The 285,720-nt window shown below is 47.3% G+C and overlaps 8 protein-coding genes and 1 long non-coding RNA gene across 26 annotated transcripts in view; 3 read left to right on the top strand and 6 right to left on the bottom strand.

Moving 5' to 3' along the window:
* Positions 1 to 1,247, bottom strand: part of NMUR2 (neuromedin U receptor 2) — an 8,421-nt gene extending 7,174 nt beyond the window's left edge. Inside the window, exon 1 of the mRNA XM_010196075.2 lies at positions 528 to 1,247. Within this exon, the coding sequence (XP_010194377.1) occupies positions 528 to 1,247 (720 nt within the window). The remainder of the gene's footprint in view (positions 1 to 527) is intronic.
* Positions 1,248 to 61,978: 60,731 nt separating this feature from the next.
* On the top strand, positions 61,979 to 66,553 carry APBB3 (amyloid beta precursor protein binding family B member 3). The gene is given in 13 exon segments (XM_062002584.1): positions 61,979 to 62,027; positions 63,076 to 63,266; positions 63,576 to 63,652; positions 63,908 to 63,965; positions 64,150 to 64,290; positions 64,669 to 64,796; positions 64,914 to 64,919; positions 65,000 to 65,114; positions 65,202 to 65,289; positions 65,400 to 65,483; positions 65,667 to 65,869; positions 65,872 to 66,114; positions 66,320 to 66,553. Coding segments are annotated over 13 exon segments (1,617 nt in total).
* Positions 66,554 to 66,671: 118 nt separating this feature from the next.
* SRA1 (steroid receptor RNA activator 1) lies at positions 66,672 to 68,412 on the top strand. The gene is made up of 5 exons (XM_062003042.1): positions 66,672 to 66,745; positions 66,889 to 67,011; positions 67,404 to 67,615; positions 67,809 to 67,917; positions 68,024 to 68,412. Exons 1-5 carry the CDS (start codon positions 66,721 to 66,723, stop codon positions 68,206 to 68,208), a joined length of 654 nt encoding a protein of 217 aa, XP_061859026.1. The 5' UTR covers positions 66,672 to 66,720; the 3' UTR covers positions 68,209 to 68,412.
* Positions 68,413 to 69,059: 647 nt separating this feature from the next.
* Positions 69,060 to 179,425, bottom strand: ANKHD1 (ankyrin repeat and KH domain containing 1). 11 transcript variants are annotated; one of them, XM_062003035.1, is made up of 38 exons: positions 179,048 to 179,425; positions 164,661 to 164,814; positions 138,709 to 138,865; positions 136,806 to 136,953; positions 135,885 to 136,032; positions 134,250 to 134,483; positions 132,638 to 132,732; positions 129,142 to 129,379; positions 128,726 to 128,917; positions 127,199 to 127,308; positions 117,491 to 117,578; positions 116,827 to 116,954; positions 116,515 to 116,658; positions 115,758 to 115,860; positions 105,843 to 106,586; positions 98,341 to 98,486; positions 98,107 to 98,218; positions 97,162 to 97,307; positions 95,595 to 95,737; positions 94,658 to 94,871; positions 93,274 to 93,449; positions 92,436 to 92,598; positions 91,238 to 91,333; positions 90,846 to 90,962; positions 90,160 to 90,334; positions 89,358 to 89,811; positions 88,846 to 88,923; positions 86,867 to 87,013; positions 85,336 to 85,446; positions 83,682 to 83,831; positions 81,778 to 83,393; positions 76,705 to 76,899; positions 75,377 to 75,631; positions 73,922 to 74,097; positions 72,721 to 72,885; positions 72,210 to 72,256; positions 69,436 to 69,609; positions 69,193 to 69,280 (listed from the first exon to the last, which is right to left on the bottom strand). In XM_062003035.1, exons 1-37 carry the CDS (start codon positions 179,321 to 179,323, stop codon positions 69,456 to 69,458), a joined length of 7,995 nt encoding a protein of 2,664 aa, XP_061859019.1. In that variant the 5' UTR covers positions 179,324 to 179,425; the 3' UTR covers positions 69,193 to 69,280; positions 69,436 to 69,455. The 11 variants fall into 11 exon arrangements, 10 of the variants coding, with proteins under 10 accessions (XP_061859015.1, XP_061859016.1, XP_061859017.1 ...); XM_062003031.1 differs by lacking the exon at positions 72,210 to 72,256 and having other exon boundaries at positions 69,060 to 69,280; XM_062003032.1 differs by lacking the exon at positions 72,210 to 72,256 and having other exon boundaries at positions 69,060 to 69,280; positions 76,720 to 76,899.
* Positions 179,426 to 180,148: 723 nt separating this feature from the next.
* SLC4A9 (solute carrier family 4 member 9) lies at positions 180,149 to 195,246 on the bottom strand. Its single transcript, XM_062002789.1, has 22 exons — positions 195,225 to 195,246; positions 193,950 to 194,765; positions 190,714 to 190,948; positions 189,178 to 189,338; positions 188,838 to 189,003; positions 188,672 to 188,717; positions 188,438 to 188,595; positions 186,384 to 186,471; positions 185,937 to 186,091; positions 185,642 to 185,830; positions 185,254 to 185,428; positions 184,872 to 185,005; positions 184,486 to 184,757; positions 184,336 to 184,391; positions 184,058 to 184,240; positions 183,799 to 183,912; positions 183,035 to 183,196; positions 182,663 to 182,841; positions 182,355 to 182,427; positions 181,215 to 181,283; positions 180,839 to 181,012; positions 180,149 to 180,490 (listed from the first exon to the last, which is right to left on the bottom strand). The coding sequence occupies exons 1-22, from the start codon at positions 195,244 to 195,246 to the stop codon at positions 180,149 to 180,151; spliced, it is 3,969 nt and encodes a 1,322-aa protein (XP_061858773.1).
* Positions 195,247 to 203,302: 8,056 nt separating this feature from the next.
* PFDN1 (prefoldin subunit 1) lies at positions 203,303 to 231,769 on the top strand. The gene is made up of 4 exons (XM_062002520.1): positions 203,303 to 203,371; positions 203,587 to 203,753; positions 218,068 to 218,152; positions 231,588 to 231,769. Exons 1-4 carry the CDS (start codon positions 203,339 to 203,341, stop codon positions 231,669 to 231,671), a joined length of 369 nt encoding a protein of 122 aa, XP_061858504.1. The 5' UTR covers positions 203,303 to 203,338; the 3' UTR covers positions 231,672 to 231,769.
* Positions 231,770 to 232,780: 1,011 nt separating this feature from the next.
* On the bottom strand, positions 232,781 to 254,891 carry CYSTM1 (cysteine rich transmembrane module containing 1). Of its 6 annotated transcripts, none has more exons than XM_062002904.1 (3): positions 254,788 to 254,891; positions 239,788 to 240,032; positions 232,781 to 233,187 (listed from the first exon to the last, which is right to left on the bottom strand). In XM_062002904.1, exons 2-3 carry the CDS (start codon positions 240,011 to 240,013, stop codon positions 233,081 to 233,083), a joined length of 333 nt encoding a protein of 110 aa, XP_061858888.1. In that variant the 5' UTR covers positions 240,014 to 240,032; positions 254,788 to 254,891; the 3' UTR covers positions 232,781 to 233,080. The 6 variants fall into 6 exon arrangements, with proteins under 6 accessions (XP_061858888.1, XP_061858889.1, XP_061858890.1 ...); XM_062002905.1 differs by lacking the exon at positions 254,788 to 254,891 and adding an exon at positions 251,269 to 251,355; XM_062002906.1 differs by lacking the exon at positions 254,788 to 254,891 and adding an exon at positions 251,236 to 251,336.
* A 9,279-nt stretch (positions 254,892 to 264,170) lies between these two features.
* On the bottom strand, positions 264,171 to 283,460 carry LOC133626055 (uncharacterized). 3 transcript variants are annotated; one of them, XR_009819253.1, is made up of 5 exons: positions 283,349 to 283,460; positions 267,396 to 267,461; positions 267,252 to 267,308; positions 265,923 to 266,223; positions 264,171 to 265,123 (listed from the first exon to the last, which is right to left on the bottom strand). It is a non-coding gene; the product is annotated as an uncharacterized LOC133626055 (long non-coding RNA). The 3 variants fall into 3 exon arrangements; XR_009819254.1 differs by having other exon boundaries at positions 264,171 to 264,736; XR_009819252.1 differs by having other exon boundaries at positions 264,171 to 266,223.
* Positions 283,461 to 283,546: 86 nt separating this feature from the next.
* Positions 283,547 to 284,524, bottom strand: PURA (purine rich element binding protein A). Its single transcript, XM_062002618.1, has one exon. The coding sequence runs from the start codon at positions 284,522 to 284,524 to the stop codon at positions 283,568 to 283,570; it is 957 nt and encodes a 318-aa protein (XP_061858602.1). The 3' UTR covers positions 283,547 to 283,567.
* Between the last annotated feature and the right edge of the window lie 1,196 nt (positions 284,525 to 285,720).

Below are 285,720 nucleotides of genomic sequence, written 5' to 3'. Positions count from 1 at the left end.
TAGCATTTCACATTGTGACAGCTTTGTGAGTTTTAACAACAGAATATTATCACCATCTCCAGGGAAGGAGAAAAATAAAGTAATGCAATGGAAATTCCACAGTGACAAGAAGAGAGAAAACAAATAGTACATGAGATTCAATCACTAGCCTGTTCCTTTTTATTCTTTGCACATTTCCCTTTTGATCTATTTCCTTCTAGTCCCTACTGCACAGGTGCAAATCTCTGAGAGGCTGGAATTGATCTAGAGACATGAATATTTAAAAAACATTCAAATGTGAGCAGCAGTGATAGTAAGTTTTAAAAAAAGATTGGGATAAGTGCTTTTCCAACACAGCTATAACCAATTGAGATTGGGATTACACCAAAGGAGTTAGATCTGCTGCTATCAGAGGTTTGACATACTTTTTACTTCTGGGGAGGAAAATATGGGCAGGAAAAGGGTGAAATCACTTAAAAGACACATACAGACACAAACACACAAGGATGAGCTAAGGAAACACTGAGCAAAGTTGGAGTAGGACTTACTCTTAGCCCCATCAGATAGTACAGCACACTTATTACCCCCATAGGCAGCACATAGAAGAGAAAAGAAGTAATCTGGACAATACAGTTGTAGATCCACATGGGCTTGACTACAGTGCAGGTAGCAGAGCCAGGGACCAGGGTGCCATTGGGGAAATACTGCAGCATGATGCCATGGGTGCCTGTGTTGGGGAGGGCAAAGAGGACAGAGAGGACCCAGAGCACTATGATGGTCCTCAGGGCACGCTTGCGAGTGCTCTCCAGCTTGGCACGGAAAGGATGGAGGATGGCAATGTATCTCTCCACGCTGACTGTGGTCACGCTGAGGATAGAGGCAAAACACACTGTCTCAAAGAGTGCTGTCTTGAAATAGCAGCCAATGGGCCCAAACAAGAAGGGGTAGTTGCTCCACATCTCATAGACTTCCAGTGGCATCCCAAAAAGCAGCACAAGTAGGTCCGAGATGGCGAGGCTGAAGAGGTAATAATTGGTTGGGGTCTTCATGTTCCGGTGCTTGAGTATTACCAGGCAAACTAAGAAGTTACCTACCACCCCAACAACAAAGATCAGGCTGTACACTAAAGCCATGGGCAAGAACAGATGGCTCCGTCTGGGCCCACACAGGAAGGTTAAATAATCCTCGGTGCTGTTTAAGTACCTCCTGAAACGTTCTTCATGTAAAGCAAAGTGATTAAACCAGGAGATATTGCTGATCCAGGCCATTACTGGATCTTCTGAAACGTTTCACATCCGAGATCCAGTCTTCTTCAAGTTTCTCTGTGCTTGTTTACTTACTTTTTTGCAGAGAGGGGAAGAGAGGAGGGGGAGCTGTCTTTCCAGACCTAGATGCAGAAAGCCACGGAGAGATGTGAGTGAGTGTGTTTGCCTGGCTTTGGTTAAGGTTTTGCCTTTGTAACAGCTGTTCCCCTGCAAGGAGTCCCCTAGCCCAAAAGCCCCTCCTTCCACACATATTCATTGGCTCACTAAGTGCATTAGATTATAGAGTAAGAGAGAGTAAAGAGGTTCCAGCTACATCAGCTCCCTTAGCAGATGCATGTACAGAAGCAGAAATGTGGGGTTTAGAGATTTGTGAATCTGAAATACAGAATGTGACACAAGCTGCAAGATGTTTGTATTTGTCAGAGAGTGGGAAACCAGATGAAAAAAAGCACCCCAATCTCAGTCCAAAAAGCTTTTACAAAATTATATTGATGCTACATCTAGTCATGAGCCACAAGCCAAAACAAAACAAAACAAAACTGTCATGGTTTTGTTTTTCACATCTCCACTGATTTTTGTTTTCTGTTGTCTAAACAGCAAGCACTTGGAAATGGAGTTTGATCAGTGGAAAGCTGACCTGTTTTTGTAGTCATTCATTTGGAATTAGGCTACTATAACATTTCAGCCCTTTCTTCAAACACTATTTTTTTTTCCTCCTGAAATCCAGTATAGAATTTTAATTACTCTTCTTATTGATATAAAAATATTTTCCCACTTTTCTGGTATGCTGGACTATTCTTAGATAGATTTGTTTTGGGAATCTCTCTGATGACTGTATTATTTCAAAGATATATTTATTGCCTCCGTGACTAAATTTACATCAATTGTTACAAACAGCTATTTTTTCCTGAATGCCATCCATTCTGCAAAACACTATCTGATCCAAAAAAAGTTTAGCTTGCAAGGACTCTGACTGTTTCAAATCAGACCATTTAGCTCTTTATGAATGCTTGATCCTGTACTGAACCTCTCTAAAACAAGCAAAAAAACCTTTAAAGTGTATAAATGTCATCTCTGAGATACAGAAATGTTTAGCTGTTTGATATTGAAGAGGTGTAAAACTGAAGTCTAGTTAAGGGGATTTTATCAGCTTGATGTGCAATTTGTCTGCCCAGTACCTTGCACTAGCTCTCACTTTGAAGTCCCCCTCCTTGAAGCCAAGGGACTTTCTATATCCCTAACTCGAGCTGAGTCTCCCTGGCTACTAACCTAAGACTGCATATTTTAACCATCCAAAAGCAAAAAAAAAGAATGCTTTAGGTTGTCATGTCCCTCAAAATCCCAACAAAAGGAGGTTTTCCAAAGAAGATGTAAACTACTCCACCGTGTCTAAATAGTAAATTGATCTCACACAAAACCTGTTTTCTGACTCTTAAGACTTGAGGCTTAGGTACAGTCTTCTTAACTCCCTCTTTAAATTCTTCAGGTTTAGTAGTGGTCCAGAAAACTTGCAAGAAAACATACAAGCACAGATTGCCTCAAAAAATAACAGCAGAAGGTAAAGAACTGAGGTTTGGTCCCACAGAGGCATATTCAACGTGTGGAGCCTGAGGATTGCTGTGCATCCATTTAAAACATTAGGGGCATGGAAGGTACCACAGCAAATACATGGAAAGACAGAAGCTATAAATGTGCCCTTTTGACCTATTTTGCCCTTCATTAAGGATTTGTCTTAAAGAGAACCCTTGCATTTTAACAATATTGAAAGAATGTGAATTTGATTTTGACCTGCTTTTGATGTAAAAGCTAGGAAGAGAGGTGTCATTGGTAGGGTGCCTGATTGAGACCAGAACTGACTGTTTCAGAGAACAATGGGAGACAAGTATTTAATTTGTGCAGGACTAAATACATGCTGTACCTCTGCTTAACTTTCAGGGTTTCTTTTCTGCATAATCTCTCCAAAATGTTTATTTTTTTTCCAGTTGTTCTTCCCTCCCCAGTAAGTTATATCACTTATACATAAGTGATATATACATCACAACCATATACATCACAATCTCTGTGAGAGGAAAGCAATGGGCTGTAGAAACACATCAAGTCACTTGAAAATGTGGATGTGTTGGACTCACCTGTGTCTACTTTTACTTGCTCTCCCTCCTCCATCCTTTCTGATCCTTCTAGGACTGGGTGCTGACAAGCTGTAAGGATAGAAACACAGAAGAAAAACTTTAATGGAATGTACACCATATAATGCATATCAATGTAGTGTAATATTTGGCAATGTTAATCCAGACGAGGGTTTTTAGCATGGTGAGTGTCACTACTAGTCAGAGCATGGCACAATCTCCTCAGGCACTGACTATGCCCTCATGCTGGTGGTGTCTCCTGTGCCATGTTTACCTTGTGGAAACTTTCCCTTAGCTGATGTAATGTGCCTCAGCACTTTCCATGTTCCAGTCAGAGCAGCAAAGTGCACATTCAAGAAGAGGTACGTTTAACTGTCTTCGTTTCCCATGGGCCCCGTTAGCAACTATGCATTAGATCAGTAAATGATGAATAATTTTATATTTTAGGGAAAATTTGACACATTCTTCAAAAGAGATAGAAAATGTTGGAGGTAACTCAGACTATAGCAAAAGTATAAATCCTTCACTGGTCATTCCTAAAGAGAGATGTACTTTGAATAACTATGAGCCATTATGGTGGTCTGCTCTGACTACTTGCACATCTCAGAATGCAGAATTTTATTCATGCAAACCAAGCTTTTGTGGATGTTTATACCTATGCATTAAGATAAGATGGTTTCTCATCCAGTTTCATATGCTGTGGTTGTGGAGCTGGAAGTAATATAGCTGTGCTAATATAATGGTGTACCATGCTAATTAATTCTGCTGATTAACTGAGAAACAATCCTGCCCAGACATGTCTGCTTGGCATCTAGGACTTAAGGTGACATCCCTGAGCAATCCTGCACAGGGTGTTGCTCAGAGTTTACAAGAAAGGTCTGTAAGGCTTATTGTACATACAACTTTAGAAAGATATCCTACTTCATTGGAAGGGCTGGTAGAGGGACCAGATTTGCCATAATTCTTGGCAAACAGGCGCACTAGTTATTATCTTCAACAATTAAAACCTGGCCTTTCGTTTTTAAATCTGATTTTCTATTTGCAACCATCAAATTCTCTTGTTTGAGTGGGTTCACCCTTTCTCCAATTTGTAGATGCTGAAGGTAGGTGCATAATCCTTTAGAAATTCCGTGTGTATGGACTGCTCTCCTGATCATCTGGACTTGCTTTCCTTGCTCCTTTCACAGAGCCTTTCGTAGCTGCCTATGGAGCCACATTGCTTTCAGAACTGCAGTTTCAAACTCATTGTTTTAATCCTTTGAGAACTTGTCGATACCAATTATCTCTGTCCTACAGGGATGCAAAGAAGAGGATGCAAATCAGAAGGCACAGAATTGGTAAGCAGAAATGTTAAGCTATACTACACTGAATATGTTTACAAAATTGCTAGGAAAACATAGCCCCACTCTCCTTATAAATAACAGCTATAATTATAGGTCATGGATTTGACTTTTATTTTGTCCTGTAAAACGCTTGTTTGGTTCACTGCAGTAGCTGTAGTGTGAGTCCTTGTTTTTCTAAATGGATTCAGTATAACATTCAACATGCCAATAAATACATGGATACATTTTGTATATTTTCTATCCCTCCAGCCAGTCTGAAGGAGTGAGATGAACTATGATAATAGCAGGAACCACAGTAGACATCCTGTGCCTTATTCTAGGCAATTTTGCAATTATCTAGGCTTTTCACAGACAGCTTATCCATGACTGTGCATGATATCTGAAGTCTCCATGATACCAATCAACACACATAAGAAGTGAATTTCAGGACTACAGTGCCTTTCTGCCTGGAGCAGCTGTCAACCTACATGGACTGTGTAGACACAGACCACCACAAGAGTGGATCCCTTTTGGCCTAACTTTAGTCAATAAAACCAGCAAAGGAGTCTACAAAGATTTTTCAGGCCCCTACTATAGTCGGTAATGGAAAGAGGAACCTCCAGAAAGGGAAATGTCCTAAAGCACAGCACAAGGTAAGAGAAATGAAATGGAGGAACTTATTTTTTTCCTGTTGTCTGCAGAAGGAAAGTGCCTAATGAGGTTTAACAGCAAGTTTGTTAAGCAACTGAGATGAATTTAGACTTCAATTTTATGCAGTCTTATCCATCCTCTTGCCATAAGGACCTGTCTTTAGAGTAAGCCCTCTACAGGCTTTGCTGAGACAGTTGAAAACAGGGACAGAGAGCCATCCAGCAGGTGAAGAGGACAGTCCAGTGCTAAAAATCAGTCGCTAGTCCTCTCTCTTATCTAGCAGAGTGGATGTACCTATTGATATGGCTTTCAGTAATGGATTCTTTTGTTAGTGTTGATTCCTGAAATTGGTGGGAATGATGTCCTTTTTTAGTAGGCATTTTGTGTCTTGTTTGTATGTGTGCTCATGCTTTGAAGAGGCAGAGAAGAGGTAGGGATGTGGCTCAGACTTGACATATAAGGGGGAGGCAAAAAGAGCTTAAAAAGAACTCTGATACAGAAAATGTTGTCATACTGAATGTGTCCCTCATGACAAAGTGACTTCGGTTTACATGGCGAAAGATGAAAAGATTGTCATGGCAGAAAATGTATTGAAGTCACAAGGACAATAGAGAATGAGTCAGGTTGTCTGAGTCAGAAGAGATCTGGTACAACAGGACTCAGATTTATGCAGGAAGAATCAGATTATTCAGCATCTCTCTGTGGGTTCCTGCATCTTATTACAGCACTTTTACTCCACTGCAGTTTCTTCCTCTCCTTGCAGTGTGTATGTTTCTCTGGAGAGCTTGACTCATTTATCTGACACAAAAGAAACTTAACTACTTTCTCTGACATGACTTACCAGTATTAATTTTCAATTCACATCTATTTGTCTTATTTAGCACCTTGGTATTTAGGTAAGGATTTTTCTCCACTGGGAGAAACCCATCCCAGTATCATTGAGTCTGCACAATGCCAGGATATAGATTAAACACATGCACTGACAAGACAGAAAGAGTCGCAGTGACAAGTCTGTTATCCAAAGAAAGGCAGTGATGCATTGTATTGTTGGAACTGGTGGAAAGTTAGCAATTTGTAATAGGAGAACTGAATCAGTCAGTGAAAATCGTTAATGGGACACATGGAATTTACATACCATATATCATACCTAAAGCTAACAGTAAAAGAAATGTTCAGAGATACATTTTTCTAAACATTTCTCTCTTTAGAGTTGGTGTGGAGGTAACCTTGCTGTAAGAATAACGAAGCTTGTTTGAAAAATTTTGCTCTTATTAGAAAGCTTTATATACTATTTCACCTAGAAATGCAGTGATGTGTTAGTTTGTATTCTACAAAACAGTTTATTCAGAGCTTCTTACATACCATTACTATTAACACTAATAATAGCAACAACAAAACTTAAGAAACTGGAAATTAGCACTTTTCTCTCTTCTAATTTCAGTAAAGGCTTGATTAAATTATCTATGCATGTTTAATTTTCCTTGGCTTTAATAAAAGTATTATCCTAATGCTCATAAGGGTTACTCTGTGGCAAAAGCATATATCAAGAGTCCCTAGTCCCTCCCGCCTCAGCTGCTGTTCATATTGCTCTGTAAATTGGACTCCAGTGATCACCTGTTTTTATATCACATTGAGAATCAATATTATTTGACTTTGGAATTAATGAAACCATCTTTACGAAGAAAGATATGGATAACTTGGAACGTTAATATGCTGGCAGGTTATGTTCTCTTTGTGGTCTTTTACCCATTAGACTGTGCCCAGGTGTCGTATCTTGGTTTAATTAAAGGCATTGAGGGATGATACTGTTCTTTTGAATGTCTCCTGTTACAACACTGGACAGAGAAAGCAAACTCTAAACACAACAGTGATGAAAAAGATACATTCCAGAGGGATGATCTATCATAGTTCTCAAATAGTGTGATAGACATGCAAAGCAAGATGGATAAACTTATTAAGAATTTTGTTTTGAATTGTAACCCACTCAGTAGTGAGATGACCCCAGGAAGAACTGCAATGTCAGGGAAAATAACCCATCCTTGGTCTCTAGAGTTCAGGAGGGGGACAAGGAAGAGCCTCCATGCAATGAGGATGTCGCTCCTATTGAGGGTGGGGGTGTGGTGTTAGATGGCCTGAACATCCCTGTGACCTACTAATTCTGGATTCAGTAGCTTTACTAGGCCAACTTTTCACCATAATTTAGATCAGTGTGATGGTTCCAGGGCCTTGTTCCCCTTGTTGAAGCTGAAGGTGTGAGGCTCATGAGCTTCCCACACAGTTCCCTGCAAACAGACGAGTGAATGAAACCTGTGCCCTCTTCCCTTCAGATGGAAAAAAAAAAGCAGTATTTGGACATTTCCTTATACCATGGCCCACTGAGGCCACAGCTGCTGCAATGCATCTCTCTCTCTTCTCAACACTAATTGTGCAGTGACTGTATAAATTTTGTTTAGTCCATCCATCTCTACTGGGAGTCCAATTTTGCATGTGAACTGGTAGGTATTTTGTCTAGCCAAGACACCCTCATTACCTTGTCATTTGGAAACTCTGATCCACAATTAGATCAGAGCTGACGAACATCTGAACATATTCCACAATACCTTTAATAAAATAAATTTCTGCATCAGAGAGAAGTGACTGAAATTTGAGTCAAGTCATTATTCTCTTAATACAGCAGGCTGTATTTAATATAGCTAGAAATATTAGCTCTGAAATGGCATCAGAAATAGTTTAGGTAAAGAAAATATTAGTGGTAAGCTTGGTGTTTTACTTTTCAATTCTATTTAAAGATCGATGGCTAAAGATTAATGTCTATTTGAAACAGGAAAATCTCAAGGATGACTGGCAGGAAAAAGGACAGAAATAAAAGAGAGAAGGAGGAGCTAATAACCTTCAAACAATAACCTGTTAGGAAGATAAACAAAGAAACACTGGGGATTGGAAGTGAAAAAGGACAAATGGAACTTTAGTCAGGGAAATGAGCAGAATATACCAAATGAAAAATACACATGAAGATAAAGACAGAGATGAGGATGAAGGAAGACAGAAGGAAAGGAGCAGTCTGGAAGCGACTTCTTGAAGTCTTTAGTCCAACCTCCTGCTTAGAGAAAGGTCTGCTGTAGAGTCAGGCCACAGGGTGGGCCATGGTGTGACTCCCTCCTATTTGCTGTGGAGGCTGCTATGAGGTCCCCTGAAACATTCTTTTTCCCTGGTAAAACTAGACCATTTCTATCAGCATCTCATCATAGAGCAAGTGCTCCAGCTCCAGACATCCTGCTGACCTCTACTAAACTTGCTCCAGTCTATCAATGCCATCCTCTCATTGGAGTAACCCGAACTGTATGCAGTATTCTACATATGGGTTAATGAGTGCTGGTGTGCAGGGACATAAACATCTCTCAATCTCCTGATTATGCTCTTTTAGTACAGTCTGGGATGATGCTGCTGCCAGGCACATGTCTGGCTCTTGTTCAAGTTGCTATTTACCATCACCCATAGGTCCTTTTCAACAGAGCTGCTCTCTACCCACCTTCACTTTCGTATGCACCTGCCTGCCTTTCCAGCACTCCTCTGCATGGAAGCTGTTACCACCAAAATTTGAGGAATGGATCCTTAGCATTGCTATTTCCAAGATAATACTGTGTATAAACCTGATTAGTCCTACATTGTTATTAGTTATTCTCTCTTCTGCTCTTTGAAATGATTCAGTCATCCCAGAAAAGAAAGGAAACAGTATCCACAGCCCAGATTTATGAGGTGTCTGGGAGCCTAAGTCTCCCTGGTAGTCATGAGACTTCAGTTCTTAAAGGCTGTTCAGAGCCTTAGTTCCTAGCCTTATAACAAAAGACTAGAACATAATTTTCCCCAGCACTGAGAATGTTCTACTTAAATATCTACCTTGGCATTTCCCTGGAAGACATAATGCATGATGAGTTGGTACTAGATAGTCTGATAGCACTGATAAATGGCCTATAGAAAACACTCAGGACTTTTTCTCTAGGCACGGAAGAGTTCTAGGGTCAGAATTGAAGGTTTCCTTGATGATAGCACTTTAATTGCCACAGTGTTGTTCAGTAAATTTCATGGTGTTTTGCAGCTGCTGGACCCTGCAGCATCACTGTTGTGGCCCTGCAGTTCATAAGAAGATGCTATATTTGCTTTCTTTTGGTTGTCATTCACCACCTTTTGCATTGATATCTCAGAGCTGACATGCAAGTGGTTTAACACAGAACCACTGTACGGGAAAGATATGTAGGTAGTACTTTGCACATCTCTCAAACAATGTTAATAGTTGTATTGGGTCCCTAGAACAGCCAAGATTAATGATCAGGCTGAGATCACTGTGTATGCCTCCAAGCTAATGGGAAAAATAGATAATTGCTCATATTTATAAAGGTGCAAGGTTTAAATGATACATAACAGAGAGAAAGAAGAAGAAAATCCACTCTTACTGGCTAGGTGGAAAAAGGTTTAAACCAGAAGACAGGGCAGTAATCTGTACACCTCAGGTGCCTTTTGAGAAACATTTATTCACAGACCTAAATGACACTTCCCATGGCAAGTGATCACACTCTGGCTGAAGAGGTACTTTTCTCTTGACACATACAGGCCATGATTTTGTCTTCAAGATGTGAGAATCAAGGTCTATGCATTTTGCTAGTGATTCTTTCAAAAGTATCCTACAATGCAATGCAGATGGTACTTCCCTGGTGTTAAAAAGGCTGCTCAGTGGAGAAAAAAGCTCATCTTGCTGAGCACATCTAGCCTTGTTTTGTTGTAAAATTTCCCATGAGATTTTTCAAGTGCTTTATAGGTATGAATAGCTCAGCCCTTCAAAGCAAGATTGTCCCTTTCTCCCAGAGAAATACAGAGGAAGTCTAAAGTTCTACAAAAATTGTAGTGATTTAAACTTTTTGGCATTTAGCCCTGTGCTTCACCAGCAACCTGTTGGAGGAAAATCGTGAGACATTTTTGTCTCTTTGCAAAAGAAATGTTAACTTTCCTTCCACCCTTTTGGGAACATTATGTAGATTCTGTTTGAGAGACATCATGTCTTTCTCTGACAACAATTGCAATAATGTCAAGAGCCTTGAAGTACTTTAAAACCTATATGTGTCTCTGCAGGATATTTTGATAATCTTGAGATTGCTACCAGATTTTGTACACATTAACTTGAACGCTTTTTCTTCAGACCTTGTTTATATATTTATAGTGAAGTGGGTATTTTTTCTGACTGCTCTTGGGATTTTAAAAATATAGGCCATAGAAGAGGAACTTTTACCATTTTCACATCAAAGGGTGAAAGTAAGAAAATATGTAGTTACCATGCAATAGCCATGCTGTTGTAGAAAACAAGCTGATATACTGCTCTGTTGCAGCTAAACCTCTGAGGTCTGAAGTCAACTCTAAGACAAAAAGCGGGCATAAAAGACCAAGCTTAAAATTAAATATTTCTTTAATTAAAACAAAATCTAATTTGAATAGTGATGGTTTTCACTGCAAAGAGGTTTACCTTAAGCATGTTAAAGCACGTGCACCACATTATTCAAATATAAAGTGCCTAAATTTGAAGGAGAAAAACTGAAGTATCATGGGAGCACTTAAAAATACCTCTTGAAGAGCAGAATGAAAAAAAACCCACACCCAAAACAGAAGAAATGAAAAACTGAATGCATTTATGAAACCACATTATTTTCTGACAGTGCATGCATGGATTCTGGTGAACAGCTGATTCCCAACGTAGTTGGGAAAAAATACTGTTTCTACTTTTCCACTTTCTAATTTCAAAGATTTACTAATGGGTTCAGATGTGCTTTAATCCATACTGGAGCACTCAAGAAAAGCAAGCAACAAACCATGCAGCTCAGCCAAATGAACCTGTAATGTCACAAAAGAGTAGTAAAGACCCATTTCACTTTCCTACTGTGATGGAGAGGAGTTCCCGCGAATGGACCGTATGCTGCAGCCCATTAGAGCTGTTTCCATCTCTAGCTTCAGTGTGACTAGTGAGTTGACTGGTCAGTGCTCCTTTTTGGTGGATAGCATCAACCTCACACTTCAGTGAACGCAAGTCCAAATGGATGGTGAACGTGATGCTATGGGTTGATGCACAACTGTGTGAATCTTGAGCTGCATGAGGTCAAACACTGGTGATATTTCATCCATTTTCAATGCAATGAAGATGTTTGCTTTTTCTTCCTCTGCTATTCTCTTGCCAAACTGCAAGAAATTATCTCTGGGCAATTCATGGTTGGTCTCAACACTTATGCCATCATCTTAAGCTCACAAATGTATATATAGAAGTTAAAATAATTAAGTTTGTGGAAAGAATCAACTCTAGTTATAAGCTTTAGGTTAAAACAGCTTTCTTTTGGGAAATAATGTTTTGATGAAAACTGTAGAGTTTTGTCCCTCGTGAGATGCTGTTGTACTTGATGAAATTACTCCCTTTCAGAAAACTTATTAAAATAGAATGTGATCTGCTTTGGAAATGTCAAAATAAAGGTTTTAATATAAAAACATTGTTATGCCTTTTCATTTCTATTAATGTGAATATCTATATGTTATTTTCATATCGGTATAAATATTAAGAATGTGTCAAGTTACAGTGTGAAATACAGCTAGATGTAACGTGACATTTACATATTTTTCTAACTTTTTAAAATAAGTTTTAAGTACAGTTACTACTGAGCAGTTGAACCAGAAAAGTAACACTAAGTCTTTCAGAGTGTTTCAAATTTAATTGAAAAGAGCAGCACTGAAAAATGTTACCCAGGGAATGTTTCCAATAGCCCAGTGTTGATGTGGGATAGTGTTAAAAATATCTGTAAAATTATATTATTTAGTAAAACCTATTGGAATTTTAGATATTTTTCACTCAGCAAAAGATTTCAGGACTTGAGCTGTTCCTCTAATTCAGAAAGAAAACAAGTCTTAAAGCATTAGTGTTTACAATGAACCTGAAACACTTACAAACTGTAATAACCATCATTTTCTGTTTCTCAGATTGATTATGTGCATATTTGACATCCAAAAAGTTCCAGTCACCACAGAAAATAGGATCTGGAGGCTTTGGGTAGGCAAGATTGCATTCACATACAGAGCAGACAAGCTTTTAAGGGGCGCATCATCAGACACTTCATTTTCATGCAAAATAGACAAGCTGTAAGGCAAGACCTCAATTACATATGGATAGAGGGCAGGAAAGGCAGAACTCCATTCAGTGATAACCTGTCAAGTACATTTTGGACTTCTGTATGTATGCTCTTATATGTAGAGCCTCTGCATAAAAGGTAGCTCTGAAACAACAGGCAGTGTTTTCTCTCTCATACTTCTGACACTTGTTTTTAAAGTTTTTGTATTATTCTAAAAAGATCAAACCATTGATGGTGTTCAGAATGAATCCCTGTCTCTTATTCGCTGTCTGTGTTTTCACTGGATTTTTAAGTGTGTGAGAACATGTGAAGATTTCTGGGAGTTTATCTGCCCAGCTTTCATTGAATACAACTCTGTTGTTTTTAGCTGGGATAGAGTTAATTTTCTTCCTAGTAGCTGTTACAGTGCTGTGGTTTGGACTTAGTGTGAGGATAATGTTGATAACACACTGATGTTTTAGTCGTTGCTAAGTGGTGTTTATCCTAAGTCAAGGACTTTTCAGTTTCTCATGTTCTGCCAGTGAGGAGGTGCACACGAGGCTGTGAGGGAGCATGGCCAGGACAGCTGATCTGAACTAGCCAGAGGACTATTCCATACCATACAGTGTCATGCCTTGTATGTAAACTGAGAGGATTTGGCTGGGAGAGGTGGATGCTGCTTGGACATTGGTCAGCAGGTGGGGAACAACTGCATTGTGCATCACTTGTCTTTCTTGGGGTTTATTTACCTCTTTGTTTTTTTGTTATCTTTCTTTTAATTACTACTACTTTTATTAATAATATTTAATTCTTCTTATTAATAATAATATTTCTGTGTCAATTACTAAGCTTTCTTCTTCCAACCATCAAGTCTTCCATCCCACCAGGGCTGGGAGGAGTGAGTGAGTGGCTGCATGGTGCATAGTTGCTCCCTGGGGTTAAACCACAACAACGAATCAATTCTTAGGATTTTGGAAAAAGTATTTTAAGCACAGTTTTTATGGAGCTTGAAGTACTTATTAAGATTACAGTCTTTAACCTGTTCAGTACAGGAAGGAAAAAAAAATGCTGCTTGAAGGCAGGTAAATAGAAGTACTTTCCTCTGTAATGGAATTTTCCAGCTCAGTGGGATCCTGGCTGAAGATTCTGGCATAATTTTGTAGCTTTGTATAGGTAATAACTGGGGATAGCATATCATAACATCCCAAAGTAGTGAAGGCAAGGGATACAGAACGTGTTAGATGTAATTACATAATTTATTCAACTGGCTTTCTTTTTTCAGTAGAAAGAGAACTATTATCAGAAAATGTCAAGTTGTTGAACTCAAACCCTTTCATGTGGATGCACTCATTTTAAACTTCTATTAGGCACAGATTTCTCTGTTTCAGAGTGGAAAGGACTTTCCTCCTTTCCATGAAAAGTCAATAGCACAGTACTTGGGGCATTAGCCCACCATATGTGACATCAGGTTCAACTCTCCATTCCTAAACATTTGTTAAATGAATTCCAGTGCAGTGAAAAGTCTGGCACTTAAACTTTTCCCGTTCTGAAATTTCAGACTTCTGACCTGGAGCTGTCAGAGCAGAGGTTTGAGCCTGATCTGGATTCATCATCATACCAAGTGAACCCCTACAGTAAGCTAGCACTCACACATGCTCTGGCTTTTCCCAGGGTAACACTGGTGTTAACTAAAAACTGACCCTGATGTATTAAGGTGGGAGATGAGGCATTTCTTCTGATGAACTGAAATTCAGCTAAGGTTTAGACAAATTATGGTAAGGATACATACCTACCAAGTGTGAATAAATACAGAAAATGAAGACAGCTTTGAATTTTTTCCAAAGAACAAGTACATTTTTTCCCCTACTTTGTTCTGCCTTATATGATAACAAAAGTCATTAATAATGTCAAACAAAATGTAAAAACCTCTGTGGCTTGCCTGAGGCTGGAAGATGGGTCAGTATTTCAGCTTCTATAAGAATGCAATGTCTATGGTTCCAGCTGCCTCTTTGCCTCCCTATTTTGTGTTGTTTCCCTTCTATGCTGAAATGCTGTAAACTTTTAAGAACCCCATGAGACTACATAATGATAAAAATTGGATTGTTTGAAATAATTTATAAATTACTAACTGAGCTACAGATAAAAATTATCTCCTAATTTTGCTGATAGAATGTGGTAGCTCAGAAATATACCTTCAGCAATGAAACTGGTGCAACTTGAAAAGCAAAAATGTAAACATTTTTGACAGGCCAAAGTTAGGCAGTTTAAAGCAAAGAAAAAGCAGTAGCATCTAATTTACATCCAGTTTGCACAAACCCCAAAATGTTACATGCATCTTTTTTATTTTTGCATTGTTAGAAGTACATTCTAGTGGTATTACTTGGAAATTTAGTTCAAGCAATGAAATATTGTACTAATACCTGGGATTTATACACTTTTCAGCACAGCTGCTCCCATTTTTAATATTTTTAATAACAGTCATTATACTTTAAGTGAAACAATAAAAGCCAAATTCATGAAAATTTACTTGCACGTTTTCAAGATAATTACATCAAAGCCAAGCTCATATTTAAGATTCTCTGTGGACAAAATATTTTGTATGTATATTTCAGGATGCAGATTTCTAGAAGGAGAAAGAGAAGTACAGCAAAATGAAAGTGATAAATAAGCAAACTTCTGCAGACATGACTCTGACCTGCTTCTGCCTCCAACTGTATGCAGAAGCTGATTAGTCCTGGTTTTCTTCTGAACTCAGTGACAATTACCTTGCTTTAATGAATCAATTTACCTACTTATAACAAAAATTATAAAAAAACCCCAAACTCAGACTCAAATAGGCTTATGAAAAATCACAAATTACTTCAACTATGTTCTTAAAATGTAAGCCACAGGACTGCACATACAAAAGAGAGAGGAAGACTCACCAGAATGAAGAGTATTGCACAGAATATTAACAACTGCCCTGTTACAGAGGTGCACTTAGGAACAATAAACATGTAAGGATGAGAGATTGAATGGTGGAAGATGATATAAATAGTAACTTGAAAAAGAGTCCTGGCTATGCTACTTAAACTAGAGCATCATAAGTCAGAAGATTCTCATAGAAGACAAGAATGAGTCAATCAATTAGGAGCAAAGGTTACAATCTGAGCTTTACAGTATTTGAAGCTAGGAATATTAATCTGCTATGAAAACAAACTGTGACACAGAGGTTAAGGCAAAAGGCTTGTGTGTGTGTGTGTGTGTGTGCGCGTGCATGTGTGTATGTGTGTGTTGAAGAGGATGGTAATTGACTTTTTCACTAGCTACAGATAACCAGAAATATTACTGTCCTAATGGAGTAATAGATCTGCAAAAAGAATGTCATTACTTCTTCCTTCCACTCTTCTGTCCATCTTCTATGTACCTCTGGAAGCACGTGGCTCCCTAAGTGAACCTACTTTTTCCCTTGTTCGTATCTTGATTTCCCTTTGCTTCTATGCTTTTATGCTATAGAATGAAATAGAAATCTTAGATTTGACCAACACAACTTGCATCCATACTTCCATATCTCAGTACAGGATATCTAATATCACAGCAGGATAGGGAAGAAATGTAGAGAAAGTTCTTCCTGCACTGCAGGAAGGGAGACAAGGATGACTGGGAGTTGTTTGTACTGCTGTAACCTGCAGCCCTCTGCCAGCATTAAAGTTGCTGATGTCTGCAACAGTCAAGTGTCTCACCCCTCTGAAATTATCCATTTCTGTGTAACTTTTTCCTGGATGTATGCTTGACATTTGCACAACCTCTCTGTCTCAGGTGTTGCCAGGAATCTAATAAAGCCTGCCATACAAAGTGTATTAACTCCATTTGCTATACCAACGTTGACATCTATCTCCCATTAGCTTTGCCCAACATATATGTTTCTGTGTGTTTATATATGTATGTGCCAACATACTATAAATGCAAGAGGATTAGAACTAACAGTTTCTGTATTATGATATATTATGACACCAAGAAAGTGGAGCTTAAGGACTATATCCAAATAATACTGATCCATCATTGCCAAAAAATAATATTCCACCCCTCCTTCACTGAGAATGGACCTTCTCCTCACCATCTCTCACTTGCTTATTTGTGTGCAGATGTGTTCCACAATTTAATATCTTTGACAGAAGAGTACATGTACTATTTATTATTGATGTTTTTTGGAAATGCAGATCAGCATGCTCAGAGCAGGAGTAGTTTGTTTACTGCTTAATGGCAAAGTGGTTGAATTCTAAAAAGGGCACTGATGTTATTATTTAAAGACAAGCAGAAAGCAGGCAGTGAAGAAAAACAACCTATTTGAAATCCCACATTGTCTACAAGATAGAAATAACCTTCTGCCATAGCAGAGAAATAGAGGTAATTAATACCTTTAAGCTCCAGTTAGAAACAACATCCATTTATTCCCTTCTTGCCACTAATACCACAAGGCAATAATCAAGCAGGGAAAGTGGCAAGTCCTGGGACAATTTCCCAGGAAAAGTGGTGAAATTGCTATGATGTTCTGAAGAAGCAAACCAAATGTCTGTGACGGCAAAATGGCAGCTCATCCTGAGTCCACATTGACTAATTTAGTGTTTCCTCCGCTTTGCAAAAAGAAAGGATCTGACTTTTCTAGGGGAAAAAAGAAGTTAATCCTGAAGCACACGTAAAGATTAGGAAATGTGAGAGCTTTTTGGAAACGAAACCTTAACACTTTACTTGCAAAATCTGTTAGTTTCTTATTGCAGAAAATACTCTGAGGAACAGTGCCTCAATTTCATATAATCCTATAAATAAGGACCATTACTGCACTGTGAATTTCTCCCTCTGGTGGACACAATGTGATAAACAAAAGATAATATTTCTATCAGAAGATAATCTTTCTATAGCCATAAACTAAGGTCTGGAAAATCCCATTGCTCAGACATGAGTGTCTCTAAATGAGCTACCCAGCGTGAGGCTGTACACTTTGTAACTCGGGGGCAGAGAGGCTCTGTGCAAGCAAACATTGCAAATATTTGCTTTTCTAATGATCTCCAAGAATGTAGGTCTTACTTTCCCATTTTAATTGGTGCTAAAAATGAGAATGTCTTTGGCCTTCAAAAAACAATGCCACAGTTTGTCAAATTTTCCTTAATTTTGTCTGAGCAGAGTGATATTTTACTTCGGTTTTGGGGCACAACGTCAATTCTACCACTTTGTGACCATTTAAACTGCAAGAAGCAGCAATGCATGGACTGATGATAACCTGAAGAGGGTAACACAAACACAGCCATGCCTAGGATTCGAGGTAGCACTAGGAACCACCTGCTTCTTCAGGATTGTATCATTTTATGTAGAGCAAGAGTGTCTGCTCCTGTGCCCTTCATGGGATGTGTTTCAAAGTTGTCAGTTGCTCGACAGGATACATTTGGGCTGTCTGGCAGACAGATTATCTTCCAGTATTTCAAAATAGGGCCATTTTGCAGGAAGCATTTGTGAAATAGCACATTTGTGCAATCAGAAGGAAATGGGGTTCACTTCAAACATCCCCACGATTCTCAGTACAGCACTCATCAGCATAGTATCACAGCAACTTGCAGTCTCTGAGGGCACTAGGCATATAGATTTTCATGGTGTGGTATGTCAGAGGACTTACTACTGCATCTCTGATGCCTTTGGCTGTCTTTATCTGCACGTGCCCACAGGCAGATGTTTCACAGGAGTGAAGTTTTTGCTGCCCGTGCACTGATTGAGCAACCTCACAGCAAATGCTGCTGGCAGGGAATTTGCCTTGGTGGTGATAACTATCTCCAAGCAAGCAAGACGACTGACATTGTGGATATTGGTGCATTTTTTTTCAATATAGCCCTAAGTGACATGTCCAGTGCAAATTGTTATAAATAACAAGACTTTGGAAGTAATTTCTCATCTGATTTAAAATGACCTTTCATATAAAACAGGAAAAAAAAAAATGGCTACAAATTCTCATTACAAATGTTATTTAACTCCTACCCCTAAAATTGCTCCTAATTATAGAGACAAATAGAAGGGAAAGAAGGAAAAATGAAGACTATAATCTGGTAAGAAAGAGATTCCAGTAATTTTTAGAAGTTGCATCAGAAAACACAAGTAATAAGGATGTCAGTTACAAATTTTGTCCCCCTTTGAATTTTTCTGTCTAGGTGAATCTCAGTAATCAACTCTCACAGCATTCATTAAATCTCTGGAAATGAAATGTGGCCTTGTGAATTCATAAACAAGCTCCCAGAATAATGATTTGTTTCCACAGAGGGCCAGACCACGGGCAAATGTCATAAAATGATATGAAGACAGGGCCCAAACTCTAATAGGCAGATAATTCTCTCAAATTGTCTCTCCATGCCATCAAAAAATAACTTCAGATGCTGTTTAAATATGACAGTATTGATCTGGCCAGTGCTAATCCCTGAAATCCCTTCTTCAATTGCATATTGCTTGACAGTTTACTGTCTCCAGCTCATTTCTCATCAAGAGAGGCTCGGCAAACGACTGTCTCACTGCAGCTAGGTAAAAGATATTGAATTATTCATGGATTAGTTTATCTGAAGCCAGCACAGCTGTGACAGTCACAGGGTGCTTGTGAGGCTGTTCAATCACCCATGTCTTCCCTTTCACCCTTGTGCCTCTTCTCCAACGCCCAGTTTGCTGTGGCAAATTTGGGGGATGTTTTCGTATTTCACCAGTAAACCTTGTGTGTGCAGTGATACCTTAATGTGTAAAGGAAGGTAAAGAAAGTCAACTCTGAGGTTCACCTACTTCTCACCTGCTGGGCAGGCACAGGGGAGTCTCCCTGTAAAAATCACTGAGGGTTTTTGCAGGCTGCTGAATGCAGAGCAAAGAGAACATTGGGAATAGAGGGTGTGTCAAGAAGCCCAGACGAATATAAGCTTTCACATGCAGCAAAAGAAGCAGTGCAGACTTGAAGTGAGACAGATCCCTGTTCTCCTTCCATAACTGACTGGCTTCGATACACAGATTTTCCCCTTATTTACTCCTGAAGGCTGGTACTTTCTTTGCTTGGAAAGCTTTCCATTGCCTGATCAATAAATGTATACAAAACCTTGTTGCATTTGTGGGAAGAGCTGAGTCTACCATCACATGGGCGGGAAACTGAGGGGGAAAGGACACAGACCTATTGGCATGCAACTTTCACTAGGTATGCTTTTCTGGGAGCTACCCTTTTTGAATGGAATACCACTGCGTTTTGGGCTTATTCATTATTGTTTTGATGAGGAGAAATAATTTTTTGCATGCTTCTAAAAAGCTGTTAATGAGATGTTCAAACTACATTAAACAAATGTATAGAGTTGCAATTCTGTGGTTGAAGATGAATCATCTCAGTTCATCACCCAGGTAGCTGTAAGCAATAAAAAACGCATTTTAGTGACTTTAAGATGGGTAACTTGCACATCTGCTGTATTCCATAAGGACTTCTCATAAAGGATCCTGTTTGCCTGCATGACAAATTGGAATGATCTGCAGATTTTCACCTTCATGTGGCACCCAATAAGTACTAGAAATAGAAGAGGTTTTAAAACAGGTAAGTAAAAGTTCTTACCTTTCTGATTCAACAGATACACGATTGCCTATTCACTTCGTGGGATAGCTGTAGATTTATTTATTAAGACTGGCTACTATGAAGTGTTTACACAATCAGATCATCTTCACATGAGAGTCAGGGTCTTCTCCAATGAATCTGTATCTCATACACCTCAGAAAATTAAGGCTTTCCTACGAATATTTACTCCATTTTATTTGAACTACTCAAGTGCATTTCTATGGCCTTTCACTGCACTTGGCCTCACTCTGTCAACAGTTTGTTAAGCTCTCTTCAAATACTGCACTTGACCTCTTTGAGGTAGATTTTAATTGATGCATTTCAAGAAAATGAACATTGACTTTCTCCTTCTGTAGTGATCACTGTGGTGTGAGTTCATTGTTTCTATTGTAAAAGGTAGATTGGTTAAGTCAGAGTTAGGTTACACAATCCAAGCATAGAAAGGCGCTTAGTATGCTGTGTAAAATGCCAGTTAGTTCTGATGCTTTTATTCTGTAGATAAACTTAGAATATTTAATTATAACATAGCAAGATAGAAAATAAATATTTAAATATAAATATTCAAATATAGCAAGACCTAACTGTAATCTCTGAGCCAGAGGTGGGTGGGAAAGAAGTAGTGCATTGTACAAATAAGCAACATTTGCCTAATATTTTCTCTCCCAAATATTTCTCATCTCTCAGACCTGTTCCTATTGTACAGGGAGAGAAATACAAAGTCTCAACAAGAAAGTAAAGGTGAATTCTAGAGCAAAAGTGTGTACCTTGTTTTAGGGAAATGTTGGCTTGTTTCCTTTGTTATTTCCCCAAGTGCCACAAAGGTGACACACACACCATCTTCTGATGTGAGATGTGACAGAGCTGACAAATGTCAAGATCTAGGCATTCTGAGAGGACTAGAGAGCAAAAATCTTCACAAGTTTTTGGTTGTGATCACGGTCAGATAACAGGCCATATGAATTGGAAGGGTCTATTGCCAAGCATTGGTTATCTGATAAGGAAAAAGTAGAAGACAGGCAATAATTTCAGCTGACAGTATAGTTCACTTGTTCCTGCAGGGTATGTCCTCTATGGTTGTTCATTCTGATAGCAGAGAAAAACGCCTAAATGAAAAAAAAGAATGCCAGTGTTAAGGAAGTTGTGTCAGTATCTCCAGAAGGCTGTGCTGCCATTCAGTGGGATCTCGACCGGCTTGAGAGTTGGGCAGAGAGGAACCTCATGAGGTTCAACAAGGACAAGGGCAGAGCCCTGCAGGAAGGAACAACCCCATGCACCAGTACAGGCTGGGGATTGACCTGCTGGAAAGCAGCTCTGCAGAGAGAGACCTGGGAGTCCTGGTTCATAATAAACTAAATATGAGCCAGCAATGTGCCCTCGTGGCCAAGAAGGCCAATGGCATCATCCTGGGATGCATCAAGAAGAGTGTGGCCAGCAGGTCAAGGGAGGTTCTTCTCCCCCTCTACTCTGCCTTGGTGAGGCCTCATCTGGGGTCCTGTGTCCAGTTCTGGGCTCCCCAGCTCAAGGGGAATAGAGAACTTCTGGAGAGAGTCCAGTGCAGGGTGACCAAGATGATCAGGGGAATGGAGCATCTTTCATACGAGGAAAGGCTGCGGGAACTGGGGCTGTTTAGTCTAGAAAAGAGGAGACTGGGGGGAGATCATATTAACATTTACAAATATCTAAATGGTGTCAGGAGGTTGGGATATCCGTTTTTTCTATAGTAGCTAGCAGCAGGACAAGGGGTAATGGGATGAAGCTGGAACACAAAAAGTTCCACTTAAACATAAGTAAAAACTATTTCACTCTTCAGGTGAAGGAGCAGTTCTTGTGGTGCAGAGAGGAACATGGCTGTAACAGGTTTTAAGGTACCTTTTCCATTCCAGAAGACATCATGTCATTTAAAAATATATTGTGCCAAATACAAGCAAGGAAAATTTATTTAAAAACAAGCCCTTGAAATATTCCAGACAGAGAGTTATTTGGAATTGTATCTGTTAATTGTGTAACTTCTGTGAAATGGATGTTTCCAGATGAGACAGTGCCCTACAGCCAGCACAATGACTCTGTTTACAGTGCAATAGCATTTTCGGGAAATATTAGCTGGGCTGCTGCTGTGGAGTTCAGACTTTTTTATCTGCAAATCACTTTCTCCCAGTAGTTTGCTTTTGTGCCAAATGGCGGTACTGAATCCAAAGAAAATTATCCCAGCACTACATATATGAATTGGAAATTCAAGGCTTCCAGTCTCAGTAATTTCTTGATCAGTCAGTGGTATTTCTGGCAGAACAAAACCAGGATATCATGAAACTGTGATTCAAGTGGGTACAAAGTGAGCATAATTTCTCTTTCAAGTACAATACCTTGAGACTCACCCATGCAACACAGGGCAGGTATTGCCAAGGCCTGTATTGCTAATAACTGTTGCCATATCACACAGATGAATATTTGCCATTAGAGCTATAAAACTATATCATATAGTGTGTCTCACTGCAGGTTTAATTTCATTAATCCGGCTACTCCTCACACTGTTACTGCACATGCAACAGACAAGTTAACAATTATCCAGGGATCATTACTTCAAAAGTTGGTACAAGTATGATTTTGTGTAATTTAAACTGAAATATGTATTTCTCAGTAGAAACAACAAAAGATTTTTGTTCAAATTTCCTTGTTTTAGACACTTAGAAAACAAACAGTGGGAACTGAAGGCTATATATCAGCTCCATTTAAAATCCAGTGGGAGCAGCTCTTCTTCAAGTCAATAGCTCAAGACAGAGGATGTTTTCTTAGTTCAAGCCCCATATCTTCCTGAGACAATGCCTCCTGCCTCCACAGCCTGTGAAATACTCTATAAAGAGCCTTCCTAGTGTGTTATTTGTGTTTTCTGGTTGTTTCTCACCATTCCTACTAAAACCTTTGCATCCTACTCATGAGTGCCAGAGGTTCTGATTTAGGACGGGTGTTGAAGTCACATTTGCAGTAACACACTGTCAGAAACTGCTGCCCTGGTACAAGGTGCTGCAGAAGTGAACATGTGCTAATCTTTCAGATGCCACAAACACTCTCCAGAGGGACGTTGGAGTTGTACTGCGGTCTGCTGAGCTGGACATACAGAGGTGACACATATTTGGCTCTGCCACCTCTTCTAGACACAAGTAACCTCTGCCAGAGCGAGAGCTGGACTGTCAGAGGTGGGAAAGCTGCTCTAAGGAGACAGGGCTCAGCTGCCATAGCCCTAATCCTGCTCTTGGTCTCTTTGCACCTCAGGAATTGAAATGCCACACAGGAGAAACAATCTGTGAGACAAGTTGAGCTGGAGGAACACCACACTTCCAAATCAATTTGGTTTCAAGTCATATGTTTTCTTCAAGGGGAGAGGAGGACAGGCAAGTTCAGTAAATTCAACTGCTTGTCAAGAAAAATGAAAACACACTCTAATCATATTTTAGATCAATGAAAAGTTTTCACTGGACGGGAGAGGAAATATTTCACTTTTCTTAACCTTCTAAATAGGTCAAATTTAAAATTAAAATGCAGGACGTGATTTTGGAACCTTTTTTTTTTAAAGCACAAGAATACAAAAATCACAGCTTTGATGTTGAAGCAAAATATCATGGCATTTTCCAGTGAAACATCCTAGTGCTCCACACTCTGACCAGCCAACAGCCAAGAGACTGGGATTATGGCATCTGATTTGTGCAAGATGTTCACACATTTAGGATGTTAAATCATGAAAAAAAAAATAGTTCAGATCCTGATACATCAGTTGCAAGAAATATCTGCAAATACCTGAAAATAAACAAGATCAAACATTAAAGTTAATTATATAAAGATTATAAAGATCTTGTGACCCTAAGCAGTGAACCCAGAATAGCCAAGATTCCCAGCACTTTCAGTGCCAGTAATAAGAAGAAACAGCAGATTAAGGAATACAAAGATATTAAGAAATAATTTTTGATGTGCGAGTCAACAAAGCATAACGTATTAACCACGTTTGATTTCCATGGGCTGACTGCAGGCTTTGTCTCTGGAGGGAAAAATAAGCAAGCACATAATTGCTGGTCCTGGCAGGGAAGCAAAGGAAAAAGAGCTGTAACAGCAGCAGAGCTATAGGGGTCCCAAATATATGAGCTGCTGTGTATACACCTTCTCTGGGGGAAGCCTGCATGATTCTAGAGCATAAATAGCAAAAGCTGTTTGTACCCTCATCCTGCTCGGAGTGAGGGAGAGGTCTTCTTTGTTCCCAGGAGAAATATTGTAAAGAGGATATATCCCATTTTTTTTCCAGAAGTTTCCAAAATGTTAATAGGCCACAGTGAAAAAAACCCACAAACAAACCAACCCCTCAGCACAATAATACAACACAGTTCTGTTTAGTTTTTTATAAAAACACTATTTTACAAGACCCTCCAGGACTTGTAATTTTCTAGAAAAATCTGTAGAAAACAAAAGCCAGTACTAATAATCATCAGTACTTCCCAGCATTAACCAGTGAAGTTCCAAACAGAAACCTGTGAATATATAGTGAGAAGATACCACAGTAATTTACTCTGAATTCAAATTAAAGCAATTGCCCACATTAATATGAACCAAGGTCTGTGAAATTCATTTGTGTTACTCTGTCCACACACTGCAGCTGTGTGCTCGCAATTTCCCTTTCTAATGTCAGTTTTGAGAAATCAGTTTTAAAACTCTATGTCTTGCTGCTGTCTGCAAATGATTTCCCTTGGGCCATTCCCCCTTGTGCTGTGGATCCAGCATGTCACCAAACAGGACAGTGGACTGTGCAGCCTGTCCACTACAAACAACCCCAAAAGGGTAAAGCCTACAGAGAGTGCTGAGTTTCCAAGTTTTTGAGAGGGGCTGCTGGCGGTGAGGTGCTGAGAGGTCAGTCATGGCTTGGATTCCACCTGGCGGCCAGATCACCTGTGATAGTCACAGGCTCCAAAGCATCCACCCCCATGGCCAGAAGGACTTGCAGAAACACTCACGGACCACACAGGTCATGCTCTGGCCATGAAGATCTGAGCAGCACTGAGGAGGTGAGAGGAAACACTCAGGTCTGCTCTGCGGACTGCCTTGGATCAGCTCAGCACTGGGCACTGCCAATGCCTGAGCAGGCACCTTGCTGCAGGTGTGAGCAGGGACACAGCTTTCTCCAGCCAGTGCATGGTGTCCAACTCCGGGAAACAGACAACTCGGGGCCATTTATAGCACCTCTTTCTTTTAGAGCTTTGTCATAGGCTGTCTAGGGGAAGAGTATCAGCCTTTGGAGGCTCTTCCCATCACTTTTATGGCTCACAAGCCCTGGTATCACTCTGCAGAACACTCTATCCCAACACAGTAATGCTCAGTGGCTGCAGCAGAGTCACATGTCAACTCCTAAGCATGCTTATAACTTCTGCTGACAAAATGGATATATAGATGCTCTGATCTCTGACAAATCACAGTATATTCTTGGGCTGAACAGTGGATGGTCTCAGAATGAACCAGTACAAGTTCCAGATGCAGCAGTGGTTTCTCTGCTGGATATTCGACCATCAAATTGTTCCCAACAAGATAATTAGTCACAGTGGCTGGCCCCAAGGAGGTACTGTGTGGTGTTTATTAACTGAAAAAGTGTTCAATCTTGTTAATAAATTTGGACTTCCACTCCAAAAGTAAAATCCCAGGAAATTGTTGTGATGGGAAGATTCACCCTTGGGCGACTCTTAGCAGGATACTTCTGCAAGAACCTCCTGTTAAACAACCACCAGATGTCATTGTAGGATAAATTGTTTTCAAAAATGCTGTTTAAAGAGCAGAAAGCAAACTCAGATTATTTCACTTGTTTTCCAGCAACACTATGCAGGGCATACTTTGGGGCATATGTCCTGTTTCGCTTCACTCAGAATGAGAGAAACTGAGGAACTTGAGTCAAAGTCATAAGGCTGATTATTCACAGTAAGTTAAACTCAGCTCAACCAGCCACACACTTCATTTGAACTGTACTGCTTCTTTGTCAGCATAATTTTTCAAAAAATGGACATTTCCCCCACTTTTATCAGTTGTTCTATTAAACATTACTCCTATGTAGACCCATTTTGATTCACATCTGCCATGTTTTCAGCACTACTGTGACTCTCAGAAGAATATTTTTTGGTGACAATCAACGAAAGACATGTAACATCAGTCACTTATTCAATAACAAAATCTTGACCAAAATCTCATTTCTACAAGAGAATGCTAATTTTCATCTCCCCAGATGTTTCAAAATATGAATAATACAATCCTTTTGCCACTGTCAGAGTCATTGCTCTGTGCTGAAAATACCTTAAAAGTTTATCTACTGTCAATCGTAGTTACAAAGTCATCTAAACAGGCATACAAAAGAGAGTCATTGCATAGAGTTTCCTAAGTATAGAAGAATCTTTATTCATTAGGTCTGTATTTCATAGCAAAGTCTTTTCTACAATGGGACACCGCGCTAAAACCTGAAACAAGTTGCTGAAGTGACTGAAGTTGTTCCTTTCTCTACATCACATGCTAGTCACATGGCAATGAACTCTCCTTATCCATAAAACATCCAGTTCTTCGTCTCTCATCCTTCCCTCTATGTGGGAAAGATGAAATGCCTCTCTGTGAGCACCATTGATCTTGAAGAAAGGAATACAGCTTTCACCCATCTTCAGGGCTGCTCCTGTAGCAATATGAGAATAAAGTCCAGTGGTCATCGAAACCTGGGCATCCCTTGGAAACCTGTATGAGTCATAGTAGCCTTCAGGGCTATCTTGCAAAGGTCAACTGTGTCAGTGTCTCCACAGTGCCACTTGCAAAACTTCCTTCCTTCCTCTGGCCTGGGATTTGGGAGAGGAACCCCAAAAGGAGACCTCATGTTCACCCTATACAGTGCCCACTTCAAGGAAATTCCTTATTCATCCCAGCAGAGCTTCCACGGACTCTGTGGGTCTATTCGGTTGGCATAACATAACTGGAGCACACAAAAGGAGTCAGTTACAACTCCTGTTACATCTCCGATAAGATGTCCTTCCCAAACATCTCATGATCCTTCCCTTGTAGCTCCAGTTGTGTATTGCTACACCCCCAATCACATGCCACAGAATCAGAGGAGGGATACATACAGGATCTCCATCCCTCATGTCCATGTTGTGCTACAAAAATATAAAGCAGCTTCAAATAGCTGACAGACTCCAGTTATTGGCCTTCAACCTTATGCTCCCTTCTGCTGACTCCAACCAGATAGACAGTTGGGCTGAGACAAAACCCAGATTTCTGCACATCTTGGAGCTCCTCTGCCAAGACCTGTCTTGCTGCATACTGCTTCTAGGCTATGGTTTCCCCAGGAATGTGGAGGAATGGTTAAGGGAGAGTGGACATGGATCCCAGGGTATAATGTTAGGCCTGATGGGTCAAGGCAGTCTGAGTTCTAGTTATATGAATTTAATGCACAATCAAGACCAGAGTCAGAGCCATGGTTTAAGCAGTTGCTGTCACGTAGTCAACATAGACAGCAGGCCGCTTTCTGCTCCTTCAAGGTCGGGGTGTTTTCAGCTAACGAGCTAACAGCTCAAGGTGGAAAACAACTTCGGAGAAAAACAAGATGGGAAAATGTGAGGGAGCTTGCTTATCGCAGAAACCGCAAGTAGGATGAACATAAGAATGTGATCTATTAGCTGCTGTTGCTGAGCTAGCTTTGAAGCTACTGTGTATATAAGTTAGAGCCTGCTCTCAATAAAGAGGAAGACTTCTGCTATCACTCACATTGAGTAGGACTGATTTCTTCCCACCCAGCTGAGAATCGGACCCTGGGTTGATCGCCACATGAAGTAGGCTTGGAGCTGGTTTTTCAGGCTTCGAGCCTGGGTTTTTCAGGCTTCGAGCCTGGTTTCAGGCTTCGAGCCTGGTTCATTTTTCAGGCTTCGAGCCTGGTTTCAGGCTTCGAGCCTGGTTTTCAGGCTTCGAGCCTGGTTCATTTTTCAGGCTTTGAGCCTGGTTTCAGGCTTCGAGCCTGGTTTTCAGACTTCGAGTCTGGGTTTTTAAGGCCAAGAGCCAAAAACTTTGCGGCACAGGAACACAGAAACTTGTAGGATTGCGTGAAGTGAATGAGCATGCACAGTTATAAAATACAAGTGGGGAGCATTTCTGCTTTCTAAGAGCTTTATTGGCTTTGCAGGCAAAACTCCTGCTCCAAATGGGAGTTTGAATTACTGACCAGTAGAGGTCCTTTCCAGTCAAAATTTCTCTGTTTCTACTCATTTCTCTCTTTCTTCAAGGGAAGCTGAAAATAGTTCTTTGAGCAGACAATGACAATTTAATTATTTAGGGTTTTATGCACAGTATTTTATATTATTTTGTAGGTTGAAACCTGTTAACAAGCAGAGTGTCAGAGATAGCAATTATCAATGTTCATACTGAAGACATGTCTGGCTATCATGCAAAATAATCTTCTTCCTGTGTACTGAATGCCTTCTTTGCTTCAGTCTTTACGGCCAAGGCCAAGGCTCGGGAAGCCCAGTCCGGCAAGGATAACAGGATGGCCGGGACAGCAGAGGAGTTGCCCTTGGTGGATGAGGAAGAGGTTAAAGACTTGTTGGCCAAGCTTAAGGCTCATAAGCCAATGGGTCCTGATGGAATGCATCCAGAGTGCTGAGAGAGTTGGCTGATGTGATTGCTAAGCCTCTCTCTATCATTTTTGAACAATCATGGAGGACAGGTGAGGTGCCTGAGGACTGGAGAAAGGCCAATGTCACTCCAGTCTTCAAAAAGGGCAAGAAGAATGACCCAGGAAACTACAGGCCAGTCAGCTTGTTACAATATAGGAGTCATGCTGTGAATGATCAGGCTCTTGGAGTGGTCTGTAATGGCAACTATATGCTGAATTTAGAACAGGCAAAAAAATCTGGAACTCTCCAGACTTCTCTCTGTAGGACATCAAAGCAACATTTAGGAAAGGTATTATCTGGCTTTTTCCAGAAGAGCCACATTTCTCTGCTCCAGCTCCCACCAACCGTGTTGGCCACTAGAGGACACGCCAGACCTCTCAAAATGCTGGGCCCATTCACAAACTGAGCTGACACCCACATCTCCCTCACTCCTCTGTTAGAGTTGAAAGGTTTTCAGATCAGTCAAGTTTTCAGATGTCAGGTTTTCTTTTTTTTTCTGCCTGACAGAATGAATAGAGGAATACAGGAGGAAAAGCAATCTTTTTCCTACACTTTACCTGTCTTATTTGCTTAAACTAAAAACTCATTAGGGAAAGGATGAGCCTGAGGTAAGGTTTGATTGCAGGCCTAGGTATTATCTGTGTACCTGAGATTTTCTTAGTCAAAACATTGAGAAGATACTGTAGTTAGTGTATGTAATGTACTGTACTAACCAGAGCAAAGAGTCTGTAAGAGAGGAGAACTCTTATGTCAGTATCTGAGATGTTTTCCTGCAGTTCAGCAAGATGCCAGGTCATGCTCCTGAGCTGAACAAGAATAGTCCTCGTGCTGATACAGGTATGCTTATAGGAGCCCTGCAGGGAAATCTGCATCTTCCACATGTGTTCATGAAAGCTGTAATTCCAAGATGAGAGGCAAAGGGAATGAGCCCATCAGAAAACCCCGAAACTTTAAAATTTTCCTTTTATGCAAGTTAGAGTACAGACAAGAACAAGCTGACCACTGCCTTCTCACAGTCATCTCAAGAGGGGGACAACCTATAAGAATATGAGATTACTTTGGGAGATGCACGTAAAACTTCACTTTAGCCAGTGCAAAGACACTCAACAGAGGCTCTAAGGAGCTCTTAGAACTTCTTCTATTGACTGCAGTGAGACACTCGTCTTCCTAAACTAAAGCTGAGTATGTTACTCTACTCTCAGCCTAGGACAGTATTTAATTAATCTTTTTGTGTCCACAAGGAACTGCCAGGATCTAAAATTTCCTTTGTGATAGGCATCTATAAATCCTACATCCCTTTCTGCTCACCAGCCTTTGCAGATTCTCCATCGGGGTATAATGGCTTGGAGTGGGTCCATTTTGTTGCCAACTCTTTTGTTTACCACTCAGAAAAGCTTACTCAGCATTATATTGTGATATAAGTTCCATGCAATAGAATTCATTTCTCTTTATGAATACTTTTATACTATTAACCTCTTTAAGAACGTCTACCCTTTAGCAGCTTAAAATCTTCTTGGTTTTGAAGGTTATGATTTTGATTAGTCTCCAGGCTAACACTGTCTTAAGACTGGTAAGACTCTATCTGGTAAGACTCTCTATCCACCTTTGGCACTGTCATTTCCTTGAATTGCCAAATTCTTCTCTCTCCCATGTTCTTACAGGCACTGCAAGATGTTTCTGAAGCAATTTAAAGAATATTTCTGCTGAAGCTGAATATCCTCACAGAGGAATGGAAAAGTCAGCAAGGAAATGGAGAGCATGAAGCTGTACCCTGCTGTCGCGAGGTAGTCTGGTTTAATTTTCATTCAGTTGCTCCTAGCTGGCCACTTCCACATCTAGCTTCAAACTGCTAATCCAGAGCTTCTCATTAATTAATGAGCTTTGCCCGGTGGGAATTGCTTACTGAAAGATTTCTGTGCCTGAAATGAGCAACTTCTCTAGAAGTCTAATATCCTCAGCAGAAGATGCTCAGTAAACTCAAATGTGTGCATATGCACTAATTAATATGTAATAAATATAACTAGTAATGCCAGTGTTTAAAGATTGGCTCATAAATACTGACTAGACTCAAGGAGCTGTAACAATTCATAATGAGCAATTATAAGCAATGACTTTATTCTTCTTTAATGTCTTGGAAAATGTCTATCTAGTAACAACTGGAAATAAAGATTTGCAAAACCAAATGGCGCAGCTCAAACTATGGCTCCTCTCCACCAGCCACCTTATAAATGGAATTATTTCTGTTGTAGCCAATTTCACTAATGTGTTTTGTAACTTGCCCTTGCCCTGGTCCCACTGACACTAACGACAAGATATTTCATAGGTCAGTTGGTCACCACATGGTAGGTAGGTACGCCCTTCCTTCTTTTGCAGTATTAGAGGAGTTCGGCCACAGTATATTTTGATTCAGAACATATTCTCACTGCCCTAAGAAGTAACCCAAGCTCTTTCACTCTATTGCTGTAGAAATGACCATTGTGATCTCTCTGACCTTTATAAGGGTAAGAGGTTACTGATAATACTCTTCATTTCAGAAGAACCAAAACAACTTAGACTAAAATAACCTAGAAAACACTTGTTACCCTTTATTCTTAGAACAGAGCCGGTGAGGTGTTCAGTAACCAAACTGTTGAGCTTTGCAATGTCTCCTCAGAAGAGGGAATGCAGTCTATGTCTCAGGGCGGGCAAACGGATTAAAGAGTATCTTGAGACCCTTTCAAGTATGAATCTATGGAGCCACGACCAGAGCAGATGTGAGTACTCAGAAGGTGTGAATTTAGAAGGTGTTTGAGGTCAGGAATGCAGATTGCTTATATTTCTAACATGCTACTTCGGAGATTATCTGTAAGGATTAAATCTGGGACATTCCGATTTCAAAGCACATCTCTTGTTGTAGAAAACCAGACACTTGTAATTTCTGTTCCTGTTTGAAGGCAGAACATAACCAGCCTCATTTTACTAACACAGTTGTATAGTGGACTGGAGACAGCTCAAATCTGAATTCAGAACTACCCTTATGTTTTAGACTAAGTTCATTTTATATTAAGTTATCTGAAAAGCCATTACAGTTTTCTGATTATTGGTTGCTGTGGTTAAAATATAGAACAGATGTTCAGTGCTGAGGCTTGTCCCTACTAATGAGATGGAATGAAAAAAATATTTGGATGTTAGAAGGAAAAATTCAGCAACATAGAATCATAGCATGGTAGGGGTTGGAAGGGACCATTAGAGATCATCTGGTCCAATCCCGCTGCAGAAGCAGGTCCACCTAGATCAGGTCACATAGGAATGTGTTCACATGGGTCTTGGAGACCACTAACATGAGCCTGTCCGATCAGCCTCCCATCAGATCTCAAATCTCAGACAGCAACCTCCCATCACTTTGCAACACTTTGATCCAAAGCATCTTTGATAATAACTTAAAACACTGGCTTATGGTCATGATCACTGCCAATAAATACCTTCCCTGTGACCTCTGGAGAGTTTAATCTCCATTGTTCTCTCTCAAACTACGTAGACTTCTCATCATTGCAGAAAAAGAGAGAATGCATGACGTGTGTTTGTGGATTACCTTTGAATTCAGACTGAATTGCAGTCTGGTCACATTTCTGAAAGACTAGCACACAACAGTACTTTTTGCTAGTGTTATTGCAGACTGTAACAATTTTCTGAAAAGATAATTTAACAGCACAGGACTCTTTCTTAGACTTTAGAATAGATTTGGTCATGGATTTACATTTACTAATGAAAATGTTTGAATGATTATATCACATCATATTATAACATAAATCACATAATATGCTTGGGCATTCTTTTAAAATGTGTTTTCCCATTCTTCTGGTAGGAGCATGATCAAATGATAGTAAATAATATACCCTCAACAGTTTGGTTCTGGTGTTCTTTCTAACAAGGAATAGTTATTCACTGACTTACCCTAGAAGCCAGACTATCCAAGGGTTGGTTGTTCTTGTTAGAATCATAGAATCATTTTAGCTGGAAAAGACCTTTAAGATCATCAAGTGCAGTCTTTGTTCCAGCCCTGTCAACCACTAGGCCATTTCCCTAAGTGTAACATCCAATCGTCTCTTAAACCCCTCCAGGGACGGTGACTCCAGCACCTCCCTGGGCAGCCTGTTTCAATGCCTGACATCCCTTTCAGTAAAGAAATTCCTCCTCATATCCAGGCTGAACCTCTCTTGGAGCAACATGAGGCCATTTCTATTCTATTCTATTTCTTGTTTTATTGCATGTTACTAGGGAGAACAGACTGACCCTCGTTTCGCTACAGCTTCCTTTCAGGTAGTTGTAAAGAGCAATAAAGTCTCCCCTGAGCCTTCTTTTCTCCAGGCTAAACAGCCCCAGATCCCTCAGCCGTTCCTCATATGAGACATGCTCCAAATCCTTTCCTAGCTTGGTAACCCACCTCTGTATCCTCTCCAGCACCTTAATGTCCTTCTTGTAGAGAGAGGCCCAAAACTGGACACAGTATTCAAAACGTGGCCTCACCAAAGCTGAGTAGATGGGATTGATCACCTCCCTACTCCTGCTGACAACCCTATTCCTGATACAGGCCAGGATGCCATTGTCTTTCTTGGCCACCTGGGCACACTGCTGGCTCATGTTCAGCCACTGTCAGTCAACACTCCCAGGTCCTTCTTTGCCTGGCAGTTCTGCACTACAAACCAGACTGACGCACCACTGAGATCTTTCTGGGAACAGTGGAGGACTCAGATATGCCTAGGAGAAAGGTCTCCAAAAAGCTTTAATTTTGGATTCTACTCCAATTGCAATAGAATCAAGGGTCAAAACCCCACTTCAGGAGGGATTTTGATATGCCTTGGCTTTCTGACAAGAGAACTGCTTCATTCTGTTGCTAGCCAGGGGCTATGATGTAGACGAGAAGTGACTAAGATGACAGCTACCTGGATGAATGTGTTCTTCCCTCATACTGTGAGTATCAGCTGACCAGGAAAGATTTTCTGTTAGAGGAAGAGCAGCTGTAGGCATTATGCCTAGCAGAATCCAGAAAGTAGAACTACCTCTCATGATCTCTTGTGTTTTCATTACAATAAAACTCTTCTGACTCTTTTTGTAGAAATCATGGCCAAGTAACCCGAGCTCTCTGACAGGCCCAGCAATCAATCCAGCCACAGGGATGTTTAGACATCAGGTAGTGGTGCAAAGAGACTTTTGCCTTCCAGGAAGATGTTTTCCCAGCTGTTGATACCAGTCAGGAGTCATTGACTAGGTCAACTACTTGCAGTCTGACAGTAAATCCTTATAGACTGATACTTTCATAAGGTTTCATCTCAGAAGCATTACATAGGCTTATTTCCAGTAAGAGAGGTTCAGGTATGTAATAGTGAGGTGACACTGGTCAGTTCCTAACTAACATTTAAAGGAGAAAGAACAAATGAGCAGCTTGGAAGGCATTCATCTCCAAACAACTGAAACTCCAATAATGGCAGCTAGGCTCGGACTACAAATCAGTTCCTTGATTATGCCATCCAGTGAGAGCATTACTATTCAGGATACTGATTGAGATAAAGTGGGTTGTTAACAATGAGCCAGGACAAACTAAGTGATTTTAATAGTTGAAATGTTATCGTCTCTGAAGAAGTCATAATAAAAATGCAATATTATTGAGTTTTCTAGTCTGAGGGCATCAGTCATCTGTCTGCCTAAAACTGACAGGGTAGAGTGCACTTGAATTTCTTCTGCAGGAAAAAAAAATGATAAAGCTTTATCACTGCTCTCATTTTTCCCCTTCTTTGCTGCCTGAACATGCCAACAACTGCATTTTGACCCTTCTTTTCTTGCTTGTTTTTTTGATCTTTCTACACATGGAAACTCATTACAATACAGGACAACACTGTTACTGTGGATTTACTGGCTAAGGTGACATGAATGGGGGGTGACCATGATTACACACAGATATTCTCATATCAGAAGTGGGAGAAGTAATCTTAGGAAAGACAAATATTTTTGTTCCTGCTTTGGCTTCTTTTTCATTTGCCTGTGAGAAATCCACAGCAGAAATATTATTTATTATTTCTGATGTGCATGAAGGTGTTAAGAGTTCCTACTGACAACCACTCATGTACAAGTGGTCCATGATGCATCTACTTTCCTTTTTAAGGGTGCAAAAGACATTCAGCTTCCATAGATTTCAGCAGGATCCCTGAATGTTCAGCAGAAACAGTACAGAAAGCACTGATAAATAGTACTTATACATATGGGTTACCTAATAGAACCTGAGCTAGCTCAACAGATTTTCATAATACTGGGACCTGAAAAGACACTGCAAGATCTGATAATTTGTGCTTTGAAGCACAGCAGCACTGATGTTAATACATTTCTCAAATACACGCAGGATTTGGATGACTCAGGACACTGAACACATCTAATCTCTAGGTCATCTGATGTTGATCTCAATGACTTCTGCATCTGCTAGTGACACAAATGTGGTTCTAACTGTCCTGTGCCTGTTGATTTAGAAGTGACAATCTGCCTGTCAAACTTTATGCCTGCCTAGAGTATATTTATTTACAATTTTTTTAATGTGGTATCATCTCTTACTTTGTAGCCACAGGCCTTCAGTATTAGAAACATAAGTGAACTATTAATTTGAGAACATGATTAAATCGCTGTTTGGGATGCACCCAGAAAGATGTTGCCTGTATCTTCACAAAAGAAAGGGCTAGTTAATGTTTACATATGCAAATACTTATTAGCCATATAATTTAATCTGTTTTGGAGCTTAACACAACCTCCATCATCATACTGAATGGCTTTTGTTTAATCAACTCTGACTGCTTAACGAGTGAGATGATTAACATACAGGCAGAGGATTTGAGGTGTAGTGTGTCCGTTGTTAGTAGAGGACATGATCTAATAGAATTTCTTCTCTCTGCCTTTTTTCCTTTCCCAAAATGTTAGGTTTCTCATATGTTAAACATAAACCCCAAATGTCATTATGGGATTGCTGTATCTATTATCAGACAAGATCCTAGAATATGATCACACAGGATTATAAAATATATGTATATTCCCCCCTCCACAAAAACAACTGAAGCACCCTCAGGAGCTCTTGTTATTAACGTGCTCACATCTGCCCCAGTCAGAAGTCGCAGAGTATCAGGATCTGAACCCATTCACCTATCTCTTCTGCAGGTATCCAGTTTTCTCTGAGCAACTATGGCATAGGAAAATGTTGGTTAGTAAAACATCAGCATGCTTGCAGGAGCTACTGCATGTAGTTCACTGAAGACAATTGGTCAGTAATCTTCTGTATGACTATGACTATGTGCAGCAGGGAAGACAGAGTAACTCTTCCAAGCCATCAATGTGAAGTCAGGATAGAGATAGCTGCATGAGTAGGTGATACTGGTGAAAAAATGAACTGATGTACAAGATGTAGAAGACTGTAACTGTAGTCTGCTATTCTAGTAGAGTCTAAGTGTTCTGGGTAGATGATGAATCCTACTAAGCACAGAATGAGAGCACTCGTGGTGTTTGGGCACACAAGCTCTCACCTTAGGAACCAATAATCAAATTGTGTTCTTTAAAGATAATATATTTAATACAACCTTATAAATCAGTCATTTTGCAATTGCATTGTGAATCACTTGGCTTTCTTGACTTTTATTTCTCCCATTTTTATTATCATCCTTTTAATTACCAATATTTTTCTCCCTTCCCCTTTCTCTTTGTTTTATTTTGCTATATTTTAGTTATTGAACTGTTCTTATGTCAATCCCACAGGTTTGGATTTTTTTTTCCTGATTCTCCTCCCCATCCCACCGGGCAAGTGTCTTGTCTGCATGGTGCATAGCTGCTGGCTGGGATTAAACCATGAGAATAACACACTGTTTCCAAAGCCTGGAGGCAGCTGTTTGCATCTGAAATTAGTTTGACAGCTGCACTTCTTGTGGAAGAAATCACCCATGCAAAGTTATTCTTGCTCATAGATTCTTCTCTGCCAAGACCTGGGCAGAATCGACTTTGGACTGAGTTCACCTTTCCTGCCAGATTTGTGTCAATGCCTCACCCACATGACAGCCTTTTTGGAACTGCTCTTAGAGTCGGTTAACTTAAGAGCACATTTTAAAGCTGTGTTATTGTGACTCCTCATTTCCCCCTTCTACACAGCATGAAATCCTAACATGCAATCAAGCAGCTAACCCCAGGACCACTAAGCTTAATGTTCTCCTAATGCCTGTCATTAGGAAGTATAAATGCCAGAGCATTGTCTGGCTGTTGTATAAAATAAATATATCCATCTTAGGGGACAGATTATACCAGCTTTCCAAAAGTAGAAGAGACTGAGCAGCGGGGACATGCAAAGTGAAACTTTGGCCAAAATCAGCAGGATGGTGGTGCTACCTGAAATACCCATGCAGGACAGAGCTTTTATTCTGCAACAGTATGGAAAAACCTCCCATGCAGTGAACTGCTCAATATCTCATTCATCTGTTGCTTCTTGCAAGGGTATAGGGCTGATTTAACTGCCAAGATTTTCAATACAGGAGGTTAATATAAACCGACACATTTTTTCCAAGCCCTATTGTACTCAACAACTAGAAATAACAGCTTGTCTGCTTCCTGTACAGTAGAAGCAAAGAAATAGTAGGGCCTTTAGAAGGAGAACCTGAATGCAAGTCAATCATCTTCCTTCTGGCTCCTGCTGGCTCTCGTCTCCAGTTACAAAGGAATAATTCACTATCGAGGCTATTTCTACAGCATTTCTAACTGGGCGCTGAAGTATCAAAAGTTATTGTTAGCCTGCCACGCTCCTGAGAAGGGAAATAAGGAAGAGATAATAGAAAGACAGAAATGATCCAGATCAGTGAGATATGCTTCATGATTTATCACAAGGGAGTTTCCCAAGAGACCTTGATGTCATGCCCCGTGCACACATGCACACACACATCCCAGAGAGATAATGAGGGAAAGCAAGCTGCAGTTTGTATCAGTATGGACACTGGCTTCATTCAGAACATTTATCCCCACCAAAATATATTCCCTTTGCATCTAAATGTGCATGGCCATACTTTCTCATCTTTTCTAGATGACACTGTGTCTGCTTGGAATCCAGGGCTGGAATACCAGGAGCCCTTCAGCACTGGCAAAGTCACGTGGAAGAAAATTGCACCAGCACCTGCACACGTTATTCTCGTCTCCAGTGATTTCTATACAATTTAGAGTTGCTTGCTTAAACACCCAAAGCCACTGAATCTCAATATCTCAGCAGCAGCTAATATTATATATGTGCAATTCAATGTGAGAGCGGAGTTGCAGAAATTGTCTGTGTATATATACGTCTATACATATACAGTCACCTTTTGCTTTGTCCGTCTATGTTTACAAATATCATGTGGCCAAAGTCTGCAAAACAACCTGCCAGTCCCAGACAAGTCTATTTACTACTGGGTAAAATTCCATGCAGGAGTGGACTGGTAGTACTGACAAGCTAGAAGAGTAAAACAGACTGAATCTAGACAATGTAAAGAGTCTGGTACCTAGAATTCAAGTTAACTGCATGCATTCTATATCCCTCTGGGGAGAAAAGTTCTGGAATCTAGATTTGCATTTCAGCTTCCCTGGAACACCTTTGATTTCCCCATCGTTTCCCCAGTGTATTGGGAAGTAGTTGTGATCAGATTCAGACTCGTGGCAGTTCAAATGTATAAATAGTACAAAGATTAATTAGCAAAAAACCAGGAAATAAATGCAGATGGCTCTAAGGAAATGAACAGAAATATAATTTCTTTTAGTTTGTGCCTCAAAAGTTGACAGCAGGACTCAGAAGTTCATAAATCTTTCCTGACAAAACAAAGAGTATTTTTTTTTCCTGTTTCACCAGTTAAAGGATAATTTTAGACACTCTTCATGTAAGACAGATCCAGAGGATCGGGTCAAAATTTGAACAACAGGCACCTAATATAGTGACAGCAACGTGTGGGGATACTTTCCTGTTGGCATCAGTGTGCCATTAGTCATCTCCTGATTAGGAATATCTTGTGGACAAGACAGACCAGTGGGCTAGCACAGATGGGAGGAGGGGATTTACACACAAGTCTGAGCTTCAAGTGTGGGAAGAGTTACCTGTCTTCAGAAATCTGGGCAGAAGCTCCACCAGAAGAGGGAAGGAGAAGGTGAACTATGAAGAAGGTTCTTTCATGACTCATCATCCACCCAAAAAAAAGAGAGAAAGAGACACCTTAAAATTGATTCCTTCCTTCTTCTTTGTTTGTCTGGAAGATGGAAGAGAGAGATTTCTTAGCTCTCTCTTAACATGGCCTGCTAGCTTCACACTGCAGTGTCAGAAACCTGATACTAGTGCAGGTGTCTACAAATTGACTCACAATTTTACTCTGTGTAATGAATAAACAAACCCTCCTCTCTAAGATTGAATTAATTTGGATTTATTTGCCTAGGTATAGACATTGCAGATGTTTTAATTTACACAGTTTGCACTGTCAGGCTGGCATAGCCTTCAAATTCTGTCCGTGCAGGCAGAATTCAGAGTGGCTGTTGCAGGCTTTTTGACCATGGGAAGGACAAATCCAGCTGAATATCATCAGAGGAAAGTAATAAGGTGTTTTTCAAGTACATCAGCAGCAGAAGGATGATGAGGGGTTATGTGGGCCTGCTGCTAAACGCTGAGGGTGCTCTGGTGTCAGAGGATGCAGAGAAGGCTGAAGTACTGAATGCCTTCTTTGCTTCAGTCTTTACGTCCAAGGCCTAAGCTCGGGAAGCCCAGTCTGGCAAGGATAACAGGATGGCCAGGACAGCAGAGGAGTTGCCCTGGGTGGATGAGGAAGAGGTTAAAGACTTGTTGGCCAAGCTTAAGGCTCATAAGCCAATGGGTCCTGATGGGATGCATCCTAGAGTGCTGAGAGAGCTGGCTGATGTGATTGCTAAGCCTCTCTCTATCATTTTTGAACAATCATGGAGGACAAGTGAAGTGCCTGAGAACTGGAGAAAGGCCAATGTGATGCCAGCCTTCTCAAATGGCAAGAAGAATGACCCAGGAAACTACAGGCCGGTCAGTCTCACATTCATCCCTGGAAAAGTGATGGAACAACTCATCCCGAATGTTATCACTGAAAATATGAAGGATAAGATGGTTATCGGGGGAGTCAACATGGCTTCACCAAGGGGAAACCCTGTTTGACCAACCTGATATCCTTCTATGAGTGCATAACCGGCTGGCTAGATGAGGAGAGAGCAGTGGATTTCATCTACCTTGACTTCAGCAAGGCTTTTGACACTGTCTCCCATAACATCCTCATCAGAAACCTCAGGCAGTGTGGCTTGGATGAGTGGACAGTGAGGTGGATCAAGAGCTGGCTGAATGACAGAGCCCAGAGGGTGGTGATCAATGGCACAGAATTGAGTGGGAGGCCTCTGCCCAGTGGAGTTCCACAGGAATGGAATCTGGGGCCAGTCTTATTCAACATCTTCATCAACAACCTGGATGAGGGGACAGAGTGTATCCTCAGCAAGTTTGCTGATGACACCACACTGGGAGGACTGGCTGATTCCCCAGAGGCTGTGCTGCCATTCAGTGGGATCTCAACCGGCTTGAGAGTTGGGCAGAGAGGAACCTCATGACGTTCAACAAGGACAAGTGCAGAGTCCTGCAGCTGGGAAGGAACAACCCCATGCACCAGTACAGGCTGGGGATTGACCTGCTGAAGAGCAGCTCTGCAGAGAGACACCTGGGAGTCCTGATTGATAATAAACTGACCATGAGCAAGCAATGTGCCCTCGTGGCCAAGAAGGCCAATGGCATCCTGGGATGCATCAAGAAGAGTGTGGCCAGCAGGTCAAGGGAGGTTCTTCTCCCCCTCTACTCTGCCCTGGTGAGGCCTCATCTGGAGTCCTGTGTCCAGTTCTGGGCTCCCCAGCTCACTGCGGACAGGGAAGTGGTGGAGAGAGTCCAGTGCAGGGTGACCAAGATGCTCAGGGGAATGGAACGTCTTTCATACGAGGAAAGGCTGCGGGAGCTGGGGCTGTTTAGTCTAGAGAAGAGGAGATTGAGGGGAGATCTTATTAACATTTATAAATATCTAAAGGGTGGGTGTCAGGAGGTTGGGACATCCCTTTTTTCTACAGTAGACAGTAACAGGACAAGGGGTAATGGGATGAAACTGGAACACAAAAAGTTCCACTTAAACATAAGAAAAGCCTATTTCACTGTGAGGGGCAGGGAGCCCTGGCACAGGCTGCCCAGAGGGGCTGTGGAGTCTCCTTCTTTGGAGGTCTTCAAGACCCTCCTGGACATGTTTCTATGTGACCTGATCTAGGTGACCCTGCTTCTGCAGGGGGGTTGGACTAGATGATCTCTAAAAGTCCCTTCCAACCCCTACCATTCTATGATCTATTTATGAGTCAGAAAATCTCTAAAATTTAGATGTGTGCTAACAATGATTTGAACAGATTCCTGTAATTATCAGACAATTCTTTTCCATTTCAGATATCTACTTGCAATAAATTCAGAAGAGTAGCCGACTTCTCAGACATAAATTCTGTATGTTTATTTGTGTGCACACAATAAATTCAACAGTTCTTCAATTATGAGGCAGAAAATCACTAAGTTTAAATTGTGTGCTCACAAGTAATTCAACATCATGTTTGAAATACCAAAGGGGAAATTTTAACGTTTCAGATATGTGCATAAAATATATTCAGCAGACTACTTAAATTCCCAGACAATATTTCTGTATATTTAACTATGTGCACACTATAAATTTAGCAGGGTTGTCCAATTATGAGACAGAAAACTTCTAACTTTAACATGTGTGCTCACAAGTAATTCAACAGCATGCTCCAAATACCAAAGAGGAAACCTTGAAATCTCAGATATGTGCACAAAATATGTTCAGCAGATTATCTTAATTCTCAGACATAAATACTCTATGATTAATTAAATGCAAACAATACATTCCACAGAGTCCTCTGATTACAGGTCAAATCCTTTCAGTTTCAGATATCTACCTGCAATAAATTCAGAAGAATACTCCAATACTCAGACAAAAATTCAGTATGTTTAGCTGTGTGCACACAATAAATTCAGCTGAGTCATCTATTTATGAGACAGAAAATCTCTAAAATTAAGATGTGCGCTCACAATAAATTCAACAGATTTCTCCAATTATCACACAAGTCTTTTCAGTTTCAGATATCTACTTGCAAGAAACTCAGAAGAGCAGTCAAATTTTCAGACAAAAAATCTGTATATTTAACTGTGTGCACACTATAAATTCGGAAGAGTTCTCCAATTATGTGAAAGAAAACTTCTAAGTTTAAGATCTGTGCTTATAAGTAATTCAACAGAATGTCAATAAAACCAAAGAGATAACCTTAAACTCTCACAAATATGCAAAAAATATATTCAGCAGATTATCTTAATTCTCAGACACAAATACTCTATGATTAATTGTATGCACACAATGCATTCCTCAGAGTCCTCCGATTATCAGTCAAATCCTTTCAGTTTCAGATATATACCTGCAATAAATTCAGAAGAGTACTCCAATACTTCAACGAAAGTTCTGTATGTTTAACTGTGTGCACACAGTAAATTCAACCGAGTCCTCCAATTACCCATCAAATTCTTTCAGTTTAAAATAGCTAACTGCCAAAAATTCAGAAGAGTATTCCAGCTCTCAGGCAAAAATTCAGTATGTTTAACCGTGTGTACACAGTAAATTCAACCAAGTCATCAAATTATCAATCAAAACCTTAGAGTTTCAGATATCTACCTTCAATAAATTCAGAAGAGTACTCCAATTCTCAGAAAAAAATTCTGTATGTTTAGCTATGTGCACAACATAAATTCAATTGAGTCCTCATATTATCAGTCAAATTCTTTACCTTGCATATATATACCAGCATTAAATCCAGAAGAGTAATCCAATTATCAGACAAAAATTCTGTTTAACTGTGTGAACACAGTAAATTCAACTGAGTCCTCCAATTATCAGTCAAATACTTTCAGTTTCATATATCTATCAGCAATAAATTCAGTAAAGTACACAGGCAAAATTTCTGTATGTTTAACAGTGTGTACAAAATTAATGAAATCTCTAATAATCATTCAAATAATTTCAATTTCAAATATCTACCAACATTAACTTCAGAAGATTTCTCCACTTCTCAGGCAAAAATTCAGTATGTTTAACTATGTGCGCACAGTAAATTCAACCGAGTCCTTCAATTATCTTTCAAATCCTTTCCATTTCAGATAGCTACCTGCAGTAAATTCAGCAGAGTACTCCAATGCTCTAAATAAAATATTATATGTTTAACTTTGTGCTAACAATAAACTCAATACAGTCCTACAATTATCAGTCAAATTCTTTCAGTTTCAGCGAGCTACCAGTATTAAATTCAGAAGAGCAGTCCAGTTATCAGGCAAAAATTCAGTATGTTTAGCTATGTTCAGAAAGTAAATTCAACTGAGTTCTCCAAATATAAGTCAAAACATTTCAGTTTTAGATATCTAGCAGCAATAAATTCATAAGAGTACTGCAATTCTCAGGAAAAAATTCTGTATGTTTAACTGTGTGCACACAGTAAATTCAACCAAGTCCTCCAATAATCAGTCAAATCCTTTCAGTTTGTATTAGCCACCAGCATTAACTTCAGAAGAGTAGTCCAATTATCAGGGAAAAATTCTGTATGTTTAACTGTGTGCACACAATAAATTCAACCGTGTCCTCCAATTATCAGTCAAATCCTTTCAGTTTCAGATATTTACCTTCAATAAATTCAGAGCAGCCAATCAGAGACGGCAGCGCCTCAGGACGGGCTGGGGCCACTCCTGCCCTGTGCTGCAAAGCCACAGCCAGAGGCAGAGTCAGGGTGGGAGGGACGGAGTTGCTGGAGAGAGGCCCCGAGGGTGCTGGGATGCTGAGGGGATGGCACATGGCTGTGGGGAGCAAAGGCTGCAGAGGAGGAGGCGGAGCTCAGGGGGCCCTTCTCAATGCTGATGGATGCCTGAAGGGCAGGTGGCGAGAGGATGGGGCCAGTGTGTGTTCTGCGCTGGGCAGGGTCAGAACAAGGGCTGACGGGCACACCCTGCAACTGGGGAAGTGCCTCTGGAACACGAGGAGAAGCTTTGTTACCGTGATACAATGCCCTGAGCTATAGATGGACAAATGGAATTCAGGGCTGTGCCTCACAGAGCTCCAGAGACCCTTCCTCAAGCAGTTTTGATTCCCAGACCTAGGTGGGCACTGCTCTGGACAGCCATTGTCTGGAACGTAGCTAACGTGGATGCCCTGCTGCCCCCCGGAATGGCTTCCAGATCTACAGCCTACCCTCTTGTGCCCCCCAAATAGACACCTGCCCCCCAAAATGCCTTCCTGATCCTTCACCTACCCTCCTGCCGCCCAGTATCACCACCTGCCCCCCCCAAAAAGACAACATGCCCACCAAAATGGCTTCCTGCCCTCCTCCCTGCCCTTAGGAAAGTCTTCATTGCTGTCTGCCAGGAATGACAGACTGAAAGAGGAGCAAGAACTCTCTCCTCCACTCTGACATCTTGTGCTACTACTTTAAACATGAGAGGCCAGAAATGGGGAGCACTGAGTAATTTTTGACGATGGAGCTTTATTGTTTCTAGCAAAGCAGCTCAGAGGCCAGGAGCCACCAGGCCTTCCCCACCGGCTCCAGTGGCCCCAGCACAAGGAGCTCCCAGGGTCTGCTCTGCGTAGAGCTCCATCTGCCCAGTCAGCCACGGGCCCAGAGAGAAGCGCATCTCCTCCAGGCCCTGCGGAGCCGGTCTTGCAGGCTGTGTCTGGAGGAAGCTGTTTCCTCTACACCTCTTTGGAAGTTTTTGCCCGGAAAGCTGATGTTCTCTGGGATGCTTTCAAAGGCTGCAACAGAGAGGAACAGAGCTGAGAGCCTGGCTTCACCCCACAAACCTCTTCTGCCAGGGCCACCCCTCCAGCTCTTCCCATGGCCCAGAGGGAGTAGAGGCCAACAGGATCAGCTGGAAGGTGCAGCCCACAAACACCCCACATGCCACTGACATCTCTCTACTCTGCCCACACTGTGCCTTGTCCACACAAGAGCAGAGCTCTCTCTGGCCAGGGCAGGAGTTGCAGCTCCCTGCCCAGGGCCTTTCTTCCTTCCTGCCTGTCCCCATTGACACCCTGATGTGCTCACTCACCATCATAGATGTACTGGAATTCTTCCTCCCGATTCCTCAGGTACTGCCTGGCGAGCCCTGGGAAAAGATATTTGGTCACAACAGCCCCTCCAGCCCAGCTTCCCACCCTCTCCCCTTGCCAGGGCTGAGCCCCGGGTGTTCCCCAGGCACTGGGCACTCGCAGCTCCGCAGCCATGGGGCCACTCCTGAGGCCATGGCACAGCCAGCGCTGGGGCCGAGCTGCAATGGGGCAGGGAGGGACAAGGGGCCGTGTCTCACCGATGAACATGACAGCTGCGTCACGCACGGGCTCCTGTTGGCTCCAGAGGCAGCACACGGCCTCCTGCACATACTGCCCGGCTCTGCTGCTGCTGCACCCCGAGAGCTGGAGAGAGCAGAATATAGAAAGTTGGTGCTGATTCTCCCCCTGGCCGGGTGGTCACTGTGCCCAGGATGGGCTGCAGCAGCGGGCAGGGGCACAGCTTGCCCAGGCTGGGGCTGGGGCTCGGGGCCCATCCTTACCAGGCACTCGCCCAGCGCCTCAGTCTGCCTCCTCTCCAGCAGCCGGACAAGCCTCCTCTTCTTGAGGAAGATGGCAGCTCGCAGCAGGGTTACCCGAGAGTCCTGCAGGGACACAGAGAAGGAAGATGGTACCACGGACCATGGGACAGAGGGGCTCCCCGGCTGCTGCCTGTAGCCAAGGCCAGGAGGAGGCAGGAGGCGGCCAGGCCACCTCCTGCAAGGACACAGACAGCTCAGAGATCCTCACCTCTGCCACCTCCTGGCTCTCATCATGCAGGTGGCAGAGCAGTCGGACCAGGCTCCGGTGCACAGGGCTCTTCAGCAGCTTTCTCGCGTCTTTCTTGACCAACTCCATCATGTGCTGGAAGAGCTGAAGGGACAGCAGCTGCACGTGGCTGTTTTCCTGGTGGGAAGGAAGAGGGCAAGACCTCAGCACTGGCTGCTGCAGGCCCACCTGGGCACGGGTCTGAAAATGCACAGAGCACAAAGTTTCCTGGCAGCAGCCGGTGCCTGTGGTGCAAGGCATAAAGCCTTACGTGGTCAAAGAGTGGTCGGAGCCTCTCAGCAAGCTCCAGAGCCATGACACTGACAACTGGGCTGTCGGCAGCCTGGAGCATCTTTCTTAGCAAGAAGAGGGTCATCTTGACCACCTCCACATCTTCATCCTCCAGTAGCTCCATGAGCTTTCTCTGCAGCTTCCACATTCTCCCGGCCTGTGTGGAACACGATGCTTGTGGTGAAGCCATGAAAAGCTGCACTGCCAAATCCATTCCAGTGGTTCAACCCCACGCTGCTGCCTCGGGACCCAGAAGCCAAAGACCTGCCCCAGAGGACTTGAGGAGGGCAGTGGGGAGGCAGGAGGGCTGGCAGCAGCTGCCAGAGCTGCCGAAGCCCAGCCAAGTCCCAGCTGTGTCCCCCAGCACCCTTCAGCCAGCCCCACACCCCCAGCACGGCTCCGGCCGGCTGCCCCCTGCTCACCATGGTGGGCCCATTGCAGAGGGTGATGAGGGCTCTGAGCACCAGGCACCGCATCACGCTGCTCTCGCTCAGCAGGTACCTCGGCAGCAGCTGCAGGACACGTTCATCGCAGCTCCTCATGTCAGGAGAAGCCAGGAGCTGAAACACAGCGAGCAGTGATCCTCTGCCCCAGCCCACCAACAGGGCTACCCCCGCAGCTCAGCTCATCCCTCGGGCTCACCTCAATCAGGAACGCCATGGCAGGGACCTCCCAGCACGGCTTCTTCCTGAACATCTCCACCAGGGAGTGAATGAAGTGCCAGCGTGAGCTCTTGCAGACACCATGCATCTCTCTGGCAGGAGGGAAAGAAGACACTGTTGACCCCAAGTAGGGTGGGCAAAGCTCTCCCAGGACTGACTTGCAGACGGCTGCTCTTTCCCCACCAGCCCTCTCCAGGAGGAAGGCAGTGCCCCATGGAAGAGGATGCTGGTGCTTTGGGGGGTGTCTGCTCCTGTGCACTCACCGCTCTCAGACCTCTCCAATCTGGGGAGCCAGCTGTCAGTGACAAGCCCCTGTCACCCACCAGCAAGGGGATTGTGGGGGGTGCCCTGTTTGCAAGGTGAGAAAGAGTGAGGGGAGCAGGGAGGAGGGAGCTCTCACCTGGCCAGCAGCCCCATCGCATGGTGCCGGGTCTCAGCGCTGAGCAGCTCTTCCCAGCCATCCTGATGCTCAACTTTCAGCACCATGCGTTTATAGCCCAAGCTGCAGAGCAGCTCTTTCACGACATGCAGCACAAACCTGTGTGCAGAGCAAAGCCCAGGTCATACTGGGAGCCCCGGCCCCAGCTCCAGGCTGTGGCAGGGATGGCAGGACTGGCATGGGGCACCTGCTGGGGGTGGTGTCAAGGTGGTCTTCCTGCTGGCATTCCTGCCAGAACGCATTGACCTCCTCGGGCAGCTCCTCCGTGATGAAGAAAATTTGGAAGAGCAGAGCCAGGAAGAGTTGTGGGAAAAACATGCTCAGGCTGTCCTGGCACCTGGGCCTCTGGATGATATCCAGCAGTGCCCTGGTTGCCTGCAGAGAAAAAAACACCCTGAGACCGTGCTCAGTGCCGAGACGTCCCCATGGCAGAGCCCGAGCCCGGGGGTGAGCAGAGGCACGGGACAGAAACTCACAGCCAGGGGACAGATGTTGATGCTCCTGCTGTCGGAGGTGGACGTGCGGTGCAGGGGCCAGTCCTTCAGCACACAGAGGAGTTCCTCCAGCACATGTTCTACCATCTTAGTCATGGAGAGAGTCTGCCTCCAGAGGGTTACAGCATCTCTGCAAGGCCAGAGATCAGTGTCAGAAGGGGCTTGGCCACAGCCCCACGGGCTGGGCAACCGTGGGTGCTGGAGCTGGCTGCCAACTCTGCCTCTGCTCACTGCCCTGAGCGATGGAGCCTCGAGGGGCAGGGAGGGAGCAGGGCAGTGGGCTCTGGGGCTGATAGGCCAGCGCTGGCAAACGGAGGGACCAGAGGGTCCTGAAACCCTCCATGGGACGGGCTCTACAGCCGCTGAGCCTGGGGCTCTCAGGGCAGGCGGCCACGTTACCTGCTGCACGACGGCAAATAGTACAGGAGGGCCACCACCAGGTCATGTGGGTCCCAAAACCTGTCATCAGTAGACTCATCACTGAACTGATCCTCTTCTGGCATGTCCCAGTCTGGATGGAACAAAGAGCGAGCTCAGGCAGAGCTGAGGGGAACACAACCGAGCCCTGCGCTCCCCAGGCAGGGCCAGCTCTGGGACAGGGGCTGCTGGGGATACTTACCCACGATTCTCTGTCTGTATTCTGGGTCTGGGCCGTGGGCGCAGGTTAGCAGGAACGAGGTGTCTGCACAGGGGCTTCTGGCAGCCATACTCTGTCCCATCCTGTCCCGGCGCCTCCTCCGGGCGCTATGGGGAGGCCACGGCAGCGCCAGCACTAGACCATGTCAGTGATGCAAGGGCTCTGTGACACGCTGCCACGTTCCGTGGGGCCCCGTTTCCCCCTCACCCCGGCCCCAGCCCCGCCCAGCCCCGAAGGAGCTCCCTGGGCCAGCACCTCGGAGCCCTCCACAGCCCAGAAACCACTCCCGGGCAGCAGAGGAACATCGGCCCATGGTTGGGGGAGGGTTGGGGGAGTGTTTGTGGGCATCTGCAGGGACAGGTTTTTCAGGGCTGCAGTGGTTTAAGCCCAGCCAGGCACAAAGACCACTGAAGTGATACAGGGGTTTGAGTTCCAACACCTTGTCATTGCGTGTGAAGACTTTGCTATTACGGGTTTGTGTTGCTATTGTGTTATTTTATAATGGTCGTAACCCCTCGGTGGAAGGTGGATCCTGAAAAACGTCCTCTCTGGGATGTCAACTGAAACATGGGAGGAAGGTGGGGGGAAGATGTTGCAGGATTAAGACATCAGGGATCCCGGCAGAAGTGCAAAAGGCAGTGACTCTCTTGTCTGGGCTGTGGGAACTCCTGGGTGACCATGACCAGCACAGCCAGTAACAAACCAGCTGAAACCCAGCACCAGAGCAGGGAGATGAAAGTAACACTCAGTGAAGTCAGAGGCCAAGGAAGGGTTGGAAATGATTGATTTTGAGATCGATCTAGAGCATCCCCCTTCAAATCAATAGCCAGGAGCTGTTTGCCTTTGAGTGGAAGAGTTGTCCCGGGGGAATCAAAACCAGCCCCATTAATGTTGGGAATCAGCCAGGCAAAGAATAAGAGGGATGGTAAAGGAATGATGGAAAGATCCACTGTTGCAAGATGGGGATGACACCTGAGTAGCTGCCAATGCCAAGGAAGCTGCTCCGGATGCGGCTGTCTGTGGATGATGGATTTTGAACTGGCAGACAAACTGCTGTGTGAAGTGGTGCAGGGAGAAAGAGATCTCGGACTGTGGATGCAGGAATGGACAGATGCTTCCACCAAATGGAAACAGGCTTCAGTGAGAGCGCCGGCTTTAGGGCTCCCCGGTTTGGAGAGACCATTTGAACTGTTAGGACATGAGAAATGACAGATTGCCCTGGGAGTGCTCCCTCAGAAGCTGGGGTCCCCGAAAAGACCAATGGGATACTTTTTCAAACTGAGACAGTGTGGGCTGGATGATCAGGTAGTGAGGTGGATTATCAACTGGTTGAAGGGAAGAAGGCAGAGAGTGGTGATCAGTGGGGTAGGATCTAGTTGGAGGCCTGTATCTAGTGGAGTCTCTCAGGGGTCAGTGCTGGGACCAGTACTGTTCCATCTATCCATTAATGATTTTTGTGAGGGAACAGAGGGCACTGTCAGCAAGTTTGTTGAGGATACTAAACTAGGGAGAGTGGCTGACACATCAGAAGGCTGTCCTGCCAATTCAACAAGACCTGGACAGGCTGGAGCCCTGGGCTCTGGTGCCATCTCCAGCCTCTGCTTTTCTGCAGGCCTCCAGGGTCACGCTCCTGTCCTGCTCAAGCACCCTGGGGTGGAGGAAGCTCAGCTACCTGGCTGCAACAAGTCAGACACACAAGATTGCTTGGTGAGGACACACAAGAGTGCTTGGTGAGGACAACCCCCATGGCCCCAGGGGGCTGGGGAAGGGCTGCCTCACAAGCCCACAGCTGCATCCTCCTTCCAGCACGGACCTGCCCAGGGCTCTGCTCTTCTCTCGTCCCCAGCCCAGGGTGCTGAAGGAGACCCAGATGGGCCCTGGCAGTGGGACAGAGGGGCCTCAGCACCCTCAGGCCCCCTCTGCACGCATCTCTCATCTCAGTCCCACAGGGCTTCTAGCTGAGAGATGGGAATAGCTGGGAGGCAGGGGAGTGCTGGTAGGATGGATTGGTGTGGATGGCTGGGGAGGGTCTATAGCAGCCCCTGTCTTTGTGCTCTCTCCAGCTGCAGCAGGACAGCACCAGGGCAGAGAAGTACCTGCTCCAGAGCCTGCCATACCTGCAGGACACTCAACCTCCCATGCGAGCGGCGGCCATCAGGTTCCTGGGTGAGCCACAGCCCCTGGGGCCCCTCTCCTGGCAGCCTGGCCCTGTGCCTTCCTGCCTTCCCCCTGCCCACATGCCTGGCTTGTAGGCAGCCTGTCAGTCCCACAGCCCCAGCTACTCCCCTTCTTCCCTGGGGCCCTCTGTGCTGAGGGGGAGGAGGGTGCAGGGCTTGTGGCAGCTCTGACAGCTGCTCTGTCCCCAGGTCTTGCCACGCAGCACCCAAAGCCCCTGAGACGCCAGAAGCTGCAGGACATTTGCAATGGTGAGTAGGGCCAGAGCTGTGCTGGCTGGGGCTGCTCCAGGAAAACACTTGAGGGGCAGAGGGTTGCCAGGGGCATGGGGCATTGCTGGGCAGCAGCTTCCAGAGGATCTCCTCCTGCCCAGGGAAAGAGGCAGCTGGGTAGGCATGGCCTGGAGGGCACTGCTGGGGGTCTCTGCAGGCAGGGAGGTTCATAGCTGCTCTGCTTCCTTCTCTTACAGCCCTCCAGCACCTGACAAGAGATTATCAACTCTCAGTGGCTCTCCTGGCAACTCAGACAATCTGCATGCTGACATCTCTCCAGGAGAAGTCACCCTCAGGACAGAAACGGTGGTGACGGTGCATCTGGCCCGTCTGAGCCTTGCAGAAGGAAAATTCTCTTCTGAAACGTGGCCACCTGAGTCACTGTTGATTGACATTAAGCCTGGAACAACCAGCCCAGTTACAAGGTATCCTTCCCATGGCCCCTGAGTGTGCTGAGCTGAGCTATTCCTGGCCTCTGCTGTTGCCTGCAGGATGACCCAGCCGCACCCAGGGTGTCCTCACCACAGAGCCTCAACTCCCCTGCTAGAGCACACAAGCTGAATGAAGGGGAGCAGGAGAGAAGCACCATTTGTGCCAGCATCCAAATCCTCAAAGCCAGAAGAGCTGCCCCAAGCTACCCCCAGCAGGATTACATGCCCTGTGGTGTCCTGCTCAGCAACACAAGCCAAGAGGTATGAGAAGTCAGTATTGAGACACTTGTCTTCCAAAGCACCTGCGGGGTGCCAATTCTCAGACAAAAATTCTGTATGTTTAACTATGTGCACAACAAACTCAATCGAGTCCTCCAATTATCATTAAATTGTCTCATTTTCAGATAGCTACCTGCAACAAATTCAGAAGAGTACTCCAATTCTCAGGCAAAAATTCAGTATGTTTAACTCTATGCACAAAATATAGTCAAAGGAATACTCTATCTGGCAGAGATTTCTTAATATTTAGATATCTGCACACAATAAATTCACCAAAATACTCCAATTAGCAGACAAATTTGCTGTATATTTAAATCTTTGCACACAGTATACTAAAATGAGTACTCCATCAGACAGACGTTCTATAAGTTTCAAATGTGTGGTCAAAATAAATTCTACAGAGCGCTTCAATTTTCAGACAGAAAATCTCGACATTTTAGATGCCTGCACTCCATAAATTCAGCAGACAAATTCTCAGACTGATATTCTGTATCTTTAACTGTGTGCACACAATATATTAAAGGGAGTAACCTATCAGATAGAAGTTCTATAAGTTTCAGGTGGGCTCAAAATATATTCACTGCAGTGATTCAAATTTTCAGAGAGAATACCTTTAAGTTTGAGATACCTGAACACAATGAATACAAAAGATTACCCTAATTATCTGACAGAAAGGTTGTATATTTAACTGTAAGCACACAAAAAATTCAAAACAGTACTCCGTTTATCAGATGAATCCTTTAAGATTCAGATCTACCTGCAGTTAATTCAGAAAAGCACTCCAATTCTCAGGAAAGAATTCTGTATGTTTGTCTCCATGCACACAATAAATTCAACCGAGTCCTCAAATTATCTGTCGAATCCTTTCAGTTTCATATATCTACCAGCAATAAATTCAGAAGAGTAGTCCAATTATCAGGCAAAAATCTGAATTATTATCTTCGTGCACACAATAAATTCAAGAGTCCTCCAATTATCAGCCAAACCTTTCCAGTTTTAGATATCTACCTGTAATATATTCAGAAGAGTACTCCAATTATCGGGAAAAATTCTGTAGGATTAATTATGTGCTTACAGTAAATTCTGTTCTCCAATTATGAGATGGAAATTCTTCAAAGTTTAAGATGTGGGCTCACAATAAATGCAACAGAATACTTCAAATATCAAAAAGAAAAAAACTCTCAGATATGTGGAACAATCATTTCAGCAGATTGCTCCAATCCTCAGACAAAAATTCTGTATGTTTAACTGTGTGCACGCAAAATCCAACAGTCCTCCAATTATCAGACAAATCCTTTAGGTTCCAGATGTACGTAGACAAGAAATTTAGCAGACTGCTCCAATTTTCAGACACAAATGCTTCATGTTTACCTCTGTGCACACAATATATCAAAGGAGTACTGTATCAGGCACAAGTTTTAAGAGTCTCAGGTGTGCTCAAAATATATTCAACAGAGTGCTCCTATTTTCAGACAGAACATCTTTTAAGTTCCAGGTATGTGCACACAACAAATTCAGCAGACTACTCCAATTACCCCACAGAAATGCTGTATGCCTTGCAATGGTGCAAGCAATATTCATTCAAAGATGTGGAGAAGCTAGGTAATGCACGTACAGAGATGTACGCAGGCAACATAGTGCAACCAACAGAGCTGTCTCAAAGCTTCCCTTCCTTTGCTAGCTACTTACTTATATGCTGCTTCCACCTATGCCATCACCCAGGACCAAACTGAATAACTTGCAGCACCTGCTTCTGATAATTGGAAGTAGCTTGCCAGCTTCATTAACTTGTCCCTACCATGTTGATTCAAGCTGGCTGGTCCAAGTCATATTTGTACCTACAGTTCCCTCCTTTTCCTTTTTGGACCAGCCAGCCTTCAGCAACACATTTCAAAATTAAAGGTACTTGAAGAAAATATAAATAATTTTACCCATGGCCATGACTTTACAACCAAAGGTCAATAACAGCTACATCACTGAACAATATAACACAAAAATCCTTAAATTCAAAATAAACATAATCTACGTTGCTAGGAGGGATGCACACTGGCAAGAAGGGATGAGTTCTCTGTACTTCAACTGATGTTTCTGTTTGCTGAATGTAGTTTCAGACTTTTCTTCAGCTTCTTTAGCATGCTGATCTATGAGCATTATCTGTGAGTTGGAAATATCTCTTCATCTGTAAAAACACACCATTTTTGCTTTCAAGTTCCCATTGGCCGTCTTGTTAAGTTCTTAAATTCTTTTAATCAGACACAGATTCCTGGAGGAATTTACAGCAACATACATGGCACCACCATTGACAGGCTTTTCGTTTGGGGGATTGTTTTTTCCATTGGTCTTACAGTCATTAAGTCCTTTTGGTTGATATGGCTTGATCCACTTTGCCAGAATCCACCAGGGACCTTGATCTGTAACAACACAAGCATAGCCTCTTGCCCACGTTAACAGATCTGCATGTCCTTGCCGCTCTCCAGTAGTGGGATTCTTATACCAAACTTCAGGTTTATTAGTAAAATCCATTAATCCTGACTCATTTGGGCAAAATGTGTTAATGCTGGTGGTTCATTCCAGTTTGCCACAATTCTTAGATGATTCATTGTATTCTGAACTCTCACTCTCCCCAAAGCCCAACTTCAACAGTCTCACATGTGAGAATCTCCCAGAAGGAAAGAAACATCTGGCTTGAGTCTTCTCTATCAGGAACATCAGAATCTCACCGCATTGCTCGGTACCCACACTCTTACCTCAGCCTTCACTGGAGCTCGGAATATTCTGCACTTGCAACTCAGAAGCCTCCAAACCCACCATCAGAGCACACATCCAGAAGAGTCCCAGGAGCAGAATGAAGTCCCAGTGGAGCAGCTGTGGCTCATATACCCCTGGTCACACCTGGCATTTACCACCCACACTTGAGCTGGGGAGGAGTGAGCTCTGAACTCTGAACCTGGCTATCCCTCTTCTTGATTTGTTTGGGGTTTTTTATCCATTTCCTCACCCACCTCGCTTTTAAAATCTCCTTTTTAGATTTACTTTCTTCCCTTTGATGCCTTTCAATTATTCCTTCTCTCAGTGTACTCACTGCTTTGACTTTATCTGCAAATGTTTTACTCTGTCATCACCTTCTTTCATTGTTTCTATTTATTTCAGGCATTAAATAATTCTGTAAAACATCAGATAGAGTTGTGCAAAATCAGGACTAATTCAGATTGGCTACAAACCATATTATGGCACACAAACACTGCCATATTTTATGGGGGCAAAAAGCTCCTTTTAAGGCAAACAATTTCATCTTATGGATTAGGATTTGCCTGATTATTGGGACTTGGTTGAATTTACTGTGTGCTGAGAGTTATACATTCAGAATTTTTGCATGATAATTGGAAAACTCTTCTGAAGTTAATGCTGGTAAATATCTGAAACTGACAGGATTTGACTGATAATTGGAGGACTCGGTAGAATTTCTTGTGTACACAGAGTTAAACATTCAGATTTTTTTTTGAGAATTGGACAAGCCTTTTGAAGTTAATGCTGGTAGGTATCTGAAACTGAAAGGATTTGAAAGATAATTGAAGGACTCTGTTGAATTTACTGTGTGCACATAGTTAAACATACTGAATTTTTGTCTATTAAGTAGACTACTCTTATGAATTTAATACTGGTATATATTTGGATGTTAAAGAATTTGACTGATAATTGGAGGACTTGGTTGAATATATGTTGTGCACATACTCAAACATACGGAATTCTCGTCTGAGAGTACTCTTCATAGAATCACAGAATGGTAGGGGTTGAAGGGACCTTTAGAGATCATCTAGTCCAACCCCCCTGCAGAAGCAGGGTCACCTAGATCAGGTCACATAGGAACATGTCCAGGCGGGTCTTGAAGACCTCCAAGGAAGGAGACTCCACAACCCCTCTGGGCAGCCTGTGCCAGGGCTCCCTCACCTGAACAGTGAAATAGTTTTTTCTTATGTTTAAGCGGAACTTTTTGTGTCCCAGCTTCATCCCATTACCCCTTGTCCTGTTACTATCTACTATAGAAAAAAGGGATGTCTCAACCTCCTGACACCCACCCTTTAGATAGCTACCAGTATTAAAATCAGAACAGTAATCTAGTTATCAGACAAAATTCAGTATGTTTCACTGTGTGCACACTGTAAATTCAACCAAGTCCTCCAATTATCAATCAAATTCTTTCAGTTTCAGATAGCTCCCAGCAATAAATTCAGAAGAGATGTCTAATTATCCGGCAAAAATTCTGTATGTTTTACTGTTTGCACACTGTAAATTCAACCAAGTCCTCCACTTATCAGTCAAATCCTGTCAGATTCAGTTAGCTACCAGCGTTAAATCCAGAAATGTTGTCCAATTGTCAGGAAAAAAATCCATATATTTCACTGTGTGTACACAATAAATTCAATTGAGTCCTCCAATTATCAGTCAAATCCTTTCAGATATCTACCAGCATTAACTTCAGGAGAGCTGTCCAATAATCAGCCAAAAATTCTGCTTGTTTAACTCTCAATATGCAGTAAATTCAATCAAGTCCTCCCATTATCAATCAAATTCTTTCAGTTTCAGATAGCTAACTGCAATAAATTCAGAAGAGTACTCCAAATCTCAGGCAAAAATTCAATGTTTCACTGTGTGCACACAGTAAATTCAACCGAATCCTGACAATATCACTCAAATCCTTCAAGTTTCATATATCTACCTGTAATAAATTCAGAACATTACTCCAATTCTCAGACAAAAACTCCATATGTTTTAACTATGTGTACAACATAAATTAAACCAAGTAGCAGTAAACCAGCAAAAGAGAACACCTGCAGGAAAGCAGCAGAAAAGGACCAAAGCAAGCAGAACGGCAGCAGAAAAAGAGGAGTAAGACATCAAAAAAGGAGAAGAGGAAAAAGGCATCAGAAAAGGAGAAAGGCAGAAAAGCAGCAAAAAGGAGCAAGGCAGAAAGGCAGCAGAAAAGGGGAAAGGCAGAACGGCAGTAGAAAAGGAGCAACCGGTTGCACACTGCTGCTCCTGAAACGTCTCCCTTGGACCTTGCCCCTGGCTTCACTGAAGGTGATCCCGCGCGTTGCTGCGGCGCCCGCCAGAAGCGCGGCTCGGTGCTGCCGCCTGGCGGACACAGGCGGTATTGCAGCCGGGGAGCCGCACCTGTGCAGACGCGCTCGTTTGTGTGTCACCTCCACCGCGAGCAAAGGAGAGAACCAGAAGAAAAGGAGACAGTCAGAAAAGCAGCAGAAGAGCAGTGAAGGAGAAAATCAGCGGACAATGAGCCAAGCCAGAAAGGCAGCAGAAACATAGCACAGGAGAAAAGCAGAAGAAAAGGAGCAAGGCAGAAAGGCAGCAGAAAAAGAACAAGGCGGAAAAGCAGAAAAATGCATCCAAAAAGGAGAAAGGTAAGAAGAAATGCCTCAGAAAAGGAGCAAGGCAGAAAAGCAGCAGAAATGGAGCAAGGAAGAAAAGCAGCAGAAAAGGAGCAGGGCAGAAAAGCAGCAAAAAAGGAGCAGGGCAGAAAAGCAGCAGAAAAAGAGAAAGGAGAGAAGCAGCAGCAAAGCAGCATGTCAGAAAGGCAGCAGAAAAGAAGCAAGGCAGAAAGGCAGCGAGGAAAGTAAGTGTGGTGAGGGAAAGAAGGCAAACCATTACAATGCAGAGGCAGCAAACTCCAACGGACACAAGAGTGAAAAAATAATACTGTTGGGAAGACCAGAGGTGTTCAAAAAAAAAAAGAGGTATGGATAAAAGCAGACAGGTTGTTACTAGTGGGTGGATCCACGACTGCTGCTGCCCACACAAAAGGGGTGTGACCACGTGCGACAAGGGGCTGAACCACTTTTACCGGGGAGTGGAGGCACAGAGTGTGATGCTCTCTTCACTTCTAAGGGTTTCTTAGGGCTTTTCCCCAAGATAATAACTTCAGTTGACTTCTCCTTTGGCACGCGAGAACGGGAGCTGGTCTGCTGGATGGCTACCCCCAGCCAGGGGCATCCGACTTCCCTGGAGCCCCACAGCAACAAGGCAGAGTCAGCGTGAATCCAGTGGCGGGCATTACACTTTTTCCCGGTTCGTGTTCACTCTTGGGGCAGCAGCAGCTCCGTGACCCTCTACTCTGGGCTCGCCCCAGTTCTTCGCTCACCTTCTCCCGCGGAGCAGAAGCCCGACTCTCCACGGCATTCCCATGGTCCCCAAGGGCAGCGGCCTTTAAGAGAGGTCAGCTGCCATCATTACACGGGACTCTGCGCCTTTCGACCACGTGGTGGCAGCATCGAGCATCCGAAGGTGCAGTGCTCGGTTTGACCACGGGGTGGCAGCAACGTGATTAAACCAGCGCTGCAGTGCCGACTTATCACCACCTGATGGCACAATGGAGCCACCGAACTGCTGTACCCGAGTGTGGCCACGGGGCGGCAGCACCGAGCCGCGTCCTGCGGGCGGGGGCAGAGGCAACAGCGCCAACTAAAGGGGAACAAACGAAATCAATCACTGAATTAATTAATTAATATGTTCCAATTTGCACTGGGAGGCTGAAGGATGTGAAGGGCAAAAAATTAAAAACAGGGACATCAAAAACTACAACTGAGATGAAAGAACATATAAAAAACGACTGTCCTCATTAAATGTGACAAATAAGATAAACACAGGGACTTAAAAAGCAACAGTGATGAATGAAATAAAAAGTAGAGGCATCAAACTGAAATGGACAGAATAACGGACATGTCAAATTGAGGAGGTATGTAAAGGCCAGACACACTCAAAAAATAAAGGAGACTGCAGAAAAGCCATGTGGAATAAGGAAATAATTTCTTAACACTGGCAACTCCCTACAAATGAGATCTAGGAAAACATGGAAGCACTACGGAATAAGAAATCAATACCAATAAAGCCACAGAAGGGGAGGGGGAAAGAGGCACTAAAAGAACATTTCAAAAGCAAGAGGCTTTTAGGGAAATGAAAGGGCAAGATTCTGAAAACAGAAAGCAGAGTAAAAAACAGAGGCAAACATTTAAAGAGTGGCACAAACGAAAGTAAAAAGTTTCTTTTTAACAAAACAGAGAATACAATTAGGCATAGAAAGAACACTTACACCCTGATGAACTGATTAAGGAAAAGAGAAGAAAAAACAGGAAATAATGCCAGCAAAGTAAAAGGCGTAGAAAAGGAATTTTCCAAGAGGTAGTACTAAGAGAAGCAAGAACTAATTAAGACAGTGAACTAAAAGGAGGCAGCAATGCAGAGCCACAGACAAAAAATTCCAGAGCTCTATTTCCCATTTAGGAATGTGATTTAGAGCCCAACTCTCACCTGCCATTAAAGAAAAACTCCTAATAACAGGTCTTACACTGAAGTCCTCAGACCTTTGATGTTCCATCTGCTTCGCTGGTGAACAGCCCCACCTCAAAGGGTTCTAATCAATGGTTCTCCATGGACAGCTACTGAAAAGGCTGTCCACACTGGGTGCTTCCAGCTACTTGATCTGACAGGACTCTAGAACTGCTACACAGACACTCCAGGCACAGCAAAAGATACTCAGTACCAATCCACCTGCCCCTGACTCCACAGCCCCGGGCAGAGCAGCTCCCAGTCAAATGCACACACAGAGACTGCCAGGCTCTGACAGACAGTGCAGTCAGGAACTCCAGGAAAATGCAATGCATCTGGAACAAAAGAGAAAGATTTACCATTAAACTCTCGTGTCACACAAAATAGCTGAACTTAAAAGTATATGCATTCAAGTCTGCTTCCTACTAGATACTGTGCTTAACCTTGAGCAGTCCTGAAGCTCTGACCTCGGAGAGCCACCCCTGCTTTGTTTGCTAAACATCAAAATGCACCTGCCCAAACTGCTTAACCTCACCTCACTGCTTAACCGCAGGTTTGTGGTGGAGCGATCCCCCCTGCGCCCGACGCCGAATAAACATACCTTCTTTATAACTCTTTGAGTTATAGAGTCTGTTTCCGCAAGTCACCATCCCGGCGAGGCTGGGGCTGCTGGGCCACGCAGGACATGCTAGAGGGCATGGGGAGGGCTGCCTGCCCCGGGGAGGAAACAGGGCAGCCCTTCAGGCAAATGGCAAGGACAGAGCAGGGCAAGCACTCTGAGGGTTTGTCTCCGATGGGTTCCCAGCCTTTGATCGAGCTGCCAGCTGGCCCTGGCACGGAATAAGGAGGCACGGCAGCCCTCCAGCCCCCTCGTTCAACATAGAATGCTTAGGGAATGGGAGGATCCCTGTTAACACAGACCCGAACGAAAACAAGAGGCCAAGGGTGCCATCCCATAGCTGTGAGGCATTCTGTGGGCTGGACAAGGACAGCTTCAAAGAACAACATGGGGAGGGGGGGAGAACAAACAGGCACATGCAGGCACAGGATTGAACGGGCTTTGAAAGAGATTTCCATATAGTCCTCTGCTTGCTGTGAAAGGGAGGAGACGGGCTCCTCTGTTGGGGTTTTTTTGGGTGTGGGGCTTTCTGAGGGAAGTGTTATCCCTTAAGTCAGTACAGGCAGGGAAATAACCTGCTGTTATTCAGCCCTAGTTTTCCTCTCCGGGCTGCTCAGGGTGGTCTGCAGGTAACAGTTTTGGAACTTGTGAGGAACAGGAGGACAAACTGGCCTCTGATTTGATATCACGTGGCTGCAGCTTGCTGGGTGATTTCGGTGCTTAGACTGGCTTTTTGAGTGAGCTGTGGTATGCCTCCTGGGCACCACGATACAGGGGATGTTTCTGTGCAGCATATTCAGATTTTGGAGGTGGCTCCAGAGGGCATGTGAAAAAAAAACGCTTCTTTGCAGTAGCATTGCAGAGTATTTTCCTTGGTCTGTTTTGAGGTGTGAAGCTGGAAAAATAACAGTGTAACAGACCTTTCACGCTGTGTGGAAAAACACCACCCTACAATTATTGCCTGCTGTGGTGGGCTGACCCTGGCCAGGTGCCCACTAAAGGCACTCTGTCACTCACCCTCCTAAGCTGCACAGGGGAGAGAAAATATAATGAAAGGCTCACGGGCTGAGATAAGAATAGGGAGATCACTCTGCAATTACCATCACAGGCCAAACAGACTTGATTTGGTGAAATGTGGCACAGCTATGATCCTCCACACGAGCAGCAACAGTGTGATCACTGGGCTGCTTTTGATCCCAAGTGCAGTTTAGAGGAACAGAAACTTCAGGTAGAAATTTGGGAAAGGAGAAAGTATGTACCAGAACTAAAGAGCAATAAAGAGTCTGGTGGTAATACAACCCCCTTAAACAAAAACTGAAACAAAAGTGAAGGACAAAGCGTCCCTAGGGCCAGGCAACTGTTGGTCCTATCTCCGCTAGCCCCACGACCGTGGGGCCACCACAGCACTGGAACGGGCTTTCCCATGGAGGTGGTGGGGTATATAATAGAGATATTGAAAGCACATAGATGAGATACAGAGGGATATGTTTTAACTTATTGTTGCACTTGGCAGCATGAGGTGAGTGGCTAGACTCAGTGTTCTTAAAGGTCTTTTCCAATCAAATAATCCAAATAATGATTCTATGATTTAGGGAAAAACCTTTTCCTGATGTCCAGCCTGCACTTCCTCCAATGGCAGCTTCGTTCCATTTCCCTGTGTTCTGTTGCTAGTCACAGAGACATGAGATCAGCACCTGCCCCTCCGTGGCAAGAAGCCATCTGTGAGGCAGATGCCGGGGTGCACGTGCAACACGGGCACAGAACCATGGGGACACTCTTCCGTATGTGTGGATCTTCCTGCAGCTGGAAACGGCTCCTAAGCAAATCTCAGCCTTGTGATTGAACATACAAAGAGGCATCCAAGGACCTGGGAAAAAAAAACATCAGCAAGACATTAAAGCCATTAGTGTTGGAGGATATGGCTTCTTAGGGAATTATTTACGTCCAAGCTGATGGAAAGGCTGTCCTGCTCATGTGGTCTCGTTTGTAATATTGCTAAGGAAGTAGGCAAGCTGCACACGCCCCACTTCACAGACTCACTGGGATTCCTCAGGGACTGCAGCCCTCTTTTTCCACTACACTGACATCCAAAAATATACTTTTCCAGTGATAAGGACTTGACTCTTCTTTGTTTAGGAACAGGAATTGGTTTCATATTAGATAGAGGATCACATCCTTGCCTAAATATTCTCCATCCCACCCCACACCCAGACCTCCGCAAAGGCCGCTGAAGTAACATGCCACAGACCTCAAGAACTGATACACCAATTGTAGGCTTATCCGCAGGCATTAAAGAGCAGTCGGGACACATCACACGGCAAACGGCTAAGACAGCAGACCACCAAATTAAAGCCACAGTTGAAGAGGTTTTACCTTAGGGGGAGCTGAATCTAATGAACTGTAGGAACCAGGGCATGGCCCATCGCTGGTTCTGCAGGCAGACACCGGGGGAAATCTGCCTCCGCTGTGACACCGGGGAGCGGAGCCGGGCACCTGCTCCCCACGCTGCCGGCACAGCCGCTCCCGCGCTCCCGCCCGCGGCTCCCGCCCGTCCCCGCCTCCGTCCGGCGGCCCCGCCCCGCCCCTCCCGCCGCAGCCGCTGCTGGGTCCGGGCCTGGGCAGGCGGGGGGGCCGCGCCAGGGCCGGGGGCCGCGCCGGGGCCATGCTGGGCAAAGACTACATGCTGGCCATCGTCCTCGTCAACTGTGACGGTCAGCCGCGCCGGCGGGGCGGGTCTGGGGCCCGGTGGGGCCCACGGGGCGCGTCGGGGGCTGCGGGGCCGGGGCCGGGTCGGGGCTGCGGGGCCGGGTCGGGGCTGCGGGGCCGGGGCCGGGTCGGGGCTGCGGGGCCGGGTCGGGGCTGCGGGGCCGGGTCGGGGCTGCGGGGCCGGGTCGGGGCTGCGGGGCCCGCAGGCCAGGTCGGGGCCAGCCCCAGCGACTGCAGCGGCGCCGCGCCCGGCGCTGTCCGCGGTGCTGAGCGTGCTGGCGGCGGCCCGCGCTGCGGGAGCCCGGCCCGGCCGCGCCGCCTCCGGCCCTCCCAAGGTCGCGGGGAGCAGCCTCCGGCCCAGCCCGGACCCCCACGCGGGTCCCGGGTCCCGCGGGGCGGAGCGAGGCGCAGCGGAGGACCGCGGCCTCGGGGCGGGCAGCTCGCGGGGGCGCGCACAACCGTGCGGAGCCGCGCCGCGCCACGGGCTCGTACCTAGGCGTTCTCCAGCGCTCGGGGTTCAGGGAGGTGGGGATTAGTCAGCCCTTCCTAACTGCAGCCCTCCATGGGTGCCTTCTTCCTCACAGCCCCCACGGTCTGCCCCCAACCCCGTTCCCCGGCCAAGCTGCGCAGAAGCCGGTCTTGGTCATCCCGGGGCCGTTGACAGAGTGCTGGAGACTGCATGCTGGCAGCAGGAGCTCTGAGCTGGCAGCCCCGGGCCCTGCCTTCCTTTCCCCAGGGTTCCTACCCCCAGGGTGCCTTCCCGGGCAGCCTCAGGCAGCCCATACTCCCTGTGCCCCTGCCAGGGTCACACCATCCCTCCGGGTGCTGACCATGCAGCAGCCTGCACTGACAGCTTGCCTGGGGTCCACCACTACTGCAGCCTCTCTGGCATTGCACCAGGCCTTCCATCACTGTGCTTCTCTCCTGGGCCATGTGTCCAGCCATGCACCCAGGACCCTTTCGCTGCTGGATGAAGATGCTTACTTCCCAGGGCACCCTGTAGCTGGGGAACTTCCTCCCTGCCACCTTACCTCACACTCTCCTTCTGCACAGACAACCTCTGGAGTGACCAGAGCTTGGAGACAGACCCCGACCTCCCCCCAGGCTGGAGAAAGATCCGTGACTCTCTGGGTACCTACTACTGGCATGTACCGACCGGAACGACGCAGTGGCAGCACCCTGCACACACCACGGGCCCAGAAAGGGGCCCAGAGGCTGATGGAGAGGAAATGCTCCAGGGAACGGTAGGGCATGTGGGCAGGGGGGTGAGGGCTGCTCGTGTTGGATACCATCCGGTGGCATAAGCCTGCTGAAGGGCTCTCTGGGCACTTGCTGGTCCAGCATCTCCTTGGAGCAGGCCTGTTTCTGTCACCCCAAAGTCCTGCTCAGACTACTCCCAGCCAGGGTTAAGCCGCTTGATAGGCTCCAGCAGGCCCCATGTTGGCCTCATCCTGGCTACAACAGATGCCAACAAGCTGAGGTCCTGCAGTCCTGGAAGGGAGGGCTCCTACCTGGTGCCCCTTGATAGCCTCCTTTTTCCTCTTCTCCGCCAGGACTGCAAGGGCCCTGGGGTGAAGCACTCAGCAAAGGACAGGCCCATTGCCAGCCCCATGGCTTCACTCTCACGGAGGTAGGGCTGCCCACGTGCTCTGCTGGCCTGTGGGGCATCACTGACCAGCAGGGGGTCTCAGGCCTCCTCCCCCCCCACCCCTAGCAGCCTCATGTGCTGAAGCCAGCAGGACCACCCTGGTCACCTCCATGGGATGCTGCCCAGCTGGTGGCGTGGGGCTCTGCCACTGCCAGGGCATCCTGGCATTTCCCTGGGTGCCCTGGCTCCACGCTGCCGAGTGGGAGCTGCCTTCCCCACCACCCCATCCCTCTGCAGGACCTCGCTGACCTGGCACAGAGACGATTCCCAGCCCAGCGCAGAACTCGGCTCCAAGGTACCACACTGGGGGCTTCGCTGCGGCACCATGATCTGGGTCTGGCAGAGGAGGGGGCAGGAGGCAGCTGGCAGGGGCAGGGATGGGAGCGATAGCAGGGGCAAGCGTGCTGGCACTGTGAGGGGCATGGGACAGGGCGGCGCTGTGCTGGCTGCGCACCCAAGCCACCCGTGTCTCTGCTCAGTGCTTCGCTGTGCGCTCGCTCGGCTGGGTGGAGATCCCCGAGGAGGACCTGGCACCTGGCAAGAGCAGCATCGCTGTCAACAACTGCATCCAGCAGCTCTCCAATGGCAAGGGCCAGGGCTCTGCAGAGAACAGGGGTGAGGTGAGAACTGGAGACGATGCTGTCAGGCAGGGTCCCCGGGACCACTGCTGCTGAGGCTGCCTGTTCCCACCAGCAAGGATCATGCCGGGGGGTTGGGAAGGACAGGGACCAGTGGCAGAGCCATCTCTCCACATAGGGCATCCATGGGGTGTTCCCAAGTGTGGGGCAGGTGGCTCTGACAGGGCTGTCCTTTGGGGACAATGACAGGGGTGCTGGGCTGGGGGCTGTCACCACACATGGTAGCTGGAGAGGGCTGGCAGGGGAGTGCTCCCATGCTTGTGGCTGAGTCGGCATGGGGGTGTTGGGGGTGTTCTTACACATGGGCTGGGTGCTGGGGGTGCCCAGGCTCTCTGTCAGGGAGTCGCTGACCCTCTGCAGGGCCAGGACCTGGTGATGATCCTGAAGAAGGACACCATGAGCCTGGTGGACCCTCTCGACCACAGCCTCGTCCACCGCCAGCCCATCCTCAACATCCGTGTCTGGGGCGTTGGCTGCAACAACGGCAGGTGCTGGGAGCCGGGACAGGGCTGGGACTGGGGGCACCTCTGCCTGCTGAGGGCAGGAGGCAACCCAGCAGTAACCTGTCCGTTCCTCTCCCTTCCCGACTGCTGCGGTGGCTGCAGGGACAGGTAAGGGGCTGTGGGACTGGGGGGCAGTGCTGGGCTGGGGGGGTAGCCAGGGTCTCACTGGCTCACTCATGGCCTTGCAGAGACTTCGCCTTCGTGGCTAGTGACAAGGACACCTGCGTCCTCAAGTGTCACGTCTTCCACTGCAATGTGCCTGCCAAGGGCATTGCCAAGGCCCTGCATGAGATGTGCTCCAAGGTGGGGTGCGAGGGCTCCAGCGGGTGTGGGCACAGCCCCGGGGCCTCGGGGGAAGAGGGGAGGCACCGGGACCCCTGTCTCTTGCAGATTGTTGCCGAGCAAGCCGTAGCCAGCAACAGGCTGCCACGCGCCGACACGCTGGGGCCTGTCTCCACCGAGGACCTGCCACTGCAAGGTACAGCCCTCATGGCACTGGCCCTTGGCCTGCCCAGCTCTGTCCCCTGGGCTCCTCGGGAAGAGGGGGAGCATATGGGGGGGTCCCTTCCACCTCTCATCTCCTGGCAGTGGATATCCTGGAAGCGGTGAGGCAGTCGATGCAGACCTACGAGGCGCTGTACATTGGCAGCCTGCCCGTGCCCAGAGCCATGGGTAAGCACCACCGTCCCTGCCACTGCCGGGATGGGCCCAAGAACCCCTCACCATGGGGCAGCTGAGCGGCTACGCCCCCTGGCTGGGCAGGCCCTGCCCCTGGGGCCGGCTGGCGGCACCCTGTCTGCGCCATGCCTGCAGCTGGGGTGGTGGCCGAAGGGATCAGGGTCTCCCACTCTTCAGGGATGGACGTGCTGAACGAGGCCATCGAGAAGCTGACGAGGGGCCCCGGGAGGGAATGCTGGACGCCCTCCCTCATCCGTGTGTCCGACACGGCCATGAGGGTGCACCCCGCGCAGGTGGGCAGGAGGACAGCACGGGGGGCTCCGGCAGAGACTAGCAGTCGGCTGCCGCCGCGGTGGGATGGGCAGCCCCTGCGGGACTGGAAGGAGTGGCAGGGCTGCCCGGGGCCTGGCCAGGGGCAGATGGGCCCACGGGGTCCCCGCCGCAGGAGGAGGAAGCAGCACACATCTGGGAGTGCCAGGTGCGGTACGTGACCTTCCTGGGAGTGGGCCGCGACGCTCACACCTTCGCGCTCATCGTGGACACGGGGCGACGCTTCCAGTGCGCGGCCTTCTGGTGCGAGCCCGACGCCGGCACCATCTCGGAGGCGGTGCAGGCAGCCTGCATGGTGAGTGCGGCCGCGGCCCCGGCACGCCCGGCGGGGGCAGGCCCGGGCCGGGCGCGGGCAGAGCTGGGGGCCCGGCTGGGATGCCCCGTCCTGGGGAGGGCAGCAGGCGCAGGGACGCGTCGGTGCCGGGGCCGGGCCGCGTCCCGCCCCACGCCGCGCTGCTCCCTCGCCCCGCGCACACGCTCTGCTCCTCGTGTCCCCGCAGGTGCAGTACCAGAAGTGTCTGGTGGCCGCTGCGCCGGGCGCTAAGGCGAAGGGTGCGAAGGGTACGACAGGCCGGGACCGGCCCGGGCCGGCGGCCTCGGGGGACGCCGCCGGAGGGGCGGACAAGGCGGGCGGGGGCAGGGGCGGGGCGGCGGCGGCCACCGCCCGCAAGCGGGGCCTCTTCTCCTTCCTGGAGGCGTTCCGCCTCCGGCGAGCCCTCCTGCACAGCCCATAGCGGGCCGGGGCGGGGGCCGGGGCCGGCGCCGGGGAGGCCGAGGCCCCGCTCCCGCCCCGGAGCCCGCCCCCGCGCCCGCCCCTCGCCCCCGGCGGGCGGGAACCGCGGCGGCGCCGCCCCCCCCCGCCCCCCCCCCCGCCGGGCGGTGCCGCGCGTGACGTGGCGGGATGGCGGAGCTCTACGTGAAGCCGGGTGAGGGGGCGCGCGCCGGGGGGGGATGGAAGGGGGGCACAGGGTGGCACCGCGGGGCCGGGGAGGGTGGCCCGGGATCCCGCGTGCGGGGCGGGGGGCTCTGAGTTCCCCTCAGGGTCTCACCGGGCCCTTCGCTGTCGCAGGGAACCAGGAGTGCGGCTGGAACGACCCCCCTCAGTTCTCCTACGGGCTGCAGGCGCAGGCCGGGGGGCCCAGGCGGACCCCCCTCACCCGACGGGCCCCCCCTCCGCCCGCGAGGCCCCCAGGTCAGCGCCCGCCGGGTCCCCTGCCCTACCCTACCCTGCCCGGCCGGGCCCCGGGCCGGGGGTGTCGGAGGGGGCCTCTCCGCCCCGCTGTAGGTCTGGGTCACGCCCGCCGCCGGGGCGCTGGGCCTGGCCCCCGGGCTCCATCGCGGTGTCCGGAGGGGAGCGGAGCCGGTGTCACCGGCCATCGCTGGCGGCCCCGGGCGTGCTGAGGCCAGGCCGTGCCGGCACAGCTGCGCCAGCCCTGCGCGGCGCAGCGGGCTCCGGTCCTCTCTCCCTTCCTGCTCGTCCCGCTCGGGAGGCTGGCAGCCTGCCGTTCCGATGCCCCGCTGGCATCCCCCGCGAGTGCGGCTGGGCACTCGGGGGGGCCCCACGCCGCTACCTCGTCCCTGCAGGTGCCGCCCCGGACGCGGACCCGGCGCCGGACCCCGCCGCGCCCCCGCCCCGAGCGCTGGGGCCGCCCCCGGTCGGCCCTGCCAGACCCGGCCCGCGGGTGGAGGGCGGGCGGGCGCAGGCTGCAGCGAGTCCGGAGGCGTGCGAGCTGCCCGCCGACGCCGTCCTGGCACCGCTGAGGGAGGCCCTCGCCGCCTGCCGCCCCACGGTGCAGGTGAGGCCGCGGCCCCTTCCATCCCCTGCAGCCCCCGGCCCTGCCCGGGCACAGGACAGGCAGCAGCCATGTGACCGGGCGCGGGCTGCCCCTTCCCACCATGGTGGGAGTGAGGAAAGCCCTGCCTGCCCCTGCAGCTTCCCAGAGCAGGTGGGGGGCAGGACCCCCGGCTCCAGTTTGTCTCTTCTGGCAGAAACAAGTGTGCGACGACATTGGTCGGCGGCTGACAGTGCTGGGGGATGCGTGGGCGCAGGGGAAGCTGTCGGACCCAGTGAGGAAGAGGATGAGCTGCCTTGTGCAAGGTAAGAGGCACGGTGGGGGCTGCACCCGGGCCCATGCCAGGCCCCGGAGCAGGAGCACCTGCAGGAGGGTTGGCCCCACACAACTGAGAGGGTTCTCTCCCGGCAGAGCTCCAGCAGAAGCACTGGGATGCAGCTGACGAGATCCACCGCTCGCTCATGGTGGATCACGTGAATGAGGTGAGCCAGTGGCTGGTGGGGGTCAAGCGCCTGATCGCCGAGACGAGGAGCCTGCCTGCTGCTGGGACTGATGGCCACGCTGCCGAGGCTGAACCCAGCCACGAGGAGCCCTGATGCCGCGGATGGGGGCACAGACTGCGAGCAGGGTAGCCAGGGCCCAGGGTCCCCCCTGGGAGAAGGGATGCTGCTGCCCCGAGGGGTCTGGGCACCTCCTCTGCCTCCTCGTCCTCACCCAGGAAAAGGAGATTTTAATCATTGCAACAGTCAAGTGGTGATTCACTAGATGATGTTTAATAAACAGCACTGACCTGCTCCTGACCAGAGCCTGCTCTGGGATTCTGGCACCCACTAGATCCTGGTTCTTTCCCAGGAGCAGCTGTCTGAGGCCAGGGCAGGTTCAGCCCCCCAGACAGGAATAGATGCCCCTGGCAGTAGCCCCGGCCTCACTCAGGTCCTGCAGGCAGCGATGCATTTCCCTGGGCTGGCACAGCCTGGCCCTCTCAGACCCGCAGCAGCAGGCCCCTGGCACAGCTCTTCTGCAGGAGGTGGCGGCTCCCGCAGAACATGTGGCTGAGGAAGGGCTGGGACAGCCGCCCCGAGCAGCCTGGCAAGGCCAGGGCTCAGGCTGCAGCTACAGCCCTCCCTCTGGGCTCCCGCACATCCCGGCACTGCCGAGAGCCAAGTTTGGGACCTGACAGAGCTGGGTGGTGTTGGAGGCAGGGAGGGCACAGGCCAGGGCTGCTCCCTGCAGCGCTTGCGGGATGGCCACACTGGCTGCCACTGCCTGGGAGCAGACCCCGAGGCTCTGCCCTCACCATCCCCAGACTGGGGTAGCTTGCTCCAGGACGGGGAGATCTTTTGCACCCTCCAGGGCTTCCTGGTGCTGCTCTGCTCCTCTTGACTCCCCTCCCTGGGCCTCTGAACACTCACTGGGCCCCAACACAGAGATGCACCAGGCCAGCACAGGGGTTTCATGGTGTTTATTGATCAAGCATGAGCTCCTAGGCAATTGCACCAGCCAGTTGTGCTAGAGCCTGAGGTGTCACACGTCCATCCCCAGCATCAGAGAGGGCTGCAGATAGCTGGTCACAGTACCAGCACCTCCACAAGGCCCAGGAACAGGCCCAGCCATGGCCTGGAGACGGGGAGCTGGAAACTCAGATGTCCATCTCAAACTGGTCTTGATCTGCAAGGGTATGGAGTGATACAGAGCCAGGGTTAGGATGGGGCTGTCCTGGGAGGACATGGGCTAGATATGGGGCCGAGCTGGGATCTCCCCTTGTGCCTGTGGCCCCACAGAAGCCTGGCGTCCCAGGCAGCGCGGAGGCTGGGGCTGCTCACCTGGCATGGCTTCTTCGCTCTCATTCCGCTCCTTGAGCTCCTCCGGCTTGACGAGGCTGAACTGGGCCAGGGATGTGACACCGGGGATCTGGGGCAGGCAGCAGGGAAGGGTCCTGGCCACGGGTGAATTCTTGCACTCCAGCAGGAACTTGCGGTCGTAGATGATGCGGGTACCTGCCAAAAGCAGGGGGCTGTCAGGCATCGCTGGCCCTGGCCCGCCCCCCCTAGCTTCAAGCACCACAGCCTCAGGGATGTGGCTGGCTCTGGAGCCACTGTGGGGTTTCCCAGATGGCAGACTGACACTCATTCTTGTCCATCAGCTCTTCCCCACATTGTTACTCCCCTTGAGGCTCCTGGAGCTCTGCCAGAGCACAGCAAAGGGGCTTCAGCCTCAAGGCAAGTGCCCGTGGCAGCTGACACTGCAGCCCCCCCAGTGCTGCCTGTGAGGCAGTGGCCAGCTCTAAGACACATGGTACGAGCCCGAGGGCCGGGCTGCAGGCGCGTCCCCAGCGCTCCCTGAAGCTACAGGATGGCCGAGGCCAGGTGCCCGGGGCTCAGCCCGGCCCTGCTGCTCAGGGAGCACATGGTGGGTTTGACAAGTCACCTCCTTCTGCTGCCAGCCCGCTGCCCCGGGCGGTGTCCAGCGGGGCAGGCGCTGCCTCAGCCAGTGCACGCGGGGCCACGGCCGCTGCCCAGCGCTAGGCCCAGGCTGCCTTCCCGTGCCTGGCTGACAGCACCGAGCTCCTGCGTGGGCTGGGCCGAGCCCTTCCCAGCACTGCAGATGTGACACAACTAGATGGGCTTGTCGCAGGCCTGTGCCCACACGGGCTGTGCCCACGGCTCTACCCGAGCAGCCCAGCCCTGGGCTCTGGGCACGAACAGCAACGAGAAGGGGCTGTGGCAGGAGCTGGAAGGGGGCGAAGGCAGGCCCAGGGTACCCTGGGGGAGGTCGTGCTGACCCGTGCTGCTGCACTGGGGGAACCGACTCCTGGCACCACCCCTGCACTGGGCATGACCTGCCCTGCAACCGCTGCCTCCGCCTGCTCCCCTAGTACCGCGAGGCTGCGACAGCCCTCGCTGCCAGCAGCATCTTCCTACAAAGCTCTGGGGCTCCATTTTCCACTCCAGCTCCAGGCTGCAAGGGAAGCCAGCACCCCGTGAGCTGCAAGGTGGAGCGCTCAGGAGGAGCCCTGCTGAGGCAGGAGCTGCCACGAGCAGGCAAGGATGGGGTGGCTCAGGCCTCTGTCCCATCCCTGCGCTGGCTCTTGCCCTCTGGCATGGAGCTGCAGCCTGGGCAAGGCAGGGTTCAGCGGCCCCGGGAATGGGGCAGGAGTTGGTGGCCAAGGAGCTCTCAAGGAGGGACTGGGGAGGGGCTTAAGAACCCTCTCCCAGCACCTCACCCCCAGCCCTACAACAGCATTTGCTTTCAACAGTTACTGCTAACACAAATGTTTCTCCTCTAGCCCTTGTGCAGCTCAGGGAGGACAGCAGCAGTTCAATGTTTTTTGCATTTGTTCCTCAAATACTAGGAAAAGTATCTGACTACCAGCATTTCTGAGGTTTATCTGCCTGCAGCAGAAGAAATACTGCTTGTGCACTCTGGGTTTTCAGACTCCTTCCTCATGCTCTTCCTGGTGCAACTGCTGCTGCAGGAAAGGGTTTGTGTGGAGCAGGTGGGGAGAAAGGTCCATGTGGACGGGGGCGGTCAGAGCAGACACCGCTGACCGCAGCACGGCCTCTGCATCGGCACGGAGCAGACACAGAGGAAAGCGCAGCCCGAGTGCAGAGGGGAAAACAAATCCTCATCTTGAGCGGCATGCAGAAATCCCCTTCTTCCTCACAGAAAGGACTTGAGGAGCTCTTTCAAGAAGCTCAGAATTGGACACAACACACTTTTGTTCTGTGGGAAGTGGTTTCTGCTTTCCTAAGATCTGCTTCTAGGCAGCTGGTCACAGTGAGCCAAGTGAAGCACCATGGCATTTACCTGCAAGCTGCCCATTTACTTTCTGCAAGTCAAGATGCCATCAGCTGCCACCTTGTCAAGTTGGCCCTTATTTCCAGCCCTTGAACAAAACTGACCTCTCAGGCCACCCACCTGGACAAAGAGCACCAGAAGCAGCAGAACTAATGCAGAAAGGAAAAGAAACCCCAACACACAACCATGTTCACAGGGGGAAGGACTCTGCAGACCCAAGCCCTGACTGCATCCACGTGCTAATTACATGACCCTGGAAAGATGCACCAGCAGGCACAGCAGCAGCTACCGCTGACAACAACATACAGCCTCTGCCAAAATTCTCACACACAACCTATAAATACTGTTCACCTTTTATTGAATGTTCAGGGAAATATTTCACATCAATACAGGCTACATAAAGTAGAGCCACTATAAGACAGGAAATTTACTCAGCTTTTCCTTTTAAGTCCGTAAACAGTTGTACAAGTATTTACCACCCCGGAAGGCTGAAATCACGGCATCGGCTAGGTCTCTGCTGCACATGAGCAGCACTCAGCAGTGTTTAGCCACAATCTCTAGTTTCGTCTGATCTTTAAGTTCAGAATGGCTAAACTAACTGGAGAACAGAATCAGTTTGTATAGGTAAATTGATTTGTTCTTTCACCACGGGCAATCAATTTTCCACCGTTACGGCCCACAGAAAATTGCTTGGATAGGCACATTAAAAGAATCCCCGGGGTTCTTCAAGATCAGAAAGTTTCCCATACAAGACTAAAAAAGGACAGACCCCCCCCCCCCTTTAAATCAGTTGACGTACTTGAGATGCATGTTTCCAATGTGAGGTGCCCAGGTGCCAGGCCAAATCTACAGCAAGAAATAAAAAGACAAGTCTATTATGAAAACAAATCAAGGTTCCTTTAACAGAGCGTTTCACCACGAGGGGGCAAGCTAAGGCTTCCCCTGCAGCACGGCCAGCCCGTCCCTCGGCTGGGAGCCCTCTTCAGCTCTGGACAAGCTCTGACTGACAGCCTGCAAGATGCTGAGGGTGGGCGTAAACCCTCTCACTTACAACTGAGTCCCATTACCTGGCTGAGCAATCTTGAAATGCTGCTCATTTCACCTGAAAGGTCTGGCATGGCTGGCGCCATGTATTGTTATAAACACACACATGCTGGAAGGGAAAAGTCATGCAAATGGTCTCAATTCAAATGGCACCGGGTAAGCTGGAAAAGAAGTCACCTATTGACAGGAAGGAAGGCACCCAAACCAAAACATAATGCTGTATGAAGCCCCAGGTGAGCAAGGATGGAAAAAGGCAGCCACACTACCTGCTGAGCATCAGTACATTCTGTTGAGTTCTGGACAACTTTGATCATGGGATTCCAGGCGGGATCTGGAGTATGGAGCCCGTTGAAGAGGGGCCCCCCCGGGCCGTCCGCCAGCTGCGGGTGCGAGGGGATGAGAGTGCCGCCATACATGGAAATCGGGAGGCCCTGAGGGAAGAGGAGAGCACCATCGGTGGAGAAGGCCCTGTAGGGATGACTGTAGTACCACACTTGCCAAGGTGACAGAGGCAGTTTACATCCACCTGTAATGTTCACCTACTGGCAAACGCCTCAGCACCGTGAGGAGTCGGGGCACAGCTGCACACCTGGTCTGAAGATGGAGTACGGTGACACCAGCACACAACAGTCTCTATAGAGTGCTTCCACCTGACCTCCTAAAGCCAGTTACAGCAGCTGTGCAAGGTGATGGCAGTGCTCCCTCCTCTGCAGCACACAATTACCTCAGTGCACACAGGGCTGCACTTCATTGGTGTCTGTACACAGCTTGGGCCTACAATGGCCATCTAAAATACTCTTCCAGTTCAGAAAGAACAAGTTACAGAGCAGCATTTTTGCAATTATGAGATTTCTTTCCCCTGTCTGAATTTGACTGCTGCTCTGCAGTTCAGAAGATTTCAGGAGCACGTGCTACAGCTACTTCTGAGATGTGCTGTGAGCAGCTCTGCTGTCAGGAGCCCTGTCCTGGACATTCCTGCAGTGGTGGCTGAGCTGACTAGGGCCAACTTGGCTACACCCGACTGCCTCAAGCTGTCTTCCAGCATTAACACACATGGCACAGGCTTACAGGCAGTTCTCTCATCCTCCTGCTTCCTTAAGAAAGCCATGTAGTATTCACAGGCATGACTTGGACTGAAAGCATTAAGCAAACCTTTAAGCAGTCTCAAGAGCTGAGTAAGCCTTATGAAGCGTTACCCAGTATCCGAGTCTCTGAGAAAGGAAGCACTGGACAGCAGTAGAAGCATTCAGCTACTGGACATGCGAACATCTGCAATCTGCAAGTTCTGGTTCTGCTGAAAGGTGTCACCAGGCCTGTCAGCACTGGGACGAAAGGAGGTGCAGGACCGGCTGTGGCGAGCGATGGCAGAAGAGGCACACACGTACAGTGTAAATAGGCAGGACAGAGGATACAATCAAATCAGTCCCTGGCCATTCTATAGACTAAATCCATCTCTCTGCAACTTACTTTAGAAAAATCCACAAAACTATTTGGCATAGGTTGGTGGAAAATATTCGAGGGAGCCACTATTCCAGAATCATCTCTCTCCATTGGCTGATGCTGAGAAAACGTGCCCGGGTCCGAGAGCTGCTGATGCATTGGATGATTTCCCATGACAGGCTGAGACCAACCTGACAAGCCTTCTGGAAAGGAGGAAATTGAAAAGGCTTGATGACAATTCATTCAAGACACTCAGGAGTAGAATTCAGCAGCTGCACACACCCAAAAGCTCCCCAAAAACAACACAGAGGCAACTCGTGGCTCTGCTCAGAACAAAAGCAGACCTTCCACAGCCTACAGAAAGCAAGATACCTGGGAATTTTAGGCTAATAACCCCTTACAGACAACACAAATGCTCCAGCCCGACCTGTGGCACCAGTGCCTCTGTCAGACAAGCTGCAGCAGGCAGCCCTGTCTGAGGCTGGCTACACACAAACACTCAGCTCCCACATCCTCTCACGTACCACAGGGAACACAGGAAAAAAGGTTACACTTAGGACAGGGGTAAAACCAGGGAAAGAAGAGAGACTGGCAAAGCCAGGGACGTTTGACCAGGTACATTGGCCACCTGCATGTATATTCATCCCCATCCTCCAGACAAGCATGCAGATAATGGGGAGTAGCAACTGCAAGCTGCAGGTGTCCACAGCAGAACAGCTGAAAACCCAAAGGTCTTCATGCATTGTCTGTCAGCACACACAAGCTTTTCTTGAAAAGAAACACAGCAATGCTGAGACAACCAAATTATGGAGGGCTTCACTGAGAAAAAAAATACAAGTAGTGCAGGACTATTAAACATTTATCTTTAAAGTTTAACAGTGGAAGCATCTCAAATGCTGCAGTTCTCCCTTTCCATGAGAACCTCAGGCTATCACGGAACTGAAGTGTAAAACTTCAGCTGCTTCAAAGTCACTCTTTTGAAACTGGGGCTGCTTGGAACAGAAGCTACCCCGTACTGCTAAAGAGTCATGAGGAGACACACATACATACACATAACTGTAACCTCACAAAATGTTAATGGAATGCAAGCTTGAAACTTGGGCTGAGGCAGCTGTGGGCCAAGAGTCAGACTTGGAAATGCACCCTCCTCACAGACACAAGTTGTTTTACTTTTTAACTTCTTCCATAGGCTTAATACACAATTTCTGAATTGTTCTCAGGGTTTACAAGCATCTGCTGGCAGATAATCTAAGTTGGGTGAGAACACGTGCACGAGGAGAGAAAGGCCCAGCACTTCCACTGATGCACTCTCCCAGCATCTCTGACATCAGTTTTACCTTCAGGACACAATACATGGAAGCTGGTTACAGACTGTGGAATCTCCCCAGCTGTTTCTCCTCCCCAGCTTTCCTGTCAAATGTGGTACTTCTGAAGGGCCCAACAAGTTTCTTCAGGCTGTCCAAGGCTGCCCAACAAACTTACCAGACACGCTGTTCACTCCAAAGGACCAAATGCCGCTGTGACCGACGGGAGCCGTGAAGTTGGTTCCCAGGGGTGTGGGGGTGACGGATCCTCCCTGCCGGATCCTCGCCAGCCTTTCCGTGCCGATGGGAGGGGGCACCTTTCGATCCTGACTGGCATTACCCGTTTTTGGCTGTCCCAAGTTAGAAGGTGCGGAAGCAGCTGAAAGGGGCGAAGATGATCCTGAGGAAACTGATGGAATAGGAGATTCACCTGCTGAAAAGAATATTTCTCTTGCTTAATTATACACAAAGCAAGCAAGCTAGCCAGCACAAGTGCTACCCACTCTATCCCCGGAATGTTATCTCAAAGCAAATGACAGAAAGCCTTTAAAGGCTTTTGTTTTGGTAAGCATTCTTCAAGGCTTTCAGAGAAATTCTGCTCAGAGTGTATTTTAACTCTAAAATCAACATTGTAACACAAATGCTTTCAGCCATCAGAATCATGATATTCTCATGACGTAGCGGTACAGTTAAATAAATTACAAGAAAGAATAAGAAACATGGAAGAGTTTCAGGATGAGGTGAAAACATCAGTCTAAATACCCTAAAGATCTAAACAGCCTGGTTTTGGTATCCACCACTCCCAGCAGAAGAGAAATTGGACAGCTTCCCAAAGCCATGTGTGTAACGTAAGAGCCTGAGTCCCAACAACTTCAGAAGCGTCACTGACTCTTCCTGGGAAATCCAACTTCCTTTGAGCACTCGTTCCAACGTTTTGGTTCTTAAGCTCAGAGTGGCAATGAAGTTGCATGCAGTGACATGAAAAGCCTCTTAAGATTCTGAATCAGACCCGTGTTTTCTGTAAAGCTACTTCCATGTTCTTCCCATTAGGAGAAAAACCCCACTGTTACCTCAGATGATGCTTAAGGATTTTGAACATTTTAAGTAACATGAAATAATTCCAGAACCCCAATTAAAAACCCCAAAGGTAAGTATCACTTCAAACCACATCAAACGTGACATTTTCACCTAGTATTACGCTCATACTAGTTAGAGGAGAATCTTCATCTTGGTGTAATGACCTCCACTCCCCCACAGCTTCATGCCCTCTCCTCTCAGAGCCTACTATGACTGATTTTTTTCCCCAAACGTGCCTTTAGTCACGCTACCAAAATAGTGGCATTATACATGGGGAAAAAAACCCCACAAAAATCATACAGCTTGGGATTTGCAGGCCATCCTCACAGCCGCTAGAAGCATTTGGAAAGCATTTTGTATATCACTTCCCCTCAAGTTACAAATCTACTAACGACAATAGCTATGAATTTATAGTTAACTAAGACAGACCCATGAAGTTCCTACATGAATTTGTTGCGCTTGTCCAAGGATGTGGTGAAAAATGCTGTCTGTTAAAGCTGGGAGTCCCAACAGGCGCTGGCCCTTGAAGGTAAACCCGTGCTCCTTGTATGTTTGCTGAAAAGCCTGTCAAAGGACCTGAAGAAGAAGTTGTAGAGCTGTTGGATGGATCTAGAGAGGGTAAGCCTGAAATAAACATAAATTTGATTAAATATCTCTCTTTGGGAACCTGCTTCAAAGCACCAGAGAGAACTAGTGCTCCAAATATAATTACAGCATCTCATCACCTGTGGGGGTATCTGCACATGGGAAGTTCAGTTAACAGGTGCATGATTCTCCCTTAGAAACCGACAGAAGGCATTTCTGTATGCTCTCCATTTTGGCCTCAAGTTTTAACAGAAACAGCCATCCCTTGGATCACTGAAAGGAAACGATCTTGGCAGGGAGGGCAGCGGAGGAAAGCCGGGAGTGGCAAGGATCTTTGCTTCCAAAAAAGCCACGGAAGTCAGACAGGGACACGAGGCTCTGTGGAAGTCCCAGGAGAACCCAATAGGAGGGAAGCAGCTCACTGCAGGACGCTTTTTGCCACCTACAGGTACATTCATATATAGATGGGTTGGAGCGTGCTGTGTCCAGAGAAACGGGGCTGACTGTGCACAGCACAACAGGCGAGGGGGCTGCTTTCTACAGGAGCACGTGAGAGGAAGGAAGAGAAAGTTCAAAGTCCCACAAAAATAATAGCAAGGGAGAATTATAGTTTTTTTTACTAAGCCGAAGCTTTTCAGTACTTTTCCAAAATGTCCAAGCTCTTATCACACTTTATTACCTGAAAACACAAACGGGCACGGCCATTTGTTCACCTGAGTTTTGGGTTTAGTTTCAAGGGCCTATTAAACAAGACTAGTTTCAAAACCATTTAAACATTTCAAAATGACCACAACCAGGACCAGCTTATATTGCTGCAGAGCAAGGCTGAATGTTGTGCCTACTTACACCACAGCAATCTGCCAACAGCAGTGGTGACAGGCAGTACCTGAGGTCACAGACTAGAGGTTCATCTCTCATGGCTTGGATACCTGCCTGAAAGCCAGGTCTTTCACCCACCCATTATTATCAATGAAAGTCAACCAATTTACTGCTTCCAGAAGCACCAGATCCAATCTGCTTACATTGACAGAAATGACTCATTGGATTTGAAGGAGGTATTTTTCTCGATAGCTCTGTCTCAAAGGTTGAAAGAACCCAAGGAGAAACAAATTGCCATCACCAACAGAACATGGAATACTCAGACAAGGGAACCCACATGGTGAGGACAATCTTCTGGGGTCTGTCACAGCACAAGGTACAAGACTCTGGCCAGGAGGAGGATGCTAATACCTGTGCAGGTTGCCTGTAAATGCAGTCTGGTTGATCTGCATTTGTCTAGCGCTGCACACTGGCCTCCAACACAGGGCCTTGCTGTGAACAGACTGCAGCATCTCCACCTGAGGCCCCTCCCTCTGCATGTACCACGGAGCTACTTGGGACAGTCCATCCACAAAATCAACTCAGAGGTGGTCAAAAGGCCCCGATGGTGACCGATTCCACCACACTTCAACAAGTTTCCATCTGGCTGTCCAAAGACCCCAAGTCTTTGCCCTATACAGAAGAGAGCTGCTGCTGCTGCCTGTGGAGACTGCTGGTCTCCAAAACAGAGAACAAGGCAGGGATTATGACAAAAGTAGCTCTTCTGAAGAAGTGAGAGGCAACCAGCTTTATCTTTTGAAGGCTCGGTAGAATGAATACTTGGCTTTTGAAGTGTGCTGACTACAGCCAAGACCATTTCAGCACTGCTGTGTATTGGCTACCGGTTGAAGGAAGTGTGACAGCCAGAGATGCACAAATTCAACAAAGGAGTTAAGTTTTCAGGTCGTAAAGAACAGTTTTTATCATTATCTTGCCTTCTGTAAAAGTGGATGAAAAAACCTCTGCTCCGTATTAAAAATGGCTTCTACGAATAGTCACTTACAGAACCCTGATTTCAGCAATGAGCTTCCTATTCACATGCTTACCAACAAAATTGGGTTTTGTAATACTGAAACTTTTTGCAGTCCCATACTCTGCAGTTACTTGGGCCAGGAATTCAAACTCTTCATCATGCTCTGACAGTGGAACTGAGCTTTCGGGACTGGTGTATCAATCCCATACAAACCATGCTCAAAATTCAGTTTGGCAAAGCGCCCAGGCACTTCTGCAGAAACTGGTTACTGTAAAGGCTACCTCTACCTTTAGAGAAATAGCCAGAATGCTTGGTCGCTCCAAAAATAAAATGGGAAGCTCAGTCATTTCATGCCACTTCATACTCATGTGCTGCTCCCTAAGCTGACATATTTCTGTGATACCTTTTAATGCCACCTGAGCAAGGTCTCAAATCCCTTTTTAAAATGTAGAGGAAAGAAGCAACAAATAGACTTGTTTTGATCTTGCCCAGTCTCCCCAAACGGTTGGGCTAAGGCTGCCCACAATCTGTAAGCTGCTTGACAAAAGGTCTTAAGACACAAGTGAGACAAAAGGCCATTTCCAGAACAGACCCACAGCCAGTGAGGAGGTCAGTATGGGTATCTACACTTCAAAGGAACTGGTGAACCAGAGAAAACAAGCTGCAACTCAGCTTACCTGTGGACAAGAGAAGCAGAATACCCAAACTCCACCCTGAGGTGACAACTTATTGAGAAAAAGCTGTTTTAGTGCACAGTCCAATGACATTAAATCTGCACCAGATTAGCTTAGAGGTGACCACCAAGAGATGCTGATTTGTGGAAAAATTTGCCACAGCCCAGCTGCATCAGACAGGCACAAAAGACAAAGCCCTGCTCTGTCAGGTGTAGAGCCACAGCTGAGGTCAGAGGATTCGTGTCCACCAAGGGCTGCAGTGGCCGTTCCTACTCCCTCTCATCACACAGGAGGGCACTGAATTGCTAGGCAAGGCCCAGACTGCTCCTTGTCCATCACAGGGCTGGTGGCAGAAGCAGTGATCGGCCCTTCTCCTTTCTCAAAAGTCTCTTGACCACCAAACCCCATGAGAATATCCATGGTAGCTGCCAATTCAACTCTCCTCTGAGGCTGAGCTGAAGAACCGGTGACTGAGATGGGAGGACAGACCACAGTGCCCCAGTTACATGCTCAGGGAAGGCATCAGAGAGGTCTCCAGCCCACGTACCTGCTCCTTTCCTATCACAATTTCGAAAGCCCCCTTCTCTCCAGGCTCTGTAATCACCTCCCACCCCATGACAGAACATTTAGATTCTGAAACAAAGGTATTAAGTAGAATGACATTAAATGAATCAACTAAGGACCTGACTAACCAGTCACCTCCTGCCAGGCAGAATTTTAGTGGTACATCTATCTATTTGCAGTTTTATCTTCACTTTGTAACATCCCAATCCAACTCCAGCTCAGACAAAAGAAATGTGTTCTGTTCAAATACTTTTGTGCTTCAGTTGAGGAGAACTTCACAGTTGTCTCCCCAAAGTCAGACAGATTTAGGCTGCCTTTGAAATATTTACAGGCATTTAAGGATATATAAAGGACTAAGAAATCTTTCACAATAAGAAACAGATGACCTGATCTAGACGAACCTGCTTCTGCAGGAGGGTTGGACTAGATGATCTCTAAAGGTCCCTTCCAACCCCTACCATTCTATGATTCTATGACTTCTGCATAAGGGAACAGCAGAATTTTTTGCTGCTACAGGAAGCCTCACTCAGTCATTTCATATAGGCAGGATCATCAGGAAAATCAGTGATCTGATTGCCATAAGCTTCCTTCCCAGCAGTTGTTCCAGCAACAGCCAACTCCCAGTTTAGAGCACTGCAGAAAAAAGCTGAGCCAATGTAAAGCGCTTCTAGAGTCTGCTCAGGAGGGTCTGGCGCTTTTTTTCTTAGTAGCCTATCTGACAAACAAGGGCTAGTTACTTTACCTTCCGCAGCCTTAGTTACAGCTGGTTCTGCTTACTGTGCTGGGACTGGGCACAGCACAAGAGCTCTAAGCATTCCCTTGCTTTGCAGAGCCACACAGCCCAAATCAAACTACTATAGTCACAGTGAACATCCCAGTGGTTAAAGCTAGTCAGAGACAAATGGTGTGGTATTCAGAAGTCTTGCACATTTGTAAATTGACCAAGAAGAACAGGAATGCTGAAAATCTTCTTTCCTCTCCAACATGTCTCCCAAATGTCCCCTTTTCTGGTCTGAACATCACACTACTTGACTTGTCCCAGTCCAACATGCAAGTCCTGAAGCATTAGCCCAAATATCTAATATACATTGTGGGTGTCAAGACAATTTCAAAGCAAGGCCTTCTACCATAAAGCCATGACAGCAAGAATGAAGGGGAGAACAGGGTGGTACAGCCTAGATCTCAAGGGTCCCTTCCAGACAATTATGCGCAGCCCGTTGGCTGAAACATACAACACTAAGATGATGACAACCCTATAGGAAGAACACAGCAAGGGCAGGGTGCTCACCCTGAGTGTTCCCATTCCCAATACGTGCAGATGAGCTGGAACTACTATACAGCAGAATAAAACATACCATGCAGCAGCACACCAAGTTCCCAAAGCATAACATAAGCTTATCAAAATCCCAGGACTGTATCAAGAGACAAAAAGCACAGAGAGTTTACTCTCCCTTAAGTCTCAGATAAAATACTGAACAACTGCCTGCAGCCACTTCTGCAGCTGGAACCTGTCAACAGCCCCAGTCCCACTGCTTCTGGTTTGGTATCACCCAACAAAATGTTCCACTCCAACTCAAAAGCTAAGACAGATGCTACTCTGAGCTCTACGAACAGGTGGAAGCAGTGCTGCTCTTACAGAGGACACGCGATGCCATCCCTGCCATGTTCTCCCCACCTACACATACAAGAACAGCTGAAGAAGAAAGGAAAATGTTGGAAAAAACAGGCTGTCCTCAATTACATCAGTATTCTCTGTCATTTATAAACTACTTCTCAGCCACTTTGAGATGATCAAAGCGTAATGGTTGGAGGAAAAATTCTGTCCAGTGCACAATCTTAATGACTTACCTACAGGACTAGTTGAAACCCGCTGGGAAGGTGGCCTGAAACCAGGAGCCTTGGAGTTGTCAGGATGCACGTTTTCCACGTGTCCTAGCACTGAGTTATTCAGAAAGGTAGACTGAACAGTGAAAGACGGGTCAGCTGCGGCTCGGGTAGAGAGCGGACAGTCTCCCCATCCTTGGTTAGCTGGCACCTGGTTGCTATCAAAAAGACTACTAAAGTGATTGAACAGCGTTGCTGGCCCGAAAGTAGGAGGCAAGGATTTGTTTGCTGGGTTAATGTGCATCTGAGAACCGTTCATAACGTTCATGGCTGATGAAAGCTGCACTGCAGCAGGTGGACCTTGAGAAGGTGTTAAAGGAACTTGATTCGTAACAAAAATAGACTGAGGATCTTGATGGAGGTTTGCATTTGGTACCACTGAGTAGAAAGAACCTCTGGACTGCATCCTGTGAGTAACTCGAGGTGCTGGTACAGCTACTTGAGGTAAGTTACTGTTGTCCTGATTATCTGCAACAACTGACCTGGGTGACGCTAAGCTTAAAGGAGCCGTTTCTGAGCTGGATGAAAAAGGCATCGACATGGAAGGACTGATCTCTGACATGCTGGTTGGCAGTATCTCCTCTTGGACGTTACTTAGCGGTGCAGGGCTGCTCGACGGGTGCGTCTCGGTGGCTCCTGAGCTGCTGCTGGCTGACAGACTGCAACTACTTGCAACCGAAGCCGGTGTGCCCGTGCTCACAGCGGGCTGCTCTGGTGTCGGCGCCTTCTCCTTTGGTGCCGAGACAGCCGAGAAAGAGTCTGCTTTAAGTGCAGAGTGTTGCGTTTGCGGAGCGTTAGATGGCAGAAACGCTGTGGGCACTTGCCCGTTGTTTGGGGGAGCAGAGGAAGCTGAAGGCAGAGTGCTACAGGTGCTTGTCACAGTTGAGATGGCTGAAGCTGCTGCGCTCGTCTTGGGAACGCAGGCAAACAGCTGCTTTCTGACCGAGGAGGGAGTCCGACTGCTGGTTGCGCAGAGCGGCTGGGTGGAAGCAGCTACGGAAGAGACGGTAATGGGACAACTGGAAGTAGCCAATCCAGGAGACTCCGTCTGCAAAATATTTCCATTCTGACTACCTACACGACTCGAGCTATTATGCTTTGGAGAGCTGTTCGTGCTGCCAGGGTTAACTGGTCTCACTGGGAATGGTCCCCAAGTGTTTGGTGAAGGTGAAAAAGTTCCTCCGAACTGGGCCATAGGTAAGCGAGGGTGTCGGATCTGTTGCATAGTTTGGGCAGCCAGCAAGGCAAAATGAGGGTGAGAATAAGCTAGAGGAAGAGACACTGGAAAAGATGAGCGCACATTCGCTGGGACATTCTTGTTTAATTTGTTAGTAGGCTGGAAGGTAGAGAGTGTCGATGACTGCGATGTGACCAGGGGCGGTGCTCCAAGGGGAAAGGAGTTCTTGTTTGAAGCAGTTGCAGTGCTGACTCCAGATGAAAAGTTTGCATGGATTGATTTGGTACTCGAAGCAGGTGTTCTTATATGAGTTTTAGGAATCAAGTCTTCCAGTTCCTTGGCAGGATCTTGAATAAGGGCATTGATGAGTTGTACCGCGTATCGTGTTGACTCCGTACCACCCCTAGATTAAATACAAACACATGTTTTGTAAAGAAAACCTCACTTTGTGCCACATTCCATAGCCTCAACTTCATATTGATCTGCAAGTCTATTGCATGTGATCTCCAATAAGTTATTTCTTGACTCGTGCCAACGTTAAGGACTATCTTTGTCCTTCTTCATATCCTGGCAGCAGTAATGTCTATTCTAGTACCAAGAAACCAAATACATCCTAATCTTAAAAAGCAAACAAACTTCTCAAAAATGACATTGCGGACTAACTCAAAACTTTCGTTTCTAGATACTGTACCTTATAGTGATCATTCTCTCTCCATTCTTATCTTTTTGCTTATCAACATCAATATGGGCACCAGTGACATCCTGAATTGCTGTGATGTTGCATCCACCTCGCCCCATGATTCTTGATACCACAGAAGCTGGGACAGATAATTTCTTTGACCTGTATCACAAAGATCACAAATCTATGAAATGCATTCAAACTTTAGAGGCATACAAAAGTCCCTTGCTGTCTGACAAGCAGCTGAAGCAATATTCTTACATGGTTTTCTGCTGATTATTTTCCTCACCCTTTATGGCTTCTCTAAAACTCCCCCACTCAAATTACTCCTAATCCTCAGTATCTGACAAGGCCTCTCCAGAAGCCACCACTGTTGTAACACAGATGTATGCGCCTCACACTGCTCACATTTTATCTCATGTACCCTCGAAGTGAGACAAACCCTCAGCTTATCGACCTAGATTTACACAAGTAGTGCTACTTCAAAAATAAAAGCCCACGGCTTAGCTACTTTGATCATTTATAGCAAGGAGAAGGTGGTTTCTAGTGTTTTCCCAGAGATCAGCTCTGTAATACCAGCTGCATTCACAGCCCCTTCAGTGTCCCCTTCTTGCACAGCTGGAGATTTGAAGGGTTGTTGCTGACATCACACAATGGTAAGCGGTAGGCAGCTCAACCGTGCCTGTCTGTGATTGAAGGAGCTGCTGGAAGCCTCTAGGAAGGCAGCACAGATTTGTAGAAGCAGGCTCACCATCAGACCACAACTCTGTAACCCATGTGTTCAGCAAATTAAGTCAATTTAGGATCTTTGGAATTCAGGTGGTACTGGTGGGTCAGTGCAGGTGTTGGCAAATTTCTGAACGCAAGCTGTGCTTCCACCCAGATCCTAGCAGAGGGCTCTCCAAGCCACCACTGTCCCCCTAGACTCTAACAGTGGGCCCTCAAGCTTTCAGGCTTGCCAGTGATGTGCAGATAGTTGAACAACTAGAGGGGATTCAGAGGTGTGTCAGAAGCCGCTGTGCTGTACAGTCACCAGTTGTACAGCCACGCTGTACAGTCACCAGCATCCCTGGAAAAGCTGCCATCTGCACCCAGCTACCCACGTCTTGGAAACTTTTAAGTAACTTGATCCTCAAGATATTGTTTCTCACTTAATAGAACTTAAAGGAAACCCATTTCATTTTAAACATGGATATGGTAAATACATGGAAATTTTTTTTAAAGCATCACTTCATCTTGCCAAGGTGTTTTTTCGTTCCACCTCTCCTGCCAGGACAGCATGCCACAACCCCCCTCATCTCCACAAACTAGGTCCTCAGAGCATGCACCCAGCTGTCTCCCAAGGCTGTTTCATGCTTTGGGCTTTCTTCCACCTTCCAAGCCCAAGGCTCTTCTCTCAAGCTAGATATCCCTGTCACTCCTTCCCTAAACCAGAGCTTCCATTGTCACCTAACTTTCAAGATATGTCCACATTACTGACAGGGTCCCTAACTGTACTTTGATCTGCCTCCACCTTAGCCCATTAGGAATCTCTCACCACCACTCATGGAGGCGTTCCTCCTCCAGGACAGCTCACCCAAATGCCCAGGCCCCCATCACCCATTGTCCTTTCCCTCTTTGCCCACCAAGCTTGATGTTTTTTACCTTGAGTTCCCCAGAACAGTACCTTTTTGCTCCGGAACAGCAACGGCCTCCTCTCTGCATCTGAAATTGCTCAATTGGTGTTGGCTGCAGAGTGTTGCTAGGGGGAGGGTCTTTCAAAACTCTGCCTACTTGCCTGTAAAGGGCAGAAAGGATATTTTCATTGGTTACTTCTTTGATACACACCTCTCCTAGCCAGGGGGTTACTCGGCGAGAGGAGAATTCCGGTTGGGACCAGGAGAGGAAGGCACACAGCTCCCGGGAATGTTTCATACGCATGTAAAGGCACACAATAGCTCTTGGGCAGGACGCGTGCTCCAGGCAGTCAGGATGTGGCAAACACCAGAGCAGAACCCTTTATACATGTATTCTTTATGACACAAAGCCTGATTCCTCGGGGATGAGGAAAGGTGGAGTTTTAGATGCCACCTCTAGAACCCTGCCATCTCCAGCAGAAGAGCAGACAATACCCAAACAAGCAGTTGAGTTGAGCCTCTGAGTCTCACGAGACCCAGGAGGAGTCCAGGGTTGATGGTGGGGTCCGAGGGCAGCCCTGGAAGAGTCATCTGCCTGTTTAATGGTTTCATGCCTGCACGAATCACCATGGGGTGGGCAGTCTGCAGCCACGCATTCAGCAAGCCCATGTCTCAGTGGAGAACTCATTTGTGAACACAACAGAAGGCAGAGATTGAACCAACACTCTAAGGATTCGAGCACTTACCTTTTCAGTAAGTGCCTTTTTAACCTTTACTACAATCAGTCAGTGGCTTCCACTAGTCTGAATGCATTAAATCTGCTGTACAAGTCTATTCTTTGCACACAGCCTAAAGCTCTCTAAAATGAGCATACTTGGGTCCCTATCATAGCAGAACATGAAAGCAGGAGGACTGTAAGTACACCCTGACATCTGACACTTGTGTGTTTGTGTTGTGGTATTTTTTGATGAAGGGAACAAAAAAAGGAAAGCCAAACGATCATTTCTAATTACAAGGAGTAGACACAAAGGTTACAGAAAAGACACTGGGGTGTTAATACCAATAGAATAAAAACCCAGTACATTTTCAAAGGGAAAGTTAGATTTACAGATTTCTCTGTAAAGCAAATTATGTCCTTCTAGCACTCACTGTAAGGTGACAACATCTCCCACAGAATCAACAGACACAGACACAGTCACCGCCCAGAGCCCTAAAGAGATCATCCTCCCCCGCTCTCCCAATATGCATCCTGCCTTTTGTTCATCTGCTGTAGGGGCTTTTCACTGACATCTTCTCTCTCCCTCTTTTACCTCATCCCAGTATCCTTTACTGCACTGAAGTCACAGGTAAAGAAAACCCTCGTGCCAAACAAAATGTCCATGTTGTACTGATGTGAAGTTAATAAAGAGTTACTACAAATTAGGACTGCCATTTGTTTTCACTATACTGCAAGAGTAAGGGAGGATAGATATTTTACAAATTAATTAAAGAATTAAAACAAACTTACTGGAGAATCTGCATTACAGAATAAATTGCAAGACAGAAAACTTCAGTTTGTAAATACAGAATTAACATCTTTACCTTCTAACCACTTCTTTCCAGCCTTCTTCTCTTTTCTGGCCTCTTTTTGGACTAGTCAGATTCAGCTTTACATTTGGAGAAGTCAGAGGCAGGGAAACAGGCTTATAATTAGTCGACAAAGAATTTGAATGACCTTCACCGTCAAGTCTGTGAACAGAAATGTGCCAATTACAAGTAACAGAACAAAGCAACAGCATTACAGGATACATTTATGCAGCTTAAAACTACTGGCATGAATGGGTTTGATTCTTATTTTCTACAAGGAACAACTGTTCGGTTTTACCTTCTAGCCTACATCCTTCCTCCAAAAAGTGGTGTGCTAAACTGAATTAAGTAACAACAGAGGCACAAAGGACATCAGATTGGAATAGTGTATGGTAGGCAGCACACAGCCACTTAGGCACATCCTGATTATGTGTTTATACTGTGCCCTCTTTTTTTAACAGCTTTTTAAGAAGAGTACTTTATTAATAATATCTCTTTCTCACTAAATATGTGTAAGTGTCTGCTTTTCAGTTCTTATTATTACAGATTCCCTGGAAAGTAATTCTACCTCACACACGTCATTTTATGGATGGGTAACTGAGGCAAAATATCCAAGCATACTCATGTGTTTAAGTCCCAGTGACATCAATTTGGAAGCAGGTACCCAAATACCATAAGCTGTACTAAAACCTCTGTAGCAATAGGCTAGCTATACAAACACCACAATGTTTGGGCAAGAAAGAAAAAGAAAAGAGAGGGAACAGGTAATGTCTTGTTAGGGTCATTGATCTTTGTGGAGGTGAAGAAAAGCAGCACTGTGAGCTCACAAGTTCATCTGCAGCACTGAAACACAGGCAGACAGCAGTCTTCACAAGTCATTGATAAACTAGCCTTTTGTGATTTCACCCAGCAAACCCATGTCAGCGCTGAAAATTTTACAGCTATCTTGCATGGCATCACTCCTTCCTCTTTTCTGTATGCAAATCCATTTTATTAATCCATTTAATATCATTCTATGTTCATTGTGCTTTCTGGTGGGCAAACTGTTCGCACTGCACTTTATATAAACTTCAGAGATCTGTCCACATTTAAATTAACCTGAGCACACAGACCATATGAACAGCAATGTTTGGACAATATGCCTTTTAAAACGGCAGCATTTTCTCTCTTTACCTGAGTATGGTCTAGCTCTCCAATAATACGCCTGCCCACAGCATTTGAAAGTTCTGTGGAGAACTTTACTTGTCCTCAGACAACTATGAGATTGTGGCAAAGAGAACAAGAAAATGTATATGAAAGAAAAGAATGAAGTCCATTGTGGAACATCGATTCCTGAGTAGACTTTAAAAGCTTTCTTCTGCTTTGTCCGAAAATGTCTGGGTATGTTTTCAGAAAAGCATTGTTATGAAGCCCAATTTAAACTCCAATTAGAGAGAAGCCTGGTCATTGTCATGTCTATGACTAAAGAGAAGAGGAATTCAGAAAGAATAAATTTAGAAATTATTTTCAGATGAAGTCTGACTAGTCCAAGAGCCGAAGAGCACCTGTCTGACACGAGTCCTGTTTTGGGATTTCTGTACACTGCCTTGTTTCATAGGTGTACTTTACCTAACAGAAGCACTGCTCCTACAAGGAGCTACAAGTAAGCATTTATTTAGTTCTGCTGCCTTTTTTGATCCCATCACCTTTGCATTCATATTGCAGCTGGGTCAGTCTCAGTCAGACAGGTGTCCTGTAGGTCAAACCTGCCTTCACTTAATGCAAGAAAAGGAAAGAAAAAATAAAACTGTGGAGGATCAGACTCATACTCTTTCTATGGAAAAATAAGCAAAGACTACCTCAATTCAGATGGGATCTAAGCTTTTCGATTCAGACCAATGACCTATTCAGAAACTGGTGTTATACAAGTTATTAGCTCACTGTCTGGCAACTGAATGACCTTCAAAACCATTCACACGACCCCTGTACATTCCCTGAGCCCTTTTGACTCTCACCTCTGGCTTGACAAGGGTAAATCAAACTGTCCGTCAACCTGGCAGGTAAAATGCTCAGAGTCGTCAACTTCCTCCCTCCTTAAAACAAAGATTACAACTCACATCAGTTAATTGTGAAACCATAAAACAATCAAAAAGTAATTAAACCACTTCTGTAAAGATTTTATAAGTGGAGCTGGCACCTCCTTTTAAAATTAGCAGCAGATTCACTTTTAAATCTGCTCTAACAAAGTTGACAATGCAACATGGATGCTTAAATAGTGCAGAGGGTAAACTAGCTGCTTTGCTAAAGTAGCATTACAAACTAGCCAGCAACACCAAAAAAAGAGAATCCTATTTTTGTCACTTTAAAGAGGTTGGGTTCAACAAACTTGTTTAATAGCTATGCAAATACAGTAAACTCTGTCTCTCAAGAATCTGTGAACGTAGCAGCTGCTGTAAAGCTACAGAACATTTACGCTGACACAGGCAAAATCCTGTGAAATAAGGTGGAAGCAGTGTGGCAGCCTCACCTCGTTGGTGTTTTTGAAGCCGAGGTGCTTGTTTTCTCCTCCTGAGAGGGGATAAGCAGCGAGGCATACCTCCGCTCCGAGGAGTTGGTGTCCATCGTGAAGTTCAGCTCCTGGCTTTTGCCCCCACTGCTACTTTCACTGTTGCAGTCTGTGCTGTCCAGGTTATCCGAATCGCTGTTCCCACTCGCGCCACCGCCTCTTGGCTCTCCATTTATTTTATTTTTATCTGCTTTTTGCTGTGCTAGAGATATATGCTGATCTGGCAAAATTATTTGCATATTCTGAGGAGTTTCTTTTGTTTTGTTTTTCTTATTTTTCCTGTTTGTGCTGGGGGTAGTCACCACATTAGCTCTCTTCTTCCCAAAAGCATTCGTGAAAGTAGTTGAAGTCGCAGAAATTCCAATTGTAGTCGTAGTAGTTGCACTAGGAGGCTCTATAGGAACTTCTTGCTCCACTGGAAGAAAAAACAGTTGATATACAATCAAAATTCACAAAACAGAGACCAGTTCTCTGACTGAAGACACTACAGCTGAAGCCATGTTCCTTGCTGAACTGTCAAGACTACTTGCATGGCATTCAGCTGTAAATCTTCCAAGAGTGAAAGGCTTTTGGGAATAAGGCAGGGGGAGGCAGCAAACAAAGGAGTTTTTCCAGGAACTCTGATTGCAGAGGGAGGAACTGGGAGAGAAGCTATGCAACAACGAAAATCACAGCATCAGAGAGGCCAGGTTTCAGACAGACTCAGTTAAAAAAAAAAAGGCACCCCCACAACCACATTGTTCATGAACCACTTGTTCTTTACCTTCATCGTCATTTTCTTCATCATCATCATCTTCTTGCAGTTCCAGAGTTTCTTTAGGTTTGTTTTCCTCATCTTCTTCCTGTTTTCTTTTTTGTTCCTCTTTCTTCTTCTTTCTCTTTTCCTTTCTTTTCTCTCTTTTAGCTGCAAGAGCTTGTTTTCTGCTCTCCTCCCTTGACTATGTAGGAGAAAAGGATCCATATATAAGTTGATTTTCCCTGCAGTCTGCTCAACTCCATCTATAGGCTCTCTCTCTTTTGTAACACTAAGTAGAAGTCCAGAAAATGCTTATGGGCCACATCTTACACAATATATAACATACCACGTTATCACTCCATCGAGGCGCATGTCATCTGTGCTGAAGTTCATGCAAGAGAGTTACTATCTAAAGGTAACTATTGCCAAGTCCAAGCTTTACTAAAAATGAGTGGCTGAAGCGGAAGTCAGTTCTAATTTGCCACCTTCAACATATGCTTCACTTTTTGCATATTACAGGAAGGGAAGCACAGTCACAGCATGAAGAACTACTGCCTCAAGAAGCATCGACACGAGACACAGTCTGTAGATTAACCATAGAATCATAGAATGGTGGGGTTGGAAGGGACCTTTAGAGATCATCTGGTCCAATACCCCTGCAGAAGCACATTCACCTAGATCAGGTCACTATGTGATAGCAATTTTCTACTCACTTTTTCCAGGTCTAGCTCCTTCAGCAGGATAGTTGCATTCTTATTTGCTTCTGCAGCCTGCTGGTCTTTAGCTTTCACAATTGTCTCCACACACTGGTGACACTTTTTCAACAAGTCCTGGAATGCAAAGTTGTCTTATTACCTCCATAATAAACAAAAAATGAAGAGCTAGGGAGGCTCTCTCTCCAAACAGGAGACTAGCTTCCCCGTACTCTCGATGCAGATTTTTTTGAAGTTCTGTATTAAAAAAAGAGACATGTGCAAACCTCCAAATCAAATGTACATGAGCAAACATGTACATTCAGGTTTTGATTACTCAAGAATTTCTCATGTTTATTTTCACCGAAAATATACTGAAAGTAGAGAGAGTCTTTTCCCAAAGCTAAACTCACCTTGTCAGTTATCGTGGCTATGTATCGCATGCATTCAATGTCTGAAGGAAACTGGTTAACTTCTTTCACCAGGAACTGAACTACTTTCACATGGCCCTGAAACAGCAAAGAAAATTCTCGTCTCTTCTACACAATCATCAACGTTCAAAATACAAGTTTGATATCTCTTAGTCCAATGCAAAAGACTGAAAATAAGCAAGAACATTTCTGGTAAGCTGCTGTTTGGGAAGAAAAGCAGTTACTGTTTGCTCTGTGCTGACAGCACGTCTGCTGTTGTGCCTCATAGTGGCAAACACAAGCTGTCCCACAAGTGATATTTTTTGTTAAAATGCAGCGACCAAACCAGGCCCAAGGGCAGAGGCAGCTATTCATGCTTTAGTAACAGCCAAGAGGACTCTCTTTAGACCCCATACTCTTGCCAAGGCACTAACTTACAAGGTTACAAGGTTCAGTCTGATCAGGGAACTGAACCACCTGAATATTACCCTGACAAACACATTCCTCTGCTGCTGGATCCACTCACTGATGGGCTACACTGCAACCACACAGAAAATATCCAGCTCTTGTCTCTGAAAATATTTGAAAGCAACAGAGGGTCAGGAGTGGCATGGTCAATATTGCTGTTTGCTAACAAAGCTGTAAACTCATTTGATATTTTGTTAAAGGCAAAGCAGCTACAGTTAATAAATTCCTCTGCTACAGCTATGCTCCTTGCATCCAACAACACAACTGATGAAACCATCACCAAGCAATCTTCCCCCTGCGAGGCAGAAAGCGTCTCAACAACAAAGAGTGGCCCCCAATGACAGGTTACTAATGAACAGGAGGAACCAGACCAGTGTATTACTTCATCTCAAAAGCAGGTCTGAAACAAGCAGGATCATCTGCAGAAATGTATAGGGGATTATGGTAATCGCAAGACAGTGAAATCTCCGACAGTGAAAGTTTCTGGACAGTGTGTAACTGGAAACAACAACATTAACACGGTTTGTGGAACAATGTTTTTCACCTCTCAAAAATCCCATCTGTGCAAAGTACAGAGACCGTGATTACTTTAAGGCAGGCCTTTTACCAAAACAGTATTTTTGCTGTGTTATATTTGATTCTTCCAAAGCCAAGCACTCAAATTTAAGACCAAATTAGAAACTCTGTTTTGGAAACATTTATCATTGATGTGCAAAATCCAGTTGTCTCCTACCTTGCGAAACGCTGACATCAGAGGTGTAATCTTGCGATTATCTGCAGCATCCACATCTGCTCCTGCTTGCACTAGCAGCTGAACCACATCATAGTGGCCACCGTTAGCTGCCAGCCACAGAGGGGTGTTTCCCTTCTTGTTACGCACGTCGATGTGTGCTCCTCTAGAAAACCACAAGTGTAATCAAGTGAAATCAGGTGTGGGTAAAGGTGGTAGCCAAGAAGTAAGATTATGCAAGATTGGAGTACAAATGAATATATAATTAATTACTGAAATCAAGTGACTACACAGAGAAAGTCTGTCCTTGAGAGCTGATGTCTAAATTGCAATGTAGCGACAAAGGGATTAGGTAAACCGCCCTCACAGAAACAAACACTTGTTTGATGTAGCCTACTGCACCCCAGCTGCACAACCAGCAGCCATGGGTCCCTTATCTTTCAGGTGGTGACTACCCACAGGACAAAGCAGCCCTTGAGGACTGTGCAGTGCATAGGGTTATGCTTGAAGAGCACAACAGCCACTACCAGGCTTTGTCTCCAAGTGACAGCAGGGAAATGCTCCCGTGTGAATTGCTAGAGCAACACACAGCCAACAGAGCTGCCAAGCCAGATGCTGTTTGCTTACCTCTAGTCCTAGCTGCTTGTACTAATTGCTTAATACTGGAGTAGTAGGATACTGCAGGATAACACTGGACAGTAAGGAAAAGATACAACATCCTACTTCCAAAGCTTCCTGGTCCCTTTCCTTTCAAATGCACCAGGCAACGTAAGGCCGGGCCCCCTTGCCACAGAGGAACACAGATACAGAACACATCAGCCACTAATAGGAAATAGTTTACCTATTAATCAGGAGCTCGCAGAACTTGTAGTGACCCTTATCTGCTGCAATTGTTAAAGCTGTATCTCTTGAGGAAGGCACAGGTGGAGCATTAACATCTGCTCCCTTATCAAGGAGAACCCTTCCAACCTCTGCATATCCTCCTGAAGCCGCTTCCATCAGAGGTGTGAGACCAGTCTGCGCAAAGAGAACAAGTGTGAAATTTGTACAATGTACTTTGGATAAAACATAAGTGATTTATGCACAGGCAAAACAGTTGTGTTTGGTTTTTTTTATATTTAGTGACTTATATTTAGTTTAGGAGCCTAAATTCAAGCAGTTTCTTTCTTGAAAAAAACCCCAAAACCAAACCAAACAAACAAACAAACCCCAAATCCAAATACTCTTTTTTTATACAAACCCAAGCAAACTGTTGACCAAGTACCACCAGATACCTGTCTCAACAGCAAAACCAAAGCTTTCAACAGGAGCTTCAATGCACAGGTTAGAACAGATTCAAATGAAGACACAAGTGTTTCTACAAAAGTGTTCAGAAAATGGCTTTATAGCTTTTTCTCTAGTCTGCTGTAGCTCTGAGACTGATCCGGGCCCAACTTAGTTGCCAGGCTAGACTGTTAAAGAAACTTATACTAGCTGCTAACATGCCCAACTGACCATTTGAGAGCTGACTTTTATCCACATCCCCTTTTCTCCAGCCTCAGTCATTCCAGAAGTAGGCGGGGTAGACAGACACAGCAATTATTTCAGCAGTCTTAGGAGTTACCAAAAATTCCTTTGTGCTGGGGAAATCAGTCTGGCTGTCTACACAAGCATTAAGCTTGCTTTATGGCAGGAGACACAAAGCTGTCCCAGAGTACCAAAGGATGGGACCTGTGGAGCATTTCAGAGGCACAGAAAGTCACAGCACTGAAGCCAAGGGTTCTACAAGCAACGCAAAAGCTTTACAAAGCTTGACTGCACTACTTCTGCTGTAGACAAGAAATCTGTTCTACATGAGTCACTATAAGCAACACCACTGTCTTCCTGCCTAGACTTCACTCACATGTAAAAATATGTCTATCTGTTCTGTTAATGAGTATCACATCAGGCTTAAACCTGAAAAATTTCTCAGTACTACAGAACAAAAGTCAGTCTGGTTTTCATTATCAACTCAGGAGCAGTCAGCTTTTCTCCAATGCAAAAAAAATTAATCATCATTGATGCTTTTATTTAAAAAAAAAAAAACCAAATCCCAACCATCTTATTTCAGAACATTTAGTAAGTCCTCTGATTCAATAAGTCCTCTGAGCCCAGAGAGACCCAAAATAACAGGGAAATCTGATGCAACTTGCTGGCTCAGAAGTCACCTGTTACAAATAAGTCGCAATGAAAGGACTCACACTTACCTTTGCCCTGTGCTCAACATTGGCCTTCCTGTCCAGAAGCAGACTGACCACCTCTGCTCGGCCCTGGAAGCAGGCCAAGGTGAGGGCTGTGTTTCGGTTGGTCTCAATTTGGGCATTGATATCGGAACCCATATCGAGCAACAGCTTCACAGCAGGTACGTGACCATTCATAGCAGCCAGCATCAGAGGAGAAATACCCAGCTTACTCCCAGTCCTAAAGGGAAAGAAACAAACTGTAGTTCCCAGGCCTGGAGGAATGCTCTGGGAAATATTAAGTTTATCCAAGAGGAAATAAAAATGTTCTGCTGTAAGCCAGAAAGGAACCTGTAACATACAAATATAGGACACTGGCCTAAACACTAGCATTTTTTAATTGATCAGGAGAAACCATCAGAGTAACTACATGCAATAGACAACTGCAATTTATAAACAAGGTGAAGCTTCATTCAGAAAAAATGTGCTTCTAGCACAGCTGCAGTTTAAACTTCCTCTAGTGATAGAACATACTTAAGTTTTCTTACAATGAATACAGAGGAAGTTTATAAGACATAGCTGTGTAAGTCTGTTCTTACTGAAAAAGATGTCTTCCAACAAAGACACAGAGCTGCCCTGAGCACTTTGTCTGGTTCCTTTCAGTAGGTTCCACTGGAAATAATCTGACTTCTAGATCCCAGAATGGTGGAAAAAGGAAAGGGAAGGAAGCGCTTTTCAGACTATAATAATCCCTTGAAACGCAGGTATAAGGGAGATGGAAGTTTGTGATAATTACAGGCATTTTAAAGGCATTACGATAACATGAACCTGAAGGATAACAAGAGTGTAGAAAGGCGGCAAGGAGGTCTGAAAGCACTAAAGATTCCAACCTATGCCTCAGCAAGTGTCAACTAGGGAGCATCCATACTATGCTGCAGCTTGTCTGGTCTACATAGTACATTACCTTGAATTAATTTCTGCCCCAGCATTGAGAAGAATCTTGATGATATTAACATATCCACCAGATGCAGCAAGGCTTAATGGTGTATAATCAGACACATTCCGATGTTCTTTATTTGCTCCCCGGGCCAACAGCAAGTCAACCACCTGAAAAGACAACTTCCATGTCAAAAGCTGTATCGTGGCCTTTGCTGTTATCCAGGAAGTGAGAGGATGTTATTGTGCGTTCAAACGTTTCAGTGGGACAGCAACTTCCACTGTCAATACCTCCATCCTCTTTGCTTCATTTTTACACATGTGCTGTTCAGACTCAAGAACACATCATCTAACAGATGTGGGTTGTAGCAGTGCAGCCCTTGTCTTCCAGAAAGTTTATTCTGCCTAATCAAAAATCCAAGGCTTTAAAGTGAAGGTCTTCTTGTGAGTCTAATGTTTGCAAACAAAGGATCTATCATGCTCCCATAATGTCTCACACTCTTTAAGCATTTTTTTTTTCAGAAACTCCCACAACTTCAATTCAAATGACACTTGAGCCAAGTTTGATCATCTGTATTATATGGCCTTTCCACCAAAAGGCATGGTAAAAATCAGACCGACTGATGCCAATGGAACAAGCATGAGGAAGGACTAATCTGTCAGAAGCTGCTTAAAGACAAATAAAAGGGAGGGAAATGAAAACATTTCTGGTGATGTACTGCACTTAAAGTGGGTCTCATTTTATAACACTTTCAAATAAGTCAGACAAAAAGGCTGCCTCACAGAAAGAGATGAGGTAGATTCTGGCATAAGGAAAAAATAAAGAGGAAGAACAGAAGACTTAGGCAGTTCAATAAGTAATGCTATCACAGGCCACGTTGATCTCTAGTTTTATTTGTGAGCAGCAATTATATCGTTAAACAGCTGCAGTTCAGAAATCAAAGTGGAAACTTTTCCATTTTGGGCGAATGCTTTAATCCTGTCACGTTCCAAAGCTTACTCCTCCCATACCTAGTGCAGGGCCCTTTGCCACTTCCTTGTTGTCTTCTAAGTTACTATGCCCATGACTTGAACAGGAAAGATTTAAAAAATCTTATTTGTACACCAAAAAAAGGAACCAAAAGAATATCACAGAAATCTGAAACATCCTTGAAAGACCAGTACTGCATCTGCACTTACCAGCCCTGCACATTACCATGTTCTGCCAACACAGATTTCCAGCTCCTGTGTGCCTTGCACCAGCTGTTTTAGTTTTCAGAGCCGGGAAGATGCATAAAGAAAGTGTTCAGTGAATAAAGTTACTCATTAAACATCCCTGTCTCCCTCACTAAAGTACTGATCTTGCAAGGATGCAGCAATAGAAGAAGGACCACAAGTTGTAACAATCATCATCTAACAAAACTGGGATAGTCAAGGGAGGGAAGAATACATTTCCTTTCCTCTTGGAAGAGAAAAAGACTTAAACTAGCTACACTTACACAGGTTAAAAACCTTCCAGAAAAGAGATGACTTATTGTAACTTCAACAAAAACCACTGTGCAAAAACCTATGTATAAAAACCAATTCAAATCCACTGAGGACAAGTGTGTCTGTACCTCTTGGCGTCCTCCGGAGCACGCCAACGACAGGGGAGTGTCCTTTGTGCGCTCAGACTGTGCTTCTATGTCCCCACCTTTGTCTAGGAGAATTTCCACTACTCCAACGTGTCCAGCAGTTGCAGCCAGAATCAAAGGTGTAAAACCTAATACAAAGAGGTTACGATAAAAGCAGTCTTGAGAATCTCAAAAGTATTAAGGAGCAGAGAGGCACAAAAGGGCTAATTCACAATGACTTCCGTTGATTAGACATTTCTTCCTCAGACTGGGAGTTTCTGTCACAATCTCAGACCCTCTCCTAGTCCTCTTCTGACTCTGACACATCTTGGCTCTGACTCCAGACAAATACAATTTAAGGCTCTTTGAACGAAATCTAAACACTACTCGAGGTGATGATCTTGGATTAATTTCTGACCATTCACCTGTTTAGAGAAGTCATGGCTTTCCACTTAATTACTGTTTAATAAAGCTCCAAAAAGTGAACACATCTGCACTGTGTGTGTTGCTCATTTCCAGTGGTCAATGCGAGTTCTGAGTGGTACAGTCATTTTGTTTTCTCAGCTCTGAAAGATTTGAGATTTTGCTGAACTCTGTTATTGGGAACATCACCACACAACCTGACACGTGCTCTCCATTTGCTTTGTCAGTCAAGATTTGCTATTTACCCCCATCCGCTGCTCCATCTACTACACTAAGGACTTTTGTAGAGGGTGAGTCAAAGGATAATTCACAAATCTGCTCAAGGATACCACTCAGATACACTTCCTCTCAGAAATAGACAGAAAGGCATGCAATGTCACCAGCTCCGTCTGGCCAATACTTCTACATCAAGTGCAGTCCTACATTTTTGCAAGCTTTGCTAACTTTCCGAAGCAAGAATAGTAAATGCCAGCCTGAAATTTGCTATTTCAACTTCTAGTTCATGGTCAAACTGTTTTAGCTTACCCTTCTTGTCTCTGTGTTCAATATTGGCACCACGTGCTATCAGTACGGACACGAGTTCTTCATGACCTCCCGCACATGCAAGGGTCAGAGCAGTGTCATGGTTACTTTCAGTCTTCATGGTTGGGAAGAAAAAGAAGCAGATATTCAGAAAGTAAAATAATGATAGTACTAGATATTCTTCTTTTAGAACTTAGCAGAAAGTAAATCTACTCAAAACCAGTTGCAACTACTCACATGTGCATCGATGTCAACTGAAGGGTACATGGGGAGCACTGACTGTGTGGGCACATTGGTTGACACCTGTGAACAAGGCTCCGGCGTAGGGGATTCCGTAGTGTGCGAGGAGCTGGTGGAGCCGCTGGGCACTCTGCTATTCACAGCTGAAAAGGAACACCACATGATTAATCCACTCTTACAAGTGGTACATTTTAAAGTAAGAAATTTTTAGTCCTGTAAAACTGCAACGGTCTAATATCAAAACAAGAAGGGGGGAAACAAATTAAGTCTTCACAAAAACAAACAAGTTGGTGTCTTGGGCAAAGAAGCTTTCCAGCAGCTAAGCAGTGTAAGCACTGTCTCCAAACTGTGTTAAGTCAGAAAATAATTTTATGAATTAGTACGTATGCATTACGAGTGTGAGTTACGAAGATTATTAGTTATCCTTCCCAAGCCTTAACGTTCATTGTTAGAGTTTAATTGTATGCTCAGCCTAAGGAGGCAAACAATTTATCACTAAAACACAAACCTAACATTCAGAAATACAGTCTCATTATGGAATTCGGAAGGTTTTCATGTAAAGGTTAGTGCCCATCTAGCCTCAAGAGAAGGTTTTCAAAGCAAGATGACTGACAGTAACTTACACCATTAATCACGTCTCAGAGTTAGAACAACCCCGGATAGGTGGAAAAGAAGTGCCAGGAGAGGGCAGTCAAAAATATGCAAGCTGAAAACTGTGCTCCCTAAAAACGTATTCAGATTCATCCACAGTCTGAGAAAGATTTAATCTTGAAGATCCTTCTTATGAGGAAAGGCTGTGGGACCTGGGGCTGCTCAGTCTGGAGAAGAGGAGACTGAGGGGGGACCTCATTAACACTAACAAATACTTAAAGAGTGGGTGTCAGGAAGATGGGACAACACTTTTTTCTGTTTGTCTCCAGTGCCAGCACAAGGGGTGATGGACATCAGCTGGAACACAAAAAGTTCCACTGAAACACAAGGAGAAACTCCTTTGGTGCTGAGGTGAGGGAGCCCTGGCCCAGGTTGCCCAGGGAGGGTGTGGAGGCTCCTTTGTGGGAGGTTTCCAAACCCACTCGGACAAGTTCCTGTGTGACCTATTTTATGTGGACCTGCAGAAGAGCTGGACTGGATGATCTCTAGAGGTCCCTTCCAACCCCTACCATTCTATGATTCTATGATCTAGCACAGCTCATGGACACAAGGAAAGCAACTTTATCTTCTATTAAAAAGAGAAGACAGTTGAATAAAATCCAATTATCAGTTATTTTTAAATGAAGCTTTACTAGAACAAGCAGGGAAATCTCTCTGCACATGTATACTGTGGGGTCAAGCCCCCTGTCTGCCTTTGTGACCAAGTGGGCATCCAAGGGGAGCCCAAATGAATCTAAGGCTCAGCTGGGATTACCTGGAAGCAACGTCTGCCAAACCTACAGCACTAGCTACAAGCTACAAGTAAGAGCCGTGCTACTAGAGCAGCTGGATGGGATGAGTATTGTCACTGCTGGATTCCCAAATTTCCATACTATGCAGCCCCACTAGATGGAATATCTGACTAGCTTTAACTATTCCAAAGTATACAGGACTTGGTAGTACTCCTGGAACAAGCAACTGATGGAAAACACTAACATCTGCAGGTAAGAAATAAGTGACAGCATTTTGGTTTTGTCAAAATGTTTCAATCAATAAGGCAGGATGAAGGATGAACTCACACCTGCGTATGACATACAGAGGTTTTTGTAAACCTTTCCCAGCTCAACCTTCATGATTCCACTGACAAATGACACACCAGCAGGTGCTCACAGGAAAATGGTGCAGACAGAAAACTCTTAGAAAATTCCTCAGTATGACCCCTAACACCACTGGTACAGTCTGTAGGGCTGCCTATGTGCAAGAAAAGAACCAGATTGAAGCCACTTTAGATAGGTCGCTTTGGTTGGGTTCTGGAAACAGCACGGGGTTGTTGCTGAAGTTTTGGTAGGTGACAGTTTTCCACTGTATTTTTTAAGTAAAGCACCCTCCTTGGCACACAGGCAAAAACCAGCATTAACATTTGGCTGACATATTTAAGGAACAAAGTACCACACCTGAATTCAGAGTTGACTTTTATTTCATGTTCCAGCCTTCACGAGAAAACCAGGTTTGTATTAGAAGTTTCAAATATCAATGCTCCCATGCTTGGGATTTGCTGTGGATTACCACTCACAGCAGCAAATGAGCAGTAGTTAATGCAGGATAATTGTTTTCTTGTTCAATCCATTGAAGTGAAAGGTAATAAATTCTAAAGGTTATTCATTCCAAAACAGAAGACACTAAATTACCCTGTTATGGACTTATATTAAATCAAACTGGTCCTTCCTCATGGAAGCCACTGGCTCAATGCTTTCACATCTTGCAGCTACAGATACATCTAAAAACATGAGCACGTGCTGTGCACACAAAGCAGGGCTGCGCAGAGGGACTCCACCTGAGCCAGTTCAAGGGTTCTTAATGCAGAATATTCAATGTTCCTGTTACAGGTTCCACAAATTCTTTACACTTCACAGTCATACTGAAAATGTTCAAGTATTTCTTGCACACTTTTAGATTTTGATCAGGTGTTTGAAACATCTAAGTGTGCGCTGAACAATTCACATGTACAGTGAAAACGATGTAAAACGTGAGAGGCAGTAGGAATGCAGATAAACTCTGTACTGATATCTCAAACTCTGCTTTAAAATAAAATCTAACACAAATAGTCCAACAATGCCCACTGATTAATTGTCTGCTCTGTGACTACTGAGTTTACAAAACAGTAGGATTTTTTTAAGGTGTAATTTTCTGTTTCCTTAGTGTGGCTGGCAAGCTAGCCCAGCACCGTAATTCATGGAGCAAAATATGTCTGAGAACTTCTGCTTCCAATTTCAAGGTGCTCATTTAGCTCAGCCTATGTTATACAACATCACACAGGTTTTTTAACTCAAAGATGACCTTGCAACAATGGTTCCAACATGGCTTTTGACACATCTGCACAAAATTAGATTTAACTTGTATTTGCCCAAGACCATTTCTGGATTACAAACCTCGATCCGGCAGGTGGGACAGCTACTGCTCCTGCAAACCTCATCCAGGTAACAAAGCTGTCCTACTGACAGGATACAATGGGAGAACTATCTCTCTGGTTTTGCCTCTGGCTACCAGGAGGAGCTCAGCTATGCCTCATTGTTCAATGTCGGCCCCAAGGGAAGTCAAGTCTTGCCTATCAGTAGTCTTCAGCAGGTCATACTCAAAGTGCCAGAAGTAACAGGCAGTCTCCTGAGAGGCAATACCACTATACTGACTCCAGACTTTTCTCTCAGTAACTGAAATTGCTGCAGGAATGACTGTGGCACTGCAGCTCAGCAGTGGGGAGCAGCACTGGCACTGCCCATGGCTCTGAGGGGAATGGCTAGCTGGAGGGCGTAAAACCGGCCATGGGGCGCGATCACCTTCAATATCTCTATGTCACACCACAGGATTTCAACTAGAAAAATGTGTGGCTTTCACTCTCTAAGAACACAAAGCAGAAACTTTCCAATAGGTGGACTGCTTCCTACTGAGCAGGTGTTGCGTCTCTTCCTCAGGAAGGGTACTGACAAACATGCCCATAGACAGCTATTGATTAAAAAACAAATAGATTTTTACAATGTGTACATTAGATCTCTATAAAATATCTCTTCTGCAACATAGGCTTTGGATGCTTCCATAGACTCCAATATTCAAAATATTTGTATCAAAAAAACTTCCCTACAGACGACATTATCCAGGTTCCCCACACTTTAAGGGGGCCTGGCAGCTTTCCACAGGGCCTTTCTTTGATTTGGTGTGAAATCAAAGGTAGGTCTCCAAAGATACAGATGGGTAGTTTCCAAACTTATGGTAAAATATGACAGAAAACATGAGTAAAACAAAAGGAAGGAAGGATTTGATATTTTATCTAAGTATGGATCTGGAGACATTGGGAGAATCTTGAGCAAGCAGCTCTGGATGACACTGTAGCCTGAAACTGCATCTATGTAACTGTTGCCATGCTGTGGACCTGGATTTTCAAATGCAAATGGACTTCAGTTCCCCCTTTCCTCAAAGGAACTGGGATTTTCAAGACAAAGAAAGCAATCCCTTTTCATAAACAAGTAGACTTTCAGAGGCTTTTGCATGCTGGTAACTGCATCTAGATTTATGAGTCACTGTTTATGGTAACAACCAGTTTTACTTCAAACAGCAATGCTAAATACAGTAACCCAGTTGTCACCTTCCAAATCACTACCTTAAAACACCACAATTCTGTATAAACAATCACAAACAGAATTTCAGAACGAAATAACAGTTAATAAAGCTTCTCAAGACACACTTAGAATTTCAGTACACAAATGAAAGCTCACAGAAAAGTCAGAGAAGCACACAGAGATGAACCTAGCAACAAAGTCCCTCATCTTGAATACCTTAAAACAGCAAAAAAGTCTCAATTCAGATACTGCCAATTAAGAAATCTACTACAGTAAATGTATAATGTGAACTGAAATGAAACTGACTACACGCTTCATTAAGCCAAATGTTTACTAACGAAAGTTAGATACAAAATATCCTCTTCCAACAGAGGATGGGATCCAGAAAAATGTATTGCTCTCCTACTCTAAACAGATACGCAACATCTGTATCTTTCTTAAACCCAAATAAAATGTTGAATGTAGTATGTCACACCTTTACAGGTAAGACTAGTTACAAGATTTTTACTCCTAAATAAACTCCATGACAATCAAAACATGGAGTGGAAAGACTTGCTTAATTTGTAGGTTTTACCAGGCTTTCCAAAGGTTAAATAGTAACTTCTAGATAGCTTTACAGACAGGGAGGCTCAGATACACATCTACTAGTGACTGGCTGCCAGTGAGAATTCCAGCACTTTGTACATTGACATGAACCATCTCAACACCAAGCTGCTGACAAATTATTCCAGCAGCCTGGCAAGATAACTGTGACAACATACATGAGGCATGTAAGTCAGTCAGCAAAACAAAGATTTAAGGCTTTGTAGAAATGCAAGTCTTCCTTTACAACTAATTTCAACCAAGACTTGGAAGAATTTGCCTCTTACATTGTCAATGATCAGAGCAACATTAAAAGATATTTCAGTGTAGAGGGCAAAAAGACCACTGATCACTTCTGATCTCCTGAAGTAGACCCGATGCAAACTGCAATACTCATCGGGAATAAAAATGTTCGTACCTCTTCTAAACCCAGAGTCACTCACCACCATTACTGCAGGTGCACTGGTGGTATTGTGATGGGAGTAGATGCTGCATCAGCACCTGAGTGTAAGATGACTTCTCTCTGAGACAGACCTCCCGCATATCAGGCACAGCCCCCTGAATATTTTTATCAGGCATCTGTAGTGTGGTGTAAAAATAAGTCCTCATCACAGTTTCTATGGCTCAGAATTTCTTTACATTACTAAGGACTAGTGGGTGACTTGGCAAAGAAAGGTCAAGTACGTTTCAAACATGGATCAAAGAGCGTGAAGTATGAGCAGGTGGATTTGCAGGTTTTTTTCAATGTACATAAATCTGAGATGCAGCAGGATTACACTTTACACAGTGGTCACTTTTACATAGACTGGATTTAAAAAGTGAGCAAAATATCTGATTGTTTTGCAGTAGTTTTTTTTTTAAGGAGTGAAGTAAACCCAACTTATAAATTTCAGAAGACATATATTTCACTAAAGTAACATCAATACATTTTTGCAGGAGACTCTGAAATTGGACAGCTAAAGTTTCCTTGAGTTGCATTTCTGTAAATGTTTTTAATAGTTGCAGAGGAGCATGCTATTTGTCTCAACTTTTTAAATGAATACATCTAATTTCTCAACAAAAAATGCCTTCATTGGGAAAAAACAATAAACTTTCAGAACATGAACCAATATCTACACTCACGGTCTTCACAATTATTTTTAAGATAAAGTTTTTCTTTTCACAAACAGCAGTTCTTGCACTCAGCAGACTGCAGCAGTGTTTACTTTCAGGTGCACTAAATATTTTGGAGGTAATACACAGTAGCTAACCCAGAAAGGGTACATACTACATGGTCTTGTATTAAAGTATGTTAAACTATCAGTAACAGGAACTACTTCAAAGATCAAGCCCTTGTTGTTTATGATTTGCATTAACCATTCAAATCTTCCTCCTCACACACTCCAGTACTAAATCTTCAGCAATTAAAACAAAAAAGAAAGTCAAGAAGGACCCAACTGCATTTTTATCTTGATGTTGGCTGAATAGGCTGCTGAGTGGGGGAGGGAGGCACAACATGCATGAAAAGGGGTAACTGTGACTGATTCTCTAAAGTACAAGGGGGTTTCTTTGAATTGCGCTGTACAGCTGAAGGGAGCTGGTGCAACACACCACACTGTTTCACCAGCTGTGGTTTCCTTGGGACATTGCAAAGTGGCAGGTAATCTCGATCCAATTACTATTCTAAAAGTTCACAGGCATGGCTCGCAAAAGGTTCAGTCACACAGTTCTACAACCTTAAAATGAACTTCAGAGGACAGAGCAGTGACTACAAGGACGGTGAGGGAGAGGGAAGACAGGAAAATAAGGGGGTAGACACAAGGTGCAAGGAAAAGTTGAAAAACACTAAATTAAAAAAAAAACAAAAACACCAAAAACACTACAGACCAAACAAAACTGCCTACAACCTACATACCTCCAGCAGCAAACATCAATCCTAGTCAAATCCACAAAATGAAATCAACCCAAATGATACCTCCTTTTCTTCAAGGGGACTCTCACAACACAGTGTGTGGGAAATTCCAATTCCTCTTCACACCGTTAGCAACAAATGGAATGGTGTTTTGATTTCTGCATTTCATCCAGATAAAGGGCACATTTTTGACATATGTTATATCTATCAGGCAGGTAGATATTCCTGTACAAAAACCAGGGTTTAGAGGGCATTCTGAAAACACAAGCCGTTACAGAACTGAGAGGCTGTGTGTAGATTCCAGGTTACATTTTAACCATAGCAATACCTTGAGCAGAAAGGAGAGGAGACACACTTGTCCACAGCAGTGACAATAATTTGTCTTTTTTTCTAGAGACGGTTACTAAGCTGAAGAAAGTCACAGAGGTATAAACCTGCATAGAAAATTCTACAGAAGATATGTAACTGTCACGCTTTCAGGTTTCCTAATGGGCACTACTAATCACCCATGACAAGGCTTTTTAAAGCAGCACAGAAAAAGATGAGGCCAAAGGGGACAAAACAGGTCTCCAGTACAGGAAGTTTTGCACTTTCATAGAAAAGGTATTTAAAAGTCTCATGTTAGAATTGGAAGTCACTGTTAGGATTAATAGCACTAATCAAGAACTTTACTCTTAAGCAAATATTCCCAAACTGGAAAACCCCAAGATGTTTTTGAAGGGAAGGAGAGAGAGGGAAACTGAGCACACAAATTAATGCAAAAATAGGTATATTTCTTAACCCACCTGCTATTAGGTCATCAAGAGTGTCGGTAAGCGTCTGTGCTGGAGTGGCAACCATTAATCCGTCTGGTTCTTGAACTAAGAGCCCCTGCCCAGCAATTTGCTGCTGCTGTCCTACATTCTGCTGATTCCCTAATGCTTTCTGAAGTTCAAGAGACTCTGTCCCATTATAACCTAAATTACCAGAAAAATTACATTGCGGTGCTGGCAAAGGCTGGATAGGGACAAACTCTATTTGTTCAGCAGCTGGTGGAGACTGTTGTTGCTCGTCATCTTTAGACAAGATTGTGTCAACCTGAGGTAACCCTGAAAAGTTATCCTCTGGCAGACCCTTATCGGCTTCCACTTCTGGGAAGACCCCTGTAAGTGGGCACTGCTGCTGCAGGGGAAGTGGTGTGTCTGTCTGACCTTTGGTCTCCAAATATTCTTTGGTAAACTGCTGTTGGGTTTTCATCTGCAACTGCCTTTCCACCTTCTGCAGCTCCTTCAATATTTTCTTCTTCTTCTGTACTTGTTCTTCTCTGTTCTTTTTAAGTTCTTCAATTTTATCTTTATTTAAAGGTTCACCTTGAATTAATTCCAATGATTTAAGTTGTGCTTTTTCAATAGCACTAATTCTCTGTCCAAGTTCATTCAGCTTGCCTTCAGTCTCTTCTACTATGCATTCCAAAGGCTGGTATGGGTGAAAAGGTGGCAGTAGGTCCTTATCTGCTACCTGCAGGGAACTTGACTTCTGCTTGGATGCACCTAAGCACATGAAAAATGTTTGAAAAAATGCCATGCTGAAGATACCCCAAAACCTCCCCTCTCACCCACCAAAGCAAAAGAAAAAAAAAGGAAAAAAAGTCTTTACAACTAACACTGCACATCTGTCAAACCACAGAAAGGTAAACCCTACAGGCCATGTTAAGACAAAAAAAGAAAAACATATAGCTGGAATTTTCAGTACTGATCCTAATATCCCTTTGAACATAGCTATTTTAGTCTTAAGAAATAAGGAACCTTTATGGTTTCTGACATAAATGACAATGCATCTGGGAAGAGAAATCAGCAAGAAGAGCAAGGCAATTTAAATAATTTACTGAGTTCTCAAAGTTGCTTTGGTGTGCAGAACAATTAAACTAAGACTGTTTTCCAGAGGCTAACTTCCAACAGCAAAGTTACAAGCACAAGTATTCTATATTTGAGAGAAGACTAACTCTGCAGCAAGATCATTTTTTTGAACTAATATTTCTCCAAACACTACAGCCTTCCACCTTTACATTACAAAGAGAATCCTGCCAGTGCAGACTTAATGCATAGAAATGTATTTTGAAATTTTAGCACATTTTTAAAAGTTCCAAGAAAAAAAAAATAAGAGCTTCCTTGTCTCCCTCTCTCCAGTAACAAGTCAACAATTCTACTCACTGTTAAAGCTTACAAAAATTATCTCCAACATAAACCTAGCAAGGAACACCAAGTCAGGGCAGCCCATAGCAACCTAAGGACGCTTTCCCAAAAGCTACATCTGTGAAACCTCCAGTCAGATCTTGCTAATAGGAATCTATTAAGTGCTAAAATTTTAATTATTACTTCAGTGTAAGAAACCTTATTTAAAAATTGGGAAGGTTTTAGCCTGATCAAATAATTTTCTGCATTGACACTCACTTGCTATACCCAAACAGAGATATGTGGCTTTAAAAGAGAATAAAATTTGCCTATTTATAAGGCAGGATTAATCAGGACTCACAGGATTAATCGCTAAAAGAGGAATTAAAATTACACACAGTTTGAGCCATGGCTTAATAAAGTTACATAAACATCACAGTGAAGTAAAAATCTGGATGCAAGAACAAGTCCTAGATCAGTCATCAGCTCTGGAAGAATTAAGATTGCTACAACTCTGATTTCCCCATCTCTCTCTGGACCCTCCTTCACCAAAATAGCAATTCACAAATGACTTAATTTTGCATTCTGTCAAAACAGGAATCACATGCACCTCACTCTGAAATGAAACCTTTCGTGAGAAACTAATTGAAAAAGTAAATAAATGTGAGCATTTTCTCTTAAAGGAGAATTTTGTCTTATAAAGAGAAAGAAGAAATACTAAAAGAACCAACTCCGTGCTAAACATATTCACTGAAATCTCCCATAAACCATATTGAAATTTAAGGGAAGCAACAAATCTTAACCCTAGGGAAGTACCTCAGCATCCTGCAAACACAGCAAGATGCCCTTCGGTAAGCTCTTTCTCCAGCTCAGTACTTTATACTGCTGCCTTATACAGGACCATAGTTCCAGATGAGTACCTATTCCAACCAACACTAGTTTGTCTCTGAACCATAAGTGAGTCCCAAGACAATTTCTCAGAAGACAATAAAGAATTTGACTAAAGTTTAGCAAAAATCTGCTTGCTAGTGGATGTTTAGCTCAAGCCTGCTATACGCTGCTTGCTATTTAGCTTTGTAGTGTACTTAGGGTTTATATGGTCAACACCGTAATTTTTAAAAGGTGTGACTTACAATGTAAGTTTTGCAGATCACTCTTGAAAAATATATTTGCATTCACCAAAAATTCCTGAAAAGCTTTTCTACATCTTTTTTAGAAACTAGTAAAAGTCAGTTGGTGTCTTTTGAAATTAAGCTGCTCCACTGCTGAAGTAGCAGAAATGTTACAGTAACCTCACTAGAAACCAACTCTGCTTTTAAGACACAATTGAGATGGGAACCCTTTGTGCTGCTCCATGTCATGTCATTCCTAAGGTTAATGGATCTTTCATTTCCATCCTAACACAATGCATTCCCACAAGTTGGCAGCTCTGGACAGCTTACACTATGTAGGTAAGAAAAGCTGCAGTTCAAAGACCCCCGAAATAATAAAGTACCAATATTGTCCCAGCTAAGTCCCATCTAGAGAAAAAAAAAAAAAGCCTGTCACAGAAAAACTTTTCTACAAGCACAAGACAAAGATCAGAAGTATAGCCTCATATTGAGGCTGGACCGGATGCAGAGAATGCTCCCCAGGCAGCAGACCACACCAGGAATGACCATGGAAAGCTGGGAAAGGTTCTGAAGACAGATGTTGGGAAACCAGCAAGTGAAGAGCTGGGCTTTAAAGTCCTGGGCTCTGAAGAGGTACAGAGATTTACTTTAATTGGCTTCTAATCTGTTATCAGGGCCACTTTTCAAGTTCCAAGTCACCTCTTTCTGTGCCAGGAAATAGATGCAACCTGTCATCTTGGTGCTACTGCAAGAAGACAGAGAGTAGGAAAATCTGCCAAATCTGGTATGTGCACTGAGCAGCCAGTCCAGATCAGAGGTGGAGAAGATGTTGGTAGCTTTGAACATGTAAGCATTGTAATATAATATTGTAATGTTGAAAGGATTTAAAAGCAGTAATTTCCTGTTTTACACAAATCTCTTCTGTGTTACAATACCCTGAAAAATACTGTGCCCATTTTTGTAAATAGTTATGAACAGTACTTTTGACTTTCACTTTTGAAATAGTTAAGTGCAGTCAGACAAAAATCTAATCATAGGCCAGATCATAATTACTTCAACTTGTCTTTCTTTTTTTTTTTCTTTTTTTCCTTTATCTTTTTGTTGTACAAAAAGATAGCAATTTTATACAAAAAGTATTATACAATATTATACAAAAAGTTAGCAATATTAAGTGGTCCATCTAGCTTCTCAAGCAACTGTTTTGGTCACTTTTAGAAGACTTCCTTAGTATGAAATGAAGACTGAGGACCAATGAAATCCAGATGTTGTTACACAAATATCACCTGCCATCAGGTAATCATGATTATAAGACAAAGAGTTGTTCAGTTGACAGAAAATCTGGACTAGTTATGGGCACATGCCAGGAGACCCAAAGAGTAAGGAAACCACTATTTCCCAATTTATTTTGCGAACAGTAGAACCACTTGCTCTTTTATTTCCATATTCCCACAGGTTCTGGTCCCTAATCTGACAAACTCAGCATTCCCATCAGTCCTGTAGACAAACACCTATGACTGAGGGTAAGACTTTACTCTGCACAAACACAGCTTTCCATATGTTTTTCTGACTTCTTTCCAGCAAATAAGAGATAAAGGTTTCCTATGCATACCTCCTGTACTTCTCCCATATATTGTAGATAATCTCCTAAGCACCTGAGTTGCATTCACCTAGTTGAGCATTCCCAAGCACCATCACTGGTCTCTTGTGCATCCAATAATATGCGGTGAAGAGACCATTACCAGTTTTTAATGCCTTCTGGCTGCAAGTAACACTTAAAGGTCCAAGACATTGTGAGCAAGAGTTCAGAAAAACAGCCTTCATATTTATAGTCCTCAAGTGGCTCTCCTAAGCAATTCAATTCCTCTAATTTAACTTCGCTAAAACACACTCACTCTTTATAGGGCTGCTACCTATGAACAAATCTGATCCCGTGTTTCATCCTGAGTGCTTATGATTCTTGAGCAACTTGCTCTCCTAGCCCTGACTTCTAATCCATAGGATACCATAGTCTCCCAAAAAGCAGTAATTTCTACACCCTTTCACAATGAATAAAGGAGCTCAGGTGAGATGCTCCCAGTTAGCACAGGCAAGTACTTGAACTGCCCTCTGCATGCCTGAGGACTGAGATACTTCAAGGAAGTGCCCAAAAAACATGAAGTCAATAAGTAATTTTCTTACATAAATGAAGCCTAGTTCAGATCTTACCCTAAAAACGCTAACTGATGAATTAGCAAGGACAGACATTCGTTGTACTTCAAAGCAAACAACGAAAGTTATAAAAAATCACTACTTGATTTTTAAGGTCCCTTAAAAAATTAAAAAGGCTTGATTTTACAATCAATTGCAGACTTCAGGAAGTTTCTGTCAATGCAACTTGCATTTTAGCTTAGCGTTTTTCATCCTGGCCACCACCTGAAACAGTTACATTATACTTGACCTTTTATTTGATGAAATTGTTGACAACTCCTTAACTTCTAGAGTGGTTAAATGGAAAAAACCCAAAACAAAACAACCCCCAACCCCCCAAAAAGAGTGGATCCAAACCTAAATAGTTAAATTCCAAAAGACTTTTCAGCATTAAAAAAACTCAAACAAACACAGCGAGAAAAAAGTCAACTATGTGATGTACATTTGTACTTTCAAATACGTCTTCTCTGCTGGAACCAACGCCTAGTACATAAACACTGCCTAGAACTCAAAAAAACCCCAAACCCAAATCATCAAATATCAGGCCAAAAAATAAAAAAATTAAGATCAACTTCAAAACCAAACACAAACCAATCAACCAGAAAATCCCAGATTCAGTCTGCTCCTCTCTTCACAAAAGGCAGGTGTCAGGAAACTTAAAATCCAAACTCGGATCTTTATGCTTTGTTAACAGAATTGCATGGTCACTGTTCTTGCACTTCAAGGCTTTAAAAAAATCTGATTTCACTCAGGAGTCAAGAGCTAGATTTGCAGTCTACAAGTAAAATTCACTAGCCTCATCAACAGGACTGAGATGAGCTCAACAATGAACTTTCATGAAAGTTCTGTGTTTAACTTTAATTTACATCCGTAAGAAATTAGGCTCTAAGAACCTGGGGAAGCAATCAGCCAATGCACATACACACAAATGCACACTGCAATACTATATCGCCTGCCTAACTGGCGACAAAGAAATGCCTACTTTTCTCAAGTACCTTGCTTTTAATACATACTTAATTCTTCTTTATAAAGAACAGGATGATTTGTGGAGAGATGAATGATTGGATGTGTTTATATTGTCACTACATTCCTCCCGCAAACAATGCAGTATTTTTACAAACTTTATCAATCCTGCAGCTATTTCTACCAAAAACTGGCAGGGAATGGGTGCAATTACATCCAAAGTGTAATGGCTACGTGGCTAAAACCAAGACAAAATTAAATCAATTTTCTGATACTCAAAAATTTGAGTTACTGCTCAATCTTAGTCTTCTTTCCAAGCTTCCTCTGGTGGTTTGATGGTATCTAATTGGAAAACTGCTAAGATGTAATTAAATTTGTCGGTGTCGAGCAGGTAACTGAAGCTTCAAAGGAGTGGACGTTCTCAAAACACTGTGATAATATTTTTATACGCTTGTGCTCTTGGGGACTTGCACGTGTGTCTTGTTTTTAAATCATCTGCCTACACTCCTAAAGATTCGCATAAATGCATAACTTTAAGTCTGCTAAGAAGTTGGGAAGCCACGAGGGATGGACTGTTATGCTTGGTAACCCATCCCACATAACTGGGTCTGCTGCTCATCCAGGCAGAAAGTGTGGACGAAACAGCAAGAGTTAATCAGAAGATATTTAAGTATATGAAACAAAGAATAGGCAGCTGGACCGTGCAGCGGAGGTGTCTGAAAGGAGTCAGAGTGGAAAATCAGGAAGGTCAGCTTGCCTTTTTAATGCCTTCACCCCAATGGTAACAGTATAATCTTTCCAGCTCCACTGTTAACCTGACTCCCGTTTCAGTCGAACCACACAATGTACAAGGTCTCTGCCAGTATGCAACTCAGTATTAGGCATAAAAGTCAGAGGCTGAAGTAAAAATTATTGAATTCATGGCTATAGAAGTTAAATGGAGTTTGTTTTTCTTTCCTTTCTGCAAACCACTGGACTGTTAGATTTACAGCACAGGAACACTGGGGATGCTGTATATTGAAGGTCTAACTGAAAAAGCTTACAGATTCCAAAAACCGTACTCAGATTTAAGGGACCTCTGATCCCCCTCCCAAGGGTCAAAGGCAGATGTGAGCAGCTTTTACCTGAATAACTGAAGTCTACTAGGTCCCTGAAACTTTTAAGAAAACCCCATACACTCCAAATGAGAAACACTGCAAATTAACTGCCTACTTCAAAACAACAGCAAAGTCTAATGACAGCACTCTGAGAAGTTTTAAGCACTCAACTGAGGTCAATTAGTTAATCTGGATGTGCAAATTCAGATTAGCTGTGAAGTAAAACAAATCCAACTTAAAAAATAACCAATACTTCAGCCTCCAAAAATAGACTGCTTTAAATTTGGAAATGTTTAGAAACACCTTGCATATTTCAAATATTTTGACTAAGAAAACAATCCTGCTGCTTTCCACAGACTCCCTGAGCCTCTCCTCGTCACACTGGTATGTTGTTTTTCAAAAAGCTAAATCCATGCTGTGGGATCAAGCCACTGTGCCCACCAGGCACGCTCTGGGAAATAATAAAGCAGAATTACAAACATCCCCGGGATCTTCAGATCCCAATCTTGCTAAACAGTAGCTTGCATTTGCAAACTAGACAAGATTATCAATGGCAATACTATTATGTCATCTGATTTCCCGAAAAAATACAACAGCATTCCTTTTGACCATTTGTGTGCTGGGCACTGAGACCCCTTGCCCCAGGGAGCCCGATGCAGAGGCACCTGGAGCTGCATGCTGGTCCCTGTGCTTTACGCCTCGCACTGACAAGCAGGAGGGATCCTCTGGTCCCTCAAAAACAGCACATGTGTTTTTTCTGTCTGGCAGCTGGCCGCTGAGCAATCCTGACCACCTTTAAGCAAGGGCAGCACCAAGTACAAAACACCAAGGCAGGCATCTCCTGCCTTTTGAACCTCACTGGCATTTCACATTCACATGGACACAACAGGCACATGCTACACTAAAAACAACTCTTTCTAAGCATATAAGAGTTGAGGTCTGTTCGCCCCTGTAAACTACTTCTGCTGCTTCTTTCACCTAATTTTACTTCACCTCTTTAGGAGGTTACCATCTTTGTGTATAACTTTATCTGAGTGTCTCTAGATCCACTGTCAGCTGTTAAACGTTTCTCTTTTTAGTTCATAAACATAGATAGTAAATTGCTGAAACAATTATTCAAATGGAAGCTATTCCATATGCCCTCTTATGTTACTGAAGAGTAATAAGGGAGTTCACAAATTCCTCTTGAAAAACCTCACACCATACTTGAAGGATAACAATAACACACAAACGTACTCTAGTATTACACTTGACTTGCCAAGAACTCTTCAGGAAATAAGATGCTACTATTGCCTTTCTTGCAAAGCTAAGAGGTCCTTAAAAACCCAACTGAATTGAGATTAAGAAAGGTAGATGGTCCTCCCCTTCCTCCAAGGAGTTAAGAGTCTTAAACAAAAACTCAGGGGGCTGCTTCTAGCTGTGAGGATGAGAAATTTGTCTTCCCAAGGATAAAGAGTTTGTTACAAAACAACTTCAGATTGTGTCCCCCCCCATCCCAAAATACCAAACAAGCTTTTATTCACACCCTCTTTTGCTCCTTGTCTCCCAAGAAGTCTAATGATGGAACTGCGGTTCAGTAAAGCAGTCTGGGTATAACAAGTTACAAAGTTCAGCAAAGAACATTAACTCTATTGCAGCTAAAGGAGCAGATTGGCATCGCTGCTGCAATCACATGGCCTTCACAAAAATACCACTTTCCCCCTAAAGAGTCAAGATACAAAAGGGCTTTGCACACAAAGCTTTCAGGAGTGCTGCAGCAGCCCAGTGACACATTTCAGACTGTTACATCTCTTTCACTGCATCACGGTTCAGATTTGCTGACACGTGTAAAGCACGTCCTGAAGCACAGAGAACGACTAGATCTCTCTGTGCCAATTCCAACAACGTGGTACTGCTACAAACATGCCTCATCTATCTGCTGACATTTGCAGTAACTTACTGAATGAGAGCTGTTTCTTAAATTACATTTATTTCCTTTTCATAATTTGATTCAAAAACATGAGACTTTAAGATTCTAACTTCAATCTTCTGACTGATTATCAGCTAATCTCTCACCCATTCCCATGCACCACAAAATCTACTTTCAGAACACTAACCCACTTTGCAGTACTAATGGTTCGTTAATTGCAAGGGCACACATGCTGGTAGATGGCTTTTTGCTGTTTTAATTGAACCAGAAGTTTCATAGGTTTTTTTTGAAGTTGTTTGGTGCTCACTTTTATGAAAGCCAAAATATCAAGCGTTGCACATCCTAGGAAAATGATACAATATCTGCATTTGAGAAGTCACACATATGGCACATATGCAAGGAGAGAGTCACAGCTGCACACTTAAACACCATTTGGTACACAATTATTTTCTCTCTTCATTTGTGCCCCTGGGGGAGGTTGTTTGTTTTAGGAAGCACTGGGCACTACCAGAATAAAAGGATTAAGTAAAGCTATCTAACAGAGCTTTGGACACTATAACATTTAATATCCCTACCTGATACTGTAAATAATTAGGGGATGCAGTTTGTGATTTTCCACTTGAGAATCTGCTTCTCTTTCTGAGCTGACTTAGCAGATGTGAAGATCTGTTACAGAATCCACAGCTGGAAATGAACTGCTAAATTTGCCATTTAGGGACTGCAAATAGTTGTAACCACAGTTCAACCATATACAAACAAAAAACCCTAACATAATGATTACTTACACGAGTATTATTACTAACATAAGAAAGATTCTCCTGTAAGTAGACCTGCATTGGCATGTTACAGTGCCAACACGTTTGCATTGCTATTGCAGGAACAGGAAAGAATTGATACATCAAGCTCATGGAGAGGAGTTGCAACTGCTCTAGACAACCAATGTACAATATTGAAAAGTTAACACTGCACCTAGAGTTTATTAATGTTTTCTAGCAGCCTGCACTATGGCAGTTACCACACCTGTTTTCTTCCAAGAGAATCAGAAGCAGCGCAATTCTAATAAACTAGAATAATAGAATTAGAATAACAAGTGCTACTGCACTGAAGAATATAAGAAAATAACAAAAAACTATGCACTATGTAAAATACATGTAAGTTATGCTTCATTAAAGGTTTTCAAGCACTGGTGGAGTAGACTATACTATGCATAAGCTGTAATAAAACTGTCCCCAGCCTGTCCACTTCCAAACATCATATATTCTCCGCGTGGCTACATACTAACCTTTCACCACTCCCAAGAGAGGTGGCGATGTCTCTTGAGGGGTTCTGTCAGGTTCCTGGGGGGGTACAACCATAGCAAGTGCATGCACAGGTACACGTGGAACCTTAAAATAAAGTCACAGACACACACTCAGGTAAAAAATCCTCTTGAACGAACCAGATCTTGAAGCATTAATAGAAAGATATATGTCTACAGCAGACCTCCGTTCCACTCTTCCTGAACTCTGTGCACTACACTACCTCCTGGTACAACTTTTGCTGTGTCATTTTATTGCTGATAACACATCAGAATTAACTATGTCACTCTTTACCGAATCCCAGGCTGTGTAGGCTGGAAGACTGTTAGCATCTTTATGTTCTTCATCAGCTAACTTCACTGGAAAGCTGCCTCTCCAGCCTGCAGAATTCTGAACCTATGCAATGTATTTCTTTTTTCATATAACAACTACAATCAGCAGCAGCATTTGAGGGTTGCTGTCACCAGGGTTTAGAACTGCTGAAAAAACCCTCCCAAAATCAAACAAACCTGAACAAACACAACCAAGCAAGTAATGCTTTTTTGAGATACTAGGTCTGGGCCTATCCCATCCAAGGAGCAGAAAAGGGAATAAAGTTTATGCACTCTCCAAGATACAACAGATGGTAGCAGTCAACCTTCTCACTCTCTAGCATTTTCAAATGCATAGACTTTTAACTGCTCACATTGCTCACATCTAAACATTCATGGTGGTATTTTAAAAGAATTCCTCATGCCTTACCTGAGCCTGATCCTGAGATGGAGGTGTGAGCTGGGACAGGTCTGTGGCAGGAACTGACAAAACATTGTTTGGGTAATCCAGTAGGTAAGAAACAACATTTGTATGTCCTCCTTTGGCAGCTTCAATGAGCATTGTTGAGCCATCCTGAAGTGAGATTTTGGAAATTAAAAAAAATCTGAAGATTAATTTTGCTACCTGGTGTAGCATGGGAGACATGAATCAGACCCTTTAAAGCACACATTTACTAAACCATCAGATCAACTACGTGGTTCTTTCAATAGCTATGATAAATGTGTAGTTTAAAGCATCTACCTTGAGCCGATGAGTAGGATCTGCACCGTGAGCCAGGAGGAGCTCAACCACTGCCAGGTGGCCTCCTGCACACGCCAGTGACACCACTGTGTGGTCGTTATTCGCTGTAGCCCTGTTAACGTTGGCACCTATGAAGAGAAGATCCCAGAACTGAACACAGAGATTTTTTTTTTTAAAGAAAGTAAGTACAGTATTTTCTGGAACACAGATGAAATGTTCCCTTCTAATATTCCTAATTCATGCACACTTCCAGGGCAAAAGTAAGGGATTTTGAATAATCAATGGATTCTACACATCCTTCTCCTCCGTTTGTAAAGACAAGGCAATAACGGTAGCAACAGTGGGCCTTGTCAGCGGCTGAGACAAAACACTCAGGGCGCCCAACGCACAGCTGGTAAATTTGAGGATATGTCTCTTCTGAAGGAGGGAGTGCATCTTTTAAGAAACTAAAAATATTTTCTGTACTTAAGAGCAGGAAAATTAACTAGCAGAATATTTTGTGACTCATTGCATCATGAACCACACAAAACTCTGAAAATCTGTAACTGTTTGACAAATCCTTGTACATACACAATCCAATCAGTCCTGGAGAAGGGTCACTAACATGCAGAAACATAAAGTGCCATTTTAAGGTTTCTAATCAATAATTAAACCAGTATCTTACCTTTGCTAATAAGGAATTGCACAGTGCATAAATGACCAGCTCGTGCAGCCTTCATTAGCGGGGTTCTCCCCCCTTCAGATTCGTGCTCCTATTGTAAAGGAGAAACAAAAAATTACACCACTGTTTCGGCTTTGGAACCACCTCACAGTGGGACCAGAATGGCCAGTCTCAGTAGAAGATCTACCTTACAAGCTGACTGTAATCAGTATAAACTGACTGGAATCAATTTTCCTGTTGTGCTAAATACAGAATCACAATGTGAAAAAGCGTTACGACCCCATCCCTACTGTTCCCACACAAGGAAGGAAGTTTCCCTAGTCACATACCCCTTTTTATTTTAGTGTTCAAATGCTTAACATACTTGAGAACAGTAACACCGTCTTTCTTCCTCAAAAAGGGAGGATCATTCAACGTGACCATCACCCAGCATCAGGAGGTATACAAATGACTATGAACTGAGGTGCAACAGTCCTGAGAATTGTCACATGCTGCACGCCAGACCTCTAAAATTGCTGTAGTGCCTGAAGTCCAGACAACATTCTACAAACATGCTGAAGAACAGTGATAAAAATGAGATAAATCACTGTAGGTCACAAAAAGTCTCCGAGTAAGAGGACTAAAGACTAAACCAGAAAGATGATAAAAGAATGATAAAAGCCAACAAAAAGCAACATGAACAATTTCCTAATTTAAAAGCTTTCTGAATACTTAAATATGCGTTTGAATACAACTGTATTAGAGAAGTTATAGAACTAGAACATTTGCCTGCTATGTAGACGTGAGCAATACCACAAAGTATGGTGACTAACATGTACAAACCATCCCACAGCAACCAGGGGAGAAAATGTCCTCCTGAGAGTGGTTGCATTTGTGTTCTGAATTTAATTAAGCATCTAGGAAGCCAAACTCTAAACTCACTATTTACTTCTGTAACTGCATGTGTATCTGACAGTGGAAATTAACATTTAACACATTAACACTCACAGTGGGCCACACGGCTATTTACAAAGTACAAGAACAGATCTGACAGAACACATCAACTCCTTCCCATAGTTTCACTATTCCTGAAAACTCTGCATATGTCCTTTGACATATGGCTTGCTTTGGCTGCAAGCTGCACCTTAAGTTAGCTCTCTGTTCATACACTTGAGGAAGCAATCTCTTGACTGGATCTTCTATTGGAGACCAGCCCTGAGCACAAAACACAAACCAATCCTTTGCTGCAACAGGCACTACACTACCCCTCTCCTACACGTTTTGGCAAGAGTGGAAACAGTCTACTCCTGTGCCTTTAGAGGGATTTTATATTATTGTACACCACTTTACCACACATCTAAACTCCTCACTGGTGCTCTGATTTCTTTGCTTACTTGGTAGTATAATGTATATATGCATGCAGGCAGAGGAGATCTGCTACTGAAGACACTTGTTTGGTGTTTTTTAAATAGGTAGATTCCACTCCCAGGGCAAATGGCTGCTTAGCTGCCAATAAATATATGCATACCTCTGGATTGTCTTCACGTCAGAAATATTTGCAGGACATGTAAAGCTAATGATGTTAGTACGTGGCCCTATGATGTGCAAGAATTAGTAGCATGCCCTTGAGCTCTGATGCCTACTCTGGTATTTGGCAGTTTTCCCTTCCTCAGCCACTGCCAATAGATCATAAAAAGCCAGATGCTGCTGTTTACCTCATGTACAGCAAATCCCTGGTGCTGCTGGCAAATCACTCACAAAGCAGCAATGGATGCAAAGCACTACTGAACATCACTTCACTGACTGAGCAGGACCAAAACACTACTGCCTAAACAGTTTAATGCACATTTCTAAATTGCCCTTGATGCAACAGTAAAGATGGCAAGAAGCAAAATTTAACTTTAGGTCACCTTAACTATATTCAAGATAGTGAAAAATCGTCTTATATTACATTCAAATATAGGATTTCAGAGAACTAGCAGTAATAATTTGAAACATTTTCTACTCCCAACAGACTTCACTGCTGAAGTCTTAAACATGGATGTCAGAAGGCTTCCTCATTTCAATGCGATGTAGTTATTCTGCCCAATTTAACCAACTGTTACTTCATCAAGCAGACAGAACTTGATCCTCAACTATTATACACTTCAAATACTTGCAGTACCATACGCATCATCAGTCCAGCCAAACTAAACCATTTGTGTGCCCACCTGCTGTGATTTTCAAAAGTGATTACATTTTTATAGTATTTTTCACATGAAAGATTGAAATGCATATTTTAAGATTAATTATATGACTTCAGTACTGTATTTAGCCTTAATAAATGCCGGCAGAGAGCATCACTTGAAGTTTTATGGGAGAACATCCAGAACAAGCCAAAATAAGGAGCTGAGCTAGTGCAGTGACTTTGTCTACTCACAACCTTTCTTTTACCTGGGACGGCCATAAATTTCTAAGCTTTTTGGATTTTTAGCTTCAGTAGGTAATCAAAATCAATGAAGTCAACAAGCAAGCTGTCCAAAAGTATCCCTACTAGCTTTCCACTGAGCTGCTTCATTGTATTAATATGAAGTACATGCAAATACCTAAGAACAAAAACTAACAAGGAGTACTCATCTCCAAAGACAGTTTCCCCACCTATCTGCACTGTAGGACTCACCACAGTATCCTGCCTCTCCTCACTGCTCCTGATAAATATTGTAGTTAATACAATGGAAAAGAGTAACAAAGGACACCACCTAGGCCAGCTTTGACTAGAAAAGTCATTCTCAAAACACTTGAGTGATGTGCTCTACTGCTAATTCTGCTTGAATAGAAAGAACACTCTAAAGGAATTTTCAGTAAGCTTGGATAGGAAAGAAAGGGAAAGCAAGAGTATTACCCAAATCAAGTAAGAGTTTACATTACCCACACCTTTTCCACCAGGATGCAAAAAGGAAGTGTGAATCCAGTCTGTAATAATTATTTCCTTTCTAGACAAACCAGTACTTCAGAGAGCAGAACAAAAGCAGTATCATCAGAAGCGTATTGCAACAATCACTGATACTTTTTTATTCTTGATTTTGCGTTCTCTGTTTTAGGCAATTCCAAGACAGCTACAGAATTGTTTCCTCCCCCCTTGTTATTCTCCTTGGTTCACAAGTATTCATAGTTGGCAAGGATTATTCATTAGGATATTTTTTCAAGTTTGTTTCCAATATTATACGTTATTTGGAACAAAATTTGCATTTTTCAAGGAAACGTTCAATTGCTCTCTTCAGCTCTCTAACAAGCCTCTCTCATTCCTGACAACTGTGAGCATTTAATGGAAATTTAAATGTTGTTCTAAGCAAAATGATTCAGATAAAGTTTTTGGTGCAAGAAAACAGCAAAATACAGTTCATGTCACTATGCCGCTTTGGTGATTTCAAGACTGAACTCCTATCCAGAGGTGAAGTATTCCAGTGGTAACCAACAAACTGTTCCAGGGAACCTTCCCGAGACATGTAGCAAACCAGTATGTCAGAGTGACCTAAAAACTCAACCAGGCCTCTAGTTGAAAGTAAATATCTGAAAAGGGAAGACCTCACAGGAAGCAAGGTATGTACTGAGAGATTCAGATAGCTACCCATGCTAACAGACCTGCTGATATAACTTGCTGCATTTGTGAAGGTTGAGATACTGTTTTTTAAAAATCAGGAAAATGCAAGACAAAGGTGACCTGCTCTAGTCTACACAAGGAATCTCTCTACTTTTGAAGAAGTTTAGATGCCTTAAAGCCACGTTTGTCATTAGCATGTATCTATGTATCAAAGGTCAATCTCATCTGATGCTTGCCTGGCTCTAAAATACTTTCCTTAAGTCCTCCTGCTTGCCGTGCAGAAGGAAAAAGAACAAGTCACCGTCCCTGTTCTACAAATAAATATTGTTCTTGGTCATGAAGACCTTGAAAGTGAACTTCAATGGATCAGATCCGCCAGTTGACAATTCTATTTTGCTAAAATTAGGCAAGCAAGCACAAAGGTAAGACCAAACACTGCAGCTCTTGACAATTAAGACTACTACCACAAGCCATTCAGATTCATGAAGAAAGTACAAAGATCTTACACAGTACCTTGTTAAATACAAGAAGACTTTTTGTTCACTACTGGCAAGAGTGGGTTTCATTGTACTCTGTACACCAAAAGGTTGGTTTAAATACAAAAATTAGCTTCACGTGCCCTACGATCTTCTGCTTTTTTTGTAGAAGACTGAGGGTCAAGTCTAAAAACACCTGAAAACCGCAACCTTCCCCCAGTGTTTCAAGAAACAGCATGTAAAAACATAGCTTCTCATATCTCTGACTGTGATGACATCGTAGTTATCTCCAGCATAGTTTCATTCAAATCCATAAATCATTGGCTACTTCTGTAGATGCTTAAATGTTGCCCTAGGCACACTGCATCAAGCATGCAGCATGTCATACACAAAGTGAGCTTTTCATCAAGGAGTCACATTACTGTGAGGGGTATCAGTTGAGGGCAAAGCAATGATCCTTGCAATGACAAAAACATCTGTCTGCAAAAATATTTAGTCATAGGGAAGAATCAAGAGGTGGTCTGGCATGCCTGTATTTACTTTTTTTTTTTGCAAATGAGGTTATGTGGATGCCAGGTAACCAGCTTTGGTCTTCTAGGGAAAGCCATGCATGGAATTTTAAAAAGTATAAAGAGCTTTGTTGAGAGTTTGACAGTGTAAAATGAGAAGAATCCAGGGATGAAGCTGCCCCTCAGGGATTCTCTTCCACCTCTCATCTCCCAATTTCAGTATAAAAGCACCTGTACACCTTGTAGCAGAAAGGTAAACTCCCATCACTAGATCAACTATCCTGTGCAGCAGAGCCTCACATGAAGCTGCAAGGCAGCTCAGATTAGAAAATCCCAATTTAAAACTCTTCTGTACTTCCCAGATGAGAAAAGCTGGGATCTTCTTGCTGTCCAAAGGAAAACAATGTGTCTTTTGTTTTCAGCTATGTTGGAACAGGGAAAGATGCAACCACCTTGTCAAGAACAGTCTCATTTGCAAAAAGGAGACTGGAATCTCCAGTTGTGCATCATTCCACCCAGGTCTGATTCTGCATTAAAAGGGAACTGACATCCAAACAGGTGCTTTCAGTTTATAAAAAGGTATACAGCTTAAAAGCAGGATATTACCTGTCATTAAATACCACCAATATCCTTCATGAAGTCCTTAATCTAGTTCCCATGGGAACAGACATGCACCATGCATGTCTCGCCTTATACAAGCTTTGAGATGAGGGTAACTGCTACTAAAGATGCAAATGAGGAGGAGAAAAAGAAGGAAAAAAAGAGAATTCTTATAGGAAAAATAAAAGTCTCCTCTCACCTTTGTGACTAGACAAATCTCTGCCACAGAGGTAAATAACTGTATTACTGAAGTGCTGGTAACTTTCTCCTGAAGCTATTAAACCGTATTGTCGCTTGGAAAAAATGCTTTTAACGAACCTTACTCGGAGTTACAACCTCCAAACTTTTACTCCTATTAATCACAAAATCTAAAGTAGGTGTTTTGTGTCCATGAAGAAGTTTGTAAACAAATAAAATTTACATTTGATCCAGTGGCAAGAGCTCAGACTAAGACCCAGGAAAAGTCTCTCTAATGCTGCAGGCAATAAGGGAACTAGAATATAACCGAGGCACAGATGGGATGACAGGCTGAAGTCTTCAGCTGTGCCTCACATCAAGTCATTCATACCCTTGGCAAAAGCAAGTTGATTTCGAAATGCATACATTAACAAGGAACTGTGCAGCTCTCCAGCAGACAGAAACAGATGAACATACTCTGACACTGTTCACTTCTCGTATAACTTGCCACTGCAGAGTTTTAAGAAAAAATTAACCACAAACCAAGGAATGTTAATCTCAGCCACCGTTTTCTTTTGGTTCTCCTGGTTCTTATAAGGCTACATTCTGTAAATACCTAACAGAGATCTTAAGATCTTCATTGGTTCTTGAACTGAATGACATATTTGATACCTAGGCCAGAGGATCAGTCCCTGGAAAGCAAGAATTCCCATTTTCTACTTTCAAGAACAATAGTCTTTTTGTGCTGAGACATGGTGTTAACAATAGATCCCAGCTCCGACAAAACTCTGTTGGGGACTAGAAACACTTACCATATAATGATCAATGAAAGGTTTCGGTTGGACTGGATCTTCAAAGACCATCTAGTCCACCGCCTGCTGTGGGCAGGAACACCTTCCACTAGGTCAGGTTGCTCAATGCCACATCCTACTGAGCCTTGAACGCTTCCAGGGATGGGGCAGCCACAACTCCTCTGGGCAACCTGTTGCAATACCTCACCATCTCCTCAAGGTTCTATATTGAGTGAAAAAACCTCAACTGGACATAAGCAACACATATTGATCAGTTCAATAGAGTGAGCTGGGTAACTTCAGCAAAGTTGTGAGTACAACAGAGGAAACCCCATAACAGAAACATCTGTTCTCTGTGAGTTTAGCTAACCCAGAACGAATGAGGCTCCAATTCCCACCTGCAGTGTTCAAGTTTGTACCTCAAATTCCATATAGTCTGGACCTCCTGGCAACTAAAGAGAGATCATAGAACCATTGAATGGTTGTAAGGGACCTTTAGAGATCATCTAGTCCAACCTCCCTGAAGAAGTAGGTTCACCTAGATCAGATCACATAGGAACATGTCCAGGAGGGTCTTGAAGACCTCCAAGGAAGGAGACTCCACAATCCCTCTGGGCAGCCTGTGCCAGGGCTCCCTCACCCTCACAGTGAAATAGTTTCTTCTCAAGTTTAAGTGGAATTTTTTGTGTCCCAGCTTCATCCCATTACCCCTTGTCCCGTTACTATCTACTATAGAAAAAAGGGATGTCCCAACCTCCTGACACCCACCCTTTAGATATTTATAAATGTTAATAAGATCTCCCCTCAATCTCCTCTTCTCCAGATTAAACAGCCCCAGTTCCCGCAGCCTTTCCTCATATGAAAGATGTTCCAGTCCCCTGATTATCTTGGTGGCCCTGTGCTAGACTCTCTCCAGAAGTTCCCTGTCCCTCTTGAGCTGAGGAGTCCAGAACTGGACACAGGACTCCAGATGAGGCCTCACCAGGGCAGAGTAGAGGGGGAGAAGAACCTCCCTTGACCTGCTGGCCACACTCTTCTTGATGCATCCCAGGATGCCATTGGCCTTCTTGGCCACGAGGGCACATTCCTGGCTCATATTTAGTTTATTATCAACCAGGACTCCCAGGTCTCTCTCTCTAGAGCTGCTCTTCAGCAGTTCCATCCCCAGCCTGTACTGGTGTATGGGGTTGTTCCTTCCCAGATGCAGGGCTCTGCCCTTGTCCTTGTTGAACGTCATGAGGTTCCTCTCTGCCCAACTCTCAAGCCAGTTGAGATCCCACTGAATGGCAGCACAGCCTCTGGGGAATCAGCCAGTCCTCCCAGTGTGGTGTCATCAGCAAACTTGCTGAGGGTACACTCTGTCCCCTCATCCAGGTCACTGATGAAGATGTTGAACAAGACTGGTCCCAGATTCGATTCCTGTGGAACTCCACTGGCCACAGGCCTCCAACTTGACTCTATGCCATTGATCACCACCCTCTGGGCTCTGTCATTCAGCCAGCGCTTGATCCACCTCACTGTCCACTCATCCAAGCCACACTACCTGAGCTCTCTGGTGAGGTTGTTATGGGAGACAGTGTCAAAAGCCTTGCTGAAGTCAAGGTAGATGACATCCACTGCTTTCCCCTCATCTAGCCAGCCAGTTATGCACTCATAGAAGGATATCAGGTTAGTCAAACAGGATTTCCCCTTGGTGAAGCCATGTTGACTCCCCCTGATAACCATCTTATCCTTCATATGTTCAGTGATAACATTCAGGATGATTGTTCCAAGACTTTTCCAGGGATGAAGGTGAGGCTGACTGGCCTGTAGTTTCCTGGGTTGTCCTTCCTGCCCTTTTTGAAGACTGGAGTGACATTGGTCTTTCTCCAGTCCTCAGGCATCTCACCTGTCCTCCATGATTGTTCAAAAATGATAGAGAGAGGCTTAGCAATCACATCAGCCAGCTCTCTCAGCACTCTAGGATGCATCCCATCAGGATCTATTGGCTTATGAGCCTTAAGCTTGGCCAACAAGTCTTTAACCTCTTCCTCATCCGCCCAGGGCAAATCCTCTGCTGTCCTGGCCATTCTGTTATCCTTGCCAGACTGGGCTTCCCACGCGTCGGCCTTGGCGGTAAAGACTGAATCAAAGAAGATATTCAGTACTTCAGCCTTCTCTGCATCCTCTGACACCAGGGCACCCTCAGCATTTAGCAGCGGGCCCACATTACCCCTCACCATCCTTCTGCTGCTGATGTACTTGAGAAATGCCTTATTACTGTCCTTAACATCCCTGGCTAAATTTAATTCTAGAAGGGCTCTAGCCTTCCTAGTTGCACCCCTGGCAACGTTCCTATACTCTTCCCAAGAAGCCTGCCCCTGTTTCCACCTCTCATAGATGGCTGCTTTCTGCCTGAGTTGTCCCAGCAGATCCTTGCTCATCAATGGAGGTCTCCTACCTCCTTTTCCTCGTTTCTTGTGCATTGGGTGTAAGAAACCAAGAAAAATCTGAGGTCTTAAAGTTGATTCTATGCTTTCCAAATCACAGAATAAAGGGTCTGAATTGGGAAGGGAGAATGGATTGAAAATAGGTATTGACAGTCTTTATTGTTCCTTTAACTCCAGAGCACTTGGGGAAAAAAAGATCAACTTTGTTTCCTCAATCTAGAATCAGGGAGGGGAAAAATCCTCAAAAATTATGCCTTCCTGGACTGGAAAAAAACAGAATATGCAGATGGCTCACAGAAAGTAAACAGTAAAATTCAGCAGTGGCTACATCTCTACAGGTAAATCAAACAGGGCCAGGAGACAAGCTTAGGCATGGGATCATTTGTCAATCACTCTGCTTATTTTTCTGCATCCTCCCTGGCACAGTGCTGGCCCTGTCAAGAACCATAGGAGAGGAGGTCAACAAGGACTGCTCCCAACAGGCAGCATATGACACGAAGTTAGTGTCCACTTATTTCAGAGGCCTTGCGCCCTCAAGAACACGAAAGAAGTCAGAACAATTAAGTTAACAACTTAGTTGTGATTAAATGCATTACAGAAAATAAACCCTGTGAAAATAATAGGCTAAACAACAAGATTTAAAGAAAGAAAAGACTCCTGGAAGAAAGAAAAGAGATCATATTATGCTGATCACTTAAAAGGTATTGCTTAGTTTGGGGTTTTTTGGTGTTATAATTTTAAAAAGTTTAAGAGACCCACAGTGTTCAGAAACTAACACTAAAATAGAGTAGTAGCTCCTAATACTAAAACATTTTAAATTCAGAGCAGTGGAGCAGGTAAACTAATCCCCAAGAGTTTGGGAATAATAAAGCAGCATAAAGGCAACACAGAAATACATCCTGTTAAACAACTGAACTTTTGGATTACACTGAAAGGAAGATAATCAATTGTCACAAGCGTAAGCTGTAGCTAAAAATTTTCACTTAACAGGCAAAAGATTACTCAGCAATAATTTCTATTTTTTAGACCAAACAGAAGATGCAGGCTTTTAAAAAAGAAGTCTTCCATGCCTCTTTTCACACCCATATATGAATCCCAATTGCTAAAATCATCTTCCTGCCCTATAAAAGCTTTGGTATACAGTTTGAAACCACAAGATGCGAGTCTTACCAAATCAGCACCAGCTTGAAGCAGCACATCTGCAACATCAGTATGTCCATTTTCACAGGCATAGGTCAAAGCTGTATCTCCTGTTGCTGTGGTGGCATGAACATTAGCTCCTAGAAACACAACAGTATTTTCTTCACATTGGACATCTCCTCATCAAGTAGTTCATATCAGATAAAACACAAAAATCAAGGCACTTGATCTGTGGCAATGGCTCTATCCTACTGACCAACAGCTTCCACAGTTCAAGAGTATGGCTCTCATGGTAAAAATTGCTGTCTTGACAAGAACACTCTGAGAAAAGGGTATCAGCCAAGGCTTCAAAAAGGACTGCTTGAGTGGCAGTCTCAGTGCTTACACCTATACGATCACTCACTCCTAGTTCCCTCTTTAGCAATGGTGATTGCAGTTGTTAGAACAAGTAACAGTCCATACAGTTGTCTGTTGACTATTTGTTCAGGAGCTGCATGCCAAGGAAAACCAGACAAAATAAATTTTATCAAATTAGTATTAAATACTACAAGACTGTTCTACAAATTTATTTCCTGATCTCTAAAATAATTTGCTTTAAAACTATTGTGTTGAAATAATTTGACTGGCTTCATATATGCCAGCTACATGAAAACGACACACAATTCCTTCCATGTAATGCATTATTCTTCAAAAAAAAGAGCCAGTATCATGAGTCATTTCCTTATTTTCTAGGTGTGAGATATACCTAGAGACTCCCTGGTGCCAAACCAAGGCCCCTCAATTAACTTTCTACATTATCAGAAGTGAAGCACAAGTAGCATCCCAAGTGTGCTGGCGATGAGTGTCACATGCTGGTGTCACCGCACAAGCACACAGTTGTTACTGTCTCTCGATGAGCAGGGAGTATTACTTTCTAGAATTACAAATTCAAGTAATTTTATGCTTATTCTTAGAAAGGCCATACAAATAAATAATTTTCCAGAACAAGGAAGATGTCCTAAGTGCAACTGCTTTTCACTCATTATTCTAAGCAGTATTACTACACTTCAGTCTCTACCAACTTTAAACTGACATGTGAACACTGAACTGCCATTTCCCCCTTCAACTCCAGCCAGATTTAGTTTTTACTAATGTACAACGTGGTGGTAAAACTCATGCACCACATTCTAGAATCTTCCTATTTCCCAGGGCACAATTCCTAAAGTACTGGTTATGTGGGGAGACTGACTGCAGATAATGAGGCTCAAAGCAGGAGTAACATATAAAAACTAGTATTATCTATATTAACATTTTGACCTACATGCAGATAGCTGGAAACAACGTTCCTAATGAATATTTTTACATAGGCAGTCCAGTGCTCCATGAGACATTTTCCTCTGTTAACAGTATCAAACAACATTAAGGTGTAATATATGCTTTTTTTTCTTCTTGCTATGGTTTCTGAGTATACAGTTTCTTGTTATAACAATGCCACCATCAAAGACCAGGTACCTTCTAAGTCATATAGAACACAGAGTCTGTAATTTGTGGGCTACATCATTTGCAGTGTACACATACCTGCTGCCAACAAGTATTTCACCAATTCAAGATGACCCTCTTGAGCAGCTTCCATCAAAGGTGTTGAGCAACCAAGTTCTATATCAGCTCCTGCCTTAATAAGGAAGTCAGCTACTTCAGAAAACCCTCCACAGCATGCCAGAGTAAGGGCTGTTTCCTGCGTTTCTTCTGTCTGTGCATTTATATTTGCTCCTAGGAAACAAAACAGCCGCTATTTTAACCGACCACACATAAGGTTGGAAGGCCAATGCTCATCATGTCCACAGTTTGGGTGGTTTTAGTCTTGCTCTGCAGCTACAGTAACAAACAGTGACAGCTATGCACTACATCAGAGGAGTTTGCACAGACTGTCTAATGGCAAACAGTCAGCACTGCATTCTTCATAGTGAACGTTCAGGAAATGACAGGAATCTCACCTTGTGCCAGCAGCAAGGCGACCATCTCTTCATGGCCTTCCCGGGCAGCTTCCATTAGAGGAGTATAACCTTCATCATTAACTTCCTCCAGGTTAGCTCCCCTTTCGATCAGAAGAGCTGCTAACTCCACGTGTCCACCACAAGCAGCCAGAGTGAGTGGAGATTCAAATGAATCTGCAGGCATATTCACTTGAGCACCACTGTCTAAAAGCAAACGTGCCACTTCCACATGTCCATCCTACAAAAACACAGAAATCAGAAATAGCTGGAGTCACCTGATGCTGTAGTTGCAAACACTATCATACTAGGTCTGAAAATGATCCTGAAAGGACGAGGTCTTCTTACTTATGACGGTTCAATTTATGGCAAAGTTATGGTAATATTTGGATTAAATTGACATTTAGGTTTCCACCTACATTTAAGTTAGGTTTAAATAGTGATAAAAAGAGGTATGTATATATACATTTATATCTATTTGTATATATGTTCTTGGGAGAGCTGGGAAAGAGTTATGCGATACGACTTTCTCAAATATTGAGCATAATACCTGGGACACAAAAGTAACAAGAGATATCAAACAAGTGCCATAAGTAATAAACACACTCCATGACTAAACCCCAAATGAGCACAGGAAAAAAATTTCTTTCTCTTCGTAGTCGATTCGTAGCTTCTACAGATGAAAAAATGCTTCAACGGGCAGTTTCTAGATACTGGGAAAGATATCTGCAGAGAAACTGAAGTGAGGAGACTCAAATCTTAAAGGAGACTGAAAAGTGCCTTTGGGTGGAGCAATCTTTTTGCCAGAGGGAACTAAACTAGGATTGCCAGAGCAGTCTGTTTCAGCCCTTACCAATCAAAGCATACAAATGCAGCTCCAGCTTCCCAAGAAACTGTGATCAAACTCCTCAAAGTTACTTGAAATGGACCGAGTACCAGAAATCCGTGTTTCACCTAAGGTATAGTTCATAGAGAGCCGTAAGAACTCTTAAGAGGGGGAAAAGTAACAAACTTTTGGCTTTAAGAAAGAAGAAACGCTCACATGGTTTCTCCCTCACATGCAACTTAAGAAAACGAGACCCAAACTCATGGAATGATTTGAAGAAGAGATCTTGGAAAAATGAAGTAGATTCCCTAATGAAGAGGGAAGGTTCAAGTCATACAAAGAGCGTTCAATGAGATACAGAATATCTGAGGGCCTAAATAGAGGATATTCCACACTAGACCTTTATCATACACAATTAATAGGTTAATTAAGATAAATAAAAGACTCGAATCAAATGAAGCATGATCTTTGTATCACTCAGTGGAGAGAAAAACTCTTGCTGAATACTGCAAGTGCATAGCTATTAGGTGGTCATTCCTGGTCACTCCATTTGCCATTCAAAGAAACATGGGTTTCTTTTAGACGGAGTCAACTGTCAGTCAGCTTTGATGATTTAAGGCCCTGTGCCCTGATGCAGCAGTTCTCCTGGGTTTAACAGTTAAACTGGATTAATTCTTTAAACAAGCCCAAACATACAGAGAACTAAAGAATATTTCCCAGGGAAGACATAAAAAGGGCCAAGTTCAGTGGTAAATAGCAGATGGTTTCACACTGTGTCTTTCGAAAGATATCTAAATAAAGCTGGGCAATACTAAAGAGCAAAAAGAAGACATTAGGAGACCTCTCTGCTCAAGGCGCAAGGCAGAGATGTCCAGGTTAGGGCACTGATATCTAGAGGCGATTTAAAAATTTATAAAACTAAGAATTAAACTAATTCCCAAAATAAATAACTTCTTATATATTAAAAAAAACCAACCTCAAGCAAACTACTAGCTCCCCATTCTGATCTCACCAGAACTGTCAGACAGTATCTCAAACAGCTAACACAGAGCTATAGAAAAGGGGACATCAAACATACAACTCCTGTCAACAGCTGTATTAAGTTGGCCAGGAAGCAGGTAGTAAGTAATGTGAGGCTGACAGGAATCACGTCAGTAAATTAAAAGACAGGCTGCTGTTCTCAGAGAAGCTGGCTAAAAGCCAACAACCTCCTCAGCTAACTAAGGCATTATCCTAGGTGTGGCACTCTGTCTTGACCAAAACAAACTAAAACTCAGAGACACTTAAAATATAATTGATGCTTAGAGACCAGACATCTCAGCTTCCTGTATTTGCACCAATCATTAGTTGGAAGAGAGTAATGACTGGGAAAAGGCACAATAATTGGGTGGAATGGTTCCCTTCTGCAAGGGTGCAGACAAAAGATAACAACGAACAAATTCCATCAGTCAACTTGGAGTTGCATCCATTTCCTCTCTGTTGCTCTTAAAGGTCAATACACAGAATGTAATGAAAATGAGTCTGAAACATCCAAGAGCCAAAAACATGCAGGCAACCCACATAACTTCACCTTCCCCGTGTGAGATTCACTCACTTTATAACTCTGACACCATGAAAGCAAAGCGAAAAGACAACAAAAAAAGAGAGACTAACCCTAAACAGAAGAGTGAGATGATTAAAACATTCAGGTTGCAGTCATATTGCAACCTCCTTTAGGTGACAGCATACACCCAATGCAACCGTGTCCTTCTGAATTCCTTATTGGCACTAGGCTCTCATACAGGGAAGACTATTCAAGGATACTATTATCATCTCACTATCAAAAGACTTCAACACAGCTTGAGATGTTATAACGTGACCTTGTCCACTTGCATCATCATTTCACAACTGCACTGAAAGAACACTTGATACTCCAGCTCTCAGAAGACTGTAAGAACATTGCAGCCTATCCTCTAAGGATTATAGGCTTCTGGGAGTAAATCAAGTTTTTCTCCATTCCCTGTGCTTCCTATGAAAACACGTTCCTTGCTCTTTCTTCAAAGAAGTTCCCTAGGTTGACGAATAGATAAAAGGTCACCTAAGGACAAAAATAGCTGTAGATATGCTTTAACACAATAGCACACTCAAGATGAAGCTCTTTTAAGTTTTTCTTTACTGTGTGCTTTGAAATTACGTGAGCTGCCCAAGAACTAAACTACTTTTGACCTATTATTTTATTTTCAAAGTAAAAACCTCACAACACAGAAACTGAGGAGAGAACAAACCATCTCTACATGCAAAACACTTCCTGCAGGGGTGAATGGGCAAGGGTATGCATCATCCAAGCTCAGTGCGCTTCTGAAAGGCTCATACCATGATGATCTAAGAGACCTTATTTATAAAAACAAAGATGGAAACTAAACTATTACACTGCAAGAGAAACAGTGATTTGGGACAGGCTGCTACTTTATTGCACTGGAGATTAGTTACCCCTAAGAATTTTACTCTATGACCAATTAGACTGAGAAGCTGGCCACCTGCAGTAACTATAGGAAAGGCTCTCTTACAATAAAAACATAATGCACAATCTCTTGTAGACCCAAAAGAGCTTGTTAACAAAGGCTCACTTTATTTCATCATCTCTTTTATTCCTCTCTCAGGGAAAAGAGAACAGTACATATAAAGGCTATTTACCATGCAGGCCTCCATTAGTGCCGTGTGCATCTCATCTGTCTTATGTTCTTGATCAGCTCCAGCTTCAAGCAAAAAACGAACCATATCTAAGTGGCCTTCAAATGAAACAGATCAAAATAATACACATTTAATATTGTAAATTTTTAGTAGCACAGACAACTGACTTAATGAAATCTAACAGATTTCCATAGTTTGCTATTACAGTTTTTTACAAGTTATAATTCACAAACCTGCTCTTTTTGAAGTACTCTAAAAAATACCAAGGCAAAATGGATAGCCAGACTTTAGACAGTGCCCAACTCTGAGATGAAGACAGACCCCCTCTAATTCCAGTTTAAACAGGAAGCTTTCCTTGTGACTTCAAGCTATAAAAAACTGTACTCATCCCTCATTCAACTGTTTAGTGACATATCATTTAAGTGCCCCAAGTGACACATAACTGGGGGAGGGGAATATCTTTCAGAGATAGGTTCACATCGGTCTGAAATTTCAACTTTTTAATCATAGTATTCAGACATATTTCTGAGAATTAAGATATATTATGCCATATTATGTTACCTGACTTGATTTTTAAAAGCTTCTACTGAAGTTTACCAGTACTTGTTTTCAACTCTATTACAGCTTCTGTCATTTCAGAATCTGTACCTCGCAAGTTACACATTTTTACCCTCTCAGTGAGCATCCCCTTCTAAGGCAAGACTTAGCATTACATAAACAGACAAGAAAACAAGGCAGCTCAACCATCTTGTGAAACATAATAAAAAAAAAAAAATCTCTAGGCAATTAACAGAGTGACGTAATGTAAAATCTTAAGTTTTAGGTCACAAGAAACAAGAACACACTTCCAGCATATTCAGAAGAACTATTACCAAAACTTTTCTGTAAGGAACTGCTACATAGTGCAATATCCTCCAATTCTAACTACAGAGGCAAAATCTAAAGTTCCTATGAAACTAATTGACATCCTTGAAACTTCTATTAGTAGAAAAACAACTATTGAAAATGTTATGGAGGTTTTTGGAAGGGAAAAAAACCCTAACTTGGAATCACATGGGATTACTATTACACTAAATTACTTGATAAAGAAACTCTAAATAGCAGAAGAAATTAAGTCAAAAGCCCATGAAAGTTCAAAATATACAGCAATTAATATACATCCTCCGAAATTACACTGAAGTATCCAGTAATACTGATAGCATTTTCACCCCATCAGCTATTCCATAAACATTTGTTCTAACTTCACGTTTTCCTAACAACTAACAGATGTTTTCAGAACTTGCAGACAGTTGATGAGGGGAATCTGAATGAAACAGGGAACGCAGTAGTGTGAGGAGAGGAGAGTGGTGGCACGTCAAAGCACAAATTTGGATGCAGCCAGTTACAAGTTTTCATGTGCAACATCCTGAATATATGTCCTCCACATTTGCACACAAGTAGACAGGCTTAACACCACTACACCATGGATGAACACTTCTTGACATCAAGTTTAAAACCAAAATCCAGTACTCCAAAACTCTTAAGAAAATATTCAAACTATGTCTGGGAACTTTACTTAGATAAATCCTAGCAAATAAATTTAAGCAAAACCACAAAACAAGGCAAGAGACCATACCTTTATAGCATGCAAGGGTAAGTGCACTTTCTTTAAACTCGTTGGAGTGAGTGTTGATTCCTGCACCATATTCCAGCAATACTCTTGCAACTTCAACATGACCTGCACTGGCTGCTTCCATTAAGGGAGTATGCCCATTCTCATTGTGGTCTTCGATATTAGCACCGGCTTTCAATAGCACCTTCACTATGTCAACAAAGCCCCCAGCACAAGCGTAAGTGAGAGCTGTGTTCCCTGCAGAGAAGAAGAAGTTTACATGAAAGCCTTTTCCATCATCCACTCCTAATACAGGAAAAGAAAGTAGTTTAACAGCTCTGAATAAAACCAAGAACATCAGCAGCAGTAGCCTTTTACCTCACAACAATGTTCCTCCAGCCAGTAATTTCAGGCTGAGTATAAAAACCCCAACACAATTACAGTGTGGAAGAGTTTCAATGCTCAGATACCATTACAACTCAGGATATTTTTTTTGAGAGGAGGTCTTGTTAACATTTACAAATATCTAAAGGGTGGGTGTCAGGAGATTGGGACATCCCTTTTTTCTATAGTAGCTAGCAACAGGACAAGGGGTAATGGGATGAAGCTGGAACACAAAAAGTTCCACTTAAACATAAGAAAAAGCTATTTTCTTATGGGTGAGGGAGTCCTGGCACAGGCTGCCCAGAGGGATTGTGGAGTCTCCTTCCTTGGAGGTCTTCAAGACCCACTTGGACATGTTCCTATGCAACCTGATTTAGGTGACCCTGCTTCTGCAGGTGGGTTGGACTAGATGATCTCTAAAGGTCCCTTCCAATCCCTACCATTCTATGATTCTATCATTATGTTTCCTGCTTCAGCACACAAAGAGAGGTCAAATACACACACAAAAAGATCAATGAGTAATTTTCATGCTCAGTGTAGAGTTTGGACTGGGGTAGTGGTGTGTGTTAAGTTTTTTTTTTTCTTGAGACTGTATTCTGTAATCCCTTTAAAAACTTTTATTGGATAAAATTAAATTAATAATTTAAAACTCTTAGACTGTAAGTGACAATCATATATGTCTCGTGTTTTAAAAGCTTTGGTCAATTTTAAGCTAAGTTTTGCTTAATATGGCTAAACATCAAGATAATAAGAACATTTCATAGTTCAGACATCCAACTTTTAAAAAAATTTAACAAAGTTTAAATGGTATCTTAACAGTAGCAGAATCCAACTAGGGGTTAATGCTCTCAGCAAGGTCAGTTAAGCTGTGGTCAAGTGTCAGCAATGTAGACAACACTCAGTGCTCAAAGAATTGTATCTCCTCTTTGGTAAAAAAAAAAAACCCAGACCAAAATAACTGGTCTTGATCAGGTGTGTCTTACTGGGTAAATTTGGATTACAAAGATGAGAAAATACAAACTCCCTGTATTTTTTTGGTCATCTAACACCACAGTGGTATTCCAGGAGCAATGCTTCCATTATAGTTTCTACTAAAACCAATTTTTAATCACCAGGTAAGACTTCAAACACATCCACTATGTATCTGGCCTGTTCTTAATAGCTCCTCTCATGTTTTGTTGTGAATGAAACTATCAAACAAAAACACAGATGTTCAAATGAGCTACAGGGCTGATGTGTCACTCTTATCTCTTCATGTTTCTGCTTTCCAGTTACCTGTTGAAGACTGTGCGTTGACATCTGCACAATGAACAAGGAGAAGTTTAACAATGTCTACGTAGCCTCCGCTGGCAGCTGCCATTAAGGGAGTTATGTCTCCTTTATTCCCTCGGTCTTCAACATTTGCATGCATTGCTAACAGCACCTAGAGAAAAAAGTGCATTTTGATGAACAGACTGTCACATCAACATTTAGCTTTTACTTCAGTGGGGCTTGTGAGAATGACTCCCCAGCCAGCCCCATGCCCTTCCAGTAATAAGTCCATCACTGAAGCATGGTGGCACTCCCCAGGATCATTTCTAATCACTACCTGCACAGTGCTATGATCCAGGAAATGCACACATCGGGTCAAGCTTACAGGTAAACAGGTTTCTCTTTGTACTCTTGCTTGGCACCAGACATAAAGTTGGCCACTTTCTGAGAATTATCACCTAAATATCTTCAAAGAACCACAAATTCTGTCTTAGATACACAAGTATAAAAGCCAAAAATAAACATAAATTAATGTCCTCTTTATTCAGATGTGATTAAAAAAAAGTACTGGGTGACTGAGGCTCGAGTTTTTAGAACGTAACAACTCGTAGTGTTTGATTTTGCTGGTATTTTAGATTCTCTTGCAATGGCTGCTTGGCAGAATAGTTTGACTGCATCTAGAACAATGCCAGAAACGTAGATGCATCACAGAATGCAAGATAGATTCCTCAGACCAAGTCCCTTAAACCTAAAGGCATCTATGACAGCACTTCCATTAAGTCAACAAACGATAACTGGAAGCCCACAGATAAGCTGTATTTATTGATATTCTGTGCAAATGATAAAAAGATATTATAATCACAATAGCTAAAAGGTTTATCTATGGAAGGAGCCCCTCAGACAATGCCTCAAAAAGGTTTAGTTCAGATTCTACTCATTACTTACTTGTGCCAATTCATAATACCCTGCTGAACAGGCCAAGCAAAGGAGACTCTCTCCTTCTTCAGTGTGTTCATTGACGCTTCTTCCTTCATCCAACAGCTTCCGGACAGCATTCACATCCCCGTCTGAGCATGCTTCTGCTAGACTGCGACTGCAAAATCAAGTACCACAGAATCAGCTCAACAGAAATCTGCAACAGATGGGTAGATTTCCTGTGCACAGAAGAAGTCTAAGTAAAGACTCATGATCACAATGAGATTACTAGAAAGTGTATTTTACTAGATACACTTAGCCTTACCAGAAAGTGTATCTTACAGATTCTTAAGGAAAAATATATATACACATTGTTTGTACAGATGAAATGGAAATAAGATCTTGCTTATGTCTAAATTAGCTCATACTCATCAGTTGGTAGCTCACATAAGCTCTCACATAGACTACATGCAGAGAAAAGCAATCAAAACTAGGTAAGTAATCTGTGGTGTTTGCAAGGTACAGAAGTAAACTTTACTGATGCTACTTACACCTGTGTGGAATGTCAGAGGCAGAGAGGCTATGGCCAGGTCTCACAGTGACATCAGCCAGCTTCTTCAGTACTCAGGGGTACATCCTATCAGGTCCCATGAACTTGTCCACTGGACTATGTCCAACCTATTTCATATGCTTCCTGACCTGATGCCAACCAAGGACAAGCCCTCCTCAGTCCACACTTTCACACTCCTCTTGGTGGCTGGGAATTTCTGAATGCAAACCTCATCAGTAAAGCCCAAGGCAAAGGCACCATTTCTTATCTCTTCCTCTTCAGTGTCATTAAGTCCCCTGCTCACATCTTCCCTCATCTTCTTTTGCAGCTGATATACTCACACTAGTATATCTTGTTGCCTTTCATGCCCTTTGCCAGATTCAACACCAAGGGGGCTTTGGCTTCCCTGGTCATGTCCCTGTATGCTTGGACACTGTCCCATGGGCCATCTGGTCTGCTTCTACCTCTTGTATATTTCCTTTTTATGGTCAAACACACTTCTAAGGTGTATTTTCATCTCCTCATGTTTTGATCCACAAGTAATGTCTCTAGCTTCAGTTAGGAAATGAAGCTATGTATGTTCCATATTTGTTATTTGCATTTTGAGGAATGACAAGACTACTGCCCTTACTGTAAGGGCACTCACTTTGTTTTGCAAATCCCAAGTCTGAATTTTAAGGACATTCATATGAAACAAAACTTAAGACTTTCAGTTTTTGATGCTAGATCTGCAGTTCAACAGTATAGGCAGTCACACCCTTCCAAAAATTTAGGAATTAGTTGCATCACTTGTCAGAGCAGAAAATACTTCAGGACCTCTAAACATGCTCTGAAATTACCAACACGGAAGAAAGTTCTTGATAACATAGGACAAATCTCTGTCATCATGGGAGTTAAATGCTGTCCTCATTAATCATCAGTTACAAAAAAATATCAGATAATTACCAAATAATATAGCTGCATTTTCCCATAAGTTCCTGAGAAAGATCCTGGGGCAAATCACTGCCCTGTAACCATTAGTATTTTCTTCCAACTTTTAATACAATGAACTAGATTTCAATAGTTTCCAGCAAAGTATGCTGAAGCAGTAATTACAGAACTATCATCAACTCTTCTCAGGCTAAGAGTTTAACCCATTTTTGAAAAAGAAATCATCTAGTACACACAAAGGGCAGAAGGTTAGAAGGCAACATTTTTTTGTACTTTGCTCTTACCATGAGGGGTGAGTAGTTACACTTTCGGAATGACTGACTGACTTTCTGCTAGTAGAGGAGCAGATACATTACCAAGTACCAACTAAAACATTAACTGAATTTTAAATTATAAATGCAAATTTACATTTTATAGTTGGGAAACTGGGGATGGGGACTGGTCAATACATACTTGTCCACCTGTCCTGCATTGTGATTGTTCTCTGCTCTCATCCGCGTCAATGCAGCAGCAGCTTCATCCAGTGCACAGCTGACAGAGGATGTGAGTCTCCGGAGAACCTCAGGATCTGCGAAGGCTTTACCATCGGCAGTGGACAATTTACCAATTCCTTCAGTGTACGTTCGTTCATCAGTCAGGTTAGTATGAAAGTCACACAAAAGAAATGCAAAGACACTAGTTTAGATTTCAGCCACATGCACTATTAGTTAAAAATCATCTGCAAACATGCCAGAACAACAGCTATTTACTGTGAACATTTAACTAAGACCTGAACATTTAATTTACTATAACATAGCAGTAAGAAAACCCCATTTTTCAACTAGCAGCTTCATTACCCATCCCAGATTCTCAATTCAAAAATAAGCTCAGGGCAAATAAGGGTAAGTCCAGAGGTCAAGCCCGAACCCAGAAGTTTTTGGAAAGAGGTGTTATTCCACAGGTTTGGTTTAACATTTTCTGAACGTAAAGAATTTTCCGATTTAAGATGTAAAGATATTGCCTCTTTCCCATTCAATTCCACCCCGAAGCAGTGGACTTAGCTCCAATACACTTTTTTTTTTTAAAGAGTAGGAATTTTTCCTTTAAATCTATTAGCTTAGGTTCCCAGGAATGTACCATTCTCAACTGCACAGGTATAGCTATAAGCACAAAATTATGAAACAAAAGTTCAGATACTTTAAGTACACTTGAAATCAATGTCCCCTCTACACTAACATCACACAGTAGAAATTATACTCAAGGAACTTTTCTAAGGTTCTTTTTAAAAAAGTTTCTTTGTTGCAAAACTAAAGCTGAAGGCCAGTACAGAACAGCACCACAAGAAGGTATTTATCCTACTGCTTTACATGGCTGATACACCACTATGGTACAACTGTGTAGTTTTATCTCACACAGGTTTTACTCAATACAGTTCAGCATAGCAAACATCACTGCACAGTTGCCTCTGCAGAGTAGGCAGGGCTTATATTTGCATTTAGAAATGTGTAAATAGTGTAAAGAAACACAGTAATGAATAGCTCTTTCCCTTCCCAATCAAAAGGCAAATGGTTGAATCAGTAACTTTTCAATTTCTTAGCTGTTAAACAGGGTGAAAATAGAGATAAGTCTCTGAAAATAATACATCTTACACCTCAGAAGATTTGCTGTTTAGTACGTGCATATCTCTACAAGATTGATTTACACCACCTCTTCCACAATCCAGCTTGTATCTATTACCTAATAAACAGGGAAAGGATACTTTGAAAGTTTCAAACATTGTCTTGAGACAATGTATTTCTGAAGAGTACCCAATTTGTTTCTCGTGAATGTAAGAATCAATACTCACCACATTGTTTTCTGCCCTGAAAACAATTTAGGCCTGTATGGGCCAGGCACACTGTTACATTACCCTGCGTCATTGTTGCAGTGCTTGTGAGTGTTGGCTTACAGGATTCAAGATTCAGGGTCCCTACCCTGTTGTCAAGGCAGACAACCTTGGATGGGGTGCAGAAGCTTACTTCACTGACTGAAACAAACCAGGGGCTGTGAGGGTTGAGATGAGCTGCTTAAGGTCAGATCCATGTGCACTGCCTCCCCAGTACCATCATCGTGCCTCTGGATCCCTTCAGCATTCTCAAGGGGCTATGCAAAACTACCCACTCTGTTACAAAATTAGAAGTTACAACTACATCTGTCCACAACTCTTCTTTTGAGGTCCCTTCCAACCCTTAAGGCTTTGTGATTCTGTGGCTCCATGTACCTGAAGAGGCTACCAGTCACACACATCTCCTTGCCCCTCCAAACTATTGAGGCCATAACCCTTCTAAGCCTCTGCTGTTAAATATAGTGAGGCTATAAACAAGCCTCAGATATCACAGCTCACACCTCACATATTAACATCAACTGAATTTGTTGTTGGTTTAAAAGGGGATGTCAATCACATCAGCTCAGCAGATGCAGCATGTGGGACGGCAGGGGATAAGTCACTGCAAAACTGCCCTGGGACATTGATTTAGGACCAAACACACAGAGAAAGGGACAGTTTTTACCTAGATCTACTTCCCCAGGACAATTCACAGAGTAGCTACACAGATGTTTACACCAGGTATTTCTGGTGGCAGTGCTTGCAGTGTACATAAAAGTACTGCCTAAGCAAAGAACAGGAACTTAGTCTTCACAACTCTGCAGTGAGGCCTCATGTAGGACTGCTGCAACCTGAACAGTGGAAAATTTCTCTAGAGAAATCTTAAGGATTTAGAAAAATGAGCCCTGAGCAAACACTTTAAAAAGCATAGATTTAGCATACAAGTAGCAGCAAATCAGCAGTTTCCCTCCACTTAGAGGGGTCTCATAAAGGAGCTGGTCAACAGCTCTACTGCTGGCAAAAGAAGTGGGAAATAAGAAGGCCAATTAAAAAACCAAAACAAACTAAAAAAAAAACCCAAACAAAATGAAAATTACCTGGCTATCTGAAACTAAACTGAGTCTCTCAATCAGTTCAAATCACTAAGATTGTAGATCAGACAGGTTACGAAGACAAGTAGAACCTACACTTGACTATTCTCTCCATTTTTAAAGCTTGCTTGATGAAGCATTCACAGGATTTCTGAATGCAAGACAAGTCACAAAACAGGTCCAAGTGCTGTGTTCTGTAAAGACAAATGGACTTCACCCAGTGCAGAGCTCCTGCTCCAAGGTTGCCATCTGCATAGATTACTGCTGGTGGTCTCCTGGAGGAGTTAAAAACCACTGGCTCTTTCTTCCAGCTAGTAAAAGCTCACTGACAGCTCACCACAGTTTCCTAAAAAGTGTGATAACCACAACAAAGACTTTCAGAGGATAAGCTAAAGATGCCTTTTGTTTACCTCACCAGCTAAAGTTAAATGGAGGTGCCATTCCCAGCTGTAATTCATACTTTTTTATATTACACATACCAAAAAGTGATCAATGGTCACAAAGATATCAGAACAGACATTCGTTAGGACGGATGGAGTGAAAGGGAGACAGATTACAAGAATTACCACTGTAGACATCCACTGACTTATTTCCCTTTTGAAGGTTTACTGTACTGTCTAGATAATAGCTCAATTTTTAATTTTCTGTGATTTAAGGATGATTGTGCCAGAACCTTATTGTTGTCATGCTTATCTTTTAATCTATAATTTAATTGTTTTTGTGTCCACTTCACAACCATTTGCTCTTGTATCACCCTCCCAGGTGCTTAAGACACTTCATACACACAGGGACAGCAACAATCTGATCTAAATGCAGGTGCTGGACTAAAATTCTTCTTGTCTCCTTCTAGACAACAAATACTGAAAGCATCCTCAAGATCCTTCTCCACATTTGCTTGAATTCATCCTTCTTGCACAAAAGTCATCACAACTTCTCACATTATCACAGCCTCACCAGCATGTTACCAACTACTCATCTACCCCAGCCTGACCTGACACCCTGCACTGGACGCCTTGTGCCTCCCGCAGGCCAACAGCCTGTTCCCAGGAATGCAAGCTGCCACAGAGGTGGTGCAACATCATCCTCTCATCGACCAATTACTGTTGCAGGGTAAGTCAGAAAAGAGACTATGGGAGCCACTACAGATTGGTTTTTATTGAAAAAAGTTCACAGTCACTAACCATACTGAGATGGTGATTTTTCCAATGCAAAGTTACAGCTTCCCACTAAAATTATTAAGACTGCATTCATATGCAAACCCGAAGGAAGTGCTTCCATACAGCACTAACTGCTATGCAGAGGTCCCAAACCTGAATTTAAAAGTAGATTAGACAGGTTCATGGAAGACACAGGCTTTACAGTAACACAAAGAACACTGGCCCTTAAAGTCACAGAGACTGTCACTTGTACTGTGACTTCATTGCTTTTCCCTCAAGCCCCCATAGCTAGCTCACTGAAGGGCACAGTGAGTCAGACACATCTTCAGTCCTGCCTTTGGGGGACAGTTCTTTAGCACCTTCTGCTGAAGTCACGTGCCAGTGTGTTAACGAACTCTGGCAGGGACAGGCCAGCAGCATTACCCAACAACCAAAATAAGAGCTCTTAACCATCCCTGGGAACAGGCTGCCCAGAGGAGTTGTGGCTGCCCCATCCCTGGAAGCATTCAAGGACAGGTTGGACAGGGCTTTGAGTAACCCGACCTAGTGGAATGTGTGCCTGCCTATAGCAGGGGGATTGGACTAGATGGTTTTAAAGGTCACTTCCAATACAAAACCAATTCTATGATTCTAGGTAGACTTTCTGTTTTTCCTTAAAGCTCCTAAGGCCCACAGTGTGAATGAACCTAGCGACAATGACAAATGTTCAACAAGCTAGTGCCACAGTACTGAACTATCTAAATTAGTCTGAAAGTGATCACAGAGACATATTAGAACAAGCAGCTCACCTTTCAAGCAAAATTCACACCTATGTGTCTATCACCAACACTCCTATTTGAAGCACAGGTTGGTTTGTTGACTTTCAGAGTCATCAGGATATTCTTATGATGTAACTACCAAGGCTAGAGTTTTAGGGTAACCTGAAATGAGTTTGCAACCTCTGAGTGTGATCTTCCTCAGTTTAATGAGTCAAGTATACAGCTATCACCTCAGAAAAATTGGAAAACAACCAGGTTTGTGTTTATGGAAAGCCCAAAAGGGCAAGGCCTTATAATGCTGGTATGATTTTGCCGTGAGGAATCAGGAGATATTTTCACAGTTTGAACACAGAAGTTGAAAGTCATGAACCAATACAAACAACCTAGGCCAAAGTTCTTTCCAGTTCACTGCAGCAAAGGAACAAGTCAGACACCCACATTCTAGCAAACATTCCCCTCCCTTCGATTTCAAGCAATGAAACTTTCTCATCGGAGCATCAGTTGCTCTACCCACCCTAACGGGATAAAGTTCGTATCAAGGACAAAGAAAATACTTAAGAATGGTTTCTAACTAGTAGCTCCTAATTATCACCATTTAAAATACCTTGAAAACAAATTACTCTAGTACAGAGCCCACAGTTAAGTCCCTCATACCACACATAACTGGTGTCAACATATTCTTTGAACAAAGGAGGTTGCTCCAACAGACTTAAGTGCAATAATCCTCACAGAAAACTGCAGATTCAGTGGTGACTATGTTCCTTCCTAGTAATTTCCAGCACACCATATATTGACACACACTTGAGGTGTTCACTCGTTTGTGTGTCCAATTTATGATCTCATCATTCATCACAAAGTCTAACTCAGCTTCAGCTCACATGGAATTACCCGCTGGTCCCAGAAACTTAAAGGGATCCTCTGTTTACTTAAGCTCTTACATCACTTGTCTGACAAAGGCAGGTTTTGATAGAAATGTAGACAGCTTTAAAAGCTTGGAAGAGACAACTGTGGCCCAGAAATGTGTATCAATGTGTATAAATGAAAACGGTATGTCAAGTATCTGCTTTAATTAGCATGGCATGTAGATAAATACCTCAAAGTCAGTGAAGAGAGTTCTGAGTAGGAGAGAGAGGACTTTGTTTCAGCTTCTTTATTGGAATCCCCATTCAGAGGAATCAAGAAGCTCTAGACTATCAAAAACAACTGCTACAATCTTGTACCAATAAGCACTAGCTCTACCAGAAAACATAATTCTAGCAGATCATACAGGTGATGCCACAAGAAACGGAGGCAACAAGCAGCACTGAGAATATCCCGTTCTGTAAGGTCTCAGGTGGCTTCACTCAAATTCTTGACACAGGGCTACCCTAACAGCACACAGGAAATCAGTTCAGCCATGTTAGGAGTAGAACCTAAGAGAAGATTCTAAAGAAAAGAGATTTCTCAGGATCTTTTAATCCACCTGTTAAAAGTTTCTTTCTGGTAACAATCAGGAGCAGTGCAGCATCTGCAGAAAATTGCCACCTACTGTTTTCTGTGAATTCTAGCAGTGGCAGAAGTAAGCAGAGAGATCAGTCACTCAGCAAACAGCAGGCTGCTGCTCTTTGCAATGTCATAACTCCTGCTTTGTGTATGTTCACAGAAAGTGATTTTCTAATTCCCCACATAACTAACAAAAAGGTATGCACTTTGCTCCTCTCTGATGATGTAAAAATATTTTCCCAAACACCAGGTTCATATTACATCATTTTCAGAGACAGTAAACAAAAGTGTTGTCAGCATACTCACCAAGACCCCCACCGGTCTTTTGGCAAACCCAGGAAAACACTGAATCAGCTCTGATGCGCTGCCCTTGTTCAAGGCCTAAGCAAGGTTTGCAAAATTCCAGTTGCCTTGAATAAGTAACTGAAGTGAGCAGCCAGACAGGGAAGCAATGAGAACTGGTGAGCACTGCACAGATGCCAAGAACAGGCTCATTGCCAGCCCTGTGCCCGCTCTGCCCCAGGTCAGGCCTCCAGGGCTGCATGATGCTCCCCATCCACAGAGCGCTGAACACAGCGTTATCTCACAAGTTTGGGTCTCACTGATTACATGACCACATAGCAATGGAAAGAGATAGCTTTCAGTCTTGAAAGAGAGATTTTCAGCAAGGTTACTTCAGCCCATAGTGAGAGTGGACCTTGATGGCTCTATGTTTTCTTGTAAAAAACAATGCAAAGCCAATAAAGCAAAAGGAAGAGCCATTTTCAAGTTTTGCTGCTTCTGCACCAAGATACCTCATATACAGTATCAGAATGAGGGACAACCAATGATATCACCTCTGTTCATTTCCTCACCAAAATGTACCACCTAGAAGGGATTCTGCCATACAGAACTAGATTTAATGTTTTAAGTTTTCCCAACACATTCCTGAGATTAATTAAAAAATTGTTCAGCACTTTTGCTGGAAATAGGTGATTCAAAAAAGTAAATTAAGCATTTTTCTGATATGACATGGTGGATGAGCAGACCACCACTGTTATACCCAAAAAAATCTCACTCCTCAAATCATTTAGGACACACTAAACTGTTACCGTCTCACAGGATGCCTTGAAACAAAACATACAGACAAGAAATCATGCAGAGGTACCACCCAATCACCTCACGCACAACCAAAGCTAGCCATGAGACTTCATAATTCTTCAGTCCTTTACACCAACGGATTTGAAGAGCAGTACCTGCATTTCTCAGTAAATTAATCTGTATCGAAAGGCTACTCTGCAGCACTCAAACCCTATAATCAGCACTACTGTACCTCTACCTGAGCAAAAGCTTCAAGTATCTTCACACTACACACAGTATAACCTCTGCTTCAAGGAGGTCATGCCTGCTACTCAGGTGTGTCAGAGCCGGGTCATGTGCGTTAACTAAATTTGGCACTTTTTGTGTGCATTTGAGTAACTGTGCCTGGCAAGTTGGACTGTCAGGTAACTTGGAGAAAGACTGTGGCCACATAGCACAGAGTAACTGCAAGAGGTCTCCGCAGTGAGTCCAGCTCTTTCTAGAAAAGAGCTCTTCTTCCTTAGCCTACACTGTACAGCTGTCAAATCTAGTAACTCCTATCGTGCACCTGGAAATCCCATACAGCTACAGAAACACTGCAAGCTTCCCCAAGCAGAGAACCTGCAGAGAAGAAAGAACAGGCTGCCCCACAGACAGGACCAGCAAACAGAGGATGATAAACTCAGCTTAGCTTAGGCACCTGGTGCAAATTTGACTCGGAAAGGCTCAGCTTAACTCCTTGAGTAAACCCCCAAATCATAAAGAAACAATTCCCCTGCAAATAGTTCCTCTGGCTTAATGAGGCATCAGGAGTTGACACCAGTGGTAGAAACAAAGCATTCACTACTGTGCAAAGGAAACCTGATCATGTGCCTGACTTCAGACCCAAGAGCGTGAAACCACCAGACAATTAATGACAGTGCTACTACTTAAAATCCTGGCACATACATGATCTCAAGATGGCAGAGATTGCAAAATAGATAAATTTGCTTTGAATGGGAAAGGAAAGGAGGAAGGTGGCAAATTCCAAACCTCTTAGGAGAGAAAGCCTGCAGGGAAAAGATAAGACAAGAACATCTCTTGATGGCAACCATGGACCAAGAGTAAACATTTTTATTTTGCAATGGTGAACTATTTAGACCACAACTAACTAAACCTTGTAGGAGTTTTACCTACCTTCCACATCAAATTTTTAAAGAAAGTTATTTTTTGCATAGCTAGATCTCACCAAAAAATCTTTCCTCCTTTCAAAGTTCTTATTTAGAAAGCATTTTAGCGTAGGTATAGCCTATACTCTCATTTTGAAAAAAGGATTAACCAGTACACTTCTCTATTTTTCAATTAGTCATTCCAACAATACCAGTCCCAGGCAAGGAGCAGTAGAGGTTTGATACGGCAGGTTTAGTTTAGCTTTGTTTTCCAAAACACTGAAAATCTACACCCAAGCTTTCAGCCTTTTCAAAGCCAAGCACATGCCTTTGTAATCTTCACCACTGAATATCAAAATTAGAGTCCAGTCTTAGCACCAGCACACTGAAAACTACACTGAACACAAGAATTTGTCATTTTATATGCATGTGATAAGTTCACTATAAAACTGTATTTTCCCTCCCCCATATCACCAAGTGCATGTCACAAGCAGAATTCACTGGCTGCAGTTTTTATATTTTTTCTTCACAATTATTTGTACATGCTACATAAAACTTATTTAACATGAAATTAAGAGCTACAGCTTGAAGGTTTGCTGGAGGTTTATTTTGAGTAATTAGGACTTTATAGTATCTCACGTGCCACCATCACAGTTCCTCACAGACTTCCAGAGCAGCCAAGCTTTCAATTTCTACAAATCAGGTTCCTGACAGCAAACCATTAAATCCAAAAATTACATTTTCAATGTCATTTGAAAAATCATCTGCTGAGCATTTTCTGGCAAAGGAAAAAAAAATCTCCTAGGTTGTATTCCATGGTCTTAACCTCAAAACATCACTTTCTTCACAAATCCCCACTCAAAAACAATAGAAGTAACCCACTCAAGCAGTATCCACAAGTGAAAGGAAATGTCTGAAAAAAACCTGAAAGGTCAGCACTACATACACATGCCATGGAGAAAATTATCCCTAATTCCATCTTCTGATTTGATTTTTCACTTGCTTGACCCTGCAAACTCCTAATATTATGTTTGTATTTACATAGAGCTGGAACACAAAAAGTTCCACTTAAACATAAGGAAAAATTTCTTTACTGTGTGGGTGAGGGAGCCCTGGCCCAGGCTGCCTGAGGGGGGGGGGTGTGGAGGCTCCATTGTGGGAGGTTTCCAAACCCAACTGGAAACGTTCCTGTGCCCCCTGATTGAGGGGAGCCTGCTTTAGCAGGGAGTTGGATTAGATGATCTTTAGAGGTCCCTTCCAACCCTTCCAACCATCTGTGATTCTGTGTGTCATTCTCAGAACAGGAATCAGAAATCTCGATGACATTTCTCTCTGCTTTCCAGGATGGTAACTGTATCAGCAAGATAATCTTTTTTTTTTTCTCCACAATCAAAAGCTAGGAAGTACCTCTACAGATATAATTAGTTCTTACTGTTTTGGTAACATTTTGATGCCAAGGGTTCCTTTTTGGGATCATGTGCTTTTACATTGGTGTACTCATATCTCAAAATCTGAAAACTAATTTTCTATACTTCAGTACAAACTAGAAAAATTATATACATAGAATTTTCTGTACTTCAGTATAAACCGGCCAATGCTCATTAACATTCACATTTCTTTTGAGTTTCCCCATTACACTTCAGTTTAGTCTCACGCCACTTCAATACCAAGCTACCTAGTCAGGCAATTCACATTAGACAGCAACTTCCACTTTTACTAAGGCTTGGAAGCCCTGAAAGCAATTTCAGCAATGAAGATAAATCGCTACATAGACTTACAGATGTTTCTAGCAATATCCCAATCTCCCCAAATAGTCTAAAGTTTCATCTAACTCCTTCACCACCAACCAGCATGAAGTACTATACATATTTTAACTTTAAAAACTAAAAGATTGGTTTAATCCTTGTGACAGGCTTTCATTACCATGAGCTCAAATTGGAAAGAACAATACCAGAAAAGTTATCCATAAGTATCTCCTTATATTCTTCATGTTCCTTAAACTCCTGATCATGACAAATTTCACTGCAGTGTAACACTAAAGCTTGACTTATGGGGTTTTTTTTAAGTTTTCACTAGGCATTCATTTTATACCACTGCATGAAAACTGAGTTACCTTTTCTAACGTTGAAATAACATGAGCTCTTCTGGCCACTGCCAGAAAGATGATGCAATGCTCCTCCTCTCCCTGAGTTTCCCCAGGCACTCCCACCAACACTATTGCACTCACATTTCAGAAAAGAAGAGAGAGGTTTCTACCTGCACAGCAGGATAAATTTGACCAGTAAAGGGTCTTATATCTACACCCAGAACTGGCAAAAGGACAGAAAACTGTGCAGCCAGGAACAGAAAATTCCTGTCTGATGTTGACAGTAAACAGGCTCTAAACCACCTCAGCAATTTCACACACTTTCCCTTCTGCCACTCATTCATAATGTCCAAACTTTTTTTGTTTCCTAGACAAACCTTTATAGAGAAGTCTAACCTTTCCCTTTTTCAGGATTTTGTTTCTGTTAAATCTCTAGCAAAGAAACATCTGCCTTGTGGTGACAAGTTCCCAGACATAATCCTCAGAACTACTGATTCCTTAAAAGGAACCCAGACTTTCAGACACATGCATCATGTATGTGTGTAAGATCATGCCCACTGCTCAACTAAATGCACTTTGTTCCTATACACACTATCTCTAGTTAATATGGAATCGTCATTAATTGCTCCTGTGTCACATTTATAGATGTACTTCAGCAGCAGCAAATGGCTTTTTCACCTGTCTCACTGCAGGTAAGCATCTGGGAGAGATCTGTATTCTGGATTATGTTGTGCTTGAAAGATGCAGCTACAATTAGGACAAAAACAATAACAGAATAAAAAAAACCTGCCAATTCTGTCACTGTCATTATTTAAACAGCAAGTCAATGGTTGAATCACTTTTAAAAAGGCAAACTAAAGAGAATATAAGGGGACTTGTAGTTCAACACGAAGCCTGAATAATCATATTCAAGTACAAGAAAGTGTTCATATTTCCTCTAGTAGATACACTAAAGCTGAACTTGTCTAGATTGGTCTGGAGTGCTCACTCATCCCCTCCTCTTTGGTTTGTAGCGTTTTCTTTTAGTTTTGGTTGGCTTTTTTTTTTTTACTTTAGTTTGGGTTTTAAGTATCTTTGGAAGAACTGAGCCCTGGTCCAAAACCTACTGAGTACATTCTCCAGACCTATGAAATACTACAATCAATCATGGGGAAAACCTACTTGGTATGCACTGGAAGCTACTGCACATACGAATCCCTGGACTGAAGTTCTTCCTCCCTCCCTCCCTCCCTCCCTCCCACTCACAGCTAGGCTTCAATCCACATGGAACTGATAGTTTATCTCCTCTGTTTCCACAGCATCCCTGCTGGCCAGAGCATCTGCTCAGCTAGTATATTCAAGAGACACAAGATGGAGTGATGAATCAGAAAGGAGGGGAGAAAGAAGCATCTTCCTCAGACCCAAGATTTTGCACTGGAAAAAAGAAGTTTAGTTTCATTAATGAGCCTGGTAAAGGGAGGAGTAGGGCAATGGAGATGATGCCATACATCTTCTCAATGTGAGACAATCAAAATTCCTAGAAAAGAGGTTCATTCAAACTATCTGAGTTTTGGCTTGCAAGACATATCAAACACAAGCACAGACATGTGGATTCGGCCTTGGAGGAAGAAAAAGCTTCTGTTTACTCATCATGCCTTAAGAGCAAAGGTAGAAGACCAGCCATGGGGAAAACCAACCCAACAAAAAAACTTCCACACAGCCAAAAAACCCAACCAAAAACCTAATCAACATTCATAGGGACTGCTAGACAAGAACTGCCATAGGAAAGAATCAGACAAAACAATTATTAATTGAGAAACTGCTCAAACCCTGGGAGAGTCACAAACCACTATCTACCACTGCTGTAAGGCACATATCAATTCAGGGATGGTCCCTGCAGCACAAGCTATGCTTTATCTAGGTTTTTTGCAGTCTGTGAAGATCTAACATCTAATAGGCATCTATATTGGAAAATTTAGGAAAAAATATGTGCATCCTATTAAAAAATGACAGTGGGCAGCTTGTCTTCATTCACTCTATGCATTAGTGCAGTATTGTACAAGAAAATCTGACAGTAGCTCAGGTCTTTTTATTAAACAAGTCAGAGTAACATTTAATTCTACAAATATCCTTTTTAACTCGTTTTTGATTGGAAGAAAACATATACTCTTGCATTTCAAAGGAACACTCAAAACACAACACTAACATTAATCCAAATTACAAAGGTTAAGGATGGGATTAAGCACTAGTTTATAAACATCGACATTTCTCTGGGCATGTGCTTTTCTACAATTAAATGGGAGTCTGTGTATATTACAGTGTAGTGGTTTTGCCTGGGCCAGGTTTTTTGGTAGTGAGGGGAGCTAAAGGAGTGGTTTCTTTAAACAAAGATCTACCAGAAGCTTCCCCTGTAGCTGATAGGGCTAGGGCCAGTCAGTTCTAAGGTGGACCCCACACCTGATCCAGGCCTGGTCAATCAGTGATGAAAGTAACACCTCTGTGAATAATATATTTGAGAAGGAGAAGTTGCTGGGCAGTTGGTAAACTGCAGGAGCTACAGGCAGTGAGAATATGAAAACATCTCCGCAGACACCAAGGTCAGTGGAGAAGGAAGGGGGAGAGGGAGCTTAGGCCCTGGAAGGATGAGTCCCCTGTGACCTGTGGTGAGGACCACGGTGAGGCAGCTGTGCCCCTGCAGTCCATGGAGGCCAGCAGGGAGCAGAGACCCACTCACAGACCATGGAGGAGCCCACACCGGAGCTTAGAATCATAGAATGGTAGGGTTGGAAGGGACCTCCAGAGATCATCTAGTCCAACCCACCTGCAGAAGCAGGTTTGCCTAGATCAGGCTGCATAGGAACACGGTCAGGTAGGTCTTGAAGACCTCCAAGGAAGAAGACTCTACAACATCCAGGTAGATGCCTGAAGGAGGCTGTGACTGTGTGAGAAGCTCACCCTGGAGCAAGTTCCTGGCAGGACCTGGGAGCCCGTGGGAAGAGAGGAGCCCACGCCAGAGTAGGTTTGCTGTCAGGACTCATGACCCTGTGAGGGACCCAGGCTGCAGCAGTCGATACCTGAAGGACTGTTCTCCTGGCAGATGATCCATGATGGGGCAGGGTGTGTGTGAAGAGCTGCCCCTGTGGCAGGCTCCATGCCAGAGCAGTTTGTGAGGAATTGTAGCCCATGGGAAAGACCTACACTGGAGAAGCTTGCGAGGGACTGTTTTATTTCTCATCTCCCTGTTTTTATTGGGTTTTTTTATAAATCAAACCTTTTTCTCTCACAGTTGAATCTGCTTTGCCCATGATGCTAATTGCTGAGTGACCTCTCCGTCCTTATCTTGACTCACAAGCCTCTCATTATATTTCTCTCTGTCTCCTGTCCAGTTTAGGAGGGGGAGTGATATTATTACTTGGTGGTCACCAGGCTAAACCACCACAGTTTTTTTGGCACCCAACGTGGGGCTCAAGAATTGTGAGGAGTTTGAGATAAGGATTGTAATTGGGAGTGGCAATGGGCAAAACACAGATTGAGCAGTGTTAGAAGGGAATGATTGCGGAGAATCTTGGTTTGTTTTAACTGTGGTGAAGGGACAAGGGGTGTATTGTATGTAAATTGTCCACTTGCATTCAGTGCTGTGATTATGTTATTTTTTTATTTTGAGTGTGGTGAATTCTTTTTTGTTGTTGCGAGTGAAGATTGTGGAACTTGTGATAAATGTGGATTTTTACGATAATTCTTAAATACGTGATTCACAGAGGCAAGGAGTGAAATGTTTTTGGTAGTGGGGCGGAGCTACAGGAGTGTGAAATGTGCTGGAGAAGTTTGCAAGGGACTGTCTCCCGTGGGAGGGACCCCACACTGTAGCAGTGGGAAGTGTGATGAGGACTCCCCATGGGAAGAAGCAGCAGCAAAGTCCATCTGTAATGAACTGACCACAAACTCCATCCCCTGTGGCACTGGGGGGGAAGGAAGGGGAGTCTCGGGAAGGCGGAAGGGTGGGAGGAGGTGTTTTAAGACTCTTTAAGATTCAATTTTATTTCTCATCTCCCCATTCTTATTGTTTTTTTAGTAAATCAAACCTTTTTCTCCCCAAGTTGAATCTGTTTCACCTGTGACGCTAATTGCTGAACAATCTCTCTGTCCTTATCTTGACTCACAAATTGCTCATCGTATTTCTCTCTCTCTCTCTCTCTCTCTCTCCTGTCCAGTTTAGGAGGGGGAGTGATATTAGGACTTGGTGGACATCTAGCTAAACCACCCACATACAGTCAAATAGGACCTTATCACTTCATCTTGGAATTTTTTTGAATGACAAAAACAGGGATTATTTTTTTAGGGTTTTTTCACCCACCTTTAACATAGATAAAAGGCAGCAGTACATATCCAGAAAGATTTCTCATGGCAGAAAAATCAGTAAATTGTTTGGGTGTCTGATGCCTTTTTCTCTGGCAGCCTTTTCTTCTCCCCCTGACTACGTCCTCCTGCACCAGTCCTGTAACATCTTTTCCAGGGCCAAAGCACCAGCAAGTAATTAAGTACACTAGGCACTGAAAACAAATGCTCTTCTAGTTGAACCAGCCTGCCAATACTGCTGTGATTAGCTAAGGGAAAACTTCAGCCACAAGCTGCAATGTCTGCCTGGCTTTGTTCAGCTTTCAAATAGACCCCAGCTCAAATGGCAGACTCAGCACATTTGCCCTAGAGCCAGGCCCTGTGGCATGGGGCATGCAGGCACACATAGACCAGCGCACTCACAGGATCACAAGGATGCTGTACGGTGCTAACAGACACATGAGAGTGGGGATCTGCCATCCAGTGCCTCTGCAAGAACCAAAGGAGCTGGGCTTCAAATGCAGAGTTCTATGTTTCAAGGAAGCATCCAGGTTAGAGACTGAAAAAAAAAAAGAATCAGATTCTTTCTGGTTGTTGTACAAAGAATATTAAAATCCCAAGTCACTCTTGGGGAACTTTATTTAGGCTGAGACTGTAGTGCTTACAATGTTTCCCCACACAACTAGAAAGGCAGGAATTATGTAAATGATCCAGAAGCAGAAATCACAAGCTCTGAAAGGAAAGCTTCAAAATAAATTCTTTACTTCATGCCACCAAATATTTAAAATATTTACTTCATTATTTTACAGAAAAATACTGAGGCTAACAGTAGCCAATTACTCTTTAATTTCTGGTCCTTCCTTTCATGCCTCAGAGAAAAAACAGTATTTCCTCACCTCAGGCCTGACAATTGTTTGCCTCCAGTAATCTGAGAGATACACCTCAAAGAGCTAAGACTGCTACTGAAACATGGAAATAAGGAAGACAGAAATGGTATTGTCCCCTGTGGGTGGGTAAGGAGCAAAGAAAATCCCCACATACCTCCAAGAAACACTAGGAGAAGAAGGTACACACAACTCCTGTTCCTGACTTCTGGAATTCCAACTAAGCCAAATATTTTAAGTCTCACCTACTATAGGGCTTCTGACCTACAGAAAGTTACTACAGAGTGACTTGACTTTAACCTATTTGATGGTAGAAGGAAATTACCTTCTGCTTTTTGATCAGCCTAAGGATTATTTATGGAGGAGAAGCATTGTACTCCTGTGGACATGACCCCCATGCAAAGGCAGAAAAATCTCAACCCTTAAATGTTATTTATAGGCAAATATCCCACTTGAAATATTTTTTCCAAATTCCTAAGCATTCATTGGGAAACTGCATCCAAATGGGCTGTAATTGCTTTCCCGAACCAGAAATGGGCTCTGGCTCAGTACAGTACTTGGGACTATCTGGGAGGGGGAAAAAAAAATAAATTTGAAAATCGTCTACATTTTCAAGTGAAGAAATAACAATAAACTTTGAGGGCCAATAACACCATCGACGTCACCCAGAACCCACAGACTTTCAGCTCTCAGTTTATGTCAACTACTTATGGCAAAGCAAGCTATAATAACCAAGTATTTTCAGGGGCTGCACAAGTACGACACTTAAGAAAAAAACCCACCACCCTAGTGTGGTACAGCACAGACTAGTGTATACATCCAGGATTCAAACTAAACATTTGAGAAACTGCTCATAAAATATCTCCTCTACCTAAAAAGACTCATAGCCTTTCAGTGTACTGTCATTACATACACACTGCCTAATAAAACATTTTGAAAATAAGATCTCTGGGAATGCCACAGCAGAGTGCAAAGCAACCAAAAATCAGGATGCTAGAGTCTTCAGAAAGAAAATAAGGAATTTATTTTACCATGACTCAACTTGAGGAAAGAATTCATCCATCTATTCATACCATCACATATTTCTGTTCTTTGTGGCATTCTGCTACAGTGCAGAAACTGAAGAGGATGCAGGTGCATCAAGAAATGCCTTTTCACCCAGGTCCATGAATCTGAAGCTCTGCTTCTCGAGATGCAATTTTTTGCCCATCAGAGGTCACTGAATCCAACAAATGGCACTACAGAGCCCAAGGTTTCCTGAGCTTCTTTGGAGCAACCACATAGAGAGAAACTGCAGCAAGCATTAATGCAATGGACAACAATGGATGGCTTCTGGATGAAGCGCCTTCAAAAAAATCTGGCCAATTAAGATTTTGTTGAAACAAGCTTCTTGCATTATTTCTCTCCAGATCTTTGCTCTTATCTGTGTAAAGACTAAAATAGTTGTTCTACTTCTTATTCTTTAGGAACAAGTTTAGGAAGATCAGGCATTGGGTGTGCTCACTGTAAGAGAAAGCTAATAACCAGGAAGTACAGCCACATTTCAAGTTTCTCTTTGTTTCATTCTTAAATCTTCCTACATGTTCCTTTCCCTATACTCACAAAACATGCTGCTTGCTTGTTTTTGGCAACACAAGGAAAACCAACTGGAAGCTGGGCCAGGTTAGTTAGAACATTCTTGCTCACTGTGGCCTTCCTCTGTTACTCAAAAGTCATGTAATTCTTTGAAAGCTAAGATAGAATTTTAGCCTTTATAACAAGTCTTCTTCAGATTGAAGATTTTTTAAAGGACATATCCAAACAGGAGTGTCTATTTTTCTCTATATATTACACAGAGATTAACAATCAACTGCAGAAATACAGAATATTTTGTTCAGGTATCAGTTCTTCAGATAGATTTAAAGTCAAATTCAACTTGTAAACCAACAATTCCCCTGCAAAAGCCAGACAACAAACTGAGATGTATAAACAAAAGCACAGCTTGCAGGACAGATGAAATAACACTCCTACTCTCCAGGCATCAAGAAAGCTCAACTTGAGCAATATGACTAATTTGGGGCAACAACTATGAAGAACACAGAACACATACAGAGACTCCAGATGAGAACAAGAGAAGATGAAAGTCTAAATGGCATGAGCTAAGGACAGAGAAAGATTTTATGTTATTTAGCCTGAAGAAGAGAAAAAAAAATAGAGATAACTGAAGGAGAGTCTACAAATCAGTTCTAAGGATGTCTGCATTGAAAATGGCACATGAGACTTTGATACAATGCGCTAAACAAGCAGCCACAAAAACTACACTAAAAAGAACAAAACTACTATGACAACTCTTTTCCTTCCCTCATAAGATCTTCCAAAGCAGCTCAGTGCCCTTTTTGCCCCCAAATTATGTATTTCAGCATGTAACACTGAGGACTGACACTCAGAAAAACCTCCTCATCCCAAGGAGTGCTGGTGGCTGGGCATCCCGTCGAGCTTCCAGCACTGGAGGTTGTTTGTCTAACTAGTTTTCAAAGCCATTGGTCAGGAATGGCACAAGCGCTGCTGAATTTGCCCGGGAAGAAGGAAGAGGGGGAGGTAAAACTAGATCTATGGACATTGTTTCCAGTTTTATTTTTTACTAAGTTTTCAGAAGCAGTACAGAACAGGTGATGGCTAAATGACAATCAGCAATTGCTGGTTTAGAGATAACGGGGACAAAAGTCATTACAGAACTGCACTGTGCCTCTTGTTCCCACAGCAAGTATTACCTTGATGGATACAATGTGGATAAATTTGTGCAATGCAGTAATAATTTTTTTTTCCAAGTTTCCTACCATGTGTCAAATGCTCAGGCACTTAAATACATCACAGTCACAAAGAATATAAACATTTTTGTCCAAGAAGTTTAATATACCACAGCCTGTTTTAAACCAAGATATTTAAGTTCTTAGTTTTCAAAATAAGGCCTTTAAAACTGCATGAAATTTCCAACAAGCAATGAAGGTGCTCATAACCTCACAGCAAAAAATAGCCATTTGCTTCCATAAGTGGAATAAATTACAAGTACCAGTATATTTTGCAGATTTTATTTTCCTTAATCTGGTGAAATAAGCACAATTTGATCATTTATGCTATGTATACACCATATTATTGTTGATTTTCCTAGGAATGTGTTTATTGCAATTACTTTCTAAATAAACCATAGTTATATTTTATCTAAAGTGAGTTACCAACTGAAAAAAGTAATATATTCATCTGCTACACCACATACTGTAAAGTATTGATGACTCAGTATAATCTCTTGCTTCTGGCAATTTAAAACCCCCAAATATTTAATACCATTATAAAACTGATAGAAGAACAATATGCTGTAGGTCTGCCAACAAGAGCTCAGTTAATTTCTCTTACATGTCCCAAACCACTTGTCAAGGCACACAAACTAGACAGTTTAAGCAACTCTTATATAAACAGCAGCAAGCAGCCTTGCTTCAACATAAGGATTTTACAACTCACAGTATGCCAACAGTCAGCCAAAGCAGGCTGGCTGCACATTCACCCTACCGACCTGACTTACCAGTCTGTCCGGTATGGAGTGGAGTGGCTGGCACAGGTTACTGCCACCATACCTTACCATTAAGTTACAGCACAGGAAAAAAAAAAAAAAAAAAGAAACGAGTGCAAGGATTCAGATCTGATCTTCTATAGACTATGAAGCAGTCAATACTCAAAGTCTGTGCTGAACACTTCTAAGCTCTGTTTTTCTCTTAACATGCTAAGGAAACTATAAGACTGACAAATGCAGAAAACAATAAAAAATGCAAACTTACAATCCAAGTCTGTGTAACTGAGGTTTTTTAATAAACTATTAATAAAATCATCTTGCAGGAGATACAGCAAGAGACCCAGGCTTTTCTACCTCCCTTCCTCGCCCTCCCATTGCTCTTAGGGAGGAGAAGAGAGATACATTTTTATGAACTCAAACTTGCAAGTATAGTGACTGCTTCATTTCACAAGGTTAAGATCTATGCTTCCCTCTCATCAAAGTATGATGAAGAATTGTACCAGAAGCCATCCCCTTAAGAGAGAGAAAGTATGTGCATGAATGAAACAGAAGACAGAAAAAAAATATTATACCACACTCAAATAGGATACATTCAGCAGTAAAACATTTGAGTCAACAGCGATATTTACCAGACACTAGCTCTCAGCAACCTGTGGTTTGAGCTAGTGTTCTGGGTTCTTTTTCCCTGTACCTGAATAATATCACAGATCCACACAACTAGCTTCCCTACAATATTGCTGTGCAGGGTCTTTATTTACCAACTCTAGAGCTAATCTCAAGATAACCAAAACACAAGATTCCTTCAATTTACTGTCAACAAATAAAAGTCCTACTGGCTGTCCAGGACAGATGTCTGCTACCCTGCAAGGGGTACCAGCTCCCTGGCACAGCCTGCTCTGCTACATAGCCAGCTCTGAACTGACAGTCAGCAGCAGCAAATCCCAGTGTAAGCTTCTGCACTCCCCTGCAAAGTCTGAACACGATGATTTTCACTTTGATTGCTGAAGGAAGCACACAAGTAAAATAAAAAGATATCCTCTTGGTACAGGCTGGATTCCATCTCAATTCAGGCATTACATAGGACTGTCAATACAGCACTGCTGTTTTGCTGCTGCCCAGAACCTCCCTACTCCTTCTTTGGCTGAGGCTACTCCAAGGGATACTGTAACATGAAGTCCTGAAAACAATGGAGAAATGCACAAGTTGTTTATGGTACGGTCATGAAGCACTGGCTGATTATGATTACTTCTGAGATATATATATATACACACACACAGATATAGAAAGAGATGTATATAAATATGCAAACAATTTCAGAGACTGAAGAGTGTCCTGGCCAATTTTAAATATTTCACAAATTAAAATTTCTAATTTTCACCTCATTTCTTCCCAATCCCCACTGAAGAAAGTTGAAATCTCAAAATCACCTTTGACAAAGAATTCCAAAAGCACAGTGTTCAGATCTGGTAAGGTAACTTAGCTGTCTGATACTCAAGCATCAGTTTAAGTGTTATAACAAAGAAACTATTCTTCACAGCAAAATCCAATTGAAAAAATATGAAGCTAGTACATTTAATGCACTTTCAAAGTATGGAAGTTAATATAACTAAGAGCAGGATTAGACTAGACTTTTTCTAATGTAGAAGCCTACTGGATTAGAAAAAAAAATTGAAATCATGCAAAATCTCAGAGAAATATAATATTAATAGTTCAATTACATGCACAAAATTCAAACATTTTATGCAACTTACTCAAAAGCACACAACAACTGTATAATTCACATACCATATACTCCTTCCCACTCTGAATCTTTAGATGGCGAAGAAAGAAAATGAGCAAGTCATTGTAATGTGCCATTTTCTCAAAAGGCAAGTTTTCCAGTTAACAACAGAGTGGTGATTTTAGCTGTAATAAAGCTCTGATCTCAAATAAATGTCTAGAATGAAGCTTATTCAAACTTTCTTAATAAAAACTGTTTCTTTTATTTGGTCTGAGCACTGCATCCATGTAACACCAAGTATTTCAAATCAGATCAAACTAGGCTGAAAAGCCTTTCTTGGTTTCTTTTTTATTTGTTTTTTAAAATGTATTAGTCAAAATAGTCACACCAAGTTAAGACTTTTGCCATGTTGAAAGGGGCTAAATACAAATTTGATCTTGCTACATTTTTACAAGTTCCATCCTTGCACAATCCTCTCAGATTCCCCCCAGTAAAGCCTCTATTTATCTTTTTTTATTCAAGATAACACATCTAGAAATGCATTTGTGACATTCCACAAGCCAAGGTATGGCCATTAAACAGACAAAACCAAATAATCAGTTTTCTGTAGCCCTCAAATCCTGGGTTTGGAGTGAGCTTGGATAACTAACTCTTCAGAGGTTAAGTTTCCAATGGATTAGATGCCAATCTCCATTTAAATCACAGTAAGTTACTTATCAGCCCTAAGAAAAGAGTCATCATATTCACACACGATCTTATTGATCATATACAGCACAATCAAAGAGTTTATCTAGCCCAGGCTCTGACACTTTCCATGGGATGCCATGCATGCAGGATGAAAGCAAGCTGTGCATCTTTTGAACTCTTCTTTTAGACCACAGCTCACTCCCCAGCAGTGCTGGATCACAGGTGTATCTTGTCACAGTCAAGGCCTCTAATGTTGGGGGAAACAAATAATTCATTTGATTTTACCCTAATTAAAAAAAAAAAAAAACCACACCTTGCTGTTAGTGAATAATGAATGGATTTGGTCAACAACTTGGCAAGTGAGTAAATACAGAGAGCCACATACACACCCTGGAAAGCATTCAGTTTTACAGTTGCTGAATCTCACTCTATCGTTTAATTTTACCCTAAAGCAGGAAGACTATCTGGGCCCATTCATATTCTGAGCTGTGCTCTGTATTTCCACTAAGTAGGTGATTACCTCCACTTTTTGCCTTCCCCAGTTTCAGAATACACAACCCATTTCCTACCCAACCTCATCCTACCACCTCTCCCAAGAGCAGTCCACAGCCTTCACCACTGAATCAACACAAAGCCTCAAATACACCAGACCATGTATGTGATATCTCTTGTCACCTTTAATCCTATATTTCAACAGAGAAGAAGGCTGTATCTAATTCTGCTCCCTGTCTGAACACAAGGCTGAACTACTTGCATCTGTTTTCATTAAGCAAATACTTGTCTGAACAAGGTCCCTGATATTCCTCACTAGCCTCTTTACAAACAATAGTAGGATTTCTGAAGAACTAACTGATAACAAAACTCCTCCCTGAATAGATACTTATCAGGAATACTCATTACATCTTGCTTCTGTATCTCTGTTTTTGATGCTTCATTGCCAAAGTACTTCAACATTCAGACTGAGAAGGAACATGCACAAAAGATCTGCTGGTAAGGATGCAGGCACCCAAGCTATTTCCTCAAGTTAAAAATCCATTTAGTAACATTCTATATTTCCCTGAAAACTCAGCAAAACCATACTGCAACACTATGGATAGGGTATTTTAACTACAGGGACTGACATTTTGACATTTCATGACTTAGCCGATTTCCAAGTTTTGGGTGCAGAACACACCAAATGGGCATCTGGGAATGCTATTAAACCACATGCTTGAACCCACAGCTTTCTCTGTCCTCTTCAAAAAACAGTACATACTCCCAAAGGAGGACTGCACTACATAAACACATCATTCTCCCTTGCTGATGCCTAGAAAAGGTGCAACCTGAAAATGAAGCAGCTTTGCCTTATCAAATTTTCCCCACGGAGGTGAGTTTGTATTTTTATGAGCAAAGAACTCTCCTCCTCCAGCACTCAACTACTGTCTCAAAAAAGGGCATTTAATAGGCAACTTTACTGAAGACTCACAACAGAAGCAGGATTTTTCAGAGCTGGAATATTATTTTAAGAAATCAACAGCACCCCAACTAACAGTGGAGCTGAATGTTTCTACTGCAGGTCATAAATCCACTGTCAGAATACTAAGAATACGCTTAATTGCAGACTGAAAACCAGCAACATCTCCAAACAGTATGGTTCTCCTTCAATAGGTTATCTTACCTATAAATCCTGACTTTGCTACTAGGAGTCAAACTGAAGGCAGCTATACAAAAGACTTGCTTCATTCAGGATAACTACCCAAAGTACAGGATTCAATTGTCTTATCTTCCATTTCAGAAGATGAAAACAACACATAAATATGACATTGATAGAACAGTGAAGTCTCTTGGTCTTCAGAATGTTAAACTTGGAGGCTTTTGTGAAATAATACACTCACTAACAGTTGTTTAAAGATTCATTAACAAAGTGCTTGTGCTTTGATTAAATAGGTTACACGAGGAAGCACCGTTGTCCAAACTAAAGCTTGTCAGCCAGGTTTTCAGAGGACCTAGTAAACGTGAGGAATCTAACAGCTGTTTCTGTGCACTGGTATGTGTATGGTTAGTGGTGTGTTAAGGAGGGTGAGGCACAACCCTCTTGCTAGAAGTTCTACTTAAGGCTGTCGCCCTTCGGCATCTAAAACCACAAAATATTTTATGTCCTCTTGGAAACAGAATAAAGCTGAAATGCAAGAAGAAATCCAGCACTCTTATGATGAGTATATATAATGAACAAAAGTAATTCTAAGCAGTTCAGCTAACCTCTGGCCTCTACATTTGCCTGTCCAGGCCTAACCAGCTCTCAAACTAAGACAGCTACTTAAAAGAAGTCTCAGACTATCTTGGAGTGCAACAGCTGAAAACCACTCTGCACAAGTGACTTGAATAACGTCCCATCTGGGTGCAGTTGCTAGAACTTACCTTCCAGAATTAATAAAGAGCATGTCCATGTGAGATTTGGCATTAAAGGATTCAAGAAGAATGAGCAAAACTGGTTTTGCAAGTCATATTCATTAAGATCCTAAAGACACAAGCACAAACTCTGTATGTGAGAAACTCAAAGAAACCTGAGACGCTAAAAGCAAGACAACCTCTAGGCTCTAAGTTAGGATCAAGCCTCCCACAGGAGAGGGATTCAACACAGCAAAGGCCAAGCTGCCCTAGAAACCACATCAGACAAGACTGTGGCTAAACTACTTGTTCAAGAAATAGTTCTGTCATTTACTTTTGCAAGCCATCCTTAACACTGGAGACTAAAATGTGGCTAAAATAACGAGAGGAATCACTTGCTTTTGCCAAATCGAAAAATAAACCCAAGTCCCAACCACTCATCCACTTTGTTGCCATGATGGAAACCTGAAAGCTCCCTTAAGGTTTGAAAGGGTATTTTCAACCAAACCAGACACAGAAACCCAGTGAAGATGCTAGAACATCTCCCAGAAACACTAGCTTCTTTTTCAATCACTTACAAATTACAGCATTTATTAATAAACTGTCAGATTCCCAGTGTCTCCTTTAGGTTGGCCTGATGATATTTTTAGTGTTCAAATTTGCAGTAGGAAAGACAAGTGCTGTGTTAAGTAGAGGACTTTCTCAAGAGTGTTCTCAGTCTTTTGATCTCACACATTCAATCCAATGGTATTAACTTAGTCCAGTCTTTCTAGAGAAGTAGATGAAGCCATCCCAAAAAAGCATTCTTTTTTTTTTGTTTGCTCCTCTTTCCAGATTTCTTCTGTCAGCCCCATTTTCTACATCCATACTCCAAGCACTCATTGAATCAAAGCATGGAAACATCAGATTAAAAGCAAATGATCTCATCCTGGGCACAAGGGACCAACTACTGCTTAGAAACGTAAAGAAAACATTCACATGGGCAGTACAGGTTAGCAATGGTACCTCCTAGGTTTGTTACCTACCATAAACTCATTTTGAACACTGCACACCCAGATGAAAGCACACACACCTCAGAGAACGACAGCCATCAAACATCTCCACTGATAATTCATAACATTAGCAATAGGTTTTAGGACACATCAATCACCAGGTGAAACTGAAACTGATTTTCGTTTTAAAATAAGTGCTTAAAAAATGATCAAATTATTCAAATTCTCTTAAGTGTCTGGAGTATTCCAGAAATAGTCTATCTTCCCTGTAAAGCAAAGTTTGGTCCCCAAGAATTAGATCAGGTTAGAATGATTTCAGAGGACCACCTTTAATTAAGCTGCTGCAACTTTCTGCTGACAATAGCTGTGTTATGTTGTAAGCTGGTCTTTTTTCAAATTCAAAACACAAAGAGAGCCCAAAGCTTGAGTCTCTTGTCCACTTTGCTTCCTAGAAAGGAAACTCTCCTTCAAGACTGTGCAGAGCTTTATATCTAAATACCTGTGAATGTACGTTATTTTATCTAGTTCTAAAGTGTGTTCAAAGCTGAAGCCTGAAAACTTTGATTTCAGCACAGTACTACCAGTCTGTGTCTACACTCACAACGATCACAGAAGATTTGTTTCAAAGTAGGGTTTCTGCATCTTCTTGTCCTTGGAATTTTGAAACCGACACACAATTTTCAAACTCATTGCAAACACACAAGTCAAAAACCTTGAAAGGCTTAAATTACTCAAGCTTTCACTATAAAAGTAACAAATGCAGGGGCATTATGTTCACCTAGTCTGGCTCCAGACCATGAACATTAAATATGTGTTTTTCAACAGCCACATCTCAGAACTACAGATTGGAAAAATATCTTTGTGAAAGTTAAAACAGAGAAACAAGTATTTAACTTGTAAATTTCTGCAGTAATTAACTACAGATTGACCAAAGCAGCACAAAAACACATCATTTTAGCAATCTATTCCCTTCCATTCTCTCACCTCTACTTGTCCCCCGGTAATACATGTAATGTCATCTGGTAAATGAAATATTAGTTAATTGAAATCAACTTTTCTAACTTCGTATGTACAGAAAGAATGGAAAATGGAACTCTCAGCATCCGTGAGAACTATGAGCTCGTTTTCCATGTTCTGCTCCCCCATCACCACAGTAAATTTCCAGACTTGCGAATATTTCACTCAAATAAAAATTCACAAATTGCCAGAACTGTGTTCAGGTAGGTTCAGGAAAAAAAACCAGAAACAACACAATCCTATACAAAGAAAGTACCTGCTGCTTCCAGTAAGGCTTCTAGTCTTGCTTGTGTTTCTGGATCCACCGTTCTCAAGTCTGCTCCTTCTGCAGCGCTTGATAAGAATAACTCCGACGTGGTTTTAAGTACTGGGTTATCAAGATCTTCTTGGTCCAAAATAAATGATTCAACCTGTTTTCCAAATTAGAAAACCAATTTTAGCATTTTTGAAGTTTTATACTAAATGTAAAAGCATTAGGAAAAAGACACAAACATATTTTAACTGCAGTATCATAATAATGTTTAAACTGTACAGACTATAGGACACCACTGCAAAGGTCATCTGGTCAACTCATTGAAAAGGTTGCTGAAATCACAAAAGGAAAAGAAATCTACATTAAAAAGTTTACTGTAAGCATTACAATTAATGAGATCTTAAACTATAGCAAGGGCAACTCAGATTTAAGACTGAAAAAACATTATACACATTTAGACAGTTCACCACTAAAACAGACTGCCACAAGAGGCTTTACCCTCTTTGTCATCAGAAGTCTGTCTACTTTGTAATTAAAAAACAGCTATCAATAATGACTTCGGTATAAGTGAACCTATCTGAGAGTCCAGGAGGGACTGAATGGTTTCCCTGAGATGCCATTCAGTTCTATTTTGAAAGTAATTGCAACTAATGTAGCACAAGGATTTTGTTTGTTTTGCGTAGAAACACAATAGTTGACAAAAATTCAAAACCAAAACATCTGTTTCCAAGCTGGCACTTTGTATTCCCCCAGTCATTACAGTTTTTTAGACATGAACAGATACATAGAACAACAAAGCAAGCAGGTAATCCAGCTGAGCAGCAACAATGCTGTCCCATTAGTGGTCCACATGATCACCAAACACAAGCTCATGGAATTACTCAACATACTGTAGTTTTACAACAGCTAGCCAGAGTAAACAAGGAGGAGACCCAACTCATGCTCTAATGAGAGCAGAACTACATTTTAGAATCTGTCCCAAGTTCAGACCATTTCCTCTATTTTCAGTAATATTTTAAGAGAAAAGCACTATTTGATAATTAGATGCTATCTGTTCAACACTATCAGTGCCTTAAACATGCCATAGAAATGAGATATACTCTTAGTACAGCCACTGCTGCCCTTTCCCACTTCATGCCCCAGTGTCAACTTCCTTTCTGTTTTCCCCTCACACTTCTCCTATCTCTCCCACCAGCAGTAAACCACATTGCCTTCAGCCCTATCACACAACACCTCATCACACCTTAAGAAACAGATAGTTTAATACTTTTTTAAAAAAAAGTAATCTTGAAATTCATTAAGTGCCCCACTGTGTGAAAAAAAAGGTAAGGGAAATCTAGAGAGCAAGGAGCACAGGTGTTGGAGAGCAACTTGTGACAATTTCACCCCCTTTTTGACATGTAAATTTTTTTGTCTATTTGCCCCTGGGTGTCCAGGCCAACCCCTGGGTGCCCACTGAAAAGGGGAGCTAAGAGATGAATGCAGTGGGCACCAGAGAGAAAGAATTACTTTCTGGCACATGCAACACAGGTTCTACGTGTCACTGTGTACGTGCAATACCAGCCAGCTTACACATACTGCAGCCTGTGTGCCAAGGCACCAATATTAAAGCAAAATCAGCAGGCTATGATTTAGGGCTTGCGGAAGCAAGATTTCTAAATTAGGCCAGATAATGATCCTAAAATAAGAGAACTTTCCCTGTGAGAAAGAGTTGATCATTAAACAACCAGAAACATCTGTGACCTAAACCAGCAATACATGTTTTTACTAAGAACAAAGACAAGCTATCTCCAGACCAGCTATTTCCAGCTCACAGCAAAACGTATCCCCTCCAGCGAGATTCCCCTCTGCAGAACTCCAATTCCTGACACTACATCCACCTAACCAGCTTACAGACTCCCTGCTGGCATGAGCTCAGACGTGATAAATCCTCCTTACCTATAGGAATACTACTACTGGGCTTTTCATTTCCCCACCAAGACTACACAAGGCACTTGGCATCATCAATATGCTAGAAATATCATTCCTGTTCCAGCAACGTTTGTGTGCGCTGCTGGCTGGCAGAGAATCCCATCCTGTGCATCGGCGATTGTTCCTTACACAGTTCAGAACTGCATACAGGACATTTTAATGCATGCCAGTGGACTATTTTTATTTTCTTTTCCAATAACATCACTGAACTTGACAGCAGTCCTTCCTTTTGAAGACATACCAAAAGGGGTAAAAACACTACTTGCCCCTTAAGTAGATGTTCACAGGGGCTTCTGGCAAGCCCTAACCCTCAGCCTCAGGACATCTTGACAGCATCCACGCAAAGGTAGGTACAGGCACCGTGCAAACACCTTCCAGAAGCTGTGTCCCCCATAAGTTTTAAAACTTCACTTTCTGACACTTGGGTAAAGATATGTACCATTTTTTCTCTGACTGCTGCCACCCCAAGCTCACTTGTATGTATTTAAAGGACACTACCTGCAACAATACACCTCTTGGACCTAAATCAGCATCAGCTTGCAAGAAGCCTCCCTCTCCTCCTACCAGGAAGCACATTTTGCTTACAGGAACCTCTAAAAAAAGTCTATCTTTTAAACATTGATTATGCAAACATTACTTAGAGTGAATTACTGATACAGCTTCTGCAGAGGGTATGAGCTGGGTAGTGCTGCTGCAGTCTGTTCTTTTCACCATTCTTTTTAAACTCTTACTGCCTTTTAGCTCCTTTTTACATCTGCAACTGTACTTTCAGAGACCTCATACATTTAAACTCTCACACAAAAATCTTGCTTAATATACAGAATTTTCATCTTAGTTTTCCATCATAGCAAGAAAAGGCAGATGCTTTCACTATTTCTGCACATGTTGAGCATCAATTTTTAGGTGTTGTTTTGATTTTTAGTAAAAGCTTAATAACATACCCACAATAAGAACATAACTTGAGTGTGAAAATACTGAGAATGCATATGCAAAATGTTAAAATAGTTGTTCCATTGCCAGTCTCCAGAACAAGTTTGAGTCAGAACTCCTGGCATTTCTCTGTAAATCAATGCAGCTTCTCACACACTAAGAGAAGGCTGGAGAGGATTAACAGTTGAATACCTTATCACTAACAACAGAATAAGAAGTTATCTAATCAATCAGATGCCTCTTGTGAAGTGACTTGTGATGATCACATACTAATAAATCTTTAACAAACCAAACCAAAACCACACCTAACCCAAATATATCGACAAATTTTTGCTTTTTGAACAAAAAAAAAAATCATTTGGTAAAAAAATAAACAAAAAGCCCACACGGGTTTCATGTTAGCATTCCTGGAAGACTTAATACACTGCTCATGTGGCAAAATTTAGGCACTCTGCTCTATCCTAATCAGATCTGTAGCAAAGTGATAGAGTAACCAGTCACTGTGCTATTTTTGGATTATTTTGCGAGCTGCTTTGGGCAGTTAATAAGCATCTTACTTGGTAAGGCTCATTAGGAACACAGATTCAAGACATTATTCTAACTGCTGAAGCACCTGCGACAAAGATAATTGCCAATCAAAACTCAAAAAACCTGCCACTGCATGAGACCAGAGGTCAGGGCACTGCACACCAGGCAAACTTTATTACTTCCTCGTGTTTCACACTCATCCACAGGACCGATGGATCTTCCCTGAAGTCCTGCCAAGGACTGCAGCAGCCTCACAGTTCTGCAGATCCAGTTACACCACTGGTTCCTCCCTCCAGAGCAGCTACAGTTGACAGCTATTTGCACTCAACGACATCGGTATTTATATGTTAATACCATGATCGAGTTACCTCAGGTCAGGGGTATCTGAAGGCAACTTCCCAAGCACCAACATCACAACTAAAACCAGCAAATCTTGCAAGATGGGCAATGACATACAGGGTTACAAACACATGGCTACCATTAAGTCTAAATTGATCTTTCCTTCATTGCTCTACTGCAAAAAAGTACCCTTGCCAGAATAGACCAGACCTTTTTGAAAACAAACTGTCACACACTCGGGCTACAGACCACGGGAAAGCTTCCTGTTGCAGCTATACCAGCACCATTGTCTCCGCCTCCTCCTCTTGCAGGCAAAATGCACAGAAGAGGGTGCATTCTGCCTTCCTCCATTTGTGCCACATTAGTACTTCTGAGAAGGCTAACTTTCCAAAAATTGTTGGTAGGAAAGAGAAAGCTGCTACTAAATAGTTTTCTTGAACTTGCATTTTCCAGATATACCCTGATCTACAAACACTTTTCTGGGGTAACTATACTCCTTGCTCACTGTTTGTGGAGCATCTACAAACAACAAGGACTCAAGCCTTTAACTGGGACCCCTAAACTCCGATTTGTTACACAAATAAACAACTACCTGAACTTCTTTTTTGTGTTAGGTAACCCTCCTAATTATTTGGACATATGCCTAAACACATCTGAATACATGCAGAGGAACCTTAACTTCCTTCAGGCTAACATAGGCCTGTAGACCAGCCTGAAAGCTCATGCCTGTGGAGTTGAAAGAGATGCTCTATACTTAAAACTGATTTCATTCCATAATTAACAAGATGTGCAATGCTGTACTAGGATCACACTAAGAAGATACTGTGGCTTTGTCTTATAAACCCAAGCTCTGCAAGTTTATGTTTTGTCCCTTATTACACTGAAAGCCAATCGCTGATGACTACCTGCAGTCTTGCTCTCAAAATCTTCAGGGAATATCAATAAAGTATCAGAAAACATAACTCTCAGACTGAAAATGAGTATTTCAAATTTGACATCCAACCCCTTTAGATTCCACATACAAAGAATATAATCTTCAAAACTATTACAAATAATTATTCCAAGGAGAAAGGAAAGTGAAGGACTTTGTCAATGATGTGGCACTGAGGAGCTTCACACTACACGTGCACGCTTCCCCCACTGCTGTAAAAGGCCAGCCACTGGTTTACTTTAGGATGTACTCTCTGACACTGCCCTCACCAACCCAGCCATCCCAGGAAAGAATTTCAGTTTCAAGAGATGGCATAAAGAAAGAGGTAAGAAAACACACACAAGTGTGGGTATCTTCACAAAACCTTTCAGTGGGACCTCAGTACATGGCCCTTTCTTGGCACTTCAAGGCTATAGAAAGAAAAGAAACATTTCTGAGAAGTACTTTAGAGTCAGTATACAGGAACAATAAAAAATCAATGTAAACAACAATTCAGACATGATTAATGACATGAGACCATACCTACTCTGATGGGCTTGAGCTGTAAGACAGTTTCTTCAATAAAAATAAGTTTCAGCCCAAGAAAGCAGAAGCAACTAAGATCTGTGAATTGCAAGAGATCATCTTCCAGTATTGGCCCTATAGATCTTATGACTACAGAATATCGCAACAACCCAGGGAGGTATAGAGTGCTAAGGGATATTATTGTCTCAATAGAGAAAGAAAAAAGTATCTGAAACATCATTTGCAGTCACTGCTCATCTTGTGACAAGTCAGGAAGTTATCAGACACATTCATGGGTTGATTTAACACACCAAAGCTGGAACATCATTCTTCTGGGAATAGCAAGCCATCAGAACAGATCAGCCCAGCCTTCTAAAACAGTTTTATAGGCAGTAAATTAGACTGAGAGGGTAGGGGACAGGAGGGGGGCAAATCTATTTAGCTCCAATTGCAATAGGAAGTTGACTAACTTCAGGCAGTATTATCTCAAGGACAGTCTTTCTTCCAATATACATTAAGCAATTATCAGATAACGAAACAAGCAGTTACAGGATCTAGGCTGTGATGAGTTCATTTCACAGCACAGGTCCATTTTGCAAGTGCTGCTACAGACACAATATAAATGAGGATGGAGACAACTTTATGCTTTGTCACTGAGGATGAAGAAAGCGCCCCTCACACAGCGTGGCCCAGCAGCCTGGCATTCGTATATAACACTGTGCTGTACATTCTGGGTGTGTAGCACACTCTCATACTTATCTCAGTTTTAACTGCAGTTGACTGAAAAGATGGGCAAGACAACTGTGGAACAGAGGGGCCTGCCATTTGTACAGCAGCTCCTCACTGCTCAACCCCAGCCCCACCAAAGGGCACCAAGTCTGACACCTCAAGGTGCCAGCAAGTTCGCAAAATTACAGTATTTTAAACATGCAGATAAAACAATAAACCAGAATTAACTTTCTATGGGACTGGTCTTCCATGCCAGAGGTTGTTGATCCTGGAGTTTCAATTTTCTTGCCCTAACAGTAAATGCATAAACAGGGATTCATGAGCAAGCCTTTGTCAAATAGCTCACACACATGTAATTGCCTACCTCATTCTCTGTGAAGCAATCAACCGACACTAGATATCCTGATGCCAACAGAAGCAGTTTTGAATAGTACAAACTATATTTTATCACACACCTCTAGACAGAGCTCTCTGATTTACAGTTCTTCCAGAGACAAGAACTCTCCAATTAATTTTTATTAAAACACTGTTCCACAACAATAAGCCCAAGACATAACTGCACCCTCAGTTAACCCTCTAAGAAACTAATCCACAAAACACTCAGGCCACATCCTCTTGGTACACGAGGCTGGCAACATCGAGAAGTTTCTCTGTACAGCAGAAAAGAAAGCATCACTCATTGCAGTTGTACTGACAAAAAAAAAAGGCAAAACCAGCCTAATTTTGACTACGTTTTCCTGATACACATGAGAATCTTCTGCAGCAAGAAGCTACCATTCACAGAACTGGAAGTGGCAACTGAAGTATATTCAAAATTCACCAAACCCCAGTAAATCAAATGCATATTCTTGACAAGTACTGCCATCATACTGAAGAAAATCATTTAACGCAGACCAGTAAACCTTACTAAAATATGCATCACATCATGCACTCTATCCCAGTCCACTCTAAATCATGCTTGTAATGCTCCTGGTTCTCTGTGTGCTTTAAGATTCCCTCCTACTCACTGTTTTTTCTAATAATCCTGCAGAAAGAGATCCTCTTCTTTCCTTGCCCCAAACCAGGAGACAGCAGGTGCAACTCGATATTCTGATTTATTAGACTATAAAACAGGTCTGCTGAATCAATGTAGACAAGGCTTTCAGGGTGGGATTCTTGCTCTAATGTTTTAATGCCTGGGATTTAATAAAGTGAAGGAAAATTCAAAGCAGAAGACTTGTTTGCTGATGTAAAGGCTCACACTCATCCAAGATGTCAAGTATTCTCAGCCACCTTCTTGTCAGTGACTCCTGCCAATCCAAAGGAACAGAGTGCTTTAAAAAATTGTACCAGTGGACCCGTTGAACGCAGCCCAGTCTAATACTTCAATAATCTGCTCCCAAGCCAACACGTTTCAGATAGAGAAGAGTCTCAACATTTAGAGTGCCTAATTTGCTTACACCAAACTGAAAATCATACTGGGCTTGCTGCTGCTCTCAGAAGTAGCCACCCAAAAGAATGTATCATAATGAGAAACACAGCAGAGATCCCCAAAATATGATATTGGATATCTAAATATGATCCACCAAAAACTCAAGATGTAAACAGCTTCAGGATATAACAATTTTACAAAACCAATGAAAAGATGTACTATATTTATATATAAAAGACATTGAGCTCACCCTAACAAACCCTAAATGTCAAGCATCCACTGTACAGACTCCCTTTTCCCCTGGCTACCTTGTGAGACTATGGATGAACACACGCTCCAGACATGTCAAATGTTGACTCTCATCCCTGGAGATATTCAACAGACATGTAGATGTGGTGCTGAGGGACACAGTTTTGTGGCGGACATGGCAGTGCTAGGACAATGGTTGGACTTAAGTGATCTTAAGGGTGTTTTCCAACCAAAAGGATTCTGTGATTCTGTAGTAGATGATGCCCTGAAGACAACACGATCAAGGATATGGCTCAGTGGCAGACCACTCAGCCCTGAAAGCCGATCTCTCTTCCCTTGGTTTGAAACATGACTGATGTACCCCTTACCCACCATATGACACCATTACTGTTATTCATGATGTTGGAAAGGGAAGAGTTTGACAAGGTCAGAGATTTTCCTAGAAGAAAAGCTTAGTTCATCAGTAACCTCTGTTTTACTGAAGGCAAATGCAAATAACTTACAGACCTAGGTGACAATGCCCATGAAACGCTGAACCAACCAGAGAGATGTTCTTCAGTTGGCCACTGTTCATCACCTGGTAAAGCATGGGGTTTTTTTCCTTGACAAACAGGGAATGTTTTTTGCTGCAGGACAGGCACACAGTTTGGTAACTTTCAGACCCTCCCTAGCCAGAAGAGCCAGCCGCAGACATTGCTTTGCACCTACCAGTGGCACTCTGACAAACACATCACAGTAGCTCAACCATGAGCAACCTCTCTCAGGCCTAGGATAATTCTGACTCTGGGATGCTTTGGAAGAGCTAAAGTTGAAAAGAAGTCTGAAAAAGGTCTGTGTAACTCTCTTTAAAGCAAAAGGTAAAAATGAGTTGGTGGTCTCATGCTATGAAAAACAATTCAACTAAGCTTCAGTTTAATCACAGAAGACCAAGGTCATGCGAAGTATCAATGAGAAAGTTGCTATGTAAGATAATCCCCGAGGGCCAAGTACTTTTCAGAAACTTCCTAAATTTACAAGTATTTGAACAAATCACCAGTTTCTGAAGTTTGGCTTACAATGTCCCATTCCTCACAAGGCCATTGTCATTGGGGAGATAAGCTTTCCACAGGGCTTGGATGGTATTTGCACTAGATGTGGGCTGCTATTAGGAAAGTCAGTATCCACAGAAGGACAATGAAGCACCGAACTGAAGGCTGAGGCCTCAGAGCTTAAACGAGGAGTTCTACAAATACCCCTCAAACAAGCTCTAGAAGTTAATTTTTCTTGCTTCATGAAGCTCAACGTGGTAAACAAATCTAGGAAAGGTTCCTTTTATCCATTTAAATCAGACTTGCTTATTTTAACTCCGAAAGCCACTTTTCCCTTCCAACAACAGCTTAATACTTCATATATGCTACAAGAACTTCAAATGACCTTCTAAGATGAAAGCTGCACAGTCTCTTCACCTGTAAGGTCTAAACCCCAGTCCTGGACTCCTCCAACAAGCATGCCAACCCAGTAACATCGCTGTTACTGGTTTTAAAGGCCAAGCCACACGTGTGCACAGCAAAAGGAGTGCCTCTACATTTCCCTCCACTCCACACCCGCCCTTCCCTTAACTGACTGTGGCGGGGATGGTTTGAGGATAATGCTGCAACAGCATCACCCATCCATCCTGAGAGTTGTATTTCAGGATCCTCCAAGAGTAGAGGAGACAAGCATCCCAGTATCAAGCCTAGCGGGGAGCAGCTGGGTAGCCCCAGTTCAAATCAGAACACAAGAACTCGTGACTCACCAGCTGTAGTCTTGCTTGCCTTAATGCTCAAATGAACCTTACCCCCAGACAGACTGTAGCTGGTTGACTGGTGAAACCTATGTGCAAATTTGTAATTAAATATAGGAAGTTATGCTAAATTTGGTAAATCCTCTCCTTCCCAAGGAGCTCCATTGCATATTTATGTAATTATACCATAGTATTTCACATCTTTACCTTCTACACCTATCATTAGAAAACAGTTGCTGACATTTATTTTAGGTCATGTGCTCAACTGGGTCAAGCTGCACTGAAGGGAAACTAGAGTTCTGCAAGAATCTTTAGAAATCAGTTTGTTTTGAAGTGTTATTGAAGAGTAAATATTAACCACAACTAGGTAGATTGTTTCTGGCTACCACAGGTCAGACTTTCAAAGTTACTGAGATACTACCAAGATCTTTCCAAGACTTAGATGCCTAATCAGGCTGGGTATGAATAATCGCCCAACTAGCCAGCTCTCCACATACTTAAGCGTCATCTCTACCTTTGGAAACCTGAACCCATTATCCCTTCACGATTTCTCATCAGTGAATAATTCTTGAAGAAAATTTTCCATTTTGTTCCTATTTGTAGAACTCTTACTTCCTCAACTTTGCAAGACTTAGTAAAAAAAAAAAAAAAAACAAAAAATCAACTGCTAAACTAAAACTTCAATTTTTCAGATAAAAAGTTCTTCTGCCCAATATTGTCTACCTGAATTTGCATCAACTTTCTAATTTTCTCTTCCTTATGGTCGAGAAAATGCTATTTACATTATTTCAAATCTAATACAGAAAGCTGTGTAAGCACTGAGTTAGCCTGGGAAGTCACAGATCCATTGCATACACCATTTAAGCAGCATTGTCATGTTACGAAGGTTCACTAAAGTAGCGAGGGCTTTCAGAGACTAAACTGACAATTTTAAACAAGCTACCCAAGTATCTACCCTGAATTCAAAATCCAATTTAAAAATTAAGAGACCATGGATGTGTGGGGAGGAAAAAAAAAACCCCAAAACAAACCCCTTTTTAAAAAAAGAGGAGACCCCAGACAAAATGTTCAAGCACTGAACTGATGGGGAGTGCATGCCATTTGACTATTAATTCTACTCATTGTGGAGGTAGGTTATGCCTGATTTTTAATTATGCTTTATGTAAATATCCCCAGAGGCTTATGCAATAGGTACAGGCTTAAGTAAGGCAATCTGGTGAGGGCAGGCAGCGTGCTCCAGAGAGGGAAGTTGACAGCCGAGTTGTCTCCATAGTCAAGGGGTGGGCAAGCTCCAGTTGCTCCTCATGGCTCCAAACCCCCAATTACAGAGCATGAAAGCCTTGCTAGGCTGATGCACTCGCTGCCAAAAGCCACTTAAGGAGCTGAGCTCCGAGATCCTCTGGTACTCCTGTCTGCACAGCTGGCTTCTCCGACTGGATTTACAGCAGACGAGCAAACCACACAGTCCTGTGAGCATCAGTGCTGCCATACTTACCACCTGCTTCAACCCTCTATTTCTACAGCCCAGTTTTCCACCATGATGGTTTTTGATAGGAACCTGCATGCTCTGTGGCCAGAAGCCCTCAACCACCAAGGCCCCTATGTACTTCACATCTGCACACTACTCATTCCTGCCCTGACAACACACCTTCACCCTGACCTACAGCCCTCACTGGGGTGTGTGTCACTGGAAGAGGATGTTCAACACTCCCACCTCCAGCACCACTTTAAGCACCAGCAAAATTCACAAGGAGTGGTAGTAATGTTCACAATTACACCAAAATCCTACTCTAAACAAGTCACATGCTGTGTCCAAGCCCCGATCAAGACTGGAAGGCAACCAAGCAACTATTTACACCAAGGTCAACAGCCCTTGATCTCTCAGACTGGAACCAGTGGTGAAAGTCAACTCAAATGCTCAGGAGAATCATGGCTTCCTGCCGTTTTACAGAGAAATAGCACAAAGCCTCCTGGCCTCATCCCTCCATGCCCAAAGGCGTGCTTCAGCTTGCAGCTGTTTCTATTTGCATGTGATAATTTTAACTAGTAACTCCAGAAAATATTCCGTACAACTGAAATAAAAATTTCACCTTGCAGACCTGCTACAACTCATTTGTACAGGATCCACTTCAGCCCTCAGTTTCCCACCTAGCAGCCTGACTATCATAAGCAGGCACTGAGCTAGGGAATCAGAAAGCTGTGATTTTCCCCCAGTTCTACAAGACAGAGTACATGCAGTACGCTCACTTCACTGTCTTCACCTGTAAAATGGGGACAGAACTTCTGCTGCAAAGTACTCAAAGATCTGATGCAAGAAAGGCAATATATTTTTTTTTTAAAGTTAAGCTAAAACATTTGCTCCTTTCATTTTCTAGATAAATGTTTCATCACATTCTGCATCCTGTGCTTTCATGACAATATTATTTTCCATGTTCTTTGCCATTTTGACTAATCCAATTATTTTAGCATATTAAACTCAGACTAATACAAGGACACAAAACCCAAGCATCACTGTCGACACACAGCAGAGCCCACAGAGTATTTTACCGTTATTGTTACTGCTTTAAAAGCAGAGAAAAAGAGCACAGATCAAGGCAGCACGGCAAACACTTTATTTATTTTAATTCTCCCTCCTAGTTCTCACTAACTCCACTCACTCGTAATAGCTGAAGGCATACACCCAAATCAGTGACTCATGGCACAAGACCACAGTCCACACAGTCACTGGGTTTTCAAAACAGAGCTGTTCAAGAACTGCGTGTCTCATCCCAGGAGGTTCACTGCCTCCGTTCAAATGAAATCCAACAAAACATGTCACTGGTGACAGGTGTTTTGTTAGTTCTCACAGATACAGGAGAAAAACATATCAGATTCTCTCTTGGTCCTTCTGGCCATACCTCACAGCCTGGTGCAGTGGGGCAGACACCAGGTACATCCTCCCCACTTGTGCTCCTTGCCAGGGTTGCTCTCCATAACCAGAAACACAGGACAGAAGAACTCCCCAGGCCCTTTCAGCTTTGAGAGTAGCCAGACTCTTCTGCACATGTGTGTTCTGGAAATCTCCAAGTGTTTAAACTCCAAGTTTTTGGGATTTTGTCAATTACATCTTTTCAATTAGAAACCTTTTTCCAGGATTTTCAAAGGAGTAATTTTACTTTAACAGTTGTTTGGGAACCTTTATTTTTTTTTACCTCAATGGCAACCTCACAGACACATTATTTCTAATAGGCTCTCTTTCTTAATACTTGCTATTAATCAAAAGTCCATTCAATAGCGCTCTTCGTAAACACCTGAGCTGTTCAGTCCTCACATCTTTTAAATAATGGGGCAGGTTCAAAAGGGATAAGCTTTCAAAGCAGAGCTCTGCTCATCTTGTGAAGAGGTACAAACTCTCTGATACAGCCCATTTCACATCACTTTCCAAGGCTGTTAACTACTGCTTTGTATTTTCAAAGATGCAATAAAATGTGACATAAAAGAATGGAAACTCATAAGCTACCTGCATCCTAGTCCATCTACAGTGAGCCTTCGACGTCCCCAAAACAGGTACCTACTTGAACACATAATCCCCCATCATTACACGCTGAGGATACTAGTCCTGCCAGGAAGGGGCACATGCAAGCGTCTGTCTGCCTGACCATTAGATTTCTAGTTTTGTTGAATGTCTTGCTGTTATCACAAACTTTACCTTGGGTTAGGTGGTCATAAGCAAAGGGCAAGTTTGGGTCTGCATCAGTTTAACTAATTTTTATTCAGATCAGACCTACCAGTTTGAGTTTCAGGAGAGCTGGACCAATGAATATCATCAACAGAAGGCAAAAAAAATTAGACACAGTGGGGAGATATGTGGACAAATCCCAAAGTACCTGCTCCTCACCCTCACAGGAAAAATTGTATGTATCACCTGGGCTACTATTTTCTTCCTCCTGCAGAAGCACAGAGAAGTCCGTGGAGTAGGAATCGCAACAAGGTTGCAAGTGCTGGGCACTTTCTCCTGTTTTCTGCTACCAGCACATACAGGCTACCATGGGGACTGGGGTCTCAGGTTTTTTTTCCTAGAAGAGGCAACTAAGGGAATAAGATTCGACCTTTAGTGTAGGATGAGTAGTGGCAGCAGTGACAGATAAAATCCTCCATGTACCTCCTCTCCCTAGGCTACACAGAGCAGCATTAGATGCAAGTTTACAGGCCCAACGATGCTCCCTTTGGGTTGAGATATGGCTCCAGTCCCTCCCCCACATCCTTCCCTTAAGACTCTCTGCAGGTTAGGAAGATCAAAAGAAGACTATTCCATTACCCTCTTCCATTTTGTTGGGTAAGAAATATTTCTGTTGCATAAAAGTGTGTGTCCATGTCTGTATTTCTACCGGGAACTCGACAGAGTCTGGGAACCCCATATCCTTCCCCCCGAGCTCAGGGAAGCAACGCCGGGGTCCGGAGGCTTCACTTTGTTCTCGGCTGGGTGGAGGACCTCACCACCCCCTCCGAACCTGGTTCAAAGGGGAAGCCACTCCTAGAGGTCAGGAGGCGGCGACAAGGGAGACATCTTTCCCCCCTCCTCTACACGCAGCGGCGAGCAGAGGGCCCGGCCGGCCCAGGAGGCCGCGGCCACAGCGGCCGGCCGCCTTTCCCCAAGGCCTGCCGGGCGGCGCGGCGGAGGCGAGACGGGCCCCCCCCATCCCCCCCCCCCCGGGGTTCGGCAGAAGGCCCTGGGCCGCCCTGGCCCATGAGGGGCCGCCAGTACCCCGCCCCCGGTGGCTCCGGTGCGGCCGCTCACACCCATGGCGGCGTGGGGGAAGCCGGGCGAGGGAAGGGAAGGGAAGGGAAGGGAAGGGAAGGGAAGGGAAGGGAAGGGAAGGGAAGGGGGGTGTGGTGCGACCCGCGACCCCCCGTGCCCGGGCGGGGCGGTGCCGAGGGCCTGGCTGGCGGCGGCGGCGGCCCCGGCGCGGCGAGCAGGAGGGCGGGCGCCAGCCGCGGGCCGGGCCTGTCAGGAAGCAGCAGAGGGGAGGGCCGGGCCCGCCGGCGGGATCGCTCACCTCGGACACCTCGTCCTCGTCGCTGCCGGAGCCGCCGCCGCCCCCGCTCCGCAGCACGGCGGCCGCCAGCTTGAAGTCGAGGGCGGCCTCGCCGGCCGCGGGCGCGCCGGGGCCTCCCGGCCCGCCGGGCCCGGCCTCCCCGAAGAGGCGCACGGCCCGCAAGCCCAGCGGGGAGGGCCCGGCCGCAGCGGGCGGCTCGGCGGCGGGCGACGCGCGGGGAGCGACCGAGTCGATCTCCTCGTCGCCGACGGGGGCGGCGGTGCCGTCTGTGAGCATCGCGCTGATCCGGGGCCGCCGCCGCTCGCAGAGCCCAGCCGTCTCCGTCCCCTCACGGCACCGCAGCAGCGCCACTAACTTCTCACACCCTACCCGGCCGCGGGCGCCGCGCCGCCCACCGGCCGCTCCGCCCGCGCCCATTGGCCGCGCTCGGCTGGCGGCGCCGCGCTATTGGGCGCCGCCGCCGCCACTCCAGGGCGCGTCACGCGCTCCCAGCATGCTGCCCTGAGAGCGCACGCCGAGGCGGTTGGAGCCCGCCGCCCCGCCCCTTTCCACGGGCCCCGCTTCCTGGCCCTCCCGGCCGCCCATTGGCCGCTGGCGGCGTCACTCATGTGCGCGGGCGCGGCTGCGGGCGCCGGTGGGGCGAGCGGCACGTCGGTCAAAGCGGATGGGGCAGGCGCGGGCCGCGATTAGCCGGGAGGCGCGTCGCTCACGACGCGCGGCGCCTGGCGCCGTCCGATTGGCTGCTGCCGCGCCCTGGCTCCCGCCCCCGCCGCCAGCCGCCCCGAAGGTCTCTGTCGGCGGGAGCGGCGGCCACGCGCCCGCCGGTGCCGGGCGGCGATTGGTCCCGGGCGCTGCCCGTCGGGCTGCGGGTCCCGCCCCGCCCTCCCGCGCGAGCGCGGGCCGCCATAGGCTGCGCGCGCCGCGCCCGGCCCGGCCCGGCCCCGCGTGACGGCAGCGCGCGGACACGTGGCCGGGCCGGCACCGGGGGTCGCCGGGCGGGGGCGGGGAGGTCGCCGGGAGGCCGCTGCCGACGCCGCGCTCGCCGGGGCCGCTGGCGCCCGGGCCCAGCCCCGGCCTTCGCCCCGCGGCCCGGCCGCCGGCCTAGTTGACGGAGATGTTGATCTCTGGTCCCTGGCGATGCATCAGCTCCAACTGCGAGGAGAGGGGACACGGGCTGGGGCCGACAGCGCTCCCGGCCCGGCCCCAGCCGCGGCCCCGCTGGGCAGCTCCGCCATGATGACCCCGGGGACAGCCAGGAAAGAGCAGAGCACCCAGGACATCACCCACCTCCTCGCCGGTGCCTTCCTCCTCTGTCAGCTTCCCGGGCAGTTTCCCCTCCGCCTCCTTCCCGGCCGACTCGGGCAGCAGGCTGTCCAGCCAGCTCAGGTCGTGCAGGGAGAAGATGCACTCCAGCCCCTTCCGAATGCCCACCAGCGCCAGCAGCTGCGGCCAGGGCAAAGTGCTGTCAGCCGTGCTCGGGGCAGGGGGCAGGAACGGGCAGTGTGGTGCCCATCACACCCACAGCCCTGTGGACACCAGGGAGGTGGCATGTCACCTCTCCTGGCTTGGTCCACACCTGCAGAGCAGTGACAGCCCCAGCAGCCCCAACCCAGGCGGCGAAGGCTGGTGGCAAAGCCATGCTGTGGCTCTCCGGGACCCCGCCAGCCCTTGGTGACCTGAGCACCCGTGTGCACCTGCTGCCAGGGCCTGTGCCCCTCACCGCCGTGCTCAGGGTGCGTGTGGGCAGCCTGGCACCAGAGCGCTGCTGCTCGATCGAAAGCAATGTCGTACCATCAATGGGAAAATAATAGCGGCCACGGTGGACTTGACAACCCAGAGCAGGGCCAGGCACAGCAGCTGGATGATGGTGAAGAGGTGCACCCGGCGCAGGGGCACGTGGCGGAGGTAGGTGAGGTCAGGCTGGTGCTTGGCTGGCATCAGGAGCAGCTGCACGCGGCCTGTGAGCTGCAGCAAGAGGACGGCACGTGAGTCACACACCGGCCTTCAGGCAGCTCTCACCCAGCTCCCTGTGTGAGCAGCTCTGGCAGGATGGGGATTTGCTATTATTTTTTGCCCTCCTGCTGCCTGCACTGAGAGCTGATACGAAGCAAATCCTGTCATCCCCAAAACAGCCCCCACTAGCACTCCCAGTGCAGACCCTGCTCACCTGGATGCTGTTCAGCGCTGCCACCCCCATGTGGAGAAAGACCCCATACAGCACTGGCATTGGGATGTGCTGCAAGACAGTGGGATGAAGGCTCAGAGGGGTGAGGGGACAGCACGGTGAGGGCTGTCCACGTCTGTCTCATGCTGGGGACCCTCAAGCTGGACGCTGTGCCCCGGGGAGGGGTCTTGGGGCCAGTCCCCTCCCTCGTCCCGCTGCCCACGCTGGGCTCTCTGGGCTGGGAGCGCACAGTGCCACTTAAGTCCCATCTGTCACCCACCATTACCCCCAGTCCTCTGCACAGGGCTGCTCTCCGTCTGTATTGATGCTGGGGTTGCAGGTGCCCACGTGCAGGACCCTACACTTGGCCTTGCAGAACCTCATGAGGTTCACAGCAGCCCAGGTCCACCAAGGTCTCTCTGGATGGCATTGCTTCCCTCAGGCATGTCAACTGCACCACTCAGCTTGGTGTCACCTGCAAGTGTGCTGAGAGTGCCCTTGATCTATGTGACTGAAGATACTAAACAGTGCTGATCCCAGTAGGGACCTTTGAGCAACATCACTTGTTACTGCTTCGCCCTTGGACACTGAGCCACTGACTGTCACTAACTCTTTGACTGTGGCCATCCAGCCAGTTCCTGATCCATCCAACAGTCCATCCATCAATCTCATATCTTTCCAATTTGGAGGTAAGAATGTTGTGGGGGACCGTACAAAAGGCTTTACAAGGCCATCATCAGAGGTGAGGGAAAAGGGGTGTCCTGCCTCCCTCCCAATGGTCCAGATGTGTACAGGGAACACTGTGGGAGCTCTGCCTAATATGTCAGTGGCATCAGACAGAGACAACACCAGCCAGGCTCAGCCTGTAACGTGGCTGTGTGGAGGGCAGTGAGTAGGGGGTTTGGGGGCCGTGGTGACCCCAGTGTGCACAGGGAGGCTGGCCAGCTGTCACGGGGCAGTGTGCTCACACCAAGCCATTTGCCCAGCCCTTCCCCATGCAGCACACAGCTCCCTGCGTGCTGGCCAGGCTGCCCATGAGGGATCGATGCGACAGCGGGGGGCAGGGTTAGGAACCCCTCCAGCCTTGCAGGATACAGCCCCCTGCCCCTGCCTTGGAAAAGACCCATCAGCCAGGCTCCTTACCTTGAGAACAGGTGCCATGAAGACGGAAGCCCCGGTCAGGACAAAGACAGCCAGGCCAGTCAGCCTCTGCTCCCTGTGGGTGACAGTGTGAGTGTCACGGGGTCCCCTGGACACCTGCAGCCCCTGCCCACCCTCCCAGACCCCAGGGTCTCCCCTTTTTTCAGCTTTTGATGGCCACAGGGACCGGTGGCATCTGCAGTGAGACACAAGCAGCTCCAAACCAGACCCGCCAGCCAGGGTGGACACGTCCCTGCCCCCTGCTCTGCGACAGTGGGCAGAGGGTCCCTGGTCATGGGGAACCTGAGTACCTGATGCCCAGGAACTCAGGATGCTCCCCAGGGGCTGAGGTTGCGCTCTCTTTCCTCAGGCTCTCCATGTGTGCCAGGGAGATGACGGTGGCCGAGACGTACCAGGGGAGGCCAGTGGCAGAGGTGGTGACCATCAGGAGGGAGATGCAGAGGAGATCCAGGTGGAAGCCTGCTCCTTTCTGTGCCAGGAGAGGCAGCGGGGCTGTGGCACAGCCATCTCCCTGGCAGCACCAGACGGGCAGCAGGGGGATCTGTTCTCCTTGCCAGACTGTTTGGGTGCTGCTCTCCCCTAACACTCCTCTGGACTGTGGGGTCCAGGACCTGAGTCCTCCCCGTTGGCTGTGTCCCACCTGTCCCTTGTCCCCTGCTCACCTGCAGCTTGTACTCTCTGCGGTTCAAGATGACAGCTGTGATCTGCTGGTCCATGAAAATGAGGATGGTGACAAGGACAGCGGGCACTGCTGACACCAGGCAGACCCACCACGGGTTGGCTCCAAAGGGGAAGACGATCCAGCCCCGTGCTGGGTTTGTGGGCTGTGGAGAGCAGAAGGGTCACAGTGGCTGCCACCTGCCCGTGGGGTCTGCAGTGCAGCCAAGGATTGAGACCAGCCCAGGCTGGAGCCCTACAGGTACCCAGGGATGCTCCAAGTGGGAGAGAGATGCTCCTGGACATTGTGGCCCACCAGCCTCCCCCCAAGGACACCCTGTCTATGGCAGAGCAGGTGGTTGTTCCTGGGCACTGCAAGCCAGGAGCTGGGCACATGCCCCCAGAAATGGGTACAGGAAGGGGTGTGCCAGCCCGGGAGCTGATGATGGCAACCCAAGGAGGCAGTGGTGAGCACAGGCTGCTCTGAGCTGCTGCCAGTCCTGCTCCACACCCAGGGTGGGGAGCCCAAGCCTGGACTTGAGCTTGTGGCTTTCACTCCAGCGTGAGCTGTACCGTGACGTGGTTAGTCTGGGACTGAGACAGGTTTTTTACAGAGCATGGGATCGGCTGCATTTCAACCCCTGCTTGTTTGCCAGGGCACAGCCACATTACTGTAGGGCTGGACCCAGCTGTGTGAAGGGCAGCAGCAGCACAGCCGTGGGGGACATAGACCCGCTCCCTGATAGTGCTGTGACCACTCCACCAGCACCTTCAGCTCGCTGGGGACAAGGAGCTTGGGGGTCTCCAGGCCCAGGATGGTGTCGATGGTGCAGGAGGCAAGGATGGCCACGATGACAGCGAAGTCGCTCACGAGTTTCCGCACCTGCAAATGGAGAGGGCTTGTCCTGGGCTGGCTGGGGCCAGAGGGGCTGCCCCAGGAGCACACTCAGTGTACCCCCAGGGTACACGCTGCCCCCACACCGCCAGAATGGGTGGCTGTGCCACCAGCGTGGCTGGAGGGTGCTCACCCGCGCAGGGAAGTAGCGGCTGCTCCTGAAATGCTTGAGTGCAGTGCAGGAGAAGAAGGTGCCCCCAAAGAGCAGGAAGGAGATGAGGGTGACGTCGGGCACGTACTGGCAGCTGGTACCCAGGAGCTGCCCACCCTGAGCCAGGCACTGGGTCCTGCTCAGCCCAGCTGGGGCAGTGGGAGGCTGGGAGGACAAGGCAAGGGGTGGGGAGAGGTCACGCACAGACACCTCAGGCCACCCCAGACCCTTGCCCACTAGCCCAGGAGCCAGGGCTGTACCTGCCAGGAGTACAAGGGCGAGGGCAGCAGCGTGTCGTTCCCTGCTGAGCTGTGACCTGCAAGGGGACAGGGGTCAGCATCTGGCTGGTTGGCAGTGTCCTGGGGTGCAGACCCCTGCTCCCCACTGGCCTTGCAGTCGCTGGGCCTCACCAGCACTGGACAAGTTGCAGACGCAGCTGTAGGAGGTGATGTTGTCCAGCCGGTACTGCCAGTTGATGGGGAAGGTGTCTGCCAGGTTCAACATCTTCTTCAGGGAGTCGTAGATGAATATCAAGCTGATGAGGGCACAGAAGCCTTCCTCGGTGAAGCGGGTGAAGTACCGCACCAGGTGGCTGGCCTCCGTGGCCACCAACACCACACCGAAAAAGGCCACCCAGAGTCCAATCCAGAGGCGAAACTCCAGGTACTCCAGGCCGTGGTCCCTGGAGAGAAGCATGACCCAAAGCATCAGTAATGACACTTGCCTGGAGTGATGCTGGCCTGTGGCCTGGCTGTGGGACGGTGGCCAGAGGAGCCATCCCTGGCAGGGTACTTACTGGCTGAAGGAGAAGAGGAGGCGCTCAAAGACCAGCATGGGGCCAGTGCTGCTCAGGATGGTCAGCGGCTGCCCAGAGAAGAGGCAGAAGATAGATCCTGTGAAGGCTGTGCCCAGGAAACTCTCCAGCACCCCCTGAAATGCAGGGCAGGGGTGTCAGGTGCCAAGCAGTGGTGGGTAAAGGGGTCCCGGGCCTGTCCCCCACAGCAGCACGGTTGGAAGTGGCTGCCTGTGCCTCCCTGTGTTGCGAGATGCAGGGCCAGTGGTGCCCTGTGCCGGGGCACAGAGGCTGCAGCAGGACACAGCCATGCTCGGGATGCCCCAAGAGAGCTGCAGGCTGGGCCTGGCAGGGTTAGTGTGGGGAGTCCTGTGGCCACTCCAACCTGCATATTGTCAGTGGCGTCACCCAGCATGCCCCCAAAGGTGATGGCGTTGGTGACTGTGGCCAGGTAGATGTAGAGCACGGCCGAGAGGCACTGCGGGTGCAGCGCGTCGCGGAAGTCGCTGCCGTACCAAGGTGCCTTCCGCCGGATGTCCTGCAGCAGCCCCCCGAAAAGCCTGGCGCAGGGGAGGGAGGTCTCAGAGCAGCCCCCCAAGTCAGGCGTCACCCCCTGAGAGAGCTGCAAAGCAGGGGACGGTCTCTTCCCTGGTAGACACCAGCCCACAGTGGTTTGGACGTGGTGGCCCCATGCAGTGGGGAGAGCCAGTGCCCTGCCCCAACTTCAGCCCCCTGCTGCACCTCACATCACCCTTGTCCTCCCCAGCACCCACCTGCCTGTCCTCTCCAGCTCCTCCCCGAGGCGCAGGTGCCCTGAGCCAGCTCTGTCCCCAGCTGCTGCCGTCTCCCCATTGCTGTGAGGCTGCTGATCTGGCGGCTGTGCAGCTGTCCTGTGGCAGAGCAGAGCCAGAGACAACAGCTTCAGGCTGCAGCTCTCCAGGGCCAGTGGTGTCAAAAGGATGCTGTGAGGCAACAGGGACAGGGGTGCAAAGCAGGGCTGTGGGAACCTTGTGTATCCCAATAATGAAGAGGAGAAGAAAAATCAGGAGTGCCCTGCCTCCAGCCTACCTCCTGTGCGGAGATGACAGACAGCTCAGCGGAGGAATTCGGGCACTGGGGTCCCATTTCCCAGGAGGAAGCACAGTCAGCTCATCCAGGAATGCCTCTATCCCTGCAATGAGGTCCTCTCGGTCCTCAGCCCGCCGGGCAACCCTTTGGAAGAGCTGTGGGTAAATGGTGCAGCTTAGTCCCCATGCCTTCATGTTCAGACACTTGGAGCCTTCCTCCCAGCCTGCAGCCATCACGGAGAAAGGAATCCATCAACCTCAGTGCAAAGAGACACCTACACCCACAGTCCCACCCCAAAATGTTTGGTTTCTTATCCTGGGTAAGGGAGGCCACCAGCTCATCCCATTCCCTGCCTCCTCTGCTGCAGCCTGCAGCAGCCTGCAGCAGAGGAGCCCTGGTGTCCTCAGCCCAGGCCCACACCACCCTTGGGTGTTACACCAGGCTCACCTCGTCCGTCAGCAGCGTGGCCATGGCCCTGCCGATGTCCTGGTAGGCTTTGGCTTTGGCTCGGGGACCAAGCAGGATGAAGAGGAACCTGTGGGTGAGACAGTGCAGCTCCTGAGCAGCTGGTGGATGCTTCTTCCAGGGCAGACCATGGTGCTATGGGGTTTCTGGGGATGGCAGCTGGGCAGGCTCAGGGGGCTGCTCCACTCTGAGGGGTGCCCACCCTAAGCAGGGGGGTCAGGGGCAGAAGAAAGACAAGTCTGCTGCCCACTGCGTGGAACCCCCCTGGGACCACCTAGAGTAGGTCACACAGGAACTTGTCCAAGGGGGTTTTGAATGTCTCCAGAGTAGACTCCACAGCCCATCTGGGCAGCCCGTTCCAGTGCTCCCTCATACTGAAGAAATTCTTCCTCGTGTTTCTTTGGAACCTCTTGTGTTCCAGCTCACACCCATTGCCCCTTGTCCTGTCATTGGCCATCACTGAGAACAGCCTGGCTCCATCCTCCTGACACCCACCCTTTATGCACTTGTAAACATTCATGGGGTTACCCCTCAGGCTCCTCTTCTCCAGGCTGAAGAGCCTTTCATTGTAAAGGAGATGCTCCACTCCCTTCATCATCTTGGTAGCCCTCTCCGGAGCATAAAAGGAGACATCCTCTGCTGGGGCTGTCTGTGAAGCCAAGGTCTGTCTGGGGCTGTCAGTGGTGTCATGCTCACAGCCCTGTTGCCCACAGCCAGGAGGCAGGAGCATTGGCATTGGGAAGGGGCTTGCCATGGGCAGCAGGCTGGGCAGGGCTGTGAGGACACCCGAGGAGACTCCAAAGAGGGCTCAGAGTTCTTGAAGAAATATGGCCAAAATCCCACACCTCAGAGGGTGCTGCAAAATCATATCTCCAGAGGGACAGCCCCTCCAAGTAATTAACCAAGCCCCCCACTCCTTTCCAAAACTGGCAAAAACAGCGACAGTCCTGGTGCCCTGAGGCTGCAGAGCGATGCCAGCGAACATATCCTGAGGAAACCTCCAGAGGGGGGGGTAAGGAAAGTCCACCCACAGCACAAGTGGGGCTGAAGGTGGCCTGACAGAAGCTGCTGTAGCCTTGACGTGGGGCTATCAGTGCTGGAGCCTCCCAGAACCTGCATGAGGAGTCGGGAGGTGATAGTGGCCACCTGGGATCACATTCATCCAGGCAAGCCCACCAAGACAACTGGAAACATCCTAGAGATGGACCTGGGAGGGAGATATCCCCAAGGTGGTGCCTGCAGCCACAGGACAGCCTAGGATGGCCAGCAAAGGGAACGGTACCAAAGGCAGAGGGACAGGCAGGGACAAGCTCTCCTTCCCCTCCTGTTTGGGGGAGGAAAATACAGGGCAGGGGTTTGTCGTGAGCTACTCGAGACCTGCGGGAGGTCTCTGGGGACCTGCCACTCACATCCCACAAAGGCGAGAGCAGGAGGTGGGTGGATGTCCTCCTTCGCTCAGCTCCTGGAGGATGGGTGCTCTGGGCAGAGTGACCAGGAGGTGGCAATGTCCCTCCTGATCCCCGCCTGCCTCCTCCATACGCTCTCTAAGGAAGTCCCCAGCTCAAGGGCCACACTGACCGTTTCCCCCTAAGGCTTCAGATGCTGCATTCCTCAAGCACAGACAAATACCTCCCACCATGCTGCCTTCCCCCTATGCCCCCAGTGCCACAGGGCCACCCGACCGCCGGCAGCGGGGGGACAAGAGGCTTCTGAACCTGTGTCCCTTCCTGGCCGCGAGTACCCACACTCCCAGGACACGAGTGAGGAGCATCCAGAGCCAAGGAGGAGAGTGAATACAGAGCCCCGGTGAGGATAACAGGGAATGTCCCCTCTAGGCTGTCCAACAGATGCTCTGCTAGCGGCCCATCCTGGGATGCTCCTCAGCTGCTGGGACAAGCAGGAGGGGAAGCAGTAAGCTCGAGTTCTGGGGCTGCACAGGAGGTTGGGTGCTGTACCCTTTGCATTAGCCTGATCCTGTGTGGGAGGCAGCAGGGAAATAACCGTGAAAACAGGGCCATCCATCATGTTCCACTCACTTGCTGGGGAGAGCAACTTCGGCCAGAGAGCCCAGGGCCACCGCTTGCCGGAGGCGGATGAAGGCAGCAAAAGGCTTCTCCAGAAACTCCACTTCACCGACGGCAATGTGGGCAGCCTCAGTCCCTGAAGGCACCTTCTTCTTGAATCGGTTTCTCAGCTGCAAGGGAAAGGTTGCAGTGGCTGGGTGCCTGGGAGCCAGACCCCGCGCTCAGCCCAGCACTGTCCCGCCTCACCTGCTCCTGCAGTGGTGTTTCAGAGAGCTGGGCTCTGGGCTCAGGGCTGCGCGTGGCCTGTCCTGCAAAGCAAGGGCAGCGATGCACATGGGCAAGCCCAGCGCCAGCATGGAGATCACCCAGGCTGGGGGCTGCAGAGGGGTGCTGGGGGGATTTGGCTCAGGGCCAGGCCCTGTCCCTACCTCTGCAGGGAGCGCGGCACAGCTCGGTAAGCAGCCGCAGAGGGGTCTTGGTGGGCTGGTGCTGCGGCTGGCAGAGCAGGAGGGCTGCCAGGCGCTCCCCCAGCTCGGGCTGCAGCTCTGCGTCCCCGGTCTGCTCAGAAAGCACCTTCTCTACAAGAGGGATGGGGACAGACCTGAGTCCCTTCTTGTTTGCTGCCCAGCAAGGGGCTGCCCAGGGAAAAGCACCCTGTGCCAGAGTAGTAAGCAGCATAGGGATTTCCTTGAGGCCTGGTGTATCCCTGGTGACCAGCCCATCCCAGGAAGGACCTTTGCATTCCCACATACCGATTATTTCCTTGAAAGTGGAGGCATCCAGATCCAGGAGCATTGTCCCTTTCTGCAGGCATGTCCTCAGCTGGAAGAGGCTGTGCAGGGGGAGGGCTGGGACATGGGGCGTACTCCAGCGCTCCCCCCCTTCCTCCACCTTCTCCTCGAATTTTATCCACCTGTCCAAGGAGATGTCTGGGGTAAGAGTAGTCCTGTGCCCTGTGCCAGGCAGTGGGAGCTGTAGGGTCCACCTTCTGGGCTCAACAAGGGGCTGGCACAGGCAGTGGTTTGTAGAGCCCAGAGGAGACTGCAGTGGACTCATGGAGCAGGAGCAGGTGGGCAGCCTCAGCAGCCACATCCCCATTCCTGCTCACCCACACCTCGCTCTGATCTTCTGATCAGGGGGATCTCACCAGCCATGGGGTCACAAAAGGGTTTGGAAGGGATTTTCACAGACCATCCTGTCCACCTCCCTGCCAGGGGCAGGGACACCTTCACTAGCCCAAGTTGCCCAAAGGCCTGTCCAACCTGATCTCAAACTCTACCAATGATGGGGCAGCCACAGCTCCTCTGGGAAGCCTGTTCCAGTGTCTCACCATCCTCATGGTGAAACATTTCTGTCCTTTGTCCAACATAAATCTACCCTCTTGCAAGTTAAAGCCATTGGTCCTTGTCCTGTCACCACAGCTCCTGGTAAAAAAGTTAGAGTCCTCTGCACAGGGCTGCTCCCAGCCCACCCATCTGTGGGGCTGTGTGGGAGCTGAGGCTGCCTTGCCATTAGCAGTGCTTGCTGCAGTTAAAACAGAAATGTCCTGTGCTGTTGGCATGCTCATGCAGTGACAAATACTTCCATGACAGGTGGAGACAGAGCTTCCCTTTGTCCCCACAGGTGAGCTGCACAGGGCAGCCATGTCCCAGCAGAGAGTCAGAGGACTGGGTGCTGGGAAGACAACCACAGCCCAAGGGCTTTGCCCTCCCCCAGGCCCTCTGACCCCTAGAGCAGACCCAGTGCTGCCCCCAGACCTGTGTGGCCCATGTCCCTGTGTCCCCGCTGAGCTGTGGAGCTGCCATGTGTGGCATGGGGACATCCCAGCCGTGCTCCTGCCCCACACCAGTTGGTCCCAGCTCCAGCTCATTGGGCCTCATTATCCCCAGCCAAGCCCACCCTGCCCTACCTCTCTGTTTGGCTCCTGAGGCATGATGGGCAGCCAGATCTGGGAAGCATCAGAGCTCTGCCCCAGCCCCACTGCAGCTGCTGGAGCCTTGGAGAGGCAGCAAAGGCAGGAGAAGAAGCAAGGGCATTGTGCCTGGTCACCACCTGTGCCCTGCCCAACACGCTGCCCACTCCTGCAAAACCAGTCCCCTGAGACAGCAGAATCTGTGGGCAGCAGTGGAGGCAGAGGGCAGCGAGTAGCCCCCTGTTTTGGCACTGTGGTTGAGGAACAACCAGCCTTGGGAGATACTGTGGGCTCCATCACAGCTGGGCTTTTGAAACCTGGGCTTCCCCAGTCAGCTTGGCCACGCTGGCATGCCTACCTGGCTGTCTCTGCTTACCTGGCTGTCTCTCTCCACACTGGCCCTGCTGGGGTGCTGAGGAGCTGGTTGAGCTGAACAAAGAGCAGTGGACAGGTGCCTCCTCCCCAGTCTTCCTGCTGCAGGACAGCAACAGCTCGCTTGGCTGCTGGAGCCACACTGGAGGGGAAGATGTTGCAGCCAAAAGCTTGGGAGTGAGCTTCAGGGTTGCTCCCCTCTGGTCTGGGCTGTGAGTTGGTGTCTGTCACCTGGAGAGCTGTGCCGGACACCCTGGGCATGTGGGCTTGCATGGCCAGCAGTACTGGCAGCCCCAGGCATGGGCTTCCCTCCAGAGCTGCTGGTACTCACAGGATCCCACACATCCCTCACCTTATAAAAGCTGGGAACCAGTTTAAACTGGACACAAACCAATACACAGGGGCTGAGCCCAAAACAACCATCTCAAAACATGGTGGCCAGTCCCGTGGGTCCCAGCATGGCCTGATTCTGCCACCCCAGCTGCCCACCAGGGCCAGAGGCTGTGGGAGCTGCTGCCTCCTTCTAGTGACCAGCATGGCCAAAGCTGCGCTGGTGCTCTTGGGGCAGCAGTGTGTCCCTGAGCCCTACTGCACCCCAAGAGGCTTTGGCGAGAGGATGGCAGGCTAATGCCGGCCAGCCAATGTCCGCACCAGGGTGTCAGTGCCCACGGCAAGAGGGAGGGCACGGCTCCCCGGCAGCACTTCCCAGGAAAGGGGATGTGGGGACGTGCACTGAGGAAGGACGTGTCACGGCTGAGGAAACCCAGAGTGGAGCAAGAGGGGACTGCCAGTGTGGGGATCATGACAAGGGCCGAGAGTGCGTCAGGGCTGCGGCCACCCTGACGTGCTGGGGGCTCTGTGCGCACTGCCGTGGGACACGCAGGTTGCAGTGTGTACGGGAAGAGGGATGGAGGCCGAGCACAGGGGGACAGCACGGCCAGGGCGGTGCTGCCAGCAGAGAGCTGCACCCTGGGCTCACCCTGCCTACGGTGTGCCCGCTGTGCAGGCACCCACCGACTCTGCTCCCTCGGCTGCCGGCAAACAAACAGCCGGGCTGTGTGCAGTGCAAACACAGCAGCGGGAACACAAACAGGCGGCCGGCACGGGCGGGTTGCGCTGGAACCCACCGGCCCCAGTCAGGAATCAGCCTGGCGCGGGGCCAGGCACCGCCACAGATGAAGTCACGTTTAGGGGGATGTGGGAGGGTGCATGCCGGTCCCTAAGGGGCTGGTACCTGCCTGAGATACCAGTTGAGATGTGGGCACGTGCCAGATGGCGGAGAGTGGGGTCTCACATGGTGTGTGAATGGCATGGTTGCAGGGGGTCACACGGCGTGGTGGGGGCCAGACAGTGAGGCTGGGGTCAGACAGTGCTGGGGGTCATGCCTCGGGGGGAAGGTCTATCTGGCTATACCTGCCATCCCTCAGCTTCAGGGCTGCCGTGGATCCCCCCATCCCAGTGCCCCTGCCCTGGGGACTTGGGGGTGGAACTAGTGGTCTGCCCTTCGCCCCTACCCTGTGCCCCATCCTCCTGGCCCCAAAACACCATCAAAGTGCTTCCGAAGGCCACTGTCTTGGGAGACCCATGCTGCCTACAGGGCTGGATCCTGGAACCCACCTCTCCCTTGGTCTTCACTCCCCAGCCGTGCTCCCTGTGCCCTCTGCCACAGTGACCATGCCTGCCAGACTGTTTGCTCTGCGATACCGGCACATGCCTGAGGTGGATGCTGCGGTGCAGATGAGTGTCCTCATCTGGGTTGTGGACCACGAGGAGACCCTCAGCAGCAAAATCCACAGATGAGGAGAGCTGGGAAAGCCTCAGGGCACCTACACCTTCCTGGGAGTCTGCCTCCCCTGGTGTGGGGCTGCCCCAGCATGGCACAGCACTTGGCTGGCAGCGGGGCTTTGGGGGGCTGAGGGCAGCAGACAGGGATGGCTACAGAGGCTGTGGCAGGCAGAAGGCAACAGGCAGCAGGAGGCAGGCAGGAACGGCTGTGCCTGCTGCCCATCATCTGTGCCAACAGCCTCCCTGGCAGCTGACAGAGCCAGTGCTTCCCTCTGCCGTGGTGCCAGGTCAGCTGGCAAATGTTGCCCATGCAAGCCCGGCTTCAGGGACATGGCAGGAACCAGCAGGGGAAAATCCCATCCCCACGCGAGGAGCAGCATGCAGGGCTCCCCAGGGATGCAGCCCCTCAAGCCAGTCACCCCTGACCCGCCTTGCTCTGCTGCTTAAGTCTTTGGGCTGCTGATTGCCAGAGGAGGCGGAAGGAAAAGCATCCAGCAAACAATTGCAATAGTCAAGTCTGAGTAAGAGAAGGGCGTGAGCCAGAGAATTGCCAAACCCGGCAGTATTCCTTGGAGACGCCAACAACAATGGCAGGAATCACACCTTGCTGAACCCAAACCAGCAGCAGGGCTGGGGACTTGGGACCTTGGGGAACCAGCAAGGTGCTGTGGCCACCCCAAATGGGAGCTAGGACAAGGATCTGTGCTCACCCAGCACTGACATTGGCAGCATTTTCTGGGTCATCTCCTGGGCTGGGAGCAGACATGAGCATAGTGAAGGGGACAGAGCAGCACTGGCAGCCCCGGGACAGAATGGCAACAGGCTGGGACAGGACAAGCACAGCAGCCAAGGAAGGGATTGTGAGATGAAGCTCTAACAGAACTGGTCAGGCTCTCCATCAAGGCACAAAGGTAGTCTCATGGACAAGAGAGTCTCTGCCACCAGGTCAGGCTGCCACTGCCACCCCCCTCCTATTGACAGTGCAGCATGGTACTCAGCTGGAACTCCGTCTCCTGTCAGGGTGACACCAAGGCCAGGAGGAGGTTCTAGATCTGAACCCCGAGGTTCAGCCTCTTGCCTGATGCTCCTCTCTCAGGTGCATTTTGCTCCTCCCAAAGCCTTCCCAGTCACCTTTGCCCTAGTCCCACCAGCGCCGGGGGCACTGCGGCAGCGTGCCACCGGGCCACCGTCATCCTAACTGAGAAGTTTCCCTCCAGTGAAGTTTCCGCTCCGCTTTCCCTCAGCCGCCTCCTTTACTCCTCGCTCTCAGCGCAGCGCTCGGGGGATCTCCGGCCCCCGGCGTTTCCCAGGCCCGGAGGCGGGGGGCTGGTACGGACGCAGCGGTGGCTCAGGACCCCCCCAATGCCGGAGCGAGTGGCCGCCCCCAGTGCGGAAAGACCCCCCTCGGGCGGCGGGGGAAGCCCTTCCCGGGGGCGGGCGGCCGGACTGCCCCGCCTTGCCCCGCCCCGCCCCGCCACCCGCAGCCTTCTACCCGCCGCGGGGCCGCGCTGCTGGAGAGCGGCTGCCGGAGCGGGGCCGAGCGGAGCGGAGCCGGGACGGGACGGGACGGGACGGGACGGGACGTGTGTGCCCGCAGGCTATGGACGGGCGGGCGGTGCTGATCCACGCACTGCTGGCGGCGGGTACGGATACGCGTGGGGAGGAGAGGGGAAGCGCGGCCCCAACGTCGGGCACGCGGGACAAGGGGTGCCGGCCCTGGGCATTGGCAGCGCGGCCACGGCCCCGGGTGGAGGGTGCTGGGCACGGGCACGCGGGAAAATCTGTCCCGGGCAGGGTCAGCGCCCCGCGCCTGACCGTGCCCTCTCCCCGCAGTGTGCTCGGCGGCGGCGGCGGCGGCCGGGCCGGGCCCGGCCGAGCTGCACAACGAGGTGCTGCACAAGGCTGGCAGCGGGGCGCCGGTCCCGGCCACGGCCCCGCTGCTCGGCGGCAGCCCGGAGAAGGAGGGCGGCGGAGTGGCCTCGGGGGACGACCTCAGCGAGCTGCCGAGAGGTACGGGCGAGCGGGGGGCCGGGGCAGCGGGTCCCAGAGCGGGTCCTGGGGCGGCGGGAAGGGCGGCGGGGAGGGCGGCGGGCCGAGTGCGGGGCGGCTGAAGCAGAGCCGGGGGCGCGGAGGGGCCGGGCTGGGTTCGGCTCGACTCAGCCCCGCGCCTGCTCCGGCAGCGATGCCGGCTCCGCTTCCGAGAGAGCTGCCGAGGAGGCCTCGGTCCCTGGGGACCGAGCACCCGCGGCAGCAGCCCCAAGGGGGGCCAGCCTGTGGGGCACCGGCGCGGAGCAGCTGGGCTCTGCCAGTTCCTTGCCTTGTGCCGGGGACTGGCTCTGTCCCTCTAGCCCCTGGCACGGTCATCCCGAGGATTCTGGGGCGCCTCCAGCTCCTTGGCCCGAGGGAAGGCAGAGCCCTTCGGAGGGGCACGGCGGCCCCGGGCCGCAGGTGCCAAGCCCCGGCCGGTGGGCCCGCGCTGCCCGCCGGCCGGTGGCCGCTGGCGAGGGGATGGCTGTGACTCACCCGCCGCCTACACACGGCTGCTCCTCATACCTCGGCAGGGTTAGTCAGCCGGCAGTCCCCTCTACGGGGGCGTTGGGGACACTGTCGCTCTGTCAGGCTCGCTGGGCATTCATGCTTGGCTCCTGTGCCCCGTCTCGGGGGCAGAGTGTGTCCTGGGGCCGCTCGTGGGGGTGAGGACCATCGTGGGCTGGGAAGCGTGACCTGTACCTGTTCGTTGTGCACGTGCCATGCTGAGATCTGGCATCAGGAGGAGCGTGCTCTGCCCCACACAGTTTGTCATCCCTCTTTCCCATGTGTTTCTTTGCTTTCTGGTGTGCCGTCAGTCTGTGAGGAAAAAGCTCCTTCACAGCCGGGCTGATTCCCTCACGACATTGTGACAGAGGGGACCCAGCCTCGGGAAGCACCATTCCCCCTCCTGCTGGGACTGAGAGCTCCAGCCCGCTGCTCCCTGCCCTCCCCTGAGCAGCAGCCCTGCCCTACTGAAAGTGGGAGAATATTTGATTACTGAGGCTGGAGTCTCTTGAAGAGCTTTCTTGAGGCTGTGCTTGAGCTGAGCTACAGTTGGAAAAATCTACCTTTTGTGCTGAAGGCACCTTCCTCTGTGCCACAGCGCCCAGGGTGGCTGAGTAGAGAGAGAGTGGCAGCATCCCCCTGCCCACCTTGGCTGGACCAGTTTTCCTACCAGCAAGACCTTCCAAATCTTCTCTGGGTGTCCTAAGGGCCACAGCCCTGGGGAGGAGGAGGTGACAGTGGCAGTGGCTTGCGGGGGTCAACAGCACTCGGTGTCTGCTGGCTGCAGCCAGGAGATAACCCTGAGGGGAGGGAACAGCCGGGCTCTGCTGGCCGCGGGCTCACCCGCAGCAGGGGGTTCTCCAAGCCCTGAGGTTTCCTGGAGTATCAGTTTTCTCCAGGCATAGTGTGAAGGATGTTGAAATAGCAAATTAACTTTGCTAGGTGTGCAGCTGGTGTGCTATAGCGTGAGAGGCACTGGTTACGTCAGGCAGGGGCTGAGGAAGCCTTGGGCAGGTTACAGCTCGCCAGATTGCACTGGGCTGCTCTCTCCTTCCCGAGCAGTGCAAGCCTTGGTTCACCTTGGTTCACATTTCGCCAGGCTCACCAGAGTTACAAAGCTCTGTGGCTCAGGAGAAGCTGAAAGGTCCCTCTCAGAGCAGTGAACTCTCTCTAGCATTTTGGCACCTTGCAAGATCAAGCTGGGGGGTGATTTTTTGGGCATTTGCATGTCTTAGCAACATTATTTGGAACAGTTTTAGTTTCAATCAGTGTCCAGGCTAGGAGCTCAGTGCTCCAGTTCCCACCATCCCAGCAGGGAGCTGGCCTTGCACCAAAAGCCACCGGTCTCTGCACCGCAATTAAAACAGATCTTTGTGATTCATGGGAACGCTGCCCTTGCCATCTCTCTTGCTTTGCAAAACCAAAAATTAAGCCAGGCTTGCTCTCTTAATCCTGCTCTGGGCCTTGCACCCACAGGAAGGGAGTCAGAGCCATGAATAGAGTCTTACAAAAGACTGCCAGGGAAATAAAGGCAGATAAAGGGGCAATTAGCAATTTTCTGTGTTCAGTGGAAACTGGTGGGTATAATAGCAATGTTTGAAATGCATAAAGCTCTCTTCCACCGCCCCCCACCCCGATTCCTTTATTTCCTCAAGAATTGTTCTTATGAATCGGAAAGGCCATGATATTTGTGAGAGGCTGGAAAACACAAATGGAAAAACCCCTGCTCTGCTGCGGGGCAGATCGCAGCACAAAGGGCTGTGGAGTGCCAGGGCCAAGCTGGCGGCAGCAGCCCAGGATCTGCTGCTCTGCTCTGCTCTGACAGACAGAGGTGATCTAACTGCTCTTCTCTCCTTCCCAAATTGTTTTCCAGTTGCTTTCCTGTCAAAGCCTCAAGGCCAGGTTACTCCCAAGAAAAAAGGGAACGGGAATAAAAGAAGAAAAGGCAAAGGCCTGGGGAAGAAGAGAGACCCATGCCTGCGGAAGTACAAGGATTTCTGTATTCACGGCGAATGCAAATACGTCCGAGAGCTGGGAGCTCCCTCCTGCATGTGAGTGGCTTTCGTGTGCCTGTGCCGGGGGAGCCTTAGTCATGGTTCCTTCAATTCTCCCAGCCAGGCAGAGGAAGAGCGGAGGAGATATTTTTAGTGCCTGTTCTCTGTCTATGTGGGGACGGCTCTAACTTGGCCTCTTCCTTGTGCTTCTTGAGCAAGGTCTGTCCCCCACCGGCATCCCTCCTGGGCTCAGCCCCTGCCAGCATAGGGGGCTCTGGCTGGGCTGCTGTGTGGACACCCGCGAGGTTTTGAGGGATGGTGAGCAGGGGCCTGGGGCTCAGCCAAGGTCAGCTGCAGGTCTGCTTTGTGAGATCCCATCCTGAGCCTGTAACCCTGCTCCCCGTGTCCTGCACTGCTGCAGCCTAGGCTGAGGGCTCGGAGCTCTTGTGCCTGTTGGGATGGATGGGTGCGGGCAGGAGAAGCAGCTGGTGCAGGGACGATCTGACAAAGCCGTGCTCAAGCTGCCCCTTGGCAATGGTGAAGGGCAGAACTGTGTACCTTGCGTGTCCCACTCCCTGGGATGCAGGTAGAGAGCAGGGATCAGATGAGGCAAGCAGAGGAGAAAAGCATTTGCCTGCTGCTGGGCACCTCAATCCAGCACCGCTACTGTGGAAAGTACCCAGGAGTGCACATTTGATCCCTGCTGACTTGGGCAGGGGTTGAGTTAGCAGATATCTAAGAGGCTTTGTTCTTTGCTATCAATCCTCTGAGCCACCCAGGACTGAAGCCTGGGGAAGATAATAGCCCCCTGGCTTATGCTGCCCACAAGATCTTGTGCCCTGCAATCCGCAGGGATCAGGCTCTGCGTAGCTCCTTGAACCGCTTAATTTTCTCTTTGCCTCGAAGCTGTCATGAACCTGGGCCCTTGCACAGGGGGTTCGGGACTGCCAGCAAGAGAAGATCTCTGCTCACTCAGCTTGGGCTGGTGACCCAGCATGATGTAGGGTGCAGCACAACCTGCCCTTCCCAGATTCCTGGGGCCAGGAGGGAAACTGGGACACAGGCAAGCAGGAGGAGGCCAGGGGCCAGCTGGGGCTCTGCAGCCTGGTGGCCCATCCCTGGGTGACATCTCCCCAGAGCTAGCATGGATTTTAGGTACAGCAGCCAATTGCCCCAGTCCCTTCTGATGCCAAGGCCTTGTGTTGGCTGCTGTCACTTGGTAGTGGCTGCTCTTGGTGGCTGGCTGCCCATGCTGCAGGGTCCCCATGGCTGCTGCTTCCTTGGCCAGTCCCTGGGATGGGGATGCTGCCAGGCTGGGTCCTGTCCCTCTGCCCAGCCAAGGCTGCGAGGTGACGCTGGTGCATGGTGGTGTGAGCCAGGCAGGAGGGCTGGGCCCAGACCCTGTCTTGGAGATACAAGCTTGAGGGTCAGTAGCACTGGATATAGAGAAAGATATATATATCTGTTCACATCAGTGTGCTTTGACCCATGGGGAGGATTGGCAGCCTTGCAGCTCTGAGGGAACCGTTATTTCTGTTACATGAGTAACCTCCTGCGTCTGGAGGGAGGTGGCACCTCTCTGGCTGCTGGGGTGTGTTGAGCGACACCCTGTTCCAAGGGAAGCGCTGAGCTCCGCTCCAGCTGCCTCTCTGCTCCCTTGTGGGAGACTTCCCACTTCCAGAAGTGCTCTGGGCAGCCTGGCTCTGCCTGGGCACAATTGGGAAGAGCACAGACCCTGGTGCCTTCTACTGGGGGGAGCTCAGCCTTTCTAGGTGTGTTCATTTGGTGCTTCGGGCAGGAGAAACTTGTCAGTGCCAAGGGAGTGATGGTGACACCAGACCTCCCAGCTCTGGGGAGTCCAAGGGGAATGGAATGGACAGAGTGCTGGCTAAGGCTGAGCAGAGAGGCAGCTCCTTTCCACGGCAAGGGTGAGAGACCTAAAAACCTTATGTGCTTGGTCACCACTCACCTGTAATGCTTTTCTTCTTGCCCAGATGCCAGCCAGGTTACCACGGAGAGAGATGCCATGGCCTCTCGCTGCCTGTGGAACATCCCTCCAGCGCGTATGACCACACCACAGCACTGGCTGTCGTCGCCGTTGTCCTGTCCTCCCTGTGTCTTGTCATCATCGCAGCTCTGCTGATGCTCAGGTGAGCGAGATGGGGCTAAGCCCTGGGATCTGTGTTGTTGGGAAGACTGCAGGCAGGGGAGGAGGGTGGCAGGGACTTCTCCATGCTCTAAGCACCTCTGCTCGGCCTCACAGGTGTCACAAGAGGCGTGTCTACGATGTAGAAAATGAAGAGAAAATCAAGCTGGGCATCACTGTGAACCACTGAGGGTGCCGGGTGCTGGCGAGGTGAGCCCCTGGCTGGGTGTGCAGCAGTGGTGGGGCTGGGGGGCACGTGAGGCCCTGCCTGCCCAGGCTGGCTGGGATCTCTGCAGCGATCCTATGCCAGAGGCAGGCGGGAGCTGAAGGCAGTTTGAGCCTGGAGAGGCAGCTAGCTGGATTTAGCCCAAGACCCTGGGCTGCCTTGTGGGGTTCCAGTCCCCTTCCCCCCCTTCCTGCTCAAGTTCCTGTCCCCCAACACCCCCACCTCCTCCTTTCTAACCTGAAGTGCCTGCTGTGCCCTGTTTCTGCCTGCTTTGGGGACGTTTGGCAATGGGGAAGCTGCTTCTGGGTTGTTTTGCTTTTTTTTTCTCACTTGTTCTGCTCCCTGTCTGACCCTCTGAGTCACTTCCCCTCCTTAGATATTGCCTCTATTTATATAAATATAAAAAACCCCTTCCTTTTCACTCCCACTCTGCATATTACTTGCACTGATGCAATGCCTCACAGATGGGCACAGGGACCTTGCTGCTGGCCCAAGCCGTGTTCCTCTGGGTGATGGGTGGGCCCTGCCCTGAGGTGGCCAGGGGGGCCGCGGAGCTTGCAGGCTTCTGGTGGGGCCCAAACCCTGAGTGGGGTGTGCCCAGAGGTCCTGCAGCTGCTTCTCTTCATTTGAAAAAGAAAAATCTTAGTGAGGATGAAGTAACACCTTCAAGGAATTCCTGTCATGTTGGCAGCAATGTTGGGAGTGGGAGTTTGAGCTGTTTGTAGGAGTTTAATTTTGTGGAAGGAGATTCAGAATGCACAAGCTTTTAATTGCTGTCCCCTCTGCGCTGGGGGTTATTTGGAGTGGATGTGGGGTGAGATGCTGAGCTGCCACTCCTTTGGCATCCTAGTTCCCATCCTCCCCAGTCCAGCCCTACCAGGTGGTGAGTGGCTGCTGTTGCTCAGGCCTCAGTGGCCACAAGGGCTTTTCTGGCCGAGCGGGCTGGGATGGGCACCTTGGCCCAGCCACGCTGGAGCTGCTCGGCATTGCCCTGAGTGCTTGTGCTGCTGTCTTGCAGGGGTTGGCACCGATGAACTTCTACCTCCTGGAAAAGGCGAGAGCTGTGTGGCCGGCACTGGCCGATGGGAGCTCGCCGGAGCGCGGCAGCGGCATCGGGACTGCCCTCTGCGGCGGAGGCAGCTCGGGAACACCCTCGCCGGGCAGAGGGGTCCCAGCAGCTCCCCAGTGTTGCGGTGTGTGCCAAGGAGCAACTGTGAAAGGCTGAGACTGGGCTCGGGGCTCGCGGGGGTGCAGGAGGGGCGGGAGGGTAACAGCTATTTAACAGGATATTTTTAAGTTATATATTTATTTTAGATAAACTGTACATAGTATTTATATTTATTGTAGGTCTGGCCCTGCATCCTTCATGTAGATCAAGGTAACAGGGTCAGACCTTCCTTATTTTTTAAGTGCAATGTAATATTCTAATAAATAACACTTTGTTACAAACACTCGGGTTGTTAATTTGATGTCAGATGCAGAAGGAAGTCGAAGCCCTGAAGGCTGCAGGTAGCCATGTGCCCTCAGCAGCGGGGTGCTGTAGGCAGTGGGGTTGCTGGGCTGCCTGGGACCATCCCTGGGGAGCAGGGGCTGGATCCATCCTTCAGACCTGCAGCCAGGCTAGCCCTGTCTGTGCTTTCTTTGGGGATGTACATCCTTGCCAGCCCATGCCCTGGGAGGGATGTGATGTCTGTGTGTCGGCTTGTCCAGCACAGCTGTCTCCAGGATGAGTGAAGCCACTTTGGCCACTCATTGATCCAAAGGGGACGGAGTTCTGGTTTTAAATCAGCATTTGGCTGTAAAATAAAAAGGTGGACTCATATCTCCCATGCAGGGGCTCCCAGCAGCTCTGGAGTGGCTGCAGGCTCCTGGGGCTGGGCTCATTCCAGTAAGCATCATTTCAGTTCAGGACTCATTCCCAGCTTTGCAGTAAAAATAACCCCCAAACTCCTTCTTTCCTCTTCCCTGATCTTCTGTGGAAGGAGCTGGGACCAGGGTGAGGTGCTGGCTCTGACAGAGCATCTTGCATGCAAGAGAATGGGCTTTCCCCCATGCAGGAAACTCCCTCTCCCCCAACCCCTTTCCCCACAGCAGATTCAAAGTCCCGTTGTCAAAGAGGAGCACTGAGCTGCTGCTTCCCACTCCTGCTCCTACACCATGTGCTGAAGGCAGCGAGCACGCAGCAGAGTTTTCTGGCATTAGACAAAACTTGGCTCTGGTAAAGCATTAAGTAAGCTTTGTGCTCACTGAGGGAGAGAGGGGTGGCTTAGGAGTGTATAGGTTCATCTCTCCTGCACAGCTGGTAAAGTTTTTTGGTAGCAAAACCTGAGGCTTGAGGAGGAATGCAATAATAATTTTGGCTTCCCAGTACTCTGTGCAATGGAAGGGCTGAAGCCCACAGCCACAGTGGGTCGGGGACAAGAGGCACTCTCAGATGTTACCATTCTGAGAGCAAAATCCTCAGTGGTGGCCTGAGTGCCAGAGCCAGGGAAACAAGCTCCTGGCTCTGCTTTGGGCAAATCTGCCCCTTAACACTGCAGCATGGCTGGTTTAATCAGAACAATGATTAAATTATTATCCAAGCATGTCTGTTAGCAAATAATACTTCCAGCTGTGGGGTTGGGGGCCCGGCTGTGTCCCTGCCTGGCTGTGCTGCTCCTGCTTACCTCCTCGCTCTGGCCCTGTCACTGGTCCCGGGGCAGCTCCGTGCCCAGGGCTCTGAGCCACTCTGGCAAGAGCTGGGAAGAGCTTCACTGGAAGGCTTTTCTGCAGACAGCTGGGACTTCTGCTCAGAGCCTAGCTACTCTCTGCCAGGATGTGTTCTGGGACACCTGGCTCCTCTGCAAGCCGGCAGTGCAGGCTGGGCTGCCCATGGGTGGTCATTTCGTGGGCCAAGAGATGATAAATACTTTAGAGCTGGCTGCATTTGCGGGCTGGGAAAGGCTGTCAGTCCTATGGGTGCTCTCTGTGGCTCATGTGGGGATGAAGACCTGGGGCAGCTCCACGAAACAGGAGGCTGAGGAAGGCAGGCAGCTGCCTCCAGCAGAGCTGGGGTTGGCAGTCTGGCACCTCTCTCTGCTCCAGGCATGGACTCAGGACAAAAGCTTTGCCAGCCACAGCATTTCCTGACTGCCACTGTGTCAAGCCCAGTTCTGCCTCTGACACTGACTTCATACTGTGACCTTTGGCCTCTCCCTTCAGATTCCTTTGATACCTGTACCTGGCTTGTCCATGGGCGACAAAGTGTGTGCCCAGCAACCAAGCACCATCACTGGTGCGTCCTCCAGCCCGTGCCCAGACTGGCCTGGTTCTGCTGCAGGAAGAGACTACATGGCTGGAGGAGAGCCCTGAGGCTTCTTCTTGGGTCTCCTCTCCAGAGTAAGGGTCAAAGCTTAGAGACCTTAAAAATCCCAGACTGAATTAGAAATGGCATGACACCTTATTAGCCAACTTAAGAGCCAGTTCTCTCATGCCTGCCTCCAGCACTTTGGCAGCCCTGCTCAGCACCTTCAGACAGCACTATGCAGCAGGGTTTGGATGGAGTGAGCAATGACGCAGTGTAGCAGTGGCCAGGAAGCCAAAACACCACCCCAAAAGTGGCTGAACCACCACACTATCCCCAGAAGCTGACTCTCCTTCCGACTGGGGTTGTTGGCTTCGTCCAGCTCCTCACCAAGCTGCGGTGCCCTGGTTTCAGGAGCCGTTACTGCGGCTCCTTCTGCCCCCTCTGTGGCTCTCCGCTGGGGCCAGCCCAGGGCTGCCGCGCCGGTGCTGCGGGGCGGCAGGGACGGGGTCTCTGGGCGCGCTGCCGCTGGCCGGGGCCGGGGCCGCCTCAGGGGTCCCCGCGCGCGCGCCGGCCGTTGGAGCCGTTGGAGCCCCGCGCACGCGCAGCAGGGGGCGGAGCTCGCGCTGCTGCCTCGCGCAGGCGCCGCGCGGAGACAAGATGGCGGCGCCCGTGGACCTTGAGCTGAAGAAGGTATGAGACGCGCTGTGGTGGCTGCCGTGTCCCATCTTGTGTGTCCTCCCTGTCCCCCGTCACCCCGCCGCGTCCCGGATGGCGTTTGTCCGGTCCCTTCCTTCGCTGTAGCCCCAGGCCTGGCTCGGTCGCCGCCGCCCGGGTCCAGCAGCGCGGGGCCGGCGCGCCGCAGCCTGTCAGGCAGCCCCACACAGGCGCCGCTGTCCCCTCCGCAGGCCTTCACCGAGCTACAGGCCAAGGTGATAGACACGCAGCAGAAGGTGAAGCTGGCCGACATCCAGATCGAGCAGCTGACCAAGACGAAGAAGCACGCCCACCTCACAGACACAGAGGTCATGATGCTGGTGGACGAGACCCGCATGTACGAGGGCGTGGGGAGGATGTGAGTACCTGTCTGTCGGTGGCTGATGGTGGGGGCTTCCTCGCCATGCCGAGGGCGGCTGCTGGCTCCCTGTTTGGGCACACCTGGCTCCTCCAGCAGAACGGGGCAGTGGCTGCAGCCCTATGCGTGGGGAGGTCCTCAGCTTGGATGTATAAGAGGTCTTGAGACGGCCATCCTGGGCAGGAGGCTCATCCTTTTGCAAAGAACGCACGGGCGTTCTCTCAGCATCTTCATTTATTTTGTTTTTCTCACTGTCTTTAACTTCTAATTCCAGCAAGCAACCTGGAAATGCAGCAAGTCTTAACTGGGCTTTGTATCTTGGGATTAGTGACTGGCTGCCTTGAAGGAGGACTGTTATAAGTGTTATTCTTGATTTTATGTGGTTTTGCTTGCTGGCTCTGTTGGCCATGATGGTCATGTCTGGCACCTCTGACAAGTCTGTAATCTAAATTAGCAGAGCAGTGTTCTAATGACAAGCAGCATTTGTGAGAAGGGCCTCACAAATCCACCTGGCTTCAGTCATTTCCAATGTAGTTTGCATCAGACTCCTTGAAAAACGTCTGTATGCAGCTCACATGCTCAGGGCTTTGCATGAATGTTCCACAGAAATACCTTGTGCAGTATCATGCCAGGGGATTTCCTGGATGTTGCCTGAATTTTTTAAACCCTTGGAAGTGAGCATAAAGCTCCTGTGGGTAGTCCCAGTGTGCTCATGAATAGATACATGCTTCTATGTGTTGGATGGCTGTCAAAAGATGCACCTTAAACCAAAAGTAATGTGTTTTGATTAACTTCCACAACATATTTGCGGATTTGACTTCAATTTGACTTCAGCAGCCTCTGACAGAAGACCATACAAAGTTCCTTCAGATCTGACACATGCTTCCTTGATAAACATCACACTAGATTTCTATGTTTCTGGTCTTGAGAGTACTATGATTTTTCTCTTGTATTTCTTGTCAGTTGAGGAACAGTGATGACTGCTCAGCTTGGGATGTGGTGTTCCAAAACACTGAATCTGCTCTGACTGCTGCCAGAAGGGGTGGTTGTATCAACCACTTCTGCACCCCATGTTTTCCCCACTTTCTTTGTGTTGAAGTGGATGATCACAGGGCTGAGCAGTGAGACAGATCAGACTATGAGTGCCCTGATCCATCAGGCCACGCAATCTCCAGATCAAGTTGTTGGGAGGTGACAGGACTTCAAGGCCAGGAGTGGTATGTAGTTTGCCCTTTGCTGCGAGTTTTCAGATGAAGTTACACCCAGACTAATGGAGATGTCCAGCATGGAGGGTCCCTTTCTTGTCTCCCAGTAGATAAAACTTTTGCACGTAGGTGAATGAAGTGTTGAGTTGGTGTGGGGATGCTGGTGGCTGGTATTGTAAAAGGAGACAGATTTTGACCCCATGCAAGAGGCGACTGCTGTGGTCACAGCAAGCACTTGTGTCTGGAGGAGTCATGAGAGGACTCATCAGGGTTTTTGTGTTTGGCTTTGTCACAGAGCAGACAGGTGAAAAGGAGAAGATCATGCTTAAAAAACCCAACATGTAAAAACATCCAGAACTACAGAATACTTCTGTATGGAGAATTCCCTCAAGAGACCTTAAAAACATGGGTGTTTTGGTCTTTGGCATGAAGTAACTCTGTGAATCAGATGTGGGTAGTGGACAGTGTTTCAGTGCTGACTGAACGTTGTCCTGCGTTCTGCCTCTGCCTCCTGTTTAGGAGCAAGAGATGCCTGCCTTCTTTGTGTCCTGAGAATTTCATACATTCTGTGTGCAGCAGCTGTAAGAGCTGCCCTCAGGGAGCCCCCTCTGCTCCATGAGCAGACGGGCACAGGCCCGGTGGGCAGTGCTGGCTCCTTGGGCATGGCAGAGACGGCCATGGAGCAGTGCTCACCTTATGGTGGTATTTGAAAGCTGGACATTTAGTGGGCTTTGTTGGACTGGTCACTATGAAAATATAGATTTAAGAGAGTGCTTGTCCACTCGTTCACTCATTTTCCTTATTTTTCCCTCCTGCCTTAGCTTGCTGTGGTGTTTCTGCGAGCTCTTCCTGCTGTGGCTGTGGGGCTAGCGGCTGCCTTGCCCATTGGCGGCAGCCGTGCTCTGGTATCATCTATGACATTCCCTAACGTGGAGTACATGAGGCTGCTCTGGAGCCCGGTCCATCTCCTAGTAGAGAACTGATTGCTGAGATCTGGGCTTCTAGCAGAGCAGGCTAAAGCAACCCTTGCGCAGGAGTTAAAATCCCAGGACAGACTGGCATCTTGTGTTCCCCTGGAGACCAAAGGAGGTGGTCATTAAGGTTCTGCTGGACATACAAGCCATATTCTGTAAAATGGAGTTGCAGATTATTTCCCTTGTTGGCGTCACTGGCTTGCACAGATGTGGGAGTTCAGCTGACAAAGGCACATTTATGCTGTCTCAGTTACCTTTGCATAGTCTGGCATGCATGTGTTAGAGCTCTGGTGGGTTTTGGTTATCCAGGAAGGGTGGAGATCTGCATCAGTGTTAATTCTGCTTATCAGTGCTCTTCCGACTGCTTGCTGGAATAGCTAAATTCTTGGGAGTGAGTTTTGTGCTACTATTCCTGTGCTCAACCATCTTTTTTCTTCTTTAAGCTGCTACTTGGAATCTGGCTTCTGGTAGAGTTTCTCTGTTTTCTCTCCAGCTTTGGTGGTTCTGGGTGTGTGCAGGGGGCTGGTACATACTCTTCTGTAGGATGAGTTACTCCATATCTCTGTGGGGCTCAGACAGAGGCCTGAGGAGCTGTGGTGACGTGCTGCATCCGGGGAGGAAGCATGCCTAGTGCTGTGCTCACTTCCGCAGTACTTGGAAAGCAGTTGTGTGGTTTTTGTTCTCCGAATCCCCATCTTCCTCCTTCCTTTCTGAGAGGCTTTCCCTGCACTGCTGCCCAATATGAAAGTCTATTTGTTGTTCCTTAACTTGGTCTCCTTTTGTTTTTTTAGCTATTTTAGTGTGTCTGTCATGCAGTGGCTTTACTGGCCTCCACGTGTGGGGCTCAATTTACTTTTGCTGTAGATATTTTTGGTTAGACATGAGAAATGTCAGTGTCACATAGTAGGAGATGATGAATTGCTGCGTACTGTACATATCCATGAGGCTGGGATATCATCTGAGTGGTGGCATCTTGCCAAATACATTTCAATTCTGTTACTTCATACTCTTTTGAAAGGCCTGTTACGTAGCCTGAGACAACTACCGCTATGCTGGATCTCTGCTTCAGCTATTTGTGAACTGATATCATCGTATTTCTTTGAGAACTATGCTGAAAGTTTAAGCTTCAGAATTCTGTCTGAATATTTCAGAGCTTTCCCTTTACATTCTTTTAACCCATAACCTGGATGAGGTCCTTATTTATAGAGGAAAAATGTCTGGCACTTGTGCTAGTCAGAGTGAGGAGAGCACTACAGTTTCTCATGCTGTGCCAAAATAGATAGTTTTGGTTGGATGCTGCTTTATCATCAGTTTATTTCTACAACAAATGTGAGAGCAGTTAGAAAAGATAAGAAAATAAAATTCAAGCAAATGCAAGGTTTTTCTGCAAGACTAGTATAATGTTACAGCTGTCCCTATCACATGACTTTGTACAAGTACAGTACTTTATGGAGATAGCTGCAATAATGGCATTTTGACTTTGTTTTGTTTAAGAGTGGTTTGTATTTCTGTGGCTGAACCATACATGAGCGAAACCTTAAATATTCTTGATGGTTCTTGGGAGTTAAACACATTCCTGCTTTACTGTGACTCTTGGTTGTCCTTGAAAATGAGACAAGATAAATCATTGCAAGCTTTTTCCCGAACCCCTGGAGACAACAGTTGTTTCTGCATGTGGCTTTGTACAGCTGCATTTTTACTTCTTGTGTGTGTTAGGAGGCTGGTGTTGGATTCTCCCAGCACAGATCACTAGAGTGTGATGGCTGTGCTGTACTTCCTGCTCATGTTTCCAAAAACTCACCAGAACTGAAGGACATGCAAGGCTTCATCTTTATGGGTCAGTTACTAACTATAGGCTGCTGTGTGAAACCCGAGTGTCTCCAGTGGCCATGTCCTTGGGGAGGCTGTGTGCAGAGCCCGGTGCTGTGCCTGGCAGCTGACAGGTGCCGCAGCACTTCGTGCACTCCCAGGAACAAGCCTGTTGCTGTCAGCCCCTGGTCAGCCTGTAGTTTAGAAACTTGAAGCTCCTCTATCTCGCTACTGGAAAAGGGGAGATTTTATTTTCCATAGTAGGTCTGGTGTGTCTGGGAAGTGCAGCCAGGCACTGGACTGTGAGGGAAACAAAACTTGTGTCCAGCTGCTTGACCACTGTTTGTACTGTATGTTGAACAAGACAGGGATGTTGGGAGATGATGTGTGAGTAATCAAAAGCTGTGGGGTGTGACACATGAGTGTAAGCCATAAGGTTTTCCATCACCCAGTTGCTTTTTATTTCATTTTTTAAAGTTTCTTTTAAACTACTTTTGTTGCTGCCTGCAGTGTTCTTCACACTGTTCTGTGTGAGTGGGCCCATAAAAGTTGACAAGATCTCTTTAGAGAGCTGTCACACAAAGTAAAAATCAAAATGATACCTGCAGAAGTAACACAGTAGCAGTGTGTACATATGCCTTTGACTTAAACTTTGGTGCAGTGAAGTTAGGGGCAGCAGCTGGTTGTCACCGTCTTTCTGGACCATCAGGAATGTGAGAGGAGCACAGCTGGTCAGCGGGCTTCCTGGTTAACTGCAGACACTAGTGGGATACCAGGAGCCTGGCCTCCCAGATTCTGCTCTAGATGAGGATGGGAGCTTGTTCTCTTGGGCACATGCTCCTTTTCCATTTTCACATCTGATTTCTCAAACACTTCCCCTGCCTTCCCTCCTGTTACTTAGTTCTTGATCTTATTGCTGCTGCCCCAGGCTGCTCATTTGTAATCTCCGGGATATCTTGGTCCAGTTATAGCTCTTCTGCCCTGCTGTTTTACGTAATTTCTCCATGCAATACTGAAACTTCAGAGAAGGAAAGATCCGTAGCGTGTGTGCAAGAGGTATCTGCCCAGTTCTAGGAAGCAGCTGCATTTCATGAGAAAATTTTCTGTAGACAGAAAACTGGTGTAGAATGGACACGTCTGATTAGTCACTCTTTGTCAAATGCATAAGCAGCAGAAACAAATGGTTTTACAATAAAAATAATAGCTAATTAAAAAAATAGGTGTTTTACTTTGCTAACAGGTTTATTTCAAGTAGGCCTATAGTCCTAAGTCCCTCCTCCCACTCCATTCCAATTGTGCTAGAAGATTAGCATACAGCTTTTACTTGTGGTTGTGTTTAACTCTTTAGGAACATTTTTCTGTTGGGAGGAGGAGTATGACATTCAAACAAACCTCTTCATCTTTTCTTTATCCCTAACTTTTTCCCCCTGCCTGTTATCTGGACAGCTGAGAGGAAGGAGCTACCTGAATAAGTGAAAAGGAGATGGAACCTGAACTGAGGAGATAAGAGGCAGGACAGGGACAAACTGCTCTGTGCAGACTGCTGTTGTTGCTAGAGAGAAGGTTTGATCTGCTGTGACAGAGGGAATGCCAGAGCTTTCAAGAAGTCTCAAAATTTGCAGGGCAGCAGTTTGGAAGCCAGACTGTTGTGGGGAGGGAGGGCTGTAGTGAGGCACCTTTGTTTTTCCCTACCTCCAGAAACAGGAAATCTGGTGTCTCTTGAAAATGCAACCCATCTGTTGCCTTAGTGGTAGAGAGTTCTCTTTGGATACAGGCTAAACAAGTGTTAAATGTTTTGAGGAGCTTTTGGTGGTCCTGGTTTTGTGGCTTGATGTGGCAAATTACTTTGCAAAAAACTTACGGAGTTATTCAGTTATTTCTGAAATTCTGCAAGCACTTCAAGTGTCTCTCTGATATTCTGAAACAGCAGGGAACTTCCATTTGTTTTAATATTTAGTAGATTTAAAGTACTGTATTTTGAGTCCTTTCCCCCATTATTGTTATGAGTCGCTGTTGTATCCCCAGCTGGCTTGGGGATGGATGCCCTTCCAGATGTGGTGGTGATGGATCTGTAGCAGCAGGACGGAGTGGGACACGGTACTCAACACTTGGGCCCAGGGCTGTCAAGTGGGAATGCCCAGGGTCAGTCTCTGGTCTGCTGGGTGGATGTTGGCATAGGAGAAGGAATGGTACATCAAATGGCTTTAATACAAACTGACACCTGATCTAGGTGGGACCTGCTTCTGCAGGGTGGTTGGACTAGATGATCTCTAAAGGTCCCTTCTAACCCCTACCATTCTATGAGACACCTAGTTCTAAGCATCCTCTGACCTGGGTGCCTTTTCAAAGCCTGAAAGAAGGACAGTTTCCTTCATGACCCTTGTGTTAAAACACTGAAGTAATCCCGTGGGATGAGATTGCTGTTTCACACAAGTTTAATAGAGAGATGCCAGAACCAAAGTGCTAACTCAGGAATGCTACAACTGCTGTCTTGAATTGTTATTTTTGTTTTCTCCAAATCTGTTTGCTGAATTAACAAAATGTTTCAGCAAGTTAAAAAGAAGTATAAATAACAACCCTACCCACCCCCCCCCTCTCCGCCCCAGGCTTTCTGAGAAGAAATGATTTTCCAAAACAACATCCATCCTTTTCAGACCAGAAATGCTGATACTAAAAAGTTTGTTCTTACTGATTAGGAGACAACAGTGTGATTGTTTTGGTGCTAGCTAGTTTAACTCTAGCAAGGAGAAATACCTTTGTATTAGTCTTATGCTTGATTTCTTTTGACTTAGTTATCTTTACATTCCCTTCTATGCCATTTACTGCCTTACTTGCTTTGATGCTTTCTGGTGGTAGGATTTGCCATGTGCAGGACCTGAAGCCCTAAGTGGGCTGTGTGACAAGCACACAGTTGGCTCTCTTCCTCCTCACTTACCATTTCGGAGGTCTGTTCCTGAGCAAGACACACAACCTTTGTTTTCCTTGCAGTTGGATGGATTGACGTTTCAAGAGAGATGTGTCCTGGGTGTGTTTTGTGGTGTTTGGTATTTTTTTTTTCCCTTACTGTTCTTCCTTATTCTTGTAAATGCAGGAGACTTTAGAGAGAGACTTTTTTAGAAAGTTGTTTCTGTCTTCTGCTGTGTGAAACTTTCAAATACAGTACAACTGCAACAAATCTATTTGAAGTGCTTTATCTGGTCAGCATGCTATAGTCAATTTGAGTTTCCTTTGCATAAACAAGCTGCAGATCCTCATTGCTGCATACTAAAAAATTATGTTAAAGCAAAATTAGGATATTAAATCACTGAACCAGAGATATAGTGAAGAAAAACTACTCATAGAATCTTCACCTCCATTAACTGCAGCCGTGTTTGCCCTGTTTTACCCACATGATTTGAATCTCAACATTCCTGTAGGATAGAGGGGAGGCATTTGCTTTCTTTTTTTTTCCTTTATTTTTTTCCAAATTCTATTTATGTCAATTGAGCCTTCAAAAAAGAATCAATGATATTCTTTAAAAGCAGACCATAGTACTAGTTTATTATTTTGGATTGTGCTATATTTAATACACAGAGGTATATTCCTGCATTCTTTTTTTAAAGAACCAGGCACGAACAATAGTATAAATCTACCATCTAGTTAAGTGTCTGGCAATGCAGAAACTGCTGTTTGCAAGCTGTGTTACTATCTTGGCTTGAGGTAACGTAATATGTTGTAGGTATTGACCGATCCAAAAAAAAAAGGTGAAAAGGTGAAAACTCGATGTAAACATGGCCTGAAGTGCAGAAGAAACCTCACTGCCCCGCAGCAGGGTGGGATGGCCAGGGTGGGCTGAGCTGTGGAGAGGTTTGATGAAGCAAACAGTCTGGCACTTTTTGTTCTCTTCCTTTAGCTCCTTAAAGTAAATAGGTTTATGGCTTACAAATGTTCATCAGAGTAAAAGTTACCCTTGTTGTGGCCTACATAAGGCTTGATTTGGACTGCTTCCATTGCCGCTAATCCTAGTCTCGATGCGTGCCCCAGTGCTGTCAGGCTGACTTTGCACAGATTCTGCTGCCAAACAGAGATGCTGCCAGCATGCTTCAACCCATGTCTCCTTCCCGAACAGTTCTTGGTGCATATTCACCTCTCTGGGTGCAGTAGTAAAATGACACGTGAACTATAAACTGCTGGAATGCATTCGTATATAATCCTCCCAATATAAGCCACAGGATTTGTTTTGCTTTAAGGTATGTGCTGCTTTGTCGGGGGGAGGGGGGAATAGTTAGGCTTAGCTATATTGAGAGTGACCAAATCAGATGACTGACCACTAAAATAAAAGCAAACATACGAAAAGCTTCAACTCATCTATTCCAACTCCATCTGCTTCTGAACAAGCTCTAGTTAGAGCATATGATCTGTTGAATGGGAAATTCAAAAATCAGACTGAAAAATGCAAAGCCCTTAGACATGAAGGATGGCAGCACAAACTATAATTAGTCATGGTTTTCCTTTTTCTTTTAATATCTTGAATCCTTGCTTTGTTTGCAACTGAGTAATTCATCAAGGATGACTGAAGCGGGAATTTGCTGGGGTATAAGCAGTGCCTGTTATGAACTGCACAGGGAATCATTTACAGAAGCACAAGCAGACCCTGGGAGCGTTGAAGGGGACTGCTGGGCGCTTGCGGCTGTGCGCAGCAACTCCTGTTCAATCAAGCTAGATTGCTTGGGATCAGCTTGTGGGAAGCCTCTCTTCCATTGGCTTTGAACAGTACTTAAAATGCAGTAATCCCTTACTGAACACGCTCAAAGCTTGAACAGCAGTGCAAGTTCAGAATTAAAAAGCATCTTTAAATAGATAAGGCCATGACTGGGCTTAGTCCAACTGTTCTCATCCAGTAGTCTAATGAAAACACTTGGTTTAAGGAGCAGGATATTCCCTGTAGGAGACTGCGCTGTGTTCTAATGCCGAGTGTTGGTTTTCTTTAGAAATACAATAAACATGTTAAAATAATGTTATAGCTTTGTATGAAGTGGTTAGTTTTCTTTTCAATATCTTCAGGTTTTGTAGAATTTCCCAAATGCAGCAGGAACTGTAAAGCTGAGGTTACAATGGTCCTTGGAGCTGAGAGCCAGGCTGAGTAGGCTTCTAGCTCTGTCATTCATCATTATTCTGGCAAAGCAGCACCAGAGTATTCCTGCCTGTAAAACTGTCTCTCCCTGAAATTAAGAGGGATGTATATTGTTATGAGGCAGGCAAAAAGCTGAGGCTTCCCTTGTACTCTGGGCAGGTTCCTGCACTGTTCCTTTGCACCTGTGTTTACTGTCAGCAGCCTCTTACAGTGGCTCACGCTGTGCGGCAGCAGTGCCTGGAGCTCTTCCCAGCCTGCCAGGGAGAGGATTGAGTGCTCACCCTGGGACAGATGCCTGCCACCCAGAGCTTCAGACCTAAAGGCTGGAGTTGGTTGCAGTTGCAAGTAATTGAAAATAGGGGTTCTTAATGGAAAACCCTAACCATGACCATCACTGGTTACTCCACCTTTAATGACTTGTATGTCATAATGAAAAGTGATGTGTGCTGAACAAACATCTCCATAACCTCATTCATTTAGAGGCGAATCTTTCAGTACCTAGTATTATGTCTTAAATGGAAGTAAACAGTATATTTTGGTGCAAACAGACTGAGTTATGGAATTACTTACACTGTATGAACATCACTTTGGGTGTGTATGTGTGACCCAGAGGAGCTGACAGATGGTGAGGCTGACGGCATTGCTGACCAGCCTGGCCACAGCCTGAAGACCAGGGCATAAGGGACTGTTGTATAAACACTGAACAAATGGGCGCTGTATCAAGAAATTTATAATTTGGAAGGGGTGAGAGGTCCCTTCAGAAGGAAACAAGTGATAAGTTTCAGAGAGAGTATATAAACCACTTTCGCTGCTTTAGGGAAACGAAAATCCTGATATGGAGCTGACAGAGGCAGGAGAATAAAAACAAGGGGGAATATTTTAGAGTGAGGTTTCTCTTTCAGTTCCCTTGTACTCTATTTTTATTCCTTGTATTGCACTTGAGAACTGTCAATCACAGGGAGGCTGGAGCACGTAGGTATGGCTGATTTGCAAGCACTTCACTCTGTTAGAGAGTTGCCCTTGTTGGCAGCCTGGGTTTGGCTGGTTTCCTCGAGGGCCCCGCTCCTCTGTAGCTTTGTTTTCTAATTTTCTTTGGTTTGTTTTGAGTTTTTAACTTCATCTGTGGATATTGGAAAAATTGCTAAGTATCCAGGACTGGGCAAATCCTGCTCTGTTTTTACCAGTCCTTCCCTTTGAAACGGGTGGCCGACTGAGATGTAGTGCACTTATTCGTTCTGACCCAGATACTTTCAGTGTTTTTTAACAGCAGTGAAAAAGTTTATGTGTGGAGACATGACTGTTACTAAGTTATGAGGACAAGCTGAGAGTGTTGTCCAGCCTGGAGAAGAGAAGGCCCTGGGGAGACCTTACAGCAGCCTTCCAGTCCCTAAAAGACAAGAAAGCTGGGGAGGGACTTTTCACAAGGGTGACAGGACAAGGGTAATAGCTCCAAGCTGAAAGAAGAGAGATTTATATTAGATGTAAAGAAGTTCTTCCCTGTGAGGGTGATGAAGTCCTGGCACATATTACCCAGAGAGGTTGTGGCTGCCCCATCCCTAGAAGTGTTCAAGGGCAGGATGGATGGGTCTTGGAGGAGCCTAATCTAGTGGGAGGTGTCTCAGCCCATGGCAAAGGAGTTGGAAGGAGATGATCTTTAAGGCTCCTTCCAACCCAAACCATTCTGTGGTTCTGTGATTTGTAATTGCCAGCATGGAGCTGAACAGTTTTCTGAATCACTGTTTCATGTTTGATAGTGTAGGTGTAGAGTTTGACAGATCTGTTAGTGTATGCTGTGACACTTCACTGAGAGAAGGTGGACGCAAGTAAACTCACTTATCTGGAAGAGGATGTGGTTTGCTTGTCTTCTGTGGACCATTAATACTTAAAAACTATCCCAGTACAACGTACAAACTCTGGGAGCTTGGGACCTCCTATGGTGGACGCTGGCAGAGAGGTCTGTGGACGCAGCTCTTTGTTGCTGATCTGCACTAAGGAGTTGAGGTAGCTCGTGTTGTCTGCTCAGCTTGGTGTCATAGAACAGAAAGGTGCTCCTCAGCTCTGTGATGTGGTGACACTGATGTGGGAGCAGCTCTCAGCTGTTGGTGTACCTCCAGGCAGTGAGTGGTTCATGTGTTTAAAGGACTTGTTCACAAACTCGCACAGGGAAGAACGAAGCACTCAGAACCTCTCATGCTTTTTTCATGAGCTTAAAAAGCCATAAATAAAACAGCCATGTTTAACTAAACCCAGGCAGCAGAATGACTCTGCCCCATTTCTCCAGCTTGGTGAGAAGAAAAAAATCAAGTCTGGTGTTTTACTTAGGGTAATTGGAAGAATGCAATCCAGATTTAATTTAAACTCAGGTTTATTACAAGTGCCCTGCAGCGCCTCTAACCTAATGAGAAGAACAAGCTGCTTCTTTTTCCAAGTGCTGCCGTAAACCACATTATTTCCTTGGGTAAAAGCCTTGGCCAGGTTCTCATAACATGTGTATCCTAATCTAGAAGCTGAAACAGTGATGAGTTTTTTGAGTCCTCCTTATGTTGTAAAGCCACAGATTTAAGTATTTAACTGTGGATGTGGATTTATAGGTGCAACTTTCAAAACACTGTCCTTTGCAGCTTACACAGCAGCACCTGCATGCTTCAGGCTCAGGGCTCGATGGTCTTGTGGCAGGGAATTAAAATGAGTGACTTGGAGCTTGTACTGGTGAAGACCTTCTGAAGGCTGCTGCTGGCGGTCAGGTACGTTTGATCTGCTTCTGAGCCAGCCTGTGGATGGACACAGGTTCCAGCCCACTATTTCATGGCAAATGAAATCCAGATGGTTGTGTCTGCACTCAGCTGCCTGCACAAGGCTCGTCAGTGCTAACTTCAGCCATCCAGTTTTAATTTGCTGCCGCATGTCTGCTAGAGCATTGCAGGAGGGTAGGAGGGAGAATATTTTCTCTGATGACTGCTGTTGACATTTGCAGAGTAGAAGTGAAGTCAGCCACTTGTTTGTTCAGAGGTTTTGGTGCCTGTGGCAGTTCTCAGGCAGCCAGATCACTCAGCGCCTGCAGCGCAGCAGGCACTTTCCCAGATGTAGTGTGAGCAAAATCGATTGAGCTGTGTTGGTGTTTAATGTTGTTTCTTAGACCAGGGTCATCGGTAAAACCAAAGTGATCAATCTTGCTGTACTGTTTGGGGAAACAAATGAGAAGGAATTCTTTTCTTCTTTGCTGTCCCCACAGAAAAAAAGGAAATAATTAAGGAAACGTTCATGTGCACACACAGGCTCACGGAAGCTGTGACGTGGGAAAAGACTGATGGCTTTGTTTACTGAGGGTGTCTTGCAGCTTTGATTGTTCTTTTTTTATATTTTTTTTTTCTTTTTGCTAATGGCAGCTACTGCAGAAGCAAGGCAAAATCTTGAGTCTTCACCCCAAAATCTCCAGGGTGTGTACAAAGGCTAATATGGTTGCTGCTGGTCCTGAAAAGTGTTTCCTCTCTGGCTGGATCCAGGCTCTGCATCTAACAACAGTATAAATCTCTTACCTATAAGAGTGCCCATGGGCTTGATTTTCACAAGACTGAGCAAAACCTGCATTTGATGTCAGCACGCAAGTGTATGCCGAGACCTGAAAACATTACCACTGTGTGAGGGGCACCCAGTGGAAAGGAGGGGACTGAGGGGATGAGAGAGTACTAGTGAGCTGTGTTGTAAAGAACGGGAGCAGACACAGAACAAAGGTAACACCAGTAATCAGCACAAGCAGAGGCTGGGAAGAAGCAAGGAGGGATCTGAGGAAATTGCAACATAAAAGACAGAGCAGAAGTTGCTGTAGAAGAGAGGAGGTGAAGCGGGACAAGGGAGGCAAGTGGGAGGAAGGAGTGATTGCTAAGTGCAGTAACGAAGAGAGTTTTAATTGGAAACCTGTTATAATTAACCGCAGTTCTGCTCCCATGCACTTCAGGAATGCACATGGCAGGTAGTTTTCCTTTTGGCTATTGCGTGGCTGGTGCAGAGCGTGCTGCCAGATCCGCATTTGTGTTTACATGGCCCTGAGCAAACACGGTAATGGTGTCATTTGTCATGGGAGGTGGCACTACAAACTGGCTGCAGCGTGTTCTGTAGCAGACGGGGAATGCTCCCTGATTCTGCCCTGTCTAAAGATGCTTGTTTTAACTGCTCAAGCATGAGCTCTTGTCACCTGGCAGGAAGACATTGACCCTAGTTGGTGCTGGACGGAGACCTTGACCTCATTGGTATGACCAGTGGAGGCTCCTTCTAAATCCCCTGGGGGACTTTCTAAGTAAGGAAGGGGCGAATCTGCGACTTGTACATTCTTTGTGTCTGGAAGGCTGAAAATCAGCCATTGAGGGTTCCTAAAATTCATTTGAACTTAATTGTCCTTTACTTCTTTGTGGCATGCCAGTGCCATGTGCTAGAGAGCTACTTTGGATGCTGCTGCTCCTTCAGAGGCTCTTTTGAGCAAGTCAGGCAGCTTTCTGCAGGCTGTCGAGCAGAAGTGCTGTCACTGACATGTTATGGATTCAGCTTTCAAACATCTTTGGCAATTAAAAAAAAGCAAGTGGAAACGAGTGGCTGGAATTTCAGTTAAACACGACCTCTCCTCAACAGAAAAGCTCTCTGAATGCAGAAAGCATGGCAACTGGGAAGTTGGGGAGGGTGTGTGTTAAAGTAAGGTCTGTGAGAGTCAGTAAGGTCTCCCTGAAGCCTTCTCTTCTGCATCCTGAACAACCGCAACTCTCTCAGCCTTTCTCTGTAGAAACCTTTTTAAGTGTGCAGGTGTGTTTAGCTTGTGAGCACTAACCTGGTAATGAATGGCTTTTACCCACTGAAAGAGGCTTCCTTGACTATATGCCATCAACAGATTTAGACCTCTGTGAAGAGAACATGATGACAGACTCCTCTTCCTAGCTGTGTACAAGAACTGCTTTCAGATCCTTCAAGGACACTGTGTGATAGAGGGATATCTATGTGCATCCATTTTCTTCCTCCCAAATCATGAGTGAGATCAGTGAGTGTGCCTTTGAGGCCAGGCTGGTGTTTTGAGCTGTCATGGCAGTTTCTTCTGCCTCTGTCCAGGGTGTGTGCACTGGGGGTGAATACTCTGCAGAGGTGGCTGTAGTTGACTTTGGCATGCAGCTGGGGGACAACAAATGTGAGAAATATCCAACAGTTGTCTGTCTCTTCTTTTTTACTTGCAGGTTTATTCTTCAGTCTAAAGGAGTGATTCATAATCAGCTCTTAGAAAAACAGAGAATAGCTGAAGAGAAAATTAAGGAGTTAGAGGTAAGTTTGTGGCAGATATTGATGATGAAAGTAGAAGGCTGAAGGTCAACAAGATGCTGTTTGCTGCACCCTTCGATTTTTATCTGGTACTTTTAATTCTGAAGGATTGTAACTAGGTGAGACACAGTTCCTGCAACAAGTAACCTACGAGTAATTTGTGTCACTTGGTTTCTTTGCTAGATCCACAACCCCAGTAGGGGCTAATTGTTTGCTCTGTAGCCTGATATGAAATCTGGGGGTGGGGAATTCAAATGAGGTTAGTAGGAGCAAGGCTTAAAACTAGCATAAGGATGTTTGTGTGGTTATTTGCAGCAGATAGGTGACGTGAAACTTTGCCAGTGCTGTGGATATGAAGAGTTTACAGTGGCTCAGGACAATTGCAAAAATTCGTGGAAGAGAAATCCATTGAGAATTACCAAATATGTAGAAATGACATCCTGCTCAGGAAGTCCCTGAGCTAAAAATGTCTGGAGGCTGGGAAAGTATGAGGAAGTACCGTATATGCCTGCCCTGTTCTACGCTCAGCCCTAGGCATCTACTTGTGGCTGCAGTTGAAGACCAGATCCAGGGGAAGGTGGGACTTTGTTTTGAGGATGTGGTCAGAGCACTTCTGTGTTTTGTGTTTATCTGGTTGGACTATTCAGGGCAGAGAAGAATATCTAGGAAATATAAAGTAGCATCTGCACGAGTTCCAGTGTTCACACAAGTTATCTAGTGAATCTTAACTATGTACATGTACAGCTTACAGTTCTTGAGAGAAGATGTTAAAAATGTACTTTTCCAAGGCTGCTGGTGAATTTTCTTAATGTCCCTAAAATATACTTAATAAAAACCTCCATTCCTTGGTTTTTGGGGAACAGCAGAGAAAGCAAGGTCTGAGTTGTGTCAAGCTCATCTGTTAGCAGTTTGGAGAAAGTGAGTGTGGAGACCAGCTGAGGGGGACACACAGGAATAGGAAGTCAGTGCTCAAACTTCCTCAGACTTGTGCAGTTCTGTCTCCATTGTCTCCTACACACACTAAAGTACAAGTAGTGTTTGAATTTTTGTAAAATTCCCACTTAAAACTTGGCTTGCCTGGGGAGGTGCAGGGCAAACACATTGCCATATATTCTATTGCCTGGAGTGTTTTCTGTGCCAGATACTAAGAGGTTTTGTGTTTCTGGCCATGAGAACCTTTTCTACACAGGGAAAACATGGATAGGCTAGATACTTAAGACACTGTTTATGTAGAGAAGGCACATTTGTTTTCATGGTTATGTGATAAGTGATCATGTCCTCGCTACTCTTGAGCCATTCCAGATGCCAGTGGCTTTGCGCAGACAGCCCTGTGTCTAGGGTTGGAGAACTTCAGAGCAGCAGCTCTGGGTGTGTGAGGGACTGGAGTGTGGTTGACAGCCTGTTTGCAGACTGCCCTCTGGGTCCAGGTCCATTGGGCAGTGGTCAGCGTTTGCCTATTGTGCCCTTCAGCTTTACATCTCAGTTTCTTCCTGTTCCTGGTGGGGAATGGTGTTACCTCCTGAACTTTCTGATTGCTGAATTCAGCAGAATGGATGGAATTCCCCCCAAATGACAACCTTTGCCATTCTAACACAAAGCCTCAGAGCTGGCTGCTGCACAGACGTATTTTTCTGCTTCATAGAAGCCTGTTTGTACCTTGTTGCTTTGGGTCTCTGTTTCTGGCCACTGCACTGAAGTTCCCAGCAATAGTGACCGTCTCAAAAGGTGGTGGGAGTGGAAAAGTGGTTTCCACAGGAGTTGTTTTTTTCTTTTTAAACACAGATTGCCTAAACTTTCAACAGTTTAAGTGAACATGGGAGTTCATCTTTTAACTGCTCTACTTCCAGCTGGCTGGCAGGTTTGTGAGGAGGACTTTCCTTAGACTTGGCATTCTCCATGGAAGAGGACAAGCTCTGTGAGGGAAATACCTGAGTCCAAGTCAGAAAGCACTTATCACACGAGTAGGAGATTTTACTGTCCTGAAAACAAGTTCTGACGGAAGCAGGAAAGAATGTGAATCTTTGTGACCTTGTGCTTCCACTCCATCCTTGTAAAGTAATTATCAAACCAAGATAGGTTAAAACCTCGCTCTATCCGTCCTTAAAGGGAGGATTTTACAGCTAAGGTTTATATTTGCCATTAACTACCTTATTTCTTAAATTTCTCACTTTGCATAGATGAATTAAGCTGGTTAGAGTAGTCCTCCAGTATCCCTACAGTGTGGCTGATCTGGTCAGTCATGGAGCGTGAGCTTGAGACTATTGCAGTGCTCTTACCAAGGCATTGCGAAATATGGACTTTTCATAGAAGTCTGAGTTTGAGAAATGCTCTTGCTCCTAGTTTAGTGCTGTTTGCAGAGGAGCACAGCACAGAGTGCTGTGTTTGCTGCTGAGCTCTGCTGTAAATCCGTCCAGCTGCGTGGCAAGGGGAGCTCCCGAGTGCTAACTATTGGTGAGAATGTGGGCTATAACCTGCTGCAGAGATATGAGCTGTGTTTCCTGACATTCACAGCTGTCAGAGTAAACTTTGAAAACAGAGAGGTGTTTTGCATCTGGTTTGAAAGCTTCTTTTCTCCCTGCTCTGATAGTCTCAACTGCCATGCAGATTGCAGTTGCTGCCTTTCCTTCTCTTGGGTTCCTCTGCTGTTGTTGTGGGGCATTGCTTTTTTCAATGCAGCATCAAAAAATTGATGTGATACTGCTAACTTAGTCCTCACTGTTGCTCATTGCATGGCAAAGCAGCAAAGACAGCCAGCCTGGTCTTTGTACAGGGCTGTGAAAATAAAACTTGGCTGTGTGTCCTTTGTGAGAGGAACTGTGCTCTGAAAGCACCAGAGGATGTGTATGAGGGGGCAGATGCAGAACTTGGCAGGTGCTCTGCAGAAAAAGAGAGGTAGCTTTACCCTTCCTGTTACAGCCAAGGGAGTGTATGTACTTAAATATGTGGCCTCCTGAACTTCAAACATGTGTATCGTCCTTAGGAATCCAAATAGAGTGCCCAGGCTCGCTGGCAGAATTCACATGCCAGCTTAGAGGCCGTGTAAGCCCATGAGGCAGCGATGGCCAGGCTCAGTCCCAGGCTGGCACGGGCCCCGGCCTGCTTCCAGCAGCAATTGGATTTTTCCAGTCCTGATACTATCAAATTCTTGTTGTGCTTCACAGTACGAGGGGTATGTGTTAAATCTATTTTGAAAGCATTCTAAAGAGATGAGCACAGACTCTTTTTAGCTCAGCAATGTTTGTGCAGTATTAGGAGAAAAACCAAGTAATGTTTTTCTTCCCTTGTTTTTAAGGAAACATGATATGTGAGGGGTGGAACAATGCTTTGTTTCAGGAAATGTTATCCGTTTCCATTGTAGGGCTAGATGGATTCTGTTTTTAAATGTGGCATTTTAAAAAGAACAAACTCTGTGATGTTACAAAGACATGGAAAATTGATTCTTCAGTAGGGGTGGAGAAAGTGATTATCGCTGTGTGTTTTCTCTGATAATATCTGATAGTCCCCTTCTCTCCTGCTATATTCAGCATGTTTAGTTGTCAGGCGTTGTCAGACTAAATTGCTAAAAATAACAAATAAGGGGGAGGCTCTGCTGGGCAGCTCAGTCTACTGTGTGCCACTGAATTTAGCTCCTTCGTGAAAAGGGCAAAAGCAACCTGCAGCTTTCTGATTGAATTGGATTTCAGTTTTAAACTCTGACCACAACGTTGCTGTCTGCTTGTTTCCCAGGCAATTATTTGACGTGTGTATGGGAGACCAACAGTTTACTGCTGTGGAGATAAAGGATTGGTCGTTTTCTTCTCTGTCTGCCTGGGGTAGAAAATACAATCAGGAAAGCCATGCCTAAGTGCTTGATTCTAATGCAGAAATTCTTAGAGTGATCCCTAAAATGCTCATCTGCCTATCCCACACAGAAAACTTCTTTGCTCTCATTCCTGGTAGAGAAACTATCACTCTGCTCTCAGACACCACTGTGTTCCATGTTTACAGGCTTAGATGGTGTTGCAGGGCTCCTTCCTAGTAAAGATAAAAAGGGACTGTATTGCGGTGCCTTATGTCCAGTGTCAGGGGTAACAACAGTCATCTTCCCAGGTGCTGCTTGGATGCATGCTTACTGGTGCTGCAGCTTCCATTTCTCTCATCTTCCTTCTCCAGGAGCTTTGAAATGGTTTTGCTGCAGCCCTGAGGCGTGATGGTGGTGCCCCATGAGTCGACCAAGGGTGTCTCTGCTGGTTGCCACAGAGTGTTTTCATACCCTGTGGGACCAAAGACCGAAGCAGGGGAGGTGTGGCTCAGGAGGAGTGTTGGGGCCTGGAGTCCAGGCTGTGTGAGCAGGGATGGCTCGGTGGGCTCAGGAGACTGCCCAGGGCCAGGGATGGCTCACAGGGAATGCTGCCTGGCCTGTGCCAGGCCCAGCTCCCATAGCAGCTCCCACATAGCCCTTTGGGCTTCCTGCTGGAACCCCAGCATGGAGGCCAACTCAGAGGGTGGCTTTAATGATGTGAAAACATGTCTCCTGATGTTCTTTGCAGGCCACTCAGTGACATCAGAAGGTAGCAGTTGTTAGACTGTTCCCAAGATAGACCAATTTCTTCCTGGGATTTACAGCATAGAAGCTCTCACCCCATGGCTGGCTCTGAACAGGCCAGTGCCCAGGAATGCGTGGTGGGCTTTTTAAATAAACAGGGTAAAATAAGGAATGCTCTTGTGCTTTGGAGAGGGGAAGCCTCAAGAGTAGCCCTGTGTGCTTCATTCAGTCTAGGGCACACTTTACTGCTGTTCTCTCATTCCCCTGCTGGCACACACACACGTCCTGAGGACGCGATTCCAACGTGCGCTGTAGCTGAAGCTGCCCCTTGCTTTGGAGTGTGTGCACGCAGGTCAGTCCCTGGCTTCGATTCAGCCTTGTTGGCTTTGTGGCCTGGGCTGTTCTGAGGAAGGCTAATGTGCTCGTGTTGCTGTTGTTGTGCAGAAGCTGAGCCAGAACCGTCTGTAAAACCTAGGGGCCTGACTGCGATTGTGACTTGCAAACTTACAGAGAACTCCTTTGGCACTGATCACTTGCAGTTTGGGGTGTTGCTGGGGAGTAGATGGATTTTTGGTTTCCTAATTTACTTGTCCTGGAAGGTGGTATGTTGTGGGGCTGGTTTTGGGTTGGGTTTTTCTTTCCCATTATTTTTTTCCCCTTCTTCCCCTCAGCTCTGCAGTATCTGACAGTTGGGATTTCAGAGTGGTGATACCTCCTCTTGCCCCTGAATCACACTTTGGAGTTACATTAACTCTATCTGGCTGTCTGTGAGTCAGGAGTCCGGATGTTCTTTGCAGTCAAGGAAAAGGCAATAAAAGCTTCCAGAGGGTCAGTTGCTCCTAGAGGCAAACTTCTCCCTGTGTTTGCTCTAGAGGGAGGGTGGATGCCTGACGAGGGGACGAATGGAGTGTGAAAGTGAACTTAACGTGTAGGATTGACATTTGGACTTGCATGGCCATTTTAGGAGGAAGCTGTGGGAGCTCCACAAATGGTGGAGATGTGTGTCTGTGAGCTGCAGAGCCTCATCAGGCCCCTGTGAGGACCAGGCCCTGCGACAGCCTTCACCTTGTGTGGCTCTGCGTGTCAGACGCAGCTGCAGGCATCTGGGCAGGCCCTTCTGGGCACAGGCGTGTGGACTTGGTGGCATTCCTGGGAAATGTGTTTCATCTTGACTCTGTTGGTTTATGTCATTCAGGCCTGAGCATGTGCCTTCACTGAGGGCTCGCTCCTGCTTTCCAGGCTGCAAAGCTGAAGGCGTAGCTTGCTTTCTGAGGACATGGGTGGTCCAGCTGCCTGCCTAAGCTTGCCATCAGCTGGGGAGCATCCACAGGCACTCCCGGAGCAGAGCAGAGCACAGCTGGCATGGACAGAGCTGTCAGCACCCATCTGCCCTCCATGGAGCAGCTTATTTGGCATAAAGGAGTTGCTAAAGCTCATTTTTCTTCCCTATACATCTGGTTGTCTTACAGGAAGAGGAATCTGAATTCTCATTCCTGATTTTTTAAATGAGAAATACTCTGAGCAATGACAAAAATAGGCTCTCAGATGGTGGGAAGGTTGAGACTAATGGGCACAGAGCTAATGACTGTCCGGAGAAAATCATTCTTTGTGGAGAAGCCCTCAGACATTGGACTGGGGCCATACAAGTTTAAGGTAACTCCCGGAGGAACTGGCTGTATATGCGTACCCAAGTTCATGCTGCCTGAATTCTTTCTGTCCCCTAAACTGACTCTGTGCACGGTAACACGAAGCAGCTTTAAGAGTGAACAAATACTCTTCAGTAATCACCAGAGAGGAGGTGTGTTTTTTTTAAAGACTGACTGTGATCTCTGTGTCAGATTTATTAGATAAAGATCAAATATGAATATGTTCTGGCTTTGAAAATTGCATAAGAAGCTCGTCCTGTGTTAAACAGTGCACAAATCACTGATTGCAAAACATCACATTGTCATCTTAGAGGTGCAGAAAGAAGAACTCCTCACATTCAGGAGGGGATTCCCAGTTCTCCGAAAGGCTCTTCCACTGCTTTAGAGCTGAGGTGGCTTATAATAACCTTAACATCTGACTCAGGCTTTGTGAAGAGTGGCTGTGGGTGATGCTGGTTTTGGTGGAACGGTGTGTTTCTGTCATCCCACGTGTATGGGGATGTGTTTGCAAGGCTGGATCTGTCATTTGGAGCCATCAGTCACCGCAACAAGTTTTCGAATTCCCAAGTTTTTGCAAGCAGCTGCTTAATTAGTAATTCTTTGTTAGCCTTCCCTGCGCTGCAGACTGCAAAGTAAGCACACAAACTAGCTGAGAGGGCAAAGGCCTCATGAAGGGAGAACTGGAATTTGATGACTCTTTATTTTCACTGTTCCTACCTTTATTTTTAGATGGATAACCATAGCTTTTAAAAGCAGGAGAATAATTAACAAGGGTGTTGATTGCTTCCTTCTAAAGCCTTTAGAAGCTAGTTAGAGATGCTTTCAAAGTAAATGTGTCCCAGAACTCATTTTAGGATTTGGGGAGGAGGGGTTTGCTCTGATTTGAAAAAAAAAAGAAGGGGAGAGGGAAATAAAAAGTCCCCCAAATTCTTTTCAGGGAAACTGCCAGTGTGCTCACATTCCTTTGTAATTCAGAGGAAAGTGAAATATGTTACGTGTTAAAATATAAAATCACTTCTGCTGGCTGGATCCGTCCAGGAGCCTACACTTAGTCATCTCGGTCTGAAAACGTTGCTTGTTTCCTCTGATTAGCATTAAGCTGCTTTTGTGATTACACTGAAGTCATTTTAACACAAAGTTGGTAGATAAGTCTGTCTTTGTCGTTTTAAGACCGGGTCTGATTCATTGTCAAAGCTCTCCTTTGTGCTTATGGCTGCAGAAGGATCCAAAGCAACGAGCTGAGCTGGAAGCGGGTCCCTCTCCAAATTCCTCTTTGCATGAGTAATAGTTAGTCACAAAACCAGGGACACTGTCCTTGCCTTAGTCACCAGGCCCAAGCAGTTTCTCCTGGCTGTCCTTTATGCTGAGCAGCTCTGGGGAGGGGGATTATCTGTGCCCGATAAACCTCAGTCCTGCCCCCATCTCCTCGATCTTGCCTGGGGAGAACAGGAAACGACTATTTGGCAAGCGTGCTCTGGCGTGTAGGAGACCTGCCCCGGTGCTGAATCAGCCTGGGGAAGGCACACCTTGCTGCCCAGGTATGTGGGGAGCCCGTCACCACTTCCTGCTGCCCCGTGCCTGCACTCGGCCTCTGCACCTGCCCGGCAGAGACCGACTGCTTTCCGCTTGCGAGGCAGCCAGGAGCATGGGTGTCTGGTTAGGGGAGAAGCTGGTTAGTGGGGAGTTTACATCACCTTTTCTTTGAGTCTTTGAAGCTTATGGAAGTAATTTTTCTTTTGAAATAGCGTTGCTTGGCCAGGGCTACAGGAGGTGAAAGGTGTGGTATGGTCTGGCAGGAGTCATGTTGCTGGGAGGTATTCTGATGAGCCGTGCTGGCTCTGCAGCACCACAGAAACCAAAGGGAACTTACCACATTTTGCAAGAGGCGGTTTGATGAAGGATGCTTCCACCAAAGCAAGGTGTGGGGATTTTCTGAATCTGGATGAGTTTCCCTGCCTCAGGTTCTCGTGTTTGACCGGACTCTTCTGTCCTAAGCCTGGTTAGGGTGCAGTGTCTGACCTGATGCACTGTACCTCTGAAAACGTCTCTCAATAGGCAATTTTGTCAAGCAGGGGTATCCCTAAAGGAATCCTCTGGGTTCATAATAAATTTCTGCTGCCACCTACTGAAGGCTTGCTTTTGTAGAAGTTAACATTGGGCCAGGGTGCAGGAGTTCACTGCAATACTCAGTCATTTCCCAGCCATCTCCACCTCCTCTGAAAATGCTGTCCCGTGGCAGAGAACAGGTACGTGCAACGTGCTCCCGGCGGGCTGCGGCATGGGCAGAAAAGCTGCTCTGCATGGCTGCATCTGCTCTGCCCTTTGCCTCTTGAAGGTGGGTTGTCCTGCCCTTTCCATTGCCTCTTCTGAAGGTGACCTCCCTTAGTACCAAGTGTGGAAAGCAGCTGCTACCTCTCCAGATTTAACTTTTATGGGTAAGTTCCTCAGGGCTTCTGGGTGCTACGGTGGATGAAGCCCTGCTGGGTGTGCTGCTGGTAGGATTGATACCACAATGAAAGTGGATTGCACCTGCAGTTCTTTAGGCAGGTGCTAAAGATTCTCCTGAGCCAGCAAGTGCACTCGCATGCTTGATGTCTTGTGTCCTCTGCTCTAATCCAGATGGTTTTGAAGCAACTGAGGGTCTCCGTTATCTTGTGGAAAGAATGGCTAAGGGAAAACCCAGGGATCTGAATCATCACTTCTCTTAGGTAAACGGCATCATCGTGCTTCTGTCAGCAGCCGTCATCAGGAACCAGCTGGGCTCCCTTCCTATTGCGCTTCACTCTTGAGCAAATGCTGGGCAACTTCCTGAGAGCAATAACTCTTCTTGGAGAGTCCTGAAGTCTATCTAAATATTTGGTGGTTGCTGTAGCTGGTAATTCCCAGTGTGTCTGTGTGCCACAGTTGCTGTGGGTGAGGACCGGTGCTGGGTGGGCCTGTCAGGCGCAGGCCAGCTCCAGAGCCACTCACCACCTCAGCATCTCCCCAGGCAGCAGCTGCAGGGACACCCCCTCCCTGTGCCTGGGCTCCAGTGAAATCACATGGGACAGGCACATACTCTGCCAGGACTTGGGCTGACACAAACTTTGCCTTGCCTGTGGCACTGTGTGGGGGCTTTGGGCGCTCCAGCCACCACAGCAGCAGTTGTGGCCCCGACAGTGAGGGTAGCACTGCCACTGCCCTCTCAGGACAGACCCCTCCCCACTCAAGCCTGTGCTCTCAGCTCTGTCGGCGTCTGCTGATCACTCTCCCAAAGAGCATGCACACAGCATCCTCGAGGAAGGCCAAAACTGACCTGGGTTTAACTTGGGGAGCTACATAAAGCCTGGGCTAGCGGGTTTTTTGAGCCAGTGTCACAAGATGAGCTGTACTAGGGCCCCTGTTTGAGGCACTGCATTGTGCCTGAAGACTCTGCAGCGTTCCTCGATGGAAGCCTGCTCAATGTGAGAGTGGGCTGCCAGCATCTGGTGGCTGGTAGCCAAGTGTGCTGCGAGGCATGGGGAGGGTGGTGTTCTCGGGGAAGGAACCTGCCAGCTCGTTTCATCCTCACAAGTTGGATGTAAAACAACCTTGTAGAAAATCAGTTAGAAAAAAAGGAGTTTGAAATGAGAAGGCATGTTCCCAGAGCAGATCCATGAGGTTTCCATGGAAACCCTTCTGTTTGGGTCAGAGCGTGTTTGCGTTTGCAGGTCAGGGGTTGGAGCTTTTTTCTTGCGGGGGTGAAGAGAGAGAAGTGGAATTTGAAGAGGAAAAGGAGCACATGTTGAATGAGAACCCGCTACTTGAAACAGGAAATTCACCTGTGAGCAGGAGGCGGAATGCAGCGCGAGGACAGGGCGGCTGCTGCGGGTCCCTGCGGGAGCACAAGGGAGCTGCTGGGCATGGGCCCAGCCAGCCCCCTGTGAGGGCAGAGGCAGCTGAATCACACTGCTGGGGGAAAGCTGCTGCTTTCATCATGAAAAGCCTAGCCGAGAGGAGCTGATTAATAGATTTTTCTTGCTGTGGAATCTGTGGATGCTGGCTCTTTAATCCACCAGGAATGGAGGGCTGGGTGCGTCACGGTGCTGCTGCAGCGGAGCGCCGGCCTCGCACAGCGTGATGCAGCGGAACGCGGGCAACCGCTGCCATGTCCAAAGGCCACAGGCCACCTCTGCTAACCACGGCTCCTCTGCTGTGGGCTGTGAGCTGTATTTGCATTAAATCCAGTGTTTCCACAGCTGCTGCCAAGAGCAAATAGCCTGGAGCCGGTCAGGAGTGGGTGCTGGCTGCGAGCGGAGCAAAGCGTGAGGGAGAGTGTGTGTGGGGTCACGGAGGGCAAGCGGGGCCAGAGCTGGCAGTGTTGGGGCACAGGGGAGTGGGCACCGTGCCGGGGGCAGGGCTGTGCGTGGTGAGGGCCTGGGCATCCTGCTGCATGCACAGGGACCAGTGGGGCTGATGGAGGCTGTGCCATCGATGGTGCCCTCACTGCCAGCCCACCGCCCTCGCTGCCAGCCCACTGCCACCCTGCTGCCCTCACTGCCAGCCCACTGCCCCTGCCATCCCTCCCTGCCGTGCAGGGTGCTGGGAGATGGAGCCGCAGGAGTGGCCAATCCTATTTCTAGCTGTGTCTCTGATCATGGGGACACTGGTACTTTCACTCTCCAGAGCGGTACTGAAAGCCCACACACGTTACCCTCACCCCACGCACCTGGTCTTGGAAGGCTGCAGGAAGACTTGGGAGCTGCAAAGGCTCCCAGAGCTGGGAGGGAGAGGGAGGGCCAGACTCGGTGGCATCATCCATGGGCAGGAGCAGGCGAGCCCCAGAGTCTGGCTCTGGGGCTAGGAGGCCCTCAGAGGCCCAGCTGGTGGGGTTGGCTCTGCCACTCAGAGTTCTTGGCCATCTTGTCTCGCCCTCTGTCTTGGTGCCAGGCAGCCGTTAGCATGACAGACCTAGAGAAAGCAGATTTAGGTGAGAACATTTCCTTTTGGGCTTGTTTTCAGACAGATCATCAGGGCTGTGGCTTGTCTTGCTCCCAAGTGCTGCAGCCCTTCCTGGCTGGGGAGGGTGACTCTTGTTGGCAGTGGGATTAGCTTGAAGGAACTGCACAACAACAGGCTGGGAGGCAGTGGCTGCACTGGCTTCTGGGGCTCAGCTTCTGCAGTTTTGCAGCCTCTCAGCTGGTGAGCACATACCCAGACCTCACTCACCTGTGGCAGTTGCCCTGCAATGGCCTCACAGTCTCAGTGCAGGGCCCTTCCTGTGTGGGAAAGAGGGGGGCAGGGGGGGATCAAGGACTATCACCCCAAATAAGGGATTGGATGAGGACTGGTGGGTGGTCTGTGCTGGGAGCAAGTGAGGGTGCAAGAGTTTGACCTGTGCTGGAGCAGGGCAGCTGAAACATGCTAGGCGTCTGGAAACCTGCAGCTGCACATGCTGCTGCCTTCCCACATGTCTTCAGCCACTGGCAAGGCAGCCCCCGGCTCCCCTTCCCTGCTGCTGGGAGAGAGGTGGGACCTGAGCCTCGAGTTATTCCTCCCTGGGTGGGAACAGGGTCGCGATGGGGATGAGCTAAAGCCTGGCAGCCATGGGCTGGCCCAAGACAGGGATCAGAGGACAGCCAGAGAGTGAGGGCCGCATGTCAACATGAAGTACAAATGAAAGCAGTTCAGGGGGACTTGGAAGTGGGTTTGGGAGGCTGCTGACGTCCTCCTGCCCCGGGGAGCAGACACCACGCGCCTGGCCGGGCCTCCAGTGCTGTGCGGCAGCCAGTTTCCTGTCTAGACCCCGGTAATTGCCCGGACGGGGGCTTGCAGCAGGCTCCTGCTCTTCCCCTTTCCCCAGGGCTCACTGAAGCAGAAACCAGGCCACAGCTCTTGGGGAAGGAAGGCCTGGTCTCTGCCCTGTGCCTCAGAACCTGTGGTGCCATCTGCTCCTCCCACTCTCCCCACGCCAGCCCCGCGGCGCTCAGGAGACCGAGTCTGCCTGGGCCCTGCTTCCCGGAGCAAGAAAGGGAAGGGTCAGGATCAGCCCCGCTCCTTTTGCCCCACAGAGTGATGAGGGAAGTGCAAATTCCCTGAGAACTCATGGGTTGGGCCCGCGGGTGCTGTTGAAGGACAGAGCCGAGCCAGCTGAGCAGCTCCAGACTCCCCAGGACCAGGGGCCCCAACGCTCCCCATTGCAGCTTCCAGGCCCTGAAGTGGCTCCTGGCTGCTTGGTGGGCACACGGAGGAGGGAAGAGGACAGAAAGTCAAAACTGTTTCATAGTGAATTTCACAGTATTAAAATCAAAGGAAGTTTTAGCAGTAAATGAAGGCATGGAAGGCAGCTGTGGGAGCAGGGTACTGTGGGGAGGGGGCTGGTGTGGGCTTCAGCTGTGGCCTGTGCCATGGGCCCTGCTGTGCTCCAAGCCCCAAGACACTGCTCCTCCCAGCCCCTGAGCCCCCAGCACGGCTGTGCCGAGGGCCCTGCTGCCCCCTGCCAGTGGCCACGTGGGCTCTGCCCGTGGCTGTGGAGGCAGCTCGTGGAGCTCCAGGCCCAGAGCTGGGGAATGTAATAATAACCCTACCCCTGCTCATCATTCCCTGGTGTGGGTCAGAGCTCCCCAGCCCTGGCAGGGGCTCAACCTGCGGGGGCTGCGGGGCAGCGTGGGCTCCTGCCGGCAGCACCCGCCTGACACTGTTGTGTCTGTTGTTTGGAAACCCGAAGAAAATAGTCAAAAGAGCCAAGTGCCGATTTTTCCATTCACCTAGGAGCACCCAGACTAGCAGGAAAAAACGCTGCACACTGAATTCCTGTCCTGGGATGCAGAGCTTGGGGCTGCCTTGCCGCCAAGCCTGGCCTAATTAGAGATGATTAAGGAAGCACACGTATGTGGTGATGATGCCAGGGAATGTCTGAGAGAAAGGAGGGTCTGGGCTTAGAAAACTGGCCCAGCTGGGAAAGAGAGCTGAGTGTGGAAGGATTTTGTCTGTGTAAGGTGGCCTCAGCACATGAATTCCTCTCTAGGCTCTGACTGTTAAAAGAGCTGACTGCCTTTTCCTTCCTTGCTGCAGCAGCCCCGGCAGCTCCAGGGAGAGGGTTTCAGAGAGAACAAAATTCAAAGTCTGTGTAAGCGTTGTCCAGGCTAAATATTAACGCTTCCAGGATGCTTCTGGAGAGCAGTGGCTGCTGTCCCGGCCTCCGGGGGAGCCGCGTGTCCCCGCGGGCTGACAGCCCCCCGCCCCCAGCCTCCTCCCCGCTGCCTGGGCCGGGGGTCATTCACCCTCCTCTGGGTTTTCTGCCTTGCAGCAGAAGAAGTCGTACCTGGAACGGAGCGTGAAGGAAGCCGAAGACAACATCCGGGAGATGCTGATGGCTCGACGGGCGCAATAGCTGTGTGAATCCCGCCCGGGAGGGGTCTGGGGGGGGGTGGGTCAACCCTCGCCGCGCCCCCCCTCCGCCCTCTGGGTCAATAAAAGTTTGCTGGGAAACCCAGGCTCGTTCCTGCGCCTCGGCGTCTCGCAGCGGCTGCAGCCCCGCAGGGGTTGGGGTTCCCGCTCGGCTTCACCCGGCAGCCGAGGCCCCCTCCGCCCCCGGCTCTGCACAACGAGCCCCTCGAGCAGCCGCCGCCGCCCGCCCCGTGCGGGCGCGGGGCCGGGCCGGAGCTCGCCCGTGTTGGGCCACTGCCCCCGTGTGCCGGCTTCCCGCAGCGCACCCTGCACCCAGCCGCCTCGGGACGTGTCCTGCGCGCAGCTCCTGGGCCTCGGCGCTGGGCACACGGCAACGAGCAACAGGTGATCATCGGGCAGTGCACAGCCATCTCCCTACCGCATTGGTTCTGCTCCTGGGGCCGTGGGCAGCTGGGGAGGATCATCCCCAGGGAGATCAGCAGCAGGTTTCTCTGGTTTTCTGCAGATAAAAGCTTTTTATCCCTCTTCTGGCAAGGAGCAGCTTGGAATAGCTTCAGCTGCAAATCCTCAGCACTAAATTAATCCACAGCCTTGTTTCTTCTTACTCATGAATTTACTGCCCACAGGCCTGTGCCACAGCACGGGGGATGTTGGATCACTGCTCAAAGGCCCGGAGTGGGCTCAGCCCCAGGAGCTGTGAGAGCTTCCCCTGGCTCCTGCCTGTCCTGGGAGCCGCTGGGGAGGGCCCTGCTCTGAGACCTGCACCCACAGCCCCCAGGGAGCAGAGGGATGAAAATCCGAGTAAGCAGCCCACACATGGGACGAGAGGGGGGTGAGTGGTGTCACCCAGCTCTTCCCCTCTGGTTCACTGTGCTCTCACACTGTGGCTGCAGAAATCCCCCAATGCAGGTAACCCCTGGACCCAGCCCAGGCCCTGGGCAGGGGCCAAGGCACCACCTCCTGCAGCAAAGTCTGTTGTTGCTGGGGAGTCAGGGCTGTGGGAGGCTGAGAACAGACAAGGACGGGGCGGGGCGGGGGGGGAAGCACACCCTCTAGGGGACAGATTTATTGAAACAGCCAGGGCCTAGCAGAGAAAATCAACTGTGGCTTTAATTATTGCGTACGTCTTCAATTCTAGGACTAGGAAAATTTCAGCTGATAAATATACATTTCATCAGAATGCCTTTGGCTGGAACAGACCATCAGCACGTTCTTCAAAGTTACAACAAAAGTCTTAGAAATGTTAAAAAGGGATTTTTTTTTTTCCTTTACTAAAAGAAAGGAGTTTTACCCCCACCCCGAGGGCGAGGACGGACAGACGGCAGCCGGGGCTGTGCAAAGCAGGCGCTGATTACAGTAACAGAGGCTGGGGCAGGAGCGTGGGGCAGCAGCTCAGGTCAGCATGTCCCAGAGGCAGCAGCAGCAGAGCGCGGTCCAGCACGCCGTCAGGCAGGCGCTCTCGCCCGTGTCATCCCGCCGACGCTCCTCCACCACGTACACTGCGGACAGGGCAGGAGAGGGGCACGGTCAGGCACAGCAGCACAGCCACAGCCCCCAGCCCGGCCCTCACCACAGCGGGCATCAGCCCTGCTCCCCCAGCAAACAACTGGGGGGCTCGTCCCACTGCTCCTTGGGAAGCTCCAGAACCAGCTCCCTTTGTGGGGGTCCCGAGGCAGCTCTGGTTTCCAATCCACTGCCATTCAAGCTGTCCCGCTTTGGAGCTATGGAGAGCTGTGTTGCTGCTGCCAGATCACTGACATGCCCCAAACTGACGGCCACAGTGTCTGGAAACCCCAGACAGGCAGAGCAGAAGGGAGCTGGGGGGTTCCGAGGGTCCTGAGGGCTGGGAGGCTGTGGGGCAACTCTGACCTCTGGCAAACACCAGCAAGAAGAGATGCCACAGAACTGGCTCCAGAGCAAAGTCCTTGGAGCTTCAGACTGAGATCCAGGGGAACCCAACACCCTGCCCTGCCCCAGAAAAAGCTCTGTAGCATGTGACGCTCCCAAATCTGGTGGAGAGCATAAGGTTACATTGCTTTGGGGAGGGAGGGGGCTCGGGTACCCTCAGCACCCACCTGCCCTGATGGGCACTCAGTATGGCAGCCCTGCCACAGGCATCCGCTGACCCCAGTGGGCCACCACCACTGCAATACAGCCCCGGGCTGGAGGGCACTGGGGTGCTCTCAGCTGAGCCCCCTGCTGAGGGCAGCCAGACCCACAGCCCTCCCTGGGGATGGGCTCCAGCCCACTGCCTTCTACTGCAGCCAAAGCAGTGCCGTGATCTGGCAGCTCCACACCAAGGTGCTGAAGAGCAGCACCGGAGCTGGCAGCACAGGAGCTGCCCAGGGACACACAGGCACAGCCGAGTCCTCCACCACAGCACACCAATAGACTCTTGCTGTTAGCCAGTGGCCTGCAGAGCAGTCTGGCTGCTCAAGGAGGAGTCTGTGAGGCCTCCCCAGTGGCCCTACCATAGCTGCAGACAGGGAGCTTGCCTGAAGTATTTATGGTGAAACCACGGCCAGGCGCAGAGGACACTGACAAAGCAAGTCCAGTGCATGCAGAGGGTTGTTATGAAACACTAGTTGAAATATTAAACAAAAGGCTTTTCCAGATCTGGGGCTGTGGGGGGAGGTAGTCACTGTGACTACGGGGCTGCCTCGGGTGCCACAGGCGCCACTGCTCCGGCCCATCCCCGGCAGTGCCACAGGCAGCCGCGCTGGAGGGGCCATGCCAGCGGCACAACCGCCCGGCAGCCGTGGGCAAGGCAGGGCAGGGCAGGAGTGGGACAGCGGGGCGGCAGCTGTGCCAGGGCCTTTCTGCTCTGAACAGTGAAGCAGCACTGCAAAGAGACCCTGTCCTGTCCTCTCTTCTGCCAAAAGCTGGAAGTCATTGAAAGCAGCAGCTGCCCGTGGCACAAGCACCTTTCTGCAGAAGCCCTCGGAGAAAGGGCTGTGCCTTTCCCCACGCAGGGGATTATGGTCTGTCACCAAACCCAGCCACCGTCGCAGTTCACGGAAAGCCCCAGAGAGTTTGAAATGCACATTTGAGAAGTGTCTGCCTTCCACTGCGGAGTCCCTGCCCCTGAGAGCGTGAGGCCGGGGGCAGCGCCGAGGCTCCTGCAGCTGCTGCAGGCAGGGGGAGACCCAGCGGGCACTGCTCTGAGCACAGCCCAGTGCCGCTGCCTCTCAGTCTGCACTCATGGTCGTTTCCTTGGAAGCCTCATCAACGTTTCAAAAGTTGTGGCTGCGTCTGTACTCAGGCAAACTGCCAGAGATGCTGTACACTGCCATCCAGCATCCTATCATGGGGCCTGTGCAGGAGGGTGAGCGCGGAGCCGAGGCTGTCACCGACTCGCTCACAGTGATCACCATGCAAAGGGCAGCACTGGCTTGGGGAGGAAGGACCCTGCAGCCGAGCTGTGAGGCTGGAGACAGCCCACACCAGCCCCAGTCTGGACACACTGCAACTGAGAGGTCCTTGCCACTACGGACCCCATTAGCACGTTTGGTCCAGAGGGAGAAGGAACAAGGGCAGTTGCTGTCAGAGGCACTTGAGCAGGTTTAGGCACAAGTTTTGATTCTTCCATTGTTTTTTTGTCTAAAAAAACAGGAGGAAGGAGAGTGTAAGCTGAGCAGACCCTCCCCTCTGCTAGTCAGCCTGAAAGCGTGCGGATCGCCGTGAATCATGCTTGCCCCCAGAACAGCAGCACTCCCTGTAACCACACAGTACCAGCCTGCACAGGCTGGAGCAGATAACTCCCACCTTGTTTGTAAAACAAACACTACAATACTTTGTTATTTCATGCACAGCCTGCTTTATCTTAAGCATACACATTTTGTTTCTTCTCACACCTAATTGATAGGTTAATCATTAGCTCGGTGAGGGAAAGGCAGGAGCAGCACTTCTCACCTGGTTTGGTGTAAACTGAAGCTGTGACCTCAGCCCATGGTGCCCTTGCAGCTACCCAGGGCTGAGAGCAGAACAGCCCCCCAGCCCAGCCATTGCTGCTGGGGACCCACCGGCCTGCACGGGGAGGGCAGCGCAGGGCACTGGCACCTTGGAGCCCCCTAGCCCTGCTCCTTATCTCGCCGAATCAGGGCAGACCTCCCCCTACCCCCGGAAGCCCAGCCAGACAAAGCTCAGCTGCAGGTAGGTCTGACATGGAGACCCTGGGGAAAGCAAGCTGCCAGCACCCCTGAGGCTGCCCAGCCTGGCACCTCTTCCTCAGGCAAGAGGGCTGAGAGAGCTGGGAGCCCGAGAAAAGCGGGCACGTGGTGAAGTGCTGCTCCTCCAGGTCTGGCTGTGGGCTAGCACACAGCCCCACTCCCTGTGCAAGTATTAATACCACAGTCTGCTCCTCTGCGAGGAAGCACACAGCACAGAAGGGGGAAGTGAGCCTCTTCCTACGGGTGAACAAAGGGGTTTTTATCACAAGCCAGTTCTGCACTGAGAGCTCTGTTTTCGCTGGGCCAGGCACCTGGCTTTTCTCCGAGCTGCAGCCTGGAATCCTCACTTACAGCTTAGTGCTGCCCACAGCAGACCCCAGGTCATGTCAGCCCACGCAGCCGGCACTGCCTGCAGAACACTCTCACCCAAGGCCTTTGCACCAAGTCTCTCCGCTCAGGGTGGAGGCCAGAGAAGAGAAAGTAAGCACAAGGGCAGGCAAAGGCCAGAGGTGACAGTGACCAGGAGCCAAGTGTTTCTCCTGAGCCAGGCTGACCCCCAGCAGGCACACACAGAAGAGATTACATGAGTGGGGAAGAGGGGCCTGAGGACTCCAACTAAAACTTTCATAGTTGCCAACAACAAGGCTCCTCTCTGCCCCAGGCCTTCTCCCTTGCCCACAAGGCCTCCAGGGCAGAGCCTGGGTACAGATGAGATCCAACTCCCTTGGCAAGGAAGGCATTTCATTACTCTCTCTCCTCTCTGGGGATATTTGCTCATGCTTTACAGCCTCACGCCAGTCACAGCACATTCCCTGGCCTCTTGACTCCATCCTGCCCAGAGCCTTTGACTGGAGGCACAGTCTGTACCCACACTGTATTCAGATACCAGGAAATACCTTGGCATGCTCCTGAAACAGATACTAGCCAGAGCCAGATGGAAACACAACACCCTACTTCCAAGCAAAACTCCTCCAGAGCTGCAAAACGCTCGGAGCAAGTTTCCCAGTGCCCGGCTCCAACTGCCAGAGCCACGTGAGCACAAACCCCGAGTATCAGGGACGCAAATGACCCAAGTGTGGGCAGCTCCACCTGCAAATGCCCGGCCTGGGCCCAGCAGGGCTCCTGCTGCAGGGGCTGCCACCAGGCTGCACAAAAAGCCCCTGCCCTGCAGTCCTACGAGGCTGAGCAGCTCTTACCGTCACCCTGGAGAGCTGCTTCAGCTTTCAGGGAGCTGAACAAGCACCACATTTCAGAGAAATGACCACACAGACGTGCCAAGTGAGCGCTTTCCAGAGCCAACGCTGTGCTGGCCGAGTTTCACACACGAGTAAAGCTGCTCCCCTCACACTGTGTGCTCCAAGCATGGCTTACGTCTGAGCAGCAACTCTGCAGAAGATTCTCTTGCAGCCCCGTTCAGCCGCTTTGCCTGAAGTTTGTTTTCAGAGAGGAGACTTGAATTTGGAAATCCTCCTCTTTGCAGAAGGCTTCCCACAGCAAGACCCGTGAAGAGGAAAAGGCCACCCCTCTGGCAGAGGGAGTGACTCTGTCCAGGTGACCTGTTTATTCTTACAGCTGGCCAAACATTAGGAGGTAGGCAGCATCACTCTGATTATTACTCTTATCTTGGCCAGCTTTGCTGCAAGTAATCAGCTTCCAGAAATAAGATTTCCACACTGCACATACAATAGGTTAAATGCAACACTGAGCTTTGTTTGCCTTCGGTTGGAAGGAAGTCTGCTGCCAGAGCCCAGTTCCCTTTGGCACAGCACAGCCTCATCCATTACATCACTGTGTATCAGTGGGGTGAGGGGGAAATAAGCTGGGGAAATTGCTAACTTCAGCTTGTGCCTTCAAGATTCATAAGTCACTTTGTACTTTGGCTCCTTCCCCTTCTTTTTAAAGCACACCACTATCTCAATAGCAGCACATTGCACCGCTGCTGTACACAGAAAGTACCTGCTGAGCAGTCAGCACACACTGTGGTATCCTTCTGCCAGGCCACACTGAATTATTCTGTAAGGAAAACAACGGTGGGACAAGGAAATAGGTATTTTGTCCCCCTGGGCAAGCTCCCGCTCCTCACGCTGTGCAGGGACTATGCTCCTGCGCCTCCCAGCTCTGCACCGGTGCAGCAAGTTCCCAAAGCACCACGTGACACCAGGCAGGGGTTTGAGTGGCAGCTTCTTGTACTGAGGGGCTATGGGGGTGACTTCTTTGAAAAAGAGCTGCCAGAAGCTTCCCCTGTATCTGACAGGGCCAGTGCTGGTTGGCTCTAGGATGGACCCAGTGCTGACCAAGGCCGAGCCAATTAGTGATGGAAGCGACACCACTGGGAATAATGTATTGGAAAAGGGGAAGTTACTGTGCAGGTGCTGAGCTGCAACAGCAGAAGAGAGTGAGAATGTGAGAACAACATCTCCACAGACATCAAAGTCAGTGGAGAAGGAGGGGCAGCCCAGGCACTGGAAGAGAGATTCCCCTGTGAGCTGCGGTGCAGCTCATGGTGAGGCAGGTTGTTCCTCTGCAGTCCACAGAGGTCCATGGTGTAGCAGAGTTCCCTCTGAGCCCAGGGAGGACCCCACACCAGAGAGGTTGGGTGCCCGAGGGAGGCTGTGACCCCAGGGGAAATCCACACTGCAGCAAGTTCCTGGCAGGACCTGGGAAGCTGTGGAGAGAGGAGCCCAGGCTGGAGCAGGTTTGCTGTCAGGGCTCGTGACCCCGTGGGGAACCCACATGGGAGCGGTTCGTGGGGAACTGTAACCCGTGGGAAGGAGCCACATTGGAGAAGTTCATGGAGGACTCTCTCTCGTGGGAGGGACCCCACATTGCAGCAGTGGGAAGTGTGAGGAGGCCTCCCAGTGAGAGGAAGCAGTGGCAAAGTCCATCTGTGATGGACTGACTGTAACCATAACCCCCATCCCCTGTGCCGAGGTGCTGAGGAAGGAGGGGAGGGGGGAGGTGTTTGTATTTCTCATTTCCCTGCTCTGTTTTGATTGTTTATTAATAAATCAAACTGGTTATCCCCAAGCTGAGTCTGTTTTGTTTGTGACAGTAATTCCTGAGCAATCTCCCTGTCCTTAACTCACAAGCTCTTTGTTGTATTTCACTTTTCCCCCATCCAGTTTAGGAGGCAGAGTGATAGAATGACTTGGTGGGCACCTGGCAGCCAGCCAGGGCTAAACTACCACACAGTGCATGGCAGAGTTGTGGTGTTCCAGGCCTGGACAGCCCTCAGTGTTCACAGCAGGAAAGATGCAGGCAGAAGTGAGCACAAGTTGGTTCACAGAGCTGGGAAGCTGAATCAGGGTTAAGAGATTGGTCCCTCAACCATCTTCTCAGCTTTCCTCTGACAATTTGAGCCTGCAGCCAGCACTGCAGTGAGTCCCACAAGAGCTATGGGTGCCAGAGTAACCCAGCACACCACGCTGGCACATGGCCGGAGCAGCCAGCTGCCCAGGTGAGCTGTGCTGCCCTCCTTCCCTTCCCCAGGAATCTGTGGCTCTCCACAGAACGATAATAGCTTCCAAAAAACCCACAAGAGCTCAGGAAATATTCCAGTGGCACTATTAGATCACTTGGACAGATACTGATGGGCTCAGGAAAACTGATGCACATTAATTCAGTAGGAGCTGCACACAAGTATCACAAATCCTAATTGTGCAGACTTTGGTTGAAACCAACCAAGAGGCAGGCAGAATGAGAGCTGTGGCAAACCTAATGCCAGGAGAAAGCACACATCACAGCCTCAAGGTGAGGATTCCCGTGAGGGACCAGCATCAGAGATGTGCAGTGGTATCTTCCGACAGCCAGAGAACTGCTGGGGACACCACTGCAAATGCAGCGGGAAAACAGGGTCACTGCTCCAGCCGAGCAGCCCCGGCACAGCCCGGCCAGGCCCAGGAGCCCACCCACCACCCGCCTCACACCTACCTGTGTTTTTGGGCCCATCTGTGTACACGGGTCCCGGCGGCGGCGGCGCGTTCTGCCAGCCGTACTGGGGGTAGCCCTGGTAGCCTGGCTGTCCTGGCTGGTACGGCCCAGGCCCCGGCGGGTAGCCCGGGTAGGGGCCCGGCTGGCCGCCCGGCTGCTGCGCGTACGGCGGGTAGGGGGCAGTCGGGCCCGGCCCCGAGTAAGGAGGAGGGTTTTCGTAGTTCATGTGGGATGTAGAATCTGTCCTGCAGAAGGAAAATAAAAAGAACTAGTTTGCTTTTGTCTGCTCCTCCAGCACCCTGTAACTCCCAGTTCACGGTGCTCTCCCGGGACCCTACAGGAAGGGTGAGAAACACCTCAAAATGCCCAGTCAAGCAGCGAGTTCATTTTTAACCCTATCAGAGGGGCAGAGACTGAGTTGAAGTGATTTACATGACATGAGTTTAACCCAGCAGCAGTGGCTTGTTGCTTTCCAGTTGGATATCAGCTGTTTGCCCTCAGACATTTAACAGTCTTGCAACTGCAAAGCCAAATTCTCGGCTTCCACTCATGATTAAATAGCTTTTAAGAGAGACTTAGAAGTGATTCCTTCACATTTCTGTCAATATTAAAAGAGCAAAACATGCAGAAACACAACCTGTACCAGACACATTCGACAGCCTTGCGAGGAGACAGAGTGAACACAGGTGTGTGTTACACTCCTGCTAATTGTTACAGGGATCCAGACCAGCACTCAGCAGCAACACTGCACAGGAGTAATTTCCTGATGCTGCTGTAGCCCAGCACAGGGCGTATTCATCCCGTGGTGCTCAGCTGAATCTCCAGGCAGCCACAAGCAATCAGGACCTTGGGCCCAGTCTCACTCAAAACACAACATTAAAGAGAGATGATGTTCATAAAACCTACCTAAAGTGTTACTCACGGTCCAGCCAATAATGCAACATTAATTAACCTCTGAGCAGCGTGACTAAGCAAGCCATTTCTGGAGCTCCTCTCTGAGAAACAGCAGCGTCCCTAACGCTGGGTGCCCAGGAGCCACCCTGATGAACCAGTCCCCTCCTATTTCCTACGGCCATCTCGGAGTGCACAAGGGTCACCAGCTCTCCTTTGCTGCACACCTCCTGCCACAGGCTTCAGGGAGAAGTACCAGGGGCATTAATTTGCCTTCACTGAGGCTTGCTGCTGCTGGCACGGAGCAGGGCAGGCTGGCAAGCAGGAATCCTCTCGGGACAGTCAGAAACAGCATTTGGATGGGCTGGGCTGGCCTGGATGCTCAGTACTGTGCACCCACTCCTGGGGATGTAAGTCCAGAGGAAACCATGAGCACATGCTGACTGAGCTCTGGCGTGACACAGATCAAAGAGATTCACCTTTGTAACTCTATAGCGAGCCCAGAGCAGCCATCTGCTGAGCTGACACCGAGCAAGCCCAGCCTCTGGGGCTATGTTTAGCTGCTGCAGGCCCCAAGAGCACTGGAGGGAGCTTTGTTTGTTTACAGATTGCTATTTCGCCAGTTCAGAGAGCCTGACTGTTCCTCCCCAAAGAAGGATTTGAGGCTGCTCCTACATGAATGTCCTGGCTCAGTACTGGCTGCTGCCCAGGCCCGTGGCTGTCCCACGCAGGCAGCCCCATCCCACATAGCCACAGTCAGTGTCCCACATGCTGCCCCAGAGAGCACTGCTGGCTTGGAAGGGCCTGTGAGGGAACAGGGCTGATGTCCCTCCCAGGACAGCACCGAGAAGCCCTTGGTGCCAGCAGCCCTTTCCTTGCCGTGAGGCCAGGCATGGCCCCAGGCAACACCAAGACAATGCTGTGACCTCTCAAATGATATTTGTTAATGTCTTTGACAGGAGTTTTAACACTTTAACCAATGACAGGGACTAGAGGAATTTCATGTATCATTTTTCCATCACTAGGCAAGCCACAGCACTTAGGTGCTCATTCCCAGACAAACACCACATACAGTTAACTTGAGGCTCTTTAACCACGGTACCGCAGTGCAACACCTCTACCAAGTCCGCACCGAGGAGACTCTCCTTTCAGAGAGCCAGGGGAAGACAGGCAGCAAGACCTGCAACTCACTTCAGTGCAATCAACTAGAGAACTGGGACATCATGGGTCACCAACGTTCACCCAACCCAGAAAATCATCCCAAAATAGTAGCCAAAAGTAATTTCCCAGGAAAGAACAAGGCCAGAGTGTGTGCATACCTACCTAGCATTGCACGTGGCAGGGTAACCATTTGGTGCACAAGCCAGACAAGGCAGGGGCAGTCAGGAGACTCCTGCAAACATCCATCTTTTGTTCAGCCCCCCTGAGCCAGCTACAGCTCGCTCCCAGTGCAAGGGGACCCAAAGCTCTGCTGCATGCCCTGTGGCAAACTGCCTCCTGCCCCCCTGGAGCGACTGCAGGGGCCAGCACTCATCCTCCTGAATTTAGGGACTAATCAGAGCAGGGGGAGCCCCCCCCTGCTCCAGGCCCCAGAACGCCTACCCACTGCCTGGGCAGCAGCCAGCCCCTCCAGCTGCCTCCTCCTCAGAGCCCCTCCAGACCTGTCCTGGGCTGTGAGGTGGCACCCCAGGTACGTCTATGTATGTGCACACACGCACATAAGGTGTGCAAAGGCAGCCAGACACTGATAATGATTTTACAGGAGAGAGATTGAGAGAAAACTGGCAAGAGTCATTCAGATGCCCGAGCAGAGATCTCTGAACAGCAGTGCAGTGGAAAACATGACTAACGAGATTAACAAGGGCATATTCCACCAGGGCAAAGGGGACTTTTCCCCTCAAAGCTGGGGGTAAAGTACCACAACTGAGATTAGCCAAGCAGGAGAGCATTCAGCAAGAACAGCTTCATCAGCAACCACGTTTGAGATTTACCTGTGGTGAATGAGGAAAATCCTGAGAAATCTACTGGGGCATCTGGCAAGCCGAGGCAGCGGCTGTGGAGGCCGGATGCTCCAGCAGCCCCAGCACTGCTTCTGCCAGCACCAGCCTCCTCGCAGTGCTCCTTGTCCCTGCTTACACTCCAGGGAAGAATTTTGCCTTCACCCCTAGTTCCACCGTCAGTTACTGGCACACACATACCATTCTCTACACGCCCCTCCTGACCTGTGTAACAATATTTAGAGGTTTTTCCCATTCCCATGAGCTCAATCACAGTTTTCCATGCTTATTAGCCCTATTTATTTACCCGGGTATGTGTTTGCAAGGCAGAGCCATGAATCATGAAGCAGATACTTCTTTCAGAGACATACTTGAGCTCCTAGTCAAACATATTATCGAGCCTTGCTGTGGGTTCTCACCCCAACTAGTAATTCCCTGTGAGCTGCAACCGAGCCCAGCTGCTACGAGTTTGTGTCAAACCTGTGGGTTTCCTAATGAGCACCTCTCAGAGACAAAGCCCCAAGGAAGGCAGCCAACTTCAAGCTCCAGTAAAGCCCTTTGTTTTTCAGAGCACTGCAGAAGGTCCCTTGGGAAGAGCCAGTACAGCACTGCCAGCCTCACCCGATACGAAACCTCACGTAGCACTAAATCCAGCAAAGAGATTTCTTTGTCACTAAGCATTTGCCCTGTTTGTTGCTGGTTAAGCATAGAGAAATTACTGGCCCACCTGAAGAGAAGGACAAAACATGTTGCTATGCCTTCCTCCCTGCCCATCCATACCAAGGTAATTTTGTTAATGTACCATTAAGCTCCTTGAGCTACCTTTGAACTCCTTTGTTCCACATTGCTGAGAAAACATCATTTCCCTCAACCCTAACAGAACCATGTCATTTTTAAACAGGCAGCTCCCTGGATCCCAAGCAGCTGCACTACCTCTCATAGATGGGGAAAAAAGAAATCCCCGGAGTCGAAGCAGGCAAAGGATACACCACACAGAGCACTCAGGGCACTGTATGTGCACATATACCTACTGACACGGAAGGATCCACAGCTGATGTGAGAGCATCAATCCCTCCACACCTGTAACTTGCCTTTGACTACAGCTTAGCACACACACACACAAATACAGAACCACGATGCTTTGTGTACACTGTATTTTTTTAGCCTGTCCATTTTGGCAACCAATACACCTCAGAGAAACAAATTTAATCACTAAGCTTTGAAAATACTACTTTCCTTCTCAGTGCTTTGAACTTAGTGCCTCGTACAGGCCAGTACCAATGTTGCCCCTGCTCCCACCCAGCTCTCCTCTTCCTGTACACTTGCAAATTTATCACCACTTTTCTCTGGGCATCTCTCCTGAGCTGACGACTCTCTGCTTCTACAAAGCCTGTTTTACTTCTTGGTCATTCTTGCCATCCACTGCTTTGCCTTCAGCTCTGCTGTGTAGTGCTGAAGCCGTCACCTGCTTCCCATCTCTTTCCTACCCCATTCCCAGGGCAGCCCCTGCCACGTGTCAAGCAAACACAGACCTCAAACTGCACTAATTGCAACTGCAAGACCTTTCCAGGCAGGAAGAGCTGATGTAGAACCCCTCACTGCACACACACTGCTGGGACTGCCATCCTCACACGTTGCTTACCAGAGCACCAACACACGGTCTTCTCCACTGTTTCACTGACCAGGCATCACTCTTCCACACATCTCTGAAACAGCCTTAAGTTTGAATCTGGGAAAGCCTCATTCTCCACAAGCTGCCACCTGTTCACCCCTTTTTGCAGATCAGTGCACAGTGGGCAGGTGATCTCTATCTCTGTCCCAGAGATGTTCAGGAATCACTGGGAAGGCTTTTTATTTTTTTCCCCCTTGAACTAGGGAAAAAGAAAACAGTGGCCTCATTTAGGTACCTCATGACTGGCAGCTCACCTTGCCAGAGCAGCCCTACAGTGCAACACGAGAGTCTGAACAGGTAGGACATTTGGTTATAAGATAACATGATGCACAAAAACAACCAAGTGCAACAGAAGGAAAGCTCTCAGGGAATGGTTCCCAAAGAACTTTCACATCCTGCTAAGACCACCCAGTTTCACCCTTTTCTCTGCTCTGAAAGGTCACTTACAAGGCTGGTGCTCCCAATCATCCCTTCTGAGGCCAGAGTAATTCTGCCTTCACAGCGACTGGACGCCAGTATGAATCTGCCCTCTACCTGTTGGCACTGATAGCACGTCATTATCTTGGCAAACCCTAAAAAAGCATCCACAGAAACACCTGCATTTTTACCTGGGAGGTGCTCACAGCTGCTAATCCACCTTCAAAGGGACACCAGCCCCTACAGACAGCTGCCTGCAAATCAGATCCATCAAAGGCAACCTCCTATGCAAGATCACTGCTTGGGCATCACTTGTTTGGGTTTTTTCCCTTGAGTTTTATTTCTCTCTCTTTTCCTAATGTTTATTTTCATTACAAATATTACTTTTACTATTGTTCTTATGTTACATATCATCTTAGTTATGAAACTGCTCTTATCTCACTCCACGAGTTTTACTTTCCCCCCTGATTCTCCTCCCCATCCCACAGGGAGCAGGGGCTGAGTGAGCGGTTGCTCAGGCTCACCCACGGCGTGGGGAGGTGACAAGTTCATCTGGGTGCTGAAACAGGGCTACATGGCTTCTGTTGCATCCAGGACAGTGTAAGGAATTGCCATCTGGAAACAAGTGAGGGATTAATTAAACCCAAAGCAGATCAGTAGTCTAGAACACCCGAGTCCCTCCCCAAAAACCCCAAACCCCAGTTAGCAGATTTTAGGAATTTAAAGACAATAGGTTGTTTGTTTTTAGGACAGCAGGAAAGGACCATACCTCACAGGGTGCCCCAGTCAGGAGGCATCCCATTTTGAGCATGACAGATCCTGGCTGCTCAGATGAAGGCTGAGGGCATGGCGAGAGGCACAGATCCCGGGAAGGGCAACTGAGGCACCCTGATGTAACCCCCCTTCCAATGCCTGCAGCACTAGGAAGTAGTTTTCCAATACAGACCTCTAATGGAAAGTACATTTAACATCAACAATCCAGCTCCTGGCAACCAGCCTAGCATTTAAATTACATTTCATACTAACAGTATCCAAATGAAAAAAGGCACAAGTGGCTTTCAAATGGCACTGGTTCTGTGCTTCCCTCTCACCAGCTTCCCTGCAAGCGCCATTTAGCAATTGCATGAAAGGTACTTTGAGGATAAATGGTGAGAGACTCTCTCCTTGCAGGGGTGGCTCCAGGAAGAGCCTCCTCCTGGGTTTGCCCACCCACTTCCCCAAGCAGCACCATCAGCCCAGAGTAACAGCTGGAGAGGAACTGCACAAGACCTGAGCCCATCTTTTTCTGGCAAAAGCTGCTCAATACTGTTCTACTTCCCAAAATACAGGTCTAGGCAGAGGTGAGAAACCCAGCTTTACGCTCTTAAAGGAAGAGCTACAAAACGCTGCTCTGCTGAAGCCCATTTCCTCCAGAGGTCCCCATGGTCCGGGGTGCTCTGTGGCCCTGAGGAACTGTCATCTGGGGCTGCCAGGCATTGCCTGCACAAAAGCGCCCAGACGCTGCTAGAAGGGGCTAGAGGCACCCCATGGGGCAGCTCTGCAGAGCCAACAGCAGTGGTGTGGTTTGGTTTGGATGAAAAAGCACTTAACCTTCAGAGCTCATGAGCCAGGCAGTCTCTGCTCCCAGCACCCTCCAATCCCTGAAGTTTGCCCATCTGCACAATATCTGATGTGCAAAGCTGACATTTGTGTCCCTACAAACTGTCCCATCCTCTGTCCCGCCTTCCTGGCAAACCCATGACTGACACACATGCTCCCAGGTGACTCTGGTTTCCAAAAGCAGGGTTTTGATCAGCTCTAAACAGCCAGGAGTCACACTGACCATATTTGCCTCAGACACAAGGTCCTTTGTACAGCTTCCCAGTCACAGGATCTGTCCTTGCTGTTCTGTCTCTGCAGGACTTTAACAATGCAGCCTCACACCCACACAGGCTTGAATGGCAGGATGTTCCCCCTGCAGATGAGCTTCAACGCCAGTCATCATAAACACACAAACCTCTTCAGAAGTACTACTTCCAACTTACTGCCTGGTTTCCTGTTTGCAGTATGTTGAGAAAAGTATGAAGCTGAAATAGCTGTCTGGAGTTTCGACACCAAAAGTGTTAGTGAAAGAAATACAAAACTCCAGTGCTCTGCTACTGACACTACACGAACTGCTTGTATGAGGAGGAGAATTCTGGCTGTTCAGACTGCTGATGGAAGGTTTTAGAAGGTATGCCTGAACACCAGAGACGTCCAGCGCTCCCACTCAGGCAGCCCCTCGGGTGTCTCAGCCCAGGCACTTGCTGCTGACACACCAGGTGAGGCTCTGCCCAGACACAGAAATGCCTAGGGCACAGAAAAGCAAAGCCCTCGGCAGCTAAATCACCGTGGAATTGGGCATCGGCATCTCTGCTGCAGGTTTTGAATGAGTCTGCATGCACTGCTCTGGTAGTACAGTAGACAAAGAACTGAACTATTACTTAGATTCTTACATAAATACATTTCACTCTTACAAGGATGTTAAGACAGCTGTAAGGTCTAAGAAATAACAAACAAAATCAACAAAAACATTTGATTGTCAAGTTAATCTAGATCCTGCAAATAATAGTTATAGCAAGCAGCTTTGTTGGTCCAACTGAGAAGAGAATGTGAAACAAACAGTGTGACTGGCAAGAAAATCAGCAAGCAGAGATAATACATTCAAATTGTGTTCTGGCAGCATCTAGCACGGAAGCAGCAGTTGTCTCCCATGATGACCTCCCCAGCTCTGATATGCTGGCGGATTTAGTGGCAGACAGTACCCGGATTGCAGGATGATTTTCTACCATTTCACGAGGAAAACACACTGATGGGCAGCACGCAGCTTCAAGGCACAGAACTGGCAGAAATACGTCCGTTTTCTTCAGCTAAGATCTCATTACTCAAAGAGATTTTTGCAACAGACTGAGATGGGATGACACAGATTTGGTTTTTTTCTCCCCTTTTCCCACTCTCTCTGATTTTCTAGTCTCATGTGCAGCTGTGACACAAGGCTTTGCTCTGCCTCTAAGGCATACGCAAGAATCCTCTTTAATGGCTGCCTGTCACTGGGCTCGAGCAAGTACCTCCAATACCAGTTGTCACAAACCAGGAAAGCCTTTGCCTTCCTCAGCCAGAGGTTGAAGAGCTATTACAGTTCAGGGCACTGCCTTCAACAGTTTAAAGACCAAACAATGCCTCAACAGCACACTACAGTGCTGGCGTGGATATCCATCTTTCTGACACACAAGTGACCGAAACAGCAGCTTTTGTTTAGCGGTAGTGGAATATAACAGCCCAGACATTGCCAAGGGGCATTCCCCCAAGCCCCTGCAACCGAAGCACAGCCCAGCACCTCCCTGAGAGGAAAAGGAACACACACACACACATCTGCACCCGGCAGGGCTGGCCGGGGAAGGCTCCCAAGGACTGGGCTGGAGGGTGGCACAGCAGGCGCCCACCCCTCAGCTCAGGCACCAGGCGGAGTGCTGGTGGAAGAGACCTCTCCCCTCCATCCTGGGGCGAGTGGCCTCGCTGGCTCGCAGGCGGCTGGTGGGCAGCCAGGCTGCAGCTGGCAGGATGCCGGGCACCGCAGAACTGACCGTCTGCCTGAACAACTCTCCCACTATTCCCGAAAATGAGAGCGTGCCATTTCCTACTCATTGAGCCATACGGTTTCAGCTCAGAAGGAGGAAGCTGAGAAAGACAAAACACAGCTGAGAGCAGAAAACATCAATATTGAAGGCGAGCACCTGAAGGTTGCTCATTCAAGCCTTTGGCTCCCACTGGGAGATCTCCCCTGCTAACCTACAGCCATGCCACAGGGATGCTACAAACACACAACAGCAGAAATGCAGACCTGTTTGCTGAAAATCTGGAGTTACACAAGCTTGCTTTGCCCTCCTAGAAAAAATTAAAACATTGGTCTGATCAAACACGGAACCACCTCTGGAAACAGGCAGCTCCTCCATTTGCCATACACACAGCCCTCTGAGTAATTAATTCCTCATCAGCCCAGCACATCACTGCATGTGCTTACAGAGCATCTCTGGGTTTTTGTGCATCAAGCCACTGCCTATTTTAAACTTAATATGGACTTGAGGGGTCATGTGGCAGCAACACACCAGAGCTCTCTCCTCTAACTGAGGCCAGGGTACCACCTTGCAGGGTCCGCTCAGACCCCAGCTCTGTCAGAGCCACTCCTTTACAGGACATCCTCTCCTCCTCTGAGCTCTGCAGCAACAATATTCACCAGCCTCTGCAGATTATCAGTTACTGCTTGCAAACCATTAGGTGAATGACAAATCAGTATTTTAACAGATGGCCTTTACAGCACATGAATAAGCAGCAGAGTGTAACAGACTCAGCGCCACTGAAATTTTGTGGTGCAAAAGACCATTCTCCAACACTCACTCTAACTTTGACTGTCCTCAAAAGGCACTAAAATACAATCACTAAAATTTATCTTATCTCAGTGTTTCCAGCCTCCTCCTCAGCCTATGTGACATAGTATCCTTATCACCAAACGTCTCTAGGAGGAGTCAGTCTTTTCATTAAAGCAACAGACGCAGCTGAAAGGAAAATAATCCATTTTCTGACACAGCAGCACTTCCTACACCTTGTACCCCGTCACTATGTTTACCACAGCACAAAGCAGAAGGCAGCTCCTCTGCTCACTCCTTTTAACTCACGCTTACTACCTGACTGAGATTTGCCCCATTTAGACAATCAGGTTGTTTACATGGGTCTTGCAGCCAAGGCATCAAAAGAAAAAGCACTGATTTTTTCCCCTTTCAGATAAACATGAATCTGGGATGACTGGGACAGATCTTGTCACTGCCCTGGACAGTGAGGGTCTCCCTACTGCTATTGTAAGGGGCTGGCAGATGTGTGTGGCAGAGGAAGTGAGGCAAGTACTCTCCCTTCCTCATTCTCCTATTCCACTGTGACATTTAATTATCCAAATGAGGTCTACAACAGCTATAGGGACAGGAAATATAAATCCAGGACAACCATAATGGCTTTTAAACACATGATGCAGCACTATTATTTTAACTGGGAGAGTGCTAGCATACCTCTCGCTCTACACTAAATAAGCACGTTAGTACTAAAACGTCCATCTGCTCCGAGCACTGATGCCTTCCTCTCCCCGTGTTGCATAAACAACCGCAGCTGAGCAGCAGCTCACCCCGAGGCGCAGGGCAGGACCCTGAAGCCCCACAGCACCCAGAGCCCCCTCGCAACCTGCGACCAAAGCCGGACAGAGCTGAAAGCAACTTTTTGATAACTGGGCTGGCAGGCAGGGTGAGACCTCCCCCGTCCCTCGGTCAGCAGCACCGCGGCTCGGGCCTGCCTGGGGGCTTCACCGGTGATCTGACCCCGGCTCCGGAGCAGCGGCCCAACGGCCGGGCCCCTCCAGCGCGCAGGGCAGCAGCCCGCAGCCGGGGACTGCCCCTCTTCACCTCGGCACGTTCTCCTGCTCACCCCGCAGCGAGGGCCCCACATCAATGTCCCATCCCTGCCCTTCGGCCACCCCTCCGGCCCCTCAGCGCCCGGGCTGGAACCCTCCCGTCCGCGCTGAGCCCTCCCTCACCGCCGGGGCGGCCCGGCCCCGCCGCAGCTCGCGGCTCGCCCGGGACAAGGTGGCCCTCGCTCCCCACACGCACCCCGGGGCCGCCGCTTCCCCAGCTCCCGCTCCCGTTCCCCACACTCACCCCGCGGCCGCTCCCCCCGTTCCCGCTCCCCACACACACCTCGGGGCCGCCCCTCCCGTTCCCCACACGCACTCCGGGGCCGCCGTTCCCGCTCCCCACACGCACCCCGGGGACGCTGCTTCCCCAGCTCCCACTCCCCACACGCACCCCGCTCCTCCCGTTCCCCACACTCACTCCGAGGCCGCTCCTCCTGTTCGCCACACGCACCCTGCTCCCCCTGTTCCCACTCCCCGGGGCCGCCGCTGCCGCTCCCCACACGCACCCCAACGCCGCCGCTGCCGCTCCCCACACGCACCCCGGGGCCGCCGCTGCCGCTCCCCACACGCACCCCGGGGCCGCCGCTGCCGCTCCCCACACGCACCCCAACGCCGCCGCTGCCGCTCCCCACACGCACCCCGGGGCCGCCGCTGCCGCTCCCCACACGCACCCCGGGGCCGCCGCTGCCGCTCCCCACACGCACCCCAACGCCGCCGCTGCCGCTCCCCACACGCACCCCGGGGCCGCCGCTCCCGCTCCCCACATGCACCCCGGGGCCGCCGCTGCCGCTCCCCACACGCACCCCAACGCCGCCGCTCCCGCTCCCCACACGCACCCCGGGGCCGCCGCTGCCGCTCCCCACACGCACCCCAACGCCGCCGCTACCGCTCCCCACACGCACCCCGAGGCCGCCGCTCCCGCTCCCCACACGCACCCCGGGGCCGCCGCTGCCGCTCCCCACACGCACCCCGAGGCCGCCGCTACCGCTCCCCACACGCACCCCGAGGCCGCCGCTCCCGCTCCCCACACGCACCCCGAGGCCGCCGCTCGCGCCGCCGCTGCCCGCCTCGCGCGGCCGCCGGCACCTGCAGCGCCCTCCGCAGCGCGGTGACGTCACGCGGGGCCCCGCCCGTCGCTGAGCGGCGGCGGCGACACGTCACAAGGCGGGGCGGGGGCCGCGCGCGGCCGCCGGCAGCGGCGGGAGCGGCCCCGGGTGGGACAGCGCCCGGACGGCCCCGGGCCCTCGCGCGGCGCCTTCCCGCCTGCTGATAGCGGGAGACGTGACTCGGAGGCGGCCCGAGCCCGCAGCCCGCGAGAGCAATGACTGGGGTTTGCCCAGATAATAAAAGGTCAGGGACGCAGGTGGAGGAGTGAAAGGAGCGTCCCCGGCCTCGGCACGTGGCTGCGTGGCGTCGCTGGGGGCGAGGGGCTGTGTGTGGCCCTGTGAGCCGGGGGTGCAGGGCAGCAGGGGGATGCAGCCCGGCACCTGCGCTGCTACACACGACTGACTTCCTTCTGCCCCTCTCCCGTGGGTACCTCCCATCAGGCCGCTTTGATGCCGGGTCCCTAATGAGGCTCAGGCGGGAAGAAGTCATTTAAGTTAGTTAGATAACACTCTCTATTCTTGAGCGAAACAAGAGACACAGCTGCCACTGTTCTGTATGAGGAACCCAGAGCCCTAAGTGCATCCTAAATGACGGGAGGAGCGTGACATCTGAGAGCCCTTCCAGGCAGCCGGCTGTGCAGGGAGGGGCTGCTGTTCTCTCCATGAGGAAGCACATCACTAACCCACCGCTCCCCAGCCCCATCTGCCCCAGCCACGCTGCCCTCCTCACATCTGGCATAGCATCACACCAGGCAGGTTACTCCACAAAAGGGGGTAAACCCAGCAGAACAAAACAGAACAATCCTCCAGATGATTTTTGTGCCACACCAGTGAGTCCCAGTCCCAGCAGGAGAGCTGGCCCAGAGGGGCTGAGGGGATTGCACTGCACCCATGGGCATGATGAGGGGCTGCTGCTCTGCTGAGGGGCAGCTTTCTTTGCCCACTGGGATTATTTACATATGGATTTGTAAATGATACTGCCTGGCCAGGTACCTTGCAGCAGACACAATATACATTGTTCCACTGGTTAAAATTAACCTTGTCTTGGTCCTTTCCTCCAGTGCCAATGGGCACACACCATTGTTTGGTTAAACATTAACTGAGAAAACAGCTTGAAAAACATTGCTTGGTTTCATTAAAATCTTAAAATGACACTTGTTACATAAATCTCCTTATTACACAGTTTGCACTTCAAATATAAACGCCATCCGGGCCTTATCACTTCTTATTACCTTTCCCACATGAGTTATATATTCATTGCTAGGCGCAGATATCTTTACTGTGCCCTGGAAATGAGGCTGGGATGTAATGCCTTGCAACAGCTTGGGATTTAGCTCCTACAAGCTAAACTGACAAGCCAGCTCTCCCCTGGGCTAAGGAGAGGCAGGCCTCCCACTGAGCAAGGGCAGGGTGACCAGCTCTCAGGTCACTAGCTCCCATGAGGTGTGTCAGCACATCCCAGAGGTGAGCTGAGAGGCAGCAGGAGCACCCAGGAGCTGTTCCACAGGTAGAGTGGACAGGCTTCTGTGAGCTCCTGCACAGTCTCTGCCAACGCCTTGCATGGGGATGGTCAGTACTAAACCACAGTCTCTGCCAGCCCCTTGCATGGGGGTGGTCAGTACTAAACCACAGTCTCTGCCAGCCCCTTGCATGGGGGTGGTCAGTACTGAGCCACAACCCAGGGCAGGAAACTCCTGATCGCTCCTGTGATTGTTTGAAAATGTTGTCCATGATGCTGCAAGCAGACAGCCCTGCTTCTGCACCTAGGAAACCAGTCCCCTTTGTGCTTCTGTTTTACTGGTGATCCTCTCTCGTGCTTTCTCCTGGTCCCCAATATGACCCACTGTTAGTAGCACACAGGGGAGGGAGAGGAGGATCCTGTTTACTGGGAAACCTGTGTTGCCTGGAAACCCTGGTTTACCACCATTTACCTCCCCTAGCTCTCCTCACACCTGGCAAACTTGGTGCCTCATACAATCACAGCTTTGGTCTTTGCTGTTTACCTTTTTTTCCATTCTGGTTGCCTGAAAGAGACAAAACAGATGGAAGGACTTGACCTTGACAACTGCAGAAACTGGACCTACATAGCACATCAAGTAAGAAAGGGGAACATCAGAGGGCACAATCATTGCTGAGAGGACTCGCTGTGGTTGCTTGCCCCCATTCTTGCTGCCTTTTGCATCTGTTTACACACAGTCATTTAGTTAAAACTGTTGCAAAAGCCTTGCACAACACCCCACTATCTTGCAAGACAGTTAGGTGAGACTGAGGCTTGCAGGCAGGGCAGTTTTACTGGCTCCTGGTTTTGGCAGAGGTGTCTACAGGGCAGAAGGGATCAGGAAGGAGACAGCCTCGTCTTTTTCTCAGTGACAGCACCAGCTGAAGAGATCCCAGTCTGTGCCCACGCTCCCAGTTGCCACATGCCAGCACCTCCACACAGAAATGCCCTTTGGGACCTTGTGGGCAGATCCAGGGTGGCTGTAACACCTCAGCATGAAAACGCTGCCTGGGAGGGTGAGGTCAGTGCACCTGCACTCAGTGTGCTGAAACACTAAGGCCTGCCTGGGACAAAGGTCTCACCCATCACCTGGATTGTCAGTAAGTCTGAGTTGCTTGGTAAAAATCAGCAGTTTAAAAGTCCAGGTCTTTCGTTTCTTTCAGGGACACAGGTGGCTTTAGAAGAAGGTATTTGCCAGAAGCTGTGTGTGGTCCAAAGCCAATGAGCACTGCTGGATCTGTGGCTGGGGCTGGTAATGCCGCTGTCAGCCCCTGGTCCTGGCAAGGCCCTGGGCTGAAGGACCGCCATGGGAAGGTGCCTGTTGCAGGGGAAGCTGGAGCCACAGCTTTCCTGTGATACCAGGGTAAGAGAGGCTTGGTGGGCCTCGTGAATGCTCCCTGCACGCCAGTGTGTCTGGGAGGTCATTGTGCTGTGCCTCAGTTGTCCTGTCTGCAAGAAAAGGCTGAGCACAGCTCACCCAGGAAGTGGGGATTTCAATGTCTGAATGAGGTGAAGAAATACATTGGGGGCTGTTGAAAGGACAGCACCATTTGCAGAGGAGAAAGCTTGAAGCAGAGCCCCAGGACTGAGTTCAAAAGGCAGATGCCATCTCTTTGCTCTCCCGCTGGCATGTTCCCAGGGACCTTCACTGAGGGTCTGAGCAGACAAACCCTGGCTGCTCTCAAGGGGATGGTTTAGTCCATTGCTCCTACGGCTGAGGGAGCTGCTAAGGAAATACCTGTCACCTCTGTGATGGAGAGCTCTGCAGCAGCTGAGGCAAAGCACACTCCAGTTCTGCTGACGCTGCTCCAGAAGTGTTTAAGCCAAGGGAAACCAAGGCAGCAGCAGCGTGAACCCGACGAGACCGCACTGTTCCTGGGCTGGCCTGACTGCAACTCAGCAGATCAATGGAGGCTTGGCAGAGCAGATGAGGGCTGCGGAAATCTTACCTTTGTTTAGGCCACGAGGCCCGCGTGGTTTCCTCCAGGAGCCCTGAGCAATGCCAATGAGCTCTGCAGCTGCATGGGACTGCCAGGAGCCGTGTAGAGCGGCAGCACTGCAAGCCTTGGATGCACAGGAGTGGAGAAGGCATGGGAACAGCCTGAAAGTGATCTTTGTAGAGCCAAAGCAGCTCCCAGCCAGATAGGGAGGGGATTTGGAGACTGGTGGACTGGTGCAAAAGAGCTTTAAAGCAGCCATAAAACAGCCTCAGAGCAACCTTGTGCTTCCTACAAAGCATTTTATCCCAAGAATGTCGAGTGCTTTGCAAGGTCCTAAATAATTAAGCCTCAGAACAGCACCACTCAAGACACAAACATCTCTCTCTCTCTCTCTTAAAATTCCTCCATCTGGGCTGGCCCACAGTGGAGTGACCCAATGGGCATGGCTGGAAAGGAAAAATTGAACTAAGCTCCCCCTGCCCCAGCACTCTGGGGGGCTCAGTGACCTCCAAGCTTGGGTTTCTCTGAGACACCCCCAGTTCTGCAGGGATGTTTGCTGGGGTACTCAACCACTACCAGTGCAGGAGGCTCTGCCTCAGCAGCACTCCTCACCAGACCTTGGCTTCCTTCAGCGTTTCTCCATTAGTATCTGAAAGGATCATAGTTTTTGACCTTGGTCCTGGAAGAACTGGGCATGACACGTACCTGGACTGAGGGTTGCAGGCAGGGCAGGGCAGGACAGGGCAGTTTTGCTGGCTCCTGGTTTTGGCAGAGATGTCTACAGGGCAGAAGGGATCAGGAAGGAGACAGCCTCATCTTTTTCTCAGTGACAGCACCAGCTGAAGAGATCCCACACGCCTCCTCTGCCCAAGGGCTCTAAAAATTGCATGCACGAGTTGCTTCAAGGCCTGTGACCAGTGTTGGAAGCTCCCTATGCTGCTAACCAAGGGGCTTTGACTCAAGCAACACCAAACTTCACAGGATACCCACTCAACATGCCCACTGCCCTTCTGCTGGCACTGCCTCACAGCCAACCCCAATGACATATTGAAACCAGGCCCTTGAACACTTGTACCCCAGCTGCTGGCAGGGCCCTTCCCTCAGCCTTGTGACTCTCATTTGCACACTATTTATATCCCATGGGACAGCACGTAGGCACCACCCTCTGATAAATAAAGGGCTATGCCAGCGCCTTCTCAGTCAGCTCCCCTCTTGCTGTGGACTGACCTTACTTCCAGATCTCAGCAGCAATTTAGCAGCTTGAGGTAAAGCCCATGTTTGTCTTTGAGGATGTTCTGATTTGTTTCCAATGTTGGCTTTTCATCTCCTAGCAGTGGGGCCCAGGTCCAGCCTTGTCTGTGCTGCAGAGACGTGGCATGGCAACTTCTGCACTTGAACTCCATTAATTCTGGTGTGAGCAGCATCACTGCTGTGTTGCTATACAGCTTAGCCCAGGAAAACCGCCTGCTGTTTAAAGTGCTGGCACAGAACAGTGATGGACAGAGGGTATCAAAGGCTGAAAACACTCCAGGAAGTATTGTGAGTAGCAGCTGAGCCTGGGGAAAATCCCAGCCGGACAAAAGGCTCCACTTGAATGACCTTCACTGCCAGCTGAGCCTGTTTAGGTGTGGAGAAGCTGGCCTGGGCTCTGGGAGGCTGTGCCACAGGGATTGGCTGCTCAAGCTGCAAATACTCTATTGAACCCAGCTGTGTGGCTTGAGAGCCTGGTCTCTCCTCTCCAAAAGCACAGGTTGGGAATGGACTTCTTTCCTCTACCTACTGCTGAGCTAATTCCCTCTTCTTGCTTGTGGCTATCTGTGGATGACACCCTGTGGTGCTCAGTCCCCTCTTCTGACACAATGCCAGGAGGTTTCCTGCAGAAAGCCTGGCTCGTGCAGCTCTGTTCCCTGTTCTTACACCTGCATTTCTCTCTGCTGGGACACTCCATCTCTCACAGGATCTGTCCTCTGTTGTACAGTCCCTCATCCCACCCAGATTAATGGGAGGACTTTTGAGTCCTAGAACCTGAGCAGAGTGAGGGATTCTGGCAGTTGAAGCTGATGGCAGCAGCACAGACCTCTGTGTCATGCTGAAGGACTGTCCCCAGCAGCAGAGGACTAGGGTGATGGTTTATACCAAAATCCCTCTGAGATGCCTGCTGTAGTTTGGTTAGTGGAGACAGGCCAAAATTTTCCCCCTCTGGTAGCAGGAGCCTTTCCAGGTGTTGGGGCGATGATCACAGGCATCCATGGGCTGGCACAGCCAGGCTGGTGTGGCCCCAGGGTCCCCAAGGCTGGCTAGAGTACTGCTCACTACCTCACTCAGCAAGCCACGACCTGCAGCTCACCAGAGCAGGTTTTGGAGCCCGTGGTCTGTCTGTCTAGATGCAGATTTGTGTTTGCTGGGAGCTCTGAAGGCACCTCTCAATGGTGTCCTGACGTTAAAACATCCTTATAAAGCAAGCAAGCCGTGTCTCCTCTGTTGTGGGACATGCATAAGCTTTTGGCCCCATCTAGGGGCTTGTTTGTGATGTACTGGAGCTCCAGACCAAGCACAGCTTAGGTTAAGCCTTCTGGTTGGGATTTATAGAGGTCACCAGGCCTGCGCTGCTGTGGGGGAGGACTGCAGGGCTGGACAGGATGCTCTTTTGTTGCTCTGTGCCTGTGTGAGCCTCTGCCCTGCTGGCTGTACTAACGGCCACAGCCGTGCAGGTGTCCCAGCATGGATGAAGCTGAGCAGCCTCTGTGAGAGCTGCTGGAGCCACTGGCACAGCTCAGCTCTGTGCACAGCCCTGTGTCCCGCCAGGTTCTGTTCCCGGGTGCCCAGCTCCGGTGCTGCACAGCTGGCCTGGCACTGGCATTTCAGCTTCTGGAAGTGGAATTTAGCTCTGGGGTCCTCAGGGCAGCACAAAGCCCCTCCAGGTCCCTGGGCACCAGAGAAACCCTTTGCTGCAGCCGGGACAGGTGAGGGAGCCTGGCTCTGTCTGCAGCACAAAGCACTGGCACCCTCTAATGACACAGATCCGTACATTCAGCGGGTGCTGGAGTCGTTCCCACAGCCCTGCCCACCTTACCGGCTGCTGCGCTGCTGGCAGGGCTTTTAGAGGCTTCCATGGGGCAGGGCCACAGGTTGCATTCCCCTTTCTTCCTCCTGGCTCTGATCTAGACCCTGGACCTCAGCTCCACACGCTGCGATCTCCCGGTACACAAAGAGGCACCGAGAGAGGCAGCAAGAAGGGACGGTTGGTGAGTTACTCCTGCTGTGGCAGCGAGGGCTCTGTTCCCTGTGGTCCCCTGGAACTAACCCCCTGCACCATGGGAAGGGGGCTGCTGGTGAGCCTGCTGCCAGGCCATGCAGCCCCAGCCCTTGGCCACACTGCCCAGCCCAGCTCAGGAAGCCCCTTTGCTCATCCTGCCCCAGAGATGTGGGAGAGTTTGCCAGCTTGATTCCCAGGCTCCAGTCTCTCCTTCCCACTTTGGAACAAAGCCAGGGAGTGTGTGGCTGAAACAGCATCACCCAGCTTCATTCCAAACGATGCTGAACCTAACGAGAAGCTGAGCTGCACAGTAGCCACAGCATTTGTCTGCTTATTAACACCGTGCTTTGGCCAATGATGTGAGTGGCCAATGTGGGCTCCAGAGATGCCCAGGAGAGCATCACATCCTGTGTGGCAGATCAGGGGGAGCCCAGGCTCCTCTGCCTGCTGCCCCAGCCTTGCTGAGCTCCAGCACAGCTCCGAAAGCCCAGAGGAGTTAAATTCCCTGTAGCAGAGCCTGCCCTTGCTCAGAAAGGTCAGTTCAGCTGTGCTTAGGAAGGGGCCAAGGCCCGGGGCAGGATCTGCCACAGTAGTGGGCATGGGATGGACAGGTACAGCCAGCTCACCCCTGCATGTTGTTTTAGCTTGACAAAAGGCTTTGCTGCCTTGGGTTTGAGTTTGGGCATCTGGACTAGCAGAGCCAGTCCCAGTGCTGTCTTGCCTGGCCACAGCAGCATCTTTTTACCTGTCCCCACCAGGAAAGAGGGGCAGGAGCCAGGGAATGGTGCTGGCAAACCCAGAGTTGTGCATCCTTGTACAAACAGGCCAATAAGACTCTTGAACATTTATTGATTTGTTAATCAACAGCATGATCAGGGTCAGGGCCAAGTGCTCCAAGGGATGCCTTTGCCTCCTGTGGCTGAGGCACAGGCAGCAGAGTGCAGGGGAGGCAGCTCCAGCTCCGTCCCTGCTCCTGCGGGGGCTGCCTGGTGCCATCAGCCCCCCTGGGAAACGTCCCCAGAAACCTCTCCCTGCATGAGCGGGCAGCTGTGGCTGGGGAAGCCTTTGGGCATTCTGTGCAGAGCAAGAGGGTAGGGAGAGGACAAGATGGGAATGGAATGAGTATGGGTGCAGGTACAGAATGGGGGTAGGGATGAAGATGCGAAAGGAGAGGGCTGAGATGTGAATGGGGTGGGGATAAAGCGTGGATGGGATGGGGACTGGAGTGGGATTTAGATGGGGTGGGGACGGGAATGAGATAAAGCTGCAGAGACAAAGATGAGCAGGAAAGGGAATGGGGTGGGATATAGGTGGTGAGTGGGATAGAGGGGAAGGAATGAGACTGAGATGGGGAGAAGAAGGGGTTGGGATAGAGTCAGCTCATGTTCAGAGAAGCACACGATCAGAGGGCAGCTCACGCCAGCTCAGCCACATCAGGCACAAGGAGCCTTGGAAAGCGCTGAATGCCTTTCTCCTGTTGTTATCCCACGGGGGCTCTGCTGCTCAGCCAGCCAACTGTACCAGCAGGTTTTTATTCTACATTTATCTTCCTAATGGCTTGGGTGGCCTGAAAACTTGAGCAGTGAATTGTGACTGCTCAAGATTGGGTAAAAATCCACACAATGGATGTGCACTGCAGTGTGGCACCAGGGATGAGTCACTGAAACTGCAATTAGGGAGGAAAATAACAGTGGGTTTACAAGCGTCTTTCCAGGAGCATGGCATTTCTCCTGAATTACAATGCTGCTTCAGGATGGTTTATGAGACACTGCCCCTCGTCAAAAAATGCATAGAAATGGAAGAAGTGGTAGATGATATGAAACAGTTTTAGGGAGGAAGAAAAAACAGCATCAGTTTTTACAGTGAGGGCACAGGTGCTTTGTGAGGGGTACGTGGGGCTGGGCAGAGGAAACCACAGCAAAACCCAGGGATACGGGGCGCTGGAGTCGTGTCCTGACGTGGAGCCCAAGGGGATGCTGGTAACTTGAGCATGAAGGGCACAGAGGGAAGGAGTCCCCAGGAGTGATGGGAGTCCCATGAGCCACCCCTCCTCAGCCACCCAACTCTCAGCACCTTGCTCAGGACACCCTCTGCAGAGCTCAGCAACCCGGGCAGACACATCACCCCTGGACAGCAGGGCTGCAACGAGTCCTGGAAAGCAAAAGCCAGTCCTTCCACTGTCTTCCAGTAGCTTTATTTTATCTTTCTAAACAGACATGTGCTACCTTGCAAGGAGCAGAGGTGTAAAGCACTGGAGCTCTGCAGAAGCTACCGTGCAGACACCTCTGATGCTTTTTTGTCCAAGGAGAAATGAACAGCTCTGTATTTTAAAGAAACCCAATAGACCAGTGAGCTGCAAGAGGAGCTTCAGGGAAAGCAGTGTTACAAAAACTGGCTTTCCTGCAGTGTCTCTGAGGGCTTGTGCCGTGGCTGAACTCTCACTGCAGTCCTTCCATCCTGGAGGAGCAAGTTTAGGTTCATCCTCCTGCCTGGCCGCCACTTTTCATGCAGCACAGGGGACCTGGCGTTCCCTGGCAGCTCCCACACCCTCATTTCTACAAAAACTGGCTGGAAGACACATGTTAGTGGGGAAAGAAGGAGGCTGTGAGAGCACCCACGGTGAGCACCCTCAGCTGAGGCAGCTCTCTGCTGCTGGATGGTGCTGTGGAGGATGAGCAAACACGTGGGCAGCAAACTAGGCCAAGCCTGAGCTCCTGGGGCTGTCCTGGCCCGCAGCAGGAGCACAGCCAGGGACAAGCCGAGGTTCTGCTGCAGAACTTGGCAACAAAGCGAGGGCGTGGAGGCCAGAGGAGCAGGAACTGTCCCTGCACCACGCAGACCTCCCAGCCAAGGTCCCAGGGGATGCTGAGCAGAGAGGAGAGGGGGAAATCCCAGGAGCCACACGGGGCATTGCCACCAGAGGGCATGTAGATATTGCTCTTGCTGAACAAATGGCGTTTCCTAGCAAGAGGCCAGCTCCGGATTGCCTGACGATGCACATCCAAGCCTGACTCACTGCTGGCACAGAGAGCAAAGGGAAGCACTCAGAAGACATTGGAGAAGTCATGCATGAATGGGAATTCACTAGTGAGATGCAGCGGACTGAACTTTTCTTCCAGACTTTTTCAGAGGTCTGCCAGAGGGTCTCCACACCGTGTGCTCTGCGAGGTGAGCAGAGCACCATCAGCCCTTGACCTGTGTGGTACCTATGGGGCTTGGCACAGAGGAAAGGAGGTTTTTGGCATCTCCATCCTGCTCACTATGAGTATGCCCTGTCAGCTACTCATCGCGGGTGCTGTGGAGACAAGAGTGACAGCCCTGGTGAGGATCCTGGCTCAGCACCTGCTGTGATGTTCACCTAGGTGCATCTGTGCCCTGTTTTTCATTCCAGTGCTGAGCAGGGATAGAAATATTATCTGTTTTCTAGGGGAAGCTGTAGGGAATGGGTAAGGGAAGAGATGGGCAGGATTTCAGACCCAGTTCTGAGAGCTCCTCAATACCTATGAGGATTGGAATGCCAAATAAACTCTGCAGATGTGAGGACACCCATGTACTGCAGATGGAGATTGAAGTTACAAGGGTGAAAGAGGAAAAAGGCCATCGTCGTTCTGAGAGCAAGCCAGAGCAATCCTGTTCATCACCCACATTTGTTTCAGGGAGATGCCCTGGGGCTTAGGAGCGGGCAGTGTTGATTCGGACGGGGTCAAGGTGCAGCTGCAGGTCTTGGTGCTGTGCTTGGAGATCTGCTCAGAGCACAAGGAGCTTCAGGAGGGTCCTGAGGCCAAAGCAGCAAAAGCTGAAAGTGCTGCAGGTGTAGGTGGTGGAGAACTGAAGAAAGTGCGGCCTCTAGACAGAAAAAAAACATTACAGACAACAGAAAGGAGATGCTGTGTTGGAGATGCTATAATCTGACTCTGCAAAGGTCTGGAGAAAATGGGTTTAGGAGAGAAGAGAGGAAAGAGAGGAGTGGGGCCCCAAGGCCTCACACGTGCACCCATGTGCACTGAGAGTCTCACCCAGGTGGGCTGAGGGTGCTGGGAGGAGAGGACCTAGGCGCTTTCTGCAATTTGGCATCTCCTGAGATCATCTCCCTGGAGATTCTCAGGCATTTGAAGCAGCCAAAAGCCCAGGAAGGACTGGCAGCCCACCCTGGGTTTTGTAGCAGCCTTTCCCCAGGGCTATAATGTGAACACTTCTGGCTAGGGAGGTGGTTTCTGAGGGAGATGGGACAGCAGCTTGTGAAGAGCCACAGGTGTGTGTCAGCACGTGGGCACTTCTGCCTGGATGGGACACGGGAGCAGAGGGCGATGGTGGGTGGGGAGAACATGTGTGGGGCTTCCACCAAGACCGGCCAAGCAAATGCCCCCCTCCTTTGAAAGGACTAGGTTCCTTCACGCTCTTAGGTCTGACTGATTACTTGCAATTAGCACCAATTAGTGTCTCTTTTGACAGTGCCTTGTCTCTGCTTCCCTGTGCCTCATCCTGGACACATCATGCTGGGTGCTGGGCCCCCTTTGTCCCGAGGCACCTCCACTGGCCTTGGCAGCAAAGCCAGAGGGTTATTTTAGGGGTGCAACCTATTGTCCTAGAGGGCCTGTCCAGAGGGGTTTCAGTTTGGGGATGCCTGTTGCATCTCCCTTTGCTCTGCAAAGCCGTGGTGCTGGATGCAGTGTCCCACTGTGCAGGTGGGCTCTCCTGAGATATTCAGAGGTGTTGGCTGCTCAAGCCACACACCCAGCATCCCACTCCTGCTGTTGGGCAAAATTAGGGCAGAAGACCCCGTTGCTCACAGGGAATGCTGTTGCTCACGGGACTCTCTGCATTTGGATCGTGACACCGTGGCCAGAAGTGGCACACTGGCAGTCCTCAGGCTGACACCAGCAAGACTCAGGGTGTGTGTCCTGGTTCCAAACAGGCTCCTTCCCTCCCTGAGAGGCTTCCTGCTGCTGCTCCCATCTGTAGCTCCCATTTCCCAGGTGCACTTTGCCATTGCCCAAATGATGGGGCCTCAGGAGCTGCTTCAGGTTCATGAATGTTTAGCCCTTTGTAGAGCTGCAGACTTTTGAGACCAAAAAGGGCCTTTCTAAGAGTGCTTCATCCCATCTCTGGCTGCAGAAAGGGTGCAGAAACACTCACACACACTCTTCCCTATGACAGTGCTGAGGATGGGAATCCTGCCCTGAATGTGAAGCGTGAAACCCACATCCAAAAACCATTCCAGATAGTGCATAATGAAAGAGTTTGATGGGTTCTCTGAGCAAAGGATCTAGTGCTGAGAGCATTAAATTAAACATTAGGTGACTTAGCATGCTGCACAAGAAAGCCTGGGGCCCGGGGAATGTGGGGATGGATTGCATTATTTATAGCACAGTGCTTTGCCCAGCTGTGCAGGGCTGAGGAGCAGCACAGGCAGGGCTGAGGGGCCACAGCCACACTCTGCAGCTGCAGCGGCCGCTGGCCTGGGCCTGGCCAGGGCCGGCACCGCACTCCCTGCAGCCGCCGCAGCCCGCCCTCACCATCGCACGCAGCTTCGGGGCCGCGCCAGCAGCTCCTGGTTCAGGGAGCAGCCCCTGTCCTCTGGGAGCCCATGGACTGGCCTTTGGCCTCGGCAGAGATCCAGTGCTCCCGTGGACCCAAGGACCTTGGGCAAGAGAGCAGCATGGGACGTCCCCTCAGCCTCCTCAGAGTGGAAAGCAGGACCAAGCCACACTGGAACTTTGACAGCTCCTTACCTTGAAGGACGATGTTTTGCTTCTATCCCAAAGCTTTCTGTTAAAATCTATCTACGTATCTGTGCAGCAGGACTGAGAGTGGTGAGAGCTGCAGCTCAACAGCACCGTGTGCTGCAGGGCGCTCAGCTCAGAGCATCCTGCTCTGCCTCAGCAACGTCACCAGTGTTTTGGGGCAGTCTCATGACGAGGAGGGAGCTGGGAAAAGCAAGCCAGCACTCCAGTCAGACCTCGCAGAGAGAGGCATGCTCTGTGCCTTCCCCAGAACCTGGCTTAAACCAGAAGGATGCACCGAAAAAAAAAAACCCCAAACCTGCTTGGGAAGATTCCACAGAAGAGCACGGACCGAAAATGCAGCTGCCAAAGCTAATTTCCAGCATTAAAAACCAGCACCGATGAGAGCCATCTTAGATCAAATAATTTATTTAGTAATTCCATGTAAACACTTCAGATTTACTAGCAAATACAATGCTTGCTGTTCTTTTAAATAGATCATTCAAAAAATAAGAATCTATTATTAATGGCAGGTTGACTAGAGATCTCCATACTACTGTACAATAAGGAGTTTGTTTCCTAATGGATTCGACATCTCGTTTCTCTCTCGTTCTGCGTTTGCTGTACACAAAGCCCAAAGGACACGGGTCTGAGTTGCTCCCTGACGATGCCACTGCAGACAGGGGCGTGTGGGGAAGGTGACGCAGGCAAAATCCTCCCATCCTGGCACTGGTGTAAGCTGAAGTGAGAGTGGGATGGCAGCACTTGCATGAACACTGCTCACAAACACACGCCTTTCCGGTCAGAAAACAGACAATGAACGGTGGAGAACTTCTCTTTGGGATGTGTAAAAGCAACAAACTCCATCGTTGGCATTTACCGATCAACACGGCAGTACGCACACACGTATCCACGGTCTCGGGAAAGCATCCTATGAGCTGGAGAAAGCAGTGGTTCTGAGGCGTGGTACACCAGTGTGCTAAAACCAAAAGAATGATACCTGCTTACATGGTCAGATGGAAAATAAATATCTTTATTTCCTGCCTGCTTTATTTCAGTTCTCAAATGGATTTTAAATAAATCTGTACAAAGCATACTGTTACAGTATATATTCATCAGGTAACTGAAATGCCTAGGTGTAACAACGCTACAGTAAAGCAGTAGAGATTGGCACATCTCTAATTAAGATCAACTTTTACACTCAGAACACACCGGCTCCCGTGAAAACTCGTTACACTGTTTGGTGTTTCTATGCCAGTTAACGCTGCAAACACATTACAACGGGCCAACTCTCCCCCGCCTTGAAACGGAAATCCCTGTTCAGAGGACGTGAACATCTTTATGCTGTTAAAGGGACACCATCAGGCTAAAAGAGAGAGAGAGATTTAAACACAAAACACCAAAAGTTTGGGGCAAAAAATCATCAAGTCTCAGACCTTGTGCCCTTCCTCCCGCCCGCCATGGCTGCGGCTGCAGCACCACAGGTGCCTGGCTGGCCCGCAGAGGCTGCCGGTAGCCACCGGGCTCCCAGCCCGTGCCCCGGCTGCGGGGGTGCCGGCTGCTGCGGGAGAGCTGCCAGCCAAGCACCCAAACCCGCCAGGAAGGGATCTAAGCCCCTTGTGATTGAAAAGGAATGAACGCACACGGGCTGGGGGGGAGTTTTGCTTCCCTCCCCGTGCCCTCCCTTCTCCCTCCCTCAAAGCCAGGACTCTAAAATCGACCTGACAGTGTCTCTTTGCTCAAAACAAAGACTTCATACTGTACAGGTCAGATATTGAGGCAAACTCGCTCCCAGGGTGACAGAGCCAGGGCTGTTTCAAACTCCAAGTTTTCCAACCCGACGGCGGTTGTGGGAGCCGCGAGCTCCTGAAACCCTCTAATGTTGTGTTAAACAATTCCAAACTGGGGACTGGGGGATCAGCATCACAGATTAAGAGCAAGAGTTTTCTCTCTTAGTCTTTCCAATGATACATCAAACCAATGTTTGCATGCTGGAAGTTAATCTTACATTAGAATGTAGTGCAATAGTGGCAGCAACATAAACCCATGAACAAACCAACTACCGCAGATTAAACTCTGTTAAATATTCCTAAGTTAATAAAATATTGACAGTCTTATAAAATCACAGTATTTACAATAAGAAAAGAATCTAGACTAATATATACCTTTAACAGAGCTCTCCTCCAATTTGGGATTGCAACGGAATCGTGAGCATATGAACAGTTTCTTAGAGAGTTGCATTGCAATTATCCTTTCTCCATTACAGCTAGAGAGGGGAATCTATCACTGCTTTTGAAAACAGAAAACAACCGAAAAAGAGTGACTTCTGATGGTGGGGCGCAGCTTTTGAGTACCACACTGGCAACAGGAGTCCTCCACAAGACGTCTGAAGATAAGGTAGGACCAGCCTCGATTGCTCAGATTAAGGTTGTACTACAGAACTGCCAGCAATCAGAACCACCCAGGCTGCAAAAGGGGAGGAAAGGTAGCGTTCAGCTCAAAGTGCACAGCAGGAAGGGCTCCCCTCATGCTGGACTCCAAGTAAGGCTGTGGGAGCTTCCACCTGCACTCAAAACCTACCAAGGCAGCAGCTCTTGGGTTTGTTAGCAGGAAAGCAGCCGCTGGTGCTCCTTAAAGGGACACGGTTAGGGTGCACCTGTGCTGAAACCGCTCTCAACAGCCACACTCGACAAAACCAGACTAGGCATCTGAGATCCTCTTTGGCTTGCTTTTTGGGGAGGTTGTGGTGTTTGGGGGGGCTGGGGCTGGTTTGGTTTCTTTCTTTTCTTTTGCATTTTGTTTGCTTGGGAGCAAAGAAACCAACCCTGGCTGGGGCTGTGCAGTCAACTCATTTTTTATTCCTCTCCAGCTTCCCTGTTTCTTGACTATTAGCACAATGCTGTTGTGTTCGGGTTGCAAACACTTGCTGACAGAAAAAAATAGGCTTCAACACTCCCAGGTCGGTTTGTCTTGGTATGAACCAAAACCCTGACAAACCGTCCGGAAGCAATTCCCGTCACAAGGCGCCAGCCGCCCTTGGGGTCCCGGGCACCTACCACTGTCCTGTGAAAGATCAGATCCCTTACTTGCCCTTTCTCCCAGCCTTGGAGGAAGAGTTTACAATAAGTTTAGGAACATTCCAATCCTCTCCCTCCTCCCCACATCATGCTTTCTAGCAGTAAATTAGAAATAAATTGGGGGGGGGAGCAAAAAAGAATTGTTCCCAATTCCCTTCCTGCCCTTCGCTCCCCGGGTGCTGCTCACCATGGAACAGAACACCACTAGCTTTTAGTGTGTATTTTTGGGCAAACCACTTCCTCAGCCCCAGGCCCAAAGGTGCTTGTGAGAGACCTGCCAGCAGGCGGTGAGCGGTGAAGGGACCGGGGCCCTTGCGGGGGTTCCTGCAGCCCCCACCACGGGAGCACCTCTGTCTTCCTTACAAGCAGGCTTTACAAAGGCAGAAAGAACAAGTTGTAAACTCGGGTCTACGTTACCAACAGAAGGCTCTAGGTCCTGCAGGCTCCAGTTCCCAGAGGTGCAGAGCAGGAAAACTAGAAAGAAAACTCGGTACCTTTCGATCACCTGCCGGGTGGTACTGGGGGGGAGTGGGGAACGAGAGAGACAAAATGACAACTGACCTTATAAACAAAGGTATGTTTAGGGCTTCTGGTTTCAGGAATAAACCGATATTTACTGGTAAAAGTCTGCCAAAAAACAAAAACAGAAACACAGGATTACTGGTAAATATTGGTTTATATGGAGAAGTTTAAAAAGAAAGAAAACGTCATAGTGCTGCTGATCTCCAGGAGCTCCTGGGCAGGAGCCGAGAGCTGCCCCGCGGCACCCTGCGCCCGGCGGCACCTTTGGCACCCGGACACCTCAAACCAGAAGCCTTATGTGGAGAGGAAAAGTCGTGTTGCTTGCCTTCAGTCCCATTAAGCTACGTGTTTCTCTCTGGATTCCACCTCCCCCCAGCCCCCCTCCCTCCACCAGGCTGGTCCTACGGGGGTTTGGCTCGGGAGGTGGGAAATCTTCTTCCGAAACCACTTGGAAACGGATTTGTACATAATATGGTATCCCACTGCCAAGGCTGCTGGTGCCTGAGCCTCCTCTGCTCCATGAGATACCATAAAATATACAAGACTGAGTGTATATTTTAAATAAAGCATTTTCTTGTAAGTGGCATAAACCCATTCATTTTATTTACATGCTTATTTATTTCCAAAAATAGAGTTGGTCCACACTGGACAAGAGAAATCAAGAAGCCATACAGTAGAAGAGTTAAAAGTCCAACATTTAACCAAAGTACAATGAAATTCCAGAAGCCTGTGGCTGACTTCAACCACAGAAACATACACATGAGCCACACAGACATTTGTACATAGAGCATTATATTACCAATAATATTTGCAAACATGAGGTCAAGATGGCTAAAAACCCAGCAGAACCGAACCAGGGGTCATGACTGAACAGAGGCGGGTGGTGAGCGGCCGTCACTGCCGTGGGGAAACACCACGCTCCAGAGATTTTGCTTCACTTTTTGGTTTGGTTTGTGGTTTGGATTTTTTTGTTGTTTGGTTGGTTGGGTTTTTTTTTTTGTTGTTGTTTAAATTTAACTGAGAAAGTCCTAATTTTTCTGCCCTGGGGATCAAAATTGAGGACACGATGAAAGCCAACCACACGCAGCTCCCTAAACGCACGGTTGCGGGCAGCATCACCGCGAGGTGCCGGGGCCTTGGACCCAAGAAATGCCAACCAGGACACTGTCACCCCCCAGGGCTGGCTGTGCTGGGGCTGGGGCTCCCCTCTGGGGACCACAGCCCAGCCCCAAGATCCTCAGGTTTGACACGGCAGCAGGGCAAATCTGCAGGGCAGGACCCCCGTCCCGTCCGCCCGCACAGACTGACCCTGCCTGCTGCTACCTGGCCTTAAAGATCACCTGGAAAAGAAAAAGGAGGTATTTATACCCTTGTGGTGTGCTGTGGGGTGTCTGAAAAGGGTCCAGATGGGTTTTGTCTTGAAAACAAGGATTTCCCTCCGTTGCCGTGGGTAATTTTTGGCATTAGCAATTCCAGTCCCATCTGCTTTTTCTGGAAGACCACAAATAATCCAGCCTGAACAGACCTGGGCTATCGGAGGATGTCGCATTGGACAGAGGAGGGAAGTGATTTTTGCTCAAACAATTTAACTTCCATAAGTTTAGGAAAAAAAAAGCCCCAAACCCACACAAGGTCTGAGGCCTGACTGACAGCAGAAGGAAAGGACAAAGGAAAAGATGCATTCTCTCTGCATTATGGCTTGGGGTGTCTAGGTGCCTCCATGGACCTCGCCGTGACAGCATCTCAGTGTCTCCAAAGGATGGAAACACGGGTTTAAATCTGTTACGTTCACCTGCAGAGAATCACAGCAAGTTAAAGAGGGAAGACAGCTGTAGCACTCCTGGTACTTCTGCAAACAACCAGCCCCTTACATGGGGCAGAACCGAACCGAAAGGGTATAAATTAGTTTTCCTTTTTCAAGTCATCTTTGACACTCACAGTTATTAAGCCTAGTCCAACGTGAACGCTAGTACAGAGCTAATTTACAGAATACCAACGATAATTATCTGCACCTAACAGGATTTAAAGGCAAGTATACTCAGTACATTTAGAAAGAAATACTATGACTGGTACGCCAGACCTTTGACAGCAGTTACAGCAGAAGCAGCCGTGCAGGGTTCTATGTGGACGGACAGCCTTTAGCACAAGTCGCTATCATCATCTGAGCCTGTAACGGATAACTTCATCTTCTGGTTCATCTTCTAGTTTCTAACCTCAGATGTGAAATATGTTTTTCAAAAGAGATGGGCCTGATCCCGTGGAGTTGGGCAGGTACAACCCCCCACTGAAACTCAAAGCCCACGTTCCTACAGAGAGAGCACAAGGGGTTTGGTTTTTTCCTTACATCAAATAACTATCATGCAAGTATATCACGACATTTTTATAGTAAGTACTTCAAAGTCAGCTGGTATAATTTAACTAGGAGTGAGCAACCTAATGAAATTAGAATTTCTAGGGGGAGGGACAAAGGTTGTACTGGTGACAACCACCAGATTACCATGGGAATACAGCACTGGGGTATGGCGGGGGTCTGATGGACACTGTTACGGGAGAGTTCACACACAGCAGCCTCCCTCACCTTAGCATCTAAACCTGTAGCATGCAGTTGCTTTCTAAGGCAGGCTGCACATCTTTACTTCATCTGCTTTTGCTGCCCAGAGTCAGGTATTGTTCTTCCCGAAAGAGCGAATCACTTAAGACCTGGCAATATCGTTGGAGCATTAAAAACAGTGCTTTACCCCCTGTCTATTGCCTCTCCCAGGGTCAGCCCTCACTACTGCCTCCTCACACAGTACCCTTATCGTGCTCTTCTGGACCCAGTTGTCACATTTAAACATTAGCTCTAACCAAAAGCCTTCAGGTGCCTGCAGTTAATCTGCTCCTATTGCAAGCTCCTGTGATTTAGCAAAGCACACGCTCTTTGGTACCACATCCTACCGAAGATGGGGAAGGTGGGAGATGCAAGAGGACTCTGCATGTCTTCCAGACTTTTCAGAAGCCTAAAACTAAGCTAGAGTTGCTCTAAACAGCTGCTCTAGCTCACACCAGTTAGCTATGGGTCCTCCTAGGTCGCTTAGAAAGAGAGATAATACAGGTCTCTGCACGTGCACACGCTTGCACACGGACAACTCTCCTTCAAGAACAGAGCCAGATGAGACCTGGAAAACGTTGACCAGACCCCTCTCCACTCCTTTCCTTTCTGCTCATTGTCAACACCAAAACCTTTTAGGTTTTCCTTGGTAAAAACAAAAGAAAAGAGACTATATCCCCAGCATTGGTTGCTGAGGCATCCTCTGGGATCTGGCAGACCTGCAAGTCAAGCTCAGAGTAGGAATTTGAACTGGGGCTGGCACATCACAAGAGAAATCTACATGCCGTGCTACTCAGTACTCTGGGCTTGTTTCTCCTCTTCAGTCAGCCAGACTTGACAGCCTGGACCTAGATGTGCTCACCAGAAAAGTTCAATGAAAATCAACCCCTCTCCATCCAGCAACTTTGGTTTTAACGAATCAGTGTTTTCCAGAGGAGACTCATTTGCTCAAAGGCTGAAGATCTATTCAAGACGCAGACTTGGAAGCCTTTGCTCACCATCTCCAACTAGACTTTGCTCTACCTTGTGCTGCCCAAGTAATCAACACTGGCTGCAACCAAAGAAGAACTCCATGACGTCATCACAAGCATAATTTTTAATGCCTTATTGGAAGGACCTGATTAAAATCTTTAACGATACCCAAATAAAAACCAGCTGATTCCCCGCTTCCTGCAGTTTGTCAATGTGTTCAAAGATTCCAGTAGATTACCCAGAAAATAAGACTGATCACAGAATCACAGAACGGTTTGGGTGGGAAGGGACCTTTCAGGACTACCTACCCCAACCCCTTCCTTTGCAGCAAGGATGTTGCTTTCAACCTATTGCATGCTGAAGAGTTACAGCACTTCAGCTCCTCCTCCTCAAACTGGAGTTCAGGGTCGCTGATCTGCAATTCCCAGCCCCTTGTTTAATACTTTAATTAAAAATAAAATAATCTGACAGAAAGATGTTATTTAGTCATGGAGAACACTGAGTTGCTTTTTAACAGCTCAAGCTCTCTTGTGAAACTCCTCAGTACACCCATCGCTCTGCACTTGGACTCACTACAGCACTTCTGCCTCAAACACTCAAGTTTCACAAGGAGGCCCATCACCGTTACCATCCCAAAGGACTGGGCAACAGACAGGCAGGGTCCCAAACATGGCCTGTGCTCCAGATGAAGCAGAGGCATCACTTAAGTAATATGAACTGGTGCAGAAAAGGACCTCTGCTGCCAGACCTGCAGGCTGGTCTGTTCTCTGACACACTTCAGATGGTGGTTGCTCCCCAGCTCATCAAAGCTCCTCCTCAACAGCTGATACCCAGACCAAGGGCAAACTGCTGCACAGCCTGGCTCTTTGCATGTACTCTACAAGAGGTGGATTTCTGTCTTGTGATGGGGTCTGGAACCCCGAGGTCCGTTTCTTTGTAACTATTTTGCTTCATAACTTTGTAACTATTTAACTTTGTGACTTCCTATTTAACTATTTAACTTTGTGATTTCCAGCTGAGCTCTGATGGTCCTTCCTGACGCAACTCACCTAACCTGGCAGAGTTCTGTGGGGCTGCCTCAACGAGCCTGAGATCCTGTTTCTCTGATCTGCTCCCCTGCAATATTTTATAACACGAGACTCGTTTTTAGTCCAGCGCCTTCCACCTCCGAGGATGCTGAACCTGTAATTGTACTGTGGTCAGCGCTACTTAATGACTCAACAGTAATTATATCTTGAACCAGTTCTTACATCTCAGTCCTAAATCAAGGCTATCTCTATCCCAGGCCATTACAAGAATGATCCTTTGAGTAAATCAAGATGATTGTTGTCCAAACTGCTGGCTGTCTCCTTCCCAAACAATCTGACCAGACAGCATGGGGATATTTGAATTTACTTTTTCTTACAGTTTTATAAAGACTCATGAGACTGTGTTTCTCCCAAGCCCCATGAAATCCATAACCACCTCCTTGTGTGGGATGGAACATGTTTCCTAATACTTCCATGCCTTTAAATATGGGATTTATCTCCAACACACACGTGGCTGTGTGGTCATCACTATTCCAGTTTCCTCTCAGATTTTACGGCAGCTTTATAGATCTGGTGTTGCTTCACACCTTCATGACCTGGCATGAGTACTGGGTGCAGTTTGATGACAGGTAACACAGTACTATGCTGAGTTTCACCCTGACAGTCTCAGCCTTCCACCTGCACTGTGTTCAGCCCACCCTCACAAAGCCCTGTCTGCTTTCTGTGCCACCAGCCCAGGGAACCAGTCGTGAACTTCACCTGCTTATCACAGACTTATCAAGACTTTGAGAGGAAGTACCACCGTGTCCTAAATTCTGTCTTCTTCCCAGGACCCCAAATTTATCTTACCAGGCAGCTCATCTTCTGGGATGACAGCCCCAGGCTTGCCTCAAGCACTCTGACATCTTCCATGATCTACTTGTCCACTCAACAGGCAACTTGTCAGATGGGTCCCCCCATCACCAGGACCAGAGCCTGTGTTTCTCACAATCAAATTCGCTGCCAGAGCTACTTCCCCAGCTTCTGGAGAACAAAGCTTCTTTAGAACAAAGAACAGCTCCCCAACCAAGGCTTCGGTATTATATTATAGATCTCCCCTTTAATCCACAAATACAAGGCAAGGCTGACAGTGCCAAGGTGCGGATGGACCATGACCACCCGCAGAGGATCCAATGCCATCTCTTCTCTACCAGCTCAGCAACTCCGGCCTCAAGATGCTTTCTGGAGATGAGTGCCCCCACTTTTCACACTATAAAGTGTTTTATCAGAAGATCATCACTGCCCAAAGGACACACGAGCCTGCTCTGCACTCATAGTGCAGCTCCTAGTGCGACTAAGCCAATGCTCTTTGATTCCTGGGATTAAGTTAGGATTTTTACTTCATGACCATAAAATTCCACCTCCAGGGTAAAAACAAACTGACTCTTAACAGATTCTTTTTTAAATTACGTTAAACCACCAATTAGAGGCTCTCGTTGGACAAGTTACACACGGCCTTGTAGAAGCCTGCAAGGACTCATTCACCAGAACTTTTACTGACAGTTGCAGCTCAGAAGCCAAAGAGCAAATGAGCCTCTGAACACAGTACTGTCCACAAACCACACTGCTGACACGCAGGGAAGCGGAGATGACAGTTACACGGAGCTGCAGTGCTTGGTTCAGAATTATTAGTGCTAGAAAATAACTCAAAGCCTGTAGCCCCTATTTTGCTCAGAGACCTGCCTGGCTGCCCTTCAGCAGCTCCCAGCAACGGTGACCCTACTGTCACTTACTATTGAAATAACAGAATCTTTTCAATAAAAAGAAATGTTGACCCCATTTATAACTCTGTACCTGACAAGACATTGGCTGCCTTTCTTCACCTCTCGTGCTGCTCGCATCATTTTTTTTCCCCTAAGTTGACCTGCCCACACAGCTCCTGATGAGCCAATGCCACACTGCCATCTCTCCTCAGCACCACTTCAGTGGGAGGTTTAAACACCAGATTTCACAAGATCCTTTATCCATGCTTCCTAGCTCTGGCACTTCTTGAAGTACTCACAGACCAGCAAGCCTTCACAGTTTGCCTAGAAGAGGCAGCTGGACATGCTTGTATCGGATTGATGCAGAAGAGGGCTGGCCCTTGAAAACCCAGCAGCCCTCTCTAGTCCCCAGGTGAGTCTTGAGGAGTTCAGGCCAGTCAACACCAATGTGCTAACACAGACGTCCCAGGAGCTGCTGGCTCGAGCTCCTCTGCCCATACCAAACGCCAAGCCAAAGGCAAGTTCCAAACCTCAAGAGGCTCCAGGCAATAAAGCCAGCAGCTTGCATTGCACCCACAAACTACTGCAGAACCAAGACAGAGTACGGAGAAATAAAACGTGTTCCCTAGTGAGACACTACAGCAAGCCCAGCCTGGGGGAGAGGAGGACACTTGCACCAAGGCAGCTCACCTTCAGATGACAGTGCTCCTCTGAGGTGTCCTACCCAGACAGGCCCTGCCCAAGATGCACAAAGGATGCCCCTCACTCTGGCACAAGACAGCAGCCCTTCTGCGCAGAGTTAGAAGAACAAAACCCACCCCAGTCTGGGACCAGAGCTGAGGACCTGGCGATTTCAGCTCGTGTCACACATCATGACATGTACAGACTGAGCCTCCTCCTGCCAGCACATGAAGCCTGCAGCTTCGTCTCAGCACCAGCCACATCAGCACAGATGACACAGGGGAGCTGCAAACACTACAGGGGCAGTCAGCCCCGCAGCAGAGATCCTGCAGCTCGTGTGCTCTCGCACGCCAGCCCCGAAGCCCCTGTGCCAGCCCACCCCACAGTGACTGCGTATTGGTCCAGCAGGATGATGCCTCCCTCAGAGCCCAGGCTCAGGCCCCAGACCTTCCCACAAGCACGACAGTGTCACCTCGCAGCCAAAACCACCGATGGGCGTCAGGGAGAGATGATCTCTTGCACCAAGACAGTGTCCATGGTGGCTCTGCACCACACCCAGTATAACATCCAAAGCCACTGGGGCCACCACGGTCCCAGGGATTCTGATGCCACTTGGCACGGCACCACCACAGGCAGCTCTCCACAGAAACCGACACACTGACTGGGGAGGTATCTCAATGCATGGAGGTGTTTCTCTGAAAGGCTGCCTAAGTCTCTTTGTGGCATGCATTCCCTTTGGCTTCCCAGCGCACAGAGCGGGTCGGCTCCCGCGGCTGCCTCCCTCCCAGTCCCCTCCCCGCGAGGGGCACATCCTCCATGCTGCAGCTGTAACCCCACACCCCTCACCTCTCCAATCTGCAACACAAAGAATGAAGCTTTTCTTCACTTCTTGCATATTTCAAGGTAGTGTTTCAAGGAAAAAAAAAAGCCCTTCTGGGCCACAGCCAGGAAGGCTCAGCACAAACTCCCACTCCCAGCCTTGCAGCCAGTCCTCTTTTCACTTCAGTCTCCTACGTGGCCTAAGCCTAAGAAAAGGCTAAGGTGTGTATTTCTTTACAAAGCCAGCATCGGGATGGATAGCAAACCAACTGATGTCCAGCAAAGCCAAGGAATTACCTGAGTTAAGACCAAGTCACCTGCTGGGGAGATCCAGAAGATGCCCATTCAAAATACGCACTCCCCCAGCTGATGGCTGATCCAGAAAGGAGCTGGAGTATGCCACATGTCCTGAACCTAAGCCTCAAGACAACAAGGTACAATACTAGCCAGCCATCTACAGGAGCAGCCTCTGATTCCACCGAGGGCTACGTCTAAAGGAGCATCAGCACAGCCAAAGCCAAGTTTGGCAGCAAAGGAGCCACTGCTCAGGACTCCATGGTCATGTTATCTGTGTTTTGGGGACTTTCCCACAAGCTCTAGCTTAGTCTGATGGGCTCAATGCCCACTGGTTGGCAGATCTTGTCTTTTGGTTTAGTTAAACCAAAACTGAATCAGTTTGTGTGCTCTGAGAGTGCTCCACGATAAAACCAAGGCAGCTTGTGCAGGAACGGCAGAAGCAACGCCCGCCTGCCTGGCCAGAGCAGCACAGCTCCTGCAGACATCGCCACAGCCCTGGGCACAGCCCGTGCAGGGGCTGGTCATCCAAAATGAGGCAATAACTACACAGAGGCAAAAGACACAGCCAGTCTGAGCAGGGCTCCGTCTTGGCTGGATGTGGTGCCTTCCAGAGCAAAAGGCTCAGGACCAGATGCCCTCTCCGGGCGCAGGAGCGCCAGCAGTATCGCTCTGCAGGGGAGAGTGAGGCTTTATTTGGGGAGATTCAGCCATTCACTCTGCCTCCTCTTAATTAGTCAACACTCAAAAGACAGATAGTGAGGCCAGAAGTCCTCTATCTTTATCTTTTCTTGCTTAATATGCAGCTGTGACATTCTTTCCACGAGAACACGTCTCACTCCTCACTGTACGAATTCAGCTCTCCCTGTTCTGTATTTTGCCTCCAATGGGCTGCACAACGGGTTACCACTTTTACAGAGGCAGGTGTGACACGCTCCAGCTCTCCCCAAACCCACGACCACTCATCTGGCCCTGGCCACACACAGGCACCAAACTGTTGAGACAGAACCAGCTCAGCTACCCCAAACAGGGGCTCAGCCCCCCGTGCTCCTGGGACCCCCTGCCTGGTCCCCCATGGCCGCCCGTGGCAGAGGGTCTGCCGGAGCTGCTGTTCTATGGCTCCAGGACCCACTAACCTGAGCACAGCCTCCTCCTGCCAGCACAGCCCTCCTGCCTCGCTCCTGCAGCCTCTTCCCACCCTGCAGCCCACTGTCCCCTGAAGCTGCCAGGAGCCTTTTTCCCAGGGCGAGCTCTCTGAGTGTGACGGCTCAGGAGAAGCCTCTGCTAGCACCAGCGGCTCTGCATCTGCCTGCAGGAGGGCACCTCCAACAGCAACCCGCTCACCCCCACCCTTCCAACCTACCCCTCCCGCAGCAACCTTCACAATACCCAAACTGCAACAAAACACCCGTAGGGGAAATAACTCTGAGAGCCCCTAACAATAGGTGATGCAGCATCTATCTCTCCCTGCATCTACCTCTCCCCGCGACAGCAGCGCATGGGAAAGCTTCACAGCCCACCCGTGCCTGGCCAGAGCGGGATGTGCTGCAGGCCCCCCTGCAGGCTGACCTTCCCCAGTGCTGCTCAGGCACTGTTTGCTGCTCAAACTGCAGTTCCCCTGGGAAACAAAAGGCTTTGAAAAGATGAAAAATCAAAGAGAAAGGCAGGGTCAGGGAATGTCCCAGGGCTGACCCAAGGCCATCTGAACAGCGCGGGAGGGGGAGGCAGCATTGCTGACGGGAGCAGAGCGGGCAGCTTGGCTCTGGCAGAGGAACCTGAGCTGCTGCAGGAGAGGAGCATCCTTCCTCTGCCATCGGGCCATCACTCCCACTAACTTTGCACATGAGATCCCACTCAAGAAAGCAAGCAAAAAACCAAAAAGAGCCCTGAACTTCGGGTCCTACGATTAGGCTGTGGTTAACACAGGCTTTGAAGGAAGGTTATCATTTTGCAAGTCCATTTAGATTAACCTCAGCCAGCTTTAAGCTATATATACGTATCTCCTTGCCACGTTCGCAACCCACGCACAACATTGTGTGGTGCCAGCGAGCTAAATCATGTGCAAGCGAGCAGAGTAAAAGGAACCACAGGCTTGAAAAAAAGCTCTGGGCTGAAATTATCTTTCATTGTTGCAAGAGGCACAGGAGATGGCAACGGCAGAAGGAATCAAGAATAAAAATGGAACTCGCTTGTTTACCTTGTCGGTTTTGTCACAACATTTTGACAACACTTTGCACGCAGCCCGCTTCTCTGTTCTGCTACCGAAAACTCGGATCCTTTCACCTATCCTCACACGTCACAGACGAAAGCCAAGAGTAGGAAAACTTTTAGGGAGAGAAGTACATGTGCAAAAAAGCCCACAAAGCCCAGGGTGAGAATGCAAAACTACGCTGGGCTGCTCTTCCAGACAGTCCAAACACCGACATGAACGTGACCCTTCAACCACACAAGCCAGGGTACCAAGGAGCAGGCAGCCAGCAGAGGAGTTCAGTAAGGAAAGAAAAGGAAAGTTTGGATAAGTCTGGCAAAAAAAAAAAGGAAAAAAATTAAAAGGGAAAAAAAAGAAGGAAAAAAAACCCACCAAAAGAAAATCAAAGTGCAAACAGGGGGTTAAAATCTGCAACAAGAAGTAAAACTCTCTCGACAGTGTCGTTTTAACTGAGAAACTCTGCAGCGCTTTAGGCAGAGCCCAACCTCTCAGCAAGCAATCCGAGCTGGGAAGAGGCAGCAGGTTTCTGAATGAGCCAATGGTACAGCTGTGGAAGAATTTGCTCCTGCTGCCCTCTTCCCAACTCAGCTACAAGAGACTTGCTTTCTACCAGCTGGCTTAGCAAAACACAGGACACGGGGTTGTTCCAGTTACGCTTTGAGTTTTTGTGTTTCACGAGAGCCCCCCGAAATGTAAACCTGTTTTAGCATTCTTGTACATTAATGTCAGGATTCTCCCCTTCTATCTCCCACAACTCTGCCACGGACAAGTCAATCAGATTTGGTATATGCCCTGGAACGGGAGATGGGAAGTCTGGGTTTCAAGCAAGCAAGCAAACGAAAAAGAACTATGTCAGTGCTCTGCATGGTGTTGGATCCAAACTCGGTGGATCTGCTGAAGACTTCAAAACGCTTGGCAATTTTACTTAAAAGCGACAACAGCAAAAAGGTTGGACCTGTTGAACTTAAAGAAGAAAGTGGCAGACCTCTGAGGAGGGGAGACAAAGTGCGTGGGTGCAACAACGCAACGTGCTGCTGTGGTTCACCACCTTAGAGGAAATCAGCGTTTGGCGTTGGTCGGTCTTGCTTCCCCCTAAGCGCCAGGGAAACGTGCTTCCCACAGTGTGGCTCTAGAGCTCATGGGCACCAAGGTGGGAGCGTGAAGAGATGCCAAAAATGCCAGGTTTTCGCAAACCCTTCCTCGGAAAAGTGCACCGTGTTTTCAGGAAAAATGCATATGGACCAAATCTCCACTGACCAGGGGCTGCACCAATCTGCAGCGTCAGCTCTGACACCTTTCCCTTTTCTTTCCCCCCACCTCCCCAGTTCTTTTCTTCCCTTGGGAGACGTATATCGCCACTGCATTAGAACGTACAAGAAATGAAAACAGTGAGTACAACTGATAGAGATCCATTGACTTTTTATTACAAACGTACTTGATCACTTGGCTCCAAAAAAGTTTAAATCAACCCCTATTTCTGTACGCCAGTACAAAGTAAAATCTATTTTACAAATTAAATACCTAAAAATTTGACAAAAATATTAAAGTTTGATGGAAAAAACAGTTATAAAAATCTTAAATCCCCTTTTACGAAGATAAGAGATAGCATCCCCTCCCAACCCCCACAGTCCTGTTACACAATATTAATAGTCACTTCTTTAGAGTAGGTAGGTGCGTTATATCTCACCGTTAGCATACAAGTCACTCTAATAGCTTCATCTGTATATACTCCAGTTAGTGCACGAACGCCATCGGGTTGAATATAATCAACTATCTTTAACTGATCCCTAATTTACATTTCATAGCTTGCATAGTTTGAAGGGACAAAGGTTACACTACAGCTAATCATAAAAAAAGGTGTTTACAGTGCTGTTTTTAAAGGCAACAAAGTAATCGCTCCCCCCAAAGAAAGAGAAGTAGTCATGGGTGGGCTCTGAGCAGGGGTCTGACCGCCCCGCGCGACGGGATGGCCTCTGCCTCGCCCCCTGCCCGCGCCGGCCCCCTCCGTGCTTGCCACAGCCCGGCTGACACCGAGCACAGCTCAGCCCCTGCGAGGGACACGGGACACTGTCAAGTAGGTCGGTTTGCTTGGCGATTTGCTCTTTTTCTTTGCTTTTACAGCCAATTTTCTAAGCAGCAGCTCCCCACGGCAGCCGGGCCGCCCGGCTGGAGGGAGGTTCAGCGTCTCTGTGGCCAGCAGCACGGCTGGCCCAGGGCTCCCGCCACGCCAAGTCCTGGCCCTGCCGGCCCTGTGGGCATGAGCTCGCTCCAGGAGGAGCCCGGCCCAGCCCCGGGCTGCTGGAGGCTGCCTCTGGCCGCTGCACCCAAGCGGGACCGTGCCGAAGGGGCAGGAACCAACAGCTCCTCGCTTCGGGGTTTTTTCCTTTTTTTTTAATTTAACATCTTGGAGACAATTTAACTTTTTTGTTTGTTTTTTTTAACACACATGAAATAATAAAGCTTTGACTTTGGAGAGCATTTCTCCGTTGTTGGTTGTACTTCAACGCTAAATTACTTGACAGTGTCCCTTTAACTTAACTTAGAAATAAAATCAAATGTCAGTATTGCAATGAATTTCAAGTTTTCTTGCACGTAGTTCTTATAAAGTACTTTTTATCATGCTCTTGGACCTATTCTACAAGACATTTAAAAGCATATCATCAAGGAAAATATAAGGCATACTTCTCAGGAATTAGGTATCTTGGCACATTTGAGCATACTGTCTTTTTTTCAAACAACATATATGGTCAAATATACCTTTCTTCTGCTGACATTAAACAGGGTTTTCTGTACTTTGTTTTAAATACTGAGATATTAGAGCCTTGGTAAAGTACCGAGCACCTCCGGGAAAAAAAAACAAACAACAAAACACAACAAAATTGGAAAAGCCAAAAAGAGGTCAAAACAAAACCAAAACCAGAAGCAAAATCCCACGAACCTTTACAGTCATTTCAGTCTGTCATTACCACCATTCATCAAGTCCTGGAATATACACAGCGCGCGTTACAAGAAGGGAAAAACCGAAAAACAACCAAAACCCAACGAAACACGCAGAAAAAACCCAAAACAGGGCAAAAAACTGACCACGAGCTCTCGGCCACTGTTCGGAACGCTGCCAGTGGGCTGCCACAGGCTGGGCCGACTGGCACCTCCCTGAGTGAGGGAGCCCGCGGGACGCAGCCTGCGCCGTCAGCCACGCTCCCGGCACCGGGGCACCAGGCTGCCCGGCTCCCGTGGCCCCCGCCACTCACTGCTTGGCACACAAGGCAGCGAGCAGCGTGCAACCAGGGCTGCCGGACCCCGTCTGCCCGTCGGCAGCGCGACCACGTTTGGGAGGGGAGCGAACAGCAGGACCGAGACAACCAATCAAGCAGCAAAACCAAAGCGATTAATGTCCTAACTACGTGTAGCAGCATGGAGAATGCAGTCCCACACTTGTCACAGTTGGGCATGGGAACGGATGGAGCTGCCCATCAGACCCTCCGCTCCAAAAGCAGGTTACCAGACAAACGTTGACATGCAATTGAGAACCATTTCAAATGTCACATTACGCACTCCGAGAGCTTATTTTACTACCGGGAAATAAGAAAGTGCACATTAAAGCAACTTTAAACATTTCCAGTGATTGTTGAAAAGAAACAGAAACACCTCGCTACCGGCATCTCACGTTTAACTTTCTGTGAACACTAACAGCAAACTCCTTGGAAGGGAAATAACGCGTGGTACAATGGGAACAGCTCGTTTGGACACTTACAGTACATCTCGGGAAACAGAGAGAACCAACACAAGAAAAAGGGATTTGTAACTTCAAATGGGAATGAAAAGACAGCAGGAAACTAAGATTATTTAAAACAAGCTTCTTTTTTTCCCTTTTCCCCCCCCCCCGCCCCACCCTTCCGAAACTCCAGCCATGGCAATCAGCGGAGGCAGCTCCTGCCCGTGCAGGTGGTGCCTTCGCTGCTCTGCCCCACGGCCGCCTTTGCCCAAAGCAGCAAGGACAAGCAATGCATCCCAAAAAAGCCTTCCGAGTGCAACAACACCCTAGTTCCTCTGAAACGCTGTCTACTGAATTCCGGCCAAGACAAGTAAAGAGAAGAAAGAAAAAGTAAAGGGGTGGGGGTGGGGGGGGAAGGAAAAGGTTTTGTTTTCACTGTTTAAGGCATCTTTTGTTTGCAACACTTTTCTCTCCGCTCGCGATGATGATAGTCATGCAGCAGTCGAATGATAAAAATATATTAATATTTCACTATACAGCAGCAAGAAGTTAGTCCGTTAAAAGCACACCAACCTTTTTCCAAAAGCAACCAAAACAACAGAAACAACCTGTAAAAGCCTACTCTTCTTCTTATTATCATTATTACAGACAATTTCAATTTGGAAAACACACCTGGACAGATCAGTGTTCCGACAAATCTGCGCTTCCCTACCCTGGGCTTTGCCCAGAGCACGCCAGCGCGGAGGCTGGGGCGGCAGGGTCGGGCACGGCCAGGCCCGCCAGGTATGTAGCCAGTAATTAATAACTAGCACCACAGCTACACGGCAACCCACTACCGACAGCCACCGGCGCGGCAGTGGCCCCCCGCAAGCCCCACGGGAGCCGGCGGTGCGGGCAGCCACCCCCGCGCCGGTCCGGACCTCTCACGGCTGTAGTAGGAGACGGTGCTAGTGCCAGCGAAAGCGACACGGAAAGACTCGCGCCCTGCTGTCCCGAGACAGGCCGGCTGGAAACCGCTGCACGTCAGGTTAAGTACTTTAAGTACACAGAATAAGAAAAGAAAACATAATATATTATGAACAATACAAGTACATCTCATATACACAGTCATGACAAAACGCCTACTCAGCTGTAAACCAAACAGGTGCAGAAAAAAACATTACGGGAGCAAATCCTTTTACTTTTCTCTTTTTTGTCTCTCTCTCTCTTTTTTTTCCTTTTCCTCTTTTTTTTTTTTTGCTTTTTTGTTACTATTTGAATAACTTTGGTTCCAACGTAAAAATCACAAGTTAGCAAATTTCATTTAAATGCCTTTTTTAATAATTTTTCTTCATGTTCACAGAAGTTTCACTGACCATTTTTTATATGTTTAAGGTCCAGATGCAATGCATATTGTATAAAAGAGAGCACTTATTGTTTACCTTGCATGAATTAAACCTACGTACCTTTTAACTCTACAAACTTCTGCATAACATTTAGACAAAGCTCAGACACACAGCATGCCTAGCCCTCATATATATATACACATCTCTAATCACAGGTATATAGGGTGTCAAATATACTATAGTAACCTCCATGTAAGGTTCAAAATTTGGTAACAAAATGAGAAGAAAAAACTAAAAATATTATTTTACGTGTTCTAAAATATCTCTTTTCTTTTTTTCTTTTGTGCTAAAGTCAAATGTTAGCTCAACATGAAAAGGACTTTTTTTTATATAATTCAGCAATATTATAATCTTGACCATTTTTGCAAACACTTTTAATAATAATAGCTTAAACGTGTACAAAAGTTCTCGGTTAATTAGGGAAATAAACACTCAGTTCTTTATATTTTTAATCAAGTAGGAAACACAGTTCATATATAATGTTATTACTTTTTTTGACTCTTTTTTTTTTGTGTGTTTTGTTTTTTTTTTGTTTGTTTGTTTTAGCAGCTGCTTACTGTTTTATACGGTGGGTAAAGTGGAGGAACATCCAGCGATGGGTGGCGGGTCGGAGGCGCTGCTGCTGCCGGGCGGCGGGGGGGCTCCGGGCGGGCGGCGCGGCCGGGGGGCGCTCCGGGCGGCGGGGAGGGCTGCGCGCCGCCGCCCCCGCGCCCCGCCGCCGCCCGCCCGCCCTCCCGCCGGCGGCGGGGCCAGTCCGCGTCCCGGGGGGCGGGCGGTCAGTCCTCCTCGGGCTCCTCGGCCTGCAGCAGGGCGCCGGGCGGCCCGGCGGCGGCGGCAGCGGCGGCGGCGGCCTCGGCCTCCGGGGGCGGCTCGGCCCCGGCGCCCGCGGGGGGAGCGGCGGCGGCGGCGGCGCGCTTGTCCCGCTGCTTCTCCTGGATCTTCTTCATCTCGTCCGAGTACTTGCAGAAGGTGTGGCCGAACTTGGCCCAGACCTTGTAGGGGACGGTGATGGAGTTGCGGTAGGTGGGCTTCACCTCGCTCACCCGCATGAAGACGCCGTACTTGTTGGAGCCCACGTCGAAGAAGAAGCGCTTGTTGTCCACAGTCAAGGAGGTGCCCTCGGGCAGCTCGGCCGGCTCCTCCTCCACCCCGTAGTCGTCGATGAGCTTGGCCAGGGCGTCGCGGAACTCGATCAGGCCCTGGGCCGGCAGGGCGATGGTCTGGCCCTGCGTGGAGCCCAGCCCCGGGCCGCGGTTGACGGTCTGGCGGACGCGGAGGAAGCGCCCGCGCTGGTTCTCCTTCAGATCCATGTAGTACTTGCGGTTCTCCCGCACCAGGAACTCGCTCTTGAGCGCCCGCCGGGGCTCGTCGGCCGCCTGCGCCAGCTCGGGGGGCTGGCTGGGCCCCAGCTGCGCGTAGTGCTCGATGAAGTCGCCCAGGTAGTCGCGGAACTCGACGGCCACCGACATGGAGAGGGTCAGGCGGCTCTTGTTGCCGCCCGCCCCCACCTCGGCGATCTTGAGGAAGCGGCCCTTGGCGTTCTGCTTGACGTCCAGGTAGAAGCGCTTATTCTGGATGTCCACCCGCTTGGAGGCCAGCTCCTGCGTCTCGTGCTGCAGGCCGCCGCCCGGGCCGCCGCCGCCGCCGCCGCCGCCGCCCGAGCCCGGCCCCCCGGCGCCCGCCGCGCCCCCGCCGCCGCCGCCCTGCTCGCTGCCGCTGTCTCTGTCCGCCATGATGCCGCCGCCCGCCGCCGCCGCCGCCGCTCGGGCCTCGGCCGCCGCCGCTCCGCCGCTCGCCCGGCGCCCCCCCGCGCCGCCGCCCTGCGCCGCCTCCGCCGCCGCCGCCGCCGCCTCCTCGGCCGCCCCCGGCCGCCGCCCGCCGCCGCCGCCGCTCCGCCCGCCGCCGCCGCCGCTGCTGCAACAGCCCCCGCGGCCACCAGCCGGCCGCTCTCGCGAGATCTGCGGGAGCGAGGAGAGGGCGCGGGAAGGCGGCAGAGAGCGGCCCCCGCCGCCGGCCGCCCCGCCGAGCCGGGCAGCAGCGCCGCGCCGCCGGGCGGCCGCGCCGCGCACCGCCGCCCCGGGCCCCCGCTCCCCCCGCTCCCCGCCCCACCGGCAGCCCCGCGCCGGCCCCCGCCCCCGGCCAGCGCCGCCGGGCTCCCTGCGAGGGATGCTCCGCGAGCCGCGCTGTCCCGGGGGAAGCCGTGCGGGCGCCCGCGGAGGACCGGGCTCTGGGTCACCCCCAGGACCAGACAACGCCTCCCCATCGGGGGTCGGGCGGGGGAGCGGCGCGGGGTGGGGGGAGCGCGGAGGAGCGCGCGTGTGTTTGTTCGGGGCTGCTAATGAAAGTAATGAATGGATCTATGGCACGGCGCGGCGCGGGACCGGGAGCGCCGCACGTCCCGGGAGCGGAGCGGGGCAGGAGGGGCAGCTGCCCCTCCAGCACCCCTCGCAGGCATCCAGCTTGGTCTGTGTTAAGCTGCAGCTTTCTGGGGGGGTTCGTGGGAGATCCCTTCGCTCCTAGTCCTGGTTCCCAAACCCTCAATCCCGAATCCCAGGCCAGCCCCAGCCCAAGTAAGGATGCTTTCTCTCGGGGCTGCGGGCCAGGAAGCGAACTGGCAGACTGGCTTTGGCTTAAAGCCCCTTCCCTGCCTGCTGCTTCCCTGCCTGCCGCTTCCAGGAGAGCATGTGCTGACTGCTGGGGAGGGCATCGATCTACCGAGCATCCTCACAAACCTGCAAGTGTTACACAAGGCAGCTGTGCTGCGAGGCAGATTTCGTGGTGGCCCACGGGACGCGATCTGTGCTGGAAGCAATGACATGTACCTTCCTTCACCCAAGGAGAACGAGCAAATCTGCATGTCTTACCGTGGGAGGAACTCCTGTTTGACTCCATCGTTATAAGTAAAGCCTTGGTCATTAGTGACTCCATG

Source organism: Colius striatus, chromosome 9 (assembly GCF_028858725.1).
Source record: "Colius striatus isolate bColStr4 chromosome 9, bColStr4.1.hap1, whole genome shotgun sequence".
Classification (NCBI taxonomy): Eukaryota; Metazoa; Chordata; class Aves; order Coliiformes; family Coliidae; genus Colius; species Colius striatus.
Note: the sequence above shows the minus strand (reverse complement) of the source record. Positions and strands in the feature narration are given on the sequence as shown.

Excerpts from the sequence above, each read along its gene's own strand:
- CYSTM1 (XM_062002904.1), bottom strand. The coding sequence starts at position 240,013 with ATGAACTACGAAAACCCTCCTCCTTACTCGGGGCCGGGCCCGACTGCC. Across the intron at positions 233,188-239,787 it reads AGATGGGCCCAAAAACACAG|TGTACGTGGTGGAGGAGCGT; the intron begins GTAGGTGTGAGG and ends CCCTGTCCGCAG.
- PFDN1 (XM_062002520.1), top strand. The coding sequence starts at position 203,339 with ATGGCGGCGCCCGTGGACCTTGAGCTGAAGAAG. Across the intron at positions 203,372-203,586 it reads TGGACCTTGAGCTGAAGAAG|GCCTTCACCGAGCTACAGGC; the intron begins GTATGAGACGCG and ends TCCCCTCCGCAG. Across the intron at positions 218,153-231,587 it reads AGAAAATTAAGGAGTTAGAG|CAGAAGAAGTCGTACCTGGA; the intron begins GTAAGTTTGTGG and ends TCTGCCTTGCAG.
- ANKHD1 (XM_062003031.1), bottom strand. The coding sequence starts at position 179,323 with ATGCTCACAGACGGCACCGCCGCCCCCGTCGGCGACGAGGAGATCGAC. Across the intron at positions 164,815-179,047 it reads ACGAGGACGAGGTGTCCGAG|GTTGAATCATTTATTTTGGA; the intron begins GTGAGCGATCCC and ends TTTGGAAAACAG. Across the intron at positions 83,832-85,335 it reads TGCTGTTCCGGAGCAAAAAG|GTCAAAGAAATTATCTGTCC; the intron begins GTACTGTTCTGG and ends TTTGTGATACAG.
- SLC4A9 (XM_062002789.1), bottom strand. The coding sequence starts at position 195,246 with ATGGCACGTGCACAACGAACAG. Across the intron at positions 190,949-193,949 it reads GCGGGGCGGGGCGGGGCAAG|CTCTCCAGGTGACAGACACC; the intron begins GCGGGGCAGTCC and ends TGTCCGGCACAG. Across the intron at positions 188,718-188,837 it reads AGAGGTAGGGACAGGGCCTG|CCCTGAGCCCAGAGCCCAGC; the intron begins GCCCTGAGCCAA and ends GGCCACGCGCAG.
- PURA (XM_062002618.1), bottom strand. The coding sequence starts at position 284,524 with ATGGCGGACAGAGACAGCGGCAGCGAGCAGGGCGGCGGCGGCGGGGGC.
- SRA1 (XM_062003042.1), top strand. The coding sequence starts at position 66,721 with ATGGCGGAGCTCTACGTGAAGCCGG. Across the intron at positions 67,012-67,403 it reads TCCGCCCGCGAGGCCCCCAG|GTGCCGCCCCGGACGCGGAC; the intron begins GTCAGCGCCCGC and ends TCGTCCCTGCAG. Across the intron at positions 67,918-68,023 it reads GATGAGCTGCCTTGTGCAAG|AGCTCCAGCAGAAGCACTGG; the intron begins GTAAGAGGCACG and ends CTCTCCCGGCAG.